General features: G+C 43.2%; 9 protein-coding genes, 1 long non-coding RNA gene, 1 other non-coding gene and 2 pseudogenes across 13 annotated transcripts; 6 read left to right on the top strand and 7 right to left on the bottom strand.

Moving 5' to 3' along the window:
• Positions 1 to 8,046: 8,046 nt before the first annotated feature.
• LOC132417389 (U6 spliceosomal RNA) lies at positions 8,047 to 8,153 on the bottom strand. Its single transcript, XR_009517827.1, has one exon. It is a non-coding gene; the product is annotated as a U6 spliceosomal RNA (small nuclear RNA).
• Positions 8,154 to 13,876: 5,723 nt separating this feature from the next.
• ZSCAN4 (zinc finger and SCAN domain containing 4) lies at positions 13,877 to 15,412 on the top strand. The gene is made up of 3 exons (XM_060000572.1): positions 13,877 to 14,272; positions 14,397 to 14,562; positions 14,655 to 15,412. The coding sequence occupies exons 1-3, from the start codon at positions 13,877 to 13,879 to the stop codon at positions 15,410 to 15,412; spliced, it is 1,320 nt and encodes a 439-aa protein (XP_059856555.1).
• An 18,215-nt stretch (positions 15,413 to 33,627) lies between these two features.
• On the top strand, positions 33,628 to 41,535 carry LOC132416544 (zinc finger protein 671-like). Its single transcript, XM_059999937.1, has 3 exons — positions 33,628 to 33,921; positions 36,548 to 36,677; positions 41,294 to 41,535. Exons 1-3 carry the CDS (start codon positions 33,691 to 33,693, stop codon positions 41,365 to 41,367), a joined length of 435 nt encoding a protein of 144 aa, XP_059855920.1. The 5' UTR covers positions 33,628 to 33,690; the 3' UTR covers positions 41,368 to 41,535.
• On the top strand, positions 33,713 to 100,625 carry LOC132416545 (zinc finger protein 552-like). Its single transcript, XM_059999939.1, has 5 exons — positions 33,713 to 33,723; positions 82,513 to 82,741; positions 84,268 to 84,394; positions 85,779 to 85,849; positions 100,470 to 100,625. The coding sequence occupies exons 2-5, from the start codon at positions 82,709 to 82,711 to the stop codon at positions 100,542 to 100,544; spliced, it is 306 nt and encodes a 101-aa protein (XP_059855922.1). The 5' UTR covers positions 33,713 to 33,723; positions 82,513 to 82,708; the 3' UTR covers positions 100,545 to 100,625.
• Positions 41,922 to 43,371, top strand: LOC132416932 (zinc finger protein 154-like; annotated as a pseudogene).
• On the top strand, positions 48,972 to 91,095 carry LOC132416546 (zinc finger protein 551). Its single transcript, XM_069540214.1, is given in 5 exon segments — positions 48,972 to 49,265; positions 52,698 to 52,821; positions 54,212 to 56,062; positions 67,457 to 67,469; positions 86,323 to 91,095. Coding segments are annotated over 5 exon segments (2,880 nt in total). The 5' UTR covers positions 48,972 to 49,229; the 3' UTR covers positions 87,179 to 91,095.
• Positions 100,626 to 110,343: 9,718 nt separating the features above from the next.
• LOC132416543 (zinc finger protein 211-like) lies at positions 110,344 to 139,552 on the bottom strand. Its single transcript, XM_059999936.1, has 5 exons — positions 139,317 to 139,552; positions 122,966 to 123,056; positions 116,958 to 117,282; positions 114,517 to 114,643; positions 110,344 to 113,246 (listed from the first exon to the last, which is right to left on the bottom strand). Exons 3-5 carry the CDS (start codon positions 116,988 to 116,990, stop codon positions 111,949 to 111,951), a joined length of 1,458 nt encoding a protein of 485 aa, XP_059855919.1. The 5' UTR covers positions 116,991 to 117,282; positions 122,966 to 123,056; positions 139,317 to 139,552; the 3' UTR covers positions 110,344 to 111,948.
• A 4,767-nt stretch (positions 139,553 to 144,319) lies between these two features.
• On the bottom strand, positions 144,320 to 158,121 carry LOC132416547 (uncharacterized). The gene is made up of 3 exons (XR_009517641.1): positions 157,356 to 158,121; positions 156,681 to 156,719; positions 144,320 to 146,041 (listed from the first exon to the last, which is right to left on the bottom strand). It is a non-coding gene; the product is annotated as an uncharacterized lncRNA (long non-coding RNA).
• A 15,872-nt stretch (positions 158,122 to 173,993) lies between these two features.
• Positions 173,994 to 174,784, bottom strand: LOC138413916 (zinc finger protein 551-like; annotated as a pseudogene).
• Positions 174,785 to 174,873: 89 nt separating this feature from the next.
• LOC132416540 (zinc finger protein 256-like) lies at positions 174,874 to 217,015 on the bottom strand. Of its 3 annotated transcripts, none has more exons than XM_059999935.1 (3): positions 216,754 to 217,015; positions 183,541 to 183,667; positions 174,874 to 177,277 (listed from the first exon to the last, which is right to left on the bottom strand). In XM_059999935.1, the coding sequence occupies exons 1-3, from the start codon at positions 216,790 to 216,792 to the stop codon at positions 175,215 to 175,217; spliced, it is 2,229 nt and encodes a 742-aa protein (XP_059855918.1). In that variant the 5' UTR covers positions 216,793 to 217,015; the 3' UTR covers positions 174,874 to 175,214. The 3 variants fall into 3 exon arrangements, 1 of the variants encoding a protein (XP_059855918.1); XR_009517636.1 differs by lacking the exons at positions 174,874 to 177,277; positions 183,541 to 183,667 and adding exons at positions 211,866 to 212,033; positions 213,728 to 213,853; XR_011246316.1 differs by lacking the exons at positions 174,874 to 177,277; positions 183,541 to 183,667 and adding an exon at positions 187,198 to 187,815.
• On the bottom strand, positions 202,280 to 203,536 carry LOC132416542 (zinc finger protein 135-like; the record flags this gene model as incomplete). Its single annotated transcript, XM_069540247.1, is given in 3 exon segments — positions 202,280 to 202,696; positions 202,699 to 202,946; positions 203,116 to 203,536. Coding segments are annotated over 3 exon segments (1,071 nt in total), but the record flags the coding sequence as incomplete, so codon positions are not given.
• A 5,302-nt stretch (positions 217,016 to 222,317) lies between the features above and the next one.
• LOC132416539 (zinc finger protein 814-like) lies at positions 222,318 to 243,855 on the bottom strand. The gene is made up of 3 exons (XM_059999934.2): positions 243,590 to 243,855; positions 240,903 to 241,032; positions 222,318 to 229,412 (listed from the first exon to the last, which is right to left on the bottom strand). The coding sequence occupies exons 1-3, from the start codon at positions 243,626 to 243,628 to the stop codon at positions 226,585 to 226,587; spliced, it is 2,997 nt and encodes a 998-aa protein (XP_059855917.1). The 5' UTR covers positions 243,629 to 243,855; the 3' UTR covers positions 222,318 to 226,584.
• Positions 243,856 to 254,493: 10,638 nt separating this feature from the next.
• Positions 254,494 to 270,916, top strand: ZNF671 (zinc finger protein 671). Its single transcript, XM_059999239.2, has 4 exons — positions 254,494 to 254,797; positions 268,080 to 268,206; positions 268,824 to 268,946; positions 269,562 to 270,916. Exons 1-4 carry the CDS (start codon positions 254,726 to 254,728, stop codon positions 270,773 to 270,775), a joined length of 1,536 nt encoding a protein of 511 aa, XP_059855222.1. The 5' UTR covers positions 254,494 to 254,725; the 3' UTR covers positions 270,776 to 270,916.
• The last annotated feature ends 267 nt before the right edge of the window (positions 270,917 to 271,183 follow it).

Raw genomic sequence — 271,183 nt, 5'->3', positions numbered from 1 at the left:
GTTTACCTTCTTGGTAAAATATCTGTTTATATCTTATGCTTATTTTACTTTTTTATGTTGTGACTATTTCCCTTTTCATTAACAAGTAATACGCTCATTTTTGTTCCTCAATTTTTGTGCATTCTGTACAATGTAATTACCACATACACCATATACGTACAATTTTAATATGCATTGTTCCTATATTCTTAAGTCTAGGCTTTAATAATACAGTTAAGTCCTGGTTTGTAGTGTTTTCCAATTTCCCTGATATAAATACTCCCACCATGGCCAATTTCAAACTGTCAACATGATGTCACTGAACATGGAGTTGGGAAAAGTTGTCAGAGGTCCATCATTCTAACTCCGCCATACTATTCCAGTAGCTACAATAACCTGTAGGACACAGATGATAATAAAACATAATAAAATTATTAGGAAGTGACAGGTTTTGAATATTTGTTTCATGAATGTATAATTGACGGAACATATAAACTGTATGTATTTAAGGTGTACATTTTGATGTTTTGATACATTCTTACACCCTGAAACCAAAATTTTCATTGGAAACAAAAGACAGTCTATTGATATAATAATGGCACTTATTCAGTTAAATTATTCAATTCACTACTTCAATTATGCAAGAAACAAAAGTAGAGCAGGCAAGATATTTCAAGTACAGGCAGTTCTTGAGGGAAAAAAACCCCCAAACTTTGAAAATGTTTTTCTCACAAAGGATCAGAAGGAATGCATATTAGGGAATTCTCTGATGGTCCAGTGGTTAGGGCTCCACACTTCCGCTTCAGGGGGTGTGGGTTCTATCCCTGGTCTGTGAACTAAGATCCCGCATGCTACTCAGTATGGCCAAAAAAAAAAAAAAAAAGTATAAATTAAAAGTTGAGAGGCAGTTTTCCAGCATTTTATTTTGGAGTCAAAACCATACTGTTTTCAGTATGAATCCTCTAGTATTTTGTGTCTTTGTTCTTGTTGACAGAAAAGCCATAAGTAATCCAACATAATTCATAATAATTGGGGTTCTGTAAAGTGATTGGGGAATTTCAGTACATTTTAGAACAATCAGAGGAAGCACAGTTATAATTTAAAGTGCTATTAGCTGTAGACATTCTCAATATTATCACCCATATTTAACAGAGGAGCAGATTTTAGGTCCTAATTTCTAAAGTTATCCAGTGCATATAAACTAGGATTTGTTGAAGACTCTTTCTGTCTGTCTATCTTTTTGTCTTTGTCACATACCAATTGTCCATATTTGGTGCATACTGTAATAATAAATATAATTAGCACTAATGTTTTGGGAAGAAAATAGTTGCCTATTGTCCACAGTTCTGGGGCAGGATCTTGAAGGGCATATCTCACGAGCTACAATCGTGCAGCTGTATATAGGCATCTGGCAGGGGCTAAAAGAGCACTATGGGAATGAATCAAACAATCAGGTGGTCATATCGGGAGAGTGAGAACAGATGCTACTGTATGTAAGCAAATCCAAATGTTACGGAAAGGATCCTAACCACAATTGATTCGTTTCATACATATACAGGTGGGGAGGAAAGTGTATGTGTTAAATTTATCCTCGTGTATTTACACGAACTTTTCCAAGTAAATTTAAACACGAAATAAAAAAAGGAATTAATAGACAAAAATAACACATTAAATGAGAAAATAAAATGACCAGAAATCATGTTGAAGACATATCAAAAGAATATCTTTGACATACAGATCAGGTTCATTAACTTAAAGTGAGAAGTAACTAATTTTGTTTAGATCTGAGACACCACCATAGATGTTAATTGTCCTAGGAGGAATGGCATCTCATGGTGGATTACAGCTACATTGATCCCATCCATTGAGGTCCCATACCTCACATAATTCAAATGAATGTGCCATTCAATCTTCACAGGCCAATACTTTGCTCTTACATGTATTCTAGCCAGTGCCTATTTTTACAGCCTCTCCTTTGCCTACATAGGAACTCAGTACTATACACCTTTACTTAGTTGCCCATGGGATACCACAACGGTTCAGCCATCACATACAACCTCAACTCACAAGAAATTAATTGGATCCAACTGTCCCCACACACCCAAGTATGGCGCTACATTGATGACATCCCCTCGTGAGGGGATTTGCTAGACAATTGTGCAAGGCATACATTCATTGTTGTGCTTACAGAGAACAGATGGGCTACTGCCCCACACATTTCAGCTTCATGCCACCCCACTGGATTTCTTATCTTCATCCAGTGTGCCTAAGGGCTACTCTTGCTTATGTAGTTAAAGGGCAACTTTCCCTGGCCTTCCCTTTAAAATACCAACTCTAGGGACTTCCCTGGCGGTCCAGTGGTTTTTTAATTAAAAAAAGAATACTCCAGCCATTCAGGATGGTCACTATAAGGTCCTGACCAAAATTCCTGTTGGCAATATATTAATTCTTGGTTGCTCATGTCAAATGCTGTTTTCAAGATTTTAGCCCTCAAGGTCTATTGGTTTTATTTCCCTAAATACTTCTCACTTCTGCAGGCATATCCTCCTCCATATCAGACTTCCCTCTCTTTATGTGACTTGTAGTATCTGCATTTGGGGGCCACATATAACCTTTCGGCCTCCTGCCAATAAAATTCTGTATCTTGATTGTGGTTGTGCCTACATGATTCTACATATGATAAAACTGCATAGGGGCTTCCCTGGTGGTGCAGTGGTTGAGAGTCCACCTGCCGATGCAGGGGACGCGGGTTCGTGCCCTGGTCCAGGAAGATCCCACATGCCGCGGAGCGGCTGGACCCATGAGCCATGGCCACTGAGTTGGCGCATCCGCAGCCTCTGCTCTGCAACGGGAGAGGCCACAACAGCGGGAGGCCCGCGTAGCGCAAAACAAACAAAAAAACAAAAAAACTGCATAGAACTACACACATACACACACACACGTAAAAACGGTGAACTGTGAAAAAGATACGAGGATTTAACCAAAGTCAAATTCCTTGTTTTGATATTAAGGTTACATAAGTTGCTACCACAGAGGAAACTAAGTGAAAGATACTCTGTACTATATCTGCAACTTCCTGTGAATATACAGTTATTTCGGAATAAGACATTGAAAAAAACAAAACAACAGATCATGTGTCTTGTCTTGCTAAATCCCCACAACTTCCCAGAGTAGTAAGAATACAACCCAAATTTCTCATCATAGACTCCAAAATACATGCAGCAGCCCTTACCCCGCTCATCTCACTACCTACCAGTCTCCCGCTCCAGCCCTGCAGTCTTTCACTCTCTATACCAACAAGCCAAGCTCTCACTAACCTTGGGGTGTTAATACATGCTTTTCTCTTTGCAGGGAATTTTTCTTCACTTTCACACCTGGTTGGGGTCTTCATTGCACTGCATAGCTGTACAGTTCAATGTCCCATTTTCCCACATTTACAGATGTGAATCCTGAGTACTGAGGAGAATGGACATGACCAAGGTCAGCCAGTTGGTAAATGGCACAGCTCAGACGAATTAGAAAAACAGTGTGTCTCTAGAGTCCAAGCACTTAGCTACTAGCCCACACTCCTTGCTTCACATGTGAATTGAGAAAAGAATATACAAGGCCAAGCAATCCAGTTCCAAGCTTCATCTTTTTTATTATGAAGACAATAATATGTTCTCTTTAAAAAAAAACAAAATATATATGGAAATGCAAAAGGCTTATAATAGTCAAAGCACTTTCTATTTTCTTAAATAGAACAAATTTGGACTTTAAAGACCTGATTTCAAAACTTACTATGAAAAAAAAAAAAAACACTATGAAGCTATAGTAATGAGACCATGTGGTATTGGTGAAAGGATAGACAATGGAGCAATGGAAGAGTCCAGAAATAGAGCCACATGCATATAACTAATTTATTTTCAACAAAGTTGCCAAATTAAAAATGAAAGGATAATATTTTCAACAAATTATTCTGAAAAACTGTGATATCCTCACACATAAAAGTAAAGAACCTCAACCCTTCCCTCAAAATCTTCACAAGTGAACTCAAAATGGGCCATAAACCTTAATATAAGAGATAGAAATATATACCATCTTAAATATAACAGGAAGAATGTTCTTTGTTCTTGCTTTAGGCCAAGATTTCTTACACAGGAAAAAAACACAAACCATAAAAGAAAAATATGATAAACTAGACTTTAATAAAATTTAAATTTCTTACAGTTCAAAAGGTACTGATAAGGAAATGGAAAAAAATCTATCTATGGCCTAAGAAAAAATATTTTAAAAACCTATATCTGACAAAAGGCAGGTATACAGAACATGTAATAAGGTAAACAACACTACTAAAAGAATAGGCAAAACATCTGAACACATTTCACTAAATATGATATATGAATCATAAGTAAGCACATGAAAATATTCAATATTATTATTTAAGGAAATATGAATGAAAACCACAGTGAGGTCCCACTGCACACTCATTTTAATGGTAACATTAAAAGACTGAAAATATCTAGGTGTTGAAGATGTGAAGAAAAGTGGAACTCTCACACATTGCTGGTAGGAATGCAAAATAGTAAAAATAAATTTGGAAACACTGGCAGTTAATGAAGTTAATCATCCACTTCTTCCTAAGTATAACTATAAGAGAAATGGAAACCTGTGTCCACTGAACTATTTGTACGTATTGGCACTTTCCAGGAACTTTATTCTTCAAACCCAACAACTAGATAACAAAAACAAACATCCATCCACAGATGAATGGTTAAGAAATTGTTATATTTATAAATGGAATACTCCCCATCAATATTAAGGAATAAACTACTGATACAGGGGGAAAACCCCCCATCAATTTCAAAGCGTTATAGTAAGTATGGATGTGTGCATAATCTATATCAACAACAGCCTTAGAGAGACCAAAAGCCTTTCTACTGAGATTGGACGTTAACATCCAACAGGAAAACAAAAGAAAGACTGGGATCTGGCCCTCAGCTGCCCAGTTCTGATAGGCCACCGCAGGTGAAATAATGAAAGATTGGCTCCTCACCTTGAGACAGGCTGGGACCTGAGACATGAGACCCTTTACTGCAGTACTTGCCCCTGGACAAACGTCTTCTTGAACAGCAGAATACAAAGAAACTCTAAGGGACTAAAAATATATGCATGAGAAGTTGGGGCAAATTATAAACAATAAGATATGAAAAGGCCAAAACCCAACTGCCACCTTTGAGGTGACTGCCTGCCAGGAGCAAAAGCAGTGTACTTTGCATGATACCTGCACAGAACACCACCAAGGGGGCAGGCAGACCCACTAATCCGCTCCTGTTCTTCCCCCCATTTAAGAGACCAGCTTGTCTCTTCGTGAGGAGAGAGCAAGTGCATCTATTACTTGTTTTTGCTCCCTCCTGATGCAGCACAAGTCCCAATAAAGCCTTGCCTAAATTTCTCATCTGTCCTCTTATCAATTTCTTTTTATTTTTTAAATTATTTACTTATTTATTTGGTTTCCCCTGGTCTTATTGCAGCATGTGAACTCTTAGTTGCAGTATGCATGTGGGATCTAGTTCCCTGACAAGGGGTCGAACCCGGGCCACCTGCATTGGGAGCTCAGAGTCTTAACCACTGGACCATCAGGGAAGTCCCTGGCCTCTTAACCAATTTCTATTGATTAAAGAAGTCCAAGAAGGATTTCCCTGATGGCGCAGTGGCTAAGAATCCACCTGCCAATGCAGGGGACATTGGTTCCAACCCTGGTCCGGGAAGATCCTACATGCGGTGGAGCAACTAGGTCCGTCACAACTACTGAGCCTGTGCTCTAGAGCCCACAAGCCACAACTATTGAAGCCTACGCGCCTAGAGCCCATGCTCCACAGCAAGAGAAGCCACCACAATAAGCCCACGCACCGCAACTAAAAGTCCACACGCAGCAATGAATACCAACGCAGCCAAAAAAAAAAAAAGGCAAAATTCCAAGAACCCAAGTCGGTAACTGTCTCTGAGCTATTCTAAATGGCTCAAGATTAAGGGCCACTGGGAGATGGGAGAGACCCTGCCACACCCCCTCAAGTTAAATGAGCTGCGCCATTTCCTGATTAGGAATCTTGCCTTTTTTTTTTTTTTTTGGATTTTTGTGTGCGTGTGTGTGCGTGTGTGTGTGTGTGATATTAGTTCCCCGACCAGGGATCGAATCCACGCCCTCAGAAGTGAGAGCGCAGAGTCCTAACCACTGGACCTCCAGGGAATTCCCAGGACCCTTGCCTTCTTGCATTCTGGCCTCTTTACCACTCCTGCCAGCCTCTATACATATGCCCTCAGGTAACATCTTCATGGTGCCCCCAACAGCGGTCACCTGTGCCTCTGTCTTCTCGTCCCCTGACTCACCCACATGGGTCGTCCTGCCTCATCCCTAAACTTTGGCCACTTCCAACCATGCCCTTCAGAGCCCAGCAACTCAAGGATCTTGTGTCTGGGAATAAAGACGCAGACATAGAGATGAACTTGAGGACATGGGGAGGGGGAAAGTTAAGCTGGGACAAAGTGCGAGAGTAGCACTGACATATATACACTACCAAATGTAAAATAGACAGCTAGTGGGAAACAGCTGCATAGCACAGGGAGATCAGCTCGGTGCTTTGTGACGACCTAGAGGGGTGGGATAGGGAGGGTGGGAGGGAGACGCACGACGGAGGGGATATGGGGATATTTGTATACATATAGCTGATTCACTTTGTTATATAGCAGAAACTAACATAACATTGTAAAGCAATTATACTCCAATAAAGTTTTGGGTTTTTTTGTTTTTTTTGTTTTTTTTTTTTGCGGTACGCGGGCCTCTCACTGTTGTGGCCTCTCCCGTTGCGGAGCAACAGGCTCCGGACGCGCAGGCTCAGTGTCCATGGCTCACGGGCACAGCAGCTCCGCGGCATGTGGGATCCTCCCGGACCGGGGCACGAACCCGTGTCCCCTGCATCGGCAGGCGGACTCTCAACCACTTCGCCACCAGGGAAGCCCAAAGATGTTTTTAAAAAAGTAAAAAAGGATAATTTAGGAGAAAAAAAAAAAGGATCTCATGTCTGCACCTGACTTTAGACCGCTGAACCCCATCCTCCCCCACCACCACCCCATGTCTCCTGCCCGGGCATCACATATTTTCCCCTTCTTTTGGAGACAACTTGGATCCAGGTCTTGGTGTTTCTAGTTCCATTTTCTTTATGTATCCCACAACTAGTATTTAATAGCAATAGGTGTTAGCCACTGTTTCAGAGGCATAAAACAGAGAAAATCCCTTCCCACAAGTTGATCACAACTTTTGTTCTTTTATGCTTTCTATTTCATTCTCCTACCCTTGGCCATTTAGATGTCATCTTCAATCTGATCATCGGACTCACTGATTCATTCTTTAAATATCCCCATCCTCCTATGTATTCTACTCAGTCCTTTCTTTATCAATGTTTTCCATAACCAACATTTTCCCAATTTTTTGAAGCATATCTTCTTGCTCTTGTGGATTTTTTCTTTCCTCATGTCCTGGATTATTTTATCCTCTTATTTTAATTTCTTTGTACTTCCAATTCTTTATACTATATAACATATGTTGCTTACTATGATTTTTGTGAGGTTGCGATTCTTCTTCCTTATCTAGTTACTTTTTCCTGGATGTATGAGTTGCTCTGTGTGTGTATGGAGGAATGGCCAAGGTCAGGCCAGATGCCCTGGCAGATGCAAGAGTATGAAATGAGGAGATGGGCTAGGGAAGGGAGCCCAGTTTTCACCACACTAGGCAACCAGGATCATCTGTTTTCATCTTAACTTAGCCAGGGTGGAGGCGTCTCCTGAGCTGTCATCCCAAAAGTCTGCGGGATGAGAGGGGATGGCCTGACAGCCCAGGGGCAGCTGATCTGCCTGACCTCTCCTCAGACCCCTCTTGCCAGATATCACGGTCTGTTCCAGCACCACAGTCTGAAGCTGGTACAGCTCGTAATGACTGAACTGAGGCCATGTAGGTGGTAACTGAAACCACTTTTCTGTGTGTGTGTGTGTGTGAATTGGCAACGGGTTTCAGGATGGTAGGGAAGTGCACAAAATATGGAACACTTCCCTAATTTGTGTATCATCCTTGTTCAGGGGCCATGCTAATCTTCTCTGTATCGTTCCGATTTTATTACATGTGCTGCCGAAGCGAGTATGAAACCGCTTTTCTTTTTCTTTTTAATAAATTTATTTATTCATTTATGTATTTATTTATTTATTTTTGACTGCATTGGGTCTTCGTTACTGCACACAGGCTTTCTTTAGTTGCATCGAGTGGGGGCTGCTCTTCGTTGCAGTGAGCAGTCTTCTCATGGTGGTGGCTCCTCTTGTTGCGAAGCATGGGCTCTAGGCATGCGGGCTTCAGTAGTTGTGGTGCGTGAGCTCAGTAGTTGTGGCTCATGGGCTCTAGGGCGCAGGCTTGGTAGTTGTGGCATACAGGCTTAGTTGCTCCACGGCATGTGGGATCTTGCTGGACCAGGGTTTGAACCCGTGTCCCCTGCACTGTCAGGCGAATTCTTAACCACTGCACCACTAAGAAGTCCCTGATAATTTGGCTTTATTGAACTTTGTGAAACTGTGTGGCCACGGGGAGCGGCAAAGTTTTTTTACCAGAGGCAGTCTGAGCCCTGCTGTAAGTAACTCGAAGCCACTGGGGAGCTTCCACAGAGGAGGCACGTGTCCAGGCTCGGTTATAACAGGGTCCCTATGATGGCTGCTTTGGGAATAGAAAGACTTGTGTGGGAATTCCCTGGCAGTCCAGTGGTTAGGACTCCGTGCTTTCAATGTCATGGCCCCGGCTTCAATCCCTGGTCAGGAACTAAGATCCTGTAAGCTTTGTGGCTCAGCCAAAAAAAAAAAAAAAAGAAAAGAAAGGAAGGAAGACTACTGGGAGGAGGGGAAGCCAGTTAGGAGCTGACCTCATTAATCCAAGGGAAGGATGATGGGGCCTGGGCAGTGCAGGGTAAAACGTGATTTGATTCTGGATATAACTTGAAAGCAGATAATGTTAGGACTGCTGCAAAAGTCCCTTCTCTCCAAAAAACATTCCATCTGCTTCCCTATCTCTTCTCTGATCTTCCAGGTGGTCACTCACTCCACAAGAAGTCAGGAAACAGAAGTGCTGAGTTTTCCTAAAATCTCTTCCTCCTGCTTTCCCCCTAGTGAGTGTAAGACGCCACCCCTCCCACCACATTTTCAAACCAGAAGCCTCTCCCCATTTTAACCCCTTCCTCTAACTCAGTCCCCAAAAGTCCATCAAACATCATGTGCTTCCTTTATATAAAATAAGAACTGCTCTTTTCCTTCCCACTAAATGACCTTAGTTTCAGCCTCTACAATTTCTTTGTTGGATTAGGAACCCCTCCTTTGGGGTACTGGGGCACCCTCTGACTCACCAGACCCGATGCACAGGAGGAGAGAATCCCCCCCACCCCCACCCCCGCATTGTGCCACAGGGCTTGAGGAATCTTAGTTCCCTGTGTCCTCAGCAGTGAAAGTGCAGAGTCCTAACCACTGGACCGTCAGGAAATTCCCAGGAGAGAATCTTAGCCTTTTTTTCTGCACTTGTAATCCACAAGTGTTGGAAAATTGGAAAGTGTTAACTTTGTATAAGACTCACATAGGACAAAATTTGACGTGAGATTAAACATTATATCCCCACTTAAGTGCGAATGTTGTTATATTTCACTGCAGGAATATGTGTGGTTGATTGTGGCCTATTGCCCCAGGCCCAGGGCTGTTATATAATACCATACTGAAAAGCTGGAGCTGCAGCTGATGAAGATTCCAACAGAGATTCCATCAACAGTTACATTTTATCCAATCACGTCTTTAAATGCATTATTGTCCCTGATCCTATAAAAGGGAGGAGCCTTGGGAAGGCACGTCAGATGAACCCAGTTCAGAAAGTGAGTCACACAGCGAGTCCTCAGCCTTCAGTTCAAGATTACCCAGTCTGAAGTTCAGTCTTCTGGAGGAGGTAAGTTTCCCATTTCGTGTGTGTGTGCAATTGTGTATGCGTGTATATTTATGCATAGCTGTGGGGAGAAAATTCCTAGGTACAAAGATATGGATGTCTCTCAGGCATGGGGGATCATCGATTGTGAAAGCTGCTCTGGCTGTGCAAAATCTGGCCTGACTGAAGTAGACTTCTCCTAGGAATGTCTGTTAGTCTGGCATTGCTTTTTGTTAATTTTATGTTCTAGTAATTCATTTTTATTGCATCTTGTGGCAGTGGAGGTTCACGGCCGATTGAGATGATGGTGGGGCTGAAAATGAAAGGGTGTGTGTCAGTTACCGGTGAATGCTCACGTGCTTCACATGTATCAATTCTTTTAGCTCCCATGGAAATTCTGAGCTGGGTATCATTAGAGATCAGAGCCTCCATGACAAGGATGGAGGCCTGATGTGTAACGTGTCTGGGGCCACACAGCTTGTAAATGCCAGGCTCCAGGTTGAGAACATTGGCAGTCTGGGGGGTTTTTGTTGTGTTTTGTTTTTTATTGAGATATGATTGACATATAACATTGTATTAATTTCAGATGTACTGCATATGATACAATATTTGCATGTATTGGGAAATGATCACAGTAAGTCTAGTTAACATCCGTCAGCATTCATCATTACATTCCTTTTTCTTGTGATGAAAATTCAAAATATGGCAATTTCAAATTCCAAGGTCCTAGCCATAATAGTGCTCCGTGGCCTTGTTTGTGTGAAATTGAGTGCATGTCTGCAAATGTGACCATGTGGTCTGTGTGTGTCTGGGGTAGTCCAGAAAGAGAACCCATGGAACTTCCCTGGCCATCCAGTGGTTAAGACTCCACACTTCCAGTGCAGGGGGCACAGATTCGATCCCTTGTTGGGGAGCTAAACTCCCACATACTATGTGGTGTGGCCAAAAAATAATATATATATAGAGAGAGAGAGAGAGAGAGAGAACTCGTGGGGAGTCCCAGGTGAAGGAGGAGGTATGGATTATACATAAAAAAGAAAAGCAATAGAGACCAGTATACCCGGATGTAGATAACCAGCCACAGTACCTAAGGTGGGGTGGGAAGGGTGAGGACAAGCCCAGGCAAAGCCTGGTGGAACCACGAAGGACTTAGTGCTTTTCCCTGAGAGCAAAAGGGAGCCATGGAGGGAATTAAGTGGAGCATGAGCTGAGCAGATTAACATTTTAAAAAGGTTGACTAAGGGTTTCCCTGGTGGCACAGTGGTTGAGGGTCCCCCTGCCGATGCAGGGGACACAGGTTCGTGCCCCGGTCCAGGAAGATCCCACATGCAGCAGAGCGGCTGGGCCCGTGAGCCATGGCCGCTGAGCCTGCGCGTCCGGAGCCTGTGCTCCGCAACCAGAGAGGCCACGACAGTGAGAGGACCGCTTACCGCAAAAAAAAAAAAAAGTTTGACTAAATAGGTGTGATAAGTGGATTAGGAGAAGGCAAGGATGTGTTCAACTTTCTCCTATAGGGTTTTGCCTAGAATCATCTTTGCCTCATTCATTGATGAGATGAGGCGTGGCTAGTTTGATCAGATCAGCAGGTGAGGTTGACATAAAACATGACATCAGTTAACAGAAATTAATTAGGTATTTGGGAGCCCACATATCCCAACAAACACCCACATTTTCTGATTTTGTGGCACAAGGTTTGCTTTTTAAAAAAAAACCCCAACAAATCCAGGGACTTTCCTGGCAGTCCAGTGGTTAAAGCTCCAACTTCCAATGCAGGGGGCGCGGGTTCCATCCCTGGTCGGAGAACTAAGATCCCACATGCTGCGTGGCGCAGCCAAAAGAAAAAAACTCTGGGAATTCCCTGGTGGTCCAGACTCCGTGCTTTCACTTCCAAGGGTGCAGGTTCGATCCCTGGTTGGGGGAACTAGGATCCTGCAAGCTGCTTGGTGTGGACAAAAATAATAATAATAATAATACAAATCTTTGAAATGTTGACTATATATAAAAAAAACACACACACAAAAATAGAGCAATGATATAGAAAGAGGATTAAATCTTTTATCTGTTTGACATCCCAAGGGGTATGCCTGTGGTTGCCCAGATCATTGATTTGCAGTCACAAATCAATATTGAATAATACAAACTCAGTTTCTCCTCTGAATCCTACACTCCAGTAGAAAAGGATAGGCAATACAAACAGCTCAATAGGGACTTCCCTGGTGGTGCAGTGGTTAAGAACCCTCCTGCCAATGCAGGGAACATGGGTTAGAGCCCTGGTCCGGGAAGATCCCACATGCCGTGGAGCGACTAAGCCCGTGCACCACAACTACTGAGCTTGTGCTCTGAAGCCCGCGTACCCATAGCCCGTGCTCCGCAACAAGAGAAGCCACCGCAGTGAGAAACCTGCGCACCGCAACGGAGAGTAGCCCCCGCTCGCCGCAAGTAGAGAAAGCCCATGTGCAGCAACAAAGACACAACGCAGCCAAAAATAAATAAATAAATTTACTTTTAAAAAGAAAGAAACAGATCAATATAAAATTATAACTTTGATAAGATCAGTGAAGCAGAGACAAATGTTTTTCATAAGGAAGAGTAATTGGAGAAAAGAAAGAGGTGAAAGTAAAAGGAAAATTTCCTGAGGAATGTATCATTGGGCTGACACGGGGTGTAGCTGAGGTGGTTTTGCAGATGTTTGTGTCTGATGTACGAGTTTCTAACACAAGATGAAATCATGTATATGGATTCCAGCCTGTCCTATTTCATTCACTTTCTTGTCAATTGTTTGTCATATTTTGTTTTCTTATAATGACTGAAAGAACATCTTTGTACTAGATCGCCTTCGTTCAGTTAAATCATGTCCAATTACAACTTAAGACGCTATTTACTCTTTAAAATTGAACTTTTAAAATTGAAATGTAATGCACATACAGAAAAAAGGAAAAGTGAAAGTATATACTTGGTGGATTTTTACAGAGAAACACTCATGTGTAACTACCTCCAAGATCAAGAGGTAGACTATCGCCAGCTAAAATTGGAAGTACAGCATCACACGAACTCTCTCTTTAGTCCCAGGCAAACTGGGATGTGGTCGTCCTATGGAGCCCTCCATATGTACCTATCCCAGGATCTACTAGTGTTTCCAAAATTTTAACCAACATCCTAAATAATATTGATAGTATTTATATGCTTTTCAATGAACATAAACAAGAAGAAACAAAATGTATTGTTTGGTGCCGGGATTATTTCATTTGACATTCTGTTTTGTGGTTATTCTATGTTGTTGCATGAAGAATTTCTTCTTATTGCTATCAAATATGCCTCTACATCAATTAATTGTAATCTGTCCCATTGAATGTTGGACATTTAGATTATTTACAGCATGGGAATATTATGAATTATGTTGATAGAAACATTATTGTATATGCCTTTGATGCACACGAGTATATTCTTCCGTTGAGTACATGCCGAGGAGTAAAATTGATGAGTCACAGGGAATGCATAAATACAGATTTAGCACATACTAGTCAAAGCATTTCCAACGTGAGTACTCACTAGCAGTGACTGAGAGTGCCAGGGGCTCCAATCCATGCCAATGCTAACTCTATTTTATTTTAGTGATTCTGGTAGTTATTTTGTAGCATGTTGTTGTAGTTTTATTTTGCATTTCTGGGATGACTGATGAGGTTATGCTTTTCTCCATTTGTGTATTCACCAAATGTCTAGTAGAATTCATCCGTGAACTCAACTGAACCTGAATTTTGTTTGTTTTTTTTCAATTATACCAGTGTTGTAATTTATTACATATCTCTTCTATTTCTAGCTTGCAGTTCTTAAACATCCACCAGTTGTTGAAAGAGATCCCCCAAGAAACAAGTCAGCAGAGCTTGAATCCCTGAAGTTGCGGTTCTCTGAGAATTCTTGTTAAGAATGGCTTTAGACCTCAGAATCTCCTTTCAAGATGAACCATCAAGGAAGGATCCTGTGTCAGATAATCTAGAGCTTAAACCCAGCCAAGGATCTGCCATCCAGGAGAGAGAGGGGATCTCTGAGTTCCAGAGCACTCAGCTCAGCTTATTTCAAAACAATAATAACTCAAGTGCAAGGCAGGAGCTGCAAAGACTCTATAAATTATTTCATTCATGGCTGCAGCCAGAAAAACACAGCAAGGATGAAATAATTTCTCGTTTGGTCCTGGAACAGTTTATGATCAATGGCCGCTGCGGTGACAGGTCCACTTTACAAGAGAAATGGAATGCAAGTGGCAGAAACCTGGAGAAATTCATGGAAGGTCTGACCGATGATGGCATGAAGCCACCTGGCTTAGTAAGTAGAGGGTTCTGACCCCCAGGGTGAGGGGAAAGGGGGTGTAAGGAATCAGTAGTCTGTTGGAGTTGCCTGGAAGTAGAGAAAGATGTTATTATAGATAGTAATCAGGCTTTGTTCACAGGTCCACGTCCACATGCAGGGACAGGAAGCCCTCTTTAGTGAGAATACACCCTTAAGAGAAGTCATTGTTCACTTCACAAAACAGTTGTCGACAGGAACTCCAGCAAGAGAGAAAATGGGGACACCTTTCTGGATGCCTCAAGATACTTCCCTTGAAACAAGACAAAGTGAGTGGGGAAAGCCCAGATACCAGAGGGATGATCTGTGTGGACTCTTTCTTGGGCATAACTTCACTGAGTCCCTTTTTCCCCCGCTACAGAATGTGAAGGTAAAGAAAATGGTGGCAACATTTCTTTGAAAACTTGTCAAGTAAATGACCGTATTACTAGTCCAAGCAATCAAATACCTTTCCTACTCATTATCCAAGAAGAGAACAGTCTGAGGCCTGAAGAAAGAGGTGTTTGTTTGGAGAATCCACTCAGCTCCAGAAGAGCAGGTCCAGACCCCTCCAGGTCCCAGGAAGGATCCCTGAAAGGACCCTCCTATCAAGATGTCCTTGTGGAGGTGGAACCAGAGTTTCTCTTCAAGCCAGACCAGGTCACCCTTGAGCCTGTTTCTACGCACCAGAGCACTGAGGGGAATTCTGCACATGGGGAACACCAAGAAAGATTCCACGGAGCCCCAAAAGTATACAAATGTGAGACGTGTCCCAAGATCTTTAGGTATTCCTCTCGGTTAAAAGTTCACCAGAAAAGACACAATAATGAGAGGACATATATTTGTGCTGAGTGTGGCAAAGGCTTCTTCCAGGCATCAGACCTACATGTGCATCAGAGGATTCATGCAGGAGAGAAGCCTTTCATGTGCAGCATGTGTGAAATGGCCTTCAACCACAAAACCAACCTTCGGGCTCACGAGAGAATCCACACGGGAGAGAAGCCCTATGTATGTTCCCTTTGCCAGAGACGCTTCCGCCAGTCCTCCACCTACCACCGCCACCTTAGGTTTCACCAGAAAATTGCCCTCAAAAGTGTTCCCTCCACACTAAAAGCTCCCTTGGCTGTGGCCCCAATGTGATGTATATAAATTATGTATGTGCGTATGTTTATTTCCATAGTACTGCTCTATAGAATATACTTTATAAAAATAATTTAAAAAAGAAAAAATGTGGCAACTTCCCTGGCGGTCCAGTGGTTAAGACTCCACACTTCCACTGCAGGGGGCACAAGTTCCATCCCTGGTCCATGAACTAAGATCCCACATGCCTTGCAGCATGGCCAAAAGTAATAATAATTAAATAAGATTAAAAATTTAAAAAGGAAAGAAAATAAATTTTAAAAGACAGTTAAAAAAATGTAATTTCCTGATTGTATTTTCCATTTATTGTTTCACCCCTCCCCCCCAAAAAATAAGTTTATGAAGAGCAGGGAATTTCTCAGTTTTGTTCACTAAAGTATCTCAGGTGTGTAGAAAACATCTGGTACATTTCAAATAACCAATATATATCTGTTGAATAAATGAATGGATGTGTTATGTTGGTGTTTATTCTTTAAAATTTTGGCGTGTGTCCCACGTGAGAATGAAACGGAGCAGGACCCTATGGTCCTTGCCCCTCCACACACACCATGTCCTCAGCCTGCTTTTGTCTGTGGAAAAACTTTAGCAAAAGAATAAGTTTAATCAGAGAAGTGAGAAAATGCAGAAACAAAGGAAAACAGTCAAAGGAGACCAAATAATAACTGTTTAGTCATTAAGCAAAAATCAAGGATCTTTAGTTCCTCCTTAAGGACTATAGATAATATTCTGAGCCATATCCTGTGAGCTCTCTTGTAGATACTGAAACCTCCACCAGGTGGAAGAAGTTAACAGCATGATGACCAGGTTGTAGCCATGACATAGCTGCCACAATTTTGAGAATTGGCCTCAAAGAAATGTGAAAGAAAAGACCCTGAACCTGAAGACTAATTGTGCTTAAAACAATCAAGATGACGCTGATCAGAGCACAGATGACCAATTTCAAGATGACTGTTAGAGCTGACTGTGCTGTTTCTGCATGTGGTCCCCTCCCTCTGTCTATAAAAGCTCTTGCCCACTGATTGTCGCGGGGGGGTGGGGGTGGAGGTGGAGTCAGCCTTAGGACAGGCGTCCACCCTCTCCATCCCCCGGTTGCCGGCATCCAAAATAAAGCACTTTCCTTTCCACAAACCTGACCTCTTTATTGGCTTTTGAGTGGCGAGCAGCCGGACCCCACTTTCGGTTACAATAAGACAGTGAGTTCCAAGCTCCGTGGTCCAACGAGCCTTTCCCTGCCTGCTGCCCTGTCCTCTGTCCACACTCTTTATCTCTAGTGCAGCCACAGGCACCTAAAAAGGTGGGGAGCAGAGATGGAAACTTAGAAAGAGACCTTAACTGAAGAAAGGGACCTTTGTATTTAAATAATATATAATCATTTGATTTACTGGCAATTTAATAGCTAAACTGGACCTAAAGAAGAATGGTGACTGAAAGTTGCAGAATGCAATTTTATTAACAAATACCAGAAAAGTCCAATGTTTTCCATGCATTTCTTCCAGTAGATGGAACGTGTGGGGGTAGGGAAGGCTTATTTGCAAAACCAATTTGAAAGAGCAGTTTGGAGAAAACAGATTCTGTGTACAGTCGAGGCAAAAGCTCACATGCTAGTTATTGTGAACACATTTGTGATCTGGCTTCCAATAGGAAATTAGGGTTCAGTCTCATTGAGAAGCTAGAAGGTGCCCTGTAGAAATGGCCTGAATACTGGAACAGGGGCATTCTGCGGGGTAAATTGTGACACTTCTCTGATTCCCTTGCTATCGGGCTGGGATAATGCTCCACTATGTGGAGAAACCCATTCATCCATCCTCTTTCCTGGGCTGTCTCCAGATATTTTACTATGGTGAATATTCTTGCAAATCTTGGTATGAAAGAAGGCTTTTCTTTGGAAAGACCTCTGGGAGATGGGTTGTGAAATAACAGCAAAGATATATATATATATGGCTCTGCCAGGTTGCCCAGCACCCCCCAAACCCTTGTATTTTCCTAAGAGATAAGAGCACTAGGAGTTTTTTGTTTGTTTGTTTTTGGCTGTGACGCAGAGCTTGTCGGATCGTAGTTTCCTGACCAAGGCTCAAACCCGCACCCACAACAGTGAAAAAGTGGAGCCTTAACCACTGGATCTCCAGGGAATTCCCCTGGGAGTATCTTTTGTTCTAAAATTTGATCTTGGACCCTGGCTTCTGACACAGAGCACCTAAATCCTTTTAAATTTCCTGGATGAAAGGAGTGTCTTTGGCTTTAACTGAGGTGGTGCTTGGTAGGCTCCTGGATGGCTTCAGGATGGGGACTGATCACCAGAAAGACCAAACTATGATTAGAAGCTTGGAACTTTCAGCCCCACCTCATCCCTGCATCCCTGGAAGTGGATAGGAACTGGAGATTGAGTTAATAATGGATCATGCATTCTTAAGTTCAGGACTTGGAGATCTTCTAGGTTGCCGAACACATCCATGTGCCAGGAGGGTGGCATGCCCCTACTTTACAGGGACAGAAGCTCCTATGCTCAGGACCCTTCCTGATCTCTCCCTCTGTAACTCTGTCTGGCTGTTCATCTGTATCCTTTATCATACCCTTTAAAATATAATAAACTATTTAAGTAAGTGAGTATTTCCCTGAATTCTGTGAACGGTTCTAGTGAATAATCCAATTTGAGGAGGGCAGTTAGGGGAACCTCTGATTTGCAGCCAAATCAGACAGAAGTTTTGGGTAACATGGGTACCCACTATTTGCAATTGGCCTCTGAAGTGGGGACAAATCATATGGGACTGAGCCCTTAACCTGAGGGATTTTCACTAACCCTAATTAGTGTCAGAATTCACTGAACTGTAGGACACCCAGTTGGTGCCACAATTGGTTGGTGTGATAAAACAGCCACACTTCTGGTGTCAGAAGTGTTGAGTGTGGTTACTTCAAAAAGACACACGCACCCAGATGTTAATAGCAGCACTACTTACAATAGCCAAGTTAGGGAAGCAACCTAAGTGTCATCAACAGATGAATGGATAAAGGTGATGTGGTACATACATACAATGGAATATTACTCAGCCATAAAAAGATGGAAATTCTGACATTCACAACAATATGGATGGAACTAGAGAGTATTATGCTTAGTGAAATAAATCAAAGATACATACTCTATGTTATCACTTATATGTGGAATCTAAAAGAAAGAAATAAGTGAATGTATATGATAAAATAGAAACAGACTCACAGATACAGAGAACAAACTAGTGGTTACCCGTGGGGAGAAGGAAGGGGAGAGGGACACAATATGTGAAGGAGATTAATAGATACAAACTACTATGTATAAAAGAAATAAGCAACAAGGATCTATTGTACAGCACAGGGAAATATAGCCATTATTTTGTAATAACTTTAAATGGAGTATAATCTATAAAAATATTGAATTACTATTGTATTGAATCATACCTGAAACTAATACAATATGGTAAATCAACTACACTTCAATGAAAAAAAATAGTGTTGAGTATGGCAGTAGAGTGAGAGTAAAGGAGAAACAAGTATTTTTCCAATACCCAGCGGCAAACTTTTTCAAAGTGGTTTTTACCCATTGTAGCACCATTAGAAATACAAAAGATCTTGAATGTCCGTGTCTTCTGAAACGCTTGGTTTTGTGACTAGTCTGACTTTAATACCTGGACCCCTCGGGTACAGTTTATTGGAATCAGCAAGTAAGATAAATAAGTTAAAAAAAAAAAGCAGCTCTTTCACACCCTCTGCTTAACCAATATGCTTGGATTTTGCAGGTTAAATGCACAGTTGACACGTCTCCCTGACACACCAGCTGCTTGTCTGACTCTACTTGGCATCACACACATCACACAGGTACCGAAATCATAAATAGAATGAGTGCCTGGCCTCCACCTAGCTCCAAGCCCGGTGATTATATGCAGAGTTCAACAATACAAATACCCACTGGTAACCTCCTGTGCATTCGACTGAGGTGGAGAGTCAGCTACGAGTCCAGACTAACACGTTTGGGGAATTTCTGCTTCTAAATGAAACGGGAGAGAAGGTGGCAGGGCACAATCTTTAAAAGAATGACATAGCTTGAGGACACGACCCAAACTGATTAGAACAAAATAAGTCCAAGATGGCGGATGAGTTGACTTCCACCAGACCTTGAGCCTCAGTATATACTCATTGTAACACATCAGCACACTAAGTGACACACCCACAGTCACCACGACAGATCCAAGACCAACCATAAACGGCCAAAAAGTGGGTGGTGGCCTAATTCCTAGAAATCCCTACCCCTTCCCCAAAATAGCTGGAATACTCCTCCCACTCATTAGCCTATGAAATTACCCACCCCTATAAAAACTGACAACCCCATACCCTGGTGCCGCTCTTGCCTTCTGATATGGTCCACACTCTGTCTGTGGAATGTGTTTCTCTCTAAATAAATCCACTTCTCTTTTTAAAATATATATATAAAATATATATATATTTTAAATTAATTTATTTATTTTTGGCTGTGTTGGGTCTTCGTTGCTACGCGTGGGCTTCCTCTAGTTGCGGCGAGTAAGAGCCACTCTTCATTGCGGTGCACGGTTCTCTCACTGCAGTGGCTTCTCTTGTTGTGGAGCATGGGCTCTCAGTGCACAGGCTTCAGTAGTTGTGGCACGTGGGCTTAGTAGTTGTGGCTCACGGGCTTTGTTGCTCCACGGCATGCGGGATCCTCCCGGACCAGGGCTTGCATTGGCAGGTGGATTCTTAACCACTGTAACACCAAGGAAGCCCCCCCCCAATAAATCAACTTATTACCCATCACTTTGTCTCTCACTGAATTGTTTCTGTGACAAGACATCAAGAACCTGAGCTTTGTTAAGTCCTGAGACTAGGTGTGTGATCTCAGTTAAAAGAACGTGGGTTCAAGTCCCAATCTGAAGCCCACAGTTTCATAAACAGAGGGCTCCTGTGCAGAATGGAACCAAGAAGTTCACTGGATTTTTCTCTGCAGGTGGGTTTCCCTCTGTTTATTCCAAGTGGAGCTGGCTTACCTCTTACAGCTGTGAATCCAGTTTCTTCTTTAAGATATTTATTTATAATTGAAAAATGAATTCATTAAAATATCTAATAGTGATCATGTGTAGGAGCATTGTATCCCTTCTTATGGAAACCCAAATAAGGCTTAGGACTACTCTCTAGCTGTGATCCTGTTTACCCTCACCACAGCCCTGATCACTGTAAGATTTGTTTGTTTGTTTTCGGTTGTTTTTGGCCGTACCGCATGGGGTGCAGGATATTAATTTTCAGACCAGGGATTGAACCCAGGCCCAAGGCAGTAAAAGCTCCAAGTCCTAACCACTGGACTGCCAGGGAACTCCCAGAATTTTCTTTTTATTAATTTGTAATCCACGTGGCTCCCTCACTTCATCCCAGACTGACTTGTGTCCTTTCCTGACAGCCCTCTGATGCCCCCTGGGAAGTCACCCCAGACTCTAAGATCTTCTCAGTCTACTTTGTTGTCCTGAGGACACTGGTCATCTGACTTTGTCTTGGGCATTTACTTAGCACAGGCAAGAGAAACCCCCTCTCTGGGTCTCGGTTTCTTCCTGTGCAAAATGGAGAGGATGGGGGGGCCTGATCACAGGGCTTCCAGAGCAGGTAAGGAGAGGATGCACTGGCCACACCCACACCCCCAACATGCCCCGACGATGCAGTTACTGTGGGGCATGGCCGCCCTAGTGCTAGCTTGCCGGTGGTATCCGTGAGGGACAGGGAATGACTAGGGGGAGCACCCTGGGCATCTACAGCTCAGGTCTGTCCCGGAAAATGCTCCTCAGGCCCACCACTCCAAGAGCACTTTCCATCGCTCTGTTCCAATCGCTGCCAGACCTCCTCAACTTGGGGGGCATGAGGGATGAGGGGCACCGTGCCTCGTCCCAGAGTCTCTGTGCCTTCTCTGGGCTGCACCTATACAGAGGCCTGGCTGGGCTTGGGGACCTGGAGCCTCCACCTGCTGTTATCCAATGGAGGTCTTGCTGCTCACAGCTTACAAAATCAATTAAATACTCACAAATGTCCATAGAAAAGAAAGGTGCCTTTAATCAGAATGCTGACAATCTGGGCAGATGGTGGACTCAGCGTCCCCCAGAAACCACCTCTAGAGATTCTGCTCGGCCATGAAAGTTTTAGAGGAAAGGAGGGACGTCATCTCAGTTAATCATTGAGATTGCAACAGGAGGGAAGGGGGCAGGGCACAACGTTTGAAAGGATGACATAGCCCGAGGACATGACATAAACGGATTAGAACCAAATGGGTCCAAGATGGTGGACAAGTTGACTTCCCCTAGACCATGAGCTTCATTATATGCTCATTGTAACACATCAGTGAGCTAAATGACACACCCACAGGTGCCATGTCAGTTCTAAGGTGACAATAAGGATCAAAAATTGGGCCGTGGCCCAATTCTTAGAAATTCCTGCCTATTCCCAAAATAGCTGGAATACTCCTCCCACTTATTATCCTATAAGAAATTACCCACCACTATAAAAACTGACAACCCCACACTGTCGTGCCTTTCTCACCTTTTGAGATGGCCCACGCTCTGTCTGGTGGAGTGTGTTTCTCTCTAAATAAATCCACTTCTTACCTATCACTTTGTCTATCACTGAATTCTTTCTGCGATTAGACATCAAGAACCTGAGCTTCATTAAGTCTTGAAGCCAGGTGTGCGATCTCAGTTGGAAGGCGGTGGGTTTTGGCCAGGTTCAAGTCCCAGCACTTGGGTTCAAGTCCCAATCTGCGTTTTGGCCAGGTTTGAGTCCCAGCCGCATGGGTTCAAATCCCAATCAGGGTCCTGGCCAGGTTTGAGTCCCAGCACGGGGGTTCAAGTCCCAATCTGAGGTGCATGGTTTCAAGATGGCGGATCAGAGTCTTTGCCATCCTCCATTGCATGCAGGATTGTGGACTTCTTGTGATCTTCCCCTAGATGTTATCTTGTTCACACAGTTTGTTTGTGAGACCATTGAAGGGGAATCTAGGGAAGAGATCTGGTCATCTATTAATTACTTATTTTTCATTTCTGCTTCTTTGATCTACAGAAAGAAATGACAAGTTAGGCAAGGTATTCTGTGATTAAAAGACTTGAAAGGTGTGCATGGGCTGGAGATTAGTAGAGCATGGGTGTGCCTGGTTTAAAAGTTTGTTACAATATAACTTTGCTAAAATGACAAGAAAAGGGTCTTCCTGCTGAGGGCCTTGTCACTGGCAACTGGGCTAGTGGCTAAGATTCAGTGGTCTTGCTGCTGAAGCCTAACTGAATTCATTCTCTGGCCAGGGAAGGGAAATCCTGCTTCAAGCCGCTGCAGGCCGTGGCCACCAGAGATCAGAAGGATCAATAAAGTTTGCAGAAACAAACACTTACTTAAAAAGCCCAAATTCCGCAATGGTTTTCTGGGAAGGATTTTTATAGGCAAAATCTGGGAGTGGGCTGCAGGGTGTGTAACCCTCCTCTGATTTGTTGGTGATGAGATAACAGGGTGGTCTTTCAGGAATCTCAGTCATCAGCCTTCTGGTTCCAGCCAGTCTGGGGCCCATGTGCTTGTGTTCAGCCAGAAGCTACAATCCTCCACATGGGTGGAGGCCTCAGATCCTGCAGAAGAACTCAAAAATATATTGTTATGTATATCCCTTGAGGTGGAACCAGGACCCTGCTTTATCCCTGCACTATTGTTTTCTTGACCCCTCCTCCTTTGTTTCTGCATTCCCTCCCTTCCCTAATTAGTAACTATGGATATGCCATTTGCAACTCAGAAAAGGTCTAGGAGGCTGAAGCTTTTTTTTTTTTTAGCCACTAGGCATGTAGGATTCTAGTTGCCTCGACCAGGGATAGAAGCCGTGCCTCCTCCAGTGGAAGCATGGAGTCTTTTTTTTTTTTTTTTTTTTTTTTTTTTTTTTTTTTTTTTTTTATTAACATCTTTATTGGGGTATAATTACTTTACAATGGTGTGTTAGTTTCTGCTTTATAACAAAGTGAATCAGTTATACATATACATATGTTCCCATATCTCTTCCCTCTTGCGTCTCCCTCCCTCCCACCCTCCCTAGAAGCATGGAGTCTTAACCACTGGAACACCAGAGAATCCAACAAACATAAGGAGGAGTTTTGTACCTCAGAGGGCCCTGCAGGGTCCTGCTCGGTTTCATTATTAGCATTTCTCACAGCAACCTACCTGGAGAATCAGATTTCTGGGGGAAATGCAGGGTCAGAGAAGTGAAGTGTTTTCCTGTATGATCAGGCCCAGCCGGATGGCTGCTCTCTTGCTCTCTGTACATCCCCTGCCCGATCAGTCCCTGCCTCACCTACACCCCACTCACCTGACTGACCTCTCTCTTAATCATAAAGCCTAATCAGTAAATGCCTACATACTCCCTCCACCCCACACCCCATCACCTCAGCTCGCAGGATCTTAGTTCCCCGACCAGGGCCACGATAGTGAAAGCGTGGAGTCTTAACCACTGGACCACAGGGAAGTCCCTGTTCTAATCTTTAGATTAGGACTATCTCCACTGTGACAGTTTATCAAAGGGACTCTGAGGGGAATGCTCCTCTGCCAGTTTTCCTGGCAACCTGTGAACCAACCTGATGTCAGTTCTTCCTGGAACAGGCAACCTCCCTCTTCCCCGTGAGAAATGGAATATTTCCTGCCATGTCAATAAAGGATGTCACAGTCACCAGTGATTGCAGCCACAGCCTATTGTGAGCTGGTGAGCCCCGAGGGAACTCAGGAAGGAAACAGAGAATACCTGCCATCTAGCAGCCATCAGACTGCAGCCATTCCCCACGGTGAGCCGAGGGAACTCAGGGTGGGAAAACACAGGACACTGGCCTTGGATAGCTAGGGTGCATATCAAAGGAATGATTGCAATGAGCCCAGACTCTTGCATCTTCCCATACACAGAAAAGCGCTAAATTCCTTAGCTTGAGACTTCTAATTTTCTTTTCTTTTTTTAATTTTTATTTTAAAATATATTTATTTATGGCTGCATCGGGTCTTCGTCGCTGGCGCGGACTTTCTCTAGTTGCGGCGAGCGGGGGCTACTCTTCCTTGAGATGCGTGGGCTTCTCATTGCGGTGGCTTCTCTTGTTGCAGAGCACGGGCTCTAGGCGCGAGGGCTTCAGTAGTTGCGGCATGTGGGCTCAGTAGTTATGGCGCATGGTCTTTGTTGCTCCGTGGCATGTGGGATCTTCCCGGACCAGGGCTCGAACCTGTGTCCCCTGCATTGGCAGGCGAATTCTTAACCACTGTGCCACCAGGGAAGTCCCTAGTTTTCTTAACAGTAATCTTTTGTTCCTACCACCTGTCCTTTGTTGCAAAACTCCTGTATATCCTAGCTCCCCCCTCGCCTCCTTGGAGCAGTTCTCTCAAGGTTACTTGAGACGCTGCCACACGGGCTTCAAGTTTGAAAAATTTCCACTGCATAAAACATAACTCTCAACTTTTAGGTTGTATGTATTTTTTTAGTCGACACCTGGTAGAGAAGACAGCTGCCCTGTCCTGCCCGCCAACTGCTGCACACAGTGGGGTGTGGCACAAAGAACTTTATGCTTCAGGTGGGTGAGATCCCCCCACATATTAGACATGTCTCTGCTGCTGACCTCAGGCATTCCTCAGTCTTGAGGCTGGGCAAGTACAGGGCTTGCAGGACTGCTGGATGCAGCCCAACACTTCCCGAAGGTCACACAGCAGGAAAGTTTTGGGGTCTAGAGGCTGAATACAAACTCCCAAGACTGACCCCAGAGCTGGGTTTAAACATTTTATCAGGGCACGTGAAGCGCTTCACGCCCCACCAGGGCTGGTGGCAGACAGCAAGGACCCAGGGACGCCCAGCTGCTGCTGCTGCTGCTGCTGCTTTTTGCGTTGTTTGAATTCTAATTATGACCGTTTTCCCTCATTCTTCTGAATCCCAGAGCACCCACTGTCTGCCTGCACAGTCCTCAAGGGGACGCCATCGTCTGTCAGCTCCTCGGGCCTCTCCCATGGGAGGCGTTTCTCTCAGCCACAATTTCATTATGTCCAAAGGCTGCGTCAGCCTCCACCTTGAGCCCAGCACACAGTCGGCTGACCAAGAAACTGGTCTGAAAGAGAACTAAATGAAAAGCAGAGAGCTCTTCACACGCATGTTGACTGAAAAAAAATGCACAACCTAAAAGTTGAGAATTCTGTTTTATTTGGCGGGTTTTCTGAGGACTTCAAGCCCGGAAGGCAGCCTCTCAGATAGTTGAAAAGGTCAGGGAGGAGCCAGGATCTAGAGGAGTTTTTGCAACAAAGACCGTGTAGTCGGAACATCAGAAGATTATTGTTAATTAAAGAAAAGCAGGACTTCCCTGGTGGCGCAGTGATTAAGAATCCTCCTGCCAATGCAGGGGACTTGGGTTCGAGCCCTGGTCCGGGAAGATCTCACTTGCCGCGGAGCCACTAAGCCCGTGCGCCCCAACTACTGAGCCTGCGCTCTAGAGCCCGCGTGCCGCAACTACTGAAGCCTGTGCACCTAGAATCCATACTTCACCACAAGAGAAGCCACCACGAGGAACCCGTGCATCTGCAAAGATAGAGCAGCCCCCGCTTGGCACAACTAGAGAAAGTCCTCATGCAGCAGTGAAGACCCAACACAGCCAAAAATAAATTTAAAAAATAAAGAAAAGCAGATATCTCAAGTTAAGGAATTTAGTGCTTTTCTATATATGGGAATAAGCAGGAGTCTGGGCCCATTGAAATCATTCCCTTAATCTGCACCTTAACTACCCAGGGCCAGTATCCTGAGTGCCTGAGTGGGGGGCGGGGGCGGGTCTGCTTCCTGCAAAAACAACTTAGGAATGTGTGTCAGGCCTTTATATCTTACGTGGCAGATTTACAGCTCCGCTTTTGTCCTTTGGAAACTATGTACATACATCAGTGGAACAGAGATAGAGCTACTCTTTTAGTCCTATGGGTCTCTGGTTATTGACTCAAAGACCAGAGCCTTGGGGAATTCCCTGGCAATCCAGTGGTTAAGACTCCACACTTCCACTTCAGGGGTCCCAGGTTCCGAAGGCGGCGTGGTGAAGCACCTCCCCACCCCGCAAAAAAACAAAAAAACCCGAAGTCTTCAGGTGTTGGGCCTGTTTGCTCAAGGCCATCCCCCAGTCATTTTCCAAGATGGCCATGCTCTTGTCTTCCTGTCTCGATTATACATATATGTCTGTTTCTTATTAAGATATTTAATATGTCAAAGTGCTGCATTTGGGGGTAGTATGTTTAGGGAGTGTGAGTTATGCATGTCTCACCTGGATGGACTCTGACCTTTTGACCTGATGAAGTCATAGAGAACACCTGTCAGAAACTCAAGCTATTTATCTGACTCTAACCCTAAAATAACTCGGGATTCCTTAAGGACAAATATTTTCTGAGTGAGAGTCAATTACAATTCTCAACCAGGCAACTTTAAAAACCTCAGGGCTTTTTGCTTTATAAGCCCCTGACTCTTTTTCTTCCCTGAACACTCTATAGGGGTTACTTGTATCTGTGTCTCCTGAATTGCAAGTCTTAAGACTCCAAATAAACTCTTTTTAAAATTTGAAGCCTCTTGCATTGTATGTATATATATATATTTTTTTAATTTATTAATTAATTTATTTTTGGCTGCATTGGGTCTTTGTTGCTGCACGTGGGCTTTCTCTAGCTGCGGTGAGCAGGGACTATTCGTCGTTGCAGTGCGCAGGCTTCTCATCGTGATGGCTTCTCGTTGTGATGCACAGGTTCTGGGCATGGGGCCTTCAGCAGTTGTAACGCATGGGCTTCAGTAGCGCAGGCTCAGTAGTTGTGGCACAAGGGCTTAGTTGCTCCGCTGCGTGTGGGATCTTCCTGGACCACGGCTCAAACCCGTGTCCCCTGCATTGGCAGGCAGATTCTTAACCATAGTTCCACCAGGGAAGTCCCTTGCATTATATTTTTTGCTACAGGCATGTAACAGACATTCTACTGGCATGTAAAAAGCAATTAGATAATGTCGATGAAATACTGGTAGTCAGTTTAAGAAAGAAATAGAGGGATTTCCCTGGTGGTTCAGTGGTTAAGACTCCGAGCTCCCAGTGCAGGGAGCCCAGGATCCCTGGTCAGGGAACTAGATCCCGCATGCATGACGCAACTAAGTGTTCGCACGACTCAACTAAATATCCCGCACGCTGCAACGAAGATCCTGTGTGCCACAACTAAGACCCTATGCAGCCAAATAAATAAAGAAATATTAAAAAAAAAGAGAAATAGAATATTGTGGGCAGTCTTATGGGCATGACTGGCCCATAGACTAGTTGGTTGTCAGGCCCTGACTTGTTTGGAGGCTGCCGTCTGCTGGTGGGTGGGACACCTAACCTCTACACAGCTAAGGGCCTGGGCAGAGGAAGGGTTGAACTTGTGGGCAAAGATGGGCAAGATAAGAATTTTGCGAATGACCACTGCTCTGCTAGATCAGAGAAGGTTGCAGGACAGGCCGGGAACTGAGAACATCACTAGATTTACCTTTGTAGTTGCCATGTGTTTAACAGCAAGAGGAACTGGATTGTAATAATCTATTTTCCTGTTTAAGACAATTACTTATATTTGGAAAGTGAATCAATTAAATTGTTCAGTGATGATAGTATGTAGAAATGTCCCTTTGGATGTAAATGCCCAGGAAGCCCTGTGTTTCTCTCATTGTAGCCATATCACTGTCAGGACTTGAATATTTTATTCATTTGTCATCCACATGGCTTCCTTCCTCACTTCACTCTACAGACTCATTCTGTATTCCCTCCTCTGAGAGGCCTTCCCAGGCTGCCTCTTCTAAAGTTGCCCCAGGGAATTCCCTGGTGGTCCAGTGGTTAAGGCTCCGTACTCTCACTGCCAAGGGCCCAGGTTCAACCCCTAGTCGGGGAACTAAGATCCCGCAAGCCGTGAGGTGTGGGGGCAGGAGAGGGGGAATTGCCCCAAACTCTCTAGTCTCCTCTGTTTTATTTTTGCTTTACTTCAGAATCCTTAGGACCATTTTACATTTTCTTGATTGATTGATTGATTGATTGATGTGGGATCTTAGTTCCTTGACCAGGGATCGAACCCCTTTCCTTCTGCATTGAGAGCACAGAGTCTTAACTACTGCACCACCAGGAAAGTCCATTTATTTATTTATTTTAAATTGAAGTATAGTTGATTTACAGTGTTGTGTTAATTTCTGCTGTTCAGGACAGTGATTCAGTTATACATATATATACATTCTTTTTCATATTCTTTTCCATTATGGTTTATTACAGGATATTGGATAGTTCCCTGTGCTATACAGTAGGACCTTGTGATTTATCCACTCGATATATAATTTTTTGCATCTGATAATCCCGCACTCACACTCCTTCCTTCCCCCACCCCCCCTCTCCCTTGGCAGTTACAAGTCTGTTCTCTATGTCTGGTAGTCTTTTTCTCTTTCGTAGATAGTTTCAGTTGTTTCAGATAGTTTCAGTTGTTTCAGATAGTTTCAGTTGTTTCAGATAGTTTCGTAGATAGTTCACATTTTATTTTATTTTTATTTTTTATTTTTTATTTTTTTGCTGTATGCGGGCCTCTCACTGTTGTGGTCTCTCCCGTTGCGGAGCACAGGATCCGGACGCGCAGGCTCAGTGGCCATGGCTCACAGACCAAGCCGTTCTGCGGCATGTGGGATCCTCCCGGACCGGGGCATGAACCCGTGTCCCCTGCATCAGCAGGTGGACTCTCAACCACTGCACCACCAGGGAAGCCCGGTTGTGTCATATTTTAGATTCCACATATAAGTGATAATATATGGTATTTGCCTTTCTCTTTCTGATTTACTTAGTATGATAATCTCTAGGTCCATCCATGTTGCTGCAAATGGCATTATTTCATTATTTTTTATGGCTGAGTAGTATTCCATTGTATATACATGCCACATCTTCTTTATCCATTCATCTGTTGATGGACATTTAGATTGTTTCCATGTCTTGACTATTGTGAATAATGCTTCTGTGAACATAGGGGTGCATGTATCTTTTTTTGTGTGTGTGTGTGGTATGCGGGCCTCTCACTGTTGTGGCCTCTCCTGTTGCAGAGCACAGGCTCCGGAGGCGCAAGCTCAGCGGCCATGGCTCACAGGCCTAGCTGCTCCTCAGCATGTGGGATCTTCCTGGACCGGGGCACGAACCTGTGTCCCCTGCATTGGCAGGCAGACTCTCAACCACTGTGCCACCAGGGAAGCCCAGGGGTGCATGTATCTTTTTGAACTATAGTTTTGTCCAGATATATGCCCCAGGAGTGGGATTGCAGGATCATATAGTAGTTCTATATTTAGTTTTTTGAGAAACCACCATACTGTTTTCCATTGTGGCTGCACCAACTTACATTCCCACCAACAGTGTAGGAGGGTTCCCATTTCTCTACACCCTTTCCAGCATTTATTATTTGTAGACATTTTAATGATGGTCATTCTGACTGGTGTGAGGTGGTACCTCATTGTAGTTTTGATTTGTATTTCTCTCATAGCTAAGGATGTTGTGCATCTTTTCATTTGTCTATTGGCCATGTGTATTGAGTTGGCCAAGAATTCCTTTGGTTTTTAAGTAAAAATAAAGGACATTTTTCATGTTCACCAAGAACTTTATTGAACAGTGTATTCACCCTTTTGTTCCACTACCTTCTGCCATTTTTCAGGCCACTTCATAATTCCACCTTCTCAAAACTTTTTATCTTTCTGAGCAAAGAACTGTTCCAGGTGCCTTTTACAGTCTTCAGGGAACTGAATTTTTTTCCATTAATAGAATTTTGTAAAGACTAAAATAAATGGAAATCCAAAGATTCAATGTCTGTTGAATATGGCGGATGAATCAGAACTTCCCAGCCAGGCTATAACAGTTTCTGCCTGGTCATCAAAGAAACATGTGGTCTTGTGTTATCCTGATGGAAGATTATGTGTTTTCTGTTGACTAATTCCGTACGCTTTCGTCGAGTTCTGCTTTCAGTTGGTCTAATTGGGAGCAGTACTTGTTGGAAATAATCATTTGGTTTTCTGAAAAGTGCTCATAATAGAGGACTGCCTTCCAATCCCACCATATACACGTCACCTTCTTTGGTCGAAGACCGGGCTTTGGTGTGGTTGGTGGTGGTTCATTTTGCTCGCCCCATGATCTCTTCCATTCCACATTATTATACAGTATCCACTTTTCATTGACCGTCACAATTTGTTTTAAAAACAGAATGTTTTCATTACATTTCAGTACAGAATCATGTGAGGAAATATGCTCATGAAGGTTTTTTTCACTTAACTTATGTGGAACCCAAACATCAAAGCGATTAACATAACCAAGCTGGTGCAAATGACTTTCAGCACTTGATTTGGATATTTCGAGTATGTCAGCTATCTCCTGCATGGTATAATGTTGATTGTTCTTGATATCTCAGTTTGATCGCTATCACGTTTAAGTGTTCTACCTGATCATGGAACATCATCCAGCGAGAAATCTCCAGCACGAAACTTTGCAAACCACTTTTGACACATTTGATCAGTCACAGCACTTTCTCCATACACTGCACACATCTTTCCTTTGCGTTTTTACCTTTCTTGAAATAATAAAGCATAATATGCCGAAAATGTTGCTTTTTTCTTCCATCTTCAATATTAAAATGGCTGCAAAACAATGCGCCAATTTTGATGTTTTTTTCTTTAAATGCACTCTGATACGACAGCTCTCATTATACAATCTAACAAAATTGTTTCGAATGAAGTTAAAGACAACTAAGCACAATCAGAGCCATCGTACAGAAAATACCGAACGAATTTTTTGGCCAGCCCAATTTTTTTCCCCCCTTTGGAGAAATGTCTATTTAGGTCTTTTGCCCATTCCTATTGATCATTTATTTAGTTTCTTTTTGAAAATATGACTCCATCCCTGAAACATGACCTCCTTTTCATTTTACCCAAAAATATGCCTTTTTGGCATATTTATTTTGAACTAAAGGAAATTAAGAAGCAGTTAATGCAAGAAAGGCACTGTGTTCTCCTCCTATTTGCCTAAGAGCAGGACGTAAATTTACAAAGGACAAAAATTAATCACAAGAGACAACTTTAGACCCTTATTAGCCTGGAGACAACACAAGAGGAATTTACATAACAAACTTTGCTAACTAGTGGCAAAAAACAAAATTCATCTGATTAAATTTGAAGATCTAATTGGCTCTATTGAATGATTCGTGTATCAGGGACCATCCCATCTAGCGATTAGAAAGGAGTTCCAAAGGGCTACAGAAAAGGAAAGATTTTTAAGGGCAGAGAGGGGGGTGAGACAAGGAGGTCATAAAGAACGAATTTGTGAATATTGATAAAGGGAAACCTCACTAATATGTGGTCAAGCGGCCAGAAGGGGAGCTCTCAAGAAGTACCACTGAACATCAACTACAGGAAGAATTGTCAATTATAAAATCCAACAGAAGAATCATCAACAGGAAAGAATCATCAGTTACAGGCCCCAACAGGAAAAGATGTACATCGCATCTACTACAAGAAACCTAGTACCCCAGCAACTCCACCAATGAGAAACACTCATTACCCTAAACTCTCTTTTCTCCAATAGACTTTCTTTCAAAATAATGTCCTGACTTCCTCCCTTTTTCTGTAAAATAACATCCCTCTCCTTTGTTGGACTTGCCTATGGTTTTTGTCATTGCTTGCTTGTTCCGATTTATAATTCTCTGTTATTTCTGAATAAACCCATTTCTGCTGGTAAAATAACTGTTTTATTTTATTATTTTTTTAAAATTAATTAATTTATTTTTGGCTGCGTTGGATCTTTGTTGCTGTGTGCTGGCTTTCTCTAGTTGCGGTGAGCAGGGGTTACTCTTCACTGTGGTGCACGGACTTCTCATTGTGGTGGCTTCTCTTGTTGCAGAGCACGGGCTCTAGGCGCCTGGGCTTCAGTAGCTGTGGCACGTTGGCTCAGTAGTTGTGGCTCACGGGCTCTAGAGAGCAGGCTCAGTAGTTGTGGTGCACAGGCTTAGTTGCTCCGTGGCATGTGGGGTCTTCCCAGAGCAAGGCTTGAACCCGTGTCCCCTGCACTGGCAGGCAGATTCTTAACCATTGCACCACGAGGGAAGCCCCTAACTGTTTTATTTTTAAGGTCAACAGATTATTTCACGAAGGGCACTCTCCTTTGGGAGATAAAAAGCGTCTAGCCGGCAGATTACCTCACTAGTGCTGGCCAGGAAATTCAGACTGACTGGTTAAGATTACATTCTTAGGAGAAGCTAAAACTGCAGTTAGGTTCGATATTAAGTCTTGCTATGCTGACATGCGTTTAGCACAAGTGACTCCATTTGGGGCCTGTTGTCTCTTTTTTTTAAGATTAGCTCTTAACCAACGTTACTTTCCCACATTATTTGGCATACCTAGCGACTCAAGTACTTTTTCCTTTCTTTTGTTACACCTCAAATGTATTGTTCTTTGTCGAAGGTGTTATATAAGATTGAATTCTAAGCCACTTCTTTTTCTTTTTTTAATGTCCTAAATTATTTATTAGGTAAGAATTTTACAAACATTACTTATATTAGCGGTAACAGTGGAGCACCTTCTCCAAACTTGCGGCCCTTTCTAAGGCCGCGGTTCTTTCTGCCTGCAGATGTCAGCCCTCACATCTTCCTGTGTCTAACTCAATTATTTGAGTTACTCAACCCTGTCTCTCTCATGTATGTATAAACATGTCAATAAACTCCTGTTTGTTTTTCTCTTGTTATTGCCTTTTGTTACAGAGCTTGAGCTGAAAAGGTAAAAATTGGGTAGAGGAAAGTTTCCCCACCTACATCTCTAAATACTTTACAGTGCTGAAGAACTGCAGACAACACTCCCCTGCAGTCCGCCTTCGGCCCCTTTAAGAGGAAAGGAAGCCCCTCCCTTCACTCTTGAAGCCTGGACGCCTTTTCCCAGCGTCCCTCGAGGTGCCTAGGGCTTTTGCTCCGCGGGGGCGGATGAGGAGTGCCCCTTCCCGCCGGCCTGTGGAGTTATGGGAACTACATTGCCCAGAACACACTGCACCAGAAGTAGAGCAGTGTTGCTCCAATGAAAGACCAGGACAGGGGCATTTCCGGTCTTAGGAAGCGTGTCAGGGCTGGACTACCGGCTACTTCCTGGTTGAGGCCACTTTTGTTTCCCTCGGACTTGTTTACCGTGTCAGAGGCTGTAGATCTCTGAGTAGAGGTAGGGACTGCTGCTCCCGGCCCCGCTCTGCCCACAGAGTCCGATGGCGGCAGCGGCGCTGAGGGACCCACCTCAGGTAAACGCTCGTCCTGCGGGTCCTCACCGCCCTCACCCCACCAGACAAGGAAGACCCGAGTGCGGGGCGCCTGCTCACGAGTCCGCAGCCCAGGCCGCGGTGTCCAGGAAGATGGGGGTCCCTATTTCTCACAGACAGTGTGATGGCGCGTGGGAGAGGGTTACAGGCGGAGGTACCGGCATGTGTAAAGGCTTTGAGGTAAGACTGAGCCGGGAGGCTTCTGAAAACTTGGGGTCCAGCCTTTGTTTTTAGGGGACAATGAGTGTGAGGGGGAGTCACGCCTGGATTGGCAAACAGAGGGACTTGGGAGCCATGGAGAGTTGTGAATGGAAGAGGGACACAGTCTGTATTAGGGTTTTATTTATTTATTTATTTTTTGGCCGCACCACTCGGCATGTGGGATCTTAGTTCCCCAACCAGGGATAGAAACCAAGTCCCCTGCAGTGGAAGCACAGAATCTTAACCACGGGACTGCCAGGGAAGCCCTTATATTAGGGTTTTAAAAGTTTACCAAAAAGCTGCTCAGAGAGGGAACAGTCGGGAATGTGCGTGATGAGAATAGTGAGGCACAGATAAGTAGAGTCCTTGTCCAGGGTCAGAGATCTGGTAATAGGCAGCTCTGAAGACTGAAACACAGAGGTTAGTAAATTAATCCGAAGTCACCTGGTTCCAGGGCTGGGTGGGGATACGGGGGAGTCCTGTGCACATGGAACCCAGCCATGGTTCCTTCCTCTTCCCACATATTCTGGAGGTTAAAAAAGAACTTAGGGAATTTACACAAGGAAAGAGAGCATGTCCCAGGCCCTCACTAGTCCTGACATCAGCGGTATAGTGTCTGAAATTTGGTGTCTTGAGGCACTTCCCGTGCTGATTTCCTGTCTCTTGCCTGTGGGGACCCTGGCAGTACCCCAATGCAGGCCAATCAGTAACATAGTGGTGTTCCTATTTCTGGCAACCAGTGTAAACATATGGTGTGGGAGTTATCTCAGGAACATATAGCAGCATGAGCAAATGCTCAGTGTGACTGAGTTGGGAACAGGGTACAGTAGGTCTCCATTCTTTCTGTTAAGAACAAAGAGCAGGGAATCAAGAATCAGGCCTGTAATGTGGCTGCCTGAGAATCTTGGCGTCTATTACGGAGATAATGGGAGATTTGTATAAGAGAAAGGAGTTGGTCTTATTTAGGTTTAAAAGGCTCCACCTGGCTACACGGTGGAGAAAAGATTATGGGGTTAAAGCAGGTGGCAGGGAATTCAGGAGGAGGTTACTGCTATAATCCAGATGAGTGTTGATGGACCAGAGTTATGACCATGGAGGTGGGAGAAAAGGTTAGATTCCAGGTCCATTTTTAATGAAAGAGCTGAGTAGACTTTGGATGGTGTAGGTGAGGGAGAAAAACGAGGAGCCAGAGTTGACCCTAGAGTTTTTCATCCTATCAGCTGAAAGGATGGAAGCTCCAACAAACTGGGATGGAAAAGTTGGTGGTAGGTTAATTTTCCTTAGGAACATCAGAAGTTTTGTTTTGGTCTTGTTAAGACTCTGAAAAGTTTCAGAGAACAGTTAGTGGAGTGGGCAGTTGGACACACAGGTCTGGAAATCTGGAGAAGGCTTTCAGGAGGGAGACTTCCAAAAGTGGTGGCTATTATGTAGACCAGGGTGGGGCTGTGGATGTTGTTTAGGAAGGGAATGCAGGTTTTAGTGACAACGCTATTGGAGAGTCAGAAGGACTAGGTTGCATACTAAGGAGTAGTTTTCTTCCTTGACACTATTGGGGTTGCTGGACCTCACAAAAAGAGATTAGGGAGAGGGGTGATAGTGGAAATGGTGTGGGTTGATCTAGCAAGTAGCCAAGGCTTCCATGGGATGAATGGACTGGAGATAGCTGCTCCTATGTCCAGGAGGCATAGGAGTAATTGAGACAAGATGACACTGAGGCAGGGCTCCTGCTAATTCAGTACTGTATGAATTCACCAGGATTTGGTGGTGAGCTTTGATGGGTTGTAGGATGTTTCATTCTTGCTAGTGAATAAGGTCTGGGGCGAATATGGGCTTGGGAGAGTCACTGTGCCGGGCATGTGGGACTGGGCTTTTAATGAAGTTTGGGTGGACAGCAGAAGGTTGTGGTGGCTGAATGGACAGCAAGTGCAGCATGGAAGTGGAAGAGGGTCATGGATATCTGAGATTCACATGTGGCTCTGGGTGGTTAATATTGAAACAAAGATCACAGGCAACATCAATCATCAAAGCAACATTGAGAATTTACCTGGCTGTGGGATGCATCAGAGGATTGGGGTTGTACTAAATCATGTTAGTAATTTTCAAGCACTCTTCTGGATGCCGTTTGCCAAGTGCATGGGTGAGTCCAGGGAGATGTCTGTGGTGTGGGGCAGGAAGGTGGCAAAGCTGGGGAAGTGCAACTGTGGGGTCTGAAGATGTGAGAGATGTGTCTACACAATGATGTGCACAAGGGGAGAATTGTGAGCTGATGGTCCACAGGCCCTGGAGTTGGGGCCTTAAGGGTGAAACATGAGCCCAAATTTGTGTCTTGGAGGCACAATCTGGAAGGCCCCAAGGGAATTGCTTGGCAGGCCCAGAGCTGAGATGGCATTTATGTGCTGCTGCGGCCCCCCGCCCCTCCATCTTTTGTTGCTGAGCACAGTAATCAATGGAACCCTGAGGAGAGCATGGGCATCAGTGTCACCAGGGCCTGGTATCTCCTTTGAGGTGGGGAGCTTTGAAAGAGGATGATTGTGGAGATGTGTGAGGAGTTGGATTGTGGGTTCTCAGAGAATATTCGTAGTTTCATTTGTACTAATCATGACAGGGTGGTGTGACCTTTCAGGACATTGCCATGTACTTCTCCTGGGAGGAATGGGGCCTCCTTGATGAGGCTCAGAGATGCCTGTACCTCGAAGTGATGCTGGAGAACTCTGCACTTGTATCCTCGCTGAAGAGTAAGTCCCTTACTCTTTTTTTTTCCTCCTTACTCTTCCCAGTGACCTGGACTAGGCTCTTTCTTTCCTCCCTTCATTTTCTTCAGAGGATGTTGTCTTCTTCTCACATATGGACCATGGGAACTGCTTCCTTGCCTAGCTTTCTGAGTAGTTGCTGTCATAGCCAGGGCTGGGTTGTTTACACTGCTTTCTCCTTTCTTTTGTAGCTTAATATCTGCTGTACTGATCTCTAATACGTAATGATTTGAGGCATATAATGTTGTAGTGAGCCTAATGAAGTCTACCTTATTAGTGAAGAGCATTTTTCATATAACTGTGGCCTGTTTGTATGTATTCTCTTCACGTCCGTTGCCCATTTTTTAACTCTATTTTTTTGTTATTAAGTCTTTTGAATACCTTGTATATTTTGAATGGTAACATCTTATCAGATAATGGCTTGCAAATATTTCCTCCCATTCTGTAGATTGCCTCTTTTTGTTGTTGATTGTTGCGTTGCTATGCAGAAGTATCTTCATTTGGTGTAGTCCTAGTTGTTTATTTTTGCTTTCATTGCCTGTGCTTTGGTGATATCCAGAAAAATCATCACTAGGACTAATTTCACAGAACTTTTTCCTTAGGTTGTCTTTAAGGGATTTTACGTTTTTAGGTCTTACATTTAAGTCTTTAATCTATTTCAAGTTAGTTTTTATAAGTGGTATAAGACAGGGGTCCAGTTTCATTTTTTTTTTTACCTGTGGATATCCAGTTTTCCTGACACCATTCAGAATTTACTCTCCCTGCCACCACCACATTTTATGTTTTTGATGTCACAGTTCACATATTCTTATATTGTGTATCCATTAACAAATTATTGTGGCTGTAATTATTCTAATCCCTTTTTTTAATCCTTTTGTTTTTAACTTTTATACTTGAGTGATTTAAACACCACCAACACAGTATTATAGTAATCTGAATTTTACTACATACTCAGTTTTACCAGTGAGTTTTATATTTTCCTATGTTTTCATGTTTCTATTTATTATCCTTTCATTTCTGCCTGAAGAACTCCCTTTGGCTTTTTTTTTTCAAGTTTCAGATATTTATTAATCACTGTAAACCCCAACACAAAACAACAATGTGATTTCATGCATTTAGAGGGGAAATATTTCCTGGTTAAGTGGAAAATTGTGCAGATGGCTTCTGGAAGACCTTCATTCTAAGAAGCATTATAGTGAAACATTTCATTTAGAAATCTGGAACTTCTTTCTTCAGTTTGCTGTAATCGACATTCACTGAGTGGAACTTGTATTGATCATTGGGACCCAGTTTGTTCCAGGGTTCTGGGTTATTCTTTCTTTTTTTCCTCATTGGCCACGCTGGGCGGCTTGTGGGATCTTAGTTCCTAGACCAGGGATTGAACCCCAGCCACAGAAGTGAAAATGCCAAGTCCTAACCACTGGACTGCCAGGGAACTCCCTGGGTTATTCTTTCTGTCCCAGCTAACATTTGGATTGAACAATTCCAGGTGCAAGACATACAATGCTGCTCCAGTACCTCCCACTGTAATAAATACAAAGAGGGGGATCAAGCTAGGATGCTTCTTGGCCTGACCAGTGATCTGGTGGAGCATGGTTGCAACAGAGGCCTTGAGTTCAGATGGAGAGAAAGAAAAATGTGCAAGGCCCAGGACTAAGTAGTCTCTTCTCCCTTTGGCATTTCTTAGAAGTCAGGCTGAGTGTCAATGAACTCCCTCAGCTTTTGTTTGTCTAAAGTCTTTCTTTAATTGTGCAGGACAGCTTTGCTAGGTAAAATATTCTTGTTTGACAGTTTTTTTCTTCAGTGTTTTGAATACAGTATCTACAGGATATTTGTTCCAGGAGCCCGTGTGGATACCAAAATCTGTAGATGCTCAAGTCCCTTATATAAAATGACATAGTACAGTGAACAGAGTGAACCCTCTCTATCTGCAGGTTTAGAATTCACAGATTCAGAGAACCAACTGTATATCATCCCACTCTCTCCTAGGTTGCAAGATTTCTGCTGAAAAATCTACTGATAGCCTTATGAGGGTTCCCTGTGTGAAGAAGTTTCTTTTCTCTTCGTGCTTTCAAAATTCTGTTTGGGTTTTTTTGCTTGTTTACTGACAGTTTTGTTTATAATGTGTCTTGGTAATATCCTCTTTGGAATGAATCTGTACATGGACCTATGAGCATCATGAATTGGGTGTTCACATCTCTTCCCAGACTTGGGAAGTCAGACATTATTTCTTCAAACTTTCTGACACTTTTTCTTTCTATCTCTCCTTCTCCTGGGACTCCAGTAATGCAAATATTGTTTTGCTTGATGGTATTCCATAGTTTACCTATGCTGACTTCACTTTCTTCCCCCCTCTGGCTGGATGATAAATGACCTGTGTTTGAGTTCACATATTCTTTCCACTGCTTGACCAAGTGTGTTGTTGATACTCTGTTGCATTTTTCTTTTCATTTGTTGTATTCTTCAACTTCAGAATTTCTGTTTGATTCTTTTTTATGATTCCTGTCTCTCTGAACTTCTTGTTTTTTTCCTGTATCATTTTCCTTATCATGTTGAGTTATCTATCTGTGTTCTCTTGTAGCTCACTGAGCTTCCTTTTTTTAAAAGTTATTTTATTTATTTTTGGCTGCATTGGGTCTTCGTTTCTGCACACGGGCTTTCTGTAGTTGCAGCAAGTGGGGGCTACTCTTCATTGCAGTGCGCGGGCTTCTCATTGCAGTGGCTTTTGTTGCGGAGCACGAGCTCTAGGCGTGTAGGCTGCAGTAGTTGTGGCTCATGGACTCTAGAGCACAGGCACAGTAGTTGTGGTGCACGGGCTTTGTTGCTCCATGGAGTGTAGCATCTTCTTGGGCCGGGGCTTGAACCCGTGTCCCATGCATTGGCAGGTGGATTCTAAACCACTGCACCACCAGGGAAGCCGCCTCACTGAGCTTCCTTAAAACATTTATTTTGAATCCTTTGGTGGTTCGTAGATCTCCATTTCTTTGAGGTTGGCTACTGGAAAATTATTATGTCCCTTTGATGGTATCATGTTTCCTTGTTTTTCATGTTTCTTTTATCCTTGTGTTGATGTGTGTATGTGTGGTGAATCAGTCATTTCTTTCAACATTTTGGGGTAAATTTTGGTTAGAGAAATAGCTTCACCTTCATGTGAATGCAAGGGTGCTGGCTGGGTGGGGTATTGTGGTGTTGACTCCAGTGAAGACCCTGGGAATATAGTCTCTGTGCAGATCTGTCAGCTGAGATCAGAGTGGTGAAGACTGTAGGGGTCCTCAGTGACCATGGCAGCAGTAGTATGCAGTGGTGGCAATGGCTTTTGGAGTCTTTGGTGACAAAGACTGCTGGGAATCCACTGATCTCCTTTTCTCCCATTGAGGATGTTATGGCTAAGGAGATTTCCTTTGGAATCCATGCTGATGAACTCTACAGGATCCTCTAATGTGAAAACTGGGGAGTCTGCTGCTATCGGAGGGGTTCTTTGTTGTCAGTGACAAAGCCTGCAAGGGTCCTCCACAGAGCAGGCCACTAGGGACCATGATGGCACAAGCCCAGTGGCTGACACAAGTAGCTCTCACTTACGTACTTTGATCCTAACCATCCAGCCATCTCTGCTAAGCCAGTTTTCCCTGCGATCCTTTCTGTGCAGTTATTCTCCTTCTTTTGCTCCACTGTGTTGCTGTTTGTCTTAATTGGACACTTATGCTGTACCCCACATCCACCCCAGGGCTATTTTTATTCATTGATAGCTGTCTAATTGTTTTTGGAAGGGGAATGAATGCTAGTATCTCTTATTCTGTCATCTCACTGGCATCACTCACATAGATCTCTTTTCTCTGGTCGTTTTTTGTGCTGAGTTGCTCTGGGACAGTGCTGGCCATTCTTTTTTTTTTTTTTTTTTTTTTTTTTTTTTTGCTGTACGCGGGCCTCTCACTGTTGTGGCCTCTCCCGTTGCGGAGAACAGGCTCCGGACGCACAGGCTCAGCGGCCATGGCTCACGGTCCTAGCCGCTCTGCGGCATGTGGGATCTTCCCGGACCACGGCACAAACCCGTGTCCCCTGCATCGGCAGGCGGACTCTCAACCACTGCACCACCAGGGAAGCCCCCTGGCCATTCTTTTGTGCTGTTTTTCTCTTAGGACTTGCATCATGTGTCCCAGGTACTTGCTCAGCTAGTAGTTGGGGGGAGAATCCTTTGTGCATCACAGGATAGAGATGACTCCAGTCATGGAAGAGTGGGCTCAGAGGGAGCCTGGCCTTGGTGAATGGCAGTTGGTGAGGGTGTGACACCAGGGCTGTGTGTAAGACCATACCAGAGATCTGTCCCATTCAACCAGTGTTTTGTTTCCATTGCCTGTGTCCACATCCCATTGCCATTTGTTCTTCCACATTGTTGATACTTTGCCAACTTGTCAGTTCTAGTAGTTATCATTTCCGCTCTGGCTTCTTTCCAGCAGTAATCTCCATCTCTCTAAACCCCACATCTCAACCATTTCTTTGACAGGTCTCCCTGTAGTGTTCTCCAACATGAGGCCATACATGCTGTGCTTGGAGGTGTGCATATATCCTTATATTGACTTTCAACAGTATCTACTCTGTTACAGTTGATTTTCATGGGATGGATACATTCACATTCTTCTACACAGCCTCATGTCAACCAACAGGAATGGTTCTGTAGGAAGTCAATGACAGAGGAGTAAGTTGTAAACCCTACCTCTGTTCCTTCTGTTATACACTGTCTTTGTGTCCTTCCCTTGGTAGGGTTTCCACCATTCAGTGACTTTAGGAGCCCAGCAATGCACAGCAGTCATTTCTTCAGAGTTCAACCCGCTTGTCTTCAAAAGTATCCCTGGACCCATGCCTAGATGTGACGGATGCACATTTGTGATGGGCTTGCCCCATTCCTATAATGTCAACATATACTTCACCAGTATTTCTTTGGGTTCAGGTTGCTGCTGTGGAGCACAGGATGCAGAGGTACCCTTTTAACAAAGCATTTCTGTAGGAATCTCACAGGCCAGAACTCCCAGTCCAGCTCCATTTTCCCAGAAGACCCACCCCTGTCAGATGTGTGGTCCAGTCTTTTTTTTTTTATTTTAAAAAATATTTATTTATTTACTTATTTATTTATTTTTGGCTGCGTTGTTGTGCACGGTCTGTGCACGGTCTTTCTCTAGCTGAGGTGCTGTGCACGGTCTTTCTCTAGCTGAGGTGCATGGGCTTCTCACCGTGGTGGCCTCTCCCATTGTGGAGCACAGGTTCTAGGCGTATGGGCTTCAGTAGTTGTGGCTCGTGGGCTCTAGAGTGCAGGCTCAGTAGTTGTGGCACACAGGCCCAGTTGCTCTGTGACATGTGGGATCCTCCCGGACCAGGGCATGAGCCCATGTCCCCTGCATTAACAGGTGGATTCTTAACAACTGTGCCACCAGGGAAGCCCTGTGGTCCAGTCTTGAGAGTCATTTTCCAGTTGGCTGAGCAGCAGGGAACACAACACAGCTAGAAACTCGAGGTGTGGGGCATGTGAAAAATGTTTTTATTTCAGGGCAAGCAAACAACACCAGAAGCAGCACATGGGAGAAAAACCCTTCTTAGGCAGTGTAGACAAGGTTTCACTTGTGAAGAGTTGCAATTTCCAGGAGTCATGGAAGGTTTTTACCTGCAGGGAGCTTGGGAAGGACTTCCTAGTCTTGTCAGGACACCTCCAGCAACAGGCCACTCACTCCCGGGAGAAGCCAAAAAAAATCTCTCAGTGTGGGGTGACTTGTCGAAGAAGAAAAATTCATTATACACGGGGAGAATGCAAGAAAGCCTTCAACCCCCAAAACACACTTGATCAGGACCAGGGTGTCCACACTGGTAGACAGTGTTTTGTGTGCCAGGACTGTGGGAAAGCATTCAGGTTCAAATGCTTGTATGTTGTGCATCAGAAAGTCCACACTATAGAAGGGCTTTACATGTGTGGTGAATGTGGCAAATCTTTTAAGTGGAGTTCAACCCTCAGTCAACATGAAAGAGTTCATACTGGGGCAAGGCAGTACGAGTACAGCAAATGTGGAAAATCCTTTAGCTGCAAATCTTTGCTCGTTTATCCCAAAAAAGGTCACATTGGAGAAAAATGATACATGTGCAGTGAATGTGCACAGTCTTTTAGCTATAGCTCTATCCTTACTCAGCAACAGAGTATTCACCCTGGAAAATGGCCTTATGCGTGCACTGAATGTGGGAAGTCTTTTACTGATAGGTCTGTCCTCTGTTATCATCAGAGAGTTCACACTGGAGAAACGCCTTATGAGTATAATGAATGCAGGAAGTCTTTTACCTATAGCAAAAACCTCCGTTATCATCAGAGTTCACGAAGGAGATAGGCCTTATGAGTGCAGTGCACATTGGAAATCTTGTACTGCTAGGTCTGGCCTCCATGATCATCAGACAGTTCACACTGGAGACTGGCCTTATGAGTGCAATGAATGTGGGAAATCTATCACCTTCAGCTCCAGACTTCACCGTCATCAGAAAGTTCACACTTGTGAAACACCTTGTAATAGTAATGAATGTGGGAAATCCTTTAGCAAAAAATCTACTTTCTTTCAACATCAAAGAGTTCACACTGTGTAAAGGCCTTAGCTTTTTAGGAAATGTGCGATTGTCCTGTTGATTATAATGGCACTAAAGGAGCCATATATCTGAACTCAGTGTTGTACAAATGTTCACAAGTTAGGAGATCCCCTGTAAGTTTGAGTTATATGAAAGCATGTGTGGCTTGTTATACTCTCTGATCTGCTCAGGGCTCTTGCCAAATTTAAGTCACTGCCAATTTCTATGGCCAAAGACGTTTTACCTTTACAACCTGGCAGGTCCCCACAGTTTGCATCAGTCACCATCCCAGTGTGCTCAGGGAAGCTGACCACTGGTCTCCCATGTAAAGGTTTGTGGATTCCTGTAGTCTCTCACTGATATTCTCCTTAAGGCCGTTACTGCAGAGGCGGGAACACAAAGGTAGTGAAAATGGAGATCTGTAGTCCTGGGATGTAGCTTTGTGGCCCAGTCTGTATTCCTGTTGACATGGTTGGAAACATCCTTCATTGCTCACCAATGTTGGCTTCCACTGAGGCAAGACTGATTCTCAGAGGGCATGAGGAGAGACATGGTGGTCATTATAGCATTCCCAAATTTATTTTCTTAAAAGGGATGCACAGATTTGTGAAATGTAAAGCCATTTTTTATAGCTTTATTTAAAGGTATAATTTACATTGAATTAAACTTTATACATTTTCTTATATACATAATTTAAAGTATAATATTTGATAAGTTTTGCTGTAGGTATGAACCTGTGAAACTACAATCATAGTTATAATGGCCATATCCATTGCTGTATATTTACCTCATGTCCTTTTATAATCTCGCCCTGCCCTTCCCTCCCTCCAAATAATCATCAATTTACTTTCACTTAAAATTGATACCTTTGCATTTTGTAGAATTTATATGGTGGGAATCATTAAATATTTACCCCTTTTCCAGGTTTACTTTATGTTGTATAACTACTTTGAGATTCATCAATGACATTATGTGAATACTTAACCTTTTTCTTTTGCTGAGTAATCTTATATTTGGATAAATCGCTATTTGTTTATTCATTCATCTATTTATGGACATTTGGGTTATTTCCAGATTTTTGACAATTTAAAAATAAACGTGATACAAACATTTGTGTACATTTCTTAAAATGAATATATTTTATCTTTTTTCAATAACTTTGAGTGCAGTGTCTGAGTCATAGGGTAGGTGAATATTTAACTTTTGAAGGAACTAAACAAATTTTGATCTAAAATGACTATCTTTTTGCATTCCTACCAGCAGTGTATGAGGGTTCCATTTCCTCACATCCTAGTGAATCCTGATTTGTTTAATTATTTTAATTTTAGCCCTCCTTTTAAAATTTATTTTTATTTATTTATTTATTATTATTATTATTATTTTTGTGGTACGCGGGCCTCTCACTGTTCTGGTCTCTCCCGTTGTGGAGCACAGGCTCCGGATGCGCAGGCTCAGCCACCATGATTCATGGGCCCAGCCGCTCCGCGGCATGTGGGATCGTCCCGGACCAGGGCATGAACCCACGTCCCCTGTATCGGCAGGCAGACTCTCAACCACTGCGCCACCAGGGAAGCCCAGCCGTCCTTTTTAAAAAATATTTATTTATTTATTTGGTTGTGCCAGGTCTTAGTTGTGCCAGGTAGGCGCCTTAGTTGTGGCATGTGAACTCTTAGTTGTGGCATGCATGTGGGATCTAGTTCCCTGACTAGGGATCGAACCTGGGCCCCCTGCATTGGGAATGCAGAGTCTTATCCACTCTGCCACCAGGGAAGTCCCCAATTTTAGCCCTTTTAATAAGTTTGTCATGCTATCTCAGTGTTGGTTTAATTGGATTTCCTTAAGGATTCATGATGAGCATTTTTTCGGATGTGTATATGCTATCTGTATGTCTTTGGTAAAGTGTGTGCTCATATCATTTAGGCTGTTTTCCTTTATGAGTTAGGGCTATTTCCTTTTCACAAATAGGACAGTGAAATAACAAAGATATATTGGAATTTTACCCGTTTTACTCCTTGAATAACATAAGTGATTCTTTTGCTTTATGGAATAATTGTTTTCAATTCCGGAAAAATATTTCTTAATTTTTGCAAATTTGGGGACTTTCCTGGTGGTCCAGTGGTTAAGAATCTGCCTTCCAATGCAAGGGACATGGGTTCGATCCCTGGTTGGGGAACTAAGATCCCACATGCACTGGGGCAATTAAGCCTGCATGCTCTAGAGCTTGCGGACCACAACTAGAGAGAAGCCCACGCACTGCAATGAAAGATCCTGCATGCCGTAACTAAAATCCCACATGCCACAACTAAGACCCGATGCAGCCAAATAAATAAAATAAATTAATTTTTGCAAATTTGTATGCTATACACAATGTAATGTTCATATTTATCATACACAATTAATTTGCATTATAGATTTATCTGCATTATTAACACACTTCATCACTTTCCTAAGTTAGACATTTAATAATATAATAAAGCCCTGCTTTGTAGTTTTCACCCATTTTCCTGGTCTATCTTGGGGATTGGTGGGTTGGAGCAGGACTTTAAGGTGGATCAGGTGTGGGACTTCCCTGGTGGCACAGTGGTTAAGAATCCGCCTGCCAATGCAGGGGACATAGGTTCAAGCCCTGGTCCGGGAAGATCTCATATGCCCCAGAGCAACTAAGCCCGCATGCCACAACTACTGAGCCTGCACTCTAGAGCCCGTGCTCTGCAACAAGAGAAGCCACTGCAATGAGAAGCCTGCGCCCACAACGAAGAGTAACCCCTGCCTGCTGCAACTAGAGAAAGCCTGTGCGCAGCAACAAAGACTCAATGCAGACAAAAAAAAAAAAAAAAGGTGGACCAGGTGGTATTAGGACAGACATTCTGAAGCCCTTCTGGAAGCCAAAGAATAGGTCAGTGATCAGACTCCCCAAACGTGGCCCATACAATGTGGGTTTAAATCTCGTCACCAGCCATCACTGGGACAACAGGCAAAACAATCCACTATCTGGGTTGTCTCCTGTGTAAAATGGGGATAAAGAGCAGCCCTGTGCCCAGGCCTTTGGAGGAGCTGAGGTGCCCGTTCTGCAGCCACACCTGCAGGTGATATCCCCAAGCCATATACCTCTGGGCCCTTCTGTCTCCAGGTGCTTGTGAGAAACAAATGGAGCTTCCTAGAACCCTCTGGTCCACTGGAAGACGTGTCTTCAGGTTACTGAGGTCTCATTGTGGAATCCCAGGGAATCTGTGGGCCACTCTAGAGGTCCCCAAGATTTACTTCACTGACTGTGACAGGGAGGTGATGAAGATGTTCACCGTAGCCTCTGTGACGGTCAGTCAAAGCAACAAAATACAGCCTGTACTGGTACCAGAATTCCAGGATTTGCATTTTGAGAATTTCTTTTTAATTTTCACAGCACTCTGGGTATTGGGAGCTATTACTGTATTGCTGGGGAAATCCAGGATAACAAAGATGAAGTGGGTCCCCCAAGGTCACACCACAGAAAGTATCAGATTCAAGAGGCTGGATTCAAACCTGGGAGTCTAGCTGCCGAACTGGGGACAGTCCCTTTATCATGGCACTTGAAGCCTTCAGCTCGGGGCAGGTGCACATTGAGGTTCATGGAGACTCAGCTGCTGCTGCTGTTATTGTTGGATTTATTTCCGTGATCGTTTCCCCATTCCTTGGATGTCCCAGAGCAGTTAATGTCTACTGTGGAAAACAGAATGGAGGTTTCTCAAAAAACTGAAAATAGAACTGCCATGTGATCCAGCAAGTCCATTCCTGGGTATATATCCAAAGAAAACAAGAATAATAATTTGAAAAGGTACATGCACCCAATGTTCATAGCAGCATTATTTACAATAACCAAGATATGGAAGCCACCTAAGTGCCCATCAACAGATGAATGGATAAAAAAGATGTGGTACACACACACACACATGCACGCATGCCCACATGCAGTGGAATACCACTCTGCCATAAAAAATGATATTCTGCCATTTACAGCAACATGGATGGACCTGGAGGGTATTATGCTCAGTGAAAAAGAGAGACAAATATCACATGTGGAATCCAAAAAATACAGAAAACTAGTGAATATAACAAAACAGAAACAGACTCACAGATACAGAGAACAAAGTAGTGGTTTCCAGTGGGGAGAGGGAAGAGGGGAAGGGCAAGATAGGGGTAGGGGACTTAGAGGTACAAACTGCTATGTAGAAAATAAATAAACAACAAGGATATATTGTACATCACAGGGAATTACAGCCATTATTTTGTAATAACTTTAAATGAAGTATAATCTATAAAAATTTTGAATCACTATGTTGTACACCTGAAACTAACATAATATTATAAATCAACTATATGCCAATAAAAATAAAAATAAATGTTTAAATCAGGGAAAAATATTGAGCTCAGCTTAACTCATCTCTTCTCAGACTTTAGTATCTCCTAATAAAAATTATTGAGGTCTTAACTTTTTTCACCCTTCTCAGATGCTTCCCCAGAGTTATCTCTGCCACTATCTTTGACTAACTACATAATCATTATAAATAGTTCCTTATAATTCGCATTTCACAACTTTTTTTTTCCGATATCATCTATTCCTCATGCACAACAGCCCCAACAATCACTGGAGAAATGATAACCCCCTCCGAGCAAGGAGATGAGATGATGGGGTTCAGATGCCCCTTTTGCACATGTCCCCTGCCTGAGAACACTATCACTCATTGAGCAGGCACTACACTATACCAAAACAATTTCATAAGTTGCTCTCCATTTGAGATAGATGTCAGATTCCTAAGGGAACTGAATATATCTTTGGTCATTGAGTAAGAAATATTAAGTGGCTAGACAGTTCTGCTTTATGGTTTAGACAAAATCAGTGAGGATACAGGCATGACAGATGTTCTCTGGGAAACAGAGGCAGAGAAAACTTCTTGTCCTCCTATTTCAGGGAGGCCTAAACATCGTTACTCATCTTCCAAGTCATGGCCCTAACTAAACATACAGAGTTAAAAAAACAACCAACACTTCTAACTGTATGTATTTGAATAGCAATAAAACGTTTATTACATTCCAGCTAAGAGCGGATGCATTTTGAGTCTGAATGAGAATATGTCCGCTCGCATTTGTAGCCTTTGGAAATAATTGGAATGATCTTTTTAGCCACAGGGGGCCATTTTGAGCTTACAGAGACCGGAATAATGTTTCTAAACAAATGATCCGTGGCAGACAACGCTCCCCGGAGACCCGCGAACCGCCCCTTTAAAAAGGGATAATCACATTCCTTTCCCCCCAAGGTTAGTCATTTCCCAGCGTTACTCTCAGTGCCCCAGAACCTTTCTTTTTTTAATTTAAGTATGGCTGATTTACAATGTTATATTGGTTTCACGTATACAACATACTGATTTAATTTTTTTTTTTTTTTTGGCCCCGTCAAGCGGTATGTGGGATCTTACCCTGCAGTGGAAGCGCGGAGTCTTAACTACTAGACCACCAGGGGTCTCTGATTCAATATTTTTATAGCGTGTACTTCATTTAAAGTTATTACAAAATAATGGTTATATTTCTCCGTGCTGCGCAGAACGTTTCTTGGCCAAGGTGGACTCCGGGAATGTCCTCCTGCGCAGCTGTGGGAACTACACTACCCAGAGGGCAATGCGCCCAATGGTGGCGGAGTTGAGCCAATGAAAGCCCAGGGCAGAGGTACTTCCGTGCGTGGGCTTCGCTTCGGGGCGGGATTTCTGGCGTCTTCCTTGTGGCGGTCATTTTGGCCTTTCTCAGGTCGGGTCGCCCACTCAGAGGCTCGGAGCCAGGGGTCTTAAAAGAGAAGGCGTCAGAGGCCTCCACAGAGGCAGATCCATGGCTTGGCGGTGGCGCACCTCGGGGTGACCCGTAACAGGCTGAGATCGGGACCTCCACGCCTCACAGACTCCGCTTCGTCCACAGACTCCGATGGCGGCGGCGGCGGCGCTGAGGGACCCGCCTCAGGTAAACGTTTGTCTTCCGGGCTCTCACCGCCCTCACCTCCCACAGACACTAAAGACCCAAGTGCGGGGCGCCTGCTCACGTGTCTGCAGCTCGGGGCGCGGTGTCCGGGACGGTGAGCCGGTTGTGGGTAGGTCTTTTTCTGACAGTGTGATGGCGCGTGGGAGAGGGTGGCAGGCGGAGGGACCCGCAAGTGCAAAGGCTGGGAGGTCGGACTGAGGCGGGAAGATTCAGGAAACCTGGAGTCCGTCTTATGTCTGCAGGACACAGACTGTGAGGCGAAGTTGTGCCTGAGGAGATTTACTTTCATTCTGAAGGGTGTGAGCAAAAGAGGGACACTGAGATAGGATTCTAAAAGTTTTCCTAAGGCTGCTCAGAGGAAGAAGAGACGAGAAGAGAGATAATAGATACGGGAAATGTCGAATCCTGTAAAAGATTACACAGCTGGCAAGAGTCTGCTCTCAGGACTGAGGCCCGGAGGTAATTCAGACATCTCGAGCTCACCTGGCTCCTGGGCTGGCCAAGGGTACTTAGCGGTCTGAGCCCAAGGATGCTGGCCGTGGTGGTCAAACTCTCAAACAACCTCTCTTTTTCCACAGATTCCTGTAACTATGGAATCGCTTAGTGATACTGGTTTGTGGAGTTTATTTCAGGGTCTCGTTAGTCCTCACCCCACCCTTGTGGTCTCTGGGGTAATAGCGTCCTGGTACTGTTCTGCCACTCTTCCAGGCCTTGGGCCTGGGGGCCTTGAACAAACACCAGGCCTAGAGTTATGTAAGATGGTTCCTATTTTTGACAACGAGTGGAATCAGATGAGGAAAGTACCAGATCTGGCATAGGTACCAGAATGTGCAAAGGCCTGGAGGGGAGGTGAGGGAGGGTTCAGGGACGTGCAGGTATCTTTTCTTTCTCATGGTAGCTGAGAGCAGTGGAGCAAGAGGCAGGTCTGGAACAGCTTTTTTTTTTTTTGGCTGCGTTGGGTCTTCATTGCTGCGCGTGGACTTTCTCTAGTTGCAGTGAGCGGGGGCTACTCTTACTTGTGGTGCATGAGCTTCTCATTGCAGTTGCTTCTCTTGTTATGGAGCATGGGCTCTAGGTGAGCTGTGCTCTGTGGGCTCAGTAGCTGTGGCACACAGGCTTAGTTGCTCCATGGCATGTGGGATCTTCCCAGACCAGGGATTGAACCCGTGTCCCCTGCATTAACAGGCGGATTCTTAACCACTGCACCACCAGGGAATTCCCTGGAACAGCTTTTTGAGAAATTGGGTGTCTCTTCTGGAGGTGATAGGAGCACTGAAAAATTTGGAGCAGTGGAGACAGGTGATCTGACCCAGGTCTCAACAGGCTCCCTGTGGCTGCAGCATGGAGAACAGTATTGGCATAAGGGAGGTGATAGGAAGACCAGGGAGAAGGATACTCCTATAGTCTGTGTGAGTGTGCTGGTAGCTGGACCAGGGTGGTGGCCATGGAGGTGGGAGATGTGGCTGGATTCTGGATTGGTGTTTTAGGTATGGCAAGCTGGATTTTCTAATTTTGAGGTTGAAAGAAGGAGTCAGGGATGAAGTGAAAGTATGGATTTTGCATGTGGAAGGATGGAAGCTCTACCAACTGATATGGGAAAGTCCATAGTAAGAGTAATTTTCACTGGGGATATCAGAAGTTTTATTCTTGACCTCTTAAGGGTATGAGGTGTTTCAGAGTGCAGTTTGCGGGCATCCTCCTCTGAGGAGGAGTTTGGGATGGAGACTTATCCAAAAGGTAGTAGACAGTGTGGACCAGGGAGGAGCTGTAGATCATTTTAGTATGGGGAGTCCTGGTCAGGAGGATAATGGTAATAATAGCCTAGGAAGAAGAGAATGGGTCTGTGGACTGGGCTTCCTGCTTGGACCCCTGGTTGTGGGAGGTAGGTGTCACAACATGGGTGAAGGAGTTAGTCACAGAGAGGGTTATAAGGGTAAATGGTTTGGCATGCAACCAAGGCTTCTTAAGGATCAGTGGACATGAGATGGATGCAGAGGCATCATCAGGAGTAATTCAGACAAGCTGGTGTTTATTCACTGCTCTACCAACTCACTAGGGTTTTGTTGTAACCCTTGGTGGGACCTGGGGTGTTCTAGTCAGGCTGGCAGATTAGCTTGGGGACACAAGTGGTCATCTGGGAAACTCACAGATGATGTAGAGGGCCAGGTGCTGGGCCTTGAATGAGGGTTAGGTGGAGAAAGGAAAGCTATGACTGGTGAGGGTTCATCAAGTGCAGCACAAGTGGAGTAGGGCCATGGGTATCTGAGATCTGATGTGGTTCTTAGTGGGTGAGGTTGAAGCAAGGGACAGTCAAGGAAGGAGGCCTTCATAGCAGGATCCAAGGCTGCCTTTGTCAGTGGGAACTGTCACAGTCTAGGGTCGTACTTGATCGTGTTTGAATTTGCCAAGCATTCTGTGGATCACATATACTGAGTAATGAATAGAGAGGCTGAGGAGATGATTTTGGTGTAGAGCAGGAGGGAGGCTGTGGCTGTGGGAGTGAAGTTGTGAGACAGTTGTTGTGGAAAGAGTGATGTACACATGGAGAGGGAGCATGAACTCATGGTTCCAGGACCCTGGTGTTGGCATAAGTGTCAAGGGTGAGCCCAAGATTGGTGGTGTCTGGGAGAAATGATCTGGGGAACCCCAGGGGAATTGCCTGAGAAGAGTGGGGTGTTGTGGCTTTATGTGCTAGGTCCAGAGCTTAGATGACATCTGTCTACCCACCTGCTTGTTATTGAGGGCTGATACAGTGATCAAAAGGACCATGATGAGACAATGGGTATCAGTGCCACCTGAGCTTGGAAATGTTCATGAGGTGGGGAAGGGAGAGGGGTAAGCAACTGATAGATTGGGGAGGTGGTGAAATTAGGATCCTAAGGGGAAAGCTGGTCATGAAATGAACTATCCCCATCATGTCAAGGCTGTGTGACCTTTGAAGTTGTCCCTGCGGGAATGCAGCTGTGAGAGCGAAGTGTGGTTCAAAGAAAGATGTGCATGTGAAGAGGTAGTGTGAACTAATGGCCCTAGAACCCTGTTGTTGGGGTCATAAGGGTGAAGGAAAGACCAGTGTCAGATCACTCACACCTTCCCTGTGGCCAGTGTCTCTCCCTAACCTATGTTTGTGACACCCACCTTATTGACAAGAGGAAATGTGGCCTACATGCAAGACCCAGAGGTCAGATGTCACCTATCTGCTCATCTGCCTATTGATGTGGGAAGACACAGAATCAGTGGGAATATGAGAGAGTGATTCTAATGGCACCAAGGTCTGGTATCTCCTCTGAGGTGGGGAGTAGAGTGAGCAGAGGATAGATTGGGGCTGGGGGTGGGGGGAGTGGGGAACATGGCATGATGATCTTGGAATCATAGGAGAGAAGCTGATGGTGGAATGAACTGTCTCCATTATGACAGGGTATGAAATTTGAGGATGTGGCCATTGACTTCTCCCAGGAGGAGTGGGGGCTCCTTGATGAGGCTCAGAGACTCCTGTACTACAATGTGATGCTGGAAAACTTTGCACTTGTAGCATCCCTGGGTAAGACCTTCACACTCTTTCCAGTGTTCTGAGATGATGTCCTGTTTTTCCTTTTTTCCCTGGAGTTAGCATTGTCTTTTCCACAGCTGGATCATGGGCTCTGCTAATTTCCTCTACTTTCTTGTCAGATGTGCTGTGGATGCCGGCACTGAGCTGTGTGTCATGCCCTGAGTAATGGACTCCCCAAGCATCCCTAACACCTGTTGCCTCCAAAAGTGCAGAGATGGGTCTGGGAGTCAGGAATCTTGTAGTTGGCTTAATGAATCCCAACTTGCTTGTCCTCTCCCTGGTGGAGTGACTATGTCCAGATCCATGGCCTCCAGTTCTTCCCCCTTCTTCTAGCTAAAGTTCTTTGTGGCTGCCTGTGCCAGATCATGGTCATTACTTACATGATCCATGGGCTGTTTTTGTAAGACTCTCCTTTAGTTGTTTTTTGTAATGTTTTCTTTTTCTTCTCCAGGAATATCTCATTTTATTAGAGACTTTAAAAAAAAATGAACTATAGTTGATTTACAATGTTGTGTTAGTTTCTGGTGTACAGCAAAGTGATTCAATTATATGTAATGTTTTCTTTACTGAATACTGTCATATGGCAAGTTGCTCTAGGCCAGTGCTGGCCACTCCCCTATGCTGTCTTTCATAAGACTTGCGTTATTCAGGTTCTGAGTAGTTGTACAATGGAGGGTGCAGAGAGAGCCCTGGTTGTTTCACAGAGTAGACATGGTAAGATGGTCTCAGAGGAGAGCCTGCCTGGGCCTGGTGAGTGACAGCTGGGGGAAGATATGACATCATGGCTGTTTTCATATCAAACCAGGAGCCTGCCCAGTGACCAGTAGTGCCACTGACTGCACCTCATTTCTACCGTTTCCCCATACTTGACACTTTGCTGACTTGTTAGTTCTTCTGTGACTTCCAGTTCCTGACTGCCTTCACCTTTGTGGCTTCCATGGGTCACCTGTTCCTCTGTACTTCTCTCTCTGTAGTGTTCTCCCCCACTGACCCGCACATGTATCATGAGGTGTGCACATATCCTTAAATATTCCTTGAATGCCAGCTACTTGATTCCATTTGGATTTTACTGGGGCAGGACACAACCAGCCTGCCCCACATCTGAAGGTTGTTGGGAGAGGAATGAGTTGGAAGCCTTGCCTCGGCTCTGTGGGTGCAACCCATCCTTGTGTCCTTTGTCTGGTGAGGTCTCCCCTATTTGTGATCTTCAGAGGCCTGCCCACTGCTGCCAAGCAGCCACTTCCTCAGCTTGCCCCCAGCTTCCTTGTTTTTAGAACAAACCCATGGCTCATTCTTTGTTGTGTCTGACACACCTTTGTAATGGGACTTCACTTTCCCACCAAAGTAAACATGCATTTCCTCAGCGTTTCTCTGCTTTCAGGTTGTTGCCATGGAACAGAAGATGAGGAGGCCCCTTCTGAGCAGAGTATATCTGTAGAAGGAGAGTCACAGGTTAGGGCTTCTAAGGCAGGTCCATCCACCCAGAAGACCCACCCCTGTGAGATGTGTGTCCCCATCTTAAAAGATATTTTGCAGCAAGCTGAGCACCAAAGAGTATACCCTTTGCAGAAACCAGACTTGGGTGGCACATATGTGAGATGCTTCTGTTTCATTGCAAACCTTCGCCAGCAACAGAAGCATGACAGTGGAGAGAAGCCCTGGAAGAGAGATGTGGACAGGGCCTCGCTTGTGAGGAGCTGCAACTTCTTTGTGCCAGGGAAGCCTTTCACCTGTGGGGAGGTTGGGGAGGACTTCCCAGCCACCTTGGGCCTTCTCCAGCACCAGGCCACACCCAACAGTGAGGAACTACAGAGTGGCAGCAAGAGTGGACAGGCCTTTCACAGTGAAAAAAGTCATTACAAGTGGGGTGAATGTGAAAAAGTTGTCAGCCACAGCCACAAACTTGTTCAAGATAAAAGTGTCCACTCTAAAGAAGGGCTTTATGAGTGTAACAGATGTAGGAAAGCCTTCAACTGCAACTACAGACTTGTTCAGCACCAGCAAATTCACACTGGACAAAGACCATATGAGTGTGGTGAATGTGGGAAATTCTTTAGCCATATCTCTGGCCTTGTTAAACACCAGAGAATTCACAGTGGTACAAAGCCTTATGGATGCAGAGAACGTGAAAAATTATTTACCCACAACTTTAGTCTTAGAAAACATCAGAAAATTCACACTGGAGAAAGGACTTATGAATGCAGTGAATGTGGAAAAGTCTTCAGTCACAAATCCAAACTCATTCACCACCAGAGACAACACACTGGAGGAATGCATTTTGAGTGTGGTGAGTGTGGGAAATTCTTTAGCTACAAATCCAACCTCATTGAACACCAGAGAGTTCACACTAAAGAAAGACCTTATGAGTGCAGTGAATGTGGGAAGTCCTTTAGACAAAGTTCTAGCCTTTTCCGACACCAGAGAGTTCACACTGGAGAAAGGCCTTATGAGTGCAGTGAATGTGGGAAAGCCTTTAGACAAATTTTTAATCTCATTCGACATGGTAGAGTTCACACTGGAGAAATGCCTTATGAGTGTAGCGAATGTGGGAAATCTTTTAGCTGCAAATCTGAACTCGTTCAACACCAGAGAATTCACAGTGGAGAAAGGCCTTATGTGTGCAGTGAATGTGGGAAGTCCTTTAGACAGTTCTCTAACCTCATTCGACACCGGAGTGTTCATACTGGAGAAAGACCATATGAGTGCAGTGTTTGTGGAAAATCCTTTAGTCGCAAATTTATCCTCATTCAACATCAGAGAGTTCACACTGGAGAAAGACCTTACGAGTGCACTGAATGTGGAAAATCTTTTACCCGCAAATCTGACCTCATTCAACACCAGAGAATTCATACTGGCACAAGACCTTATGAGTGCAGTGAATGTGGGAAATCCTTTAGACAACGCTCTGGGCTTATTCAACACCGGAGAATTCATTCTGGAGAAAAGCCTTATGAATGTGGGGAATGTGGGAAATCTTTTAGCCAAAGTGCTAGCCTCATTCAACATCAGAGAGTTCACACTGGGGAAAAACCATATGAGTGTAATGAGTGTGGGAAATCATTTAGCCAAAGTTCTAGCCTCATTCAACACCAGAGAAGGCACACTGGTGAGAGGCCTTATGAGTGCAGTGAATGTGGGAAACTCTTTACCCACAAATCTGACCTCATTCAACACCAGAGAGTTCACACGGGAGAAAGACCTTATGAATGTAGTGAATGTGCGAAATCCTTTAGCCGCAAACCTAACCTCCTCAGACACTGGAGAGTTCATGCTGGAGAAAAGCCTTAAATGTGCAGGGAATGTTTTATTTCCTCACTCAGTATAGCAATACTGGAGGAGACTGTGTGAGAGCCATTTATCTGAATTTAAACCTCATTTATTCAAACACCCACCATGCAAGATTGCCCATAAGTTTCAGTTACATCTAAGGCTTTAAGGAGATGCATTATACCTTGTAACCTGCCCAGAGCTGCTGTTAGATTTATGTCACTGCCACTTTCTGTGGCTGAAGCCATTTCACCCCTGTACATAAGGCACCACTCCAACAGGCTCAGGAAAGCAGAACTCTGTGTTCTCCCATCTGTGTGAGGAAATTATGAATAGCCCAAACCCTTAGCAGGATCCTCATTCCTTTCTCTCTGATGTTAGGGAATGGACCTTACTCAGGTTGGGTCCAAAGGACCTATCCTCAGCTTGCTAAGAAGGACTACTTTTTTCAGGGACATCATTGTTCTCACATCATACTTGTGATGAATTTTTCCAGGTTCTAATTTACCAATGTGGAAACTGCTTGCTGCATGTTGCTCTGGTTTGTGATCTTTTGTAAAGGCCTCCTCTTGCATCTTTAATTTTGGCGGTTCTTTTCTCTCTTCCATGGGGGTTTGGAAGCAGAATTGTGATCTGTTAGCATGTAGAGGTGAAAGATTAATTTTCATTGCTTCCCAAGGCCTTGAAAGGAAGACTGCAGGTCTCTGTGGTCCTAATTGGTGGACTGGTGCCACGATTTTTGGAGAGGTCAGAAGCCACCCTGAAGAGGAGGCCTTTGTTGTGAGAACCCCCAGTGCTTCTGTGACCAACATGAATTTTATTCCCTTGTTCACATAATTCCCAGCACCATTGAGGGGACCTCGTCCCCAGGTCCTATAAAGGAGCCATGTGCCATGATATACAAATTTTCAATGACATTTTCAGTGTCATTTATTGTTAGACTACAAGGGTCAGGTAGAACCATAATTTGTGTTACTGAACCAAACTCAGGTCCACTTGCCCATGTGCAGCACAGCCAATCTACTGACGCAAGGTTATGATGAAGTGAAGTACAGCATTTACTGTAGGGCATCAAGCAAGAAGAATGGGCAGCTAATGTTCAAAAGACCTGAACTCCCCAGTGGTTTTCAAGGAAGGGTTTTTTTTTTTTTTTTTTTTTTTTTTTGCGGTATGCGGGCCTCTCACTGTTGTGGCCTCTCCCGTTGCGGAGCACAGGCTCCGGATGTGAAGGCTCAGTGGCCATGGTTCAGGGGCCCAGCCGCTCCACGGCACGTGGGATCTTCCCAGACCGGGGCACGAACCCATGTCCCCTGCATCGGCAGGCGGACTCTCAACCACTGCGCCACCAGGGAAGCCCACAAGGAAGGGTTTTTAAAGGCAACATTTGGTTTGAGTGTTGCAGCTCGTGGACTTTCTTCTGATTTCTTAGTATTGAGGTAACCGGGTGATGTTTTAGTTATCTTATCTTATCTGGGGTCTATGTGCTTGTGGACAGCATGTAGTCGCCATCTTCCACCTGGGTGGGGTCTTGGTTTCTGCTGAGCAGCACAAAGATATGTGTCAGATTGTTGTTATATGTATCACTTGAGGGGAGCAAGTACTCTGATTTATTGCTGAACTATTGTTTAAGCTGTCATTACTTTTCTTCCTGGACTGCTTTTCCTTTGTTTCTGTATTCCCTCACTTCCCTAATTAGGAACTGCTTGAGTCTGCTCTTTGGAACTCAGGGAAGACCTTGGAGACTAAAACCTCTTTCTACTAACAAACAAGGGATACATGGAGGGGCTTTTGTACGCAGGAGGGCCCGCATGGTCCTGCTTTTATTTGATACCCCTCAATCCTGAGGGGAACAGGGTCAGGACAAGAAAAGGAATACAGTTTTGTGTAGAGATGTTAATCATAAATTTACCAGGGGGACTTGGTTTTTTTGGGGGGGGTTGGTTTTGTTGGTGCAGAAACACTGGATTAATAGGGAGTTGAGGAGACTGCAGTAAATTAGATGGAATGTACCTCTTCTAAAAATTCATCCACAAATGCTCCAGTGACTATTCCTGTGTGATCAATGTGTACAGAAATTCTCAGGATCTCCATAACTGTATTTCCTGTAGCTGAGGTTTGTGGATTCCTATAGCCTTTCTGGGCTGTTCCCTCAAAGGCATTGCTCTACTGGTGGGAAAACAAGGATAGAGAAAAGGGCAGTCCTGTAGCCCAAGGATGTGTCTTTTGTGACCCAGTGAGCAGTTCTGTTGATTCAAGTGGCAGCAGCCTTCATTGCTTGCCAGTGTTGGCTGCCACTGAGGCAAGGCTGCACTTCCCAGGCCATAAGGAGAGAGATGGTAGAGACCATATAGGGTTGCCAACCTAATTTTCCAAGAGAAGTGGGATATCTACGCTTTTATTTGGAACCACATTTTAAGGCTTTCCTAAGGTTTAGCAAAGGTTAAGGTAACCCTTGAACAACATGGGTTTGTATAGTTGATGTGCAACAAAGTGCACTTACCTAATCGGTACAATTTGATAAGCTTTGACATACATGTAAAGCTGTGAAACCACCACAATCATGAAAGTAAATTTATCTATCACATATTTACCTCATGCCCTTTTGGAATCTCATTCCCTACTCTCCTCAGCCCTACAGACAATCATTGATTCATTGATTCACTTTCCTTTACAATAGGTTAGTTTGTATTTTCTATAATTTTAAATAGGTATCATAAGATGTATACTCTTTTTTAAAACTGATTTACTTCATGCTGCACAATTATTTTTAAATTCATCAATGATGCTTATATTAGTAGTTAATTCTTTTTATTGCTGAGTAGTCTTCTGTTCTATGGATAACGTCTTTGTTTATCCATTTATCTGTTTATGGACATTGGATTATTTCCAGGTTTGGGGTATTATAAATAAAGCTGCTTAAAATATTTGCATTCAGTTATTTATATGGATATATGTTTTATTTCCCATGTGTTAATAACTCAGACTGTTGCAGTGTAGGTAGATGTTTAACATTTTAAGATATGCCAAACAGTGATCTAAAGTCGTTGTTCCCTTTTATCTTCCCATCAACAGTGTATGAGAATTGCAGTTCCTCTACAAGGTAGCCAACACTTGATACGGTCAATGTTTTAAAATTTTAGCCCTTGAAATAAGTGTGTAGTTTTAACTCTCTTTGGTTTTAATTCCATTTTCCTAAGAATTCATGATGCTGAGCATTTTTTCATGCATTTGTTTGCCCTCTGTTTATCTTCTTTGGTAAAAAGACTATTTATAACTTTTGAGTACTTTCTTTTTATGTAATTTATTTATTATTTTAACAAGTAAGACTTATGTTGGAATTTCACTCATTCTTCAGTGATGTGACCTCTTTGCCTTATGGGACAATCATTTTTGAATACTGGAAGGAAATTATATTTCCTCAGTTTTTTGCCCTTTGCACAACTGAAAGCCCACAGGCACCATATATTTTTTTGTTTAATCTGCACTATTAACATATTCTCCACTACATTCTTAAGACTCAGTATTCAATAATACATTAAATCACACCTAGGTTTGTAGTCTTTGTGCTGATTTCCCTGGTGTAAATACCCCTGTTATGGTCAATTTCTTTTCTTTTTTTTTTTCCTTGTCACAGTCAATTTCAAACTGCCAAAATGGTGTCACTGAACATGACGTTGGTAAGATATTGCAGTAGCACACTATTCTTTTTAATTTTAAAAAAATTTTAAATTTTATTATTTTTGGCCATTTTGGGTCTTCATTGCTGTGCACAGGCTTTCTGTAGTTGCAGTGAGTGGGGACTATTCTTTGTTGTGGTGTGTGGGCTTCTCATTGAGGTGACTTCTTGTTGCGGAGCATGGGCTCTAGGCACATGGGCTTCAGTAGTTGTGGCATGGGAGCTCAATAGTTGTGGCTCGTGGGCTCTAGAGTGCAGGCTCAGTAGTTGTGTTGCATGGGCTTAGTTGTTCTGTGGCATGTGGGATCTTCCCAGACCAGGGCTCGAACCCGTGTCCCCTATGTTGGCAGGTGGATTCTTAACCACTGTGCCACCAGGGAAGCCCCAGTAGCACACTACTAATTCTATTTCCAACATACTGATACAGTAACCACAAATAACCTCAAAAACAGACAATAAAAAAACAGTCAAATGATTAGGAAGTGGCAAGTTTTAAATATTTGTTTTTTTTGTTTTTGTTTTTGTGGTATGCAGGCCTCTCACTGTTGTGGCCTCTTCGTTGTGGAGCACAGTCTCCAGACACACAGGCTCTGTGGCCATGGCTCACAGGCCCAGCTGCTCCGCAGCATGTAGGATCCTCCCAGACTGGGACATGAACCTGTGTCCCCTGCATCGGCAGGTGGACTCTCAACCACTGTGCCACCAGGGAAGCCCAATATTTGCTTTTTAAAAGCAGTTTGATTTAAATACAGTTAACTTTGGGAATTCCCTGGTGGTCCAATCGTTAGGACTTGGTGCTTTCACTGCCGTAGGCCCAGGTTCAATCCCTAGTCAGGGAACTAAGATCCCACAAGCTGCATGGTGTGGCCAAAATGTACACACACACACACACACACACATACACACACACGCACGCACGTGATATATACAATTAAACCATACATATTTAAAATGTACATTTTGATATTTCCATACATGTTTGCATACCTGAAACCAAATTTTCTCGTGGCCACTTCAATTTATGTTTCTCAATATATCAAATTATAAGCACATAGTCTACCATTTGTAATGGCTATTTTCAAATGTATCCATAAATGGAAAAGACTGTTATGAAATCCCATGAACCCTCTCCCTATCTTCATCATGGTATATATCATTTCATGGTATTCTTTATCTCCATGTACATTAGTGTGTTATATTACTTAATAATCCCAGATATGTCAATGTATAACCTCTTCAGAATGCATTTCTAAAACGTAAGAACTCATAACTGATCATTTGGCACAGTCTTGATACTTTCAGCTCTTTTAACTGTAATTCAGCCTTTTTTGGCTTCAGTTTGAAGGATAACAGTTGTTTTTTCATAATTCTTTTCAGAATCATCAAAGGAAGTATGGGCAATCCATCTTGATACAGGCTGCTTAAAATATTCCAAGCGTTCAGGGATATAGCCTTTTGGAATTTCTGCTAACTCAACTTCACCAATGAATACATTCACCAGAGTAATCCCAAATGCTACTGGAATCCCAGTCAACAAAATGTGGGATTTCACTAAATTCACAAAATCCATGTCATACAAATATCTAATCATCCTGTTGTACACCTGAAAGTAATATAATGTATGTCAATTATATCTCAAGTTTCTGGTTCTGTTTAGTATGTTCACCGTTCCCCCATATTTCCCCTTTAGTATACTAGATATTGATGAGGTGGGTGCCTGAGGTCTTTTCCAGATGGACAATTTTGTGATGGTGACAGACCTGGAAATACAGTGTGTCTTTTGCTTCCACACTTTGTGCAGCCCATATGTGCCTGGTATGCAGCAGATGGTGACACTGCATCACAGCCCAGAGATCTGCAACACACATCTGTGGAACACAGTGAGTTAGGTGTGTGTGGCACAACTTGAGAGTGCCCCACAAACACTCTAGGGACACAAGTGTAACAGGTATGGAATGCTGATGCCCCTCAGCCTGGAGGCAGACTTGCACATACCACATCCACAATAGAAAAGATGTATGGCAAACATGGACCACACACACTGGCATATGTAAAGCACACCAGGCACCTGTGAGATGCATGGAGGCACTATTATCACCTCAGTCTCCATGGAAATTGGACAGACATATGATAGGGACGCCCAATGGTCATATGTGGGCCATGCACAATTGCACAGTTCCCATAGACCAAGTGAGATGAGGTCAGCACAGTCTGGCCTGAGGAGAACACACCTGTCGCCTATGTACACCCCATCACTGCAAGTTTCATTATGGGCTGATGGGAATACAGATCAGGATCCTGATGTACATCCCTGCACAACTCAGAGATCAAAATGTGAGCACTGGTTTGATCTGAGCAGGAGAGCAGATTTTCATGAGTTTTACAGGAGGGAACATTCAGTCGTTTTCAGGAATGGTTGATCAAGCGTGTTCCCTAGGAGGACGACAAGGGCATGTTCTTGGGGATTAGCGTCACAGTCAGTCATTGATTTGCATTTCACCTAGAGGGGTGGGAGGTGCGGTCATTACCAAGATCACCTGTTGGGGGAGTGAGGAAGAAAAGCCACAGGGACCCCAGCATATGAGGGCCACAGTGGAGATTCTCAGTCCTTCATTGTCTATTCCAACATCCAAAATAGTGATGGAGGTTACCAGGTGACAGCTCTGTCTGCGTGTACTGAGTGGCGGGGGGACCCTAAGGTGGTGTTTAGAAGGAAAACTGACAGGACCTTGGAAATGAATCATGAGTGTGGCAGTGAGGGCCAGGGATGCATTTGAGATAACATCAGTGGCAGTGTCAGGGGTGTCCCGCTGGTGGTGGTACCATCCATACTAAACACTCATGGGTGGGAAGCGAGTTGCCAGAAGGCCTTTGTGGGGAGGAACTTGAGGTCTGAGAAGGAGTCTCCTGTTTTAAAGGAGAGTCTGTGGAGCACATGACACCTGGGGATGGATTCCACAATGCAGGCGAATGAAACTGCTGGAAGAAGGGGCCAGAGGGGATGTGTGAGATGGTAAAAGAGTTGTATGAGTTAAACAACTGCATAGAAGGGGACAAACATGGCTTTAGAGGGAGAAACATCATCTACAAATCCACAGAGGGCACACCCTGGAGTTCACTGTCACTCTTAAATGTTCTTCTAATTATGTAATATGTTCAGTGACTCTGTTCTGTCTCAGCCTCTATTTTTAAAAATTATTTATTTATTTATTTGGTTGTGCTGGGTCTTAGTTGTAGCAGGAGGGCTCTTTAGTTGTGGCATGCATGTGGGATCTAGTTCTCTGATCAGGGATCAAACCTTGGGCCTCCAGCATTGGGAACTCGGAGTCTTATCCACTGCATCACCAGGGAAGTACCCTCCTGTCCCAGTCTCTGATGTGCCAGTTTTCTTCAACACCTAAGATGTGACCTCTTAGATATCACCTGATTCTCAAATCCATGAACTCCCCCACTCCACCCCATTTATCCATCTGAATCGGGTTCTCCTGTTCTTCTCTGCATGGTTCTCTTGGTCAATACGTCCAGTAAACTCCTGTCTCAGATCCTAGCCCCATTTTAGTTCCATTTTCCTCACTAGGAGAAACACCAGTTCTCCAGTTCCTCTCTGCCTGCCATGAGGCAGTTTTATGGGGCTGTAAGATATCAGTGACCTGCAGATTGTGGACAGTAAAATTTCATAGTCCCGAACCTCTGTTTTCTAAGCTGCTGACTCAGTTTAAATTGTGCCAAAATCTATAGTATTTTACTAAACCTTGGCAAAACCCTCCCTCACTGCTTCATAGAAAAGCCTCCCAAAGAGGGAGGAGTTTATTCTCACAGCTGAAGAGTAATGCCATGTCCCTACTGGTCTTTCCAGAAATGCCCCTTCAATTTTGCCCTGTCTTATTTCTACCTAAATTCCCTTCCCTCTTCATCTACAGTTATATCTCATGGATTTTGTTGTATTAATATGGTTTATGAGACCCAATTATTACTATAGTTTATTTTTATTTATTTTTAATTGAAGTATACTTGATTTACAATATTAGTTTCAGGTGTACATCATAGTAATTCAGTATTTTTATAGGTTATTCCATTTAAAGTTGTTAGAAAATATTGACTATATTCTCTGTGTTATCCTATATATCCTTGTAGCTTATTTATTTTGAGCATAGTAGTTTGTTCCTCTTAATCCCCTACCCCTATCTTGCTCCTCCCCCTTCCCTTTCCCCACCGGTATCCACTAGTCTGTTTTCTATATCCATGAGTCTGTTTCTGTTTTGTTATATACACTCCTTTGTTTTAATTTTTAGGTTCCACATATTAGTGATACATAGAGAGTCTTTTTTCACTAAGCATAGTACTCTCTAGGTCCATTCACATTGCTGCAAATGGCAGAATTTCACTCTTTTTATAGCTAAGTAATATTCCATTGTATATATGTATCACATCTTTATGCATTCATCTGTTGATGACATTAGGTTGCTGCCATGTCTTGGCTCTTGTAAATAATGTTGCAATGAATATTAGAGTGTGTATATCTTTTCAAATTACTGTTTTGGAACTTTTTTCTCTTCTCCTTCCTCCTCCCTCTTCCCTCCTTCCTCTTCCTTCCCTCCTTTCTTCCCTCCTTCCTTCCTTTCCTCTTCGTCTTCTTTTGAGAGAATTTTTGAAGAAGAAAAGCTGGTCCTGGGTCCTGGTCGTCCCTCTAAACTGAGACCAGATTTCTAAAGTTTGGTTTTGGTTACAGTCATTGCCCAGTTTGTCATCTCTTGTACTCTCAGTACTGTCTCCCAGTACTCTGCTCTCCCATGTGATACAAAGTATCTTGGAAGAAAAGTCCCCAGGCAGGGCTGTGCTTAGCCTGATGTCAAGTGTTGAGTGGGGATGGAAGGAAATGGCAGGATTTTAGTGCATATTTCTTCAGGTGTTCTTCAGCCCTGAACCCACCTCAGGGATGCATCAGTCACCTGATCATTGATACTTGTTTGTGTCTGTCTATTCCTCTGTCTTGGAGTCTTCTTCATCCCCATCACTGCTTGATTCAGGCTTCTGTGAGTAGCGCCATTGATGTGGTGACTCAGGAAAATGTACTCTTCACAAGGCAGGTGATATTCTATGCCAGTCATCCTCCAGATCTCATTAAAATGTCTGAATTGTTCGTACATTTAGTTTTCTCTACTGGGGATTCATACTTGCACCTCATTCATCATAACTAGTTTTCTCTAATATTGTTCTTTTTTTTTTAAAGCTTATATTTTATTCAATGTTTATCATAAGTTTTTTGCCTTGTTTTCTAATGTATTCATTTTATTTATTTATTTTTGGCTGTGTTGGGTCTTCGTTGCTGTGCGCGGGCTTTCTCTAGTTGCGGCAACCGGGGGCTACTCTTCGTAGTGGTGAGTGGGCTTCACATTGCGGTGGCTTCTCTTGTTGCGGAGCACAGGCTCTAGGCATGCGGGTTTCAATAGTTGTGGCTCATGGGCTCTAGAGCGCAGGCTCAGTAGTTGTGGTGCACAGGCTTAGTTGCTCTGCAGCATGTGGGATCTTCCCAGACCAGGGCTCGAACCCGTGTCCCCTGCATTGGCAGACAGATTCTTAACCACTCTGCCACCAGGGAAGCCCTCTAATATAGTTTCTTATTATATTCTAGTTTAGGTTTGTGTAAATCTGCACTCTCTACGTGTGTATGATTCTTTTAACTATGAAGCTTTTAGAAAATATTGCTTGAATGAAGGTAGACACATAATAGCTAAGGATCCCCCTCTTTCAGGCCACTTACTCATGATGTTCCTCTGAGTTATGACATCTCCCAGGGAATTAGGTGTTGGAGAAACCCCTGTGAGTTATCCCAAATCTGAACAGAGCCAAGTAAATGGCTTCCACTATCCTAATTGTCAGGCTTCCATGCCTTCTGCTTCCTTCCCTGTGATAACCCTGGGCACTTCAAGGACTCTTGGAAAAGTTGCTCTCCCACATTCTCCCAATTGCTTCTTTGGATATTGTCACATGAGTTGTACTTCTTTTTAATGATAGTTAATTGGGGCAAAAATTGTTTAAAATTTATTCTCAGTACCCGATCCAGCCACTGTCATACATTTGCAGACTTGAAAATGAGTGGCCTGGTGGGAAAGGGGATTAGGGAATAATAAAACTATAGCTCAAGGCTTGAGTTCCTCATCCAAATCACAAGACAGACTCGACTTGTCACCATGGGCTTTCCCTTGTGGTGTCAGACAGAGATGGGTATCTTTTCCTTTTATACCAAGATGTGAGTTAAACAGAAACTTATGGAATAGATAAGATAGGGGAAGATTACTCTGTTACTGGTATTGGAAGTGAGACCCTAAAAAACTTTATACATAAAGTGAGGGGCTGTTTCCTGTTAGATGCAGAGTGTGCTGTATCCACCCCATCCCACCCTGTACAAACCCAGCTCCTTCTACAGGCTGCTAGAGATTCTCCTTGATACCATCCATTTTTTTTCCCATAGAAAATAGAAAAATAATTTATTCCAAAAGAGGGCAGAAATAAGAAATTCATCCTGAAAATATACTTTGGTATAATTCTGGTGGGACACATTTTCCCTCTGAACATGTTCCCCTACTGACTGCCCCACTGGAGTCTTGTTGTCATGTAACAGTTTTTAAACACTTCACTGATTCTCATGTTTTGAGCAGACAGGAGCCATCTTCACATCCACAGGTTCTAAGGAGAGAGTAACGTTATTTCTCAGAAGAACAGCACTTTCTATCCCGTAAGAGTATATTAACATTTTATAGGGACTTCCCTGATGGCACAGTGGTTAAGAATCCGCCTGCCAGTGCAGGGGACACGGGTTCGATCCCTGGCCTGGGAAGATGCTACATGTCATGGAGCAACTAAGCCCGTGTGCCACAACTGCTGAAGCCCATGTGCCACAACTACTGAAGCCTGCGCACCTAGAGCCCATGCTCCACAAGAGAAGCCACTGCAGTGAGAAGCCTGTGCATCATAACAAAGCAGAGCCCCTGCTTGCTGCACTAGAAAAAGCCTGTGTGCAGCAATGAAGACCCAATGCAGCCAAAAAAATGAATAAATAAAAAAGAAAGTAGGGGCTTCCCTGGTGGTGCAGTGGTCGAGAGTCCGCCTACCGATGCAGGGAACACGGGTTTGTGCCCCGGTCCGGGAAGATCCCATGTGCCACGGAGTGGCTGGGCCCCTGAGCCATGGCCGCTGAGCCTTCACGTCCGGAGCCTGTGCTCCGCAACGGGAGAGGCCACAACAGTGAGAGGCCCGCGTACAGCAAAAAAAAAAAAAAAAAAAAAAAAGTAATGGTAAAATAAAATTTAAAAAAACCATTTTATAGAGGCAACACAGTTTAGATTAAATAAGCACATCATTCATCAAAGTGTGACAAGAAAAAATGCTGCATTGTAGAATAATATATTCAAATGTGGTGTGAACATTTAAGGCAGCTGATGGCCAAAGTGGGCAAGTCAAGGAGGGTGGTCTGGGTATGGAGGTGATTTTGTGTCTAGAGGAGGTCTCTTTGTGATAAGAGATAGCAGCAAACTGAACAGATTACCAACATGGTGATGTTAACTCCCTGGTTGGGACACTTAGGGATGAACCAGGGCACCAGGAAGCCGACCAAGCCCCAGAACATGCTCATCATGATGAGAGGCACGGTGAGGCCGGCATATGCCATGATAGCATATGCAGGGGACACGGGTTCGTGCCCCGGTCCGGGAAGATCCCACATGCCGCGGAGCAGCTGGGCCCGTGAGCCATGGCCGCTGAGCCTGCGCGAGAGGTACCAGCCCCTGCCCCACCGCCTCACTTTGGTCCCACCGGAAATGTCAACCTGATACCACCCATCTTTAAGTTTTTATTCTCTTCTTTTTTCTTCCCTCCTTCCTTCCTTATTCTTTTCTCATGTGCACAAAAATGAATATTTACATACCTACTTCTCAAAATCTTTTAACTAATTAAATGAGATGAAACCTATCAAAAATATGAATTATCACACTTCTTAGGAGCAGATTTTACATAGTCAAATGGGAAAAATATGTATGCTTAGAAACATGGAAAGCACATAATGAGTGTGAGTGGCTCTTCTTTCATTTTGGACTCTGGCTGAGAATCAATGTGGAAGATAGGTTTGTAATGAAAATTTCCTTCAGTTAGTAACTTGAGAAAAGGTTTTAGGCACAATCCATATTCTCCTCCTTTAGATTGTGGGGTATCAGGGGGAAGAGTTCGTTACTTTTTCTTAACTCTTCACAGTAGGCAGAACCATTAAAATAGTTCTAGATTGAAATCCAAATGGAGTAAGCTGTTTGTTAACTAATTATCATCCCTGATGTCCTCTGAATCTAAGAAGAGATTTAGGATATAAGGTCATGATTCTAGAAGGAAGGTGCAGGAGGGTTCTAGTCACATGCATTCAGATCCCCAGTGCATAGCCCTGCCATCTCTTCCGCACAGTAATAGAACCTCAGATGTCCTGATGGGAGGGGGAATGCCAGGCTTATAGCCCAACATGGACTGAGATTCAGAGAGTAACACCCCAGCACGGAGCACAGCAGTGCCTGGCTGCCTGGCCGTTCCTATAACTACTCTTTCTGAAAATATTTTCTTTGTGAATCCACTGCATTCATGCACTGCTCCTGTCAACTCTCTTTATGTCAGGGCTCATAGACCAAGCTTGCCGGCTTAGAAAACTAAACCTTTATAGGAATTCTATTTTGATGATTCTCTTTGGAAGTCCATCTCATTACAATTTTGTTAGAAAATGAACTTACATTCAATTCCTGACCTGCATTTATGTCTGTCCTTAATTGTCATTGTTGAAGACGTATCCTACTGTCCCATCTGTCTCAGAATCTGGATTTTCTTGAATCTAGATTTTAGTTTCTCATTTTTTTTAAGATTTTTTTGATGTGGACCATTTTTAAATTCTTTATTGAATTTGTTACAATACTGCTTCTGTTTTATGTTTCACTTTTTTAGCCACGAAGTATGTGGGATCTCAGCTCCCTGACCAGGGATCGAAACCACACCGCCTGAGTTGGAAAGCGAAGTCCTTTTTTTTTTTTTTTTGGCTGTGTTGGTTCTTAGTTGCGGCATGTGGGATCTTCGTTGAGGCGTGCGGGATCTTTCGTTGCTGCACAAGGGGTTCTCTTTAGTTGTGGCATGTGGGTTTTTCACTTCTCTAGTTGTGGCGCACAGGCTCCAGGGTGCATGGACTCTATAGTTGTGGTGCGTGGGTTCCAGAGCGCGTGGGATTTGTAGTTTGTGGCACACAGTTTCTCTGGTTGAGGTGTGCGAGCTCAGTAGTTGTGGAGCGCAGGCTTAGTTGCCCTGCACCATGTGGGATCTTAGTTTCCTGAGCAGGGATTGAACACACGTCCCCTGAATTGGAAGGTGAGTTCCTTACCACCGGACTTGCCAGGGAAGTCCCAGTTTCTCTCTTTATAGCTCCTCCCTCCCCTCCATTCTTTCTGATGAATTGCTTCTCTTATACCTTGAAGAAACTATAATATTTTGTAAGCTTTTTGTAAGCTTTCCATATTCAAAAGTCACATCTGTAACTCTAGCAGTCTCTTATTTTCCAGAATTGTGCCACTTCCTTTTCTTTTTTCTTATCTGCAATTTCTGAAATGATTCTTTCTCTCTCTCCCTCCTCTCCACTCTGTCCATTTAGTGACTCTCTTTTGCTTTGCACTGTATATTTGCTCGCTGTCTCCCTGATCCATGGTCACAGATAATTTTTTCAATGTGTGTATTGGCCCTATATTAAACTTCCACAAAAGAGAGCATGGGAGGGGCTTCCCTGGTGGCGCAGTGGTTTAGAGTCCGCCTGCCGATGCAGGGGACACGGGTTCGTGCCCCGGTCCGGGAAGATCCCACATGCCGCGGAGCAGCTGGGCCCGTGAGCCATGGCCGCTGAGCCTGCGCGTCCGGAGCCTGTGCTCCGCAACGGAAGAGGCCACAACAGTGAGAGGCCCGCGTACTGCCAAAAAAAAAAGAGAACATGGGAGAATGATATGCCATCTAGATTGTGTTCCAAGACTTGAAATCTTTATGTGGATTTATTCCTGGCAAATGATGAGAAAGTGTTCCTCGCTGAGTTCAGGACAAGATCCTGAATGCCAGTCATATCATATCTCTTTGTTTCTTTTATTATTCAGTGGACACCTCAAGGATAAATTTCAAGTTTTGATACAGTTATGAAACTAATCTTTATAGTACAATTACGGACCGTATTTCTGTCTTTCGTCTGCTCTTCCAGCTGCCTTCTGGAGACCTCATGTTGCCTCTTCACATTGCAGAGCTATGGGCATTTCTATAGTGCACTCTTGTAGATGATGGTAGATAACACGGTATGTGAGAAATTCCTGATTCATGCAGAGACTCCATATCTCATGACACCATCTGGAATGTGGTTAATGTTTCCCTGAGAGAGCAGGATATACTTGAGAAATCATGATTGTGCCTCCGTAGGAAACCTACTTCTGGAGGTTCTCTGAGAATCCTCCTTTTGAAGTCCCATATGGGAGTAGCCTGCCAATTGTGTGGAATTCGGAATCTTTTCTTTAGTTGTGAAATGTGAACCCAATGAGTGACTCCCTGGAGTTTCACTGCTCCACTTGTCAACAGAACCCGAAGTGTCCCTTCCAAAGAGGTTCAAGAGTAGTTATTCTCTGATGTCTCTTCCAATAGATGAAATCTACTAGCTGAATATCACGAAGTAGCTGTTTAAAAGATATTTTCAGGAGGTGGCCTTAACGAGTTGGTGATTGGGACTGGGTGTAATACATGAGTTCATTGGAATATTTTGCCATGTCTGCATATAGCAGGGCAGAGTCTAGTATTGGAGGTGAAATCCCTAGACACATGGGCCTTCCAGTTAGTAATTCATAGGGGATAACTGATTTGTCAGTGGACTACGTGAGTGTAAGGGCTAGTGGGAGTACCTTTGGTCAGGGAGCTCAAGAGTTTCTGAAAGTATTGTTGATTTTAATTTAAGAATGCCATTGATCCTTTTGACTTTTCCAGAAGATTGTCGATAACATGGACAGTGTAGTTTTTGAGTCAGGGGAAACACCTTACAGGGTTCTTTTACAATGGTTCCCATGTGACACAGTCACTTGATATAAACATTGGGATAACCCAAGTTGGAAACAAAATCAGTCAGCTTTTTTTTCAAGGACTGTAGCTTTTCAGCAGAGAAATGGTTTAATCCAGCCTGAAAACAGACAATAACTAAAACATAGTCAAATTGCATGGAGGGTAGAAGCTGGATACAATCCATCTGAAGGTGTTCAAATTCTTCTTGGTGGTGCCTGGGCAGGTAGGTCATGCATGCATCCCCCCATCACTGCCTGGGGACTGTCCACTGGGGATCAGAGCTTCGGTAAGAGCCAGCTGTAAACCCCATCCACCCCCTCACCCCAACCCCCAGCTCCAGTGGCACTCGGCCCCTCTCTCCAAAGGCACGGCTGTCCCTATGCCCCCCTCCCCTCAGGACGATCAAGACTCTAAGACTAGCTCCTCACTCCAAGCCCCTTCCCTAGGCCTACGAGCTATTAAACATCCTCCAACAGCCCCTGAGGCAGGTCTGCTCCCTCTCCCCATTTCGTACTGGGGGAAACTGAACCTGGGGTGGGGGTTAGAGGGAGAGTCTCTTGTTGCAACCCCCAGCAAGGGGTGGGGATCCAGGAATCAATCCCAAGCCCACAACCCAGTGTCTCAGGGAGTCTGACCCACTGTGTCCCCCTTCCCTCCTGGCCTGTTTCCACCCCAAGAAAGCCCCTCCTTCTGGTTCCCTCAGGCTCCTCTGAGTGTCCTTCTCAGCCTCCCCCCTCCCTGGGGTGCCCTCAGACCTTCTCCTCCCTGGATGCTGATGCCCCTGTAATACTTTGCTAAGGTTGCCATAGCAAAGTACCGCAGACTGGGAAGCTTAAACAACAGACATTTTCTCACAAACATGGAGGCTAGAAATCTGAGATCAAGGGGTTGACAGCATCATTTTCTCCTGATGCTGCTCTCCTTGGCTTGTATATGGCCATCTTCCCCCTGTGTCTTTACATTGTCTTCCCTCTCTGTGTGTGTATCCTAACTTCCTCTTTTCTTTCTTTGGCTGCATTGGGTCTTAGTTGTGGCATACGGGACCTTTCGCTGCGGCACGCGGGCTCTTGGTTGTGGCGTGCAGGCTTCTCTAGTTGCAGTGCGTGGACTTCTCTCTAGTTGAGGCATGTGGGCTCAGTAGTTGCCCTGAGGCATATGGAATCTTAGTTCCCCAACCAGGGATTGAAACCGAGTCCCTGGCGTTGGAAGGCAGATTCTTAACCACTGGACAACCAGGGAAGTCCCTAACTTCCTCTTCCTTTAAGGACAACAGTCACGTTGGATTAGGGTCCACCCTAGCGACTTTATTTTACCTTTTTAAAGACCCTATTTCCAAATACAATGACATTCTGGGGTACTGGATGTTAAGACTTCAACATATGGATTTGGGGACATACAATTCAGCCCATAACTGCCTGCACCCTTTTTTTCATAGGGAGCTAACATTGAGGAGCTCTCCTGAGGAGTTCCTCATTTACCAGCCCCCAAATTATCCAGCAGAGGAAAAATTTATTACTTCCACTTCTCAAAGGAGGGAGCTGCAGCTGAGAGAGGATGACTTTGACAAGGGCACACATCTGACAAGTGGCTGAGTTAGGGAAGATTTAGTGAACACTGGTCTGATTCAACTCACCTACTTCCTTTGTTTTTTGTTTTTTTTAAGATTTTTAAATTTTTTATTTTTTTATTTTTGGTTGCGTTGGGTCTTCGTTGCTACATGCGGGCTTCCTCTAGTTGCGGCAAGCGGGGGCTACTCTTCATTGCAGTGCACGGGCTTCTCGTTGCGGTGGCTTCTCTTGTTGCAGAGCACGGGCCCTAGGCACGTGGGCTTCAGTAGTTGTGGCATGCGGGTTCAGTAGCTGTGGCTCGCGGGCTCCAGAGCACAGTCTCAGTAGTTGTGGTGCACGGGCTTAGTTGCTCCGCGGCATGTGGGATCTTCCTGGACCAGGGCTCAAACCCGTGTCCCTTGCATTGGCAGGCGGATTCTTAACCACTGTGCCACCAGGGAAGCCCTCACCTACTTACCTTGTATCCGCTCCCTGACAGAAACATCTGGGGACTCCAGCCACACCCCCAGATACCTCTCCTGTGAGATCATATGCTGAGCGCTGAACCATCACACCTTGACATTTCAACCTGAGGAACCCGGCCCCTTCCCCATGGGCATGCAGTGCCTTCCCTGCAAACTCACTTCTCTCCTGTGAATAGTATTCTCATGGACAGCAGCACCATCACTCTGGTATCCCTAACAGGGTCATCAATGTCACCCCAAACACATCACTGGCCCTCACCTGAAATTAATATTGTAAATCAACTATAGTTCAAAAATATATATATGAAAATTTTTCACTTCCTAATCATTTCACATTTCATTATTTTCTATATTCTTGAGGTTATTTGTGGCTACTGAATTAGTATGGTGGAAATAGACTACATTGGTGTGCTACTGGCAACTTTTTCCAACTCCATGGTCAATGAGTTCATATTGACAGTTTTAAATTGGCCATTGATGGGAATATATACACCAGAGAAACTGGCAACACTACAAAGTATGGCTTGATTTATTGGGGTTTTTTGTTTTTTGCTTTTTGTTTTTTTTTGCTGTGAAGTTTGCAGGATCTCAATTCCCCTACCAGGGATTGAACCTGGGCCATGATGGTGAAAGTGCGGAGTTCTAACAACTGGACTGCCAGGGAACTCCCCTTTATTTATTGTATTGTTGAATATTTAGACTTAAAGTAATGGAAAATATATTAAAAATGCAGATTAAAATTAGCTGTAAGTTATACGTGGTCATTGCAATGTACCAAAGAAAATAAATAAATAAATAAATAAGGTAGGGTAGATATCTTCCAATATTCCAGAATAGTAAATACAATTATTCCTTAGTTAAGAAGTCACATCACTGAAGAATGAAGTTGCAACATAAGTCTTTATTGTTTCACTATCTTCTAATTGGTTAATGAAAAGAAAAATAGCCAAAATTCATTTTTAAAAAACAGGCAAAGGATATGAACATTCTTACCAGACATACAGGTGGCAAATTAACAAATGAAAAATGCTCAACATCATGAAACATCAGGGAAGTGGAACTAAAACTACAGTGAAATACTGTTACACACATTTATTAGAAGGGTCAAAATTGAACTTTGGCACAGTGGTTAAGAATCCACCTGCCAATGCAGGGGAAACAGGTTCGAGTCCTGGTCCAGGAAGATCCCACATGTCGCGGAGCAACTAAGCCCGTGTGCCACAACTACTGAACCTGCACTCTAAAGCCTGCAAGCCACAACTACTGAGCCCGTGTGCCACAACTACTGAAGCCCACACGCCTAGAGCTCGTGCTCTGCAACGAGAAGCCACTGCAATGAGAAGCCCGTGCACTGCAACAAAGAGTAACTCTAGCTCACTGCAACTAAAGAAAACCCGTGTGCAGCTACGAAGACCCAATGCAGCCAAAAATAAATTAGTTAATTAACTTTTTTAAAAAAAGCTTTAAAAAAAAAAGGGTCAAGGGGCTTCCCTGGTGGCACAGTGGTTAAGAATCCACCTACCAATACAGGGGACACAGGTTCGATCCCTGGTCCGGGAAGATCCCACATGCCGTGGAACAACTAAGGCCGTGCACCACAACACTAAGCCTTCGCTCTAGAGCCCGCAAGTGACAACTACTGAGCCTGTGTGCCACAACTACTGAAGCCCGCGTGCCTAGAGCTGGTGCTCTGCAAGAGAAGCCACGGCAATGAGAAGCCCGCACGATGAAGAGTAGTCCCGCAACTATAGAAAGCTTGTGCACAGCAATGAAGACCCAACGCATACAAAAAAAAAAAAAAAGAAGGTCAAAATTTAAAAAGTCCCGCCATACACACCATTGGCAAAGATACGGAATAACTAGAAGTCTCTCACTGTTGGCAGGAATACAAAAGGGAACAATTGTGCTAGGTCACAGTTTGATTCTTCTTGAAAAGTTATACATTTATCTAACCTGTAACTAACGCGCTCTGAGGTATTAGCACAAGAGAAATGAAATATATCAGTATTGAAGAATTGTACTGAAATGTCTATAGCAATTTTGTTTGATATAGCCAAAAACTGGAAACAATTCAGATATCCAAAAAACAGATGAAGGAATAAACAAATTGTGATATATCCAAGTATATAGTGATATACTCCTCAACAACATAAAAGGAATGAACTACCCACATAAGAACCACTGCTGAATCTCAAAATAAATACACTGCCTGAGGAGGACACCCAGGGGAAAAAAGACTAAACATTTTATAATTCCATTCATATAAAGTTATAGAAAATACAAAATATTTTATTATAGAGTAAATCAATGCTTGCCTGGGAGGCCAGGGAGGGTAGAGAGAAAGAGATTATTAAAGGGCATGAGGTAAATACTGGGTAATGCATAGCTTAATTATCATGATTGTTTGATGGTCTCATGGGTTTATATGAATGTCAAAACTTATCAAATCGTACAGTATAAATATGGACAATTTATTATTTTTTTGTGGCTATTTTAAGTCTTTGTTGCTGCACATGGGCTTTCTTTAGTTGCCGTGAGTGGGGGCTACTCTTTGTTGCAGTGCACAGGCTTCTCATTGCAGTGGCTTCTCTTGTTGCAGAGCACGGGCTGTAGGTGTGTGGGCTTCAGTAGTTGTGGCACGTGGGCTCAGTAGTTGTGGCTCACGGGCTCTAGAGTGCAGGCTCAGTAGTCGTGGCGCACGCGCTTAGCTGCTCCGTGGCATGTGGGATGTTCCCAGACCAGGCTCGAACCTGTTTCCCCTGCGTTGGCAGGCGGATTTTTAACCACTGCACCACCAGGTAAGTCCCAATTTATTGTTTATTAACTGTACCTAAAAAGCGTTAAGAAACAAAAAAATTCTTACTGTTTTAGAAAAATAAAGTTTAGCAAACCTATGTTAACACCACCATATCCATTGTAATGCCCTGGGATTGGTGCCTAGCCTCAGTAGTAGCAAATATTGGTGAGCAATGAAGACCATTTACAACTGACTCAGTAGGAATGCAGGCTGGGTCACAAAGGCCACATCATCGGAATAAGAGATCTTCTGTCATTCCCTCCCTGTTTCCCTGTCTGTGCAGCAATGGCCTTAAGGTGAACAGCCCAGAGAAGCTGGGCTGTTTATAGGAATCCATAAAACCATTAGATTATTTTCTGAGAAGGCCCTCAGCTATACAAGATACACAGTTCTGAAGGTCCTGAGAATTTCTGCAGTTTCTCATCCTTCAAAACCATGGTGCCTGGAACACTGTGGATACCCTTTTAAAAGAGGGATATTCCAGCCAGTTTGCTGCAGTCTCCTGTGATCTCTACTAATCAGCTGTTCCTGTAACTATTATCATTCCCCCTATAATCTTTCAACCAGGGATACTACCACACATGCAGAATTCTGGATGTTAGGGCACATGGCTCCGCTGCAGGATCTGGGGAACAGACTTCCCTCACTAGTGCTGAGCAGGATGTAATATCTCCTGTGAATAAGAGAACAATTTCATGTTCCCAGAATTACTGGAGGTTGTCACAACTGCTCCCTCCTCAGGATAAGCTCTGTCACCACAAAAAATACTAGCATTCAGCCTCCAAATTAGGACCAAGCAAGCAGGTCCAGACCTGCAGGAGCACTGCCACCATTCCATCCACCCATGAGGCACACGAGGGTCAGGATCCCACAAAATCTGTTTCTTTTATTCTGGCAGAACCCAGTTGTTTTCAAACTATCCCTTAAAGTGAACAGAACCCTTGAGATTAAAGGTGACGGAAACCTTAATGTCTTTGTTATAGCAGAAAACCAGAACAATGTAGGCAGCTGTTCCTGGGTCAGTGACTTGGAGGCTGGAAATTCCATCACAAGAGTCATGTGAGACCAACAAAATCCCCAGAAAAGGTAGTCCATCTTTACAAGTCACCAGCAGAGCTCAGATGGAGTCCTCTTGGTCACAACTGGGTCAAGCCCCTGCTCTAACTAATCAGAGAGAAAGGAGAGTACTCCAGCTTCTCATGAAGTCCCTGAGAGAATGAGAAGACACTGAGGTTTCCTGCCCCAAACACACTGGGGTGGGTACATGATGTACAATCTGGGCACCTGCCAGGTGGTGGAGGTGAATGGCTTCTGCCTTAGATCTGACAGGACAGTAATCTGATAAGAGCTCCAGTAACCTGGAAGGTTAAAACATGAAGTGCGCCTTCCACATATCTGAAATTTATGTTGATGTTTGGATGTATGAGGTTCACTTCAGGCAGACGGCACCCTCAAAAGGCACCTCCTTGAGTGTTGTTATACTGAAGGAGGACATATGACGTTTCTTCATGTCTAAGTTGCTTTTCCTGTGTGAATTTTGTGGTAATCAAGAAGGTAAGGCCTTTGGCTTATGGCTTCCTCACATTTAACACACCCATAAGGCCCAATCCTTTATGAACTCTGGTGTTGAGTGAGGTTGGAGCTGTGGCTAAAGGCGTTCCCACATTGGTCACACTTATAAGGTCTTTCTCCTGTGTGAACTCTCTGATGGTCACTGAAATTGGAGTTTCAAATATGTGGGGTTTTTAACACCAACCAATTCTCTGCACACGCCAACTGGGTGTCCTACAATTTAATTCAGTTCTGAAACTAGGTGCTCAGACTTAGCACAGACCCCACAGCTTAAGGGCTCCATCCTACAAGACTGCCCAATCCAAGGTGGATCCCTAGGTTACCCACACTTCTGTCCAAATTGACTACAAATCAGGGGGTTCCCATGACCACCCTAGCTCGGTTTTGATAATCTGCTAGAATAGCTCACGGAGCGCCAAGGAAACACTTTTACTTACTAATCTGTTTATTACAAAGGCTATTTCAAAGCATACAAATGAACAGGCCAGACAATGAAGTACAGAAGACAATGTCTAGGAAGGTCCCAAAGCAGAAGCTTCTGCCCTGAGAAGCTTGGTATGCGCACCCTCCTAGCCCATTGATGCATTCTTGCTTACCAACTAGGAAGTTCTCTTAACCCCATCCTTAAGGGGTTTTATGGAGGCTTTGTTATCTAGTCATGAGTGATTAAATCACTGACCATTGGAGTTTAACTGAAACTCCAGGTTCTCTTCCAGGAAGTGGGGGGAGAGAGGGCTGACAGTTCCAAACTCTAATCACAAAATTGGTTCCTCTAGCAACCAGTCACCAACCAGAGCTTTCTAGGAGCCTTTGAAGGGGTCTCCTCTTTATCATGCTCCAATATGAGAGGCTTGAAATGTTCTCTTCAAAATATCATCAGGTTATTCTTATCCGCCCAGAGTTTGGGAAACATAACTCCAGGCCACTCAATGTGATGATCTCACACTCAGTTTTGAACCACTGGTCATAAGAGAAAAAAACAGCATGAAAAGCTTCTCCAATTACAGGACAAGTTCCACTTCACTCTGTTATCAAAGCTACAAAATATAGTAAATCCCACACAGTAGATTGTCCCAGGCCCCTTACATGTTTTTGAGTAAATCAGTAATCTGAGGTGGGCAGGAACATTAAGGGCATCATGCCTCACAGCAATTTCTCACAAAAGGATTGCTCCAAGATACATAATTTTGTTTTGTTTTAATAGTATAAATGCTCTTACATATGGAGTCTCATCTCTTTTCCCTGCTTTTCTTTTTAAATAAATTTTTTTATTTATTTACTTTTGGCTGCGTTGGGTCTTTGTTGCTGCGCTCATGCTTTCTATAGTTGCAGCGAGCGGGGGCTACTCTTCCTTGCAGTGAGCGGGCTTCTCATTGTGGTGGCTTCTCGTTGTGGAGTATGGGCTCTAGGCGCACGGGCTTCAGCAGTTGTGGCATGCGGGTTCATTAGTTGTGGCTCGTGGGCTCTAGAACACAGCAGCCTCAGTAGTTGTGACACACGGGCTTAGCTGCTCCGCGGCATGTGGGATCATCCCGGACCAGGGCTCGAACCCGTGTCCCCTGCACTGGCAGGTGGATTCTTAACCACTGCGCCACCAGGTAAGTCCTCCAAGATACACAGTTAAGTGAGAAAAGCAAAGTGCATATCTTTATATGAAATATGACTTTATTTTTACTAAGAAAAGCAGCTTGTATAGGACTATATTTTAACATATAGATAACACACAGATAGCAATCCATGTGCAGAAGCAATCCTAAACTGATCCTATACTACAAGCTTTGTTTTTCCTCCAAGAGGTTTAATTATCTGACACTTATGACATTCTATTTTATAATTGTATATAGTGTAGGACATCTTCATAAACACTACAAAACATTTTATACTTTTCTTATATTAGGAATCAAATATGTACTGATCCAGTTTTTTTTCCAACTTCAGCTAAAAAATCCTACATATTTAGACAGAACACCTGTAAATTGCAAGAAATGCAGGTATATGTCTCTGCAGAATACACAGCAGAATGATACATATTTCTTGAGCGTGTATCATTATCACTTGGAAGCTTGTTAAAACACAAATTCTTTGGTCTGGCCCACAGAGTGCCTCATTCAGGTCTGGGTTCAGAATTGAGCATGTGCATTTTTTTCCTCTTTTTTTTGTGGTACTCTCACTGTTGTGGCCTCTCCCATTGTGGCCTCTCCCGTTGTGGAGCGCAGGCTCCGGACACGCAGGCCCAGCGGCCACGGCTCACGGGTCCAGCCGCTCCGCGATATTTGGCATCCTCCCGGACCAGGGCACGAACCCGTGTCCCCTGCATCAGCAGGTGGACTCTCAACCACTGCGCCACCAGGGAAGCCCCATGTGCATTTTTAATGAGTCCCCTGGTGACACTGATGGTGAAGGTCCTGGGATCAAAGTCTGAAAATCAGGGTTCTAGGAAAGGTGAGCATGCCTGGTTTCAGGCCCCAGTTCAACATAGTGGAAATTTTCAAGCTCTGAGAGGCAGAGCCAAGACTTTCTACCCACATGCCCTGAGTGTCTCTGCAGTGAGCAAAGGAGAGGAATGGCCAGCTGGGCTGGTGTCCTTCACTCTGCACTGCTGAGGAGACCTGTGAAGCCTCCACCCACTGAACAGCCTGGTCACCTGCTTCTTCTCCCCAAAATTTATTGCAGAAGTACCCAGCGGGCTCATCTCTTACGTCCTTCAAGTGTTTTCTCAAAGGCCCTCTTATTAAAAATATTTCCCTTTCTGTGCTGTGTAATATTATACTCCATACTGTACTTCTCAGGATACTCACCTTGCCTTCTTCTCCCAATTTGTCTGCCACATTATAACATATTATACAATTAGTCTTTTCTGTTTCTGGTCTTTCTTCCTTGAGTACAATGTAATTCCTATGAATTCAGGGTTCTTTGTCTCTGTTATGACCCAATGTCTCCCATGTACCTACAGTAAATACCTAAAACCAACTGTTTGCTCATTGATCATTAGTGAGACCAGGGACTAAATATGACATCTCAGCTTCCCTGTATATTTTTACAACTCTGGTTACTCTGAATGTCTCCTTTAACTCTCTCCTTCCATGCTGGTATTGCTCAAAAATTTCAAGAATAAAAGAATCAGGACTTCCCTGGTGGCGCAGTGGTTAAGAATCTACCTGCCAGTGCAGGGGACACAGGTTTGATCCCTGGTCCGGGAAGACCCCACATGCCATGGAGCAACTAAGCCCATGCGCCACAACTACTGAGCCTGCATGCTGCAACTACTGAAGCCCATGCTCCTAGAGCCCGTGCTCCGAAACAAAGAGAAGCCACTGCAATGAGAAGCTCACACACTGCAACGAAGATTAGCCCCCGCTCACCGCAACTAGAGAAAGCCCACACACAGCAACGAAGACCTAACACAGACAAAGAATTAATTAATTAATTAAAGAAAAAGAATAATGGTAGTATTTAAAAAAAGAATGAAGAAGAGTCATATTTTGGAGATAAAACCTTCAGAGTGACCATTCTAGTCATGTAGTCATAGGCTCAGCTTAATTCTATGTCTTCTCAGACATCACATCTAAAACTCTGAGGCCTGACCTTTTTCCATCATCCACTGATGTTTCACCAAAACTATTTCTGCTACTACTTTGAATCACTACATAGACATTATGAATAGCTGTTTGTAATTTGCATTTTACAACTATTTTTCTGAGATAACATCAGTTCTTCATGCAAACAGTCCCTGCATCAAAAAAGAAATGATAATCATTTCCCAGCAATGAAATCGTAAATTTAAGATACTCCCAGTATCTCCAGGGCAAGAGTACCCTTCGTATACATCCTCCAACTGTGAACACTGCAGCCATTGTACAGTAAAAGTAGCATGTTTCTCATTGTCCTCTTTTTGAGATTGATGGTAGATTCCTAAAAGGAACTGAATATATGTCAGTGTATCAAGTAAGAGATATTAAATGGTTAAAAGTGTTGTTCAATGTATTAGACAGAATAATTGACTCTAAAGGCAGGAGAGATGTTTTCTTTGGAAACCACAGACTGATCTGTTAAAGAAAAATTACTCAGACGCTTGTAAAAAAGTTGGGATTTGTAGCCAAGGAGGAAGGGCGGTGGTGTCAGTGGATAAAAAATTACTAAGAGAGCAGGGAAATTCTTCCTAAACTGACCTAAACAATTCTTCCAGAAGGTGTAGGTCAGTGTGATCAGTTATTACCTGTGTGATGGTGAGGGATGAGGAAATTTCATCAGATATCAGTGGCTATCAGACATTTAGGATGGGAAATTCTTGCCAAACCCACTTAGCAGAATTCTTGCTCTTCAGGACAAGGCCCAAAGACTGGGTCTAATAAAATAAAAAATAAAATAAAATAAATAAAGAAAAAAAGCTTAGAGGGTCATGACTAAAGTTTAGTCAAGGAGAGGCTCTGTTAGATCTATTTTTGTACTCCTGATTGAGGGTGGCCCAATATACTTCCTCTGTCTTCCTTGACAGAACACGATCTGGAGTATTTTCTCTCTTGCCCCTGACCAAATGTACATAGACTGGAAAACTAACTTTATGCTTTGGAGTGCATGAATTTGAATTGAAATAAGATAATGTTTATTAGCTTCCGCTAACAAACACATTTTGTGTCTGATTCTATAAAAATATGTTCGTTTGGTTTTGTAGCCTTTGGGGGCATCTGAAATTGTTTGTTTGAATCTCTCTTCCCCACCCTCCCTCACCGCACCCCCACCCCACCCCCACCCCCGTGCCGTGCCCCGCGGCTTGCGGGATTTTAGTTTCCCCACCAGGGATTGAACCCGTGCCCTCAGCAGTGAAAGCCAGAGTCCTAACAACTGGACCTCCAGGGAATTCCCTGAAATAGTATTTTTAGCTTCTGGGAGCATGCCAATCTTCAACGAGTACGAAATTATATGTCTCCAAACACTTGGGTGATCAGTTGCAGAGAGCATTTGGCAAAAATAGGATCATGATACCTTTAAAGGTGGGGTGAAGCTCACCTGGATATATTTTTTCCCAACTCCCCTCCTGGCAAAGCTAGTCCTTTCTAGCAGGAAGTCCAGTCTCCTCAGTGTGTGGATCTGTTGGAACTACATTACCCAGAATGCTCAGTATCGAGCGGCAGGAACGCTACCCAATGAACGCTTAGAGACAGGAGGCCGCATGATGTCAGGGCGGAACTTCTGGCTTCCTTTTCACAGCGGCCATGTTAGCTACTCTTGGTTTTGTTTGACCAGTGTGAGAGATTTGGGAATTGTGGGTCCATCTCGAGGTGACGGAATTGAGAAGGTCCGAGAGGAGGGGCTGTCTCCGCGGCATAGAGGCGGGTCTGAAATTCGGCGACGCCGCCCGGGGGCCCCGTGCCAGGCCCAGGAGAGGGTCCGCCGTCCCTGCGTCCCGCCTCTCCCGGCCCCGCTCCGCCCACAGAGTCCGATGGCGGCGGCGGCGCTGAGGAACCTGCCTCAGGTAAACGCTCGTCCTCCGGCCCTCACCGCCCTCACCGCGCCAGACTAAAGCCCCGAGTGCGGGGCGCTTGCTCACGTGCCCGCAGCCCAGGCCGCGGTGTCCGGGATGGTGGTGGGGCGTGGGCAAGGGTGACAGGCGGAGGGACACCTGTTAAAAGGAGAACCGATCACTGAGGAACAGGTTGAATAGCTACCCTGAGTCCCAGTCTTCAGGGTCAGGCAGGGGTATAGGGAGGTCTGAGCCCATCGAACCCCGTCATAGACTCATTCCTCAAGACTTGGCTTTTTCCATGTTTCCCACGGCTGCAGAGGCGCTTTTTGGAAACAACACAGCCAAGTGGAGGGTGCCCCATTCCCTCACTGTCTCTGACCTCCACCCACATGTTCTCTGGATTGTGGTTTCTTGCGACTCGTAAGTGCCGTGCCCCCAGTTTGGGGTCTGGAAGCCCTGGAGAAACCCTAAGGCCAGGGTTATGTGAAGGTGTTTCCGTTTCTGGCAACCATTGTAAACAGGTGTGAAAAGTTATTCTAGAAACTGGTAGCACATGCTTGAGGTAAAACTTAACTGGGAATTTCCAGGAAAGGAAAAGTCCCCTTTCTTTCAGGTGGGAATAAAGATCAGGGGACAGTAATTAGGACTGGAATGACTGCTGAGAAGTTGGTGATTGATGGGAGGTTTCGATCAGAGGAGGGAGGTAGTATTACCAACGTCTTAACTGGCTACATCTGGCTGTTGCATGAAGTATAGACTGTGGGTTAGAGGAAGGAGTAAGGAAGATGGGTTTGGAGGCTACTGCCATAATCCAGGTGAGAGTCAGTGGACCAGAGTCATGGTTTAGGAGGTATGATTGGATTCTGGATGTGTGTTTTTAAAAGTGACAACTATATTTTCTGATGTGAACCATGAGGGAGTAAAACAGGACTCAGGGATATTCCTAGGGTTGTTTTTTTTGTTTGTTTGTTTGTTTTGTCTTTTTAGCAGGTGTGGGAATAGAAGCTCTATCAACAGAGATGAGGAAGTTGGTAGTAGGAGTAATATTCCCCAGAGATATCAGGAGCTTCTGAGATGTTTCCTAGAGCATTAAGTGGAAGCATTAAGTGAGCAGCTAAATACACAGGTCTGGAAGTCTGGGGTGTGGGACAGTGAGGTGGAGACCACCATAGGCATGGGCTGTGGGATCCAGTCTCAAGGATTATGCGTACTTGAAGAGGGAGTATGCTTGATGACCCCAGGGCCCTGGTATTGAGACTTTTGTGACCTTGGCCACACCAGTGGAATAGTCTGGCATGAGTGTGTGGATCCCTCTATGCCAGGTCCACAGCTTAGATACCTACTTGCCAACATACCTCTTGTTGATGGCTGGTTCCAGTGATCAATGGGACCGTTTGAAGACAGTGGCACCAATGGTGCCAGGGCCTGGTTTCTCCTCTGAGTTGGAGAGCTTGGGAGGAGGGTGGGCATGGGGCATGGATTGTTGTCCCTGAGAAAGGGGCTGTTTGTGGTTTCATCTGTCTCCATCTTGCCAGGGCAGTGTGACCTTTGAGGATGTGGCCGTGTACTTCTCCTGGGAGGAATGGGATCTCCTTGATGATGCTCAGAGATGCCTGTACCACAACGTGATGCTGGAGAACTTGGCACTTATAACTTCCTTGGGTAAGGCTGTCAAACCTGCCTCTGTGCCTTGAACTAGTCTCTGCCCTTCCTTTTTTCCCCAGGAGCAGTCTGTCCTCACATCAGGACCACGGGCACTGTTTCCTTCCTTAGTTCCCTGGGTTGGTGCTGTGGTTCGTTGGGCTGAGGTTTGTGCACTTCCCTCTCCTTCCTTTAGCATGCCCAACATTATCTTCCCTGTTGACTTAACAGTTCTTTTTTTATTATTATTCTTTTTAAAAAATTCTTTATTTTCCATTATGGTTATCATAGGATATCGAATCCCTTGCTTCTTGTATCATCAAGGTGCCATGTATTTGATCAGTGAGGGAGTGGGATTGGGTTGGAGAGCCCACAGAGGTTCACAGTATGTATATGAATCAAGCAAGATGACTCAGAGGGAGCCTGGTCCTGCATAGTAGCACATAGAGGGCATGATGACAATGCCGTATTCAAATCATGCCAGAAACTTACTGTGTTTGACCAGAATTTTGATGCCAGTGACCACACTTCATTTCTGTCTTCCTTCCCCTTTCTTGACACTTGGCCAATTCGTCATCTCTATTGTCACTGCTACTCTTAATTTCCAACCTGAGGTTAACCTCACATCTCTCGACTCCTCTCTCACCCGTTTTTCTCACTACTCCAACTGCAGTGCTTTCTGCATTGGCCCCTATGTATTCTTTTTTTTTTTAACTTTAAAAAATTTATTTATTTATTTATTTATTTTTGGCTGTGTCAGGTCTTCGTTGTGGCGCACGGGCTTCTCTCTAGTTGCGGCGGCACATGGGTTTCTCTCTAGTTGTGACGTGTGGGTTTTCTCTCTCTCATTGAGACGCGCAAGCTCAGTAGTTGTGGTGTGTGAGCTTCTTTGCTCCGTGGCATGTGGTATCTTAGTTCCCCGACCAGGAATAGAACCTGGGTCCCCTGCATTGAAAGGCAATTCTTTACCACTGGACCACCAGGGAAGTCCCCCTATGTATTGTTTCATGAGGTGTGCACACATTCTTAAACAGTCCTTAAAGACTAGCTGCCTTACTATAGTCGTATTTTCTTGGGTCTTGGCACAACCCTTTTATACAGTGTTCATGTGTCACCAGCAGACAAGTTCCTTTTCAAAGTTCTTTGTAGAAGAAGGAATTGCATACCCTGTCTCTTCTTTTTGTGTCCACCACAAGGTTGTGTCCTTCACCTCATGAGACCTCTCCCATTCTGTGATCTTTATAGCTCAGTAGTGCTAAGCAGCCCCATCCTCAACTGGAACCAACTCCTTGCTCCTGCAAACAATCCCATGGACAGGTTCCTAGGTTTGTTACACACACTTTTGTAGTAGCTGTCCCCTCTGACCAAAGTCAATGTGCACTTCACCAGCATTACTTGCTTTCAGGTTGTTGGCATGGAGCAGAGGATGAAGAGGCACCTCCTGAACAGAGCATTTCTGTAAATAGAATGTCACAGGTCAGTACTCCCAAGGCAGGTGTGTCCACCCAAAAGGCCCATTTTTGTGAGATATGCGGCCCGGACTTGGGAGACATTTTGCACTTGACTGAGCACCAGAGGCAGAAACTGTATGATATTGGGGCATGGGAGCAGCAGTTGTATTTCAGTGCAAAAATTCAGCACCAAAAGCAGAACATTGGCGAGAAATGCTTCAGAAGCAACATGGACAGAGCCTCATTTATGAAAGACTGCAAAATTTTTGTGTCAGGGAAGTCCCTTTCCCATGGGGAGTCCACATACACCAGGGAGAAGTCAAACAGGGGAACTGAGTGTGGAGCTGCCTTTCACAGGGGGAAAACTCATTATAACTCTGGAGAATGTACTGAAGACTTTAGTTGCAAACACATGCTTTTTCAGCACCAAAGAGTCCCCACTAGAGAAAAATGCTACATGTGCAGCGAATGTGGGAAATCTTTTAGCAAAAGCTACAGCCTCAATGACCATTGGAGAGTTCATACTGGGGAAAAGCCTTATGAGTGTGGGGAATGTGGGAAAACCTTTAGGCAAAGCTCTAGCCTCATTCAACACCGGAGAGTTCACACTGGAGTGAGGCCTCATGAGTGTGACGAATGTGGAAAATTATTTAGCAACAAATCCAACCTCATTAAACATCGGAGAATTCATACTGGGGAAAGGCCATATGAGTGTAGTGAATGTGGGAAATCCTTTAGTGAAAGCTCTGCACTCCTTCAACACCGGAGTGTTCACACTGGAGAAAGGCCTTATGAGTGCAGTGAGTGTGGGAAATTCTTTACCTACCACTCCAGTCTTATAAAACACCAGAGAGTTCACTCTGGATCAAGGCCTTATGAGTGCAGTGAATGCGGAAAATCCTTTACTCAAAACTCTAGCCTCATTGAACACCATAGAGTTCATAGTGGAGAAAGGCCTTATAAGTGCAGCGAATGTGGGAAATCTTTTAGCCAAAGCTCTGCACTTCTGCAACATCGGAGAGTTCACACTGGAGAAAGGCCTTATGAGTGCAGCGAATGTGGGAAATTCTTTACTTACAGCTCCAGTCTCTTGAAACACCAGAGAGTTCACACTGGATCAAGGCCTTATGAGTGTAGTGAATGTGGGAAATCCTTTACTCAAAACTCCAGCCTCATTAAACACAGGAGAATTCACACTGGAGAAAAGCCTTATGAGTGCAGCGAATGTGGGAAATCTTTTAGCCATAGCTCCAGCCTCATTAAACACCGAAGAGTTCACACTGATTAAAGGCCTGATGAGTGCAGTGAATGTGGGAAATCCTTTACCCATAGGTCCAACTTCAGTGACCACTAGAGTGTTCATATTGGAGAAAGGCTTTATGTGCACTTGAATGTGGGAAATTCATCTCCAGACTCCTAAAACACCATAGTGTCACATTGGAGCAAAGCCTTATGAGTATGGCAGATGGGGAAAATCCTTTGGCCAAAGTCTAGCCTCAGTACACTCCAGAGAATTCACAGTGGAGAAAGGCCTTATAACTTATAAATTCAGTGAGTGTGAGAAAGCCTTCCGCTGAAGAACATACCTCATGGGATACCACAGATTTCAAATGGGAGAACTACCTTCAATGTGCAGGTATATATGATTTCTTTGTTCAGTGCAACAACACAGGAGGAGATCCCTTATGAAGATGCCATTTGCCTGTATTGAACCAGATACATCCAAACATCCACTTAAATTCCAGGTATGTGGGAGCTGCATTGCACTTTTTAACCTGTCCAGGGCCCTTGCCAGATTTATGTCACCGCCAGTTCTGTAGCAGAAGTCATTTCACCTCTAACCACCTGGCAGATGCCCATAGTGTGCAACATTCACCCAACCTAGGAAGGAAACCCCAGTGCTCTCCCACTTGTGGGATGATTCATGAGTAGCTTGAACACTTAGTCTTTCCCAGTTTTTTTTCCTCCCTTATGAGTTAAATCATGGACCTTACCCAGTTTTGGCCTAGAGGACTCCGTTGGTGATTTGAAAAGATGGACTACATTTTTCAGTAATATTATTGATCTCATGAGACTCTAGTGATGGGATTTTCCAGCCTCCAAGTCACCAGCCTGGGGAACAGTCTGCCTCCCATTGCTCTTGTTTGTATAATAATAAAGGTCTTATTGTTTAAGACACCATTAATCTTAGGGGTTCTGTTCACTGTATGGGGTGGTTTGTTGTAAACTGGGTTTGTTGGCTTGAGATGAACTGCTCTGGTCAGGATCCCAAACTGTGTGCCTCGGCAGGGACAGTATGATGACAGAATATGCCTCTCCAGTTTTGGCCTAGGTTGCATTGCTGCTCAAAACCTTCAAGGAAAGACTGCAGGGCTTTGTGGTGTTAATTTTTAGATGGCATGCCATGATGTTTTGTAAGTTCAGAGTTCAAACTGAGGAGGGGGCTGTTTCTGGTTGCTGTGACAACCTTTAGTGCTTTTGAGAGCAACATAAACTTATTCTCTTGTTCACAGGCGATATTTCATCATGCTCAGCACTGTTGAGGGAAATCTGTTCCCCAGGTCCTGCAGCAGAGCTATGTGCCCTGATGTCCTGAATTCTGTAGGGTAACATCAATGATTTTAAGATTAAAGGGGCCAGGGAAGTGATAATTGTTACAGAAACACTGGATTAATAGAGAGTGGAGGAGACTACAACATAATGGTTAGAATGTGCCTCTTTTAAAAGGTCACTCACGACGTTTAGTCGCTATGGTTGTGAAGGATGAGCAGGTACAGAAATTCTCAGGACGTCCAGAACTGTATATCCTGTGTAGCTGAAGGCCTTATCAAAACGTTTTGTGGGGCTTCCCTGGTGGCGCAGTGGTTGGGAGTCTGCCTGCTGATGCAGGGGATGCAGGTTCGTGTCCCGGTCCAGGAGGATCCCACATGCTGTGGAGTGGCTGGGCCTGTGAGCCATGGCTGCTGGGCCTGTGCGTCCAGAGCCTGTGCTCCGCAACAGGAGAGGCCACAGCAGTGAGAGGCCCGCGTACCAAAAAAAAAAAAAAAAAGTTTTGTGGATCCCTGAGGCTTCTCTGGGCTGTTCATCTAAGGCCATTGCTGTGCAAACAGGAAAACAAGGATAGAGAGAAGAGAGATTCTTAGTCTAGTGATATGGTATTTTTGACCCATCCAGTATCCCTGTTGAATGAAGTGGAAATAGTCTTTGTTTCCACTTCAAAAATTTCTCACTTATTTTTGCTGCCCCTGAGGCAAGTGCTGAACCTGCCCATTGAGACAGTATGGTTGCCAAAACTGATTTTCTAGAGTAGGAAATCCAGAATTTTAAGTTGAATCATATTTTTAAAGTTTTAATAAGTATAAATTATATGCAGTAAATATCTATATTTAAACTATAAAATTTGATAAATTTTGATATCTATATAAATCCATGAAACCATCAATCATTATAATAAACGTTTCTGTCACCTCCATACTTACCTTTAATAATCCTTTAATAACCTCTTTGTCCTCCAAGCAGCCATTGATTTGCTTTTCATTATAACAAATTAGTTTGCATTTTCTAGAATTTTATATGATTGAAATCATAAAGTCTTTTCTTTTTTTTCCTTGGGTGCCCTCATGTGGCATATTTATTTTGCAGTTCATGGTGCTTACATGAGTAGTTCATCCTTTTTATGTTATTGAAAAGTGTGTTGTATTGCTATAGCACTATTTATTTATTTATTCATCTGTTTATGGATGTTCTAATTGTTTCCAGTTTTGGCTATTGCAAATAAAAGTGGTACAGAAATTGGATACAGTTCTTCATATTGACATATTTCCTTTCTCTTGTGTTAACACATCAAAATGCAATACCTGAATCATAGTGTAGGTAATATATAACTTTTAAAATTTATTTTATTTATTTTCTTTGGCTTCATTTGGCCTTCATTGCTGTGTGGGCTTTCTCTAGTTGCAGCGAGTAGGGGCTACTCTTCCTTGCGGTGAGCGGACTTCTCATTGCGGTGGCTTCCCTTTGTTGCAGAGCACAGGCTCTAGGGCACGTGGGCTTCAGTAGCTGCAGCACATGGGCTTAGTAGTTGTGGCTCACTGGCTTTAGAGCGCAGGCCCAGTAGTTGTGGCACATGGGCTTAGTTGCTCTGCGGCATGTGGGATCTTCCTGGACCAGAGCTCAAACCTGTGTCCCCTGCATTGGCAGGTGGATTCTTAACAACTGTACCACCAGGGAAGGCCCTATAAAACTTTTTAAGAAATACCAAATTGTCCTCTAAAATGATTGTTTCCTTTTGTATGCCTATTAGCAGTGTATGAGAGTTCCAGTTCTCCCATATTCTTGCTAAAGTGGATATGGTTAGCTTTTAAAATTTTGACTTTTTTAGTAAATATATAGCATTATGTCACTGTGGTTTTAGTTGCATTTCCCTGATATTTCATGATGTTGAGCATAGCTTGTGTACAGGAAATATGGAAGAAGAGTGAGCATGTTAAACATTTTGAAAGACTCAATAAACCAAATTTAGATTGTGGCAAATTCTAATGAACAAACGGCTTAGCAGCTTCATCAAGTGAATAATATGAATTAAAAAATGGTAAGTGGTACATAGGGGTTAAAAAACATGCAAGACACACCTAATTATTGCCTAAGATAAATTTTGTATCCACATTGCAATCAATCTGCATCAAATAATACAGTTGACAAAATTCAGCACTTACAACAGTTTATCATAATTTTAAGTATTTTGATTTTTTGCAACAAAGTTATTGGAGTTATATAAGGACCTTTACATTTTAGAAACACATCCTGAAGGGGTTATATGTGAATTTACATGATGTCTGTGATTATAAATAAACCACTAAGTGCATTGGGATATAGAGAATAAGAACAACCATGAAATAATAATGACAGAATCATTACTTCTTACTAGTCTTTTCCATTTTGGGATATATTTGAAAATAGCCATTACAAAGGGTAGAGTATGTGCAGGTAGAGTAATTTCATATGGTGAGAAGGATAAATTTAAAAGGCCAGGAGGAAACTTTTAGTTTTGATACTCTAAGTGGATATTTTAAATATGAGCAGTTTAAGTCAATCATGTCTGAACTAAACTGTTTAAAAAACAAATCTTCAAAACTTGTCACTCCCTAATCTTTTTGTTTTCATTTTCATAGATACTTTTGTATGTGTGTCTGTGTGGCCATATTCCATTTTATTTGATCTGATATAGAAAATCCTACATAGGTTTTTGTTTTGTTTTGTTTTTTTGCGGTACGTGGGCCTCTAACTGTTGTGGCCTCTCCCGTTGCGGAGCACAGGCTCCAGACGAGCAGGCTCAGTGACCATGGCCCACGGGCCCAGCCGCTCCGCGGCATGTGGGATCTTTCTGGACTGGGGCACGACCCCGTGTCCCCTGCATCAGCAGGCAGACTCTCAACCACTGCACCACCAGGGAAGCCCCTACATAGGTTTTTAGGGTATTTGTAACTTTAAAATAGAAAGAAACAATTAGCATTATCCATAGAAATTTAGAACAGGAAAAAACCTTAGATGTCATGAGACCCATTTTTCTTCTTTTGCAGATAAGTAAATTAGGGCCCAGGAAGTGGAAGTGAGTGACTTGCACAGCTAGTTAGTAGCAGGATTGGAAGTAAACCCAGGTTTAGTAACACTTTGGTCCAATGTTTTGTTTTGTTTCATATTTACATTTTTAATTTTTTTACTTAAAAACTTTATTTTTTAAGAGCAGTTTTAAGTTCATAACAAAATTAAGAGGAAGGTGCCCTGCCCCTACACATTCATCACCTCCTTCATTATCACCATCCCCTACCAGAGTGGTACTTTTGTTATAATCTTATAATCGATGAACCTACATTGATACATTTTTGTCACCCAGAGTCTATATAGTTCATATTAGGATTTACTGCTGGTGGTGTATGTTCTGAGTTTGAACAAATTTATAATGATATGTTGCATCACTATAGTGTCACACAGAGTAGATTCACTGCCCTAAAATTCCTCTATTCTGTGTATTGATCCCTGCTTTGTCCCCACATTACCTGGGAACCACTGATCTTTTTTTACTATCTCCATAGTTTTGCCTTTTCCAGAATGCCATGTAGTTGGAATCATACGGTATATAGCTTTTTCAGATTGGCTGTTTTCACTTAGTAACATGCACTTAAGGTTCCTCCATGTCTTCTTATGGCCTGATAGTACATTTCTTTTTTAAAACTGAATGATATTCCATTGTCTGGATATGCCACCATTTATACATTCACCTACTGAAGGAGACATCTTGGTTGTTTCCAAGTTTTGGCAATATGAATAAAGCTACTATAAACAATTATGTACAGGTTTTTGTGTGAACATAAGTTTTTGACTCCTTTGGGTACATACCAAGGAGCACAATTGCTGATAAGAGTATGTTTGTTTTCTAGGAAACTGCCAATGTCTCTTCCAAAGTGTCTGCAGTATTCTCACCAGCAATGAATGAGAGTTTCTGTTGTTACACATCCTCACCAGCATTTGGTGTTTTCAGTGTTCTAGATTTTGGATTCTAATAGATGTGTAGTGGTAGTTCATTGTTGAGGATTTTTGCATCAATGTTCATGAGCAATATTGGTCTGAAATTTTCTTGTAATGTCTTTTGTTTTGGTATTAGGGTAATGCTAGTCTCTGAAAATGAGTTAGGAATTATTCCCTCTGCTTCTAGCCTCTGAAACAGGTAGTAGAGAATTGGTATAATTTCTTCCTTAAATGTTCACTAGACTACACCAGTGAACCCATTTCAGTATGGTGTACTCTGTTTGGAGAGGTTGTTAATTACTGATTCAATTTCTTCTGTTGCTTTATCTTTTTCTTTTTCTGTTATTCCTGTTACTCATAATTTATAGCTTTTGTAGTTGTCTAACAGTTCTTGAGTATTCTGTTTTGTTTTTCAATCCTCACCCCTCCCCGTTTTGGGGGTTTCTATTGAGATATCCTCAGGTCAGATTCTTTTCTTAGCTGTGTCCAGTCTACGAATTAAGCTCATCAAAAGCATTCCTCATTTTTGCTACAGAATTTTTGCTCACTAGCATTTCTCTTTGGTTCTGTTTTAGAATTTCCATCTCAGTTTACATTGCATGTCTGTTCTTGCATGCTGTCTACTTTATCCAATAGAGCACTAAGCATATTAATCATAGTTGTTTTGAATTCCTGGTCTCATAAGTCCACATCTCTGACTTGTCTGAGTTTGGTTCTGATACTTGCTCTGTCTCTTCAAACTTTCTTTTTCTTTTTTCTCTTCAAACTTTTAAAAACATTTTTATTATGCCTTAAAGTTTTTTCTTGATAGCTAAGTATGATGTGCTCAGTAAAAGGAACTGCTGTAAATAGGTCTTTTAAGTGATTTTAAGGTGTGGGGAGAGGGGAAGTGTTCTATAGTCCTATGATTAGGACTCAATATTTCTTTTTCTTTTTGCATTATAACTTCCTCTTTAACCTATTAGGTCTTTAGAAATGTTTTCTTAAAAATTTCCAAACTTTGGACGTTTTGTTTGTGGTTTTAAGTTTTCTGTAAAAAAAATATTTTAACTTGACACATAATGTAGGTCCCAGTGTTTTAGTGAGGTTCTCCTACTGGACTGTGAACTTCACATGTGCCTTTTCAGTCTCTCCTCTAACTTAGGTGGAAACAGGATGGCTAGAGTGGGCTCGAGTTGGGTATTTTCCTTCCCCCCAGGCATTTAGGCTCTGATAAAACCTAAGGCTCTGCTTTAAAATTTTCTCCTGGAGCAGACTTTGCATAAAGAACAGAATGCTTTGGCATATTTGAAAATGGTTCCTTTTCCTTTCTCCCTGCTGGGAGCATGACAGGATTTTTCTCGGATATTCACTGCGAGAAACAGGTAGAACTCTAGGAGATAAAACACAACAGAAGTGTGGGTTTTCTTTCCCATGACTGGGCTCCCCTGGAGTTCTCTCTCAGATTTGTCCCCACTGAGAGGAATTTGTCAATTACAGTTCAGGTTTCCCTGTCCTGGCATTGGTTACCACAGTGATTTCAGCTTGTGGGTTTCTGCTTCAGTAACTTGTGATTCTCTGTGTTACCCTTTCAATCTCTCCAATTTGGGGACAGTGGTTTGCCCTGTGACCACACTTCATTTAGGAATCTAAGAAGAGTTGTTTATTTTTTCAGTCTGTTTAGGCTTTTGCTTGTTAAGATGGAGTGGCAAATGCCAGATTTTTATATCCTTGACCGGAAACCAGAGGTACCTTCCTGCCCTTTTTATTTCATCCTTCTGAACGGATTAAATTTCTGATACACTGGCACTGCTATGATCTGAATGTTTGTGTTCCCTTCAAATTCATATGTTGAAATCCTAAGCCACATAGGTGATGGTATTGGGAGGCTGGGCTTTTTGGAGGTGCTTAAATCATGAGAGTGGACCCCTCATGAATGGATTAGTGGCTCATAATAGAGGCCCCAGAGAGATCCCTAACCCCTTACACCTTGTGAGGACAGAGCAAAAAATCAGCAGCATTGAAGAGGACCCTCACCTGACCATGCTAAGCACCTTGATCTCTGACTTCCAGTCTCCAGTACTGTGAGAAATAATTATCTATTGTTTATAAAACATCCAGGCAGTGATATTTTGTTATAACAGCCAGAACAAACTAAGACACATTCTATCTTTTGTTACAGCTATTTTTAAATATATACAGAAATGGGAAAAACTATATCATGACAGCAAATGAAGGCTTCCTCAATCTTCCACCATTATTTATCATTTAATGGCCATTCTTGTTTTGTCCATCTTCACATACACTAGTGGATTATTTAATTTATGATCTCAGACATTACATCATTTAATGCATAACTTCTTGAGAATGCATTTTTTTAATGTGAGGGCTATTTCATAACCCCAATAGCTACCACACAAAAAATATTTTAAAATATGATAAATATGTTATCACTGCTCAATTATCTCAAAAGTTTTGTGTTTCCTAAGTCAGATTAATCACAGTTAGGATCCAAAATGTATTATGGCTTTCAGAAGCTGTCTCATAAGTCTCTTCACCTATAAGTTCCATCTACCTTTTTTATTCTTATTATTTGTTGATGTTGCTGAGTTATTTGTCATTTTCTAGGTGTGGTTTGTTGAATCTCTGATACTGTTTAATGATCACCCTTTCCTCGTATTTCCTGTACACAAGATATTGATGAGATGAGTGATTGAGATTTCATCTCAGCAGTTAGATTGTGATGGTGACTGTTGGGGAAATAAAAACAAAATCTCCCAACCCACAGATCCTGTCCAAAAAGGTGGTAGAGACAGAAAACACGTTCATTGTTTGCAGTGTGTGTTTTCTAACCTCACCAAGCAATCAATTCTGACATTATCTCCCTGGAGGTAGCATGAGATCCCACAGGTGAAGGACTCAGTCCCACAAGTCTTCCTCCACTTCAGATATCTTTCAAAAGTCCAGGTTGTTACCTCTGCTTCTGAGCGACTGGCTATAAATCAGAAGTTCCCATGACCCCCTCCTGGAGTTTGATTATTTTGCTAGAGCAGCTCACAGAACTCAGGGAAACATGTACTTAAATTTAATAGGCAGATGAAGAATTATATAGGACGAGTTCTGGAAGGGTCTGGAGCACAAGAGTGTCTGTCCTCATGGAACTGAAGTCTGTTACCCTCCCAGTACGTTTAGAGACTTGGAAGCTCCTTAAATCTTGTTCAAGAGTTTGTATAGAGCTTTAAACTCCAGCTCTCTCCTCACACCCCCTTCCTGGAGGTCAGTGGGTGGGGCTATTTAGGACCCCCAACCTAAATCACCTCTTGAAGCATAAATTCAGTTGTGCTCAAAAGGGACCACTTGGGACTTCCCTGGTGGTCCAGTAGTTAAGAATCCGCCTTCTGGGTTTCTCTGGTGGTGCAGTGGTTATGAATCCGCCTGCCAATGCAGGGGACACAGGTTCGAGCACTGGTCCAGGAAGATCCCACATGCCGCGGAGCAACTAAGCCTGTGCACCACAACTACTGAGCCTGCGTGCCTAGATCCCTTGCTCTGCAGCAAGAGAAGCCACTGCAATGAGAAGCCCATGCACAGCAATGAAGAGTAGCCCCCACTTGCCGCATCTAGAGAAAGCCTGCATGCAGCAAAAAAGACCAAATGCAGCCAAAAATAAATAAATTAAAAAAAAAAGAATCTGCCTTCCAATGCAGGGGACACGGGTTCAATTCCTGGTCAGGGAACTAAGATTCCCACATGCTGTGGGGCAACTAAGCCCACATGCCACAACTACTTGAGCATGCAAGCCACACCTAGAGAGCCCACGTGCTGCAACTACAACAACAGAAGGGGCCTGTTATGAGTGACAAATGATATTCCTGTCACTCAGGAAATTCCAAGGGTTTTAGAAGCTCTGCCAGGATCTGGGGACAAAGGCCAATTAAATTTCTCATTATACCACATTATTGGGTTAGTATTAAAGCAGGATGTGATGTGCATCCAAAGCCATCTGCTAAGAAATTGCAAAGACAGAAAAATAACCAAAAAAGCCTCACTCCCTTATATAGACAAGCACATAGAACCCATTATTTACATGTTTTCAAGATAAATATAACTAGTCTTCAAGTAACAGGACTTGACAGCATTGTGAAAGATGAAATAAAATGGAGTCGCTTATGTCAAGGGGTTTTTAAATGGAGCTGAGAGGCCATTAAAGAAGTGGGTCTTACGCACGTCCTCACCAGGTGAACTGGAATGGGCCAAACCACAAGTGTTTCAAGAACTCTGCAAAAGTACCTTGCTCCAGTAACATTTTTGCTTAGTGACACCTTTAGCAACCAAACATGCTTAGCCAAGACTAGCTTTCTGCCGCCAGCAGCAATCAAAATACTTTGAATTATGTAGACATTCCGCTTTTTGTCTTTAAAAACCCGACTTTCACTCCCTAGTAGGACACTATTTGGGTTGCTACCCGAATCTGTGTATCCTGAGTTGCGATTCTTTGACCCAAATAAACGCTTCTGCTTGATTTTGCCTCAATATTTTCTGGTTGACGGCATCATTTGTCACAGATAGTTTATCCTAACTATACCTGGTAATTGGGGTGACCATCTGTGTTAGCAAATTGGCTTTATCTAGAGGAAAGACAAACTACTTTGGGAAGTTTTTTCTAATTGGAACAAGAAACCCACCGAGGTTAGGCTCCTACCCTCCCTCGGGTACCGGGAGATAGGTGAGCTAGCTCCCTTGCTGTTTGCATTTCAAGAAGCTGGGTCTAAAGATGTTTCCATTTTAAAGAATGGCTCCTAGGTTCTTAAGAGACTATTCTGGGTCATGAATCTGAAAAACAAAAAAGCCCAACTGACAAAAGTCCTATCTAGTATTCAAGTGGATGCATTTTAAAGAGATAAGGAAGTGCTTAGAAGTTCTCTAAGCTAAATGCTCTGACAGAAGACAAGGGAGAATCTCCCCATTTTCAACAGGAAGAATTAAGCCTCATATTTAATTTGTATTTCACACATGGGGAAACAGTGTAATTGACATTACAGTGTAATAGTTGTGGATTGAAACACAGTGTAATAGACATGGATCTGCCTAACAAAATACCCTTCGCTAAAAATTCAGGGAGGCAGTCAGAGTCCAAATGGCATTTGGAATCCTCTTCATACGAAGTATAGAGAGAGGGCCATTGGTTAATCAGATTTTTATCTCTTTTTTGTCTTGAAAATTAAAAGTATTACAGTGCCCACTTAGGGAACTATGGCTTTATAAGCTTAAAACTTCCTCACTAGGGAATCCGCCTAAACCCTGTCCCTCTTTGTCCTGTTTGTAGCCCTCTCTTCCATTCTTTTGCTTCCCTCTACAGTATTCTTAGTTGGCTGAAATACCTCAGTGTCCCTTGAGTTTGCAACTTCCTTGTGAAGGAGACACATTCCTGGATAATGGATGTTCAGCCTGGTTGTGTTCAAATTTCTGACATTGTCAGACTTCTCAGATTCTAGATGGGAAAAGAAAAGTCTGTTAAATCATTCATTTTTCTCCTGTGCATACACAGTTCCACGGATTAGTCACTCCATCTTTTGATTGAGCCAAGAGTTGCAAAACATGGTTTGAAAAAAGTCTGCTAGACCTGAATGAAATAGATTTGGAGATTAACAAAACTCATTTAAAAAGGAAACAATGGGACTTCCCTCGTGGCACAGTGGTTAAGAATCTTCCTGCCAATGCAGGAGACATGGGTTCGAGCCCTGGTCCGGGAAGATATCACATGCCATGGAGCAACTAAGCCCATGTGATACAAGTACTGAGCCTGTGCTCTAGAGCCCGCAAACCACAACTACTGAGCCCACCACAACTACTGAAGTCTGTGCGCCTAAAGCCCGTGCTCTGCAACAAGAGAAGCCACCACAATGAGAAGCCCGCGCACCACAAGGAAGAGTAGCCCCTGCTCACTGCAACTAGAGGAACCCTGTGCACAACGAAGACCCAATGCAGCCAAAAAAATGATAAATAAATAAATGTAAAAAAAAAAAACTTGTGAAAAGTACTTATTGATAATATCTTGAAAAAAATTGTCCTAACATAGGATGAAAGAAAGATAACCATTAATCTTCTAATGCTTTACAGAGGTTTGGCTCTTTCTTTTTATTTATTTATTTATCCTTTATTGAAGTACAGTTAGTTTACAGTGTTGTGTGGTTCTGCTCTTTATATTGCTACATAAAATCTTGGTGAAAGGTGTTTTTGAAGGAAAAATTGTTGAACTGTGATTTTGAATAATGGCCTTGACTTTTAGATTACTAGATAAGAAGAAGAAGGAGAGCCTCAGAGATTTGCTTTCAAGAGGCTTTAGACATTTGATTTGTGTATGTAGATGTTTACAAATTATATGTTTTTAAAATTTGTATAATGTCCTTATCAATTTGGCTTTTTGAACAAATTAAATTGATTGAATAATTTTATTTGTGAAATGGAATTACATCTTCTTGCTGATTTTATCACCATGTAAAAAAATGTCATCACAGTACTGTAGTTTAATAAGACCTAGGATTTAATTTCTAATGATTTCGAATTTATAAGTTGCGTACATTGGATTTATGGGTCAGCTAAGTTATTATTTCCACAAATTATTATTTCTTTTTGCTTGTTTGTTTTTTGGTCGTGCCGCACAGCATACGGGACCTTAGTTCCCCAACCAAGGATTGAACCCGTGCCCCCTGCACTAGAAGTGCAGAGTCCTAACCACTGTACCACCAGGGAAGTCCCTCTACAAATTATTCTGTCTCCTTAGTTCAGAGTCTGGACATGAAGTATCCTTTATTGTGTCTCAGCCCCTTCTGTCTTTCCTGAGTGTTCACACAGCTTCCCAGCACCAACCCTTCACAGGCACTTTTCTCTCTCACTGGAATATTCTTCCCAAAACTCAACATATAGTAAATTATTGCAGAATATTTTTTTCATACACAGAAATACATTCTCAAGGTATCTTTTCTTGAGCCTTCAGACTAGGTCAAGTCCAGTAGTTGTATTTTGTCATAATCACCTAAACTTGATCTCCCAGCATTTACAGTAATTTAAGTTGTGTAATAATTTGTATAGATGTATGCTTAAAGACTGTGTCCTGGCTGAACTATCTTTTTTTTTTTAAACCAAATCTAAGATACCACCAAGTGTAAAACAGACCATTATTTTATAGACATTTCAGAAAGAAAAGTGCTGTGATAAGGTGCCTTAATGATAGTTTTATACGATACAGAAGTCAGTCATGGAGTCCTTTGTTACTTTCAAATTGCTTACATTCTGAAGGATTTGGCAACTTCTGCTGTGATTTGCCACACTCAGTTGAAGCACTAAGACTAGGATGAAGCCTATGAACTCGATGTCGCAACTGCTCAGCCACAAGTATAAGATGCTATTCAGTATATGATACCTCCCAATTTTAGAGCTGTTAGAAGGAAGAAAAATGTGTGTCCTAAGGTCATTGAAATATATCGCAATCCCTGTGAGGGCTGGAGCTACTGGTCTAATTTAGGTAATTGAATTACCTAATAGTACTTGGCCCATAGTAGAGGCTTAGCCTTACCTAATGGATGAATGGACATATGAATATTTTGTAAAGAACAGAAACCGTCTGGTCTTGTGACAAATTTAGAGAAAATTACCTTTGCCCCAGCAGAGGAAATAGAGCCTGGAGACAGAGTTGTTGTTATTGATGAGCACAAAGGGAAAACATTGGGGAAACATGTCTCCACAAATGTAACAGTATTTATCAGACATAACATTGGATTATCAAATAGCACCATGCAAAGAACCAAGATGCAGGAAAGCAAGTAGAAAGTGACAAAGGTGCACATCAGGATCAGGATGGTTTGGGTGGCTCTGGTCTCGGGAGAATCTGGGGCAGTGCTGGGTGCTGTGAATATATCATACTTGCCTCTTGTGCCTGTAGAAGATGCTCACTGTGGAGCCATTAGACCAGGCCGTAAGGCCCAGACACACATCAGTGAACACGTTATATTTTTATATCGTGACGAGAGAACAGTTATCCCTGAGAAGGGGGTGAACCAATTTGGCACATTGATTTTTTTCTTTTTTAATATATTTTTGGCCATGCAGCGCGACATGTGGAATCTTAATTCCCTGACCAGAGATCGAACCCGCACCCCCTGCAGTGGAAGCGAGGAGTCTTAACCACTGGACCGCCAGGGAAGTCCTTACATTGATTATTTTGAGTTCAAGGCACTTAAGAAACAGCAGGCGCAAGGACACTCTGACTCTTTTTCTTCCTTAAAGCAGGACATAGAACTCCCACGTGGATGTTATCTTCCCTAGAGAAGAAGGAAAGAAGACATTCTTATCAACCCAGAGTTGGCACCAGAGGAATCCACAAACAATACTTTACTCTATTAGTTTCCCTCCATATATTTCCCTTCCCACGGTTTGCCCCCTGCGGAAGCCTAAAACTGCTTTCCTCTCTCTTGTCATTTCTCTATGACTTTATTGTTCTTTGTTGAAGTTGCTATAAAAGCTGGAGTTCTGAGCCTCCATTTCGAGTTACTTCTAGTTTAGGTTTCTCCCACAGGGTGTCCACTGCACTCATTCATAAATTGCTTGTTTTTCTCTTATTTTTTATAAATTTATTTATTTAATTAGTTAGTTAGTTATGGCTGTGTTGGGTCTTCGTTGCTGTGCGAGGGCTTTCTCTAGTTGCGGTGAGCGGGGACTACTCTTCATTGCAGTGTGCAGGCTTCTCATTGTTGTGGCTTCTCTTGTTATGTAGCACAAGCTCTGGGCATGCAGGCTTCAGTAGTTGTGGCACGTGGGCTCAGTAGTTGTGGCTTGCGGGCTCTACAGCTCAGCTTCCGTAGGTGTGGCGTACGGGCTTAGTTGCTCCACGGCATGTGGGAATCTTCCCGGGCCAGGGTTCGAACCCGTGTCCCCTGCATTGCCAGGTGGATTCTTAACCACTGCGCCACCAGGGAAGCCCCTGTTTTTCTCTTCTTGATCCGTCTTTTTGTTACAGCCAAAAACTCAGAAGGTTCTAGAGGGAACATCATTTTCCTCTCTTACACATACTAAATATGGACATAAACTCCAAAATTCTTCTCCCATCCACCCCAATCTTAACCTCATTTGGGTCACACACAGTCTGCAGACATGGACACCAACAAAAGATTTGGCAACAGGCTCAGTTACTCTGCAAGTTTCCAAGCACTGATTGACCCAAGAAATTACACATAATTTGTAGTGTAAATACTTTGAAAGGTGGACAGTGTATGCTTTTAGATGCTAAAATTAACCCCTACCTTTTCTTTTTGAATTACAGCACGTACAACTACTGTCTTTTACAATTTTTATTCACCTCAAGAGGAAGAAAATATTTCTATTTGCTGACCCCTGGTTTTCCACACTGCCAATGACTCTGATAGACCCAGGAACTCCCTTAGTCTGAGTCAGGGAGAGGGTGTTCTGTTTTGAATTGTGGTTAAAAATATGTATCACATAAAATTTATCATTTTGTTATTTATAAGTGGCATTAAGTACATTCACATCCTCCTTGTGTAAACTCATATTAGTTTAGTCTTTAAAACAACCCTGGGTGGGGGAGGGGGGAATTCCCTGGCGGTCCAGTGGTTATGACTTGGTGCTTTCACTGCAGAGGGCCTAGGTTCAATCAGTGGTTGGGGAACTAAGATCCCACAAGCTGCGCGGCCCAAAAACAAAACAGAAAGTAAAATAAAAAAACCCTGGGATCACAACTTAGAGTCACAATTTGCCCAAAGAGAGCACCCGTCTTGATTCAGGGGTGCCATTTGTGGGGTTCAATCATGTTTATCCATCTTCCTTCTTCTTTCTAGTGGTGACAAGGTGGTGTGTGACAGCCAAAAGTGGCTAGATGATAGCACTGTAAATTCAAAGTCCTACACACCAAATCTGACGTACACAACCAGAAATCTTAGGTTCATGTGCTGGAGACCCCGGCATCTATAACTAATCTTCTCCATGTTTTTCTAAGCTTCACTTTCCCTTTTTACGCCTGGTATCTTCCCTGATCGTTCACGGAGAAATTAGATCTCAAACAGCAAGAGTCATCTTCCCACCACATAAGAAAGGAATATGCATGGGCCTGCACCCATCTTATACTTCAGCCTCCCCAGCCCCATCGTTTCAGAAAAATGTCCCTCTTTCTGTCAAAAGCCAAACATGAGGTAAAAGACATAAATGTAGGAGGAACTAGTCTTGTTTTGAGCTACAGACACTTAAAACAATATATATATATGCACACCCCTGCCGCCGCCAAAAACAGCAGAAACCTGCACGTGGACATTAACGGTGGCTTTTTTCATAGCTACCAGGACTGGGAGGCAACCGAGATGTCACTCAGGAGTTGAACGGACACAGATGGGTACATTCATGCAAAGGAATTATTTGGTGCTAAAAAGAAGTGAGCGAGCTATGGAACTGTGAGGCGAGAGAAGGGGAACCTTAAATGCATATTACTCACTGAAAGAAGGCAATCTGAAGAGGTTACATACCTTATGGTTCCAACTATGTATGACATTACAGAAAAGGCAAAAGTTTGGAGAGGGTAGAGAGATCAGTGTGTTGCGAGGCGTTGTAGGGGATCGGCGGTTGGGGGTGAGGGTGAATAAGGGGAGCACAGGATTTTTAAGATGGAAGCTATTCTCTATGATACTATAATGGTGAGACAGATTGGTCAAAACCCACAAAATGTACATCAAGAGTGAACCCTAATGCATGTAGAGTCAACACACTGATGAGGAATGTTGATAGGATAGTAGAGAAGGGGAAGGCTCTGAGGTCACTCTCTCTCTCTCTTATTTGTGGGGGTGGTGGGAATCAGCGATGGCAGAGGAGGGGGCATATTGGAATAAACTGTACTCCAGTTTTGCTCTGAACCCAAACTGCTCTTTAAAAAAACAAACAAAAAACAATAAAGAGTTGAACTTTTGTGAATACTTGCCTGTTTAACATATAACCTTTCAATATCTTCACCTGACATCTGCTCTTTATTTCACTGTATACAGTTTCCCACCAGATGGCTCCAAATACTGCTCTCTTTTGCCATGGTACATCAGTGACTTCTTTGGTGAATATCTAATGCTCACTTTCCATTTACCACCTTACTGGACATTCTAACAGCTGTAGGGAAGGGAAAATTCTCCTCTTACCTCTTTTTAGGGTCTCTGACTGGGCCTAAGGTTGAAACTGACAAAAGACAGATTAATAGAAGAAGAGCACACACATTTTATTAAATGTTTACGTGTACATGGGAGATTTCATGAGAGATCGAAGACCCAAAGATGTGACAAGAACAGGAAGCTTTTATATCTTTTAGACAAAGGATCAATTTGTGAAGAATTGACAAGACAAAGGGGTCTGGGCTGTGGGTAGTTTACAGTGAAGAAGTGAACTAGGAAGGTAGGCATGAGATTAGTCAGGTTTTGTTGGTACAAACTGCTCAGTCCCCAATTCTCCCACTCACATTTCCTGTCTCTGGTGATTAAGAATGTCTTCCTCCTGGTACAGGGAGGGTACCTTTCACATGGGAGTTTGATCTCCTGCTCTCAGGAAGAAAAAGTAGTGTCAGAGCATCCTTCCTGCATCTGCTGTGTCATAAGTGCCTGGAATTCAAAATAATTGATGTGTCAAACAGTGGGTGATATTTGGGGGTGACATGTCCTGGTTTCCTTCAAAGCAGTTCAGGTAAGTGGCTCACTTATCTTGGTTTCTTGGAATGCTGTTATCTCTGGCTCCTGACAACCAGAGGTTTCTCATTTCACTACTACCTTCCTTGATGCTCCTCCACAGCACTGTTTACCAGCATAGGCTCCTCTGCATGGGTGTTAACTTGAAGCACATCTGTTGCTCCACGCTGGGCCCTACAGTCTATTACCGATATGATTAAAAGAATAAATAACCTCTGAGTGGTCTAGTCCATTTCTAAGGCATTAAGAACTCTATGCTTATAAACCCCATATTTCAACTCTTTCCAGAATTAGATATACAACCACCTAGTTGGTTTTCTGACTTGGATACCTCACAGAAATGACATATTGAAAGTGGTCCAACCCTAAAATCTTGTTCTGCTTCTTCTTTACCCTGGCCACGCCCCAGACTTCCCCCTGTCTGAATGGATTGTACCACTGTTCCCGTAGTGAGTCTTTTCCAAACTCCAGAAGCGTTTCCTCATCCTGTATGTCCCCATGTCATAGACAACACATTGTCCAGTCCTGTCCATTCTTCCTTCGCTATGTACATCCAAACACTTCTATTTCCACGACTACCCCTGCCACCAACCATTTCTGTAACCAGTTACTCCTTGAAGGAATCCGTGTTGTTTCCAGTTTGGGGCTCTGATGAACAGAGGGGCTGAGACCATTCAAGTCTAGGATTTTTCGTGAACATAAGTGTTGTCCGGCGGGGGAATAGGTGGGGTCCTCCAGACCACCCTCCGATTTGATGCTTTGCTCCCTAGAAGGACTCACAGGACCCCAAAAAGCTGACTTCCTGGAGTTCAAACTGATAACGCGTGGCCCAAGGCCCCTGCCATAAATCACACTGTTAGCCTCAACTATCCAAGTCCCCAACTAAATAAGGACATTCATCAGGCATTCCAAGGGCTTCCCAGGAGCCAGGCAAGGCCCGACGTTTCTTTGGAATGTGGTGGTTCTGAACATTCTAGACCTGCTGAGTCAATCCTTTACTCGACAATCTATTTTTATTTGACTGGGGGTTGAGTTTCTGGATTGTACAGTACTTGCAAAGCTTTTTGTTTTTTGTTATTTGTGTGTTTGGAAGCCACCACAGTGTTTTCCACAATGACTGTACCATTTTACATTACCACCAGTGATGGGTGAATGACTGGGTTTCTCCTCGACCTCATCAGCATTTTATTACCGTTCTGTATGTTGTTTAAGGCGTTCTGATGGATGTGTCCAGGTATCTCCCTATGATTTTCACTTGCATTCCCAGGAAATGCCTCATATCTTTTTACATGCTTATTTGCCGTCCAATCGTATCTCTTCCTCTTGGGTGAAATGCCTGTTCTGTGTTTTGTCTATTTTGTATTGGGATATTTTTTAAAAAGATAATAGTTTTGAGAGTTCTTTCATATTCATATCTGATATGTGGTTTGCTTACGTTTTCTCCCTGCTTCAGTCCTTGGTCCTTTCATCCTCTTCAGGTGTTTCACAGCCTAGGTTTTTAATTTTGAAAACTTCCAATGTCTCTATTTCTTTTTATGGATCACACTTCTGGTGTCAGATTTTAAAATCTCTTTGCCCGACCCTAGATACCCATTTTGTTTTCTTGGAATATTTTCCTCTGAAGTGTGTTCTAGTGTTAAATTTTACATTAACGTGAGTGATCCATTTTGAATTTGTTTGTAGGAGGTGTGAAGTTAAGGTGTTTAGGTTAAGGTTTTTTTGTTTGCTTGCATGTTTGCTTTTGTGTTTTGTTGTGGATGTCCGATTGCCCATATCATAGAGAAGCCATTTTTTCTCCAGTGAATTGCTTTTGCACATTTGCCAAAAATCACTTGGGCTTAGGCATATTTGTTTGAATCTCTGTTATGTTCCATTGATCAACGTGTCTAACTGCAAACATCACATGGTCTCTATCAGCTCTATAAATAAGCTTTAAATTATGGGCAACTTTATTCTTGGATTTTGAAATTGCTGTAGCGGTTCTAGTTCCTTTGCCTGTCCATCTATCTTTTAAAATAGAAATACATGTACTTAAAACACACACACACACAAAAAACCAAACCAAAGGAAATTCTACACCTTAAAACAAAATTTCATGGAACAGTTCACCATCAACATTAACCTCACTTCAAACACACACAGTCTCTCTCTTTCATACTGTTGCATTGTACAGATATGCTGGAAGTTTATTTAGTAAAAGGCTATTAATCCTCCCGTTTTTTATGGTAAGTAATGATGAAATCAGTATTCTTATCACTCCATGTACATTAGCACCAGTGTTCCCCACATCCATTTTTTGTCTTTGAACTTTGTTATGGTCAATGCAGTGACAGATTTTGTTTAAATTTCTATGTGGTCAAGTTATAAATTATTTCCTTCATGTCTTCTGAGCTTTTTTTTTTTTTTTTTTTTTTTTTTTTTTGCTTTAGAAAGACCTCTACTCAAAATGATAGAATTAAAATATTCGGGCAGTCCCTGGCAGTCCTGTGATTAGGACTCGGCACTTTTATTGCCAAGGACGCGGGTTCATCCCCCTGATCTGGGAACTAAGATCGCAAAGCCACACGGCTCAGCCAAAAAAAGAAAAAAAAAAATTTCACCCGTTGTTCTCCATGAATTTTTGTATGGTTTTCGGTGTACACTGCCTGCTGCAGAATTTTTCTAAGTCCTCCTGGGAACTCACTGGTGCCATTCTGGGCAGCCCGAGTGACGGTCCCGGGCTGAGAGATGCGCTCCGAGGTAGGCCCGGACTAGGTCCAGCACCCCGGGGGGCCGCCGGTGCGCCCTCGTCGGTCCGGGATCCGAATCCGTCCCGCTGACTTTGGCGTCGGTTGTCGGGCGCCATTTGGCAGCCACGTTTATATAGTCCCTTCCCTTCCGGAGCTCGGGCAACATCTTCAGGGGATGGGATTCGGCCGCGGTGCCTGCAGCCGAGTTCCGGGAGGCCGGCGGGACTGGCGGGATCGTCCCGGTCGTGCCGGGCGGGCGCGCCTCGTGCTTCCTCCGGAGATTGTACCTGCAGACTAACGGGGAAGAGGCCGCGGCCGCCCGGCCAGAACGACCAGCCCCGCCGGGGCTGCTCCGGCTGCTGAGGGGAGCTGGAGCGGGTCTCCCGGGTCTGGAGGTGGGAACCGGGCCAGACTAGGCTGTGCGGGCAGGCCCACGGAGGGCCCCACGGTCTAGGCAGTGGGCTCGCGTGAGGTTCCGGTAGGTGGACACCGCCCCACCTCTCCCTCCCGCAGCCAGGACACTGTGGCCGGCGGGCAGTGTGCGCTCTGCGTCGCGGGGGAGGCGGGAACTCGTGGGCGACTGTGGGCTGTTCGGCTGGTTCCTAAGGTCATGCTGCACAGCCTGGCTTCAAACCCTATGACTCCTCAGAGGTATCCTCGCACCTCCTGACCCGCAGCCTCTGGGGTTGGGCGGGGGTGGGTGTTCCCCGCCAACGAAGTTTGTCTGACTCTTGGCGGTGGGGTCCCTCTGCTGGTGAAGTTATGAACAACGCCCCAACTGCGAAAATTCACGTGAATTGCGGGATCTGGTGGTCACTTACAGCTTGAACTCACTTGTGGACCTGGCTTCCTCCTGGGGCTATGCCTCTCTGAGCGTTGCTTGACGATCCGTTGCTCTGGGGCGTAACTCCCGGGTGCGCGGCTGGCAGTGCTGCCACAGGGCCTATTCCACCACCTCTGGGTAAGGGGGCATCCCTCTCTTCCCCATGGCAATTCGCCCCTTCCTGCGTTTAACGGTTCGTGAGCTGGGCTCCCTATTGTGTGCTTCCCTTTGACAGGATGTGCTCTCAAAGTACGTGACCCCAGCCAAAAATATAAATCTTTTCTTCGAAATCTGAATCCTTGCAGTGGAACAATGTCTTATCTGTGGCCCAGTGACATCTCTGACCTCTGCACTGGCCTTCTTTTCCTTGAACAGCTGAAAGTATATTCTGGCCTCAGGCATGTCACTATGGTGTTTCCTCCCACCCCCCCCCAAATCTCATGCCCTCACCTTCATCAAATGTGGGTTTGGAACATCCTTTACCCATGAGGCTTTTAAAAAAATAATAAATTTATTTATTTTTGGCTGTGTGTTGGGTCTTTGTTGCTTTGCGTGGGCTTTCTCTAGTTATGGCAAGCGTGGGCTACGCTTCCTTGCAGTGCACAGGCTTCTCATTGCCGTAGCTTCTCTCACTGTGGAGCAGGGGCTGTTAGGTGCACAGGCTTCAGTAGTTGTGGCATGTGGGTGCACTGGCTCACAGGCTCAGTAGTTGAGGCACACGGGCTTAGTTGCTCCCTGGCATGTGGGATCTTCCCGGACCAGGGATTGAACCTGTGTCCCCTGCATTGGCAGGCAGATTCTCAACCACTATGTCACTAGGTAAGCCCTACCCATGAGGCTTTTTTCCACCCCACCCAAAATTTAATTTAGAGCCCAATCCCCTGCACTTGTTATTCTAAGTCAGCCTTTCTCCTTAGAAACTTTTATCCTATTAAAAATTTTATTAATTTTCATAATTAAAATAATTAAAATAATTTTTTACAGTAATGTGTGGCACACACAGTAGGGATTTTTAAGTAGGTGTGTTCAAAAGTGACAAATAAATGTTTTGATGTGCATTTCCCCCATTTTGGGCCAGTTTCATGAAGCTGGCTTTTTTCTTATTCTCCCTTCCAAGTTTCTACTGTGAAAGTTAAGAAATTGTGAGGGCTGAAGGAAATTCAACACAGCCATGTGTGGGGTTACTTCTCAGGTCTCAGCATCTTTTGACGACTCTTCCCTGACACCAAGTAGTTTTCAGGGATTAGATGTTTTCCCCTAGCTAATCCTGGCTGACTAAATCCATCTATCAAATCCCCAGAGCACTTTTTAAAGCAAACATATAAAAACGTACGTTTTTTTGCCTTGTACTTTCCCAATCCCCCTTCCTCCTCATTCAAAGATAGATAACTGGATGGAGTTGAAGTTAAACTTTGTCATCAATTTATTATGTATCCTGCCAAAGATATTGTGATTTGCTTAGGGATATTTCTCTTAACAAATGTTTATTAAAATTCCAAGTTTCCCAAGTGAAGTGGATTTATACCTATTACAGGGTGAAGAGTGTTTTAAAGAAAACATTCTAGGGTGATTAAAAATACTGTTAATGTGACAATAATAGAAATATTCCATAAGAAGTTTCCTATGTTTTTATGTCGGATTCTATTCCACTTTACCACTACAGTTAAAGTCTTGCAAAAGTCAGCGTTCAAATATTTCCCTTGGTGCACTTACTTACTGTGCTTTACAAAAAATTACATACAGGTTGTGATTTTTTTCTGCTTATAGTTGTGGAGTGCTCTCTGAGGAGGGGGTACTTTTTAGTACCACGTGAAGTGACAGGTTTTTTCACTCCTTTCAAGTCACTTTGAGGCTAGTATGTTCTCGTTCCCAGCCTAGTGGCTGTAGTGACTCAGCTGGGAATGCCCAAGGCTCACCTGAAAAAGATACTTATACCTACACCAGGGCCAACCAACACTGTGGCTGGGCCACCCCTTGCAGTTATCTTAGTTTTTTTTTTTTTTTAAATCGTAGTTTTTTGAAGTGCTTCCTACCTATGATCATCATAAGAGAACTGCAAGAGGTGGTAGGAAGCACTTCGAAACTATCAAGCTTGAGGAACATCATTCACAGAGCCTGGAGCGGCACCCTGGGGGCATGCCACAGTGAGGTTGTGGGTGCAGGGAGCATGGATCTGAAGCTCTGCCTTTGTTAGGGTCCAAGGAAGGATGGGGGTGTTCCACGGGTTCACCCTTTCTTCGCAAATTTACACCAGAAGGGTTGGGCATTAGGGTGTAGGAAGGACAGTTCCTCACACTCTTGCACATACAGTACCTGAAAAATTTCCTGGCTGTGTGGAGCTCTGGTAGTAAAAAAAAAATGCCACAGATGTGCACCATCAAGACACTTCAACTTGCCCACCCTAATCTCTTCAAATTGGTGGGGTGGTCAGCATGTTAAATAGTTTGAGAGACCCAACAAACCACGTATAGAATGTTGCAAACATGTTGCAAACTCTAGTGGAATGATTGGGGAACTTCAGAGATGTAATAGCTACCTACCTAGAGGTTAAGAGATTTATGAAACACAAAAGCTTTAAAGTGGGATGTCTGTGCACTGATATTGGAGTTATGAAAGGTTTATATCTTAGAAATGGACTCTGAAGAGGTTTATGTGTTACATAATTCAGTAATATAGTGTGGCGAGATGCAACAAGTTACCCCTAACATGAACAAAAACAAAGAGGCTTCATCGCCTGTGCCTTTCCATTGTGTATATACATAAGGCTTTATTTGTAACAGCCGAAAATTGGAAACAAGCCAAAATGGCCATTAACAGAAAAGTGGGTAAACAAATTGTGGTTCATCTAGACAGGATATAGTACTCAGCTATAAAAAGAATGAAGTATTTACATAAGCAAACATTTATGAATCAGAAAATAATTATGCAGCATGGAGGGAAAACACAATTTTTAAAAAGTAAATTCTATGAAACAAACGAATTTACTGTGAAAAAGTAAATCAGTAGTTGTGAGGGCAGAAAGAGATTTTAAAAGGGTATTCTCTGGTAGCCGAGGGGTTAGGATTCTGGGCTTTCACTGCCACGACCCAGGCTTGATCCCACAAGCTGTGTGGTGTGGCCAAAAATACAAGGGAAGTAACTATGAATTACAGATATGATAACCATCAGCATTTTTAATGGTTTCATGGTTTTTACACTATGTCAAAACTAACCACACTGTACAATTTAAATCAATTATATGTCAATAAACCTTTGTAAGAATTTGTTTAAATAGAAATCTAATTCCCCATTTTTTTTCATAACCAGATGTTTAGAAAGCTTGGGAGGCAGCCCTCCAACAGGGCAGAAAGTATTCATAAAGATCATTTCTGAGTTGGCAGGAACAGCTGCTAGGTCACAAAAACTGTATCTCTGGGCTTCAAGATCTCCCTTCTGTCTATTTTCATTTTCTTCTCCATGCAGCAGTATCCTTAGAGTGAGCAGCCTGGAGGCTAAACAAATATACAAAGCTTTATATGCTCTGACAATGACCGCAGCTACAGGAAGAACACAGCTATGGCATGTACACCTCATCCAACACAATGTAGCCACAGTCACTGAATATTTGTGGAGGCATGTTTAGAAAAGGCACACCTCTCTCATCGCCACAGCCTCCTCCAGTGCATATGAATCACATCCACTGTGTGTGAATTTAGGTTCCAGCCTCACCCCTGTCTTACAACCAACACCAGAAAACCCAACTCTAGACATGAAGGCACGTGATTCCTTTGCAGTACCCGGGGAACAGCTTCCCCACAGTAGTGCTCAGCATTATGTGATATCCTTGGGAAAAGGGAACTGATTTATACTTCTCACAGAGGCACTAGAGGTGCTTCCTCCCTTGAAAATTACTCCTCCTTACTGTTCTGTAGAGAATGGGACAGAGACATCTGCCTTCCCTGATCATTGCAAGGGACATACATACTATTGGAACCTGGAAACTACTAAGTGGTAGAGGTGAGGCTTCTGCCACAGAAACTGGAAGGAACATAATTCAGGCAACAGAGCCAGCAGTAGAATATGCAAAGAGGATCCTAATAGCTTCCCACAAACCTAGAACTCCTGGGGAACCTTCCCACTCTGGATGCTCAGCTGTATAAGGTTCAATGTCAAGCAGATGGTTCCCTCACAAAAACACTCTAGTTCTAGTACACTGAAAACCCATGTTCCCTGTAGGTCTCAGAGACCTTTAGATGAAGGTTTTCCCAACTTTGCTGCACAAATAAATTTTATCCAGGCTGTGAACTTGTTTAATTACAGACCATTGGCTGTAACTGATTTTCTCCCAGTCACTGCATTCATGAGGTTATCTGGTGTGAAGTTTTCTGTGTTGAATGATGTGGGAGCTTTGACTAAAGGACTTCCCACATTCCCCACACTCATAAGGCTTTTCTCCTGTGTGTACTCTCCGGTGCTGAATGAGGTTGGACTTTTGGCTAAAGGATTTCTCACACTCGTCACACTTATATGGTCTGGCTCCAGTGTGAATTCTCTGGTGTTGATTAAGAGTGGAGCTGTGGCTAAAGGATTTCCCACATTCCCCACACTCATAAGGCCTTTCTCCAGTGTGAATTCGCAGGTGCTGCACAAGTTTGCATTTGTAGCTGAAGGATTTTCCACATTCACTGCATTTATAAGGCCTCGCTCCACTGTGAATCTTCTGGTGCTGAATGAGGTTGGAGCTTTGGCTAAAGGAATTCCCACACTCACCACACTTATAAGGCCTTGCTCCAGTGTGAACTCTCTGGTGTTTAATGAGAGTGGAGCTGTAGCTAAAGGACTTCCCACATTCACCACACTCATAAGGCCTCACTTTAGTGTGAATTTGTAGGTGCTGCACAAGTCTTAATTTGTAGCTGAAAGCTTTCCCACATTCATTGCACTTATAAGGCCTTGCTGCAGTGTGACTTCTGTGGTGTTGAATGAGTCTGTAGCTTTGGCTAAAGGATTTCCCACATTCACTGCACTCATAAGACCTTGCTCCTGTGTCAGGTCTCTGGCAATTAATAAGAATGGAGCTTTGGTTAAAGGGTTTCTCACAGTCATAGTAACTTTCTCTAGTGTGAAGTTGCTCATCCTGAAAAAGTGTGTATTCATAGCTGAACAATTTCTCATACTCACTATACTTGTAATGACTTTTTCCACTATGAAAGGACTCCCCACACCTGAAGCTGCTGTGTGGCTTTGCCCCTTTGAGAGTGGCCTGATGCTGAAGAAGATTCAACATAGCCAGGAAGTCCCTCCCGACTTCTTCGCAGGTGAAGGTCTTCCCTGAAACATGGAACCTGTAGCTCGTCACAAATGAGGCCCTATCTATGTCCCTTTTGAATGGCTTCTCATCATTGTGCTTCTGGTGCTGGTGACTGTTTGGACTGAACCAAAATTGTTTTCCACATGCCTCACAGGTGTATGATTTCTGCCCAGGATGCAATCCTTGGTACTCAGGCAGATACAAAATGTCTCTCCCGGCCATGACACACTTCTCACAGGGATGAGTCTTCTGAATGGATGGATCTGGAGTTGGAGTCTTGCCCAGTGACATTTGTTCTACAGAAACACTCTGCACAGAAAATGCTTCCTCATCCTCCATTCCATACCAACAACCTGAAAGCACAGAAATGCTGGTGAAATGCGTGTTGTCTTTGGTGGTGGTGGGGCAGCCCCAACACAAATGTGTCAGACACACCAAAGAATGAGGCCATTGGATTGTTTTCAGTATGAGGTTGATGAAAGAGCTGCTTTGCAGTACTGGGACTCTGAAAGCCCTAAGAAGTAGGGAACCCTTGCAAGATGGAGGCTGTCAGGGTGGCATGCAGCACAGGAAGAAATATCTCCAATTCACTTCTCTGCCAACACCCTTCAGGAGGGCCTTGGCTGCTGCTATTTGAGTGCTGTGTTCAAGTATCCAGGCGCAGGAAGATATGGTTGCAACTGACTACGTGGTATTCAGTCTATTTAATGATATGTGCATGCCTTGCAATACATTATGTGGGACCTAATCTTGGGGAACATTGTAGGGGAAACAGTAGAGAAAAGGTGACACATGAAAGTAGAAAGGTGGGGACAGCCAGGGACCCAGAGAAGAATCAGAAGTTATAGAAGTGTCCACAGTAAGGCAGGAAAGGTAGAAATGAGGTGTGGTCACTGGCATCACCATCAACACACTGGTGGACACAGGACAGGTTCCATATGATCTGAATACAGTCTTGATGTCATGCCCTCCATCAGCTGCCATTCACCAAAGAGAGACCTGCTCTGAGCCCATCTCGCCATGGCTGGAGTCATGTCCATCCCAGCACTCTTCTTTCTGAACCCCAGTTGAACAACTGCCTGGGACCTGAGTCCTAAGGCAATGACAGGACAGGTGATGGACTAGCATTGGCCCAGAGCAATTCTGCATATTATAAGAATAGCCAATGGGAATTCCCTCGCAGTCCAGGGGTTAGGATTCTGCACTTTCACTGCCAAGGGTCCAGGTTCAATCCCTGGTTGGGGAACTAAGATCCCACAAGCCATGCGGCATGGCCAAAAAATAAAAGCCCATCGTCCCCAAATGTAGTCAACATATTATCAAATGGCAACTGCTGGTACAGACAGGAAGAATGTCAACAGAAAGGAGACAGAAAAACCTGGGCAGGAGCCATGGATCTGGACAGTTACCCAGCCAGGGAGAGGGCAAGTAAGGTGTGATCCATCAGGCTCACTGGGGCAGCACACCAGTGGCTGCAGGTTCAAGAAGAGGGCAGTCGCTCAGCCCAGCCCTGTCGACCACAGCACCCAGCCAGGGAACTGGGAAAGGAGACAGAACCTACTGTTCAATTGTGAGAAGATCAGAGTCTAGCTCAAGGTACTGGGATGGGTGTGAGGGCCTTACCCAGTGAGGTCACAAGTGCAAAGTTCTCCAGCATGACATCGTGGTACAGGCATCTCTGAGCCTCATCAAGGAGCCCCCACTCCTCCCAGGAGAAGTACACTACCACGTCTTCAAAGGTCACACTACCCTGCCATGATGGGGAGAGATGAAATCACAAAAAGCCTCTCTCCCAAGGACCCACAACCCATCATTAACACATCTACCCCATGCTTACCCTCCTCCCAAGCTCTCCAACTCGGAGGCAATACCAGGTCCTGGTGCCACTAATGTCACTCTCTCCTCATGGTCCTGCCTGCAGGGCCCCACCAGCCCCCAGCCAGGCCATATCTCTGGGATACCCCAGAGCATACCTCCCAGGTACAACTAAATGTAGACTCACCCTGCACTCTTAAGTCCCTAATACCAAAGATGTAGAATCATCAGCTCATGCTCCCTCTCTGTGTGCACATCTTTCTTAGCATCTCTTGCATCTGTGCACGCCATAAATGCATCCCCACAGCCACAGGGATTCCATTTGTCTCCCTGTTACTCATCATACAGCATTGAGAGTGCCCTGCTACTACAGACCGCTGCAGGACCCCACCTCCTGCTAAGGCTACCACAACAAAGTACCACATAGTGGCTAGCTTAAACAACAAAAATTCATTTTCTGACAGTTCAAGTGTTGGCAGGGTTGGTTGCGTTTACAGCCTCAATCCTTGGCTTATTGATGGCTGTCATTTCCCTGTGACTTCACTTGGTCTTTCTTCTGTGTCTGAGCCCAAATTTCCTGTTATTACAAGGACACTGGACATGTTGGATGAGGGTTCATATTAATAAAAATCTCTATCTCCAAACACAGTCACATGCTGGGTTACTGGGGATTAAAACTTCAACATAAGACTTTAGGGGGTCATAATTCCGCCCGTAACATGAGGCCGAGTAACTCACAGGTGTCCTATTCATCCCTAAGCTCATCAACCAGCCTTGGAGGATCCACAAAAGGTCACCACAAAATTCTGGTGAGTCAAGAATGGTGAATAAGCAGCAGCCCAATCCTCAGGGTCATCCTGCCTCAGTTACTCCTAGGCCTCTGCATTCACCTCATGTCCACTCTTCCCTTGGAAACTGTGGCTGCTAGATTATCCTCTCCTCCCTCAATGGCTACCTCTCTTAAAACCTTTTACCTATGTCTGAGAGACCACTTCCTCCAACCTGGTGCCCAAGAAAGACACCCAGAATTGACATCTACTCTCTTCTTCCTGATTTGTTAATAATATTACCACCAGGACAAGAATTCCCCTTCCTAAACGTGACAGAAAGCCCCACCCAATCCACCAAGCAGTCACCACCCATGTGTGTCTAATGCTGAACTCTGTCTCAAATTTCTAGACCTTTCTTTTCTGCAGCTAGATGGAACAGGTTAAGGCATGTGTAAGTTCACCTCCATTTATGACCCAAACTCCCCCACTGCTCCTACCACCTCCAAAATCAACACCCACTTCTCAGGGAGACATTCCAGGCCTGAGTCCTGCCTCCCTAACTCTGTTCTTATCAGAAGGAGACTTACATTTCCCTGAATATTCCCAGCTTGGCCTCACCTTCAAGCATCTGGCACATACTGGTGCCTATGCCCTTGACGACTTTACTAATTTCTGGAATTGGGAACACCTCCATATAACCTCCAGCCTCTGTTGACGTTTCTCCAGGGTCCCAGACTAAGAGCTGGGAGAATGGCAGGTGAAGGGTCCCATGATACCACAACCCCAGATACCACATGCATAGGGTCATGATCAGTGAGACCCTGGGACACCCTCACCTCTTACTTGTGTAGATTCTAAAAGCACTTCAACTGTTATGGGAACCACTGGGCAGAGGTCAGTGGAGGCAGGCAACCATGCTGGAGCTCAGTGGGCTCTGGTCTCCATTATAGCTCTGCTCACCACTGGAGCAAAGAGACCTCAGGCTGTCTAAACTCTAGGGTTCAGTCCTCAGTGCTGACTCTTAGCGGCTATGTGACTTGCACAAGGACTCAGTCTCCCTGTGCTTCACTGTCATCAAACCTCTCCAGTCTGTTCTTCCTTTAAAAATCCTCTTGGAAAACTTCGTCTTCTTTGTTGAAATTCCCCATGGTTCCCAGGGCCTTCAGAATGAAGAAACAACCCCCTGAGCCTGCCAATCCAGGGGCCACTCCATCTCAATGCTCTGTTCCCTAAAGAAATAGGTTTCCCGAATCCTCCGACCTCCAAACCTATACACCTGCTGATTCCTCCACCTGTGACCCTCTCCCATGCACCATCACACTGTCTGTCAGAAACAGGGCCCCAGGTCCCCACCCATGGCTGCCTCACCAACCTGGACACTGGGGCCTGGGCTGCGGGCACAGGAGCAAGCGCCCCACACTCGGGGCTTTAGTGTCTGGTGGAGTGAGGGTGGTGAGGGCCTGGAGGACGAGCGTTTACCTGAGGCGTGTCCCTCAGCACAGCCGCCGCCATCGGAGTCTGTGGGTGGAGCAACCCAGTGCTTCAGATCCGACTCTGTACAGCAAGGACAATTCCTCTTCGTCGTGTCTCCTCTTTAATTTGGTCACCTCGGACCAGACGCAGAGCTGTGGAACCTCTGAGTAGGAAACAGACTGTCACTAGGAGAATGCCGGAAATCCCGCCTTGATACGATGGCACACATGGAAATGCCCCAGTCCTGGACCTTCATTGGCTCCACGCTGACGTGAATTTGATGGCTCAGGGTCCTCTGGTCAATGTAGTTCTCACAGCAGTGAATAAAACACTGAATTAAAGAGTAAATAAAACACTGAATTAAAGCATTCAATAAAACTCCTCTGTATATTTTATCTACTTAATGAGTTTAAATAGATGAAGATATAAAATCTTTAAGGATATTTTGAGGTATTTACTTTTTTGGCCATGGCTTGCAGCTTGTGGGATCTTAGTTTCCCAACCAGGGCTGGAACCCCCGCCTTTGGCATTGAAAGCACAGTGTCCTAACCATTGGACCACCAGGGAACTCCCTTGAGGTATTCACTCTTGAATTGAGCTGCCAAAGATCACACCCACTTTCTGTGAGAATGATTTAGTGACAGTGACTTGCTAATCTACATGTATATAAATCATTTGGTATGAAAGATGCTAAGAAGTTCTAACTAAAAATACCATGTAAATTGACAAGGGACAAGCACTCCCTACAAGTGCATGTGCATGCACAAACAATTGTGTGACTTCATAAGCACTAAAAACATTTCCAAAATATGTGAATTCTTGAAAAAATACAATAACTGCACCAAGGAAAACTTTTGGGATCTTGATTTAGAAAACATTACAAAGCTCATAATTTTCTTGGGGAAACAACAGGTTTTATATTCCACGTAATAGAGCCCTATTCAAAGGACCATCTAGGTAAGTCACTAAGTGCTTACACAGAGCCTCTGAAGACTGAATACATTAGATAAACCCCACAGAGAAAACATTCAGATCCTCAGTTGATGAGATGATAAGACTCTCCCTGCAAAGAAGCAACTCTTACTATGAGAAAGAGTGTTTCTGCTGAATTTATCAGATACAAAGGCAGGGAACCAAAATATGCCACATTGGCATAGGGATTATCTTGAGCTGGAGGCAGATAAGAATCAACACATGCAGAAAGACATCTTCCAAGAACATCCTTTGGAGGAATGAGGAGTCAGACCTGAGCTCCCCAAGACCTGACTCTACTCAACAGCCTACAAACTCTAGTGCTGGATACCTCAGGCCAAACAACCAGCAAGACAGGAACACAGCCCCACTCATCAAAAAAAAAAGAAAGAAAGAAATGACAAAAAAATATATGTCACAGACGAACGAGCAAGGTAAAAACCTACAAGACCAAATAAATGAAGATGAAATAGGCAACTTACGTGAAAAAGAATTCAGAATAATGATAGTAAAGATGATCCAAAATCACGAATTGAGAAAATAGAAGAAATGTTTAACAAGGACCTAGAAGAACTAAAGAGCAAACGGGATTCCCTGGTGGCACAGCTGTTGAGAATGTGCCTGCCAATGCAGGTGACAGGGATTCGATCCCTGGTCCAGGAAGATCCCACATGCCGCGGAGCAACTAAGCCCACAGGCCACAACTACTGAAGTCTGTGCGCCTAGAGCCCAAGCACCACAACAAAGAGTAGCCCCTGTTTGCTGCAACTAGAGAAAAGCCTGAACACAACAACAAAGACCCAATGTAGCCAAAAAAATAAATTAAGTAATTTTTTTAAAATAAAGAAACTGTCTTGCAATGCAGGGGATGCTGGTTCGATCCCTGGTTGGGGAACTAGGATCCCACATGCTGTGGGGTAACTAAACCCGCACGCTGCAACTACTGAGCCACACACTCAAGCCAGCGTGTCACAACTAGAGAGAAGGATGTGTGCCAAAAATAAATAAATAATTTTTAAAAAGAAATGAAAAGGAGAAATTACAATTGACACCGCAAAAATACAAAGGATCATAAGAGACTACTACAAGCAACTCTATGCCAATAAAATGGACAACCTGGAAGAAATGGACAAATTCTTGGAAACATACAGCTTTCCAAGACTGAACCACGAAGAATTAGAAAATATAAACAGACTAATCACAAGTAATGAAATTGAAACTGTAATTAAAAATCTTCCAACAAACAAAAGTCCAGGACCAGGTGGCTGCACAGGTGAATTCCAACAAACATTTAGAGAAGAGTTAACACCTATCCTTTTCAAACTCTTCCCCAAGCTCATTCTACGAGGCCACCATCACCCTGATACCAAAACCAGACAAAGGTATCACAAAAAAAGAAAATTACAGACCAATATCACTGATGAACAGTGATGCAAAAATCGTCAACAAAATACTAGTAAACAGAACCCAACAACACATTAAAAGGATCATACACCATGATCAAGTGGGATTTATCCCAGAGATGCAAGGATTCTTCAATATACACAAATCAATGTGATACACCATATTAACAAATTAAAGAATAAAAACCATATGATCTTCTCAATAGATGCAAAAAAAGCTTTTGACAAAATTCAAAACTCATTTATGATAAAAACTCTCCAGAAAGTGGGCATAGAGGTAACCTACCTCAACATAATAACAATCATATATGACAAACCCACAGCAAACATCATTCTCAATGGTGAAAAACTGAAAGCATTTCCTCTAAGATCAGGAAAAAGACAAGGATGTCCACTCTTGCCACTATTATTCAACATAGTTTTGGAAGTTCTAGCCACAGAAATCAGAGAAGAAAAAGAAATAAAAGGAATACAAATTGGAAAAGCAGAAGTAAAACTGTCACTGTTTGCAGATGACATGATACTGTACATAGAAAATCCTAAAGATGCCACCAGAAAACTACTAGAGCTAATCAATGAATTTGGTAAAGTAGCAGGATGCAAAATTAATGCACAGAAATAGAAATTTTGGAAACACTCCCATTTACCATTGCAACGAAAAGAATAAAAGACCTAGGAATAAACCTACCTAAGGAGGTAAAAGACCTGTACTCAGAAAACTATAAGGCACTGATGAAAGAAATCAAAGATGACACAAACAGATGGGGAGATATACCATGTTCTTGGATTGGAAGAATCAATATTGTAAAAATGACTATACTAGCCAAAACAATCTACAGATTCAACACAACGCCTATCAAATTACCAATGGCATTTTTCACAGAATTAGAACAAAAAATTAATCAGACTCCCTGACCTCAGGCTACACTACAGGGCTACTACGGTAATCAAGACAGTATGGTACTGGCACAAAAACAGAAATATAGATCAATGGAACAGGATAGAAAGCTCAGAGATATACCTACACACCTATGGTCACCTAATCTATGACAAAGGAGGCCAGAATATACAATGGAGCAAAGATGGCTTCTTCAATAAGAGTTGCTGGGAAAACTGGACAGCTACATGTAAAATAATGAAATTAGAACACTCCCCAACACCATACACAAAAATAAACTCAAAATAGATTAAAGACCTAAATTTTTGACCCACCTCCTACAGTATTGAGAATAAAAACAAAAATAAATGGGACCTAATAAAACTTAAAACCTTTTGCACAGCAAAGGAAACCATAAACAAGACAAAAAGACAACCCTCAGAATGGGAGAAAATATTTTCAAATGAAGCAACTGACAAAGGATTAATCTTCCAAATATACAAACAACTCAAGCAGCTCAATATCAAAAAAAACCCAATCAAAAAATTGGTGGAAGACCTAAATAGACATTTCTCCAAAGAAGACATACAGATGACCAACAAATACATGAAAAGATGCTCAACATCACTAATTATTAGAGAAATGCAAGTCAAAACTACGATGAGGTATCACCTCATAGTGGTCAGAATGGCCATCATCAAAAAATCTACAAACAATAAATGCTAGAGAGGGTGTGGAGAAAAGAGAACCCTCCTACACTATATGGAGAAGAGTATGGAGGTCCCTTAAAATACTAAAACTACAGGCTTCCCTGGTGGCACAGTGGTTGAGAATCTGCCTGCCAATGCAGGGGACAGGGGTTCATGCCCCAGTCCAGGAAGATCCCACGTGCCGCGGAGCGGCTGGGCCCGTGAGCCATGGCCGCTGAGCCTGCACATCTGGAGCCTGTGCTCCACAGCAGAAGAGGCCACAACAGTGAGAGGTCCGCATACCACACACACAAAAAAACAACAACTAAAACTACAACTACCATATGACCCAGCAATCCCACTACTGGGCATATACCCTGAGAAAACCATAATTCAAAAAGAGTCATGTACCCCAATGTTCATTGCAGCACTATTTACAATAGCCAGGACATGTAAACAATCTAAGTGTCCACTGACACTTTATCCATGAATGGATAAAGAAGATGTGGCGCACACACACACACACACACACACACACACACACACACACACACACACATAATGGAATATTACTCAGCCATAACAAGGAATGAAAGTGGGTCATTTGTACAGATGTGGATGGACCTAGAGTCTGTCATACAGAGTGAAATCAGAAAGAGAAAAACAAATATTGTATATCAATGCATGTATGTGCAATCTAAAAAAATGGTACAGATGAACATAATTCTAGGGCACAAATAGAGACGCAGACATAGACAATGGGTGTGTGAACACAGAAGGGGAAGGGGACGGTGGGATGAACTGGGAGAGATTAGGTTTGACATGAATACACTACCATGTGTAAAACAGATAGCTGTGGGAACCAGCGGTATAGCACAGGGTATAGCACAGGGAGCTCAGCTTGGTGCTCTGTGATGACCTATATGGGCGGGACCTAGGAGGGAGGGAGGGAGGGGATATATGTATACATAGAGCTGACTCACTTGTACAGCAGAAACACAACATTGTAAACTAATTATACTCCAATTAAAAAAAAAAAGATAAAGGAGCAGATTCAGAGCCCTTCCCTTAATAATCAAAGAACTGGGGTTATTAAAAAAAAAAAAAATTCAAGTCAGCATGGGATTTCTACCATCAAACTCCCAAAACCTGAAAAAGCCATACGTTACTTTAGAGTAACATCTTTGAATAACTATTTACACAATAGTTTCGTTAGGGAACTGGTGACCAAAACCACCTGCCTTGGCCAGGCCTGCTTGCCTGAGCTGTCTCACAACAGGAGGTTTTGATAAGGAACAAGGTGCGGCAGCAGAAAGCTAACCCGAAAACTAACGGGGAGGGGCCAAAAGAGGGAGGAGTCGACCAACCTCCCAGAGCCCTTCTCACTGGATCCATCTTGGCTGAGAGATGTGTGAGCCACCAGGAAGGACCCTAAGTCAGACTATGGGCCAAGCGAGATGACTGGCCAGAGACAATCTGGAAGCTAACCCCGTCACCATAAAACCTGAGACTGTGAGCCACATGGCAGAGCAGTTCTTCCTGGGCTCCCTCACCCTGCCGCTCTCTGCCCGGGCGTCACTTCCCAATAAAGTCTCTTGCTTTGTCAGCACATGTGTCTCCTCGGACAATTCACTTCCTAGTGTAAGACAAGAGCCCACTCTTCGGCCTTGGAAGGGTTCCCCTTTCCTCGACAGTTTCTTTTGTGTCCTACAACTACTATGAGTTATTTCAATTATTATTCAATAGTGGATGCAAAATTCCCAACAGAATAACTGACATAGTTTATAAGACTATAAACATAAAAAGAAAAATTTATTAAATACACGATTGAATGTCCTGGAGGGAACTTAGAGCTCAGAGGCCGTATTTGGAAAAAAGGTGTTTGCCTTACCCACCACACAAACAGAACTTAGAGACAGGGTTTTCACTGCTAACCAGCACAAAGGGACAAAATGTTGAGAAACAAAGACGCAAGTGAAGAAACGTTTTCATCAGCCAAGTTTGGGTTTACAACTAGGGCCATCTAAAAGGACAAAATAGATGTGAATAAGTAAAAAAGCCAAACATGCTCACCAGGATCAGGATGGTGCATGTGGTTCTGGCTTCATAGGAAGGTCCAGAAGAAGGTCTATTGCTGAGAATGTATTGGACTTACTGCTTGTATCTGTAAAGAACAAAGACAATAGAGTCATTAGCCCAGACCGCAAGGCTCAAACACATTACATCAATATCACAGATACAGACGATATCTCCTCTCAATCTATCTGAAATATCCCAGGAAGATATGCATATGTTTCCCCCCGCCCCCATACTTCTGTTTCTGCTCCTCGCTACTCTCACAGGAATGTTAATATATACCAGGAGTTTCAGGATACAGTCGAGGAAATAGGAGAAGCCAAAGTACTCAGTGGATGGAGCTAAGAATTTGATCCCCAAAGAGGTGCTGGGACAAAGGTTAATGGCCTAGAAACTACTCAGGAAGCAAGTCATGCTGGGGGAAAGCTCCATCCCCTTTCTGTGTAAACAGAAGACATGTTGACTTCCAGCATCATTCAATCCAAAACATGCCATTGGTAGATGATCCCTTTAGAGAAAGAACCAACTTGCTAGCAAAGACCAACTGACCCACAGAGGTCTCAACCCATGCCCCAATTTGAGTTACAAAGCTATAAAGAGTGAGGAATTTCCAAGGATCCCAACCCAGTCTGAATGAAGATAATATGCAAAGTAATGTTAGTAGAAACTACTCCATCAATTTAGAAAGTATGTTAGAGACTGATTTTATTTGAATCTACCAGAAAATTGATTTGCTCACATAGCAAATTGTTTTAATTTAACAACAAGAGCAAGTCTTTTGTAATAACAAAGCTATTTAGTATCGATTGTTTTATAATAAAAAAGATTAATCAACGTAGTATCTATCAATGGGAGACTGAATAAATCATGCTGCATCCTCATAATCAGGGAAGCCCCAGAGTTCTTTTAAATTGGACAATGCCCCTGGTCACACAGAAGCCAATGAGTTCAACACCAAATGCCTTAAAGTGGTCTACTTGCCCCCAAACACATGCCTCTAATTCAGCCTCTAGAACCTGTAAGCCTCATTACATACAGTACTCTATGGAAAGATTATCAATGCTATGGAAGAGAATTCTGATAAAGAAATCATCATGGAAGTTGGGAAGGTTTACACCATTGAAGATGCTATTGTTGCTATAGAAAGAGCTGTGAAAGCCATAAAGCTTGAAACAATAAATTCATACTGGAGAAAACTGTGTCCAGATGACTTCACAGGATTTAAAACAAAGCCAATTGGGCTTCCCTGGTCGCGCAGTGGTTAAGAATCTGCCTGCCAATGCAGGGGACACAGGTTCGAGCCCTGGTCCAGGAAGATCCCACATGCCGCAAAGCAACTAAGTCCGTGCGCCACAACTACTGAGCCCACGTGCTGCAACGGAAGCCCATGTGTCTAGAGCCCGTGCTCTGCAACGAGAAGCCACCACAATGAGAAGCCTGCGCACCGCAACGAAGAGTAACCCCCACTCGCTGCAACTACAGAAAGCTCGCATGCAGCAATGAAGACCCAACACAGCCAAAAATAAAATAAATAAGTTAAAATAAATAAATAAATAAAACAAAGCCAATCAAGGAAACCAGGAAAGAGATTGTGGATCTGACCAAAAAAAGGGTGTGAAGGTGAAGGGTTTCAAGATGTGGATCTTGGAGAAATTCAAGAGCTAACTGAACACCACACCAGAGGAATTCACGAAGACGACCTGATGGAGACGAGTGCTTCTGAACCAGTGCCAGACGACGAGGAAGATGATGTAGAAGCATCAGGGCCTGAAAATAAATTGACATCAGACAATCTAGCAGAAGGGTTCTGACTATTCAAGACTGCTTTTGACTTCTTTTACAACATGGACCCTTGTATGATACGGGCACTGAAACTAAGGCAGACAGTGGAAGAAGGATTGGTACCATACAGAAACATTTTTAAAGAAATGAAAAAGTAAAGAAGTTGGACAGAAATTATGTATTTCTGTGAAGTTCGACCAAGCATGCCTGCCTCTCCAGCCTCCCCTTCCACCTCCTCCACCTCTATCACCTCTGCCACCCTGAGACGGCAAGACCGATCCCTACTCTTCCTCCCCCTCCTCAGCCTACTCAACATGAAGACACCAAGGATGAAGACCTTTATGATGATCCACTTCCACTTAGTGAACAGTAAATAATCATCATGACTTACAGTTAATAAACTTATCTGTTGTGTATGTGTGTGTGTCTTTGTGTGAAAATCTAATAACTGTATGGTAAGAACTGTATGAGAATTTTTGCATCATCATCATCATTGCCTAAGTATTCATCATGTAGAACACTGTGTTCAAGACTTGTATTGAGATATCCCCTAGCGGTCCAAGGGTTAGGACTCCACGCTTCCACTGCAGGGGGCATGGGTTCGATCCCTGGTCAGGGAACTAAGATCCCACATGGTGCGTGGGGCAGCCAAAAAAAAAAAAAAAAAGACTTGTATTGAAGTGGATAGCCCATCCTTACATAGGAATAAGGTGAGTGATATTTAATATAAAATTAATAATGTGTTAGTTTTTTACTGTTTTATAACTTTGCTTTCAAAGAATTATATTATTATATAGTATCTCTCTCCTTTTCTCTTAATTGGAGAAACTGCATATCAACCTGTCATCACAGGTAACTCGTATGAATAGAACTGTAATACTGTATGCCATAAAAATGTTATGATCATTCATTCATTAGTGTATAGGCTAGGCTATCATGAAGCAATCATACTGCTGCTTTATTATTAACACATGAATTATTATACCTATAAATATGAATTTCTTTTTCACATTATCTTATTTTTTAATTAAGGTAGAGCTGATTTACAATAAGCTTCAGGTGTACAACATAGTGATTCACCCTTTTTAAAGGTTATACTCCATTTACAGTTATAAAATATTGCCTATATTCCTTATGTACAATATATCCTTGTAGCCTATTTTATACGTAGTAGTTTGTACGTCTAAATCCCCTACTTCTATCTTGCCCCTCCCCTTCGCTCTCCTCGCTAGTAACCACTAGTTTGTACTCTATATCTGTGAGTCTTTTTAACATATTTTTAGTGATTTAATTTTTGGCTGCATCAAGTCCTAGTTGTGGCTTGAGACCTCAGCAGTTGCGGCACGTGGGCTAAAGTGCTCAGTAGTTGCAATGAGCGGGCTTAGTTGCCCCGTGGCATGTGGGATCTTAGTTCCCCAACCAGGGATCAAACTTGAGTCCCCTGCATTGGAAGGCAGGTTCTTAACCACTGAACCACCAGAGAAGTCCCTGTTTCTTTTTTGTTATCTTCACCAGTTTGTCTTCTTTTTTAGATTCCACATATAAGTGATATCATACAGTATTTACCTTTCTGTTTGAATTATTTCACTAAGCATAATACACTCCAAGTCCATTCATGTTGTTGCATATGCAAAACTCCATTCTTTTTAGGGCTGAGTAATATTCTATTCTATTAAATATATACACATAATATATATAATACATATATCAAAGATATATACATTTATATATCCCACATCTTCTTTATCTACTCATTTTTGATGGACGCTTAGGTTGCTTCTATACCTTGGCTACTGTAAATAATGCTGCTATGAACACTGGGGTACATGTATCTTTTCAAATTAGTGGGTTTTTTTTTTAAACACATCAACCTGAAACACTTTATTAATTAATTAATTTATTTTTGCTGTGTTGGGTCTTCGTTTCTGTGCGAGGGCTTTCTCTAGTTGTGGCAAGCGGGAGCCACTCTTCATCGCGGTGCACGGGCCTCTCACTATCGCGGCCTCTCTTTTTGCGGAGCAGGCTCCAGATGCGCAGGCTCAGTACTTGTGGCTCACGGGCCTAGTCGCTCCGCGGCATGCGGGATCCTCCCAGACCAGGGCTAGAACCCGTGTCCCCTGCATTAGCAGGCAGGCTCTCAACCACTAGCGCCACCAGGGAAGCCCAGTGGGGTTTTGTTTGTTTGTTTGAATAAATAGCCAGGGGTGGCATTGCTGGATCATATGGTAGTTCTAGTTTTAGTTATTTTGAGGAACCTCCATATTCTTTTCCACAGTGGCTGCACCAATTTACACTCCCGCTAACAGCATAGGAGGGTTCTCTTTTCTCCACATCCTTGTTATTTGTGGGGTTTTTTTTGTTTGTTTGTTTTGTTTTTGGCTGCATTGGGTTTTCTTGCTGCACATGAGCTTTCTCTAATTGCAGCGAGCTGGGGCTACTCTTCGTTGAGGTGTGCGGGCTTCTCATTGGTGGCTTCTCTTTGTTGTGTAGCACAGGCTCTAGGCGCTCGGGCTTCAGTAGTTGTGGTACATGGGCTCCATAGTTGTGGCTCACAGGCTCTAGAGTGCAGGCTCAGTAGTTGTGGTGCACGGCTTAGCTGCTCTGCAGCATGTGGGATCTTCCCAGACCAGGGCTGGAAGCTGTGTCCCCTGCACTGGCAGGCAGATTCTTAACCACTGCGCCACCAGGGAAATCCTGTGGTCTTTTTGGTGATAGCCATTCTGACAGGTGTGAAGGGATATCTCATTGTGGTTTTGATTTGCATTTCTCTGATTATTAACAATGTTGAGCATCTTTTCACATGCCTGTTGGCCATCCATAAATACAGTACAATGCTGTAAATATATTTTCTTTTCCTTATGATTTTCTCAACAGCATTTTCTTTTCTCTACCCTTAAGTATAAAATACATATAACATAGACAATATGTGTTGGTCAAGAGTAGGCTATTAGTAATTACGTTTTGGGGGAATCAAAAGTTACACTCAAATTTTTGACTGTGTAGGGGGTTGACACCCCTAACCCCCAAAGTTTGAGGGTCAACTGCATCTACAATGGATTAAAGAATAAATTTGTAAAAATCCTTTACATTTACTACTACTAAAAAAAAAAAACCCTTCAGTTTGGAGAATGGCAAAGGATCAAATCATCACACTGAGAAAGGAGAGATAAAAAGAATCCAGTTTTTTTTTTGTTTTTTTTTGTGGTACGTGGGCCTCTCACTGTTGTGGCCTCTCCCATTGCGGAGCACAGGCTCCGGACGCGCAGGCCCAGCGACCATGGCTCATGGGCCTAGCCGCTCCGCGACATGTGGGATCTTCCCGGACCAGGGCATGAACCCGTGTCCCCTGCATTGGCAGGCGGACTCTCAACCACTGCGCCACCAGGGAAGCCCGAATCCAGATATTTTTGCATTTTTTTTTTCTATCTGCACTTCTCCTCCAATACCTTTCTTGTCTGTAAAAAACATGTTCCACCTAATACAGGAAAAGGGAGGGTAGAACCATGACCTACATTGATGGTACAGGCAATAATTATCAATGGCTGCTAAAGCTCTTAGATTACAGAGTGACTCAGGTGCAGTTGACACACTGACTACATTGATCATAATCCTACAAAAGAGAAAAATGAATAATTCTGAATCTGATCTCATCTCTAAAATAACTACCTTTTTGCAGGAAATATTAAGCATGAGAGGTCACATTAAAAGACATCATGAGAATACAGTAAGCCAAATCAGAGTATCAGAAAATTCTACATGGATTATGATCTCTTTCAAACAAAAATAATTAATGTATAAAAGGGAGTTATTGGGCTTCCCTGGTAGTGCAGTGGTTAAGAATCCGCCTGCCAATTCAGGGGACGTGGGTTCGAGCCCTGGTCTGGGAAGGTCCCACATGCCGTGGAGCAACTAAGCCCGTGTGCCACAACTACTGAGCCTGCGATCTAGAGCCCACGAACCACAACTACTGAGCCCATGTGTCACAACTACTGAAGCCCACGCACCTAGAGCCTGTGCTCTGCAACAAGAGAAGCCACCTTAATGAGAGGCCTGCACAGAGCAGCAAAGAATATCCCCTGCTTGCGTCAACTAAAAAGAAAGCCTGCACACAGCAACGAAGACCCAACGCAGCCAAAAATAAATAAATAAATAATTTTAAAAAGGGAGTTATCCATAGAAGATTATAAAATCAAGAGATAGAAAATATAATAAGAAATGATTTCATGTTTCTTTAAACGAACCTGTCAAAATATAAACATTCAGGAATATTTGAATACTGTTTGGTACTGGATAATATGGAAGAATTATTGTTTATAGTTACATATGATAAAATACTACAATTAAGTTAAAAAAAGTCCTTGTCTATTAGATACATGTACTTAAGGGTTTTTTTTTTCTTTTTTGGGGGGCCACACCACATGTTTTACAGGATCTTAGCTCCCTGACCAGGGATTGAACCCACACCCTCCGCAGAGAAAGTGTGGGGTCCTAACCATTGGACTGCCAGGGAATTCCCTTACTTAAGTATTTAGGGATGTAGTGATACGACTTCTGGAGTTTGTCTTAGCATAAACAGTTGCTGGAGGGAGATGGAGCAGGATTATAGACGAAATGATTTCAGCTGTGAGTCAGTCCATTTGTAGCTGTTTGATTAGTTCTTGTGGGTTTTTTTCCTATTACCCTCCTCACTTTTCTAGAATTTTTTAATATTCTGTACTATAATTTAAAAATTTTTTATATTAATAATTAGTCATGTTGAGTCTGTTTTCCATTTGCTCTGTTATCCGTTTATTCTGGAGTATAACATATCTCAAAACCTCTCATGTTCAGATAATATCACATTGGATTATAATAATATTATTCTTTCTCATCATTTTTCCTTAGCAAAATTAAAAATACTGAATCCCTTCAACCTCAGGAGAGGCTGACCTTAGTCAGCCATGCTGGCAGAGGTGTAAAGTAGGGAAGAGAAGACCCAACTCTGTGGGTTATTTCACAGTTCTCACCAAGTTTTCACTTCTATTACCACCAGGTCATCAAACTCAGACTGTTATTGAACCCTCCTACACTGTTGGTGGGAATGTATTGAGTTGGCCAAAAAGTTCTTTAGGGTTTTTCTGTAAAACCGGAATGAAATTTTTGGCCAACCCAATAGAATGGTACAGCCACTATGGAGAACAGTATGGAGGTTCCTTAAAAAACTAAAAATAGAGTTATCATATGATCCAGCAATTCCACTCCTGGGCATATATTTGAAGCAAAGCATGGTTTGAAAGGATACATGCACCCCAATGTTCATTGCAGCACTGTTTACAACAGCCAAGACATGGAAGCAACCTAAATGCCCATTGATAGAAGAATGGATAAAGAAGATGTGGTACATATATACAATAGAATACTACTCAGCCATTAAAAAGAATGAAACAATGCCATTTCAGAACGCAGATGGACCTGGAGATTACCATACTAAGTGAAGTTAGTCAGAGAGAGAAAGACAAATATCATAGGATATCACTCATATGCAGAATCTAATAAAAAAAAAAGATACAAATGAACTTACTTACAAAATAGAAAACAGACTCACCTATTAAGAAAACTAACTTATGGTTACTAAAGGGGAAAGATGGCCAGGGTGGTGGTGGTGGTGGTGATAAACTGGGTGTTTGGGATTGACATATACACACTACTATATTTAAAATAGATAACCAACACGGATCTACTATATAGCACAGAGAACTCTGCTCAATATTCTGTAACAACCTAAATGGGAAAAGAATTTGAAAAAGAATAGATACATATATATGTATAACTGAATCACTTTGCTGTATACCTGAAACTAACACAACATTGTTAATCAACTATATTCTAATATAAAATAATTTTTTAAAAAAATTCAGACATCAAAAATAACAACTTTTAATAGAGTTTCAATTAAAACACCTTGCAGGCAAATATATATCTATTATTAGGAGAAGCTTACGGACTTCCAATATACCAAAACTGTCTCAATATCTGATAACATTCATGGATAAATATGCAGTATGGCACCTCATGTACAACTTTTGTTCCTTCCAAAATTACAGGTTTTCAAAAAGTATTATCATGGTTAAATATTAGAAGCATGTGCAAATTGTTCTGAAATAAGACATAATGCTGGGTACCACCAAATATGACATGCCTGAAAAGATCAGGTGAAAATGACAGGTGAGGTCTGAGTAGTGAGAGAAGGAATCTGTGCAAAAGGTCTGGCTCTGTTTAAGGCCAATCTGAGGAGTTTTTCCACTAAATATTATTCAGTTTTCATTTTGGAAAACCTTGCAAAATTATAGCCTGGAAGGGAGAGGAAAAGAAAAAACCACTTAAGTAAAAACTGCCAGAGTCTTAGAAATGAATATGAAGAGGGGGTCAAACCCATATTCGCTGTCTCAATAAATATGTGTTAAGCACCTAAATTATGTCACATTATTCTCAGTAGGTGAGCTATGTCAGGAAATTAGACTCATAATTAGAGAACCAAGATAGCTAAGAAAGGTGGACATTTGATAATAATTAAAATAAACAGGGACTTCCATGGTGGTGCAGTGGGTAAGACTCCATGTTCCCAATGCAGGGGGCTTGGGTTTGATCCCTGGTCGGGGAACTAGATCCTGCCTGCACGTGCAACTAAGAGTCTGCATGCCACAACTAAGAAGTCTGCATGCCTCAACAAAGATCCTGTATGCTGCAACTAAGACCCAGCACAGCCAAACTAAATTAAATAAAATATATTTTTTAAAAAGTACTTTAAAAAAATAAAATATACAATATGTAATAAGATAAAGGTACCTTAGGAGAAAAAAGGAGCCCAATTAGTGGAAGAGATGCAATATTAAATGTTAGTAAGGGAAGATCTCATTGACAGTTGGATATTTCAGACAACACTTGAAGAGGTGAAGGAATAATCCATGTGAATATTTTGGGCATATGATCCAAGCAAAAGAAACAGCCAGGGTCATGTCATGTCCCAGGAAAACTCAGGTGCCCATGTACATGAAACCAGTTGAGTGAGGCAGAAAGTTTAAGAGATGAGGTCAGTGGGAAATCCCTGGTTGTTCAGTGGGTAGGACTCCACACTTCCACTTCAGGGGGCCTGGGTTCAATCCCTGGTCAGAGAACTGAGATCCCACAAGCAGTGCGGTGCAGCCAAAACAACAAGAACAACAAAAACAAATAAACAAACAAAACAGAGAGAGAGGTCAGAAAGGAACATGAAGCTCCAAAGGGTCCTGGTAAGGATTTTGAATTTTCTATTAGGAAAATGGTAGTCATTACAGAATTTTGACCAAAAGACTGACATTTTCTATCTCATTCGCTGAAAGGCCATGTTGTCTGGTAAGCTGAGAAAAGACTGCAGAAGAATAAGGGTGGGAGCATAGAGACTACTATTGAAGAAATCCAGGTAAGAAAAGATGTTAGCTCTGACCAGGCTGCTAGCAGAAGTGGTTATGGAAAGTAGTCAAACTCTGGATAAATTTTGAGAGCAGAGCCAATAGGATTTCTTATGACTGCATGTGGAGTGTCAGAAAAAGAATGCATCAAGGATAATATCTAGATTTTTGGCCTGCCTCAGCAAATGGAAGAACGGAATTGGCACCAACTGAGATAGGGAAAGCTATGACCAGGAAGGATTGGAAAAAAGCTCAGGATAAATTTTTTTTTAACATGTTGAGTTCGTGATGTCTACTAGAATTCCAAGAAAAGGTCTATTATACAGATAACTGTGGAGTTTCAAAGTAAAGTATGTTATGGACATGTACACTTGCAAGTTTGGGGCTTATAGTGCTATTTACAGTCATGACACTGTATGAAATCACAATAGAATGTGAGTGAAGATTGAGAATTTAGACATGACTGAGCTCTTGAGCAGTCCCATATTACAGGGATGGGAGAAAAAGAGGACCCAACAAATTCAAATTAAGAATAAAAATGTCAATTGTGGCAAAAGCTTCTGAGAGGACATTTAAACAAAATCTTAGAAGTTACCATTGGACGTAGGAGTTTGTTAATGACGATGCAGCTGTGAGGCTAATAAACCAGACCTGAGTGAGTACAGTTACATAGCTGAGGTAATCGGAAGAGAGAAAAAAAATGCTCTTTAAAAGTTCAGTTGTAAAAGGTGAAAGAGACAGTAGAACAGGAAATGTACTGGATCACTAAGAGAGAAAAAAAGGTTTTTATTTTTTTAAATTATTCATTCATTCATTCATTTGGTTGTGCTGGGTCTTAGTTGCAGCAGCCAGGCTCCCCAGTTGTGACATGTGAACTCTTAGTTGCGGCATGCATGTGGGTGAATTATTTCACTTCCATTATTAAGAATTAATTGCTCAATGTTAATTCTGAAATTTTATTTTGAGGTTTAATTTTCTGCTTTTACTCAACTTTTTTTTAAAAGTTAGAATCTGAGCATTGCATTAGCTGAGCAAATCTATGGGATCTAGCTCCCTGGCCAGGGATTGAACCTGGGCCCCTGCACTGGGAGCAGAGTCTTAACCACTGTGCCACCAGTGAAGTCCCAGAAAAAACTATTTTTTAAAAGGTATAAGTGTTTATAATGTTAGTTTAAAAAGAGACTGAGAGAGAGAGCAGTAATAAACAGGTCACCAGTCATGAGATTTGATAAAGAACAAGTCCACAGAAAAGTTAAGACATGGGGGCATGGTCCCTAGCTGGCATTAGAGTTAAATGATTTGTTTTAGGTTAGGAGGCAGAAAGTGTTTTCAAATGGTGATTTCTTTTTTCTTTCTGAGGGGGGCAGGGGCAGAATATCAAGATAGAGGGGAGTAATACTGGGGAACTTAATGAACTAACAATTAAGATGTACTGGTCTTGCCAAAAGTTTAATAAACATGTTGAGCCAAGAACTGCAATCTGGAGAGGAAAATAACAGGAGATGGGAAAATGCTGCTGGTCCAGGGGACAACATATGTGCACAGGAGTTCAAGTGAAATCTGTGAGCAGGGTTTGGGAAGTTTTAAATGACAGATCTATAATGACTGAGCTCTTTCCCTGAAAGTACTGAAATATTTATAATTATTAAGACAGTTCAGGGGAAGATGTCCTAGATTTTCCAAATGTTCTCCAACTAAGTGAAGGTGGTAAGGCTAAAAAGGAAATCTCCATATGGAGTCTTTTTAGTCAATGGGAACACTGAAATCTTAGAACAGTGATGGTCGAACCCAGGACCTGACATCTCTAAAGAGCAGAGAATGTGTCTGAGACCTGAGATGGTGATTCTGAAAGTCTTCTCTCTTTAAGCCAGCATATGCTCCAGGCAGTAAGTGAAACTGTGCCAACAGTCACTGGGGTAGGATGCAATTCTACTCCCCTAATTGGTGGTTGTGGTATAAGGAGAGTTTCAGTTAGAAATATAAATAGGAATTATGACATCTGCTGCAAACAGCTTATGATATACCATGGAGATGATACTGCATCCATCTAAAATTGAAGTGTGGTTGTGTATAAAGAAAAAAGAAAGATCTCCCAAAGCCCTAGCATTATGGATGTCAAATCAAAATATTGTAAATTTGAGAAGACTACTTCTGTTTCACGAAACGTATTCTCCTTAAAATTGTTTAAAAACCCACTCCTGGACATATATCTGGAGAAAACCATATTTCGAGAAGATACATGCAGGGGAGTTCCCTGGCGGCCTAGTTGTTAGGATTCCTGCTGTGGCAAGGGTTCAATTCCTGGTGGGGGAAGTGAGATCACGAAAGCCAAGGAAGGCAGGAAGAAAGGAAGGAAGGGAGGGAGGGAGGGAGGGAGGAAGGAAGAAAAGATACATGTATGCATGCACCCCAATGTCCACTGCAGCACTGTTTACAATAGCCAAGATATGGAAGCAACCTAAATGTCCACAACAGAGGAATGGATACAGAAAATGTGGTAAATATATAATGGAATATTACTCAGCCATAAAAAAAGAACAAAATAATGCCATTTACAGCAACATGGATGGACCCAGAGATTATCATACTAAGTGAAGTCAGACAGAGAAAGACAAATATCATATGATATCACTGAAATGTGGAATCTAAAAAGATGATACAAATGAACTTATTTACAAAACAGAAACAGACTTTGAAAACAAACTTACGGTTACCAAAGGGGAAAGGTGGGGGCGGGGGGAGAGGGATAAATTAGGAGTTTGGGATTAACATATACACACTACTATATTTAAAATAAATAACCAACAAGGACCTATTATATAGCACAGGGAACTCTACTCAATATTCTATAATAATCTATATGGGAAAAGAATCTGAAAAAGAATGGATACATGTGTATGTATAACTCAGCCACTTTGCTGTACACCTGAAATTAACACAACATTGTTAATCAACTATACCCCAATATAAAATAAAAATTAAAGAGACTTCCCTGGTGGCACAGTGGTTAAGACTACATGCTCCCAATGCAGGGGGTCTGGGTTCGATCCCTGGTCAGGGAACTAGGTCCCACATGCATGCTGCAACTAAGAGTTTGCATGCCACAACTAAGGAGCTCACATGCTGCAGCTAAGAAGCCCATGGCTGCAACTAAGGAGCCCCTGAGTTGCAACTAGGGAGCCTGCCTGCCACAACTAAGGAGCCCACATACCGCAATTAAGGAGCTGGTGAGCCACAACTAAGGAGGCTGCCTGCCATGACTAAGACCCAGCACAACCAAATAAATATTAAAAATAAAATGAAAATAAAAAAATTTTAAATTGTTTTAAAAAAGAGAAAACTGGTCCAAAATGGAGTCACTTGAACTGAACTTCACTCACCAAACCAAGACTTAACACCTAACTTACAGTTTCAGCCTCCCCTAGAAACCGAATCTTAAATCAGTCAATCTGGAATTAACCTGGTCAGCACTAGTGAGGTAATCTGCCTGATAGACCCCTGCCTGCTGTCGCCTAAAGAAAGGTAACCTTACCACAAACAATAAGCTCTTTTATAGTATAACTTTCTCATAGCTCTTCAGAGTTCCTTTCTATTCGTTAGATGGGATGCTGCCCAATTCATGAATTACTGAATTAAGCCAATAAGATCTTTAAAATTTACTTGGCTGAATTCTGTTTTTTAACAAAACCAAATGGGACTACTTTGATGTTACCTAAGCAAACACCAGAGAGATTTATAATTTCAGATCTCTTTGCCTGAATTTCTTTGTTCTCAAATAGCCACATGGCTTGCTGCACAATCCTTTCAAGTTACCGGCCTAATGTCTTCATTACAGTCCTTTCATGACAACCCTATTTAAAATAATAATAATAATAATAACTCTCTGACCTTTGTCTTAATTTTCTGTAGTACATACTGCAAAATGTACTCTTTCTAATGTACAATTCAGCATCTTTTGAGAGCATATATAATCATAAATACATCACTAAAATATACAGAACTTGGGAATTCCCTGGTGGTCCAATGGTTAGGACTCAGCTCTTTCATGGTTGTGGCCCAGGTTCAATCCCTGGTTGGGGAACTAAGATCCTGCAAGCTGCAGCCAAATAAATAAAAAGCAACAAGGGAAAAGCAACAAATAACATACAAGGGAATCCACATAAGGTTATCAGCTGATTTTCCAGCAGAAACTCTGCAAGCCAGAAAAGGGAAAAACCTACAACCAAGAATATTCTACCCAGCAAGGCTCTCGTTCAGATTCAACGGAGAAGTCAAAAGCTTTACAGACAAGCAAAAGCTAAGAGAATTCAGCACCACCAAACACAGTTTTACAACAAATGCTAAAGGAACTTCTCTAGAAGAAAAGGCCAGGACTAGAAACAAGAAAATTACAAATGGGAAAGCTCACCGGTAAAGGTAAACACATAGTCATAGTAGGAAATCATCCACACACAAATATGATATCAAAACCAGCAATCATGAGAAGCAGAAAGTACAAATGCAGGATATTGGAAATGCATTTGACATTAAGAGACCAGCAACTTAAAACAATATATATATATATATATAGACTGCTATATCAAAACCTCATGGTAACAACAAAACAAACTTCCATGTACAAAATGAGTAAGTCACAGGGATGTAGTGTACAGAGTACGGAACATAGTCAATAATATTGTAATAACTTTGAATGGTGACAGCAACAAGAATTATCATGGTCATCATTTTGTAATGTACAAAAATATCTAATTACTATGCTGTACAACTGAAACTAATAGAAATCAATTATATAATACTTCAGGGAAAAAATCCCACTTGGATTCATCTCTGAATCCTCTGTTTCACTCTCTCACTATTATAAAACTGAATGTTTATGTCCCCCCAAAATTCATAGTTGACACAAAACCTCCCAATCTCATGGTATTAGGAGCCGGAGCCTTTGGGAGGAAATTAGGATTAGATGAGGTCATGAAGGCAGGCCCCACGTGAATGGAATTAGCACCCTTATAAATGTCACGAGAGAGCTTGCTCCTCTCTCTGTTCTCCACCATGTAAGGACACAGTGAGAAGATGGTGTCTATGAACCAGGAAGCAGGCCCTCATCTGAACCTGACCATGCAGGCATCCTGATCTTGGACTTCTAGCCTCCAAAACTGTGTGAAATAAACTCCTGGTGTTTATATGTCATCTAGCTTACGGTATTTTGTTATAGCAACCCAAGCAGAACAAGACACTTTCCTTCCACATTAAGAAATCTAGTTAATCCTTAATAAAAACACATTCAGAATCCAGCCACTTCTAAGCTACCACTCTGTTCCATGAACCCTCAAGTGGCCTAATATAATAGCCTCCACCCTGGTTTTCCTTCCTCTTCCCTCAGTCTCACAATCTGTTCTCCACTATGCAGCCATATGCAGCCTGTTAAGACCTAGGTAAGGAAATTCCCTGGTGGCGCAGTGGTTAAGAATCCTCCTGCCAATGCAGGGGACATGGGTTCGAGCCCTGGTCCGGGAAGATCCCACATGCTGCGGAGCAACTAAACCCCGTGAGCCACAACTACTGAGCCTGCGCTCTAGAGCCCACGAGCCACAACTACTGAGCCCACGTGCCTAGACCCCATGCTCCGCAACAAAGAGAAGCCACCGCAATGAGACGCCTGCACACCACAATGAAGAGTAACCACCGCTCGCCACAACCAGAGAAAGCCCACACGTAACAACGAAGACCCAATGCAGCCAAAAATAAATAAATGAATAAATTTATTTTTAAAAAACCTAGGTAAGATCATTCCCCTCCTCTGATCCAAACTTCCTGTCACCTCCAGAATAGATACTCAACTTCTTTTATTTTTTTTAAATTAATTAATTAATTAATTTGTTTTTGGCTGTGTTGGGTCTTCGTTTCTGTGCGAGGGCTTTCTCCAGTTACGGCGAGCGGGGGCCACTCTTCATCGCGGTGCGCGGGCCTCTCACTGTTGCGGCCTCTTCTGTTGCAGAGCACAGGCTCCAGACGCGCAGACTCAGTAGTTGTGGCTCACAGGCCTAGTTGCTCCGCGGCATGTGGGATCTTCCCAGACCAGGGCTCGAACCCATGTCCCCTGCATTGGCAGGCAGATTCCCAACCACTGCTCCACCAGGGAAGCCCGATACTCAACTTCTTAGGCAGCCATTCCAGTCCTGAATCTTGTCTTCCTGCTCCTTCTTCCCACCTGATGGAAAGGAGATCTTAATGATCTCAACTCAGCTCTACCTCTAAATATTTTTACATCCTGGTATTGAGATAACCTTCCCACATCCGTCTACATTCGGTGTCAGAAATGTTAATACCTCCATATAATCCTTCGTAGACTCGGGATCCTGAGCTTGGGTCCTTAACGAATACCACGACACCACAATACAGAGAATATATGGGTGGGGGTAGGGATCAGTAAGGGACTGGGACACTCTACACGTACCGGTATAGGTCCCATAAGCGCTTCTACAGCCATGTTTTAAGAGACAGATTACAGATGAATGAATATAACCATGTCAGGTTTCAGTGGGTTCAGGCCCCTGTGTGCCCACGCCTGGCCCTTGAGCCTGGTGAACTAGGGCTGGATACCTAACCTCCGTGCCTCAGTGTCTCACCTTACTAGCTCTGTGTGCTTGAACGAAGATCCAACCTCCTGGTGCCCTAATACTTCATCCTCCTCCTTCAGTCTGTTCCTCCGTTGAACAGCCTTTGGGAAACTTTTAAAATCCTAATGTAGTCTGTAACCCCCTTGGTTTAAAATTTTCCGCAGCGCTCAGAGTTCTGAGAATATAGGCAGAGGCCTCAGCCTGCTATTCCAGGCGCGACTCCGCCTCAAACTTTGTTCCTCACCAGGCACAACGGAGCCCAGGTTTTCCGAATCCTCACGGCTCAATCGCAACTCCAAGCCTTTGTACATGCCGGTTCCTGTGCCTGTAACCCTCTCCCATAACTAATCACACCCCTGATAGTAAAATTAAACAGGAAAGCTGAGGTGTTGACCACTGTCAGAAACAGTAGTCCATATACTAGCGCCTCACCGTCCTGGACACCGGGGCCTGGGCTGCAGGGACGAGAGCATTTGGGGCTTTAGTGTCTGGTGGGGTGAGGGCCCGAGGACGAGCGTTTACCTGAGGCGGGTCCCTCCGAGCGGCCGCAGCCATCCAGGCCTGTGGGCGGAGCGGGGCCAGGAGCGGGCCGGCGGTTCTTAAACCGGCCCTGGTGCGGATCATCTCGGGCGGCGCCGCGGCCGAGCCTCAGACTCGCCTTTGTGCAGCGGGAACAACGACTGCCCCGTCGCTTTCTCGGTCCTGTCCCGTCAGCTCCACTAAACGCTCCAGAACTTCTGTCCGTATGAACACACCCGAGCAGCCAAAATGACCGCCCGGAGGAGGACGCCGGAAGTCCCGGCCCACGCTAGGCAACCCTTACGGAAACGCCTCTGTTCTGAGCCTTCATTGGCTCAACAAGGCGGCTGGTCGACGCAGAGCTTTCTGGGTACTGTAGTTCACACACTTGGGGTAACCCGCGCGTGGACTACTGGCAATCTTAGACCCCTGAGGGGCTCTGGGAAATGGAGTCAGCGGACCAAAGGACTTAGAAGGCGCTTGTCCTTTTTTAAAAAAAAAATAAATTTTTTATTTATTTTTATTTTTGGCTGCTTTGGGTCTTCCTTTGGGTGCGCGGGCTTCTCATTGCGGTGGCTTCTTTTGCTGCCGAGCACGGGCTCTAGAGTGCAGGTTCAATAGTTGTGGTGCATGGGCTTAGTAGCTCCGCAGCATGTGGGATCTTCCCAGACCAGGGATCGATCCCATGGTCCCTGCATTGGCAGGTGGATTCTTAACCACTGTACCACCAGGGAAGACCCAAGGACTTGTCCATTCTTAAGGGGTAGATCTCAGGGTTTCTGGGGGATGTTGTGTTGCCTGCAGACGTTCAGCCAAGGTTGATGTATTAGTTCAGACCCTGTGAACTTCATCATGCTCCCTGAGACTAAACATATTGTTACAGAAACTCCCACAGGACAGAGATCCAAATGCACATATCATTCCTAGTCATTCAGACACAAAATGTGTCCACTGGTAGCAGAAGCTAATAAACATTTCATGGGGGATGGGCAAAATAGGGGTATGGGATTAAGAGACACAAACTGCTATTGCTACCAAACCAAATTTGGGCTGTTCACCTGATGCATAGCAAAGCCAATCCATTGACACTCGGTTGTGGTGAAGGAAAGTACAGGGCTTATTGCAGGCACCAGCAAGGAGAACAGGCAGCTCATGCTCAAAAGACCTGAACTCCCCGATGTCTTTCAAAGAAGGGTTTTTAAAGACAGTGTGAGGAGGGAGGGTGGCAGGATGTGTGATCAGCTTGTGCACAATTCTCTGGTTGATGATGAGGTAATGGTGATATTTTCGGAATCTCAGTTATCAGTTTTCTGGCTCCAACTGGTCTGGAGTTTATGTGCTGGTTGTCAGCACGCAGTTAACTTCTTCCACCTGGTGGTGGTTTTAGTTTCTGCAAAACAATTCAAGGATATGGCTCAAGATATTATCTATAGTCCTTGAGGAGGAACTAAAGGTCCTTGGCTTTGTTTTATGGCTAAACTATTATTATTTTGTCTTGCTTGACTGCTTTCCTTTGTTTCTGCATTTTCTCACTTCTCTGATTTTGCTTTTTGGAATTCGGGAAAGGCCTAGGAGGCTAAAACTTTTCTATTAACAAGAGTCAGGTCGGGAATTCCTTGGCAGTCAAGGGATTAGGACTCCACGCTCTCACTGCTGAGGACCCAGGTCCAATCCTTGGTCGGGGGAACTAAGATCCCACAAGCTGTGCAGCAAGACTGGAGGAGGGGTGGGGGGAAAGTCAGGAGACATGGGGATTGGGGGTGTCTGTCCCAGGGAAGGCCCAACAGGGTCCTTCTCAGTTTCACTATGTATAAAATAGATAAGCAACAAGGATACATTGTATAGCACAGGGAAGTATAGCCACTGTTTTTAATAACTTTAAATGGAGTATAATCTATAAATATATATATATTTTTAATTTTAATTATTTATATTTGGCTGCATTGGGTCTTTGTTGCTGCGTGAAGGTTTTCTCTAGTTGCGGAGAGTGGGGACTACTCTTCACTGCGGTGCGCCGACTTCTCATTGCAGTGGCTTCTCTTATTTCAGAGCACGGGTTCTAGGCGCACGGGCTTCATTAGTTGTGGCTCGCGGGCTCTAACGTGCAGGCTCAGTAGTTGTTGCACCCGAGCTTAGTTGCTCCACGGCATGTGGGATCTTCCCGGACCAGGTCTTGAATCCACGTCCCCTGCAGTGGCAGGCGGATTCTTAACCACTGCGCCCCAGGGAAGTCCCTATAAAAATATTGAATCACTATGTTGTACACCTGGAACTAACTAATATTTTAAAACAACTATACTTCAATAAAAATAAATTAATAATGAAAAATAAACATTACCATGTTGGAATTAAATCTATACACTATGAAGTGTTAGACTCAGTTTTAACAGTCTCTGTATGTTTGGTCAAGGAGAAGAGAAAAAACACTCCAGATGGTCCATGACAGGAAAGACAGTAGAGGGATGCTGGGCTACTCAAAGCAGGAGTACACAGGTGGATCTCCGTAGTCACTTCAGAAAATACTTCTAACAGCATAGTAAATTATTGTGCCCAATTTAGTAAGCAATATTTTTATCCATTTAGTAAATTTTTGGATAGCTTGATAGTTAACTTCTTTTCGGGAATCTGACATCAATCTCAAAAATAGAACAATGAAAGATATGTTGTATTGATATGGGACAATGGGTGCGGTGTTCACAGGTAGAGCATGTATGAAAAAGATGTTCTGAACCCCAAAATGAACGGGGTAACTTAAACCATGATCTCATATCATTGTTGGGAAGTGGTTATCATTTCCCCTGTGATTACAGAGACTGTTCTGCATGAGGAATTGATATTATCTGGGAAAAAGTTATAAAATTCAAATTATAGAAAGCTATTAATGACTATGTAGTGATTCAGAGATTGTGTCAGAAACGTCTCAGAGAAAGTATCAGTGTATGGTAAAAAGGTGAAAATCTTAGAGAAGTTTTAGCAGTGATGTCTGAGAAGAGGTACAATTAAGCTGAACATGTGACTAGAACAATCTCTCTGAACACTGTCTCCAAAATGTGATTCCTCTTCATGCTTGAAGTCATTATGCAATATGAGCATTCAGGAAAAGTTAAAGGGGACATTGAGAGTACATGGAATTGCAAAAATACACAGGGAAGCTGAAGCCAAAGTGTCTTGTTTAGTCACTGTTCTGGCAAATGATCAATGAGTAAATATTTGGCTTCAAGAACTTATTGTAGATGCGTGGGAGACATTGGGATACAAAAGCGACAAAGACTCCTGCCCTTCTAGGGGTTATATTATATTCAGGAGGACACAGGAATCATGAAAGCAGAAATGTTAAGTCATATAGTATGTTCAGTGTAGGAGGCATAATGGAAAGAATATAAGGTAAATGTACTTAGAGGTAGAGTGTGGTATGCAGATTACAGAGCTGAGTAATCACTGAGCAAAAACGTGAAGGAGATGAGGAAGAACTATATGGGAATTTTGGGAATAAATTCTAGCCAGAATAAGCACGTGGCTAGATAGCTTTGGTGGGTGGAGCCTTACAGGGCTCCTTGGCAGTGGAGGGCCTGGCTAGGACTTTAGCCAAGTTGGCCATTAGCCGGACTTTCTCACTGCAAAGACACTCAGGGGATGTGTGAGAAAACTTGGCTCCGCCTCTGGGCGTCTGCAGACTTCTTCTCTGGTGGATTCAGTCCTGGAACCAGGAAGCGTAATTTTTCAACGAGCCCTGGTTTTCAAGTCTGATCCCTGGACCTTCACCATGAAACGCTCATTTTCATTTCAAAACCCAACCTAGTGAAGCAGACATTTTGTGGGTCAGTCTCTAGAATCTGTGTTTTAATAATCTTCCGGGTGATTCTGATACATTTTCAAGAATATTCCATTGCACCATTGAAGTTTCTGTGGACCAGGTCACTATGTTTCTTACAATAACAGAAGTCCCCCTGAATCACTATGCTGTACATCTGGAACTAATGTAATGTAAAGCTACTTTCTCATTTTACACCCAATACTTCCTGATACTTCCTTCTCTCAAAACCTTGTAGACCTAAAGCTACCTCCTTTTAAAGACTGCCTTGCATTTTGTCTTCTGCATGTACCATGGCTGGCCAGCTGCTGTGAGCTCATGGCTCATGGCTACTCTCGCTTCTCAGTCCCTATATGGGCCCTTCTCCAAGGCCAAAGAAAATTCTCCAGAGGTGACCAGAGTCCTCAAGTGCCAGTCCAATCCCAATGATGTTCCCTATGGGCAGAAAAACCAGACCAAGTAGTGATGGCCTGAAGGTCTAGAGGCTGATAATTATGTCCCAGGAGTCAGGTCCAGCTGAGGTTACAAATGTGGAGTCCAAGAGGCCACCCCCTGACCAGAGGGCAGGCCCCTGAGATGGCATGGACACGTGTGCAAGAGAGGGGCTAGCATTGCTTAGGTGCCACAGGTGGGGAATCAGCTTCTGGAGTAGGAGGAAGTGGGGCCTCAGCTTTTGAGCCAGAGGTGAGGACATTGCCTCTGGAGGGGGAAGCTGGGATGCAGTGACTGGTGGCACCTGTCCATACCTGACCTCTGATTCAAGAACAAGGGTCTCTGCCCCTGGGAGGTCCGGCCTGAGGTTTCAGAACACCTCTGCCTGGGTAGGGCCCCCTGAAAAGATGCAGCCACGGAATTTCCAGCTGCCTCTGCAGCCCTGGGCTCTGAGCTCTGGTCCCTCCACCTCTGCTTTCTGGGCTCCATTTCCGCGTGCATGTTTAGAAAGTGCCCTGGCAGGAGGATGGGGGGACGCAACCTCACCCACTGTGCCGTCCTTCCCTCAAGCTCACAGCCCCGTGCTTTGTGCCATCCCACTCCTCAAAGCAGGAACTCCGCATATTTTGCCACTTTTATAGTCGTTTATGGTAGGAGTGTGAGTCAGTCTGTTACTGTATCACAACCAGAACCTACAACACACTTGAAAAAACCCAAAGTGGTTCTGAGGGTTTCAAAAACTAAAACTCAGTGTAGGATTTTATTAAACACTTTTACAAATTGGAGTTAGGTTTTGGATTCTAACAGACGCATCACAAAATATACATCTCCAAACCCAATTTCCTTATCATTATGTAATAATAAGCTTACAGTTATGAGAGATTTCCCAAGTGACACTGATCAGGACGCTAGTCATATCCTCTGAAGGTAAACGTTTTTAATTTTCATTTTGTTGCTAATGTAGAACCCACTGAGAGATAGTGTAAGAAGAAACACGTGCAAGGATTGCAAAGAACAGAGAATGGAGAGTTAGAAGCACTATGAGCTGTGTTCATTCCTATACTGAAGTATTGAGTGTGTTCAGATCAAAGAGTGAAGGAAATTGCTTTATTTTCTTCAGATGTCTTTTACATCTATTAAGATATAGAATCATAAAACAATTTTGAAGAATGAATCATTACCAAAGATGATATTCAGTCTCTGCAGTAATGAGTTTTGACATTGATTTTTTAATTCGCATATATTTAAGTGACCACAAGTTTCTCACTGTAAATACCATGTAAAGTTGTGGGAACAGGAGAGGATAGGCCCCTCACAGATCACTGCAGTATAATAGGCATAAAAAAAGTTCACATAATATTTATGCTTTTGAAAAATGTGGTAAGGGAACAACAGATAATTTTGAGGATCTTAAATTAGGACAGATTTCAAAGTCAACATTTATTGGTGAAAAGAATAAAAAGACTCAACATTTCAAGGTAATGGCACCACATTCAAGAGATCATCTAATGAGTCACTGAGCAATTACTAAAAATTTTGAGTCTGTAAATAATAGGAAACCGTCAAATTAAAATATTGAAAAAAAATCCATGCAGCGTCTTAATTTACTACAGGAATATAAACTAATGTTGAAAAGAAAAACTCATTCTGGGAGGTAATGTTACTATGATGCTTTATTAGTGGTAATAAATATAACTTATTTCAGTAAAATTTATCATTAATAACAACCACATTACCTAAATATTCTAGATTGAAATAATATTTAGACAAGTTATGTGCTTCATATCTGCACACATTAAAAAGCATTTTACATGATTAAACATAAAAAGATTAAAACAATTTTCCAATCAATTTGAAGTAAAGCAGACACCACAGAACTGCAGAATTACACATTTAGCCACAGGTAAGACTATTTTTCAATTACCAAGTATTGTTTATAAGTTAGTCATAATAAAAAACAAATGATTATTAAATATGGACAATAAAGACTACATGAAAATGTAGGTCTTTGAAAGTTGCTCTTAGGTGCTAATGGCTGTCAAATTTTGCTAAAAATTACTTATATTTCATTAAAAATATTCATTTAGTACTTAAAACTAAAGTTAAATGGTTAAAAAATATAATCTTTAAAAAATAATTTATTTTAATTGAATTTTTTAACGAATCTTATCATTTCTCCTACATAAATAAACACTCAAGTGACCCATTATGTCTCTTCTGAAAAATTTCTCACCTTTCACCTACTACAACTACTACTGTAGTTCTCAGTACTGAGCATTTGGCCAGGTAGCAGTTTCAAAAATAAAGAAAATGGGTTACATGGGGACACACACAATTCTTGAATTTGCTTCACTTCTTCCAGTCTTCAAAAGCCTCTACTGCCGATACAAGGGACACGGGTTCGTGCCCCAGTCTGGGAAGATCCCACATGCCGCGGAGTGGCTGGGCCTGTGAGCCATGGCCGCTGAGCCTGCGCGTCCAGAGCCTGTGCTCCGCAACGAGAGAGGCCACAACTGTGAGAGGCCCGCGTACCGCAAAAAAAAAAAAAAAGCCTCCAGAAGCCCGCATATCCCTAGGACTTTTTCCTCTGCATTTGAAAGGAACTTCATCCAACTAATATGCTTAGAAAATTAAATAGGTGTTTCCCCGGTGGCGGTGTCACAGTGGTTAAGAATCCACCTGCCAATGCAGGGGACACAGGTTCAAGCCCTGGTCCTGGAAGATCCCACATGCCGCGGAGCCACCAAGCCTGTGTGTCACAACTACTGAGCCTGCGCTCTAGAGCCCGCGAGCCACAACTACTGAAGGCCGCTCCCTAGAGCCCCTGCTCGCCACAACTAGAGAAAACCCACATGCAGCAACAAAGACCCAATGCACACCCAAATTTTAAAAAATAAATTTTAATAAAAAGAAAATGCAAATAAATCTTTTGGGGATCAGCTTAAAGTTCAAATTAGCAGTGAGTTTTGTAACGGTAAATACAAATTTATAAAAGAAAAATAAATCCGCTGAGGCTAAAAAGGAGAGTTTCATCACCGCATCCACTTTCTTTTAGGGCATTTACTTGAAAATACTTGTTTTTTCTTCCTTTGCCCATTATTATATAAGAAAATATTTTTAAAGGCTATATATGCCTTTTGTCAGTTTTACAATCTGGGAATCTTTTTCTCCAGGACCTGAGAGAGAGACAGCTCTTTGAAATTCAACCATCACGGAAGACAGTACCCTTATGTTTCTGTTTTTGTGGAACAGTAGGAGCCTAACTTCAGCAGGTGCCTGGGTCTAATTTATAAAACTACCTCCTGTCATAAAGGTAAAAGAAATTTATATTTCTTTTAGATAAAGACACTTAGCAGATGCCAATGGCCACCCCAATTACATGGTAAATTTATCATGAACTATATGAAAACTGGTACTGTCAAAAATCCTCTAACTTGAGAACTAGTTCTCATTTATCTCAAAAACACCTATGTAACGGATTATATTGCCTGGCTATATAAAAGGGTGAGATTTCTTACTTACTTCACAGTCTCCTTACTAGATTGCCTGTAATGCACATCACATTCTGCTTTAATGCTTATTCAACAGAAAAAAATGTTTTCTTTCTCTTCTATTTATGTGCAGAGGTTTTCTGGGTTAACAGGACATTTTATTTATAATTATGTTTCCACAACACTTCCAAACCCAGAACTCCAAAACACTGAAAATTTCCTAAATGGTATTATCAGGAAATCCCTGAACTTCATTAGTAAATAACACACACATTTTAGAAAGTCATCTTTGAGTAATTATTATTTTTACATTTTTTATTATGGTAAAATATACATAATGAAAAATGCACCATTTTAACGATTTTGAATATACAATTTGGTGGCAGAAAGTACATTAACATTGCTTCGCGACCATCAAGACTATCCATCTCCAGAATTCTTACATCATTCCAAACTGAAACTCTGTACCCATGAAACAATAACTTCCTATTTCCTCATATCCCTAGATGTTGGCAACCACAATTCTACTTTCTGATGACTCCCAGGACCTCATGTAAATTGAAATGATAAATCATACAATATTTGTCAGACAGAAATGACGTATTTCTGTGAAGTTCCACTGAGTGTGCCTGCTTCTCCAGCCTCCCCTTCCACCTCCTTCCCCTCTATCACCTCTGCCACTCCAAGACAGCAAGACTGATCCCTCCTCTTCCTCAGCCTCCTCACCCTACTCAACATGAAGACATCAGGAATGAAGACCTTTATGATAATCCACTTCCACTTAATGAATAGTAAATAACTATCATGCTGTACAGTTAATAAACCTAGCTGTTGTGTATGTATGTGTGTCTGTGTGAAAATCTAATAACTGTACAGCAAGAACTGTAGGAGACTTTTTTGTGTCATCATCATCATTGCCTAAGTATTCATTGTGTAGAACATTGGTAGATATTAGGCTTATGTGCTAGGTCTCTTCCTAATGAGGTCCCTGTCATGAGGGGCAAGAGTAAGACCTAAACACACAGGCAGCATCAGTATCAATTCTTCACAGACCCAGAGAGTGAGCCCCCAGGTTAATATCATGAGAAGAGCAAAAGATTAGTCTATAAAATGAAAATAAATAAGCAAAATAAAGACCTTACTCAAAATGATACATTTAATTTCAAAACAACAAAAGCAGAGATCATCAGATGTACTTACAAGGAAACTGCTGCTTAATCACATTGTGTTGAACATGGAAAACCTGGAGTTAAAGTCAAGTTGTGCCATACAATGGTGGTTGCAGTTATATGTGGATATTTATCTCATGGCTGAGTTGTGTGGATAAATTATGAGTAGATTTATATAAATAAAATAATGTCAGACTTACTATTGAGAAGGTAAAGAATGAAATCTGCTATAAAACCCAAAGGTGAATTAGGAAAAGAGACTGTGGTTGGCAGAGTTTTGATGGCTGTGAACTTTGACTCCTGGGGTTACTCCCATGAATATGTTATGTTACATGGTAAAAGAACTTTACAGATGTAATTAAAGTTGCTAATCGTTTGACTTTAAAATAGAGATTACTCAGGTTAGCCTAATGTAATCACATGCACCCTTAAAAGTAGAGAACTTGTTCTGGCTAAGACAGAAGTGGAAGTCAGGCAGATCTGAAGTGTAAGAAGAAAGACTGCAACTGACAATCTCCTGTTGCGGCTTGAATATAGAGGAAGTCAGATGGAAACTATGAGAAGGAGATAAATTCTGCTTTGTGAGTGTGAAAGCGGACCTAGAGTTCCAGGTGAAAAGAAATAAATGAATCCACTATTATATTTGGGAGACTTCAACACCCGTCTACCAGAAATGGACAGCTCCAGCAGTCAGGAGTGAAGGAATAGAAATCATACAATGTCTGCTCTCAGACCACAATGGAATTCAAGTAGAAATCAAAAAGAAAAAGATAGCTGGAAAATCCCAAAATACATGGAGATTAAAAAAATACTTTTAAATAACACATGCATCAAGGAGAAATTTCAAACTATTTGGAACTAAATGAAAACACAACTTGTCAAAACTTGTAGGTTGCAGTGAAAGCAGTGCCTAGAGGAAAATTTACAGCATAAAAGGAAAATACAAAATCATTAGTCTAAACTTCCATCCTAGAAAACTTTAAAAAGAAATCCAAATTAAATCTAAAGCGGAAAAAGAAATAATAAAAATTAGAGTAGAAACTAATGAAATCGAAAACAGGAGAGCATGGGTGTTGGATTTTCTCAAATACTTTTTTTTGGCATTTATTAACTTATTTAAAAGATATATGCTGGGGACTTCCCTGGTGGTCCAGTGGTTAAGACTCTGTGTTCCCAATGCAGGGGCACAGGTTCAATCCCTGGTTGGGGAACTAAGATCCTACATGCTGTGTGATGCAGCCAAAAGAGAAAAACAAATAAAAAATAAAATAAAAAGGCCTATTCAGATTGTCTATTCTTACTTTCTACTGAAGACTTTGAATCAATAATTAATAAACTTCAAAAGCAGAAAGCACCAGACCCAGATGGGTTCACTGGTGAATTCTACCAAATATTTAAGGAAGATATTATACCAATTATCTACAATCTCTTCCAGATGAAATGTGCCGAGGAAATACTTCCTAACTCATTCTATGAGGCTAGTATTACTCTAATACCAAAACCAGAAAATAACATTACAAGAAAACTACAGACCAATATCTCTCATGAGCACAGAAGCAAATCCAACAATGTGCAAAAAGAATTATACACCACAACCAAGTGGGATTATCCTAGGTATGCAAACTGGTTTAACAGTCAAATACAAATTAATGTAATCCATCACATCAATAGGCTAAGAGAAGAAAAATCACAGTATCATATCAATAGATGCAGAGAAAACATTTGAGAAAATCCAACAATGATTTATGATAAAAACTCTCAGCAGGGCTTCCCTGGTGGCGCAGTGGTTGGGAGTCCGCCTGCCGATGCAGGGGACACGGGTTCGTGCCCCGGTCTGGGAAGATCCCACATGCCGCGGAGCGGCTGGGCCCATGAGCCGTGGCCGCTGAGCCTGCGCGTCCGGAGCCTGGGCTCTGCAACGGGAGAGGCCACAACAGTGAGAGGCCCGCATACAGCAAAAAAAAAAAAAAAAAAAAAAAAAAAACTCTCAGCAAACTAGGAATAGAGGGGAACTTTCTCAATTTGATGAAGAAAATCTACAAAAATGTAACAGCTAACATAATAATTACTTGTGAGGAGCTCAAAACTTCCCCACTAAGATCAGGAACAAGGCAAGTATGTCCTGCTACCCACTGCTTTTCAGCATTGTCCTGGAAGTCCTAGCTAATTCAGTAAGACAAGAAAATAAAATAGAAATGTATACAGATTGGGAAGGAAGAAATAAAACTGTCTCTGTAAACAAATGATACAAATGTCTATGTATCAAATCTGAATCAAAAACAACACAAATCCTCAATCCATTAAGCAATTATAGCAAGGTTGTTCCTATACACCAGCAATGAATGAATGGAATTTGAAGTTAAAAATACATTACCATTTACATTGGCACCTCTCCAAAATGAAATACTCAGGTATAAACCTAACAAAACATATACAAGAGCTATTTGGGAAAAACTATAAAATTCTGATGAAAGATATCAAAGAAAAACTAAATAAATGGAGAGACATTCCATGTTCATGGACAGGAAGGTGCAATATTGTCATCCAAGTGTATGCTGAATCTAAGAAGAGTTTTAGAATATAAGCTCATGATTCTAGAAAGAAGGTGCAACAGGATTCTAGTCACATACATTGAGACCCCCAGTGCATAGCCCTGCCATGTCTTCTGTACAGTAAAAGAACCTCAGATGTCCTGATGGAAGGGGGAGTGCCAGGTTTACAGCCCACATGGACTGGGATTCAGAGAGTAACACCCCATCATGGAACACAGCAGTGTCAGGTCATTCCTATTACTGCTGTTTTTGAATGAACTTTCTTCTCTTTGTGAATTCACACTGCTTCCAAACACTGCTCCTATCAATTCTCCTAATATCATGGCCCAGGGAGAGTTTGTTGGCTTAGCAAAATAAACCTCTATTAGAATTCTATTTTGATTATCCTTCTTTGAAGTCCATCTCACTTCAATTGTGTTAGAAAATGTACTTTCCTTCAGTTCCTGACTTGCAGTTATGTCAGTTCTTAATTTTCATTGTTGAAAACATTATACTGTCCCATCTGTCTAAGAATCTGGATTTTCATGAATATAGATTGTAGTTTTGCTCTATATAGATTCCTCCCTATTCTTGCTAATGAACTGCTTCTCATTCTCTACACCTTGAGGAAGTAATTGACTAAAAATATTATACATTAATGCTTTCTATGTTCAAAAACCATATATATAACTCTAACAGTCTCTCATTTTCAGAATTGTGCCACTTCCTGACATTTATGTGTGATTTCTACCATAATTCATAGCTCATTTCCTCTCTCTCCCACTTCTCTCTCCTTTGTTTGCTATATTACTCTCTTTGGCTTTCCCCCATGTGTTTGTTCTCTATCTTTCTGATCCAAGAACATACCTGGCCACAGATAATTTACTAAATGTATGCAGTGACCTTGTACTAAACTTCCATGAAAAGGGAACACAGGAGAATGATGAGCCATCTAGAGTGGCTTCCCAGACTTGGAATCTTCTCCATATGGACTTACTCCTGGCAAAATGAAGAGGAAATGTTACTGAGCTGAAGTCAAGACAGGTCTTAGATGTCATTTTCTCTCTCTCTTTGTACTTCATATTATTTAGTGGAACCCAGAAGAAGGGACATGTGTTTTGATAGTTATGAAACCTAAAATTTATACGGCAGTTGTATTTCTGTCTTCTGCTCTTCCAGCTGCCTTCTGCAAACCTCATGTTACCTCTTCACACTGCAGAGCCATGTATATTTTTATAATGTATTCTTGTAGATGATGGTAGATAACACAGTATGTGGCTGGAGGGGGCCACCAGAACACAAGAGTGTGTTTAACAAACTCAGGACAAGTCCATGGGATTGTTTGCAGGACAAGGGAGGTGACGCATGTTGAGGATCAGGCTACTTTGCTGTACTAGGGAATAAAGAGCACAGAATGGGGAAGGTCTCACAAGGTGAAGGATACAACTGTGGGATGGGATATCTGGAGGAGAGCAGGGCCTACAACTGGTTTCTCTGCAAATAACTTCCAGTAGGCTCTTATTTGCTGGTGACACATGACCACTAAATAGAAGGGTAAGTCCAGGACCAAGAATATCCAACTGCAATAGAGTAGCCTGTGTTCAAGGACTATTTAAAGATATATGCACACCTCACCCATGACACAATATGTAAAAGTCAATGTTGGAGAACACTGCAGATGGAGCAGTAAGAAAAGCAGGTAACAGTCCAGAAAGATGAGGATTACTCCTGCATGGGAGGTAAAAGTAGAAGTGACAAGTAGAGTTGACAAGTCAGCGAAGTGTCAAGAATGGGGAAGGAACACCAGAAATGAGGTGTGGTCACTAGAACTGGCACAAAATACTAATCAAACACAGTTGAGTTTCTCCTATAATTTGAACACAGCCCTGACGTCATGCCCTCCCCAAGGTGCCACTCAAAACCAGCAGCCTCTTGACCCATCTTGTTGTGGCTGGATTAATAGCCATTTGTGAACCACTGAAGGCTCTCTAACCTACTCCCAAGATGAGCAAATATACATGGCAACCACGTGATGCAAGTATTTAAAGACATTACAAAAGTGCAGCCAGTACTAGGCCAGAACAACTCAGCACACAACAGGTCACAGGAAAGAAAACTATTACAGAAAACTTTGGAGAGTCTTGCAAGAAAAGATAATGGTCCACGTAATTAGTAACCACGTCAGTGATGGCAATTCCTGGCATAAGCAGGCATAAGGAAATGTCAGCTAGAGGAAAGAAATAGGATCTGGGGTACAGGGGTGTCTTAGATCTGGACAGTTACCAGGCCAGGGAGAAGGCAAGCAAAATAGGATCTATTGGGCTTCCCTGGTGGCGCAGTGGTTGAGAGTCCGCCTGCCGATGCAGGGGACACGGGTTGGTGCCCCGGTCCGGGAAGATCCCACATGCCACAGAGCAGCTGGGCCTGTGAGCCATGGCCGCTGGGCCTGCGCGTCTGGAGCCTGTGCTTCTCAACGGGAGAGGCCACAATAGTGAGAGGCCCGCATACCGCAAAAAAAAAAAAAAAAAAAAAAGGATCAATTATAGTGACCAGTAGATGCCTAACCCTGAATCATTCTTTGTGAGGCTGCAGGGAAGGTGTTGCGGCTTTTCAAAGAGAGAAGAGGGCAGTGCACACACCTTATCCCAACCAACCACAGCACCTACTTAAGGACTTGTGGAAGGAAGCAGTTTTTGTGGTTCTGATGTAGGAAGGGCAGATCAGGCTCTAGTAAAAAAAGAGAGAGCAGGGAATACCTCACAGTACAGAGGTGGGTGTGAGGACCTTACCCAGGGAGGTTTTAAGTTTAAGGTTCTCCAGCATCACATCACAGTACAGGTGTCTCTGAACCTCATAAAGGAGACTCCACTCCTCTCAGGAGAAGTACACAACCACATCTTCAAAGGTCACAGTGCCTTTTCATGGTGGTGAACAGATAAAACCATAAACAACTTTTCTCTGAGTATCCACAATCCATCCCATACACATCTACCCCATGCCCATCCTTCTCCCAAGCCCCCCAACTCAGGGGACAAACCAGGCCCTGGTGCAACTTGTGCTATTTTCTCCTTATGGGCTCAATGGTCATGAAGTCCAACAATCAGCAACAAGTGGCAGATGGAGAAACAGGTGTCTAAGCTGTGGGCCTGGGGAAGATGCATCCACCCACTCTTGTCAAGCTATTCCCAATACAACCAAAGACACAGAAGTCTCAACACCAGAGCCCTGGGGCCATCAGACACACTCCCTCTCCAAGTACACATGACTTGCACATCCCTCAACACCACAGCCACATGCCCATGGCCACCATGCCTCACTGCCCCAGAGCACAGGCATCTCCCTGGCCTCTCTATATGTTATTTTTGTTTTAATCACCTCCTCTTTACCCCACTGGAATTCCTGTCCTAGGTTTATGGAGATGCAGAAGATATGACACCTGACACTGGACAGATGAGATCAACAACAGTTTATTAATTAGAGATATAGCCTGCGAGAGGAGGACATCACATACCATACAGGGCCACATGAATGTTGTACACTGGAAAAAAGAAAAAACCCCACCAGGGGTTGTGCGGTGGAAGTTTTTTAGGATCAAGAGGTCGGGGTACAACCTGTTTCCTAGAGGATGATGCAATGGCTTGTCTGAATAACTCTGCAGGCCAGTAGAGAATTGAAACCCACTTCAAAAAAGATTAGCAATGTTAAAAAGGAGATGGAAGGTGAAAACAGAGTCACTGTGCTAAACCCCACATAAGCAAACCAAGACTTAATATTCAATACCTAACCTAACTGCGGTTTCAACCTCCAGGAAAGTAACCTTTAACTAATCAGCCTGGAATTTCCTGGTCAGAACTAGTGAGGTAATCCGCCCAATAGACCCCTTTCGTTCCCCACTGGAGGGCAAACTTGCCGGAGACAATGCATTCTTTGCTAATAATTTCCCTTTTCCACACCCTTTCCACATTTAAAAACCTTTCCTTTTCTACAGCTCAGTGGAGCTCCTTTCTATTTGCCAGATGGGATGCTACCCAAAGCATGAATTGTTGAGTAAAGCTAATTTGATCTTTCTTTTTTGGGGGGCCTGCCACACAGCTTGCAGGATCTTAGGTCCCCAGCCAAGGATCGAACCCATGCCCCGGCAGTGAGAGTGCTGAGTCCTAACCACTGTACCGTCAGGGAATTTCCGCCAATGTGAGTTGAGTTTTTCTTAAGAGAAGGAACTGCTCTAGCCCCCTTGATAAAATGGGAGACCCTATCCAAGATCACCAATTCGAGAGGGGAACTTACACTCAGGCCATTTGAGCCACTCTAGGTTTTATTAGATGTCAAGGCAGCACGTGATAATGGGCCTTTATTTTAAGCCTTAAAAATACAACTTTGCAGAAAGCACCCAGAGTTGCCTGGCAAATTCAAACAAGATTCAATATTAGCTTAGACCTCCCATGGCTCCCACTGGGGGTGGAAACATCTAATCCCTCTATGAAGGCCTCCCTCCCTGTATGGTTATTCCTTGCCTGAGACTAAGCCACAGAGAACCACCTGTCGACGTTGGATGCCCATGGCCCTCTTGCATTTCTGTGCTGCTCTTGCTGTCCCTCAGCTATGACAGCCTTCTCTGTCCATCTAACCCTCATTCAAAGTCCAGTCCCACTTACCAACAACCCCAGTCCTATTAACTAACACAAATGACCATACTTGCCCTGACCATATCCACCAGGCTAATTGAAACATTCCAGGCCCCAGCAAAGTCCTCACAGAATCTTGGTGAGTCCATAGTGTGGTGAATAAGAAATAGCTCTGGTCTGCATGTCATCTTGCCTCAAGCACTCCTATGCCTTGACATCCATCTCATATCTACTCTTCTCTTGGAAGCCTTGGCCACTTGCCAGGCTCTCATGTCTGATACACCCTACCTTTATGACCACATACCTCCCTCAATTGCACTTAAGAAACCAAAACCATCACTCAGGTACTCAAGCAAGAGAATAAGTAGTCAGTCTCTATCCTCCACTTCCTGCTTCCTGAACAGCTTTAGGACCATAACATGAAGATTATACCTCCTGTGACCACAGGTCACTTACTTGGGTCCACATAGTACCTACCACTTTTTGAATGTCTCCAACTTGAACCTCTCTTTTGATTTCCCAACTTGTGAGTCCAGCTGACAATCTGATGCCTCCACTTACTGGTCTCTGAAATACCTCAGACTCTTAACATGGTTAAAACAAAGCTCCTGATACCCCCAGTGATTATTACTCCTACTACCAACTTCCTCATCTCAGTTGGAGCTTCCATCCCTACAGCTGCCAAGACCAAACACGCTGGGGTTATCCCTGAGTTCTCTGTTTCACTCTCTCATCATCCATACTATAAAACCTAGTTGCCCCTTTTTAGAACATGCATCCAGACTCCGACCACATCTCCTAAACCACAGCCCTGGCCCATTAACCCTCAGTAGCCTCCACCTTGCTCCTCCCTCACTCCCACAGTCTGTTCTGCACTTTACAGTCAGATGGAGCCTTTTTAGACCTTGGTAATATCACCTCCCTCCTCTGATCCAAACCTCCCAATACCTCCAAAATAGATGCCCCATTTCTCAGGCAGTCATCCTATATTCCTTTCCTTTGTTCATACCAGAAACAGAGACCTGTGGTTCCTTAACACTCCCAGCTCAGTTTTAACACTAAGTATTTGCATAACCTGGTAGCAGCTCCTGGGTTAACCTTCCACACTAGTTTACACTAGTCGCCAGAAATGGGAACACCTCCATATCACCCATGATATAGACTTAGAACCCTGGGCTTGGGGTTTCTCTAGGGTTCCCACACCCAAGGACTGGGAAAATGGCACATAAGAGTCCCAGGACACCACAAACCAGAAAGCATCCGAGTGAGTGTTGGAGCCAGTAAGGTACTAGGACACCACTACCATACCTGTTTTGTTTCCATAAGTACTTCTGCAGCCTTCGGACTCTGTGGGAAAAGAAAGGCCTTATAAGAATGTAACTGTGGGTTAGAAACGTTGAAGCTCATGCCACCCTGTATTCTTCCTTGCCTGGCCTTGGAGCCAGACGACTTCAGGTTGGTCGTCTGACCCCTGTTACTCGGTGCTCTGTATCACCATTTACCAGCAGTATGGCCTTGAACAAAGATTCAACCTCCTAGTGCCTCCATGTCCTCATCACTCTCCTCAAATCTGTTTTTCCTTTGAAGGACCTTGGGAAACATTTAAAACGCTAATGTAAATCCTGTTCCCCTTTTGTTCAAAATTCTCCATGCCTTCTTAGGTCCTCACAATGAAGATACAACCCTCAGCCTGACAGTCCGGGTATGACCCCGCTTCACCTTCTTTGTGTCCTGCAGACATCAGATGGACCCCAGGTTTCCCGAATCCTCCCGGCTCAATCCGACCTCCAAGCCTTTGCACCTGCGGGTCCCTCCGCCTGTCACCCTCTCCCACGCGCCATCACACTGTCGGAAACAGAGCCCCACCCACAACCGCCTCACCGTCCTGGACACCGCGGCCTGGCCTGCGGGCACATGGGCAGGTGCCCAGCATTCGGGGCTTTAGTGCCTGATGGGGTGAGGGCCCGAAGGACTACCGTTTACCTGAGGCTGTTGCCTAAGCGCCGCCGCCGCCGCCATCGGACTCTGTGAGCGGAGCGGCGCCGGGAGCCGCGGGAGAAGTGGGACCAGGGCACGGCGGACCCTCTCCCGGGCCTGGTGCGGGGCCCACGGGCGGCGTCGCCGAGCCTCAGACCGGCCTCTGTGCAATGGGGACTATGCCTCTACTCGGACCTTCCCGGTTCCGTCACCCCGTTTCTAACACGGAGCTCCAGAACTGACCCATAGCAGTTAAAATGGGCAGTAAAATGGTCACCTTGAGGAGGAGGCCGGAGGTCCCGCCCCTACAAGTTGCGCCTCAAACGGAAACTGCCTATCTCCTGAGAACTCATTGGTTACTCATACTGCCCTTTTCCGTTGAGCATTCTGGGTAATGTAGTTCACATAGATGCACGAACCTACCAGGCTTTTCAGGAAAAAAGGCTAAACTCCACAATGACCGGTGCTGGAAAACAGGAAAACAGTGGCTCCAGTTCTAAGGACAGATTTTGTTCTTCACAAAAGGACCATACTAAAATCTGTGGGAGTGCTGCTGTTTGTGTTACCAAACGGAACTTAGTCCGCTGGCTTCACAAAGCCAATCTACTGCCACCTGGTTGTGGTTAAGGAAAGAACAGCATTTACTGCAGGGCACCAAGGAATGGAGTGGAAGACAGATCTCAGATCCACTCCCATGCGGTATTTGAGTTAGGGGTGGTGTTTTTGTTTGTTTGGGGTTTTTTTTGGCCATGCCACCCGGCATGTGGGATTTTACTTCCCCCACCAGGGATCGAACTTGCACCCCCTGCATTGTTAGCGCACCTGCATTGGAAGCGCACAGTCTTTACCACTGGACCACCAGGGAAGCCCCTGAGTTAGGGGTATTTTTTAAAGGGGAAGAAGAAGAGGCCAGGATTAATTATCTTGTGACACTTCTTTTTTTTTTTTTGTGGTACGCGGGCCTCTCACTGTTGTGGCCTCTCCCGTTGCGGAGCACAGGCTCCGGACGCGCAGGCCCAGCGGCCATGGCTCACGGGCCCAGCCGCTCGCGGCATGTGGGATCCTCCCGGACCAGGGCATGAACCCATGCCCCCTGCATCGGCAGGCGGACTCTCAACCACTGCGCCACAAGGGAAGCGCTGTGACACTTCTTAATCGTGGATATGGGAATCAGGATGTCTCTGGTTTATAATTCTCTGGCCACGTGATCCATGGCTCCGGGGTCTGTTAGCTAATCTTGCTCTAGATAAACAATCTGAATTTGTATGTTAATGATATCTATAAGAGCATTTTTAGTGCCTACGGTGATGTTATTGACAACAGCAATTTTAGTCATCTGATTCTGGTTGATTAGTGTTCAGTTAGCCCAGGATTGAGGTTATAGGGGATAAGAAAGGGAATAACGTTTTGGATAGAGAGATTAATCATAAACTTTGTAAGGGAACTCCATTTGAGGGGGACTCAGTTTCATTTGGAGACATTATTTCAGACTCAGTGAAGCAGCCCAGCATGTTCCCAGAGTCTAAAAATATCATTTGAGATGCTCTCAGTGGTCACAAATCTAAAGGCATGTATCATTCCATACAGTAATTAAGAAACAAAATGACTCCACTGGAAGCTGAAGCTAATAAACATTATTGTTTTGTAGTTCAAAGGTATGCACTCTCAAGCTTTAGATTCATTTTTTGACAGTCCATGTATATTTGGTCAGGGACAAGAGAAAAACAACTCCAGATAGGGCCAAAACCTGGAGGATAGAAGAGGGATGTTCACCAGCCTGAAGCAGGAGTGGAAAGATGGATCTCCATCAGTGATTCCTGCATAAAACATTTCTCCATTATAATTAGTAATTGTATCCAATTATGAAACACTTATCTACTGAATACCTCTTAATCCATATCCTGACACATATTCAATTCCTTCAGGAATCTGAAATCAATCTCAAACAGAGAATAAGGAAACAAATGTGGAACATATAGCAAAACATGCTCTCAACACCTTGTTAAAGAGAAAAACCACAGGCCCAAAATGACATCACTTGTGCTTAAGACCATAATTCCAAAACTAGACTTAATACCTAACCTAATTGCAGTTTCAACCTTTCTGAAAAATGTAATCATAATCAACCAGTTTGGAATTTCTTGGCCAGCACCAATGAGGTAATCTGTGCGCCCTCTCTATCTTCTCCCTGAGGAAGAAGGGGCAAAGAGCATGACAAAACCTGTGCCATTCCTTTCCCCACCAAAGATGTTTCAGCCTTAAAATAATTCTTTTCTTTTTGGCAACATCCTTGCCCCACTCCACTTCTGCCTATAAAAACCTTCCATTTTGTGCAGCCCCTTAGAGCATCCTTCTAGTTGCTAGATAGAATGCTACCCAATACATGAATCACCTAATAAAGCCAATTAGATCTTCAAATTTACTCAGCTGACTTTTGTTTAACAATTGAAATATTGGGAGTATCTTAAACAGATGATTTCATCTTTTTGCTGGAAAATAATGATGATTTTTCTAGTCATTACTGGGACTGACCTCCACGTGGAATTGAAATTATCTCAGAAAAGCAGCTGTAAAATGCAAATTATAGAAAGCTATTAATAACAATTAAGTAGTGATTCAAAGATGGTAGCAGAAATAGTTCTGGTGAAACATCCATGAATGGTGAAAAAGGTTAAGATCTCCGAGGTGTTTTAGCAGTGATGTCTGAGAAGACATGGAATTAAGCTCAGTACCCGACAAGAATGGTCACTCTGGAGAGTCTGTCTCCAAACTGTGATCCTTCTTCATTCTTGAGAACCAAATTGACCAAATCCCAGTTGGAGGAAGAGTTAAAGAGGACATTCAGAGTAAAGATGATTGCAAAAATAAATGGAATAGCTGAGGTTTGCGCTATAGTATTATCCTTTTAGAATTGTGTCTGCATTTATGTGTGTCATTCTGTGTGGGTCTGTGTTCAGATATTTTCCTATAAAAGTTGTTGGCTCAGGAAAAATAAAGTCATACGTATTTTGTATACAGATCTGTACTTTCCTTTTCTCACTTAGCAATATATCTCAGACATCCTAAGCCTACTTCCTCATTTCACACTTGATGCCTCCTTGTTGCCACACTTAGTAGACCTCAAATTGCCTATTTTGCATTTCATTGTCCGCATGTTCCATGGCTGCTACAGGAGGGCAGGAATCAGGCCAGAACTGATCTCCCCTTGCTCCCTGCAAGGTCCCTCTTCTAGGCTATGGGAAACTCTGTTGAGGCATCTGGCACCATCCTAGGCCAGTTCTTCAGCATTCCAGGTCCCCCAGGCCAAATCCCAGTACAAGGTATTGCTGGTATTAAGTCCAGGGCATAAGGAAGATGTCTCAAGACCTGGGATCCAGATCCATCTGGTCATGCAAGTCGGGGCTGCATTTGGCCTTCTAGCCCACCATGAAGTCCAGGAGGCAGCAACAAAAGCGCTATCATCCTGGCTGTGTTCTGTCCTGGACTGGTCTCTGAGGTTGTCCTGACATTGGAGTTGGCACTGTTCAGGTGCCACAGAGGGTATCAAACGCTGGAGGAAGGAGTGGAGACTCAGCCTCTGAGGCCAGTGATGAGGATGCCTCTGCTGGAGGAGAAAGCTAGGATTCACTGGCTCTCTGCACCTGAAGTCTCATTACAGCCCTCAAGGTTACAGCCCTATGCTATCCACCGTTCAAGGCCTGAAATTAGTTGCTTTGTGTATTTGGTCTAATCTGAGTGAATATTGTCCTTATTATCCCTAGGAGATAAAAAAAATTGCAGTCAAGATGCATAAAACAAATTAATTCATTGGCTACAACAGATTCCTTAGGACATTTGTGCTTTATTTTCTAGGGGACTCAAGAAAATTTCGATTTCCACAAGAAGGATTAGGAAGATACCCATTAGGGAGTGAGAGTGATCATAATAAAGTTTGTTAGAATAAGTCATCTCATGATTTCTAGATGACACATTAAAAATCTATATTGATTCAGGGTCACCAGAAATCTTTTTAGAGAGAAGGGAGCATAATATTAATAGTAATGAAGATACTATGCACATATAAAATATGTTTTCATACATGGTAACATTTAGAGATTCTTTACATCCCTGCTTACCTTACTATTTTAACTTACATTCTTTTGTTCACATGTTTAGGTGTATTCTTCCTTTCACAAAATGGGGCAGGAAGTTTTTGCTCTTGCATTCTTCAGACATGTTACTAAAATTCTCCTAAGGACCCATTTGAAAATCATCCACCCAAAAGACTAAAATATGCACAGCCAACTATTACTAAAAAGACACTGCTTGTCCACAAAAAATTACAAGTAAAACAGTCTTGCTCTTCACTTCATGTGGAATTAAGCTATTATAAATAGATGTTATGAGGTTCAGTGTTTAGTCAGTGAAAAGAGGCAGAAAAGTACAGACAGGTTATGAGAGGAAACATGGAGGAGAGATACTAGGCAGCCCTAAAGCAAATGGATGAGGTGGGGCCATGCCTCCGGGACCCTCAGAATACATCCCTTCTGCCTCTCTTTGTCAGTATTTATGTTCCAAATCCAAAAATCTGAATTGTTTTTCGATACAGCATTTATTATTTAATTTTCTGAGATAAGATCTATCCTTCCAAGAATGTGACACTTACCTGGGAAAAGTGGTCACTTCCCAAATTTACATTTGCTGTCAGGATGGTAGCTGCAGTGATAACATATGTGCAGATATGGAAAGTGGATGTCTGAATACTGAGGTTAAGGTTTTGGATTCCACAATCACTGCCTTGATGGGTAGCAATTATCATTTCACCTGTAAGAGCAATGATGTTGTCTGCATGGGGACTAGAGATTATCTCTGGAAAACAAGAGGAGGGTGAGTTTTATATTTCATTTATTTATTTATTTATTGGCTCCACCACATGGCTTGTGGGGTCTTAGTCCCCAACCAGGGATTGAAGAAGGGTCCCCTGGCATTGAAAGCACCAAGTCCCAACCATCGGACTGCCACGGAATTCCTGAGTTCTATATTTTAGATTCCACATATAAGTGGTATCATACATATTGTCTTTCTTTGTCTTGGCATAATACCCTCTAAGTCCATCCATATTGTTGCAAATGGCATTATTTCACTCTTTTTTGTGGCTGAGTAGTATTCCATTGTATATATGCACCACACCTTCTTTATCCATTCATCTGTTGATGGGCACTTAGGCTGCTTCTATATCTTGGCTATTGTAAATAGTGTTGCAATGAACAAAGGGATGCATGTATCTTTTTGAATGAGTGTCTTCTTTTTTTGGATAAATACCCATGGGTAGAATTACTGGGTCATCTGGTAGTGCTATTTTTAGTTTTTTAAGGAACCTCCATAGTGCACCAATTTGCATTCCCACCAACAGTATAGGAGGGTTCCCTTTTCTCCACACCCTCTTTAGCCTTTATTATTTATAGACTTTTTGATGATGGCCATTCTGACCTGTGTGAGGTGATACCTCATTGTGGTTTTGATTTGTATTTGTCTAATAATTAGTGATGTTGAGCATCTTCTCATGTGCCTCCTGGCCATCTGTATGTCTTCTTTGGAAAAATGCATATTCAGGTCCTCTGCCCATTTTTTAATCGGTCTGTTTGCCTTTTTTGATGTTGAAATGGATGTATGAGCTGTTTATATATTTTAGATATTAACCCCTTAATGGTCATATCATTTGCAAGTATGTTCTTCCATTCAGTAGGTTTTCTTTTTGTTTTGTCAATGGTTTCCCTTGCTGTGCAAAAGTTTTTAAGTTTAATTAGGCCCCACTTGTTTATTTATTTATTTATTTTAAATTTCCTTTGCTTTAGGAGGCAAATCCAAAAAAAAATATTGCTATGATTTATGTCAAAGTATTCCACCTATGTTCTCTTCTAGGAGTTTTCTGGTTTCCAGTCTTACATTTGGGTCATATAGTGTTACTAACTCTAGCCACAAGGCTGAGTTAGTAACACTAACTCAGGAATTATTTATTTTCTAACTGGACATTTGTATCTTTTGAAAACCTTCACCCACACCTTCCTCATTATATCCAACCGGCTGCAGTTTCCTTCACTCCCTATTATTCCCCTGTTGCTGTACCAATTATGGTTGCCCATGACCCTGTGATCGTAGAACCAGTGAACATCACCTGCTAAACTCTGGACGTCAGGGGACACGGCTTTTGCCAAGACCTGAAGAAGACATTCCCCTCATCAGTGCTGTTAGGCCCTGTGAACAAGCAGGGAAATTCATGCTGCTCCCAGAAGCACTTGAGATTGTCACACTGACCCCTACTCTGAGTCTTCTAAAACTCATGGCATCCAGGCCCCAAAAGAGAACCACAAAGCCCAGCCCTCTTTCCCAGGAGGCCCATGAACAGCAACCTATTCTTGTCCAAAACTGGGAACCTATTTTCCACCATCAAACTCTCCCCTCTGAGGCACAGAATGTTTGAAATTCATATGAAAGGCATTCGCCCTTCTTGCGTATACAGCCTAAATCTGTTTTATTTTATTATTTAAAAAAATATTTATTTAGGGACTTCCCTGGTGTCACAGTGGTTAGGAATCCGCCTGCCAATGCGGGGGACACAGGATCGAGCCCTGGTCTGGGAAGATCCCACATGCCATGGAGCAACTAAGCCTGTGAGCCACAACTACTGAGCCTGTGCTCTAGAGCCGGTGAGCCAAAACTGCTGAGCCCGCATGCCACAACTACTGAAGCCCGTGTGCCTAGAGCCCGTGCTCTGCAACAAGAGAAGCCACCACAATGAGAAGCCTGCACACCACAACGAAAAGCAGCCCCCGCTCACTGCAACTAGAAAAAACCAACGCACAACAAAGATCCAACGCAGCCATATAGCAATAAATAAATTTATTTTAAAAAATTAAAATATTTACTTATTTGGCTGTGCCAAATAATTGTGACATGTATGTGGGATCTAGTTTCCCGACCAGGGATCGAACCCGGGCCCCCTGCAAGGGCAGCGCAGAGTCTTACCCACTAGACCACCAGGGAAGTCCCAACAGAGCCTAAATCTGTTTTAAACACTAGGGTTCACACTGGAGAAAGGCCCTATGAGTGCAGGGATTGTAGCAAATCCTTTGCTTCCAACTCCAGTTTCCTAAGACATCAATTTTTTTTCTTTTAACCGTGCCACACGGCATGCGGGATCTTAGTTCCCTGACCAGGGATTGAACCCGTGCCCCCTAAAATGGAAGCCCAGAGTCCTAACAACCAATGGCCAGGGAATTCCCCCTAAGACATCAGAATGTTCACATGGGGTAAAGGCCTTTACCTTAGTACTGTACTGTGTTATAGACTGAATTATCTCTCTCCTCTCCCCTGCCACCATTCTTATTTGAAGGCCTAATGCCCAATTTGACTATATTTGGCGATAGGGCTTTTAAGGAGGTAGTTCAGGGTAAATAAGTCCTGATCTGACAGGACTAGTGTCCTTATAAGAAGAGGGAGAGACAGCAGAGAGCGCTCTCTCTGTGCATCTACACACAGAGGAAACTAGATCTGGGTCTGGAAGCTAGAAGATGGAGTTCAAGGCACCACAGAGGATGGTTTCTCCCGAGGCCTCTCTCCTTGGCTTGCAGATGGCCACCATCTTGCTGTGTCCTTACGTGGCTTTTCTCTGTGTGACTGCCTCCCTAATGTCTTTCCCTTTCATTATAAAAACGGTAATTATGTTGTGTTAGAGCCCCACCCTAATGATCTCATTTAACCTTAATTACTTCTTTGAATGCCCTAACTCCAGATACAGTTGGATTAGGGTTAAAGCTTCAACTATATATTGGGCCATGGGGCACAAGTCTATAACAATTTTTTTTAATAACAATTGTTTTTGAGAACTGAAGACTATATCCTCAATGTTTTGTGCTATTCATAATGTAACAGCCATAGACACCGTACACTTTAGTGTAATCTGCTCTATTAACATATTGTTCATCACTTTCTAAAGTCTAAACATCAATAGAACAAGCCTGGGTTGGTAGTGTTTGTCAATATCCCTCATGTAAATACTCCCTCCAGGGCCCATCTCAAGCTGTCACAACATCACACAACATGGAATTGGAAAGAGATGTGCAGAAGCACAACTTTGTATTTTGTTTCCTGATTCGGTAGTCAAAACCTCAGGAACATACATAATGGTAAAACACAATATAATGATTAGGAATAAGAAATGGTGAGAATCACCTGTGCTTTAAAAATAAGTGTATTAGCAGGAATCCCTTGGCAGTCCAGTGGTTAGGACTCCACGATTTCACTGCTGTGGCCCCAGGTTCAATCCCTGGTCAAGGAACTAAGGTTCCCACCACCTGAGCAGTGTGGCCAAGAAAAAAAAAACAGTATTAAAGTGCAGTCAGGGACTTCCCTGGTGGTCCAGTGGTTAGGACTCCATGTTTTCACTGCGGGGGGGTGGCAGGTTCGATTGCTAGTCGGGGAACTAAGATCCCGCATGCCACGTGGTGAGGCCAAAGAAAAAGCAGTTACTTCTCATTATAATGGTAGCTATGTTTTATAAAACCACCATTATTCACGGAAGTTATGTTCTCAAAAGCAGTCTTTTCGTTGCACTAATTAAGAGCTTGCACTACTGATTTCTGCATCGAAAACCATTGCTTTTAGAGGAAATACAGATTTGGGTTCCCAAGAACCTTGGGTCACGGCTTGTTTGCCAACTGATCAATATATAACATTGTTTCATGCGTGTTCCTATCCAAAGACACCTTGTTATATATTGTTGTCATATGAACACTGAACTCACAGCCAACAGTTCTGTAACTCATGACTCAACAAAGCTGATCTAACACCTATTTTCTTTCTAAGGCACATCACAGCCTTGTGCTTAGGTTAGGAACACCACACAGCACATAAACACTACACTTAAGCGCCATTTTCAAGAGTGAAATCACCACCAAAAAGCATTCATGTGGTACTAAATAGATCACAGAAAGGTCATTGTTTACAGTATGACAGCTGAAAGGAAAAGGAGACCTTAGCTGTGATAACCGTTACTAATTTTATTCTCTTTAAACTGATGTACACCGTCTTAAATAGATTGTATTCTTTTTCTTTTTCTTTTAGATTGTATTCTAAGAAGCATATTTGCTTCTCTGTTAATTAGGGAAACAAGCCTGACTTCTCACAAATGAAGTTCACTTCATTTCATGAACACACTCATGAAATCAAAATAATGCTCCACCATCTCAGGGAGCTCACGGGTCTTGTTAGGCCTGCTCCCTCTGCTGAAAAGGGAAATTAGTAACGGGGGTGGGGGCATAAGAGACTCAGCATCACACAGAGGCTTTCTCTTGACAACCAGGAGGAAACAGAAAGGAAAAAGGAAGGGCTTTCTCAGAGTGTTCTAAACAACGTCCAAGGCAACTGTCAAAGGAGTCTGGGGTCGTCTATGGAGTTGCCGACAAGGGAGTGGCTGGCAAATGATAACACTGGCCTCCTCCGTGCGAGTGAAGGTTCTAAATACACCTTGGTTTGTGTGGACACTGTGTCGGGTTTAACCCAAGCTGCCTCCTGGTGCCAGGGAAACAATTTGCCCACTAGCAGGGAATTGGAGGGGCTGAGTCACATGCATGCATACTCTAATCCAACAGATGGTGATCAGGGGTCACATCTCAAAGGTCGTGACGTGCAAGACTGAGCAAAAGAACTTGGCATTGAGTGGAGGTTCTATCTCCCCTGTAACTCGCAAGCAGCAGGGTTGGTAGAAAGGAAAAATGGAATATTAAAGCAGCAGATTAAATCACTAACAGGTGATGGATAAAGAAGATGTGGTACATATATACCATGCAATATTACTCAGCCATAAAAAAGAATGAAAAAAATGCCATTTGAAGCAACATGGATGGAACTAGAGATTGTCATACTGAGTGCAGTAAGTCAGACAGAGAAAGACAAATATCATATGATGTCACTTATATGTGGGATCTAAGAAAATGGTACAAATGAACCTATTTACAAAATAGAAATTGAGTCACAGATGTAGAAAACAAACTTATGGTTACCAAAGGGGAAAGGGCTGGTGGGGGAGGATAAACTGGGAAATTGGGATTGATGTGTACACACTACTATATATAAAAGTTAACTAATAAGAACCTACTGTATAGCACAGGGAACTCTATTTGGTGCTCTATAATGACCTATATGGGAATGGAGTCTAGAACAGAGTGGTTATATGTATATGTATGGCTGATTCACTTTGCTGTACAGCAGAAATGAACACAACATTATAAAGCAGCTATACTCCAATAAAAAAATTAACTTATAAAAAAACAGGTAAATGTAAAACAATAAACGGAAGCCTTAATTAAATACAGTTTGGAGACCAGAAAGGGGAGCTGTCATGCCCTGCAATGTCCAACAGGAAGAAGAAAGACTCCTCTCCTGGTAAAGACTCAGCCAATGAAATGCCATGGACTCTTTGTTTACTACAGCCCTCCCAACACCCTTTTCCTGTCTATAAAAGTGTTCCGGGGCTACCCTCGTGGCTCAGTGGCTAAGAATCCGCCTGCCAATGCAGGGGACACGGGTTTGAGCCCTGGTCCAAGAAGATCCCACATGCTGCGGAGCTACTAAGCCCGTGCACCACAACTACTGAGCCTGCACTCTAGAGCCCACAAGCCACAACTACTGAGCCCAGATGCCACAACCACTGAAGCCTGTGTGCCTAGAGCCCGTGCTCCACAACAAGAGAAGCCACTGCAATGAGAAGCCCGCCCACTGCAATAAAGAGTAACCCCCGCTCGCCGCAACTAGAGAAAGCCCACACACAATGTGCAACAAAGCAACAAAGACACAATGCAGCCAAAAATAAATAAAATAATTTTAAAAAAAAAGTGTTCCCCTGCCCTTGCCATGCAGGAAATAGCATGTGCCTTGCCATAGTTATGGACCCTGATTTGTAACTCTCTGCTGATCCCAAATAAGCCCATCTTTATTTTTTTTAATTTATTTATTTGGCTGCGTCAGGTCTCAGTTGTGGCATGCAGGATCTTCACTGCAGCATGAGGGCTTCTCTAATTGTGGCGTGGGGGGCTCCAGAGTGTGCGGGCTTTGTTGCCCCGTGGCATGTGGGATCTTAGTTCCCCGACCAGGATCGAACCTGTGTCCCTTGCATTGGCAGGCGGATTCTTAACCACTGGACCACCAGGGAAGTCCCTAATCCCGTCTTTATTGAAGAAATATCTGACAGTCTATTTGTTTCAGGTCAACAATCTGACATTATCAATACTGATCCAGAGACCTGGACTTTGGCATACACGACCGATAACAATGGGTAAGAGTATTCTTTTTCTGTCAAACTACACAGGCAGCCTGTCAAACCGACTGCAAGTATCATTTAAAACAACAACAACACATTATTAGAGCCATGGGTGGCTGTGTGCAGAATAGGAGGGGTTTATGTGACTTACCCCAGGTTATGGACATCTGAGCACCCAGAAAGCCCTATGCTGGAACAGAAAAATCTAAACAGAACCAACATAATGAGGCCAGGGATAGGGGATGGATATCACTGGAACTGTGCAGTCACTCCATCATATTGAAGTACAGCAACTAGTTGGTCACTGACTTGTTGCACTGGCCAAGTATTCACTGGGTGGCCCTAAATGGGACCTGATGGTTGTGTGGCACTAATCTTTGGCCATGGCTTCCACCTGGGTGGCAGGTTGCTGTACCCTGGGTTTTCCCTGGGCACAGGGAAGAATCCACCCCACAGGAACAGTTGCCAACCTCCCTCTCCACAATTCTAGGTGGGTACATTTTGTTTCCCACTGGTGTGATCCGCCTCCATCGGCCTGGAGGGTGTTAAAGCACACATAGCAGCTCTTAGAAAATCCACCCAGGCAGCCTCAAATGACAGCCAACAAAGCCTGTCTTTATTGAAAACTCAAATATCTCTAAACAGAAAAGCTGTCCTCCAAAGTAGGAAGGCCGTGGACGTTATTACTACCACTCAAGGAGGCGCGTGCACCGTTAACTACAGAATGTGGCATGTTCATACCCCATGAGTCGGCTAACGTCATATTGAAGTCACACGATGACAGAGGCCAACTTTCACGAGTTCTTGGTGGAAAAACATGACACTGAGTTTGGAAACACTGTCAGTCTGTTTCTTCTTGCCTGTGCCTCTACTGCTGCTTAGGTATCTGCCTTCAGCACAGCCAGGTATCTGCCAAATGAGCCACCTCCATGCAACAGAAAGCCATGGCCGACGGATGTGGTCAAGCTGCGGAAGAGGGGAGCTCGGGAGATTGCAGAGCCGGTCACGGGGTGGCGGGTAGTGTCGGAGGAGGTCATTGAGAAGACGTGACTGCTGGGTGATCCCCAGGCTGGACCTGGGCAACTGGAGGCCCCTCAGTAACTCTGCTGTCCTTGGAATGTGCATTCACTTGTCTTCTCCACTTCTAGAAGCTGCTCCAAGGATACAGCCTTCAGACAGAAATGTGGTGTTGAGACTATCTAGACAGTGTATGTGGCTGAATCCAGTTAGGGCGTCCATACTAACTTTTAAGATTTGGTGGGTGGGGACTTCCCTGGTGGTCCAGTGGCTAAGACTCTGCGTTCCCAATGCACGGGGTCGGGTTCGATCCCTGGTCAGGGAACTAGATCCCGCATGCCACAACTAAGACCTGACACAGCATCCATGAAAGAAAAGGAAGGGAGGAAGGAAGGAAAGGAAGAATAAAAAGAAAGATTTGGTGGGTGTATGGGGAAAGCCACACAACTTGTAGCCAAGACAAGACCAAAGACAAGCCTCATAAGTTCCCTTGTCCATTAAAACTGCCACCTACCTATATTGAGTGGTCTGCCTCTTTGTTTGGTCTCTTTTTTTTTTTGGCCGCATCACACTGCAGGTGGGATCTTAGTTCCCTGACCAGGGATCAAACCCGTGCGCCCTACAGTGGAAGCATGGAGTCTTAACCACTGGATCTCCAGGGAAGTGCCAGTCTCTTCCTTTTATTGCTCCTCACAAAGAACAAGTTAAATACCATCACTGCCTGTACATCCGTCAGGAACTGAACCTGAAGGAGTTCCAACAAGTCACCTAAAGATTCTCTGGTGGGAAACCCACGCAAGGCCTCAGTGTCCTGCAGCACTGGCCTCCTGAGGGTGGCACCACGGCATCAGCTCGGGCCGCTAGTCAGGAGGAGCGCAGGGTGGCTGGGCTCGGTGTGTCACCACAGGCATACCCACCTCACGGGGAATGGGAGCCTTGGCTCTGCAGCTCATCTAAAGGCCAGGGGACAAGACGCTCCTTATCCCTGTTTACAGAGGGTTGGGGGAGGAGAGACGGTAAGTGACTCATTTATCTGTGAGTCAAGGCAACAGGATCCAGGATGTGAATCCAACATCTGGGCTACAAACCCAGGTTGCCTGACCCAGGCTTGGAGAGTCTGATCCCTGCCCTCCTAGCTCCCTCCATATCGGGCTTTGGAGACTCAAAGAATGTACTGTTCATCCTGATGTCATTTAGTCTATCTAAGAGTCCTGTTCCAACCTACCAACCCCCATAATGGAGCAGGAAAATGGACAAACACTACAAAGCAAGGTCATTATTCACTGTCTGGACTTCAGAAAGTGATGGACAACATATTAGGGTAGATTAATCTTTTTCTTCTTTTCCCCTTGGCTGCACTGAGTGGTTGTGGGATCTTAGTTCCCTGACCAGGGATTGAATCCAGGCCCTAGCAGAGTCCTAACCACTAGACCATCAGGGAATTCCCAGGGCAAATTAATCTTAAAAGTGTATGGTAACATGTGTCCATTACACCATGCATAACAAAAAAACTGAAAAAACTCAGGGCATGCCCTTCCAGTACTGAAAGCATTTCTTCCATAAAACAGTCACATTATTCAACAAGTGAAAATGGATGACACTCCAATACACATCTTTGTTGTTTCAATGTCCTACTTGTTAAAAAAAAAAAGAAAGAATATAGCCAAAGTTCATAAAATAGAAGATAAAAATGGATATTTTACAAAAGAGAGCAAATGACAAAAGGGATCAAACATCCGAAAAAATGCTAATCATGAATTCTTATGGAAATACAATGAAAACAACAGTGAGACAGAGTAACAAACTTATTAAAAGGGTTAAAATTAAAAACGACTGACCAAATAAGTATTCGCTAGGATATAGAGAAAATGGAACCCTCATACAGTGCTGGTAAAAATGTAAAAAACACAAATATTTAGTCAGAATTTGTTAGTTTCTTCAAAAGCTAAATATTCACCTACCTCATGATTCAGACACTGCAATCTAATTTTTTGAACAAAAGATAAATGAAACAAATATCCATATTAAGAACTGTACACAAATGTTTGCACCAGTTTATTTTCTACAGTCAAACTCTGGAAATACCCAAAATGTACATAAACAAGTGAATGGATAAATAGCAGTATATCTAAAGATAAGAGTACTGAACCACAAAAGAACATAAAAGGGAGGGATGAACTACTTACATAACATCTGTATAACAAATATAACATCATATAACAAAATAATTATAAAATATAAAAGAAACCAGAAAAAAGAGAGTAAACATTTAAGGATTCCATCATATAAATTATAGAAAACATAAAGGTATCTATTATAATGGAAAATAAATCAATGGGGGCTTGGAGGGCTGAAAAGGGCAGGGACACAGAGACTGCAAAAGGACATCAGGCAAATACATGGTGACAGATATGGTCATTACCATGACTGTGATGATGTTTTCACAGGTATCATGTGTATGTCAATATTTACCAAATACTTCACTTTAAATATGTGTACTTTACTACATGTAAATGACACCTAAATAAAACTTTAAAAAAAGCACTTCAAGATAAACAAAATCTGTTTGCCCCACTTTTTTGGAAAATAGATTTGACAGCCCTATAATGACTCCACCATCTTTTTGTCATGCCCTCTGGGTGTCAGTCTTGCCTCAGTGGCAGCAAACACTGGCGATTAATAAAGGATATTTCCACTTCAGTCAACAGGAATGTTGGTTGGCTCACAAGAGCCACATCCCTGGACTACTTTCCTCTACTTTTCTTTTTTCTGCCTGTGCAGCAACGGCCTTGAGGCAAACATTGCAGGGAGGTTACAAAAATCCACAAAACTTTCCAATTGTCTTCTCTGACAATGACCTCAGCTACACAAGATAAACATGCCTGAAGGTTCTGAGATTTGTGTACACGCTGATCCTGCACATAGGTCATCATCACAAAGACATCCGTGGATGCACTTTTAGAAGAGGCATATTCCAATGAGCTGGCTGCTGTACCCTCTGCTCCCTACTAACCCAGTTTCTGTATCAGAAACCTGACCCCTATAGTCTTACAACCAGTGACTGTCACCCATGGAATTTTGGACATCAGGACACATGCTCTTTGCAAAACCAAGGGAGGAGATTCTTCTCAACAGTGCTGACATCTCTCGTGATATCCCCTGTGAACAGGGGAAAAAATTCATGCTGTTCCAAGAACTTGAGATTGTCACATCTTACTCCTCTTGAGGGTGATGTCTGAGTCTCCTAAAACTCACAGCATCCAGGCTTCAAATGAGGACCAAAAAGCCCTGCCCTCTCTCCTACAACTTCACCGGCACTAATGCAAATTTGACCAAAAATGGCAAGCCAATTTTTGCCATCATACTATCCTCCCTGAGGCCAATGCCTGTGGAGCCCAAATCTCCTTATAAAAAACCTCTAGCAGTACAAAGAACTCCAAAAACAAAGTAGGTCTTAAACAGTAAGGCATCCATATTATACAAACCAAAACAATGTGTGGCACACAGTTTGGGTTGGTGACTTGCTAGACGGAAAAACTGAGCATTTGAGAACATGTCCCTGGAAAATGTTGTCCTTCTCTGCACATTGTCAGCTGAATTCATATGACGTTCTCGGGGCCAACATTCCTTCAGGCTTTTGTACACGTAGTCAGAGAGAGGGGAACACCAACCCCTAACGGACTGGGCTACTATTCCTGGTTTGCTCCAACACTTGGAAGAACAGAGGTCAGTTTCCCTGAGCACACTGGGCTGGTGACTGATGCCCATGGTGTGGACCTGCCAGGTGATAGGGGTAAAATGGCCACAGAAATGTGCAGTGACATAAATCTGGGAAAAGCCCTGGACAGATTACAAAGTGCAATATAGCCACACATGCTTCCCATGTAACTGAAACTTAAGGGGCATCTCCCCCTGTGGACAACTGGACATATGAGATTGAATTCAGATGGGTGGCTCCTCAGTTTCTTCCAACGTCATTACCCTGAACTAGAAAATTGCACATTTCTTTGCATGTTCAAGGCCTTTCTCCAGTGTAAATTCTACCATGTATAATGAGGAATTTTTTTTTTTTTTTTTTGCGGTACACGGGCCTCTCACTGTTGTGGCCTCTCCCATTGCGGAGCACAGGCTCCGGATGCATAAGCTCAGTGGCCATGGCTCACGGGCCTAGCATCTCCATGGCATGTGGGAGCTTCCCTGACCAGGGTATGAACCCGTGTCCCCTGCATGGCAGGTGGACTCTCAACCACTGCACCACCAGGGAAGCCCCAAGAAAGTTCTTTAGGAAAGGACTTCCCAAATTCTTGGCACAAATAGGGCTTTTCCTGTGAACTCTCTGATATGAATAAAGGGTGGAACTAGAGGTAAAGGATTTACCCACATTCACCAGACACTTGAGGCCTTTCACCTCTGTGAACACTGATGGTGAAGGACTGCAGAGCTCTGGGGAAAAGATTTCCCACGTTCACAACCCTCATATGGCCTCAATCTTGTGTGAACTCTCTGATGATAATGGAGGCTGACCTAGATGAAAAGGACTTCCCATATTCACTGCATTTATAAGTCTTTTCTCCAGTATGACCTCTACAGTGTTCAATGAGATAAGAATTTACTCTAAAGGACTCCCCACTTTCAGTGCATTCATAAGGCCTTTTGTTAGTGTGAATTCTCTGATGTTCATGGAGAATGGAACTACAAATAAAAGATTTCCCACATTCACTACACTCATTTGGCCTTGATCCTGTGTGAACTCTGATGTTAATGGAAACCAGACCTAGATGAAAAAGATTTCCCACATTCACTGCACTCATAAGGCTTTTCTCCAGTGTGAACTCTCAGATAATCACATAGGCCACACCTAGTAGTAAAAGATTTCTCACAGTCACTACACTGATAAAGTCTTTCTCCTGTGTGAACTCTCTGGTGTATTAGGTGACATCTTTGGATAAAAGATTTCTCACATTCACTGCACTCATAAAGCCTTGACCCTGTTCTGATCGTAACACTCTGATGATAACACAGTCTGGACCTAGATGAAAAAGATTTATCACATTCACTGCATGCATAAAGGCTTTGCTGCATTGTGAACTCCACAGTTTTCAGTGAGATAAGAATTTGCTCTAAACGATTTTCCATATACAGTGCATTCATAAGACCTTTTAAAAATATTTATTTATTATTCTTTTATTTAAATTTATGGCTGAGTTGGGTCTTTGTTGCTGGGTGTGGGCTTTCTCTAGTTGGAGCGAGTGGGGGCTACTCTTCATTGTGGAGCACGGGCTCTAGGCATCTGGGCTTCAGTAGTTGTGGCTTCTGGGCTCTAGACACAGGCTCAAGAGTTGTGATGCACAGGCTTAGTTGCTTCACGGCATGTGGGATCTTCCCAGACCAGGGTTTGAACCCATGTCCCCTGCATTGGCAGGCGGATTCTTAACCACTGAGCCACCAGGGAAGCCCCCATAAGACCTTTTGATTACATGAATTCTCTGATGATCCTGGAGGATGGAACTATAGATATAAGACTTCCCACATTCACTGCACTTATAAGGCCTTTATCCAGTGTGAACTCCCTGATGATAACGAAGGTTCCTCCTAGTGGTAAAAGATTTCCCACATTCATTACACTTATAAGGCCTTTCTCCTGTGTGAACTCTCTGGTGTATAAGAAGGTAAGATCTTTGGATAAACGATTTCCCACATTCACTGCACAAATAAGGCCTTTCTCCTGTGTGAATTCTCTGATGATTACTGAGGTTGTAACTAGTGGAAAAGGATTTCCCACATTCACTGCACTTGTAAGGCCTTTCTCCAGTGTGAACTCTCTGGTGTATAAGAAAGTGACATCTTTGGGTGAAGGATTTCCCACATTCACTGCACACATAAGGCCTTTCTCCTGTGTGAACTCTCTGGTGTTTAAGAAGGGAGCACCTTTGGATAAAGGATTTCCCACATTCACTGCACACATAAGGCCTTTCTCCTGTGTGAATTCTCTGATGATTACTGAGGTTGGAACTAGAGAAGAAAGATTTCCCACATTGACTGCATACATAAGGCCTTTCTCCAGTGTGAACCCTCTGATGATTACTGAGGGTGGAACCAGAGGAAAAACATTTCCCACATACAGTGCACTCATAAGGCCTATCTCCAGCATGAGTCTTCTGATGATAACACAGGGCAGAGCTGGAGGTAAAACATTTTCCACACTCACTGCACTCATAAGGCCTTTCTCCTGTGTGAACTCTCTGATGATAACGAAGGCCAGAGTGAGAGGTAAAAGACTTCCCACATTCACTACATTCATAAGGCCTTGATCCAGTGTGAACTCTCTGATGATAATGGAGGCCACGGCGAGACATAAAAGATTTCCCACATTCAATGCATTCATAAGGCCTTTTTCCACTATGAACCTTCCAGTGTTGAGTGAGGTAAGATTGATGACTAAAGGATTTCCAACACTCACTGCACTCATAAGGCCTTTTTCCTGTGTGAACTCTCCGGTGGAGAATGAGTATCGAGCTATTGGTAAAAGATTTCCCACATTCACTGCAAGCAAAAGGCCTTTCCCCTTTATGTACCCGCTGGTGTAGGACGAGCACCGAGCTATTGGTAAAAGAGTTCCCACACTCACTGCAATCGTAAGGCCTTTCTCCTGTGTGAACCCTCCAGTGTACGATGAGGTAAAATTTTCGTCTAAAAGATATCCCACATTGAGTACACTCATAACGCCTTTCTCCAGTGTGAATTGTCCGTTGTCGAATTAGGATGGATCTACAGCTAGGAAACTGCGCACATTCACTGCACAAGTAACAATTTTCTCCAATGTGTCTCCTCCAGGGATAAATAAGGACAAAGTTTTGGTTAAAGGATTTCCCACATTTGCTGCACTTGTACTGCCTTGCTGCAGTATGAATTCTTCGATGCAGATTGAGGGTTGAGGTTCGCCTGAAAGATTTTCCACATTCACGACACACACGAAGTCTTTCTCCAGTATGCACTCTCTGGTGCACAACAAATGAGGATTTGTACCTGAATGTCTTCCCACATTCACTGCACACAAAACAATGTCTTCCAGGGTGGACACCCTGGTTCTGAACAAGTGCATGTTTCGGGCTGAAGGCTTTCTTGAATTCTCCCCAGCTGTAATGACTTTCTCTGCTTTGTAAAGTTGCCTCACGCTGGGCAATCTTGTTTGGCTTCTCCCTGGTGTGAGTGATCTGTTGCTGGAGATGTCCCAAGGTGGCCAGAAAGTCTTTCCCTACTTCCTCACAGGTAAAGGGCTTCCTTGACACATGGCATTTGCAGCTTTTCACAAACAAGGCCCTGACTACAGCGTTTCTGAAGGATTTCTCTGCCATATGCTGTTTCTGGTGTTTCTGGAGGTTTGCACTAAAATGAAATCGTTTCATACATATTCTACACCCGAACACTTTCTGGCTGTGTTGTGTTTCTTCATGCTCAGCCAAGTGAAAAACACCTCTCAAGATCAGACTACACTTCTTACAGGGGTGGCTCTTCTGGGAAAATGAGCCTTCCCTGTGAGTCCTGGCCTGTGACATGCTTATAGAAATGCTTTGTTGAAAGGGTGCTTCTGCATCCTCTGCTCCACAGCAGCAACCTGAATGCAAATAAATGCTGGTGAAGTACATGTTAACTTTATAGGAAGGAGGCAACATCATCATAAATGGATGTGTCACATCTAAGAATGAGTCAGTGGGATGCTGTTCCACACAAGAGATTTGAAATTCCATTGGGGAAGTGGCTACTTATAAAAAGGTTATAAGAAACTACTATGAACAACTAAATACCAACAAACTGGATAAACTAGAAGAAACGGATAAATTCTTTGAAACAGACAACCTACCAACAATGAGTCATGAAGAAATAAAAAATATGAATAGACCAACAACAAGTAAGGAACCTGAATCATTAATAAAAAAAAATCTCCCAACAAAGAAAAGTCCAGGATGAGATAGATTCACTGGTGAATTCTACCAAAGATTTTAAGAAGAATTAATGTCAATCCTTCCTCAACTCTTCCAAAACACTTAAGAAGAAACATTTCAAAACTCAATTTCTGAGGCTAGGATTACCCTGATACAAAAGCAAGATATGCAAACTACAAGAAAGGAAAATTATGGGCCAAACTCCTTGGTGACCATAGAATGAGAAATTCCTAATAAATACTCAACAGCACGTTCAAGAATCTTACACTATTGAATAATAAAAAAAAAATTTAGGTAACTCCCTGGCAGTCATCCAGTGGTTAAGACTTGATGTTTTTACTGCAGAAGAAGAATCTTACATTATTATCATTATCAAGTATGATTTATCCCTGGGATGCAAGGATAGTTCCTCATATACAAGTCAAAAAACATGACTTACCATATTAACAGAATGAAGGATAAAAATCATATGAATGTCTCAAAAAATGCAAAAAAAGCACTAAACAAATTGAGGATAGTTTCATGTTAAAAACTCTCAACAAATTAGGTATAGAAGGAATGTATCTCAATACGATAAACCCATACACAATAAGCCCACACTAATATTATACTCAAAGTTTAAAAACTAAAAGCCTTTCCTCTGAAATCCAGAACAAGCCAAAAATGCCCACTGTCCACATTTCTATTCAACACAGTTCTGGAAGACCTAGCCAGAACACATAGTTATCAGAAAGAAAAAAAAAAGGCATCAAAATCACAAAATAAGTAAAACTGTCTGTGTTTGCAGAAGATATGCTCTTATATAGAAAACCCCAGGGACTGCTCCCACCCAAATCTGTTAGAACTATTAAACAATATCAGTAAAGCTGCAGGATACAAAATCAATATGCAAAAAGCAATTGCATTTCTATAAACTAACAATGAAATATCTGTGTTCTGAAAACTATAAGACAACAATGGAAAAAACTGAAGAAAACACAAATAAATGGAAAGACATCCAGTGTTCTTAAATTGGAAGAATACTGTTAATTTTACCAAGAGCAACTTACAGACTGAAAACAATCCATATCGAAAGTCCAATGACATTTTCCAAAGAAATAGAGTAAACAATCCTAAAATTTGTATGGCAGCACAAAAACTCCCAAATAGTCAAAGCAATCTTGAGAAAGAAGGACAAAGTTAGAGGCATCACACTTCCTGATTTCAAAATATTACAAAGCTATGGTAATTAGCACATGATGACACTGGTATAAAAACAGACACATAGACCAATGGAACAGAATAGAGAGCCCAGAAATAAAGGCACACTTATATAACTCATCTTTGATAGGCACCTCAAGAACACACAATGGATAAAGGACAGTCTCCTCCATAATTGGTGATGGGAACACTGGATATCCACATGCAAAAAAAAGAAAACTAGACCCTTATCTTACACCATTCACAAAAATTAACTTGAATTGGATTAAAAAATTTAAATGTAAGACTAAACTTGTAAAACATTTAGGAGAAAACGCAGAGAAAAATCTCCTTTACACTGGTGTTGGCAATGATTTTTTTGGATGACACAAATAGCACAAGCAATGAAAGTAAAAATAAACAAGTGGGAGTATATCAAGCCAAAAACCTGAACAACAAGGGAAACAAAATGAAAACACAACCTAAGGTAAAGGAGAAAATACTTGTAAAGTGTTTATCTGATAAGGGGTTAATATCTAGAAAATATAAGAACTCATACAATTCAACAATAAAAAATGAAAGAATCCAATTAAAATGGGCAAAGGACCTGAATAGATATTTATCCAAAGACATACAAATGGTCATCAGGTACATGAAAAGGTGCTCAACATCACTAACATCAGGGAAATGCAAATCCAAACCACAATGAGGTATCACCTCACACCTGTTTGGAATACTACTATCAAAAAGACAAGAGATGGGCTTCCCTGGTGGCGCAGTGGTTCAGAGTCCACCTGCCGATGCAGGGGACACGGGTTCGTGCCCTGGTCCGGGAGGATCCCACGTGCCACGGAGTGGCTGGGCCCGTGAGCCATGGCCACTGAGCCTGTTCGTCCGGAGCCTGTGCTCCACAACGGGAGAGGCCACAACAATGAGAGGCCCACGTACCACAAAAAAAAAAAAAAAAAAAAAAGACAAGAGATAGGTGTTCGTGAGGATGTGAAGAAAAGGAAAGCCTTCTACATTGTTGGTAGGACTGTAAATCGGTACAGCCATTAGGGAAAACTGTATGGAATTTCTTAAAAATTGAAAAAAGGACTACTATATGGTCCAAAAATCCCAATTCTATGTGTATATCCAGAGGAAACAAAATCCATATCTCAAAGAGGTATTTGCACCCCCATGTTCATGTCAGCATTATTCACAATAGCCCAGGTTTAGAAACAACCTAAGTACAGCCATACATTGTTTTATTCTGCTTCAAAGATAACACAGTTTTTTACAAATTGAAGGTTTCCAGTAACCCTGTATCAAGCAAGCCTATTTGCACCAGTTTTCTAACAGCATTTGCTCACTTTGTGTCTGTGCATCACATTTTGGTATTTTTTGCGATATTTGAAACTTTTTCATTATTATTACATTTGTTATGGTGATCTGTGATCAGTGATCTTTGTTTTGGGGTGCCACAACCTGTATCCATATAAGACAGGAAACTTAATAGATAAACATTATACATGTTCTGGCTGCTCTACCAACTGGCCAATCCATCTCTCTCCCTGTCCCCAAGCCTCCCTCTTACCTGAGATGTAACAATATTGAAGTTAAGCTAATTAATAACCCTACAATAGCCTCTAAGTGCTCAAGTAAAAGGAAGGATCACATATCTTTCACTTTAAATCAAAAGCTGGAAATGATTAAGCTTAGTGAGGAAGGCAAGTCAAAAGCCAAGATAGGCTGAAAGCCAGGCTTCTTGGACCAAACAGTATTAACCAAGTTGTATCAATAAATACAAAGGAAAAGTTCTTGAAGTAAATTAAAAGTGGTACTCTAGTGAACACACAAATAAGAAAGCAAAATAGCCTTATTGTTGATATGGAGAAAGTTTTAGTGATCTGTATTCAATATCAAGCCAGCCACACATTCCCTTAGGCCAAAGCCTAATCCGGAGTCAGGTTCTAACTCTCTCCAATTCTGTGATGGCTGAGAGAGGTGAGAAGCTGCAAAAAAAAAAAAGTCTGAAGCTACCGTAGGTTGGTTCATGAGATTTAAGGAAAGACGCCGTCTCCAGAAAATAAAAGTACAAGATGAAAGAAAAGCACATGGTGAAGCAGCAAGTGCCGATGTAGAAGCTATACCAAAGTTATCCAGATGATCTAGCTAAGATAATTAATGAACGTGGCTACACTAAACATTTTTAATGTAGATGAAACAGTCTTATGTTGGAAGAAGATGACATCTAGGACTTTCACAGTTAGAGAGGAGAAGTCAATGCCTGGCTTCAAAGCTTCAAAGGACAGGCTGACTCTCTTATTAGAGGTAATGAGGCTGGTGACTAGAAGTTGAAGCCAGTGCTCATTTATCGTTCTGAAAATCTTAGGCCCTTAACAATTCTGCTAAATCAACTCTGCATATATTTTATAAGTGGAACAACAAAGCCTGGATGTCAGCACGTCTCCTCATAACATGGTTTACTGAATATTTTAAGACTACTGTTGAGACCTACTGCTCTGAAAAAAGATTGTTTTCAAAATATTACTGCTCACTGACAATGCAGCTGGTCACCCAAGAGCTCTGATGGAGATATATAAAATTAATGTTGTTTTCATGTCTACTACTACAACATCCATTCTGTAGCCCATGGATCAAGTAGTTTACACTGTCAAGTCTTAAGAAATACATTTCATAAGGCTACAGCTGCCATAGATAGTAATTCCTCTAATGGATCAGGGCAAAGTAAATTGAAAACCTTCTGGAAAGGATCCACCAATCTAGATGCCATTAAGAACAGCTGTGAATCATGGGAAGAGGTCAAAATATCAACATTAACAGGAGTTGGGAAAAACTTGATTCCAACTCTCTGGATGACTTTGAGGGGTTCAGGACTTCAGTGGAGGAAGTAACTGCAGATGTTGTGGACAAAGCAAGAGAATTAGAAGTAGAGCTGGAAGATCGCTGAATTGCTGTAATCTCAGGAGAAAAATTTAACAGATGAAGAGTTGTTTCTTATGGATGAGAAAAGAAAGTGGTTTCTTGAGATGGAATGTACTCCTGGTGAAGATGTTGTGCAGGTTGTTGAAATGATGACAAATGCTTTAAAATATTACATAAACTTAGTTCATAAAGCAACAACAGTAGGGTTTGAGAAGATTGACTCCAATTTTGAAAGAAGTTCTACTGTGTTTTAAAATGCTATCAAACAGCATCGCAAGCTACAGAGAAGTCATTCATGAAAGAAGAGTCCATCAATTTGGCAACCTTCATTGTTATATTATTTAAAGAAATTACCAAAGCCACCAAAACCTTCAGTAACTTGATCAGTCAGCACCTTGATTAGTCAAAATCAAGGCAGGAACCTCCATCAACAAAAAGATACAACTCAGATGATGGTTAACATTATTTTAGCAATAAAGTATTTTTTAACTAAGTTATACACGTTGTTTATTTAGACATAAGGCTACTGCACACTAACAGGCTACTGTACAATGTAAACATAACATTCATATTCACTGGGAAACCAAAAGTCTGTGTGACTTGCTTTATTGTGATACTCACTTTACTGTGGTGGTCTGGAACAAAACCTGCAATATGCCCGTATCTGTCTACAGATAAGTGGGTAAATAAAGCCTGGTATTTATATGCAGTGGGGTATTATTCAGCCATAAAAAAGGAAATCATGCATTTGTGACAATACTGATGAACCTGGAGGGCATAATGCAAAGTGAAATAAGCCAGAGAAAGATAAATACTGTATGCTAAAACTTATATATGGAATCTTGAAAAAAAAAATAGTTGAACCCATAGCAACAAAGAGTAGAAGGCCAGAGGCTCAGGTCTAGGGGAAATGGGGAGATGTTTGTCAGTTATAAGATGAAAAAGCTCTGAGGATCTAATACAGCATGGAGCCTATACTTAATAATGCTGTATGGTATACTTCAAATGTGCTAAGAAAGTAGATCTTAAGGGTTCTCACACACACAGGAAATGTAAATATAATATGTGAGGTACTGGATGTGTTAATTAACTTGATTGTAGTAATCATTTCACAATGTGTGTGTGTATATATATAATCATGACACTGTGTACTTACTTTTACGTTTTACCTTTTTTTTTATTCTTTGGCCACAACGCACGGCTTGTGGGATCTCAGTTCTCCTACCAGGAACTGAACCCAGGCCACGGCAGTGAAAGTGCTGAATCCTAACCACTAGACCACCAGGGAACTCCCTGTACACTTTAAACATATACAGTATTATTTGTCAATTATACCCCAATAAGCTGGAGAAAAGAAAAAAGAAAAGAGATCTAAACACTACAAGTAAAACCATGAAGGACAGCCTTGGAAAATAGCCCATGGTCCAAGTAAGTAATGGTCATGACAATACCTTCAATTCCTGGCATATGGAGGCAGAACGAAATGTCAGATGATAAAAAGGAACAAAACCTGGGACACAGAAGTGCCATGGACGTGGATACACCACCTGACCAGGGAAAGGGCAAGTATTAGCCTAACTGCAAGACTGCTGACCTCAAATCCATCCCTACGAGGGTTGAGTACAGGCTGTATTGGGGCTATGGGGAGAGAAGAGGGCAGTGCAAACAACCCAGCCCTACCTGTCACAGCAACTACCCAGAAAGCTGGGGAAAGAAACAGTGCCCAAGGTCCATATGTGAGAAGGACAGAGCACACCTTGGAGAAGAGAGGGTGAGGCAGGATACAGAGCCTAGCCCAGGTCACTGGGGAGGGTGAGGCTCTTACCCAGTGAAGATATAAGTGCAAAGTTCTCCAGCATCACATCATGGTACAGGCGTCTCTGAGCCTCATCAAGGAGCTTCCATTCCTCCCAGGAGAAGTACAGGGCAATGTCCTCAAAGGTCACACCAACCTGTCATGAATGAGATAGATGAAACATAAACATTCTCTCTCTGAGGACCCACAATTCATCTCCTCACACATGTATTCCATGGTCATCCTCCATCAGAGTTCCCCACGTCAGGCCTCGTGCCAATGATGCCTGATCTCTCCTCACTGTGTTCAACCCTCAGCCACAAAAGGCGGTGGCCGGGGGGATAAACGCCATCTAAACTCTGGGCCTGGCCTACAGGGCCCCATCCCTCCCCCGAAGTAATTCCCCTGAGGTCTCCCACATTGTGCCTCCAAGACACAGCAAAACATGGGCTCATCTTTACCCTTAATCCCCAACACCATGTCCTGTGGGCCCTCAGCTCACACTTCCCCTTGATGTGCACGTCATTCAGTTGACCAAACCTCTTTCACACCTTCAGACCTCACAGTTGCACTCCCACAGCTCTACCACCTCCCTGCCCCACATCACAGGCACCTCTCTGGACTCACCCAGGGACTTGGAGCATGGCATCCACAGAGTGCTTAACAAAATCAAATATGATCTGGTACAATCCCAGTTCTCTGAGGGAGCCCATAGCCAGGGAAAGCCCTGCCTGCCTTGCTTCTGATCTCTGTTTCAGTATTAGCCACCCAGAACCAGTGAGGGACTGGGACACCCTCTCCTGCCTTACATAGGTTCCATAAGTGCCTCTTCAACCTTCAGAACCTGGGCGAAAAAGGAAGGCAACCATGGCTGGGCTCCATGTGTGCAGGACTCCCTTGTATCCCCACCCAGCCCTGGAACCTAGTGACCTCGGGCTGACTGACTAACCAATGCTGCCTCTCATCAGATCCTGTGACCTTGGACGAGGACTCTCTTTGTCACCCCCATTCCAATCCGTTCGTTCTCTTCTCTGAGCAGCTCTTTGAAAACTTTTAAAGCCCTCACATACACTGTTCCTCGTCCGTTCACAGCCCTCTGTGACTCCCAGGTCCCTCAGAATAAAGGAACAACCTCTCTCTCTGCCGGTCCAGGCGTGATTCCACCTCACACTCTGTTTACTGCAGTCATAAGATGCACCCCAGGTTTCCCGAATCCTCCTGGCTCAGTCCGACTTCCAAGCCTTTGCACCTGCCAGTCCCTCCGCCTGTCACCCTCGCCCACGTCCCACCCCAGGCCGCCTCACCGTCCTGGACATCGCGACCTGGGCTGCGGGCACATGAGCAGGCGTCCCGCACTCGGGGCTTTAGTGTTTAGTGCAGTGAGGGCGGTGAGGGGCCGGAGGACGAGTGTTTACCTCAGGCGGGTCCCTCAGGGCCGCCACCGCCATCGGACTCCCTGGGCGGAGCGGGGCCGGGAGCTGCGACAGAGGAGGCGAGACGCGGGCACGGTGGTCACTCTCCCGGGCCTGGCGCAGGGCAGCCCGTGCTGCGTCGCCGAGCCTCAGACGCACCCCTGAGTAGCGGGGACAGACCCTCCCCTCGGACTTTCTCGGTCCCGTCACCTAGAACCTGACACAACACTCCGAGGCCGAACCGACCAGAAGGAAGCGAAAATGACCGCCGAAAGGAGGACGCCGGAAGTCCCGCCCCGACACGATGCGCACGCGCGGGAACTCCTCACCCTGATTGGTCGTGGGTTTGTAACTGCGGCCTCTCGGCCAGGGGCCTTCTGGGGACCGAAGCGAAGCGAGTTGATACTGTTCAACCCGAGCGTTAGTTTTGCAGCCCCCTGAAGCAGGCGGACCAGCAGGAGCTCAGCCTCTGCTGGTTCCCATAAAAAACGGCTCCCTTGCTTGTATTATCAGTCATTTTCAGAAGTGGAAACAAAAATCAACAGGATTAACAGAAGTGGAAGTAAAATAGGAACTGCCAAACTAAATGTCCTAAATTGTATAAAAGCTAATTTTTAGTTTTGTGGCCTTTTTAGAATTGTTAACTATTGTGTCCCCTAACTACATACACACACACACACACACACACACACACACACACACACATATTTAAATTTTGTTACAAAAATTAACCCATTTATTAAAGGGTAACAGCGTTTCAAATGGTGCTGTTTCTACTGGTCCTTCAATTCCTTCAATCTTCTCATGGCCGATTTTACTGTGATGGCAGGAGTGGTGTTGTAAATATAGTTAGGCCTAACTATATTTTTTTGGGTGTTGAGCTCATTTATTTATTTGGTGACAAGAAAATATTGAATGAGAATTGTGTTAGTCTGCTAGGGTTGCCATAACATTTGAATACTATTGAAACCAAGGGTAGTCATAAGCTATTAATAAAAAATAAATTGTAACCTGCCTTCACTGATCAACCTCACTTTGCTTTTACAAAAACGTGCACGTACTCCCAAGCATCAAATAGCCTAAACAATAAGATCTTTGCCAAGTTGCTTTTTAGGAAATTGGGGTCACCTGTGTCCAGTTTGAGCTCAAGTTGGTTAAAACTGCTAAGACCACTGCCTCTCCAACTGGGTATATGCAAGTGTTGGCTAGGTGACTTTCTTTTTTAGTTAATTAATTTATTTATTTTTGGCTGTGTTGGGTCTTCGTTGCTGCATACGTGCTTTCTCTAGTTGCTGCGAGCGGAGCGGGGGCTACTCTTCGATGCGGTGCGCGGGCTTCTCATTGCCATGGCTTCTCTTGTTGCAGAGCTTGGGCTCTAGGTGCATGGGCTTCAGTAGTTGTGGCATATGGGCTCAGTAGTTGCGGCTCACAGACTCTAGAGTGCAGGCAGTAGTTGTGGCACACAGGCCTAGTTGCTCCGCTGCATGTGGGATCTCCCCACACCAAGGCTCAAACCAGTGCCCCCGCTTTAGCAGGCGGATTCTTAACCACTGTGCCACAAGGGAAGTCCCCAGCTAGATGGTTTTTGATGTCAGAGGGCCAAAAGCCCACCCTCAGAACATGCTAAGCCTGCCATTTTCTGAACATGTATCTCATGAAGAAGTCTGTAGCTTACTTTTACCTGTGCAGAATGACAATTACTGCACCTTTTCCGTATCTTCAATCCCCACCCTCACCCCTGCCAAGCTTTATCCCATAAATATTCCTAGCCCCTTGCCTTTGGGGAGATGAATTTGAGATTTGCCCTTCCTTCTCCTTGCTTGGCTCCCTTGTGAATAAACAGTTTCTCTGCTGCAAACCACAGTGTCTCAGCGTTTGGCTTGTTGTGAGTAGGTCACATGAAACTGGTTCAGTAACAGTTTGGACTGGGTGGCTTAAATAACAGAAATTTATTTTCTCGCAGCTCTGGATGCTGGAAGTCTAAGAGGAAGGTGTCAACAGTTTTAATTTTTCCTGAGGCCTCTGTTTTGGCCTTTGGGTAGTCCACTTCGTGCTGTGTCCTGTGATCATACTCCTGGTGTCTATCCCTCTTCTTATAAGTGATGAAATAAAATTTACATTTTAAGGAAGAACAAGAAAATTTAAACATAAAATTTTCTGTTTTGGCCTCCCTGCCTCCTTAATGTGCAGTGTGCATCTGCATTATACACTGTTGTAGTTTTTCTTGTGACAGGACCGAAAGTAAACTCATCACACGAGATGAATTGTGCCGAAGCACAGCAGTAGAGGGCTGCCGCTCGCTCAGGCAAAACAGCGCCGTCTGTCCTGCTGTGGTAGCTTTTATTTAAGCATTATCTATGTTTACATTTTAAGGCTTGTTTTCTTAACATTCCAGAAATACCAAAGCAGCAACATATGTTTTTATTGATTATACAAGTAATAATGGGCTTTCTTGAAAACATGCCGTGCTTCGTCCTTGTGCGCAAAAGCAACACAAGGACATTGCCTTGTGTTCCCATCATTATGATTATACTGAGGACATCGCATGGATCAGTGCCCAAAACACTCAATGCTTATTCGCAGGCCCCCGGTTTACCGGGGAGGGGGGGCTCAAAGCATTCAGGACTGTTTACAGTTCTGGCTTATTCGCATGCCCCCGGTTTGCCGGGGGTGGGGCTCAAAGCAATCAGGACTGCTTGAAGTTCTGGCTTATTCGCCAGCCCCCAGTTTGCTGGGGGTGGGGGGTGGGGGCTCATGGGTCACGTCTCCTTTCCATGTCCTCAGTTATTCCACTACATTTCCCCCTTTTTGTTTTGCAGCTTGTGCAACATCAAGGAGAACACGGTAGCTTGTTGCGATGTTGCATGGCGGGTAGCTTTCACTCGTCCTCGGACTACAATTAAACATATGATTATTATTATAATGAGCATTAGCAATCCTGCAGTAGAACCAAATAAAGCATGTAATTTAGACTTGGGATTTAGATTATTAAGTCCTTGAATAATTCCAGTCCATACTTCTTGTGAATTAAGTCGTTGTAATCTCTTCTGAAAAGTTTGTTGAATTTTCCCTTGTAAATTCACAATTTCTTCTGTCAATTTTTGTGATGTAATAAATGCTTTTTTATTTTTGCCCAGGGGAATGCAGACTGATTATATGGAACCGAAGTGACACAAAAGGCACTTTGATTCCAGTCACAACGTAGCTTCATTTGTCTTTGTAAATTTACAAGTTGGTCCCCCAACATAACCACAGCTTGTTGTAAACCTGCTATTTCCGAATGTATTTCCGAATCAATTTGTCGTTGAGAGGACCAAAGCATTTCAGAGTTTTTATGCCAATCAGTTATATAATCAACGGTCTGAATAGATTGTTCTAAAGCAACTCCAGCTACTGCAGCAGTAGCTGTTATGGCTATAATACCCATGACAGCTGCAATCAACATTTCTACAAATCTTTTACTTCTTTTTAATGCATCAGCTAAATATTGCAAAACAGCCATAGGAAGAGATTCTTGCCATTCCCTTCCAAGATTGACAGGAAGCCAAAGACCTGTCCGAGCTCGTAAGATATACAAACTTTCAGTAGATATGTTAAAAGATATACTAGAGTTAATGCAGGTATACAGAGAGCAATTTTTACACATTATAATACCTTGAGTCTCATTCCATACAGCTGGTCCCTTTAACAATATATAAGGTAATTTCACACAACTACGAGTATACCAAGTAACATTTTTATGAAAAGTCAAACTATGATTTTCAGATTTGTTAACCATATGTCCTACCCAGGCATTAATCTTTTTCAAAGCTGTCATAAGCTTCCACAAGTCCTTTTGGATAGGATATCCATTTAAATGAGGACCTGAAGAAAACCCTCCAGCATGCCATACTATGGTATCATTAATAGTATTGCTATAAATAGTGTTATCCTCTCTATGCCAGTGTAAATTCTTCAGACCCCTTTTTCCTCTGGCGGAGCCAAAATGTCTCCAATCAATGACGCTTCCCCAAGAAGTATTAACAAGAACCCGAGCCATTTCTCCTCGGCATCGAGTCCAATGGACCCAATCCGATAATCGATCCACAAGAGGCACCTGGCATGAAGCAAGTAAGGTGTGGAAACATTCTCATTAAGAGTGGAATTAGAACTTTTAAAACTATAAGCACTCAAAAGATATAACCCATGATATCTGTTTTCATTTTTGACAACACTTAACCATGCCTGATTATTCATTTTAAGGCAATGATCTGCCTTTCCCATACAAATAGGAGGTCCATTAACACCCACCATGTAATTCTCTTCCTTCTTCCGGGTTCAAAGGGCCTCTATCATCAAAAGGACCAGACAACAATCCAGACTCATTTACATATACAAGAATTGGGGCATCCCACCAGGTAACCCCCATATTAAGAAGAGGGTTGGAATATAAGTCCAATAAGTATGATTAGTACAATTTATCTCATTGGCTGATATGCTTATTACCTGTGCAGACAACATTGCCAACATAGCCACAAAAAGATTGGTGCTAGTGAGCGGTTTACCCTGTGAAATGACAAGATTTTCAGCAGTGCCTGCAAACTTTTTCACTTGCCCCCAGGTCAATGGAGACGCCCTCTTTGTTCGATCCAATGGCACACGGAATGCTCTCTTGCTCAAATCCATGTCCGCAAATCCCTTCGTCATTCCCGTCACATCAAAGCTACGCTTAGTTGCCATCCCGAAACTTTATCTTTTTAGCCCGCACCCAAAAAGATTCAGCTCCTGCAGAAACAAAAGCATATCCCCGGCCCCAACGAAGAACCTCGGCAGGTTTCCAAGTGTTAGTATTTTCATTTAATATAGAAACAGGCTGTCTAAGTTCTTGTGTACTTATTTTTGTCCAATGTCTGTCAGCTGCACTAAAACCATCTTCTCCATGATTGAAAAAATTAAGAATAAATAAAGCAATATGTATTCTTTTCCTAGGACTTTGTACCTCATCTCCCCCTTTTTGTTTTATAAACATTTCTTTCAAAGTGCTGTTTTGTCGTTCAATAACGGCTTGTCCCATACTGTTTCCTGGGATACCTGTAACATGCCGTATATTATGTGTGGCAAAAAAAGTCTGACATTTTTGAGAGTGATATGCAGAAGCATTATCAGTTTTTATGCTGTCGGGAACTCCCATAACAGTAAAAGCTTCTAATAAATGAGTTATTACAGCATCAGCTTTTTCAGAAGATAATGGAGTTGCCCATGAAAAATGAGAGTAGGTATATACAGAATGATGAATATATTTTAACTTTCCAAAACCAGGATATTGAGTTACATCCATTTGCCAGATAGCATTAGCAGATAAGCCTTTAGGGTTAACTTCAATATTCAAACAAGGTTGATTAATGGCAGCACATTGCGGGCATGTACGGAGAATAGTTTTTGCTTGTTTCCATGTAAGATTAAATTTATTTTTCAATCCTCTGGCATTAGTATGATATCTGTGATGTTCTGCTGTAACTAACTCTACGGTACCTACTAAAGTATCAATAAAATCATTTCCATCTACCAATGGGCCGGGTAAATGAGTATGAGCACGAATATGAGTAATATAAAGTGGTGCAGTACGTAGTCTAATTATATGTTGTATTTGCAGAAATAAAGAGTGCAGTTCTGATCCATCATTTGGGATAAAAGCGGTCTCAATATTTTTAACTGTAAATTCCACATACTGAGAGTCTGTAATTATTCATTTATGGCAGCTGCAAGTAAATTGGCATGATAAGTAGGAGATCCAATATCATGGCAAGCTTTTATATACTCCTCAAGTGGAGCGTTTACAGCCCGTAAAGGTCGCAATGCCTTCTGGCATTCAGGATTTGCATACTCAAAGGCCAAAGATTGTAATAATAAATCTTGCACCTCTATTTGTGCTACAGCTCTTTGAATGGCTGCACGCAGTCTAGACAACAAATCAGTGTAAGGCTCACCAGGCCCTTGCATTAACTTAGTAAAAGATTGTGCTGTTTTTCCAGGAGGTTCCACTCGTAACCATGCTCGTAAACAACACATACGTATTTGAATGATTCGTAAATCATCAAATTGAGCTTGAGCTTGTAGATTACTAAATGCGCCTGCTGCTATTAATTCATCTAAAAGTGGCTCTGGAGGATTATGGGCTGTATTAGACCTTGTCATGTTTTCAGCGTCCTCTCTCCACCAAGTTTTAAACTGCATATATTGTCCACGTTCAAGAACAGTTTTGGCAATCGCTTCCCAATCATGAGGAATTAACATGTTTTCGGTAGCATACCCAGACAAAAGTCCTTGAACATAATTAGAATGCATCCCATACGCATTAATGGCTTCTTTTAGCATTTAAAAAAATTTTATATCATGATGGTTATACTCAACACTTACATATCCATTCGGAAATTGATCATTAGCAGGCATAGCTTGTCTAACAATAGAGAAAGCAAAAAATGATTCAGAATATTGCTTTTCTTCCTTATTCATCTCTTCTTCCAACAATAGTCTATTAGATTCAGGTTTTAGAGGAAAGCGAAACTGACGAGAGGCTCCAACAGGATAAGCTACTAATTCTAAAGGAGGAGCTGAAGGAATAGTAGGACACGGCTCCTGATATGAAGGGGTGGCAGCATTGTTTTTATTTTCTTCCAATTCAGTCATCAAATTTTTCAACTTTGAAAGTATATCAGAAATCTCATTCTGTTGAGAAAGTGGCATCTCATTTTGTTTGCTAGCTTGCTCCCGATCTTTATCACCATCAGAAAAAGCCCCTTCATCACTGGAACCTGAAAAATCCTCTCCTGTCTCAGACACAAGGGGAGGAGGAGGCGGAGGAAGGTCCTCTATAGGAGACTTACGAAACAGAGTACGAAAAGCAGAATGATCGGGAGCAGAATTCGGACGCTGAGGGCGCGCCCCATTTTCACTTTCAGTTTCAGATTGTAATGGTTCCAGGACAAGGGAAATTAATTTACAAAGAGATCAAACACGGACAGATATAGGGTCTCCATGCTGATGAGCTCTTCTTAAGGATCGCATAACCTGTTTCCAAACTTTTAAATTTAACTGGTTATGACCAGTAGGTTGAAACCAGTAACAATGTTTACGAACCAGCGCAAACAATTCATCAAAAGATTCTGGTTTCACTTTCACTCCTGAACTCCGTAATAACTGTTTCAGGAGTCTAATGTATTGAAAGTCTACTGAGTGGGAATTCCCCATTACAGTTACTCTACTGCTCCCGAAGGTTTCGCTTACTCTTGAGCGGACCAATTTCCCCTTCGGTCCTGCGATCACGCGATTACTTACATTCAGGTCCCTGTTCGGGCGCCAAATGTTGTAGTTTTTCTTATGACAGGGCCGAAAGTAAGCTCATCACACGAGATGAATTGTGCCGAAGCACAGCAGTAGAGGGCTGCCGCTCGCTCAGGCAAAACAGCGCCATCTGTCCTGCTGTGGTAGCTTTTATTTAAGCATTATCTATGTTTACATTTTAAGGCTTGTTTTCTTAACATTCCAGAAATACCAAAGCAGCAACATATGTTTTTATTGATTATACAAGCAATAATGGGCTTTCTTGAAAACATGCCGTGCTTCGTCCTTGAGCGTAAAAGCAGCACAAAGACATTGCCTTGTGTTCCCACCATTCTGATTATACTGAAGTAGCACAAGGACATTTCCTTGTGTTCCCAACATTCTGATTATACTGAGGACATCGCATGGATCAGTGCCCGAAGCACTCAATGCTTATTCGAAGGCCCCCGATTTGCCGGGGTGGCGGGGGAACTCAAAGCATTCAGGACTGTTTACAGTTCTGGCTTATTCGCCAGTCCCCAGTTTGCTGGGGGGCGGGGGCTCATGGGTCACGTCTCCTTTCCACGTCCTCAGTTATTCCACTGCACACACTAACTAGTCCTCCTCAAAGATGGGAATGCTTTCTTGAATGTAAAGATCAATTTTTTTTCCCTTTCTTCTGATGTTAGCAATGGAACTTCTTAAAAGATTAGCATTCTTTCCAAACTCTGTTGGGGGTCATGGTGACTCACTGCTCGCTTTGTACATGCTTACTTGGCCTATGAACTTTATGTAAAATGTCAGTATGTCATTTTTTTGTACAATCCTTTGTCTGAAAAATGTAAATAATTGTGCCTTCAACTTCTAAAAGGCAGAACAGATCTCAGAGATTCTGAGAGTCTGTCTCCTGGGTGATAATCCTCAGTTTGGCTTGAATAAAATTCACTTTTTTCTTCTTAACTGGATTGTTAATTGAGTTTTTGTCAACAGAAGGAAACCAGTCTTAATGGGATACAGCCACACTCTTATGATCTCACTTATCCTTAATTACCTCTATAAATGACCTATGTCCAACCACAATCCCATTGTAGGTTAGCGTTTCAACCTATGAAAAGCATTCTGTTAATATATGTTAGTGGTAATAAAAGGCAAGTGGTTTACTAAAGCTGGGTAATAAAGAGGAAAAGAATATTTAACTTTTAAAAGTATCCTCCAATTGCCAATAGATCACAGTAATTTCTGAAATTGCCTTTATAAAAGCATAATTTCCAAAATATTCCTATTAAATACCATAAATGCATCACTTATTTTTTAAAATTTACTTATTTTGTTTTATTTTATTTTTGGCTGCATTGGGTCTTCGTTGCTGTGTGCAGGCTTTTCTCTGGTTGTGGCGAGCAGCAGCTACTCTTCGTTGCAGTGCTCAGTCTTCTCATTGCACTAGCTTCTCTTGTTGTGCAGCATGGGCTCTAGGTGCACAGGCTTCAGTAGTTGTGGCACGTGGGCTTCAGTAGTTGTGGTTTGCAAGCTCTAGAGCACAGGCTAAGTAGTTGTGGCAAATGGGCTTAATTGCTCTGAGGCATGTGGGATCTTCCTGGGCCAAGGCTTGAACCTGTGTCCCCTGCATTGGCAGGTGGATTCTTAACCACTGCACCACAAGGGACGCTCATAAATTCATCACTTCTAAGAACTATTTCAAACAAACACAAACTTTCAATTAAAACAAATATTAAATGATACAAAAATATAGTTTAATAAATTCACTTGAATACTTACACTTGTTATCATATATAACACTGATTATTATCCCACCTGACTAATCCCTCACAAACTCATCATCTTCCCTACAAAAAGTTCAGATCATTCTGATCACTGAGATATCCTCTGATACCTGGCAAAAGAAGCCTTCACCTGCTTCCTCTGCTTCTTTTCTCATCACTCTTCCCATCACACACTATACGAAAAACACATTGATCTTCCTTCAGTCATAAATTCCATATGAGACTTTACAACTCAGAGTATTCCCAGGTTTTTTTCCTCTCCAAATGAAACATCTATTTTCCCCACTATGCTTTGTAAATTCAAATAAATCTTTTAAGTGTCAACACAGTTTAACGTTTAAAGTGCTGTTATAACCTACACTCTTAAATATTGAATATTCTCTATATTACCATAAAATTCCCTGGACCTGTGGTGAATAACAGTATATCATTTTAGAAAATTGGTTTTGAATAATTATGAGTATCTTTGCTGTTTTTATACTCTACATGTAATATGAAGCAGTTATTATCACTGTTATTCGATTTCAAATCTAAATATTCTGAAAGATGAAATGATATAAATTGTGAGCCTACAAATATATAAAGTTGATTAAATAAATGGTAGGGTGTTCTAGAGAGAATTTGTAGCCCAAGAGCTACACTTAGAATATTTGTTCTCCTTGCCCAGAAGGCAAAGCAAAACAGAAAGCTGAGTGTCACTACCAAAGATAACAAAAGGATGAATCTTGGTAAGCCTGAAAATACCTTTGTAGAGGTGTTCATTAGACCATGTTGTGGGTTCATAATCAGACTTATCCAAAAAGATAAAATAGAAGAGAACAGGGTAAAAGGAGACAGCATATTCACCAGGATGAGAATGGTGAACACGGCTTTTTTCCCAGAGAATGGTGCTTTGGTCTCATGGGAAAGTCTAGGGAAAACGCTGTTGCTGTGAATGTGTTGGATTCTCTTGTATTTTGTAGTTTTACAGTTGATGACAACAAGAGGGTAAGTCATACCCTGTTACTCCATTACAGCTATAACCCACAACACACTGCAGGAAATAAGAGTGATTCTGAGTTTTAAAGTCTGACTCTCACTACTGGGCTTCTTTGGGGACTTTGCAAATTGGAGCTAAGTTTTGGTTTGCAGCACAAGTGGAAGCAAAATAGGAAACTCCATATTAAATTCCCTTCCCTCCCAAAGCTAATTTATAGTTTTGTACCATTTTTAGAATTATACCAATTGTCTCTGCTGTCTCTTTGCATGTTGTGCCTCACTATTTATTTGGGAAAGAGAACACATTAATGATGTTTGTGTTAATCTGTTAGAACTGCCATAACAAAGTACCATACAAGGATTGGCTTAAACAATAGAAATTTATTTTCTCACACTTCTGGAGGCTGGGAGTCCGAGAGGAAAGTGTCAACAGGTTTGGTATCTCCTGAGGCCTCTCTCCTTGGCTTGGGAAGGCCATCTTCTCACTGGGTCCTCAAATGGCCTTATTTGTCCCTGTGGGCATACACCTAGTGTCTACTCCTCCTATGAGGAAACCAGTACTAATGAATTAGGGCCCCACCCTTATGACCTCGTTTAACCTTAATTACCTCCCTAAAGGCCCTGTCTACAAATACAGTCACTTAGGCGTTAGGACTTTAACATATGTATATTACTAAGTTAATATAACTGTTAGTGGTAATAAAAGGCAATAGAGTTACTAAAGCTGTGAGATAAACAGGCAAAGAGAATTCAACTATTTGAAAGTATCCTGCACGTGCTAATGGCTCACAGTAATTTCTAGAAGTGACTTTTGTAAAAACATAACTTCCAGGGCTTCCCTGGTGGTGCAGTGGTTGAGAGTTCGCCTGCCGATGCAGGGGATGCGGGTTCGTGCCCCGGTCCAGGAAGATCCCACGTGCCGTGGAGTGGCTGGGCCTGTGAGCCATGGCCACTAAGCCTGCGCGTACGGAGCCTGTGCTCCGCAACGGGAGAGGCCACAACAGTGAGAGGTCAGCGTAACGCAAAAAAAAAAAAAAAAAAAGAAAAGAAAACATAACTTCCAGAAGCTGCCCATTGAATACTCTAAATTCCATAAATACATAATCACTACTAACTTTTTAAAACAAATAGAAAGCTCCCAACTGAAACAAACATTAAAAGGTGTTAAAATATAGTTTAATAAAATAAATTCATTTCAATACTTAGCACCTTTTATCTTAAACAATTATGATTATTTGTCCTACTTGACTAATCCCTCACAAAGCCATCGTCTCCCCGACAAAAAACTGTGTTCATTCTAATCCTCGAGATAACCTCAGATACCTACTTTCTCTGCTTCTTTGCTACCCACTGTCCCCATCACACAATACCCTAAACAGAAGATCTTCCTTCTGTTCTTTGAACTCCACATGTACCTTTCCAACTCAGAGTATTCTCAAGTCTTTTTCTCTCCATTGAAACATATTTTTTCCTACAATGCTTTGTAAATTAAATCTTCTAGGCGTCAACATAAATTTCAAATCAGCAGTGGTTTTCTACCCTGAACATTCCTATATATATTATAAAATTCTTTGAATCTCTAGTGAATAACACTATACAATTTATATAATTATGTTAAAATAGTTATTAATACCATTCATGTTTCTATACACTATATGCAGTATGAAGCAGTTATCATCATCGTTATTCAATTTTGAATCAAAATGTCCCAGTTGGGTAAACAGCATAAAATGTGAGCCTACAAATATAAAAAGTTGATTATGTAAATATTGAGATCTTCTAGAATGAACTTATAACCCAGAGACTACACTTGGAACCTCTGTTCTCCTTGCCCAACAGACAAAACAGAACTGAGAATCTTGTGTGTCACTGTCAAAGAGCAGGAAGCAGATGAATTGCCAGAAGCCTGAAGACACCAGTGCAAAGGTGTTCGTCAGACCATGGTGTGGGTTTATCATCAAAGTTATCCAAGAGAACAAAATAGAAGACAGCAAGGAAAAGGAGACACACATAGTCATCAGAATGAGCCAGTGCTTATGGTGCTTGTCTCACCTGGATGAGAGCAGCACTCTGGTCTCATGGGAAAATCTACAGTAAGGCTGTCGTGGTGAATGTGTTGGACTCGCCATTAGTGTCTGTGCAGAACTAACCCATCTTCCCCTGCCCTCAGACATGAGATCTCATGGATCTTGACCCTTTGCACACTGGGATTTACACCAGCAGGCCCTTGGTTCTCAGGCCTTCGGTCTGGCACTAAACGATACCAGCAGTTTTCCTGGTTCTCCAGTTTGCATACAGCAGGTTGTGGGACTTCTCAGCCTCCATAACAAATTCCTATAATAAATGTCCTCTTAACATAGTTATCTCTCAGGGGATGTATCCACAGGGACCTGGTTCCAGACTCCACCACTTGGATATCAGAATCCTCAGATGCTCAATTATGTTACATAAGATGGCCCAGCACAGTTGGCCCTCTGGATGTCGGGGTTCTGCATCTGGGGTTGGCTGAATCCTGGGATGCAGAACTCGCAGATATGGAACTGTATCTCTATATCCTACTGCTTCTGTTTTTACGGAGAATGCTAACACAGACAATACAAATTCCCAACTGTAGAAAAGTCCCTGCAATCACAAAGGAAATAATAATCACGTCAATTGAGAGCTGCTCTTTGGCCCTGTTCCTATTTGCCCATTTCTGTCCCCCCTCACCTTGAAAGAACCTAATTAAAGGAATGAGATCAGTAAACAATTTAAACTAACTCCTGACTTATGCTCTCCTGAATGCACACCATACCTTGCCTGACCTGTTCATTGTTTTCCTAGATTAAAAAGAATTAAGTAAAGAATGACTAGCTCTCTACCCTTGACAGATCCCTAAGCAATTCTGCAGGCAGATCCCACAGGGGTAACATCCGAAGTCAGCCAGACTGAATGCAATGGAAAAGTTGCAGAACATAACCTCCTGCTTTGACGATTCACTGAGATTCTTTCCCCTTTTTCCTTTTAAAAACTATCATGGCTGGGAATTCCCTGGCAGTCCAGTGATCAAGACTTCACGCTTTCACTGCAGTGGGCATGGATTCGACCCCAGCTCATGAACTAAAATCCCACATGTTGCAACGTGTGGCCAAAAAACAAAACAAAACTGTCATGGCTGACCAGAATGTTCAGAGTTGGTCTCGGGTCATGAGTCCACCTTCTCTCCGGACTACCAGATTTTCTGATTAAAACATCTTTCCCTCCTGACACTTCCTTCTCCATTATTGGCTTTTCAGCCGTGAGCAGCCAAACCTGGGTTTGGTAATACAATGAGATAAAATTCTGCATTTATGCTACTCCCAATAGTTCAAGACTCTGGAGACGATTCACATACATGCTTCAACTTTGAACAACGCAGCCACTGTACTATACTAAAATAGCATGTTTCTTTGTTCCCTTCTGAGACTGATAGTGTCAAAGATAAACACAACCAGATGTTAGTTGACATGATAAAAACAACAATGGAAAAACACGTTTTATTCAGTAACTACTGACAGCAGGAAAGAGTTGAACTCCATGTTAATTTCTGCAGAGGTGATCAGGTGTTTTAAACGGAGATTGAGAGGGACTTCCCTGGTGGCCCTGTAGTCAGGAATCCACACTTCCACTGCAGGGGGCATAGGTTCAATCCCTGGTTGGGGAACTAAGATCCAGCATGCAGTGTGGCACAGCCAAAAAATAAATGAAAAAACAACCAAAAAACCAACCAAAAAACCCTGTGAGATATATATATATATATATATATGTATATAAATTTTTAAATAAAGGGAGAATTTTTAAATAAAGGGAGAATGAGAAAACGGAAGATGGGAGCTCAGTAGTCACAGAACTGAAACATTATAAAGTGTTGGGAAATGTAAACAAGATTAGTGCAGCTGTATTTGATAGGCAGTAATTATGAAAACTAGGATTCTATCCTATCCAAAGAGACTGAGAGACACCAAAAAGACTGAGAGAAAGAGGCCTAATTAATCCTGATGACTACATTTCAATGGATTAGCTCTCAGCTCTTTGAGAAACATACATATAATTATAAACTCTTCTTAGTAAATGCTGAAAAAAAGAGGCTGGTGGAGGGGTGCCATTCATCAAGTTTACTTAGAACTAAGTAAATTCTCCTGGCAGATTAATCTGAAACTGTAAAGTACATGTCTCCATTACGTTGTGTGAAACAAAAGCATTGAAAAAGCTCAAGATATGTTCTTCGAGTACTGAAAGCAATTATTCCATAAAGCAGTAAAATGGGTATCTTTGTTGTTTCACTGTCCTACTCGTTAAAGAAAAGGAAAATCGTCAATGAATCAAAGAATAAGCAGAAGAGGAAATTCCCTGGCTGTCCAATGGTTAGGACTTTCACTGCAAGGGCCCAGATTCAATCCCTGTTTGAGGAACTAAGATCCTAAAAGCTGTGCAGTGTAGCCAAAAAAAAAAAAAAAAAAAAAAAGCAGAAAACAAAATGAGACATTTAACCAAAGATAGCAAATATAAATCTGAAAAGATGCTAACCATGAATCCTTAGGGAAATTCAATTAAAACACTGAGAGAGCACAGCAAACTCATAAAAAGAGTTAAAAAAAAAAAAGACTGACCAACTAATTATTCACCAAGATGTGGAGGAAACGGAACCTTCATACAACTGCTGGTACGAATACAAAAAAATACACAACACTGTAAATCAACTAGATTTCAATAAAAAATTTTTTAAAAAAAGAAAAAGAAAAAATACCATGTTTAAATAGCAATTTGTTAGTTTCTTCAAAAGCTAAACATTCACCTAACTTTGTGGTTCAAACACTGCAATCTAATTTTTTGGCCAAAAGATAAAAGAAACAAATATCCAGATTAAGAACTGTACACAAATGCTTGCACAAGTTTATTATCAACCATCAAAACATGGAATTAACCCAAATAGCCATAAACAGGTGAATGGATAAATACTGTTATATCGAATGGTAAGAATATTACTCAAAAAAATAAAAAAGAGCTCCTCACTTAACATCATTGATGAATCTCAAAATAATTATAAAACACAAAACCAGGAGAAAACAAAAGTAAACATTTTATGATTCCATCAGGTAAATTATAGAAATCGCAAGGGTATCTATTACAAGGAGAAATAAATCAATGGTTGCTTGGATGGCTGTGAAGGGCAGGGACACAGAGATTATAAAAGAACATGGAGCAAATACACAGTGATAGACATGGTCACTACCATGACTGTGATGATGTTTTCACAAGTATCATGTGTATGTCAAAACTTATCAAATACTTCACTTTAAATGTGTGTACTTTACTACATGTAAATTACACCTAAATAAAACTTTAAAAAAAACACTTCAAGATAAACAAAATCTGTATGCCCCACTGTTTTGGAAAATAGATCTGACAGCCCTATAGTGAGTCCACCATCTTTCTGTCATGCCCTCTGGGGATCAATCCTGCCTCAGTGGCAGCAAACATTGGCAAGTAATAAAGGACATTTCCACTGCAGTCAACAGGAATGTTGGCTGGCTCACAAGAGCCACATCCCTAGACTACTTTTCTCTACCTTTCTTTTTTCTGCCTGTGCAACAGCCTTGAGGCGAACATTACAGGGAGGTTACAAAAATCCACAAAACTTTCCAATTATCTTCTCTGACAATGACCTCAACTACACAAGTTAAACATACCTGGAGGTCCTGAGATTTGTGTACACACTGATCTTGCACATCAGTCATCGTCACAAAGACATCTGTGGATGCACTTTTAGAAGAGGCACATTCCAATGAGCTGGCTGCTCTCTCCTTTGCTCCCTACTAACACAGTTTCTGTATCAGTTTCAGTTTCCCCTGACCCCTATAGTCTTACAACCAGTGACTGTCACCCATGGAATTGTGGACATCAGAGCACATGCTCTTTTCAAGACCATGGGAGATGCCTCTCAACAGTGCTGACATCTCTTGTGATACTCCCCATGAACAGGGGGAAAAATTCATGCTGTTCCAAGAACTTGAGATTGTCACACCTTACCCCTCTTGAGGGTGATGTCTGAGTCTCCTAAAGTTCATAGCATCCAGGCTTCAAATGAGGACCATAAAGCCCTGCCCTCTCTCCTACAACTTCACTGGCACCAATGCAAATTTGACCAAAAATGACAAGCCACGTTTTGCAATCGTACTATCCTCCCTGAGGCCCATGCCTGTGGAGCCCAAATCTCCTTATAAAAAACCTCTAGCAGTACAAAGAACTCCAAAAACAAAATAGGCCTTAAACAGTAAGGCATCCATATTATACAAACCAAAACAATGTGTGGCACACAGTTTGGGTTGGTGACTTGCTAGATGGAACAACTGAGCATGAGAGAATATGTCCTTGGAAAATGTTGTCCTTCTCTGCACATTGTCAGCTGAATTCATATGACGTTCTTGGGGCCAACATTCCTTCAGGCTTTTGTACACATAGTCAGAGAGGGGGGAACACCAACCCCTAACGGACTGGGCTACCACTCCTGGTTTGCTCCAACACTTGGAAGAACAGAGGTCAGTTTCCCTGAGCACACTGAGCTGGTGACTGATGCACACTGTGTGGACCTGCCAGGCGATAGAGGTAAAACAGCCACAGAAACGGGCAGTGACATAAATCTGGGAAGAGACCTGGACAGGTTACAAAGTGCAATACAGCCACACGTGCTACCCACATAACTGAAATTTCAGGGGTATCTCCCCCTGTGGACAACTGAATGTATGAGATTGAATTCAGATGGGCCACTCCTCAGTTTCTTCCAACGTCATTACCCTGAACAAGAAAATTGCACTTTTCCTTGCACATTCAAGGCCTTTCTCCAGTATAAACTCTACCATTTATACTGGGGTGAATTCTTTTGTTTTTTAAATATTTATTTGGCAGTGTCGGGTCTTAGTTGCGGCACATGGGATCTTTGTTGCAGTGCACAGGCTCTAGAATGTGTGGGCTCAGTAGTTGAGGCTCACAGGCTTAGTTGCCCCATGGCATGAGGGATCTTAGTTCCCCGACCAAGGATAGAACCCACATTGCCTGCACTGGAAGGTGGATTCTGAACCAAAGGACAAACAGGGAAGTCCCATGAGATGAATTCTTTAGGAAACAATTCCCCAAATTCCTGGCACGAATAAGGCTCTTCCTGTGAACTCTAATAAGAACAAAAGGTGGAACTAGAAGTAAACAATTTCCCACATTCACAACACACATTAAGACCTTCCACCTCTGTCAACATGGACGTGGAAGGAGTGCAAAGCTCTGGGGAAAAGATTTCTCACATTAACTACCCTCATATGGCCTCAATCCTGTGTGAACTCTCTGATGATAACGGAGGCCGGACCTAGACGAAAAAGATCTCCCACATTCACTGCATTTATAAGGCTTTTCTCCAGTATGAATTATACAGTGTTCAGTGAGATAAGAATTTGCTCTAAAGGACTTCCCACATTCAGTGCATTCATAAGGACTTTGGTTACTGTGAATTCTCTGATGTTCACGGAGAATGGAACTACAAATAAAAGATTTCCCACATTCACTACACTCATATGGCCTCAATCCTGTGTGAACTCTCTGATGATAACGGAAAACATACCTAGATGAAAAAGCTTTCCCACATTCACTGCACTTATAAGGCTTTTCTCCAGTGTGAACTCTACAGTGTTCAATGAGAGAAGACTCTCTCTCCTAAAGGTTTTCCCACATTCACTGCACTCATAAGGGCTTTCTCCAGTGTGAACTCTCTGGTGTATAAGAAGGTAACATCTTTGGATAAAGGATTTCCCACATAAACTGCACAGATAAGGCCTTTCTCCTGTGTGAATTCTCTCATGTTTAATGAGGTTGCAGCTAGAGAAAAAAGATTTCCCACATTCACTGCACACATAAGGCCTTTCTCCTGTGTGAACTCTGTGATGATAATGGAGGGTGGAACAAGAGTAAAAACATTTCCCACATACAGTGCACTCATAAGGCCTATCTCCAGCATGAGTCTTCTGATAATAACACAGGGCAGAGCCAGAGGTAAAACATTTTCTGCACTCACTGCACTCATAAGGCCTTTCTCCTGTGTGAACTCTCTGGTGGAGAATGAAGGCCAGAGTGAAAGGTAAAAGACTTCCCACATTCACTACATTCATAAGGCCTTGACCCAGTGTGAACTCTCTGATGATAATGGAGGCCATGGTGAGACATAAAAGATTTCCCACATTCAATGCATTCATAAGGCCTTTTTCCACTATGAACCTTCCAGTGTTGAGTGAGGTAAGATTGATGACTAAAGGATTTCCAACACTCACTGCACTCATAAGGCCTTTTTCCTGTGTGAACTCTCTGGTGGAGAATGAGTATCAAGCTACTGGTAAAAGATTTCCCACATTCACTGCAAGCAAAAGGCCTTTCCCCTTTATGTACCCGCTGGTGAAGGACGAGCACCAAGCTATTAGTAAAAGAGTTCCCACACTCACTGCAATCATAAGGTCTTTCTCCTGTGTGAACTCTCCAGTGTACAATGAGGTAAAATTTTCATCTAAAAGATATCCCACATTGAGTATACTCATAACACCTTTCTCCAGTGTGAAATGTCCGTTCTCGAACTATGATGGATCTGCGGCTCAAAGACTGTGCACATTCACTGCACAAGTAACAATTTTCTCCAATGTGACTTCTCCAGGGATAACTAAGGACAAAGTTTTGGTTAAAGGATTTCCCACATTTGCTGCACTTGTACTGCCTTGCTGCAGTACGAATTCTTTGATGCAGATTGAGGGTTGAGGTTCGCCTGAAAGATTTTCCACATTCATGACACACATGAAGCCTTTCTCCAGTATGCACTCTCTGGTGCAGAACAAATGAGGATTTGTACCTGAATGTCTTCCCACATTCACTGCACACAAAACAATGTCTTCCAGGGTGGACACCCTGGTTCTGAACAAGCGCACGTTTCGGGCTGAAGGCTTTCTTGAATTCTCCCCAGCTGTAATGACTTTCTCTGCTTTGTAAAGTTGTCTCACGGCTGGGCAATCTTGTTTGGCTTCTCCCTGGTGTGAGTGATCTGTTGCTGGAGATGTCCCAAGGTGGCCAGAAAGTCTTTCCCTACTTCCTCACAGGTAAAGAGCTTCCTTGACACATGGCATTTGCAGCTTTTCACAAACAAGGCCCTGACTACAGCATTACTGAAGGATTTCTCTGCCATGTGCTGCTTCTGGTGTTTTTGGAGGTTTGCACTAAAATGAAACCGTTTCATACATATTCTACACCTGAACACTTTCTGTCTGTGTTGTGTTTCTTCACACTCAGCCAAGTGAAAAATACTTCTCAAGACCAGACTACACGTCTCACTGGAGTAGTTCTTCTGGGAAAACAAAGGTGCCTTAGGAGTCCTGGCCTATGACATGCTTATAGAAATGCTTTGTTGAAAGGGTGCTTCTGCATCCTTTGCTCCACAGCAGCAACATGAATGCAAATAAATGATGGTGAAACACACGCAAATAAACATGTTGACTTCATAGGGAGGGGGCAACATCATCATAAAGGTAATGTGTCACGTCTAGGAAGGGGTCTACAGGATGCTTTTCCAGAAAGGAGATTTGTAATTCCACTGGGGAAGTGGCTACTAGGCATGAATGTGCCTCTAAGGCAAAAGAATGATACACTACACCAGGGGAAGGACATTAGGATAGGGTGCAGCACCAAGTAGAGAGGCATATTCTAGAACTTGTTCATATGCCAGAGGATTCCTGCAGGACCTATTCTGCTAGTGACGTGACACTGTGTAGAAGCATATGTCCAAACCCAGCAGAAACCAACTGAAGTAGAATAGCTGTTGTTCAAGGCCAATTTAAGGATGTGTGGACACCTCATAGCACATGCGGACCAAAGCTGCAGAGCAGGAGAGGAGGAGATATGAGAGTAATGGCTGAGATTTGAAGTCCAGAGACATGGGTCTTGTCTCTGGGCTGGAAGTCAGAGTAGATATCACAGTGAAGTAAAACTGACTAGTCAGCACAGGCTTAACAGTGGGGAAGGGAAGTACACATGGGCTGTGGTGTGGGCAAAAACATACTGGCTAAATGAGAAACATTCCTGGTATGATCTGAACACAATACTGATGTCACACCCTCCAGGTTCACCAGGGCAAGGTACATGTGAGTTCACCTTGCAGACCTGGCTATTGAGAATCTCTATAATTTTTGGTGTCCCTGACCTCAGCTGACAGCTGCAGAGCCACTACATGGCTGGTCCCTTCTGACAGCCCAAACTGCCACACCCCACCTAGCCAGTGATCTTGTAACCAACCTAAGTTAAGGTCTTTCCCTATCAAAACAAGTCTGAAAATCCGGATGATGTGACTGATCCATCAAATGCAGAAACATGAAAAAAAGGCTCCAAGAAACATGGAATATCAAGGAAACAAGACATCACCAAAGGAGCATAAGTTTCCAGCAATGAACCCAAAGAAATGCATATCTATAAACAACTGGACAAAGATTTCAAAATAAATGTTTTAAAGAAGCTCCAGGAGAACACAAACAGAAACTCAATGAAAGCAGGAAAAAAATACACAAACAAATCAACAGGTTCCAAGAATGGGAGTTCCTTGGCAGTCCAGTGGTTAGGGCTTCACACTCCCACTGCACGGGGTACAGGTTCCATCCCTGGTCAAGGAACTAAGATCCCACATGCCACACAGTGCAGCCAAAAATAACAACAACAAAAAAAAAACCCAAGAAGTTCCGAGATAGGAAAAAAAAAGGAAAAGGAATTAAATTTTGGAGCTGAAGAATACAATGAATGAAATGAAAAATACAACAGAGAACAGCAAACTTGATCAAGCAGGAGGAAAGTCTGTGACCTTGAATCAGGTGATTTGAAATTATCCAGCCAGAGGGAAAAAAGACTGAAGAAAGCCTATGTAAATTATGGGATACCATTAAGAGAAATAATATTCGTATTGTGGAAGTGCCACAAGAAGTGACAGAGAAAGGAGCAGAAAGCTTATTTAAATAAAAAATTGTGGAAACAATCAACCAAATCAAGAGAGAGGTGTGGACATGCAGGTACATTATGTGCATAGGTCCCCATCCAGATTCAATCCAACAAGATCTTCACTGAGATAACAGTGAAATGAAAGCTTGAAAAGTCAAAGAGAATTTTGAAAGCAGTAAAAAAAAAATCCCATAACATATAAGAGAAGCCCTGTAAGGCTATAAGCACATTTCTCAGCAGAACCCATGCAACCTAGGAGAGAGTGGGACATTAAATTCAGAATGCAGAAGAAAAAAATCCTGGCAACTAAGAAATACTTTATCTGGCAAAGCTGTCCTTCAGAAATGAAGGAGTGATAAAAACTCTCCTGCACAAACAAAAGCTGAGACAGTTCATTACCATTCAACCTGCCTTACCAGAAATGCTAAACGGAGCTTTTCAAGCTGAACAGAGAACACTAATCAGTAACAGGAAGATACACAAAAATATAAAGCACAGTGGTAAAGGTTAAGTATATACTCAAATTCAGAATATGCTAACACTGTAACATGGTGGTGTGGTAATCATTTAATACCAGTATAAATGACAAAAGACAAAAATATTAAAAATTACTACAGCCACAATTATTTCTTAATAACCACAAGTATAAAAAGATATATACTGTCACACCAAAAACATAAATGCAGGGACTTCCCTGGTGGCGCAGTGGTTAAGAATCCACCTGCCAATGCAGGGGACATGGGTTCGAGCCCTGGACTGGGAAGAACCCACATGCTGTGGAGCAACTAAGCCCGTGTGCCACAACTACTGAGCCTGTGCTCTAGAGCCCGCGTGCCACTACTGAAGCCCACATGCCTAGAGCCCATGTTCTGCAACAAGAGAAGCCACTGCAATGAGAAGTCTGCACACTGCAACAAAGAGTAGCCCCCGCTCACCGCAACTGGAGAAAAAAGCTCACGGGCAGCAACGAAGACCCAACACAGCCAAAAATAAAAAAAAATTTTTTAAATGTAGGGCTTCCCTCATGGCACAGTGGTTGAGAGTCCACCTGCCGATGCAGGGGACATGGGTTCGCGCCCTGGTCCAGGAGGATCCCACATGCCACGGAGCGGCTGGGCCTATGAATCATGGCTGCTGGGCCTGCATGTCCGGAGCCTGTGCTCTGCAACGGGAGAGGCTACAACAGTGAGAGACCCATGTACCACACACACACACAAAAAAATGTAAATGCAAAAGGGGTGAGATACTAAAAGGGGATTTTTCCCCTTTTATTTATTTATTTTTATTGAAGCATAGTTGATTTACAATGTTGTATTAATTATTGCTATACAGCAAAGTGATTCAGTTATACATATATATACGTTCTTTTTTAAAATATTATTTTCCTTTATGGCTTATCAGAGGATACTGAATATACTTCTCTGTACTATATGGTAAGACTTTGTTGTTTATTCATTCTATATTTAAAAGCTTACACCTGGTAATTCCCTGGTGGTCCAGCGGTTAAGAATCCACCCTCCAATGCAGGGGACGTGGGTTTTATCCCTGGTTGGGGAACTAAGATCCCACATGCCACAGGGCAACTAAGACTGCGTGGCTCAACTAGAGACCTTGCATGCCACAAACTATAGAGCCCATGCACTCTGTAGTCCGCATGCCACAATTGTACAGCCCACATGCTCTGGAACCCGTAATCACAAATAGAGAGAAGCCTGCGTGCCACAACAAAGATCCCGTGTGTCGCCATTAAGACCCAACGGAGCCAAAATAAACAAATAAATAAATAAATTTTAAGGAAAAAACAGCTTACACCTGCTAACCCCAACCTCCCACTCCATCCCTTTCCCAACCCTCTCCCTCTTAGCAACCACCAGTCTGTTCTCTATCTCTGTGATTCTGTTGCTGTTTCATAGATAGGTTCAGTTGTGTCATATATTAGACTCCACATATAAGTGACATCATATGGTATTTGTATTTCTCTTTCTGATTTACTTCACTTAATATGATAATCTCTAGGTCCATCTATGTTGCTGCAAATGTCAAACTTCCTTCTTTATGGCTGAGTAGTATCCCATCGTATATGCTGGGTTGGCCAAAAAGTTCGTTTGGGTTTTTCTATAAGATGTTATGGAAAAACCTGAATGAACTTTCTGTCCAACCCAATATATACCACATCTTTTTAAACCATTCATCTATCGATGGGCATTTAGGTTGTTTCCATGTCTTGGCTATTGTGAATAGTGCTGCTATGAACAATAGTGCTGCTATGAACATTTGGGTGCATATATCTTTTTGAATTATAGTTTTATCTGGATATATGCCCAGGAGAGGGATTGCTGGATCATATGGTAATCCTTTTAGTTTTCTGAGGAACCTGCATACTGTTTTCCACAGTGGCTACACCAACTTACATTCCCAACAACAGTGTAGGAGGGTTCTAGAACGGGACTTTCTGTATAGAACTGACATTAAGTTGTTATCAGCTTAAAATACTGTTATGTTTCATGCAAACCTGATGGTAAACACAAAAGCAAAAACCTACAGTAGATACACAAAAGAGAAAGAGAAAGGAATCAAAGAACACTGCTACCGAAAACTATCAAATCACAAAGGAAGAAAGTGAGAAAGAAAAAAAGGAACTAAGGAACTACAAAAATTAACAATATGGCAATTAGAAAGTCCTTACAAAATTCTCTCCATTCAGAAGACACACAGTGACTGAGGATAAAGCCTTCAAGAGACTCACATCAGCTTTAAGGACACAAATAGGCTAAAAGAGAAGGAATTGAAAAAAAACTCCATACAAATGGAAACCAAAAAACAGTAGCTTATACTTATAAATAGTCTACATTTAGACAAGAAAAATAAACTTCAACTCAAAACCTACCACAAGAGACAAAAAAAGTCATTAAATAATGATAAAGGTGTTGACGCATCAAGAGAACAGAACATATTATAAGTAATATGCATCTAACACCAGAGAACTTAAATGTATAAGGCAAACACTAAGAAAGTGGAAAGTAGAAAAGAAAGCAATGAAATAGTATTAGCAGACTCCAATACACATCTTTTGAGAAAGGGTAGATTAACCAAATAGAAAATCAATAAGGAAATATTTAATGACATTTTAGCTCAAACATTGACCAAATACTGAATGGAACTTTAGACCACCTCAACCTAACAAACATACACAGAACATGCAATTCAACTACAGCAGAATACATTCTTTTCAAGTGGACACAGAACTCTCTACGAAAGATCATATGTTAAGTCACAAAACAAGTCTTAACACATTTAAGAAGACTGAAATCATATCAAGAATCTTATCCAGCCATGAGGGTTGGAAACTACAAATCAGTAACATAATATATTTGTGAATGCGGGAAAGTTCAAACATATATGAACATTAAACAACACATTCCTGGGACTTCCCTGGTGGCGCAGTGGATAAGACTTCATGCCCCCAATGCATGGGGCCCGGGTTCAATCCCTGGTCAGGGAACTAGATCCAACATGCATGCCACAACTAAGAGTTCATATGCCACAACTAAGGAGCTGGCAAGCCTCAACTAAGGAGCACACATGCTGCAACTAAGACCCCATACAACCAAATAAATAAATAAATTAATATTAAAAAAACCCCCACCACATTCCTGAACCATTAATGTGTTGAAGAAAAAAATCAGAAGGAAAAGTAAAATTATCTTGAGACAAAGTAAAATGGATCAAAACATGCCAAAACTTATGTGATGCAGCAAAAGAATTTCTAAAAGCAAACCTGATAGCAATAAATGCCTATAATAAGGAAAAAGAAAACTCTAAAATACACAAACTCACTTTACACTACAAGGAACTAGGAAAACAAACAACTAAGCTCAAATGTAGAAGGAAGGAAATAACAAAGGTCAGAGCAGAAATAAAATACAGACTGAAGAAACAATAGGAATGTTAGCAAAGCTGAGAGCTGGTTTTTGAAAAGAACCAAAATTGACAAACCTTCAGCTACATTAAATTAGAAAAGAGGAGACTCAAATAAATGAAATCAGAAATGGAGGAGATATTGCAACTGATATTATAGATACACAAAGATCATAAAAAACTATAATGAACAATTAAATGCCAACAAACTGGATAAAGTAGAAGAAATTCTTTGAAACAAACAACCTAGCAGCACTAAATCATGAAGAAAAAAAATCTAAATAGGTCAGTAACAAGTAAGGAAACTGAATCATTAATCAAAAATCTCCCAACAAGTTAAGCAACAAGGATATATTTTACAGCACAGAGAAATACAACCATTGTTTGCCATCCTTCCTTCCTTCCTCCCTCCCTCCCTTCCTTGGGTCTTCATTGCTGCATGCGGGCTTTCTCTAGTTCCGGTGAGCAGAGGCTACTCTTTGTTGCAGCGTGCAGGCTTCTCATTGCAGTGGCTTCTCTTGTTGTGGAGCACGGGCTCTAGGTACACAGGCTTCAGTAGCTGTGGTATGTGGGCTCAGTAGTTGTGGCACACGGGCTTAGTTGCTCTGCAGCATGTGGGATCTTCCCAGACCTGGGCTCAAACCCATATCCCCTGCACTGGCAGGTGGATTCTTAACAACTGCACCCACACACTGCAACGAAGAAGCCCATGCGCCTAGAGCCCATGCTCCACAACAAGAGAAGCCACTGCAATGAGAAGCCCGCTGACCACAATGAAGAGTAGACCCTGCTAGCCACAACTAGAGAAAGCCCGCACACAGCAACGAAGACCCCATGCAGCCAAAAATAAATAAATAAATTTATTTTAAAAAAAAAAAAAAGATGCCCATTGTCCTCATTTCTATTCAGTACTGTTCTGGAAGGCCTACCCAGAACACTTGGTCAAGAGAAAATAGTAGTAATAATAAAATCATAAAAGAAGTAAAACTGTGTCTGCAGAAGGCATGATCTTATATATAGAGTACCCTAAAGACTCCCCTCTAAAACTGTTACAAATATTAAACAAATTCAGTAAAACTGCAGGATACAAAATCAATATGCAAAAATCAGTTGCATTTTTATAAACTAAGAATGAAATATTGGAATAAGAAACTAGGAAAGCAATCACATTTACAATATCAAAACCAATAAAATACATATGAATAAATATAACCAAGGAAGTAAAAGATCTGGACCCTGAAAATTATAAGACACTGATAAAAACAAGTGACACAAATAAATGAAAAGATATCCAATGTCCTTGTACAGGAAGAATTAATAATGTTACAATGTCCACACTACCCAACGTGATACACAGATTCAATGCAATTCCTTTCAAAATCACAATGCAATTTTTCACAGAAATGGAACATGAATCCTAAAGTTCATATGGAGCCACAAATGACCTCAAAGAGCCAAAGAAATCTTGAGCAAGAAGATCAGAGCTGAAGATATCAAACGTCCCGATTTTGAAATACATTGTGAAGCTGTAGTAATCAAAACAGTATGGTACTGTCATAAAAACAGACACATAGAGGAATGGAACAGGATAAAGTACCCAGGAAAAAGTCCCAAACATATATGGTAAACTAATCTTTGACAAGGGTGCAAAGAACACAGGATGGGGAAAGGACAGTCTCTTCAATAAAACGTGTTGGGAAAACTGGATATTCACATGCAAAACAATGAAACTGGACCCCTATTACTACTAATAATTAACTCAGAGTAGATTGAAGAGTTAAACAGAAGACATGAAAATGTCAAACTCCTTGGGGGAAAAAAACAGAATACGCTACGTGGCAGTTGTCTTGGTAATGACTCTTTTTTTTTTTTAATACAACATGAAAAGTACAGGAAAAAAAATAACAAGTGAAACTACATCAACCGAAGAAGCTTTTCTCCATAGCAAAAGAATCAAAAAAATAATAGGGCTTCCCTGGTGGCGCAGTGGTTGAGAGTCCGCCTGCCGATGCAGGGGACACGGGTTCGTGCCCCGGTCCGGGAAGATCCTACATGCTGCGGAGCGGCTGGGCCCGTGAGCCATGGTCACTAAGCCTGTGCGTCCGGAGCCTGTGCTCTGCAATGGGAGAGGCCACAACAGTGAGAAGCCTGCGTACCACAAATAAATAAATAAATAAATAAAAATAATAATGCCACCTACAGAATGGGAGAAAATATTTGCAAGCCATGTACCTAATAAAGGGATAATATTTTAAACATGTAATGTACTCATACAAATCAGCAGAAACAGAATAATCTGATTAAAATATGGGCAGAGGGTCTTAACTAAGCAAACTGTTTCTTGGTGTGCTCTCCCACTTGCTGTTGTGCTATGTCTCTAGCAATAAACTTTGTACCTGTTTTTACAAAAAAAAAAAAAATATGGGCAGAGGATCTGATTAGGCATTATTCCAAAGATGATATACAAATGGCTAACAAGTATATGAAAAATTGATCTTCCTCACTAATAATCAGGGAAATGTAAATCCAAACCACAATGAGATATTACTGTATAACTGTTAGGATGGCTATCATCAAAAAGTCAAGAGGGTGGGATGAAATGGGAGATTGGGATTGACATATATACACTATTGGTACTGTGTATAAAGTAGGTAACGAATAAGAACATACTGTATAGCACAGGTAACGCTACTCAATGCTCTATGGTGACCTAAATGAGAAGGAAATCCAAAAAAGAGGGGATACATGTATATGTATAGCTGATGCACTTTGCTGTACAGTACAAACTAACAAAATACTGTAAAGCAACGATACTCCAGGAAAGAAAGAAAGAAAAATAGAGATAAAGAGAGAGAGAGGAAGGAAGAGAAGAAAGAAAGAGAGAAAGAAAGAAAGGAAGGAAGGAAGGAAGGAAGGAAGGAAGGAAGGAAGGAAGGAAGGAAGGAAGGAAGAAAGAAAATGGAAGGGAAGGGAGGGAGGGAGGAAGACAGAAAGACAAGAGTTAAGGGTTGGCAAAGGTATACAGATAAGGGAACCCTTGTACACTTGGTAGCAAGATAAACTGGTACAGGCATTATGGATAAACAGTATGGAAGTTCCTCAAAAATTCAAAACAGAAGTGTCATACGATCCAGCAGTTCCACTGCTTGGAATATAGCCCAAAGAAATGAAATCCAAAGGGGAAAAGATAACCTGCACTGTCACATTCACAGCAGCATTATGGATAATACACAAGATATGGAAACAACCTGAGTGTCCATCTACGTAGGGATGGATAAACAAGGTGTGATATACCCACACACACACATGCATGCCTTGAATATTATTTAGCCTTAAAAACAAAGGAAGTCCTGCCATATGGGACAACATGGATGAACCAGATGGACATTATGCCAAATAATGTATGATATCACTTACATGTAGAATTTAAAACAAACAAAAACGTTGAACTCAGAGAAACAGAGAGTAGAAGGCCGGGGCTGTGGGATGGGACAAATGGCAAGGTGTTGCTCAAAAAGCACAAATCTTCAGTTACAAGATGATACAGATCATTAAATATACTGCAGGACTACAGACCTCAAATTCTTCCCCATGAGGATCCAGTACATCAAATATTGGGGTTGCAGGGGAGAGAAGAAGGAACAGCGAACAACCCAGCCATACTGACCACAGCAACTACCCAGAAAGCTGGAGAAACAAGCAGTGCCCGAGGTCCACATGTCACAAGGACAGAGCACCCCCAGAGAAAAGGGGGGTGAGCCAGAATACAGAGCTCCCTCCAGGTCACTGGGAAGGCTGTGAGAGTTTTACCCAGTGAGGATATGATGTAAAGTTTTCCAGCATCACATCGTGGTACAAGTGCCTCTGAACCTCATCAAGGAGCCTCCATTCCTCCCACGAGAAGTACACGGCGATATCTTCAAAGGTCATACTATCCTGTCAACATGGGGACAGATGAAACAATGAACACTCTGAGAACCCACAGTCCATCACCTCATACATCTACCCCACTATCATCCTCCTCCCAAGCTTCCCACCTCAAAGGAGATACCAGGACCTGGTGCTACTGATGCTCACTCTTTCCTCAGTTCCCATGAACCACTGCATTCAGCCCTCAGCAATAACAGTCAGGGAGACATATAGATGGTATGTAAGCTCTGGGCCTGGCTAGCAGAGCCCCATCACTCCTGCCAAGCAATTCCCCTGAAGTCTCTCAGACTGTACATACAAGACAGTCAAACCTGGGCTCATGCTTCACCACTAAGTCCCCAATACCAGGGCCATGGGGCTATCAGCACATCATTCTGTAGACTCTCACTCTCTAACATCATCACTCCCCAGGGTTGCACTCCCAGTTCTGCCACCTCCCTGCTCTACAACACAGGCATTTCCCTCTACTCACTCATTAACGTGGCCCATAGCTTCCAGAGAGTCCTTGACACTCAAACACAACTCAGTACCATCCGAGATCTCTGATGAATCCCAATACCAGGGAAAGTCCCACATGCAACTTTGCAGGCCTCTCCACCTGCTTCTGATCCTTGCTTCAATATTAGCCACTCAGAACCACATGTGAATTACAGACACCCATGACATTCTTCTACTTCTGTGATGCACTGTCTGATTGCCTGTCCCCTCAACAGTCACAACTCTCCTCTCTCTACTCAAACTTCCTCACAACCCCAGCCCTTACAATCTCCCTGCCAGGCATAAAGACTTTCACAAATGACCATTTACCCTGGATCTTATCCACCAGCAAGACTAAAACACTCTAGACCCCAACAAGGCTCACTACACGATTCTGGAGAATATGGACAGTAGTGAACTAGCAGGAGCCCTGTCCTCAGTGTCAAATTGTCTCAATTATTTCTCTGCCTCCCAAACCACGTATTTTGCACCCATTCATCCCATGGAAGCCTTGGCCACCTGCCAGATCATCTTCTCTCCCAGACCATCCAGAGCCATTCTCTCTCTCACCTGTTTGTTATACTCAGGAACCTCAACCAGGTGCCACTCCTGGGCATGCACCCGAGTCTTTCTGACCCGCTAATAGCATTACGACTCTAACCTGCATTCTACTTTTGAAATGTCATCCACATCTCTGCTCTGGTCCTTATAATAGCCACCACTCTTGAGAGTCTTCATCCTGAGCCCTTCCCTAAATTTGAGACATACATGTTCAGCTGCCCAATTGATGGCTCCACTCACTGTACTCTGAAACACCCCAGACCAATAAAGAGACCAAAACAAAATTTCTGATACGCACAAGGAAATAAGCATACTGCATCTGTCACATCCAAGTTGATGAAGGATCCATTCCTTCAGCTCCTAGGGCCAAAAACCCTGGAGTCATCCCTAACCTCTCCCTTACCTACAACATCCAAAAATCTACTTGGCTCTTTTTAAAAAATGTACTTAGAATCCAAACTTGTCTCCTACCTTCATGGCCACAGTTCTGTTCCTTCAACACTCAACTGGATTACAAGAGTAACCTCTTCCTGGGCTCACTGCCTCCTTCCTTAACTCCATAGTCTTTTCTCGTCTCTCCAGCCAAATGCAGCCTACTGAACCCTGGTTAGTACCAACACTTCCTCTTATTCAAATCTCTCATTACTTCCATAAATGATGCCCAACTTCTCAGACAGCCACATCATAGGCCTGATTACCAGGTCCCCTGCTCTTTGTTCCTAACTGAAAGAATGAAGACCTGCTGTACCCTGTTCCCAACTCAGTCACACCTCCAAGCACTTGCACATGCTAGTATCTGTTCCTGGGATAACGTTCCATACAGGTTCCAACTGTTTATACAGGTTGTCAGGAAAGTGAACACCTGTATTTACCCTTGTCCTGCACACAGGACCCACAGCTTGAGAATATCCTCAGGGCCCACACAGCTAAGAGCTGAGAATATATCAAGAGAAGACTCTCAAGACACAATACCCAGCCACTCTATGGGTGGTGTCATTACCAGTGAGGGACTGGGACACCCTCTCTTGCCTTGTGTAGGATCCCTAAGTGCTTTTTCAACGTTCAGAACACGTGGGAAGTGAAAGGCAACCACGGCTGGGCTCCATGTGCGCAGGACTCCCCTGTATTCCCACCCGACCCTGGAACCTGGACCTCGGGTAACTTACTAACGTCTGTGTTTCAATCTTACAGCTGCCTCTTACCAGATCTCTGACCTTGGACAAAGGCTCTACTTCTCTCTGTCTCAATGTCTTCGTCACCCACATTCCAGTCTGTTCCCTCTCTGAGCAGCATTTTGATAACTTTTAAAACCCTAACACATGGGGCTTCCCTGGTGGCGCAGTGGTTGAGTCTGCCTGCCGATCATGGGACACGGGTTCGTGCCCCGGTCCAGGAGGATCCCACATGTTGCGGAGCGGCTGGGCCCGTGGGCCATGGTCACTGAGCCTGCATGTCCGTAGCCAAAAAAATAAAGAAAAAAAATAATAATAAAAACCCCTAACACATAATGGGTCCCTCTTCTGTCCACTAACCTCCACGGCCTCCAGGTCCCTCAGAATAAGGAACAACCTCTCTGCCGGTCCACGTGCCACTCCGGCTCACTCTGTTTCCTGCAGACATCAGATGGACCCCAGGTTTCCCGAATCCTCCCGCCTCAGCCCGACCTCCAAGACTTTGCACCTGGCGGTCCCTCCGCCTGCCACCCTCTCCCACGCGCCATCACACTGTCAGAAACAGGGCCCCACCCAGGACCGCCTCACAGTCCTGGACACAGCCTGGGCTGCGGGGACATGAGTAGGCGCCCCGCACTCGGGGCTTTAGTGTCTGGTGGAGTGAGGGCGGTGAGGGCCCGGAGGCCGAGCAACTACCTGAGGCGGGTCCCTCAGTGCCGCCGCCGCAGACGCCATAGCAGTCCGTGGGCGGAGCAGGGCCGGGAGCGGCGAGAGAGGAGGTGGGACGCGGGGATGGCGGTCCGTCTCCCGGGCCTGACGCGGGGCAGTCCGGGCTGTGTCGCCGAACCTCAGACCCGCCTCTATGGCGCGCAGACAGCGCCTCCTCTCGCGCTTTTTCAGTCCCGTCACCCCGGTGCCCCGTAGCCAGAACAGACCCAGGGCAGTTAAAATGGACGCCACAAGGAGGAGGCCGGAAGTCCTGCCCTGACGTGAAGAATTCTCCCGGAAATGCATTTATCCTGGTGCTCCTTGGCTTACCTCGGCGCAGGATCTTCCGGGTAATGTAGTTCGCGGGGCTTTACAAGTCGCCGCAAAGGGGGTTCTCCTTTCTGACCAACCAGAACTTTTGCCAAGCGGCACAGGGAGGGATGCTGGAAAGCAGTCATCCTACCTCGAGGAAGGGAAGGGCTCTGTTCGTTGTTAAGTGCAGCAAAGTGACAAAATTTCAGACTTCGTGATGCTCACTCAGCCCTTAGAAAGTAAAAATATTATTTGAGATGCTCTCAAATGTACAGATCTAAATGGCCATATTATTACAGAGTCATTCAGACATGACTCAGTGCGTAGCTGGACACATTATATAACTGTTCTTCAAATGTATCTGAAGCCATAGTCAGTTTTATGAGTTGTATTATGATAGGCTATGAGCAAGAGAAATCAGTCCGTACAGGGCCATGACTGTGAAGAAAGAAGATGGATATTCTAAACTAGGTGGACAAGCAGAAGTTTTACCTCTGGTTCCACACAAAGCTTCTCTCTTGCCTATAGAGTCGGTGATTGTGTCCTACCCACTAAGAAACACTTTCATCCATATAATATCTTATTCCATTTCCTAATATAAACTCAATTCCTTTTAGTGTACAGACATCTATCTCAAACGGAGAGCAACTTAACTAATGTCATTTTGGTATGTGCCAATAGCTGCAACTTTCAGAGGTGCAGCACGTGTGGAAGGGAGTATCTGAACACTCATATAAAGGAGGGTATCTTAAGCTTATGATCTCGTATCCTTGCTGGTGATTATCATTTTCCAGTGATTGCAGGTAGAGTTCTTCATGGGGAAATGAGATAATATCAGAAAAACAGTTTTGAAATGCAGGTGTTGGAAAGTTATTAATAGTTATGTAGTTATTCAAAGACAGGGGCAGATATCCCTCTGGGGAAATAGCAGATGATGTTGAAGACAGTTAATACTTCAGAGAACTTTTGGTAGGGCTTTTATTCTTGAAAATATTAATACCGGCTTGGAGAAAGAATTGGAGTGGACGTTAAGAGTAGTCAGACTAGTAAAAGTTAACAAGAATATCGGGTGTCATGTTTATTCACGGTTCTCATAAATTTTCATTGAACAAAATACTCAGTGTCAGGCACTGTTTCAGGTGCATGAGAACCATGACAGACGAAAACCTCTATTTTCATGCAGCTTAAACTCTTCAATGAACACAGAAAGGAAATATGAAAGAAAAAGTGTGTAACTTTATAGTAAGTTTTAGTGTGATATTAGAAAGTTCAAAGACTCATCTACATATCATCTAAGTCAGATATGAATGAGACTCAAAGTACAATCAACCCTGAGGCAAAACTGCTCTCCAGCTGTGAAACCAAAAGTTCCATGCTTCCAAAATGTAATAGTGGGACAGGCATAGGATAGAAATTTCCATTACAAATGGGGGGAATGGGAAATAAAGGTGTGAGGGGTCCTAAACAAGCCCCAAACCTAGCAAAGCAAACATCATGAGATCTTATGGCTCATAAATAATCTTTGGCTCAATGCTGCGCCTTCCAGACCCACTGGAGTAGTGGTCCTATCCCTGCAACTGTGCTGGATGGGTACTGCCCCCAGAAGTCTGCCTGGTGGAAATCCCACATCCAGGGTTCCAGTTGGTTTCACCTCCAAGACATTGGGGTGAGTGCTGTCGGTGTGGGCCATTGTCGTGGTTGTGGAGGTGGGAGAAGTTAATGAATTTTTGAATCACTTTTTTAAAACAGGACAGCCAGACTCCCCTCGTGGTGTGGTGGTTAAGAATCCACCTACCAATGCAGGGGACACGGGTTCGAGCCCTGGTCCGGGAAGATCCCACATGCCGTGGAACAATTAAGCCCATGCACCACAACTACTGAGCCTGTGATCTAGAGCCCGCGAGCTACAACTATTGAACCCAAGTGCCACAACTGCTGAAGGCCACACACCTAGAGCCCGTGTTCCACAACAAGAGAAGCCACCGCAATGAGAAGCCTGAGCACCGCAACAAAGAGTAGCTGCCCTCTGCAACTAGAGAAAGACTGCGTGCAGCAACAAAAATCCAAATGCAGCCAAAAATAAATAAATAAATTTCTAAAACGGGACAGCATGGTTTTTTGGATTGTGATGTTGAGAGAAAGTAAGGTAGGAGTCAGGTATGACACCAAGATTTTTCGTGTTGGGAGGTGGAAGAATGGAAGCTCCATCAGCTGTGTTGGGTGTTCCATAATGGAAATAATTCTCATTAGGGATATCAGCAGTTTCCTTTTTGGCCAAGTTGACGGTATGAGATACTTCATAGAACAAAAGAGTGGAGTTATTTAGCAGGCAGCTGGACACACAGGCCTGGAACTATGGGAAGGGCTTCTGGATGGACACATCTACAAAACGTGGTGGACGGTTTGTGGACCAGGCGGAGCTTTTGTTAATAGTAGTAGGAGGAATCCTGAACATGATGGTAATGCCAATAGCAAATCAGAAAGAGGAGGGTGGGTGCCACAAGTGCATAGAGAGCTTGGGTACCTGGGTGAAGGTGGGGGGACATCATAAGCACTGGTGTGGGAGAGAGGATAATTTGTCAGGTGGCCAAGGCTGCTGAGGAATGTGTGGACATGAGATGGGTGTGGAGACACTTGTAACTGAGGCAAGATGACATTGAAGCCACCTGTTTATTCACTGCTCTACAGAATCACTAGGATTTTGTTGTGAGCCTTAATGGTGTCTGGGGTGCTTCAGCCAGGCAGGCAGATTAGTTCATGGGCACAGTGGCTCTCTGATAGAGCAACTGGACCTGAAGTGAAGGGCCACTGGGGCTGGCTGGGCTTCAAATGAGGGTTAAGTGTACAGAGAAAGGCTGACAGGTCAGAATGGCTATCATCAAAAAGTCTACAAATAGGGAGTTCCCTGGTGGTCTAGTGGTTAGGATTCTGGGCTTCACTGCTGTGGCCCGGGTTCAATCCCTGGTCGGGAAACTGAGATCCCACAAGCCGCACAGCAAGGCAAAAGAAAAACCCAAAAAGTCTTTAAATAATAAATGCTGGAGAAGGTGTGGAAAAAGGGAACCCTCATACTGCTGGTGGCAACGTAAATCCATGCAGCCATTGTGGAAAACAGTATGGAGGTTTAAAAAACTAAAAACAGAATTACCACATGACACAGCAATTGCACTCTGGGGTATATATCCAAAAATACCAAAAACACTAATTCAAAAAGATACATGCACCCCAATGTTCACAGCAGCATAATTTACAATGGCCAAGATATGGAAGCAACCTAAATGCCCATCAATAGACGAATGGTTTAAAAAGATGTGGTATATATTGTGTTGGCCAAAAAGTTCATTCGGGTTTTTCCATAGCATCTTACAGAAAACCCCAAAAGAACTTTTTGGCCAACGCAATGTATGATGGGATACTACTTAGCCATAAAGAAGGAAATTTGATATTTGCAGCAACATGGATGGACCTAGAGATTATCATACAAAGTGAAGTAAGTCAGACAGAGAAAGACAAATACTGTATGATATCACTTACATGTGGAATATAAAAAATACAACAAACTAGTGAATAACAAAAAAGAAACAGGCTCACAAATAAAGAGAACTAATGGTTACCAGAGGGGAGACAGAAGGGGGAATGGGCTATAGAGGGGTAAAGGAGTAAGAGGTACAAACTATTAAGTATAAAATAAACTATGAGGATATATTGAACAACACGGGGAATATAGCCAATATTTTATAACTATAAATAGAGTATAACCTTTAAAAATTATGAATCAGGGGCTTCCCTGTTGGCGCAGTGGTTGAGAGTCTGCCTGCCAATGCAGGGGACATGGGTTCGTGCCCTGGTCCGGGAAGATCCCACATGCCACGGAGTGGCTGGGCCTGTGAGCCATGGCCACTGGGCCTGTGCGTCCAGAGCCTGTTCTCTGCAACAGGAGAGGCCATGGCAGTGAGAGGCCACGTACCACACACACAAAAAAAAATTATGAATCACTATATTGTACACCTGTAACTTATATAATACTGTACAGCAACTATACTTCAATTAAAATTAAAAATGTAAAAAAAAGATTTTTCTTTTTTAATAAACTGAGGTATGCAAGTCATTACAAGCTAAGCCCCAATTTAAGGCCACAAAATATACTTTTGATTTTTGTAAATAAAAATTCAAGTGGGGGGCTTCCCTGGTGGCGCAGTGGTTGTGAATCCACCTGCCGATGCGGGGGACACGGGTTCGTGCCCCGCTCCAGGAAGATCCCACGTACTGCAGAGTGGCTGGGCCCGTGAGCCATGGCCGCTGAGCCTGTGCGTCTGGAACCTGTGCTCCGCGGCAGGAGGGACCACAACAGTGAGAGGCCCGTGGACCACAAAAAAAAAAAAAATTCAAGTGGGGAGTTCCCTGGTGGCCTAGTGGTTAGGATTCTGGGCTCTCACTGCTGCGGCAAAATACAGTAACAACTAAAAATTTAAATGACAAAAATAACGTGTATAATGTAAAAAAAATTGTCTATAATATTTTCAGTATCCATAAAACCATAAAAACATTGGGCAACATTTTGCAACAGGCAATTTTTGTGAAAACTATCCAATTACTATACAATAATCTAATTTGTGAAAATTTCGTTTTGATTTCAAAATCTACCCATAACCAGCCAGAATTAAAGTGGACTGATAATTTTAAATGTTTCCAAAACATTCTGACTGTAGAATACTTATAGAATTATATATTTATTACTTTATCACATACTTTTATCAGCCACATTTCACTGAACTAGATTTTTAAAAAAGTAACTTGCAACCTTTCCAGAACATTCAAATGAATATTCATTGAAATAAGAATGTTTTCTAAGTAGTTATCTGTTGTTTATATCATATTAAATAAACTATTTTTAAATAAACAAAACTTGCATTGAGTTTCAGGGGAAGGACAAAAAACTAATGAACAAAAAAACTTACGTGAAAAGACTATCTGGTATGTGAAATAGCATACTCTAATAGAATTGGTCATTTTGCATTTCAGCATAATAAATGAAATATGTTTAAAGAGGATCTGAAGAGAATTAATTTATCAGTTAGAGCAGACAGAAGTAAGAGATCTCTCAGTACACTTGCAAAAGAATCAAACTATTTCTGTGATAATCCATCAATTGATGAGTGTGCTCTCAATCTCACAGAGTAAATGGATTCAGGAGAAATACGCTATAACAATGATACACATATGGATTGAGTAAAATTTCACAGTATATTTACATGGCATTTATATTAACTTACATGGCACTCTATAAAATGGAACAAAATGAGAATGTTACTAGTACAATAAAAATGCCAATAAATTAGAGTTAAGTACAATAAGAGAATTGTGAAAAGGAAACTTATGAAAATATTTTCTATTAAAATTTTAAATAAATACGCCACATACAAGCTCAAAATACAAACCCTGGAATTCAGGTGTTAAGTGCTCAGTGTTTTGTTACATTCATTGATCCTCTCAGGGGCCAAAGTTAACACCTTTATGTCCAAGTCAGCAAACTGAGGCTCAAGGAGCTTCAGCAAGTTGCCCAGATTATTTCCCACTGGGGTATCCACACGGAGACCTCAGTACCCAGCAGACCCCACCTTGATGCCTGTAAGTCCATGGGGGCTGACCCAGATCGTGGATTGTGAGATGCCTCATTTATTTCTGACATGTCCCTGGGGATAGAGGGGTCTGGGGCTAGAGGAATCTGAGGACATCAGGGGGAGCTAAAGGTGGCTGGCACCAGAATGTCACCTGCAAAGGGAGCTGCATAGGAATGGACAGCTCCCCTCTTCACATCTTTCAGTGGACCAGAGGCAGGTCAGATCCTAATCCCCACCTTACATAGGAGGAAACAGGCCTGGAGAGGAGTGTTTGCCTGTGGGTCCTTTCACTGGTCAGGGATACAGAATTAAACCCAACAGCCTGGATGAGGACTTGTGGAGTCTGACCACTGATCTCTTCATCACCCGCCCCCCAGCCAGGCTTTGGGACTCAAAGGAAAGACCAGTCCATCCTGATGAAATCTTGTCCCTGGAACTTCCCTGGTGGTGCAGTGATTAAGAATCCACCTGCCAATGCAGGGGACACAGTTTCAAGCCCTGGTCTGGGAAGATCCTACATGCCACGGAGCAACAAAGCCTGTGTGCCGCAACCACTGAGCCTGCACTCTAGTGCCCACAAGCCACAACTACTGAGCCTGCGAGCCACAACTACTGAAGTCCATGAGCCTAGAGCCTGTGCTCCACAACAAAGAGAAACCACCACAATGAGAAACCCATGCACCACAATGAAAGTAGTCCCCGCTCTTGCAACTAGAGAAAGCCCGTGAGCAGCAACAAAGACCCAACACAGCAATAGGTACATAGATAGATAGATAGATAGATAGATAGATAGATAGATAGATAGATAGATAGATAGATAAAGTAAATCTTGTCCCCATCTGCTCCAACCCACCAACTTCCACGGTGATATAAACCAGGAAAATGTGTAAGCACTATAAAGCAAGGCTTTATTGTATTCTTCAGTGACTGAACTTAGGAATATAGAGAATATGTTAAAAATGAAGATTAAATTTAAAATGGTATATCTAAGTATCCACTGCATTATGAATACTGCAGATTTTTTTCAAGTGAGAAAATTCTGCCAGTAAAGTTACTCCATAAAGCAAAATCACTTTTTAAAAATATTAAAAGTATTTTAAAATGAGTGAAATTCCAACATACATCTTTGTTGTTTCATTGTCCTATTTGTTAAAGGAAGATAGCCAAGGGTCAATAAAGAAAAAGATTTCAGCAAATATTTTAACAAAGATACACAGCAAATGAATATCTGAAAAAACGCTCATCATGAATCCTTATGGAAACTCAAAAGTGAGGTAACTCTAAAAACTCAGTTAAAAGGCTAAAACTAACACAAATGATAAACCAAGTATTCAGTAGAATATGGAAGAAATGGAATTCTCATACATTGCTGGTAAGATGCAAAAGGTACAATCATTTTAGATCACAATATGTTAGTTTCTTCAAAAGTAAAACAGTTGTGGGACTTCCTTCGTGTTCCAGTGGTTAAGAATCTGCCTTCCAATGTAGGGGACAGGGAATCGATCCCTGGTTAGGGAACTGAAATCCCACATGCCGCAGGGCTACTAACCTCACAGGCCACAATGAAGAGCCCACTTGCCACAACGAAAACCCAGCACAACCAAAAAAAAAAAAAAGTAAAAAACAGTTGTGACTCACACATTATATTCTAAGTTACTGACAAAAGATAAAAGAAACATATATATTCTTCATATATTCATATAAAGAACACAATTTTTATACCAGCTTTATTTTCAGAAGTCAAAATTTAGAAACAAACCAAATGCCCATAAAGAGAATGGATAAACTAACCATCGCATATTGAAAAATATTACTCAGCCAAAAACAAAACAAAACCCAAAAGCACTATATACCACTGATGAATCTCAAAGTAATTATGATACATAAAGGAAAACAAAAAAATATGGTAAACAACAAATGATTCCAATAATATAAATTCAAGAAAATGCAAGGTATCTACTGTAAGTAAATCAATGGTTACTTGGAGAGGTGAGAAAGGCAAGGAGATTATAATAGGAATGAGGTAAATATACCATGACAGATATGGTCACTATTAGGACTATGATGATGGTCTCAGAAGTTCACACCTATGTCAAAACTTATCAAATTGTACACTTTAAATATATTCGTATTAGCACATGTAAATTATACCTTAGTAAAACTTTAAAACATAGCTCAAGATTTAAAGATCTCTATGTCCCAGTCCTTTCAGAAAATAGATTTGGCAACCTTATACTGACTCCATCATTTCTATCCTTATGCCCCAGGGGGTTGGGGCGGCAGTCTTGCCTCAGTGGCAGCAAATATGGTGAGCAATAAAGAACATTTCCACCTGAAGTCAAACAAGAATGCTGTCTGGATCACAAGAGCCACATCTGTGGACTAGATCCCCTTTTTTCTCTTTCTTCCTGCCCATGCAGTAATGGCCTTGAGGTGAATATTACAGAGGCTAAAGGAATCCACAAAACCTTTCAATTATTTTTATTTTCTCTGATGACTTCAGCTATACAAGATAAACATACCTGGAAGTACTGAGATTTGTGTACAAACTGATTCTCCACAGTCATTTTTACATTGACATACTAGTAGGCTGCGGCCTTTTCCCCTCCCTAGCAAACCAGTTTCTGTACCAATTATGGTTTCCCCTGGACCCAATGGTCTTAGAACCAGTGACACTAGGCCAATAAATTGTGGCCATCAGGGAATATGGCTCTCTGTAGACCTGGGGAAGATAATCTCTGAACAGTGCTGAAATGCCCTGTGACCTCTCCTTTAAGGAAGGGAAAAAATTCATTCTGGGGCTTCCCTGGTGGCGTAGTGGTTGAGAGTCCACCTGCCGATGCAGGGGATGTGGGTTCGTACCCTGGTCTGGGAAGATCCCACATGCCACAGAGCGGCTAGGTCCGTGAGCAATGGCCGCTGAGCCTGCACGTCTGGAGCCTGTGCTCCACAATGGGAGAGGCCACAACAGTGAGAGGCCTGCGTACCGAAAAAAAAAAAATTCATTCTGCTTTCAAAGCTCTTGAGATTCTCACAGCTGCCACTTCTCAGGGACATCTTGGAGACTCCTAAAACACAAAGCCTCCAGGCTTCATATGAAAACCAGAAATCCCTGCGGTCTTTCCTAGGAGGCAGCGGGCAGCAATGCAAATTTGGGCAAAACTGGCAAGCTACTGTCTGCCATCATACCATCCTTCCTCAGACACAGAAATTTTGAGACCCCTAAAAGTTGTTCTCCCCTTTATGCTTACACAGTAAAAACCTGTGTATAAACTACCTGCAGAGTAAACAGAACTTTCAAGATTAAAGAGAGTGTAAAGAGCTTGTAAGGCCTTGATTATTGTACAAGCCAAAGCAATCTGCAGCAGGCAGTTACCCAGTTCATGATTTGGAAGCTGGAAAAATTTACTATTATCATGTGAGACCAACACATCCCTGTGTTGTCATTCTCTGCTAGCTGCCAGCTGAACTTTTGGTATCTTCTGGGCCAATACTGACCAGGTCCATGTCCAAGATAAGTCAGGGAGGAGTGAAAGCTGATGCCATAAATGTTCAGGTGACTCCTAACTTCGCCAATACATTGCAGGACAGAGGTCAGCTTCCCTGAACACACTGGGTTGGTGACTGATGCACACTGTGTGAACCTACCAGGTGGTGGAGGTGAAATGGCCTTGACCCCAGAGATGGAAGTGACATAAATCTGGGAAGAGCCCTGGACAGGTTAGAGAGTGCAACATAGTCCCACGCTTCCCACATAACTGAAACTTATGGGGAAATCTCCCCACTGTGCATGCTCAAATGTCTGAGAGTTAATTCAGACATATGGCTCCTCAGTTTCCTCTGGAATCCTTACAATGAACAAGAAAACTGCACATCCCCAGTACATCTAAGGCCTTTCTCTAGTGTGAACTCTCTGGTGTTGAGAAAGGGTAGATTTTCGCATAAAAAATTTCCCACATTCTCTACACTCATATGGCCTTTCTCCAGTGTGACCTCTCTGGTGTTGACTAAATTGGGAACTATCCCTAAAGGATTTCCCACACTCACTGCACACATAAGGCCTTTCTCCCGTGTGAACTCTCTGATGGTAGCGGAGTTTAGAGCTAGAGATAAAGGATTTCCCACACTCACTGCACTCATAAGGCCTATCTCCTGCGTGAACTCTCTGATGATAACGAAGGGTGGAACTAGAAGTAAAAGATTTCCCACATTTGCTGCACTCATAAGGCCTTTTGCCTGCATGAACTCTCTGATGATAAGAGAGGGTGGCACTACTAGTAAAAGATTTCCCACACTCACTGCACACATAAGGTCTTTCTCCTGTGTGAACTCTCTGGTGTCGAATCAGTATGGAGCTATTGGTAAAAGATTTCCCACACTCACTACACTGATAAGGCTTTTCTCCCCTGTGAACTCTCTGATGATAACCAAGGCCAGAAATAGAGGTAAAAGACTTCCCACATGCACTACACTCATAAGACCGTTCTCTATTATGAATTTTCCGGTGTGTTGAGAGGGAAGATTTTTGGCTAAAAGATTTCCCACATTCACCACACTCATAAGGTCTTTCTCCAGTGTGAGCTCTCCGGTGTTTATTGAATTGTGATCTATCCTTAAAGGATTTCCCACATTCACTGCACTCATAAGGCCTTTCTCCACTGTGCACTCTGTGATGATAACGGAGACTGGCACTAAAAGTAAAAGATTTCCCACATTCACTGCATTCATAAGGCCTTTCTCCTGTGTGAACTCTCTGATGATAACGGAGGGTAGAACTAGAGGTAAAAGATTTCCCACATTCGCTGCATTCATAAGGCCTTTTTCCTGCATGAACTCTCTGATGATAACAGAGGGTGGAGCTGGAGGTAAAGGATTTCCCACATTCACTGCACACATAAGGCTTTTCTCCTGTGTGAACTCTCTGGTGTTGAATGAGTGTCCACCTATTGTTAAAAGATTTCCCACATTCACTACAGTTGTAAGGCCGTTCTCCTGTGTGAACTCTCTGGTGTAAAAGGAGGTTATTCCTTCGGATAAAGGATTTCCCACATTCACTACACTCATAAGGCCTTTCTCCAGAATGAACTCTCTGATGATATTGGAGGTCAGACCTAGAGATAAAAGATTTCCCACATTCACTGCACTCATAAGGCCTTTCTCCTGTGTGAATTCTCTGATGATAACGGAGGGCAGAGCTAGTGGTAAAAGACTTTCCACATTCATCACACCCATAAGGCCTTTCCCCAAGGTGACCTCGTTCATGATACTGGAGGGTGGAGCTACAAGAAAAAGATTTCCCACATTTATTGCACACATAAGGCTTTTCTCCTGTGTGAATTCTCCGGTGTCGAATGAGTGTCCACCTATTGTTAAAAGATTTCCCACATTCACTGCACTCATAAGGTCTTTCTCCAGTGTGTACTCTGTGATGATAACGAAGGCTGGAGCTAAAGGTAAAAGATTTCCCACATTCTCTACACTCATAAGGCCTTTCTCCTGAGTGCACTCTCAGGTGTATAATTAGGTTGTTTTTTCGGGTAAAGGACTTCCCACATTCACTACACTCATAAGGTCTTTCTCCAGTGTGAACTCTGTGATGATAACGGAGAGCAGTACGAGTGATAAAAGATTTCCCACATTCACTGCACTCATGAGGCCTTTCTCCAGAATGAACTCTCTGATGGTAACGGAGGTCAGAACTAGAGATAAAAGATTTCCCACAATCACTGCACACATAAGGTCGTTCTCCTGTGTGAGATCTCTGATGATAACTGAGTGCAGACATAGAAGTAAAAGATTTCACACAGTCAGTACACTTATAAGGCCTTTCTCCAATTTGAAATCTCCTATGTGGAAAGAACACTGAGCTATGGCTAAAAGATTTTGAGCATTCACTGCACACATAACTGCTTTCTCCACTGTGCCATGAATGGGGATAAATGAGGACAGATTTGTGGCTTAAGGATTTCCCACATTTGCTGCACTTGTACTGCCTTGCCCCAGTATGAAGTCTTAGATGTTGACAGAGGGTTGAGCTTTGCCTAAAAGATTTTCCACATTCACCACATACATGAAGCTTTTTTCCAGTGTGGATTCTCTGGTGCAGAACAAATGAGGATTTGTACTTGAATGCTTTCCCACATTCACTGCACACAAAACACTGTCTTCCACTGTGGACACCATGGTCCTGAACAAGTGTGTGTTTGGGGCTGAGGGCTTTCTTGCATTCTACCCAGGTGTGACGGCTTTTCCTGCCTTGTGAAGTTGACCCACACTGGCTGATTATGTTTGGCTTCTCCACAGTATGAGTGTCCTGTTGCTGTAGATGTCCCACGATGGTTGGGAAGTCCTTTTCAAACTCCCCACAACACAATGGCTTCTGTGACACATGGAATCTGCAGCTCTTCACAAACCAGGCCTCATCCACACTGCTTCTGAGGGTTTTCTTTTCCATGTACTGCTCCTGGTGCTGCTGAAAGTTTGCACTAAAATAAAATCGTTTTGCACATGCTCCACACCTCAAAAGTTTCTGGCTGTGTTGTGTTTCCCGGCACTCAGCCAAGTGGAAAACATTTCTCAAGACTGGACCACACATCTCACAGGGGTGTGTCTTCTGGAAAGACAAATCTGCCTTGGGAGTCCTAGCCTGTGACACTCCTAGAGAAGTGATCTGTTCAAAAGGTGCCTCTGCATCCTCTGCTCCACAGCAGCAACCTGAACAGAAAGAAATGCTGGTCAAGTACATGTCCACTATAGGGAAGGGTCAAGTTCATCACAGATGTCCATCTGTCTCATCTAGGTATTAGTCTATGAGATGCTTTTCAAGATACAGAAGTTGGAATTCAGTTGAAAGAACAGCCGACTGTTTTGCATTACTGAGCCTCAAGACCACAGAATAGTCGAGACCTCACCAGGGGAAGGAAACAAAACACAGAGTGTGACACAAGGAAGAGAGGCAGGGTCTACAACTCATTTCTTTCCCAATGGCTCCTTGCAGGATTTTTCTGCTGCTGATGTGAGATGGTAGAAACGTGCATCTAAGCCCATTAAAATCCCACAGCAACATATTAGCTGCTATTCAAAGTCAATTTAGGGAAATGTGAACATATCACAGCACAACCAATGTTGGTGAGTACTACAGAAAGAGTGGTGAGAAAAATGGGAGATGTGGAGTCCAGAGAGGTAGAAATTATCCCTGGGCTGGAAGTCACCATAGGAATTACAAGTAGTAGAACTGACAAGTCAGGCAAGTGTTAACAGTGGAAAAGGAAATATAGAAGTAAGGTATAGCCACTGCAAATGGCACCCAAACCCTGGTTGAACAAAGATAGATTCCTGGTATGATCTGAAAACAGCCTGATGTCATACTCTACTCAGCTGCCATTCACCAGGACCAGGCCCCCTCTGAGCCCACCATGCCATGACTGGAGTCATATCCATCCTGGCACATCTGTAAGCCCTAGTTAAGCAACTACATGGTACATGCAGGATACAAATCCTAAGGTAAAAACAGGACAGATGAATGACTTCTACTGTCACAGAGCAACTCAGCACATAACAGACACAGAAAACCAATCTAGAAGTGATATCAGCGTAACAGCAGAGGACACCAACCTTTACCACCAACAAAAAACAGACAGCTAACTGCAAACAAAATTGACCCTTGGAGGACTCAGAAATCCAATTAAGACACTGCAGCAACACAATGGAAATTGAAAAATAGAATAACCACACAAAAGTGATCGCTGGGGGGCTTCCCTGGTTGTGTAGTGGTTAAGAATCTGCTTGACAATACACGGACATGGGTTCAAGCCCTGGTCCAGGAAGGTCCCACATGCCATGGAGCAACTAAGCCTGTGCACCATAACTACTAAGCCTGAGCTTTAGAGCGTGTGAGCCACAACTACTGAGCCCAAGTGCCACAACTACTGAAGCCCACGCACCTAGAGCCCATGCTCCACAAGAGAAGTCACCAATGAGACGCCCACACACTGCAACGAAGAGTAGCGCTGCTCGACACAAGTAAAGAAGACCCACGTGCAGCAACAAAGACCCAACGCAACCAAAAATAAATACATATTTTTTTAAAAAAAAGGATCGCTGGGGACATCAGCTTAACAGACATGTGGAGATGGATAGGAAATAAGATGAATGGTGGGAACTATGTGTATCAGCCAAATGGTGGCTGCCATCACATTCCCCAATGCCCTGCTCTGCAAAGGACCCCATTAGCCTTTGCTTCGGAGAACCTCAACAGGTTCTCCTCAACCTATGCAGGCCCCGATATAGCCGCAGATCCCACTGTCTGCACGGCAGAGAAGAGCAAGTGTTTATAGGTGTGAACACCAGCTCCCTGCTCTGCAGAGGGTACTGGCAGCTCTTTCAATAAGGTAACTAATAGCCATGACCATGGGGGACCTGCAAGAGAATAATATGCTGAATCACACCTGTTCCTCCAAAAGTAGCTATTGCTCTATTTCAAAACCATGGCTGCCACCCCCATAAATCCTGCACACACCCTAAACCTCAGAGCCCCAACTGTGAAACTGATGCCCATATTCCATAACCTGACTCCACAGCTGTCACCTGAATGCCCGTCTCAGGCACGAGATTCATGACCACTATACGTGAGTTAGTTCCTCAGACCCCAGACACTTCTGTGTGCACCTAGACTCCAGTCAAGGCTCCATCACTGCTCAGTGTGCAACTGCATCTCACAAAGCAAAGTCAACACTGCTGCAGGCTGTTCAGTGTCTGGGACCCTAGAACTGCTACTGCTCTGCATTTATCACACCCTAGAATCCAGATCTATAACTGCTCCACAGTGCCCACACATCAGACACCAATGCCATCACCACCATGAAGCACCACCCCCCAACCAAGAGCCGGACTTACCATCAAGAGGGAGCCCCTCAGTCAAAACATTTCCCTTGGGAGAAAGAGATCAGGAAATCCCCAGCAGTCTTCTCTACTACTGTGGATACCGACAACTTTAGCTATTGAGGACCCCTGCAGTCTTTGCTGAGACTGATCTCAGTTGACAGAGCTGGACAGACTCTAAGCCCCTGGGCCTTGTTGTAGTCGGAACAGCAACTACCCATCAAGCTGGCATACTAACACCCACAAAAAGGTGAAGATCTTCCCCACCAAAACCTTACGTAAAGTCTGAAAGAAATGACTGCTCCATTAAATGTATTAACATCAAAGCAAGGCTACATGAAACACACACAAAATAATCAAGGAAACATGACACCCCCCAAAGGAACATAATAATTTATCAGTTGCCCCAAAGAAAGGGAGATCTATAAACTGTCAGACAAGAAATTCACAATAATTTTTTTTTTTTGGCCACGTCATGAAACATGCGGGATCTTAGTTCCCTGACCAGGGATCGAACCCATGCCCCCAGCAGTGGAAGCACAGAGTCTTAACCACTGGACCACCAGGGAAGTCTCTCACAATAATTGTTTTAATGAAGCTCAATGAGCTACTAGAAAACACAGACAGACAATCCAACAAAATAAGGAAAACAATATGCAAACTAAATAAAGTTTCAAACAGAGACAGAAAATATGAAAAAGAACCAAACAGAAATTATGGTGAAGAGTATGATGAACAAAACGAAAAACACGGTAGCATATCAATAGCTAACTTGATCAATCAAAACAATGAATATGAAACTGAAGGTAGGTCTTTGAAATTATCCAATCAAAGGAGAAAAAAGACAAAACAACTAAAAAGAATTTTAAAAAGTCTACATGAATTATGGGACATTGTGAAACAAAACAATATTTGCATAATGTGAGCCCTAGAAGGAGTAGAGAGAGAGGAAGGGGCAGAAAATTTATTTAAAGAAATAATGGACGAAAACTTTCCAAATCTGGGAAAAGTGGACATTCAGGTACATGATGCTCAGAAGTCCCCAAACAGATTCAATCCACAGACGACTTCACCAAGACACATTAATATAAAACTCAAAAAGTAATGATAGGGCTTCCCTGGTGGCGCAGTGGTTGAGAGTCCGCCTGCCGATGCAGGGGACACAGGTTCGTGCCCCGATCCGGGAAGATTCCACATGTCGCGGAGCCGCTGGGCCCGTGAGCCATGGCCGCTGAGCCTGTGCGTCCGGAGCCTGTGCTCCGCAACGGGAGAGGCCACAACAGTGAGAGGTCCGCGTATCACAAAAAACAAACAAACAAAAAAAAAAACAAACAAAAAAAGTAATGATAAAGATAATTTTAAAAGCTGTAAGAAAAAAGAAACCCCTCATACAAGGGAAACCCCATAAAGTGGTTTTCTTAGCTGAAACACTGCATACCATGAGAGTGAGATGATATGTTCTAGATACTGGGGTGGGGGAAAAAATTGCAAACCAAGAATACTTAACCAGCAATACTATTCTTCAGTAATAAGGAAGAAAGACTTTCTCAGACAAACAAACTGGGGAAGTTCATCACCACTTGAGTACCTCACCAGAAATGCGAAAGACTAAAGAATTCTTTTAGCTGAAATAAAAGTATGCTAACTAGGGACTTCCCTGGTGGTCCAGTGGCTAAGACTCCGTGCTCCAAATGCAGGGGGCCTGGGCTCCATCCCTGGGCAGGAAACTAGATCCCGCATAGTGCAACAAAGATAGAAGATCCTGCATGTTGCAACTAAGACCCAGCACAGCCAAAAAAAAAAAAAAAGAAAAAAGAGTATGCTAACTACTAACATGAAATCATATGAAAATATAAAACACACAGGTAAAGATAAGTATATGGTCAAATTCAGAATACTCTAATACTGTAAAACTGTGTTAATCACTCAACTCAACTACAAAGGATAAAAAACAAGAGTATTAAAAACAACTATACCCACAATAACTTGTTGATGGTTACCCAATACACAGTATAAAAACATGTAAATTGTGACATCAAAAACATAAAATGCATGTGTGGGGGAAGTATAAGAGTAGATTTTTTGTATGAGATTGAAGTTACATTGTTATCAGCATAAAATAGAATGCTATGTTTTATATAAGCCTTATGGTAACCCCAAAGCAAAACCCTATACTAGACACAAAAGACAATGAGAAAGGAATAAAAGTATATTACCACAGGGACTTCCCTGGTGGTGCAGTGGTTAAGAATCTGCCTGCCAATGCAGGGAACACGGGTTTGAGCCCCGGTCTGGGAAGATCCCACATGCCACAGAGCAACTAAGCCCGTGTGCCACAACTGCTGACCCTGCGCTCTAGAACCCACAAGCCACAACTACTGAGCCCACGTGCCACAACTACTGAGCCCACGTGCCACAACTATGAAGCCCGCGTGCCTAGAGCCTGAGCTCTGCAACAAGAGAAGCCACCGCAGTGAGAAGCCCGTACACCACCAACGAAGAGTAGCCCCCATTCGCCACAACTAGAGAAAAGCCCACGCCCAGCAACAAAGACCCAATGTAGCCAAAAATAAATTTAAAAAAAAAAGGAGTTGGTACTTAAAAAAAAAAAAGTGTATTACCACAGAAAATCATCAAGTCACAAAGGAAGACAGCAAGAGAAGAAGAAACTACAAAACAGCCATACAATAATAAGATGGCAACAGTAGGTCCTAAAAATATTCTCCAATTAAATGACATACAGTGACTGAACAGAAAAAAAAAAAAGACCTCAACTATATGCTGCCTACAATAGAGTAACTTCAGCCTTAAGGACACACGCAGGCTGAAGGTGAAGGAATTGAAAGAGATATTCCACGCAAATAGAACTCAGAAGAGAACAGAGTAAGATATACTTAAGTGAGACAAATAGACTTTAAATCAAAAACTATCACAAGAGGGACTTCCCCGGTGGTGCAGTGGTTAAGAATCTGCCTGCCAATGCAGGGGACATGGGTTCAAGCCCTGGTCTGGGAAAATCCCACATGCTGTGGAGCAACTAAGCCTGTGCACTACAACTACTGAGCCTGCACTCTATGGTGAGCCATAACTACTGAGCCTGCGTGCCACAATTACTGAAGCCCACATGCCTAGAGCCCGTGCTCTGCAACAAGAGAAGCCACTGAAATGAGAAGCCCACACAACACAATGAAGAGTAGACCCTGCTCACTGCAACTAGAGAAAGCCCACGTGCAGCAACAAAGACCCAATGCAGCCAAAAATAAATTAATTTTTAAAAAACAAATAAAGATCACTCAAAAAAAAACTATCACAAGAGACAATGTTCATTACGTAATGATAAAGAAATTGATTCACCAGGAGAATGTAACAATTTAACTATATATATACGTACCATATATTAAAAATTAAGCAAATATGACCAGATCTGAAGGCAGGAATTTTTTTATTTTTTTGGCCGTGCCGCACGGCATGCAGGATCCTAGTTCCCCAACCAGGCATCAAACCTGTGCCCCCTGCAGTAGAAGCACAGAGTCTTAACCACTGGACTGCCAGGAAAGTCCCAGCAAAAGAATATTAACACATTTCTGACTAGAAATGCATTAATACATCTTTTGTTATTCAAATGTTATTGACCCGGAGACGTATCAATACGTTTTTAGAGAGTGACACAATTAACATCACCGTGTGAAGTTGTTAGAACTTAAAATTGATCAAGGGTTCATTATACAACTTATGATTATCATTATCTCTCACATTTTCCTCCATTAGGTTTTTGTTCCAACCTCGTATACATTAAACGCAAGTTTATTACCGTAAAATTTTCAAAAATGATGCATTGCAAAATTGAGTGATGAAGAATTTTTTGGTGAATATTATGCAGATACTTTCTCTGTCTGAGCGACATATATAATAGTGTCTCAGAAGATGACAGTTCTTCAGAATATAGTTCTGATTCAGACGATGTGAATATTAGACCAACAAAAAGACAAAAAACCGTAGTGAATGACTCTACTGTGGAAAGTGAAAATGAAACTCAAGAATGCTCCTTTGCTTCTATGTAAGAGTGGATTGAAGACAACATTTCACAAAAATTAGAAGACTTTATAGTGTGTCAGGTGTAACTATTGAATGTAATAACCCGCCAAGTGTTAGTGAAATAACAGAATTAATTTTTGGTAACGACTTTTTCGAGTTGGTCACTTCTCAAACAAACTTATATCACCAACAGAATGAAAAATCATATAAAAAGTATGATAAGGCTTTAAAATGGACTAATGTAACCAACAGTGATATGAAGAAGCCTCTTGGGTTAATAATTTTGATGAGACAAGTAAGAAAGTCACAGTGGAAAGAATATTGGTTGACTGATCCCTTACTTGAAACACTTATCAAAGATTAAGATGAGAAGAAGGTTCAAACAAATAATGACATTTCTTCACTTTAACGATAACTCGGAAACTCCACTTCCTACAGACAGAATTTCAAAAATTAAACCTCTTTTGGCTTATTTTCTACCAAAATCTCAATCGATCTATACACCCAAACAAGAGCTATCACTTGATGAGGCAATGATAAAGTGGAGAGGACAACTCAGATTCAAAACCTATAATCCTGGAAAATTTACAAAATACGGAATTTTGGTCAGGATGCTCAACGAAAGTGAAACTGGATATACATGCAACCGTGATATTTACATGGGTGAAGGAAAGAAACTGCAAGAAACAATATTGTTGGTCCTACAACCTTGGTTCATGGCACCATATTTACCAAGACAATTATTACAACAGTCTGTCCACATCTGTAATGTTGTTGAAAAATAAAACCAGAGTTTGTAGGACTATAAGAGAGAATAATGGTCTACCAAACCAATTAAAGGAGAAATCTAAACATCTACAGAGGGTAGAAATGACATTCTTACAGAAGGGAGAAGTGATTCTTCTTATATGGAAAGACAAGAGGCTAGTCTGCATGGTGACAATTATTCATTACACCTCCATAGCATCTACAGTAAAGGAAGACAGAAAGACTGACCATCAGATAACTAAGCCCAATAATATGTTAGAGTATAATAAATATATGAAAGGAGTTGATCGTTCTGATCAATATCTGGCAAACTTCAATATCCTCTGGAAAACTCGAAAATGATATAAGAAAGTGGGTTTCTAGTTGAGTAACTGCAGTTTATTCAATGTATTTAAAATTTATTGCAGCCTTAATGCACAGAATAAAATGACTTACAAGCAATTTTTTAAATAAATTTATTCATCTATTTATTTATTTTTGGCTGCATTGGGTCTTCGTTGCTATGCTCATGCTTTCTCTAGTTGTGGCAAGCAGGGGTTACTCTTTGTTGTGGTGTGTGCCCTTCTCACTGAGGTGGCTTCTCTTGTGGAGCACGGGCTCTAGGCATGCGGGCTCGGTAGTTGTGGCTCATGGGCTTAGTTGCTCCACTGCACGTGGGATCTTCCTGGACCAGGGATTGAACACATGTCCCCTGCATTTGCAGGCAGATTCTTTTTTTTTTTTTTTTTTTTTTGCGGTACGCGGGCCTCTCACTGCTGTGGCCTCTCTGGTTGCAGAGCACAGGCTCCGGATGCGCAGGCTCAGCAGCCATGGCTCACGGGCCCAGCTGCTCCACGGCATGTGGGATCTTCCCAGACCGGGGCATGAACCCGTGTCCCCTGCATCGGCAGGCAGACTCTCAACCACTGCGCCACCAGGGAAGCCCTTGCAAGCAGATTCTTAACCATCGCGCCACCAGGGAAGTCCCATAAGCAGTTTTTGTCAGCAGTAGCTAGAGAATGGGTAACTGATCATTCCGGTGAATGCAGTGGTAGTCCCACACCTGATCCTTCCCGTGGCGTTTCTGAAAGAGCCCCCCAAGAGATTTCCCTGGTGGTCCAGTGGGTTAGACTCCACACTCCCAATGCAGGGGGCCCAGGTTCGATCCCTGGTTGGGGAACTAGATCCCACATTCATGCCACAACTAACAGTCTGCATGTCACAACTAAGAAGTCCACCGTACTGCAATAAGAAGCCCGTGTGCCACAACTAAAAGATCCCGCATGCAGCAACTAAGACCAGGCGCAGACAAAATAAATAAAATAATAAATAAATATTTTAAAAATAAAAAAATAAAAGAGCCTCCCCACAAAGATCCACCTTGTTGACTACCAGGTAAAATAAAAGAACATATTCTAGAGGAAATAATACCCACAGGGCTTAAAAAAAAATGCCTCCAGAAAGTATAGAGTCTGCTCTTCCAGGGGAAAGCACAGTGAAACAGTGTATTTGTAATAGATGTTCTGTTCCCCTGCACAGAGATTCCTGCTATACTGCCTATCACACTCTAACAAAGTATTAGAATGCTTTAGTAAGACATGTACAAAGTTTCAAATAAATACATTAAGTGCAAAAAAAGTTGTTGATATTTACTCAAACTAACAAATTGCCGGCCACAGGCATTAGTTTCTGAAAAAATCTCCCAGTCAATAATGTGTTAATAGGGAACTTAAATATCCCCCTTTCAACACAGGTGGATATCCAGATAGAAAGTAAGGGTATCTTTGAATTGGACAACACTTTAGTCCAAATGAATGTAACAGATGTATACAGAACATTCCATCCTATTACAGCAGAATATACACTCTTCTCAAGTGCATATAGAATATTCTCTAGGATAGATTATATGCTATGTCAAGCAAGTCTTAACAAGTTTCAGAAGACTCAAACCATATCAAGTAACTTTTCCTAACACAATGGATAACACTAGAAACCAGCAACAGGAGGAAAGCTTAAAAATTCAGATATGTGAACATTAAACAATATGCTCCTGGCCAATCAATCAGTCAAAGGAAAAAATCAACAGGAAAATCAAACGTACCTTGAGAAAAACAAAAATAGAAACAAAACATATACAATGTGCAAAAGCAGTTTTAAGAGAAAAGTTTAGAGCAATAAATGCCAGCATTAAGAGAAAAATCAAGTTTAGAGCAATAAATGCCAGGATTAAGAGCAAAAAATGCCAGCATTAAATAAACAACCAAACTTTACATCTCCAGGAACTAGAAAAAGAACAAATTAAGACCAAAGTTAGCAGAACAAAGGAAAAAATAAAGATCAGAGCAGAGGGGAATTCCCTGGCAGTCCAGTGGTTAGGATTCCATGCTTCCACGGCAGGGGGTCCAGGTTCGTTCTCTAGTTGGGGAACTAAGATCCCTGCCTGCCACATGGCACAGCCAAAAAAGAAAAAAAAGAAAGATCAGAGCAGAAATAAATGAAATAGAAACTATAAAAACAATAAAAAAAGATTAACAATACTAAGAACTGGTTTTGCTTAAAGATAAATAAAACTGACAAACCTTTCTCTAGACTTCTGAGATGGAAGACTCAAATAAGTTAACAGAGAAATAAAAGAGAAACAAAGGATCATAAAAGACTACTATGAACTGTTATACACCAACAAATTAGATAACCTAAAAGAAACAGACTAGAAACATACAACCTACCAATCCTGAATCATAAAGAAACAGAAAATTTGAATAGACCAATAACAAGTAAGGAAATTGAACCAGTAAGCAAATCTTCCAACAAAAAAAATAGGCCATGACCAGATAGATTTCATTGGTGAAATTTATATTTTAATATGTAAAACATTGATATATAAGGTACTCTACAACTCAACAGGAAAAGAACAATCTGATTAAAAAGTGGACATTTTATCAAAGATAAAATGGCTGAACAGACATTTTATCAAAGATCTACAAATGGCTAACAGGTATATGAAAAAATGTTCCTCCTGGGTTTCCCTGGTGGTGCAGCGGTTGAGGGTCCGCCTGCTGATGTGGGGGACGTGGGTTCGTGCCCCAGTCTGGGGGCATCCCACATGCCGTGGAGCGGCTGGGCCCGTGAGCCATGGCCACTGAGCCTACGCGTCCAGAGCCTGTGCTCTGCAATGGGAGAGGCCACAACAGTGAGAGGCCCGTGTACCGCAAAAAAAAAAAAAAAAAAAAAAAAAAAAGTTCCTCTTCACTAATCATCTCACTGATCATCAGGAAAATGCAAATCAAAACCAAAATGAGGGGCTTCCCTGGTGGTGCAGTGGTTGAGAGTCCGCCTGCCGATGCAGGGAACACAGGTTCATGCCCCAGTCCAGGAAGATCCCCCATGCCGCAGAGCAACTAAGCCCGTGAGCCACAACTACTGAGCCTGCGCTCTGGCGCCCACGAGCCACAACTACTGAAGCCTGCATGCCTAGAGCCTGTGCTCTGCAACAAAGCCACCTCAATGAGAAGCCCGCACACCACAACAAAGATTAGCCCCCACTCACCACAACTAGAGAAAGAATGTGCACAGCAACAATGACCCAATGCAACTAAAAATAAATAAATACATTTATTAAACAAAAAACCAACACTGCAAGGACTTCCCTGGTGGTCCAGTGGGTAAGACTCCACACTCCCAACGCAAGGGGCCCAGGTTCAATCCCTCGGGGAACGAGATTCCACATGCAGGCAACAACTAAGAGTACACATGCTGCAACTAATAAGTCTGCATGTCACAACTAAGAGTCCGCATGCTGCAACTAAATATCCCGCATGCCACATTGAAGACCCAGTGCAGCCAAAATAAATAAATAATTTAAAAAAACTTTGGATAAACGTATATTAAAAAAATAAATAAATAAACACTACAAACCTTGCAGTAGGACACTGAAAAGTAGCTCATCGTTCAGGTAAGTAATGACCATGATAATGCCTGCATGCCTGGCACAGGCAGGCACAAAGAAATGTTAGGTAAATGAAGGGATCAAGGGAGTTCCCTGGCGGTCCAGTGGTCAGGACTTGGTGCTTTCACTGCTGTGGCCCTGGTTCAATCTCTGGTCGGGGAACTAAGATCCCCCAAGCCATGCAGCTCAGCCAAGAGAAGAAAAATATATATATAATTAAATTAAATTAAAATAAAAACAAGTAAATAAAAGAAGGGATCAAATCTTGGACACAGAGGTGAAAAGGATCTAGACACACTGACCCAGACAGAGAGAAGGAAGTAAGGTAGAATCCATTAAGCTCACTGCAATACTACTGGCTTGGAATCCTTTTCCTAAGAGCGTTCAATACAGCAGGTATCGGGGTTGATATTGCAGGAGAAGGTAGAAGGGAGTGCAAACAGCCCAGTCCTAGCTACCACAGCAACTACACGGAAAGCTTGGGAAGCAAGTAGTGCCCACAGTTCACATGTATAAGAACAGAGCACCCCCTGGGAAAAGGAGGGTGAGGTGGGATAGAGCCTAGTCCAGGACGCTGGGAAGGCTTTGAGTCTTACCCAGTGAGGATATAAGTGCAAAGTTCTCCAGCATCACATCGAGGTACAGGCGTCTCTGAGTCTCATCAAGGAGCCTCCATTCCTCCCAGGAGAAGTACACAGCAATGTCCTCAAAGGTCACACTGCACGTCTATGAGAGAGAAAGAATGAGCTATGAACATTCTCTCTCTAAGCTCCCACAATCCATCTCATCACACACCTATCCCACCTTCATCCTCTTCCAGAGCTCTCCACCGAACAGGAATTTCAGGCCTAAGTGCCACTGATGCCCACCTATCCCTCAGGGTCTCTTCATTCACTGTGTTCAGTCCTCAACACCACTGGACAGGACAGCACAGAGATGTCATCCAAGCTCTGGTTCGGGCCTGTAGGGTCCCATCCATCCTGTCAATCAATTCCCCTGGGGTCTCTAGGCTGTGACTCACAGACACAACCAAACTTGGGTTCAAGCTTCAACCTTCAGTCCCCAATAACAGGGCCCTGGTGCCATGAGCTAGCACTTCCTCTTAGTGTGCCCATCATTCTGTAGACTGTACCTCTCTCACATCTTCAGTCCCCACAGTTGCACTCCCACAACTATGCACGTGGGGAAAACTGCTTTGAAGGCCTCCTTCATACTTTTATTGATCCTTGCTTCAATTTTAACCACCCAGAAGCACATGTGATTACAGATGCCCATGACCCACTTCCACTTTTGTGCTGCACTCCCTATCCCCTCAGCGGCCATCACTGTCCTCTCTCCCTCAACCTTCCTTGGAATCCTGGCACTGACAGTGTCTGTTCCAGGCACAGTGACTCTCACAAATGACCATATTTGCCCCAGACCTACCCACCATCAAGATCAAACACACCACACCACACCACACCAAACCTCACCACAAAATTCTGGTGAACCTGTACATTAGTGAATTAGCAGGAGCCCTAGCCTCATCATCTTGTTTCAATTACTCCAACGCCTCCACAGCCATCTCATGTCCACTAATCTCACAAAAGCTTTAGTCGCCTGTCAAACCATTCTCTTCAATTCAGTTACCCATTCTCTTCCATATGGTTACCATGTTCACTTCTATCCTTCACCTGCATTTGTGTGCTCAGCAACCCTGATCAGGTGTGGAGCAGGGAAACCACTCATCATGCACCCTCCTCTTTCAGACCAGCGAACAGCATTGCCAGGATGACCTGCATTCCCCCACATAAATGGGATCCACAGTTCCTCCCTGTTCCACACAAGAGCCACCTTCCTCCCCAGATTTCCAGACACCCAACTGCTGCCTCCACTCGCTTTCTCTGAAACATCTCAGACTCTTGACAAGGCCAAAACAAAACATCTGATATTCCCAAGTAAAATTAACCTACCATAACTTTCCCATCTCAGTTGACGGAGCTTTCATCCCATTAGCTCCTAAAACCGGAAACACTGAGGTCATCCCTGACTCTTCCCTTTCTCTCCCTCACCCGCAACATCTAAAAATCTACTTGACTCTCCTTAAAACATGGATGGAAAGTCCAACTTCTTTCCCACCTCTGTGGCCACCACCCTGGTCCAACACTCATCTGGATTATAGTAAATGCCTCCTTGGCAGCTCCCTGCCTCTTATATTACTCATACAGTCTGTTCTCTTCTTTGCAGGCAATGGAACTCACTAAGACCTGCATAAGAATCAACCCCTTCCGCTTATCCAAACCTCTCATTATCTCCATAACAGACGTCCAAATTCTTGACAATTACAGACCTGATTCTTGACACTCAGCTCTTTGGTCCTAATAAAATGGAAACTGACTGTACCCTATCTCCAGCATAGTCATACCTCCAAACATTTGCGCATGTCAGTATCTGGGCCTGTCACAACATTTCACACGTGTTTATATTGACTGACAGCAATAGCAATACCTCCGTGTAACCCTTGGCCTGCACTCAGGACTGGGCTTGAGGTATCCCCAGGGTCCCCACACCCACGAGCTTGGGAAAAAGCAAGGAAGACGTTAAAGACACTACAATCCCAGACACCATTTGGGTGGTGTAAGGGACAGTGAGTGACTGGGACAACCTCCTCTTCCGTGTATAGGTTTCCTAAGTGCTTTTCATCCTTCAGAACCTGCGAAGAGGGGTAGGCAACAAGGACAGGGCTCCAGATGAGGTCAGGCCTCCCCTGTATCCCCGTCCAGCCCTGGATTCCGGTGACCTCGGGCTAAGTGACTAGCTTCTGCGCCTCAGTCCTCAATGCTGCTTCTTACTAGCGCCTTGTGCCTCACTGTCGTTTTCAGCTCCATTCTAGTTTGTTCTCTCTTTAATCAGTTTTTGGAAAACTTTTGAAACCCTAATACAGACTGTATTCCTCTTCTGTCCACTACCCTCCATGGCATCCCTCAGCATGAAGAAAAAACCTCTCCGCCAGCCAGTACAGGGGTCACGCTACCACACACTTCCCTGCAGATATCAGACGGACCCCAGGTTTCCCAATACTCCCGGCTCAATCCAACCTCCAAGCCTTTGCATCTGTCAGTACCTCCGCCTGTCACCCTCTCTCACGCGGCCATCACACTATCAAAAACAGACCCACCCACGAACGCCCCACCATCCCGGACACCGCGTCCTGGGCTGCGGGCACGTGAGCAGGCGCCCCGCACTCGGGGCTTTAGTGTCTGGTGGGGTGAGGGCGGTGAGGGCCCGGAGGATGAGCGTTTACCTGAGGCGGGGTCCTCAGCGCCGTCGCTGCCAACGCCATCAGAGTCTGGGGGCAGAGCGGGGCCGGTAGCGGCGGGAGAGGCGGGTGGACGCGGGCACGGCAGGCCCGGGACACCCCCGGCGGCGTCGCCGAACTTCAGACCGGCCTCTATGCAGCGGAGACAGCGGCTCCTCTTGGACCTTCTCAACCCTGTCACCCAAGTCCCGGCCCAGCGTTCCGGAGCGACAACAGATAAGAAAGCAATAAAAATGGCCGCCACGAAGAGGACGCCGGAAGTCCCACCCTGATGAGATGCGCACGCACGGAAATGCTTTCATCTTGACCTTTTATTGGCTCAACTCGGCGCACTACCTTCTGGGTAGTGTAGTTCCTAGCGATCTAGAGCCCCTCCCCCCACCCCCCACCCCCGCCCCGGAAATGTGTTCTCCATCTTGACCACCAGAGAGTGGTCCAAGCGGTACTCTGGGGAGTACTTGAGAGTGGTCATCCTACATAGATGGATTTACTCGCTGTGAACGCAGGAGAAAGACGTAGTCTCATACTCCGTGAAGATCAGCCTGCTACCAGGGAATAAAATTGAGATGCTCCCAAATCTACTTATCTAAATGGCTGTATCATTCCACAGAGTAATTCAGACATAAAATAGTCCACCTATAGTTGGAGACATTGTGCTATTCCTCTTGAAATACGTGTAGCCCGAGGCATTAGTAAGTTTTGTAAATTCTACTATGATTGGCTGGGAACAAAGGAAAAGACTGTACAGAGACATGACTGAGAAGAAAGAAGATGGGTGTTTGGCCACCCTGAAACAAACATGATCTCTGCCTCTGGTTCCCACAGAAAACTCTGCCTTGCCTATATAGTTAGCAATTGTGTCCTACCCATTGAGGAACACTTTTTTATTTATTTATTTATTTGATTGCACCGGGTCTTAGTGGCAGCAAACAGTCTTCTTAGTTGCGGCTCACCAGCTCTTTAGTTTCAGTGTGTGGGTTCCTTAGTTGTGACATGAGAACTCTTAGTTGCAGCATGCATGTGAGATCTAGTTCCCTGACCAGGGATTGAACCCAGGTCCCCTGCATTGGGAGCGTGGAGTCTTAACCACTGCACCATCAGGGAAGTCACATTGAGGAACACTTTTATCCATATAATATTTCTTACTGTATATCCTTAAATATACTCAACTCCATTTAGTAAACTGACATCTATCTCAGATGGAGACCAATGTAACTAATGCTGTTTTGGCTGGGGTCAGTGACTGCAGCTTTCAGAGTCACAGCGTGTCTGTGTTACCGAACCAGGTTTGTTTGCCCCACATTCAGAAAGTAAAAGGCCAAGACGTTGAGGTTTGCAGCAGAAAAAGTGTTTATTCGTGTGGCATCAAAGGGAGGAGTCAGGAGAACTGGTCTCAGATCCACCCCCCAACAGGAGGGTGTTGAGATATTTATGGCCTAGAGGAGGAGGGTGGTCTCAGGCCTAGGGAATGTAGGCAAGAAAGAAGTGAAGAAATCTGTGTTCTGCACAGGCATATCTGAGCTACATGCTTCTTCATGGGAAACATATTCAGAAAATGGTAGCATTAGCATGATCTAAGGGTGGACACTCACACAGGCCCAGTTGAATGGTTGGTGGTCTTGACCAGTTTGAACTGGACAAGACTAACTGCATGTTCCTGAACAACAATTTAAGGAACTGTTACCATAGCCACCCATACCTCAGAGATGTTATCTGTAAGGATTTGTGATATATTGTCTAAACTAGGTGAAGCTTGGAGGGTATGTAATTTGCAAAAACAATTAAAGCAAGAGTCAGTGAAGGTAGGTTACAGGATATTATTTATAAAGCAAGTTAGAGTTTCAGGGAACTAATTGATAACTGCCCTTGGTTTCATCTGCTAAGGGAACATCTGAACCCCATGATCTCATGTTGTTGCTGGTAAGTGATTATCATTCTCCAGTGATTGCTGGTACAGCTCTGCAAGGGGAATTGAGATTATCTCAGAAAAACAATTTGAAATGCAAATATCAGGAAATTAGAAATAGTATTGAGACATTTATTCAAATATAATGTCAGAAATAGCTCTGGGGAAATATCATGGGATTTTTTAAAAAATAAATTTATTTATTTATTTATTTATTTTTGGCTGTGTTGGGTCTCCGTTGCTGTGCGTGGGCTTTCTCCAGTTGTGGTGAGTTGGGGGGCTACTCTTCTTTGTGGTGTGTGGGCTTCTCATTGTGGTGGCTTCTCTTGTTGCAGAGCATGGGTTGTAGGCTCACAGGCCTCAGTAGTTGTGACACACAGCCTCAGTAGTTGTGGCTCACGGGCTCTAGAGCGCAAGCTCAGTAGTTGTGGCACACCAGCTTAGTTGCTCTGCGGCATGTGGGATCTTCCTGGACCAGGGCTTGAACCCGTGTCCCCTGCATTGGCAGGCAGATTGTTAACCACTGCACTACCAAGGAAAACGGGATTTTTAAAAATAAATTTATTTATTTGGCTGCATTGGGTCTTCGTTGCTGCGCGTGGGCTTTTCTCTAGTTGCAGTGAGTGTCGTTGCAGTGCATGAGCTTCTCATTTGTGGTGGCTTCTCTTGTTGTGGAGCATGGGCTGAAGGCATGCGGTCTTCAGCAGTTTTGGCATATGGGCTCAGTAGTTGTGGCTCGTGGGCTCTAGGGCGCAGGCTCAGTAGTTGTGGTGTACAGGTTTAGTTGCTCCACAGCATGTGGGATCTTCCCCGACCAGGGCTCGAACTCGTGTCCTCTGCATTGGCAGGTGGATTCTTTTTTTTTTTTTTTTTGCAGTATGCGAGCCTCTCGCTGTTGTGGCCTCTCCCGTTGCGGAGCACAGGCTCCAGACGCGCAGGCTCAGCGGCCATGGCTCACGGGCCCAGCCGCTCTGCGGCATGTGGGATCTTCCTGGACCGGGGCACGAACCCGTGTCCCCTGCATCGGCAGGTGGACTCTCAACCACTGCACCACCAAGGAAGCCCTGGCAGGTGGATTCTTAACCACTGTGCCACCAGGGAAGTCCTGCACGTATGTAACTTTAAAAGGGATGAATAAATGAGTTATGTAATGTGGGTAATTCAAGATTACATTAACACCTTGAAAGAGGCTCACAGAAGAGAAGGAGCACAGATCATGAGAAGCACAGGTTAGTGTCGTGGTCCGAACGTGAGTTGGAAAAGAATTTCCAGACACGAGGCAGAATGTAAAGAAGATAGAATTTATTAGAGAGAATGGTTGCTGCCAGAACAGTGGGCCGACTTCAGAGTAGTCTGGGAGAGCCGACCCCAAACATGTGCTATTAGTCAGTTTTTATAGCCAGGGGAAAAAGGAATGTTCCAAGGTGAAAATTTCATTTTCTGATTGGTCGAGGCACATATACCTTTCTTCTGTAGGGTGGGAGTGGGACAGGGCAGATGCCTTTCCTTATTTGGGACGAGAGAGGAACAGGTCCCATCGCCCAGGTGGGCTCAGGAATTTCATAACCATCGCAACATGGCGGGGAGAGTGACAAGAGCCCGGTAGGGTTTCAGGGTATGTGACCCTGAAACTTTTTCAGGTAGGGTTGTCCTTTGTCCCTGACCATTGTCTTTGGAGCACCACAGTCACAACCTGGACTTCCAATTGGTGCCTGAAGTCGGGTTGGGGGGGGTCCTAGGAGGGTCAGTCTTGTAGGACTGAGCCCTTAACCTTGGAATCTGATGCTATCTCAGGGTAGACAGCGTCAGAATTGTTAAATTGTGGGACACCAAGCTAGTGTCGGAGAATTGGTTGGTATTGTGTGGAAATCCACCCCTCCCCCATATACATTGGAAATTGGGGCAGAACCTTCGGGTGGTAAGCAGAGAACCTTGAGTTCTAAATTGTAAAAGAATTAAGTTGAGCCCATGACTATGCTGGAAATTTGGCGACTGAGAAATTTTTGTTTTTACAAAGTGTATTTTTTTTCACTCATGAGAAGCTTAAGGAGAATTAAACTTGGAGGGAAAGAAATAATCAGATGAAAATAGAAAGAGGTGAAAGTGTGGAAGGAAGCTACCACCTTGTGCTGTTTCATTGCTTCAAAACCATGTACTGAACATCTCACCAGCTTCAGAGACAGGTCTAGACGTGTGTTATATATCAGTGAAGAAAGAAATATGTCCTCCTGTAGTGTCCTTCAAAAGCCTTTATTGAGGAGAGTAACGAATAAGTCACAAAGAAAATGCTACATGTTATAGTAAATTATAAGGTGACAGATAGAAATGCAAAAAAAAAAAAAAAAAAGATCAGCACCAAGGAATAATAAGAATGTGGAGTCAGGAGGATTTCAGTAGGAAACAGAGGGCTGTTCTCATAAGGAGATGATATTTGAGCACACAGTTAAAGGAGAGGAGGAAGGGAATTCCCTGACGGTCCAGTGGTTAGGACTCTGCACTCTCACTGCCGAGAGCACGGGTTCAGTAATCCTTGGTTTGGGAACTAAGATCCCACAAGCCATGCAGCTCAGCCAAAAAAAAAAAAAAAAAAAAAAAGATCCACGGAGAAGAAACAGTCAGTACAATGTCCTAGTCCCAAGGTCCAGAAATTGGATGTGATTGTTTGACATTAGTTTTTTTTAAATATTTTTTGATGTGGATCACTTTTTTAAAGTCCTTATTGAATTTGTTACAATATTGCTTCTGTTTTATGTTTTTGGTTTTTTGGCCACGAGGCATGTTGGATTTTAGTTCCCCAAACAGGGATCGAACCCTCACCCCCTGCATTGGAAGGCGAAGTCTCAACCGTTGGACTGCCAGGGAAGTCCCTGTTTGACATTGTTAGTGATATACTTTGGTGAATTTTAATAATTCATACAAAATGTGCCTACTGTGTGCACAGTTCCATAAATACATCCATATGTCTCTACTGCAGACCTCCTTTCAACAACCTTCTCAACTTTTCCTTCCTTACCAGGGCAGATCATTGGCTGCTATCCTGGAATCTATATATATGGTCACCTTTGAATAACGATTTTTCCACACAAAATGGATGGCCAGATCATAGCATAACCCATTGGAAAAACGTTTCTACTCCATTATCTTTCAGGGACACCCTGAATGTGGCTGTGATGCGGCCACTGTCGATTTTACGTGCACCCATAAAACAAAATGAGCCAAGCAGAACCCCAGCTCAAGCTTTCTCCTCTCCCCTATGGCTGTGCAGGGCACCAAGACAGCCACGGAAGTGAGTTGTGACCATGTTGGTGGAGTCTCAACTACCTATTCATGCAGCCTAGTTGTGTTCTCTAGACCTGATCTGGCTCAATCCTGGCTGTACATTTCTACCTTATAATGGAATACAGCAGTGTCCGTAGACTTCATGACTTGGTTGGTCCAATCAGGGTCCTTAGACTTCATGACTTGGTTGGTCCAATAGAGCAACGACCCTCATAGTGGGTCGTTCTGGATGCATGGATATCTGATGTCCCCTACTCAAGTGTTCTGTTCTTATTCTGCTACAGTGACCCATCAGGAGCTGTTTCAAAATGATGTATAAATCTGCCCTGCAGATGGTACGGACTTCCTCCAGAGCCCCAGGAGGCTGCATTGTGATTGTGTGGCTGGTGCTTGAGAATACGATTCCTACTCAACTTGGGTGAAACTTATAGGATTTAAGCTATTATATTGTATGTTAAGTAGTTGAAAAAGAATTCACAGTGGCCAAAGTGAACGTCCATGTTAGTTGTTTTGAAACATCTGCTGTGGGATTGCTAGTGTTACTTCAGATAAAAAATTTGATTGACAATGTACCTCACTGAAACAGACAAAGCAAATGATAGAGACGAGACCTCCTGGGGCATAACCACTACACTCACTGACAGACTCCTTAAAAAGAAACCACTGGACTTCCCTGGCGGTCCAGCGGTTAAGACTCCATGCTTCCAATGCAGGGGATGAAGGTTCAATCCCTGGTCAGGGAACTAAGATTCCACATGCCTCATGGTGCAGCCGAAAAATTTAAAAAGAAAAAGAAAAAAGGGAGAAGGAAGGAAAGAAAGAAAGAAGGAAAGAAAGGGAAAGAAAGAAAAGAAACCACTGAACTGAACGACCTGAAGCCTCTTCACTGGAGGACTCCACTCCACACTGCTGAGAACTGTTCCAGATGGACACTGCCACAGCCCTGTCAGAGCAGAAGGTGACCTTCCACTCACTCTTGTTGCGAGACCAGTTGCAGACCTGGAGACAGCTGCTGGTGCTGAGATACCTCGTTCGCAGACGTAGTGGATGTTAACCCCTTTCCTATTTTCCCTACTTTGTGCTAATTGTGTGCAATAAACCCGAATGATTCTCGAGTTGAGTATTGGCTACTTTTGGTATATTTCCAATTCCGTGATTCTTACCTGGCCTTACTGCTGGGTCCTGCAATAAACATCCTATCTTGAGGAGGCCTTGGTAGCTGTGCAAGTTTGTGTTGTGCTGTTTTCATGACCCCAAATATAATGAACCGCTGGTATGGAGAGTCACGTGCTCAGGGTCTAGAGAGTTTCTGTTTCTGGGAGAGCCCAATGGGTAACTAGTCATTTGTTGTTTTGCTGTTTTAATGATTTATTTATAGAGTTGAGGAGGGCTAGATTTTTTTCATCAGAAGTTCGGGGGTAACTAATGACTATCATAAGTTGTCCAGAGACTCAACAGGGCATGAGATGGGGTTACTGAAGTTTCTTTAGTGCAGGAATCTCTGAGTGCACAAATGGGAGTGGCTGCTGATTTCAGTTTGGAGGTAAAATTTATAAATAAGAATATGTTGCCATCAAAAGTACTAAAAGATGTTGGACTTGTATGTCCATGATGAGTGTGTCAAATAAGTCTTCTTGGAGGTAGATGTCCTCAATGTAAGGTCATACCTGTGCTCCTGGAGAAAGGTGAGTACAATGATGATCCTGTCTGAAAGAATTGTGTGTGATGACAAAGCTGTTGATGTACCCGATGGGCATCCTGGAAAGGATGTATTGTGTCACTTCGGAGGTGAAGGCAAACTACAGCTGAGAGGCTGTTGATCTCAAGGGAATTCTCCCAGTTACCACACCACCTACACCAGGTTTTCAGCTCAAGCCTGACAACTAGTGAGCCTGGTTTAGGTGCAGAGGTGTCAGCTTCTGCTACTCCAGGGAGCCTTTATAAATAATTAGTCAGTTTGTCCAGGCAGACTTGCATGATGGGGAGAGATAGCATTGACTATTCGTCCCCTTACCCCTGCCAAGCTTTGACAGGGGCCAGGTCCTGCAGAGTTGTCACAGGCCCAGCAATTTAGGGTAGGAAGATAAAGTCACTCTTGGAACAGACAATGCAGAGCCTCACAAAGTATTGCCCACAGGACTTCCCTGGTGGTCCAGTGGTAAGACTCCAAGCTCCCAATGCAGGAGGCCCAGGTTCGATCCCTGGTCAAGGAACTAGATCCCGCATCATGCCACAACTAAGAAGCCTGCAGGCCACAACTAAGACCCGGCCCAGCCAAAAAAAAAAAAAAAAAAATACTAAATAAATAAATATTAAACCAAAACAAAAAAAAATCCAAATTAGTGCCCACGACTGCCAGCAAAAGGTAGAGCTTTCCCAGTGTTAAAATAAAAAAACAGAGACGAGCCTTGAAAATTCCGCGAGCAGACAAAACCAGTTTAATCTTACAAAAACAGTGCTTAATTTAGCTTATTTTGCAAGACTAATTTGTCCTGGGTCATTTCTGGCTTATGCCTTCAGAAATTATAAGCAAAACTTGAACTGTTTCTCAAGGTTGGTGTGAGGTAACTACTGACCAATTTCCTATCATTTAAGAAAATTCTAATACCATAAACAATCAATAAGATGAATAAACAGTCCCTGGTTTCTCATTATATAAGTTGCTTTGTAACAATATACCCCTGCGTCTCATACTACATTTTGGTATGAGTATTCCTTGTTTGCATACTGTCTTTTTGGTGTGTGTACAATAAACTTTCACAAATTACTGCTTTGGTGATTCATTGGTTTTACTTCTGTTATTCATGAACTTTTGACCTCAGATGGTGTTGCTAGTAATCCCTGAGCATCATGGGGCTCTCCTCCTGTCCCAAACTAAACCATTCTCTCCATGAGGACACTTGTTCTAAAAATAGAAATGCTGGACATGGTACAGTAATGTCACTGTGGCCACAAAAGTAAGGGAGAATGAGGCTTGGAAGGAAGAAGTTTATTTTGCTCACAGTGTCCAGAGGGGAGTTGTTACCATATGCCACCCAGTGCCATATTTCACCCAGGGAAAAACACCAGAGTTGTCAGGAGGCAGAAGAAATGAGGGAGGGGAAGGTCTATGCCAGATCCTTTATGGGGTTTCAAGGCAAAGGAAGGCAAGGGCAGAGTAAACAGTTTAAGATTGGGTACTTGAATAACTCATGTGAGACTTAGGGCACAGGGGTGATCTCTAGTTGCCTGGAGCCTGGCCCTGGGATGATTAGGGCAGAGGAATATTGTGGAGTAAGATATGTAATATGGATTAAACAGTGTTCCTTGTTGAGTAGGACACAGTCACTGTCAATACAGGCAAGGGAGACATTGGTTATCAATAGTCTGAAACCTGCACAAAACACATAGCTACTATCGAAATTGAGAGGAGTCGTCAGTTAGATCCATTAAACTATAACTTGCTTAATAAATACTGAATTGTAAAATGCCTTCACTGATCAAATTTGCTTCAGTTGTTTCTATAAAAACTTGAATGTCATCCAAGCATCACACGGCCTAAACAATTAAGATGTTTGCCGGAGATTTTTTTCACGAACTTGGAGTCGGCTGGGTCCAGTTCAAGCTTGAGCCAGTCAAGACTGATTGGGACAACAAACTCTTCAACTGGGCACGTACAAGTTATCCAATCAGTTACCATTTGACATCAGAGGACCAAAGACTCCACCCTTAGAACATGCTAACGTCGCCATTTTCTGAACATGAGTCCCATGGAGAAGCATGTAGCTTTGTTGTGCAAAACCATGATTACTTCACCTTTTTCTTGTCTCTAATCACCTTCCCCCATGCTCCCCACACTTCAGGTTTACCCCATAAGTATTCAGAGCCTCTCACCTTCAGGGAGATGGATTTGCAATTTGTTCTGTCTCCTTGTTCGGCTGCCTCATGAATAAACCCTTTATCTGCTCATCTTCATTCTCTCAGTTCTCATACTTCAGTACTCAGGCTCAAAATTACCTTTTTACAGCTATTGTAAATGTTTCCTCAGAGCTATTTTCTCCACTCTCTTCAAATAGCTGCAGAATCATTATCAATAACTCTCGGGAATTTTTTTCACTGATAATGTCAACTCCCTGTGCAGATCCCTGGTGCACACCCCTGGTGATCACGTCACAGCAAGGAGATGACCTCATGGTGTCCCAAACATTTATCTCAGGTATCATATGACCCATTTTGAGCTCATGCTCCCAATGTGACGATGATGGTCACTGTTCAGGCAGGAAATAGCATTCAAATGGTAGCACTTCTTTTCTAACAGGTCTCAGATGTTAAAAGCAATTCTATATATGGTGGTATTGTTACAGACCAGAGTTCTTGGCCTTCCCCAATAAATAGAAATTGACTAGAGTCCAGACAAGAAATTCAGGCAAGGCTTTATTGAGGTCCCTGCTGCAGCAGGGGGCAGTGAGAACAAACAACAAGTTCCCTTGCTTGCCGGATCCCCAAGGGGGAGCAAGCTTGTTCCTTATATGGGATGAGGGAAGGGGTGTGTCCAGGGGTCTGGCTGGAGGGGCGGCTTAGGTGTTTTGCCCACACCTTATGTGGTGCTGTATGCAGGGGGGCTTGCACAGTACCCTGCTCTTGCTCCCAACACCCTGTTTTTGCTCCAGGCCCTTCAAAAATGGCAGTTGGGTTTTTTTGGTCTCTTTGTATCTTTTGGTTCCAGAATTTGCCCCAACCGAGTGTGCACGCAGTTATTTTCAGTCCCATACAGTTTCTTCGTATTTTGTTGCTTGAGGAAAGTTGTGTCCAGGTGCAAGAACTTCAGCACTGCAGCAAAGGGTCCCAGGTCCCAGCCCGTCTCAGTATACCAAGTAAGAAATATTACCTGGAAAAAAGTGCTGCTTCCTGGGATGAATACAATCACTGATTATACAGGCAGGAGAAAAGTTTTCTGAGGAAATCTATCTACTGGCTCCAGAGTACCTCAACATCCCTCTCTCTTCTTCCACTCCATGACCCTGTCTGGAATATTTCCTCTTTTGTCCCTAACAAGAACTGAAAGTAACAACACTGAACCTAAAGCTTCAGTCCAAATGTATTTTTTTTAACATTAAAAATACATTTATTTATTTGTTTTGGCTGCGCCAGGTCTTAGTTGCAGCATGAGGGATCTTTAGTTGTGGCATGCATGTGGGATCTAGTTCCCCGACCAGGGATGGAACACAGGGCCCCTGCGTTGGGAGCGTGGAGTCTTACCCACTGGACCACCAGGAAAGTCCCCAGAATGTATTTAAAAGGCAACAAGGTAATGGTTACTAGCTCCCAGGTATGAATGGACGAGAGAAACTTGGTGTGGTGTGTCCTTTTGGTTTTGCAGCTTTCCAGACAATCCGAAATAATATGACTCCAAACACTTATTTAATTAGTGCAGACAGCAATCCACTGAATCTGCGTGCGGGCCCTTGAAGAGGAGCTAAGCCTCGCCCATCCTCGGGAATTAGGTGTACCACTTACAAGCTCCTTTTGTGGTACCCAGCCTTTCCCCAGGAGCTCAGGCCCAGGCCCTGAACCTGAACATGTGCCTAGGCCGATGATTCACCAAGAACTACATTACCCAGAAGGCTCTGCGCCACACGTCCAATGAAGACCCGGGAGAGGGGCGTTTCCGTGCGTGCGGAAGACGTCGGAGCGGCACTTCCGGCATCTTAGGCGCAACCAGACATTTTGTCGGTTCTTGTGAGGATCTAAGCGCTAGGGGGCTCTTGAGAGGATCTAAGCGCTAGGGGGCTCTTGAATGCTTGGTCTGGACCGAGGGTGGAGGAATCGGGAAGACGCGTGAGTAGGCGTTGTCCCCGCCGCTCGGAGGCGAGACAAAGTTCGGCGGTGGCGACGCCTGCCTTGACCCTGCCGCCGGGGCAGGGCTTGGGACCGCGGTATCCAGGTCCTCAATCCGGATGCCTGCCTCTCCCGGCGCACTCCGCCCACAGACCCCGATGGCGGCGGCCGCGCTGAGGGAACCCCCTCAGGTACACGCTCCTCCTCCGGGCCCTCAGCGCCCTCACCCCACCAGACACTAAAGCCCCGAGTGCGGGGCGCCTGCTCCCGTGCCTGCAGCACAGGCCCGGTGTCCGGGATTGTGGGGTCCCTGTTTCTGACAGTGTGATTGTGCGTGTGAGAGGGGGTCAGGCAGAGGGATCGACAGGTGCAAAGGCTTGGAAGTCGGACTGAGCCAGAGGCATTGGGGAGATCGGGGATCCGTGTCGTGTCAGCACCGAGCGGGATGTGAGGAGTCACACCTGGGTTGAGGAGTTGTACTTTCATTCTGAGGGCTCTGGGAGCCATAAGAGTTTCGAATAGAAGGAGTACTTGATTTGAGTGGAGATTTTAAAACTATCCCACATTTTGCACTGGGCGAAACAGATTAGGTTGGGGCAGGGAATGTGAGGATGAATGCGTGGAGATTGGTAAAGACGCCACTGCAGCGGCTTCAAGAAATGTTTTGACGGTGGATGGACTCGAGAGCCAGTAGAGGGGGAAGAAGTGATCAGGTTCTGGATTTATTTTAAAGAGACCAACAACATTTCCTCCTGCATCAGATGAGGCTGTGATTGATAGTAAGTGAAAAAACAAGTTTTAAATTTTTTCGTTTTTGTTTTCATGGACATTTTGAAAACGGAAATCAGGAAGTCAAACTAGGGAGCAGGTTTCAGAGTGGACATGGTTGATTCTGAGATATCCCAGAGTGGAGGTGTCACATGAGCAGCTGGACTGGAAGGTCTGGCGTTCTGCAGAAGGGGCAGGGTTGGAGATGTCCACAGGGTGTAGAGAGTGGTCTGGACTAGGTCAAGGCCTGGAGATCAGATTTAGGGGTAGCAATCCTTTTTTTTATATATAAATTTATTTATTTTTAAAATTTGTGCCTGCGTTGGGTCTTCGTTGCTGCGCATGGGCTTTCTCTGGTTGTGGCGAGTGGGGGCTATTCTTTGTCGCGGTGCGCAGGCTTCTCACTGTGGTGGTTTCCCTTGTTGCGCAGCACAGACTTTAGGTGCACGGGCTTCCGTAGTTGTGGCTCGTGGGCTCAGTATTTGTGGCTCGTGGGCTCTAGCGTGCAGGCTCAAGTAGTTGTGGCACACGGGCTTAGTTGCTCCGCAGCATGTGGGCTCTTCCCAGACCAGGGATTGAACATGTGTCCCCTGCATTGGCAGGATGATTCTTAACCACTGTGCCACCAGGGAGGTCCCATGGGTAGCAATCTTAAGTATGTTATTTCAAATGGTCCTTGGGGTGAGACGGGAGGGCTGTGGATGGAGGTGGGGGGGGAGGGTGGGTATTTCTGAGACTTCCCTCCACAAAGGAGGGGCATTCTGTTTATCCAGTGTCTGCATGAGGAGAATGCTTTGTAGGGCACAAGGAACCTGGCCTGGCAGAAGAAGATGGGGTGTCGTAAAATAGCTGCCTGATGACAGTTACCCTTGCTTTTGAACAACCTGTTGTAAGAGAAACACACACTGAAAATCTCCTCCAGTGTCAGGAGTGATTCCACTTTACTCAGTCTTGCCAAAGCCACAAAATCCCTCAAATGCCATATGATAGACTGTCCCAGCCTCTGTGTGTGTGTGTGTGTGTGTGTGTGTTTAATTAATTTTTATTGGAGGGTAGTTGCTTTACAATGTTGTGTTAGTTTCTACTGTACAGCAAAGTGAATCAGCTATATGTAGACATATGTCCCCCCTTTTTTGGATTTCCTTCCCATTTAGGTCACTGCAGAGCACTGAGTAGAGTTCCCTGAGCTACACAACAGGTTCTCATTAGTTATCTCTTTTATACATAGTATTGATAGTGTATATATGTCAATTCCAACCTCCCAATTCATCCCACCACCACCCCCTTTCCCTCCTTGGTGTCCATACGTTTGTTCTCAAAGTCTGTGTCTCTATTTCTGCTTTGCAAATAAGATCATCTATACCATTTTTCTAGATTCCACATATATATGTTAATATACAATATTTGTTTTTCTCTTTCTGACTTACTTCACTCTGTATGACAGTCTCTAGGTCCATCCACATCTCTACAAATAACCCAATTTCGTTCCATTTTATGGCTGAGTAATGCATTGTATATATGTACCACAGCTTTATCCATTCCTCTGTTTATGAACATTTAGGTTGCTTCCATGTCCTGACTATTGTGAATAGTGCTGCAGTGAACATTGGGGTGCCTCCTTGTGTTTTAGTCTTTGTTATTTATTTATTTATTTATTTATTTGGTTGTTCCGGGTCTTAGTTGTGGCGGGATCTTCGATCTTCATTGCGGCTTGTGGGATATAGTTCCCTGACCAGGGATCGAACCCGGGCCCCCTGCATTGGGAGCACAGAGTCTTAGCCACTGGACTACCAGGGAAGTCCGTCTCCTTGTTCTTGACTAAATGTTCCAAGGAGGACATGCTTCTTGCCTCACAGGAAGTTCCTACCAAAGAATTCCTCTAACAAGTCCCAACACAAGAAATGTTTCTGCCCCCACTTCTGTATACTATTTGTAATTTTAATTAGTGTAGGAGAGGCAGAACTCTATCTCTGCCAATCTTAGGTTTTCAGCTGGGTCTCCTTAAGAAAAAAACAGACTAATGAGAAAAACAGTATATTAATATGTGCAGCACACAACACATGGGAGAAACCTAAACCAAAAGTAACTGGAATTGGTGACTTAGAATTCTAGTTTATATTAGTATCTTCGACAAAGAAGAGTAAATTTGTAGACAAATGACAGAACGAAGAAAAGCAGTTTTAGGCTTCCAAGAGCAGCAAACCGAGAAGGTAAATATGGAGGAGGAACCTAATATTGTGTGGTTTGATTGCAGATTCCTTTGGTGCCAGTCTCTGGGCTGATAATCTGTCTCCAATAAAAGGAGAATTTATATCTTGCCTTTAGGTAGAAAAGGGGGAGCTTTTTCTGTGTTTGCTGTTTCTCACTGCCTTCAGCTCAAAATAATTTTTATGTCAAAGAGGCATATTTTGGGGTGATATTATTCTGATCTTCTTCATGAGCTACAAAACGGCCAGGAAAGATAGTTTGTGTTATTGAAATTCCTATATTATTCTCCCTTTGTATACTCTATCCAATTGATTTTATGAGAGAATTAAGCATTAGTTTCCCAAGGAATCCATTGTAGGTAGTGAACTGATTATTCTTCTATGCATTTAGACTGGTCCTAGGCATGTACTTTCCTTCGGGTATTTAAGACAGTATCCACTGAAACCATTTTCTGTGGGCACAAATTCTCTCATGGAACCCCATTTGAGAAAGGCTGCTAAAGATTATGGTCTCACCAATTCTATTGTGTATGGGTGGGTTTTCTTACACCAATAAGCAATTCTCCCACGTCAGCTGAGTGTCCTATAATTCAAGTCAATTCTGACACTGTTTACACAGAGATAGTATCAGATCCCACAGGTTAAGGTCTCAGTCCCATAAGACTCCCCCCACCCCACACACACCCTTTCAGACACCAGTCGTTAAGTCCATGTTTTCACCTGGGTTTCTGAACTGATTGGAGGTTCCAACAGCCTCCTTTTCGGGTTCAATCAATTTTCTTATAGTGGCTCACAGAACTCAGAGAAACATTTTACTAACTAGATTACCAGTTTATTATAAAAAGATATAACCCAAGAACAGCCACATGGAAGAGATGCATACAGGGAAAGGTATGGGGAAAGGGTGCAGAGTTCCCATGCACATTGCTCTTCCTGCATCTCCATGTGTTCGTCAACTTGGAAGCTCTTTGAACCCTATTCTTTTGGGTTTTTATGGAGGCTTCATTTCACAGGCATGATTGATTACATCCTTGACCATTGGCGATCGAACTCAGTCTCCGACCGCTGTATCCCCTCAGAGGTCAGGGGATAGGACTGAAAATTCCAACCCTCTAATCATGTGGTTGGTTCTCCTGGAAACCAGCCCCACCATCCTTTTGTGCTTTCCCAAAGTAACCTCATAAGGGCATTTTTATTGCTCTTCTCACTTAGGAAATACCTAAGGTTTTAGGAGTTCTGTGCCCAAAACCTGGACAAAGACCAAATACGGGAACTTCCCTAGTGGCACAGTGGTTAAGAATCCGTCTGCCAGTGCAGGGGACACGGGTTCGAGCCCTGGTCCGGGAAGATCCCACATGCCGCTGAGCAACCAAGCCCGTGCGCTACAACTACTGAGCCTGTGCTCTAGAGCCCGTGAACAACAACTACTGAAGCCCGTGCTCCACAACAAGAGAAGCCACTGCATTGAGAAGTCCGTGCACCACAACAAAGAGTAACCCCCACTTGCTGCAACTAGAGAAAGCCCACGCGCAGCAACAAAGTCCCAACGTAGCCAAATAAATTTATTTTAAAAATTAAAAGACAAAATACGTATTTATTGTTATAAATCATATTATTACACTGCTCTAGTAAACAAATATACATATATTCATAGAGAATTCATAAAACTTGAGATCTGTGTTGTGGCTTCATTTTCCCTTTGTGAATGTAATTTTTCAAATGTTCAACAGTGTAAAATCAAGATGAATGTGTATCTTCTGAATGTTATAGTATTATTATTATTTTTTTAAAATATTGACATGTCGTGAATTTTTAAATTTATTTATGGCTGTGTTGGGTCTTCGCTTCTGTGCGAGGGCTTTCTCTAGTTGTGGCAATCAGGGGTCACTCTTCATTGCGGTGCGCAGGCCTCTCACTATCGCGGCCTCTCTTGTTGCGGAGCACAGGCTCCAGACGCTTAGGCTCAGTAATTGTGGCTCACGGGCCCAGTTGCTCCGTGGCATGTGGAATCTTCCCAGACCAGGGTTCGAACCCGTGTCCCCTGCATTGGCAGGCAGATTCTCAACCACTGTGTCACCAGGGAAGCCCTGAATGTTATATTTTTAATATCATTTATATGCTTATTCTTTGTCTGATTTATCCCTTTCTAAGAAGATAAGAGCGAGTAAGTTACACATTTGTACCCACAATTCTTTTTCAGTTTTATTGCTTTAAATATCTCATATATTTAAATTATAGGGAGAGATTGTCAGACTGTATTAAATGCATGGGCAAACTCCATGCAATGTATAACAAATGATCCTTAATTACAAACATAAGTATATGCTAAAAGGAATGGAATGAAATAAGACATGAATATTAACCATAAGAAGGTTGGAGAGGTGGACTTCCCTGGTGGTGCAGTGGTTAAGAATCTGCCTGTCAATGCAGGGGACACGAGTTTGAGCCTTGGTCCGGGAAGATCCCATATGCCACGGAGCAGCTACGACCATGCGCCACAAGTACTGAGCCTGAGCTGTAGAGCCTGTGAACCACAACTACTGAAGCCCGCGCACCTAGAGCCTGTGCTCCGCAACGAAAGGCCACCGCAATGGGAAGCCTGCACACCGCAACGAAGAGTAGCCCCTGCTCACTGCAACTAGAGAAAGCCCGCATGCAGCAACAAAGACCCAACGCAGCTAAAAATAAATAAATAAATAAATTTATTTTAAAAAGAAGGTTGGAGAGGTTATATTAATATAAGAAAATGTCAACTTTAGGAAAAATAACATTACCAAAGATAACATAGGGACATCTTATTAAACAAGTAATTTAAATCAAGAAGATTTTAAAATGCTAAATGGGGAATTACCTGGTAGTCCAATGGTTAGGACTCTGTGCTTCTACTGCAGGTGGCACAGGTTCTATCCCTGGTCAGGGAAGAAAGATCCCACAAGCCATGTGGTGCTGCCACAAATGAATGAATGAATGAATGAATGAATGAATGAATGAATATGCTAAATGTATTTGTACCTGAGAACAGGCTTTCAAAACTCTTTCAATAATTAATAGAATAGGCAGGAAAACCGTAAGGATATAAAAGACATGACCAATATCATCAGCTAACTTGATTCAGTAGATATGTATAAAACATTACTCCAGTCTATAGCAGAATACACATTCTTTTCAGGTACACATGGTACATTCCTCCAAGATAAACCAAATGCTAGGGACATAAAATAATTTTCAGTAAGCTTTAAAATTGAAGCAGTATAGAATATATTCTCTAAATAAAGCAAAACTAAATTAGAAATTTTAAAATATCCTAGAAAATCCACAGACATTTAAATTTTAAAGAACTGTTAAGTATCAAAGAGTAAAAGAAATAAGGAAACCAATAGAAGATAAATTAGGAGCATATTTTTGTGAAACAGGCAAGAGTAATTTTTTTTTAACTTTTTTTTGGCCGTGCCATGCAGCATGTGGGATTGAACCTGTGTTCCCTGTATTGGAAGCACGGAGTCTTAACCACTGGACTGCCAGGGAAGTCACAAGAACAATTTAAATGTATCAGTAACAAGCAAAATATATTGTGTCGAAAATTAATGAATGTATTTCTTTTAGAATTGCAGCCTTCTATTCTGTAAAGACCGTGACAGCCAAAATTTAAAGAGTGAAAGACTGGGGCTTCCCTGGTGGCGCAGTGGTTGAGAGTCCGCCTGCAGATGCAGGGGACACGGGTTCGTTCCCCGGTCCGGGAAGACCCCACATACCACGGAGCGGCTGGTCCCGTGAGCCATGGCCGCTGAGCCTGGGCGTCCGGAGCCTGTGCTGCGCAACGGGAGACGCCACAACAGTGAGAGGCCCGCGTACCACAAAAAAATAAATAAATAAACAAAGAGTGAAAGACTATCTTGAATGTCTAAAACTGCCAAGGGATGAACACACAGGGCATAGGAGGAAATCGCATTAGTTAGAACAACAAATACAACTCCAACCTAAATGACCAAAATAGGAGCAATCAATGGAAGAAGGAATCAAGGTGATTATCAGGCATATGACAAGATTTACAAACACATTGATATTTTAGAACTGCATACCAAATACAACTGTCTTTACAGAACACATAATAGAATGTAAAGATGGGCTTCCCTTGTGGCGCAGTGGTTAAGAATCCGCCTGCCACATGCCGCAGAGCAGGTAAGCCTGTGCGCCACAACTACTGAGCCTGTGCTCTAGAACACGTGAGCCACAATTACTGAGCCCACGTACTGCAACTACTGAAGCCCGCGTGCGTAGAGCCCGTGCTCCACAACAAGAGAAGCCACTGCAGTGAGACGCCTGTGCATCGCAACAAAGAGTAGCCCCCCTCGCCACAACTAGAGAAAGCCTGCGCGTGGCAATGAAGACCAAACACAGCCAAAAATAAATAAATAAAATTAATTAATTAAAAAAAATAGAATGTAAAGAAAATTGTAAGACATCTGAAAATTTTAGTAGAACTATCCTCATGAAAATAGACATAAATATCATTAAGATAGTATTAGCAAATAAAATTCAGCAGTGTGTAAAAAGAATTATATGTCATGACCAAGAGAGATTTCTTTCAGTGGTGCCAGGTTTGTTTAATACTAGAAGAGCAAAGAATGTTATCCAACATATTAACAGGCTAAAGAAAAAAAAGAAGAAAAATCATATCATATCAATTGATGCAGAAGACTCACTAGCATAACAATGTAGCGAAGTGCTGTGTACAGTTCTCTTTCTCTTTATATATATGTATAAATACACGTGTGTGTGGTAGACAGGGATATAGATGTAAATGAACTGTGTTCTATATGTTAACAATACACAGAAAGCAAAAATTGAATGATTAAAATTTATAAATCTATAGTATAAAAAATACTTAGGAATGAATATAATGAAACATGTACATGTTCTTTCATTATATTCATTCCTAAGTATTTTATTGAAAACTACAAAGTTATTTTTTCAGTATTACTGAAAACTTCAAAGTTTAGTTGAAATCTACAAAAACACTTCTGCTGAGGGAAATTAAAGATGATCTAGACGAATGGAGCAATCTTTTCCATAGAATTCAGTGACTGCACTTTTTCCCTTTTCCCAGGGTTTAGTGCTCACTTTGGACCCCAGTATCAAGTGGTAGAATCCTGTTGGAGACTGGATCTGGTAAGCTTGAGTCATGGGAATTCAGGCTGAGCTTCCACTTACTACACAGATCCAACTGGAGCCAGTTTACCTGAGGATAGTTGGGGGAGGGGAGGTCTGGTGGGGGTGAGGTTCTGGTTCCTGGAGGAATTGAGAACCTGAAACCCTCTGAATCAAGTCAAGAGAATGTGGATGGTCAGGAGTCATTTTCTGTCCTCCATTGGGAGGGGTTTGAAGCACTGTTGGAAGAATGACCAGAGGATGTCATGTAATTCCCCAGGTAATAATCCCAAAAACCATGTGCTGTGAATACTGTTATTTCCCCGTTTCAGAAATGAGGAGACTGAAGCTTGGAGGAGTGAGGCTTTCTGCATAAGGTACTATAATCAGTAATGGGGTTACCAGCTGCAAACCCAGGTAAGCCTCCCCCTAGAGCTCAGCCTGTGAAGTCAGACACTGGACACCATGTGCTAGATTGCATTGAATTTGAAGCAAAACACAACATGATTGGTTCTAATGCAAGTTCAAAGATTGTGAATTTGAAAGTAAGATATAGAAGAATTATGCTACAACCCTATGCTGTACTTACTCCTGAGGGAAAAATGTTTTTAGATTATTTATTTATTTATTTTATTTTGGCTGCATCGGGTCTTAGTTGTGGTATGTGGGATCTTTCATTGCGGCGTGTGGGTTTCTCTCTAGTTGTGGTGCGCAGGCTCTGTAGCTGTGGCACATAGGTTACAGAGCATGTGGGCTCTGTAGTTTGTGGCATGCAGGCTCTCTAGTTGAGGCACACGAGTGCAGTAGTTGTGGCGCATGGGCTTAGCTGCCCCACAGCATGTGGGATCTTAGTTCCCTGACCAGGAATCGAAGCCTCATCCCCTGCACTGTAAGGCGGATTCTTTACCACTGTACCGCCAGGAAAGTCCCAGGAAAATATTTCTTAAACTGTAAATCTTGAATCATCTTGTCTAGAACATATCCCTAGTGCAACTGGCTACCTGAAATTGATAACGTCATTCTGTATGTGTGATTATTTTTTTCTTGAAATAATTTTAAATGGCACAGATTGTACACTGCTCTCCTGTAAAATTTTAAATCATTCCTGTTAAGGCTACTCGTAGGTTCAGGGTATGTGTATGTGAATTTTTTCTTTTTCTTTTCTTTTTTTTTTCGCGGTACGTGGGCCTCTCACTGTTGTTGCCTCTCCTGTTGCGGAGCACAGGCTCCGGACGCGCAGGCTCAGCGGCCGTGGCTCACAGGCCCAGCTGCTCCGCGGCATGTGGGATCTTCCCGGACCGGGGCACGAACCCGTGTCCCCTGCATCGGCAGGCGGACTCTCAACCACTGCGCCACCAGGGAAGCCCTGTGTATGTGAATTTTGACAGACGCTGCAAGTAGGCAGCCTTGACTCACCTCCTACCACATGGGTACCTGAGAGCCCAGGTTTGTGATGATAAGGACCATGTATTCAGCACTAATCATGCACCTTGCACTGGTTTAATCACTTGATACTTAACCTCACCAAGGTATGGGCACTATTTTTTTCTGCTGTTTTAGTGAATGGACGTTTATGTTTGAGGAATATTTAAACAATTTCACAGAGGTCTGCTAGGGAGGTTTTATCTTCATTTTACATTTCACAACATGGAGGTGAAACTGCTGGCCTTGGGTCCCAAATTCGGAAGGATGAGGCTGGGATTTGCAGGCTCTGAACCTCCAAAACAGCTAGCGTTGTATCACGCTCAGGATATGAAGCGCGCACTGGAGATTTTATATGAAGCCGACCCCCACCGGAGGAAAACTGCTGACCGCAAGCACGTAGACCCCAGACGGGTTGAAACCAGAAGATTGCTGATGCTCGAAACTTCACCTTGATGCCAACCAATCTGAGAATTGAACACAAGTGGATCATGCACCCTGCAGCCCCTCCCTCACATGGCCTTTAAAACCTTTGTCTCCTAACCAGCAACTTGGAGATTGTCTTAGGACATTAGTCCACCAGCTTCCCAGATTGCTGGCCTCCTGAATAAAGCAACTTTTCCTTTTCCACCAACACTTGTTTGTCGAGTATTGGCTTTTTGAGTGGCGAGCAGCTGAACGCGGGTTTGGTACCAACCTCATCCAGGTACAGAGACTCTGAGGTATGAAATGCAGCCTGAGGCTTGGGAGCAACTGGTAGGCTAAGACAGTAGGCACTCAATTCCTTTGCCTTCCACCTTCTGACCACAGGCTGCCCCTCAACACCTGGTGTCGAGGTGGAGACTGCAGTACCCAGAATTCTCAGTGCCACAGGGTGTCAGCTCTCTGCCAATCATGGCCCAGGAGAGGGGCCTTTTTCTGTGAGCACTTCACTTTGGGGCAGGGCTTCCGGTACCCCATCTCGTTTCTGGGGTTGTAGAATCCTGGAGACGGGAATAGCACCTCCATCCCCTGGTGTGATATGGGCTGTTCCCATCCCTTTTGCCCACAGGCTCCAATGACAGTGGCCAAGCTGATAGCTGAGCCCTCACCTTCCCAATATGTGGGATTACGTGTCTTTGCTCTCCCCTGTCCCAGCAGTTGTGTCTGCAGGCTCTGAGGAGGCAGTCTCTGTCTAAGCCATCGTTACATGGAGAAGTTTCTGTAGAACCCAGAGAGATGAGGGATGGAAGGCGTCCCAGGCATGTTCAGATGCTTGGAGTTGAAGCTGAGCTGTGAGTGTCCAACAAACAATTAGTCTCTTTCCTTTCTGGGGGAGACAACATGGGGACAGGTTTCAGGCCTGAAATGGCCAGCTGAGCGTCTTGCCCTCTATTCTGAGGATGATGGGAGCCATGGGGAAAGTGGAGCAGAGTCTCAGCAGTCTTCCTCTGGCAGCAGAGAGAACAGACAGTGAAGGGCTAGAGTGATGGTGGAGACGGAGTGATGGTAGGTGTGGAAATTATTCATATTTATTCAGAGCTTGCTAATAGCAAGGGGGTTGGGCATCATCACTTGCCTTTGGCTGAGGCTCGAGGGCAGGGGAGGGGGAAAGCTGACTGGCCCCTAAGTTGGAAATGGGTATAAAGGGAAGAGGGCAGTTTTGGGGTTTTTTTAAATAAATTTATATATATTTTTTTTTTTGGGTCCGTTGGGTCTTTGTTGCTATGCACGGGCTTTCTCTAGTTGCGGCGAGCGGGGGCCGCTCTTCGTTGCAGTGCACGGGCTTCTCATGGTGGTGGCTTCTCTTGTTGTGGGGCATGGGCTCTAGGGGCACGGGCTTCAGTAGTTGTGGCATGCAGGCTCTAGAGCACAAGCTCAGTAGTTGCGGTGCACGGGCTTAGTTGTTCCGCGGCATGTGGGATCTTCCCGGACCAGGGCTTGAACCTGTGTCCCCTGCATTGGCAGGAGGATTCTTAACCACTGTGCCACCATGGAAGTCCCAGGAAGGCAGTTTTTATGAGATTTCTGACCGTTTCGGTTCAGTTGCTGCAGAGGTTATAGGTGAGAATTTTATTTTTATATACGGTCACACCACAGGGAAATCAGGGAAGAGACTACTGCAGCAGTCTAAATGAGCATTGATGGGCTGCACCAGAGTGATTGCTGTGAAGGTGGCACAGAGGTTGTGTTCTCATGCTGATACTTTACTAGGGCTGATTTTATTTTCTGAAGTGGATTGTGAGAGAAGGAAGTAAAGGAGAGATGACCCAAAGCTTTGGGTTTAGCTGCTGGAAGGATGGAAATGCCAGCCACTGAAATGGGGAGGTCTGTTGTAAAGTTAATTTTCAGATAATTAGGTGTAGGAAAGTTGTGACTAGTGTGGGGACAACATGTATGTGATAAGCAGCTTAATGACCTCCCAAAGATGTCCATTTTCTAATCCCTAGAAGCTTCGGACGTGTTATCTCATATGGCAACAGGGACTTTTTTTTTTAATGTTTATTTATTTATTTGGTTGTGCTGGGTCTTAGTTGCAGCAGGCAGGCTCCTTAGTTGAGGCTCACTGCTCCTTAGTTGTCCAAACTCTTGGTTGCCGAACGCATGTGGGATCTAGTTCCCTGACAAGGGAACGAACCCAGGCCCCCTGAATTGGGAGCACGAAGTCTTAACCGCTGTGCCACCAGGGAAGTCCCGCAACAGGGACTTTATATATGTGATTAAGCTAATGATCTTGAGATGGACAGATTATCCTGGGTTATCCCGTGGACCCAGTGTAATCACAGGAGGATCAGAATCAAAGAAGGAGATTTGAGGAATGAAACAGATGTCAGAATGATAGCTGCTGACTTTGCCGATGGAGGAAGGGGCAAGGACTCAAGGATGCAGGAGGTTTTTTAGAAGCTAGAAAAACTAAGGAAACAGATTCTTCTGTGGAGCTTCCAGAAGGAATATAATGCTGCTGACATCATTTTTTTTTTGGTCTTAGTTTCGGCAGGCAGGCTCCTTAGTTGTGGCATGCAAACTCTTAGTTGTGGCATGCATGTGGGATCTAGTTCCCTGACCAGGGGTCGAACCCAGGCTCGCTGCATTGGAATGTGGATTCTTAACCACTGTGCCACCAGGGAAGTCCCAATCCTGCTGACATTTTGATCTTTAGCCTAGTGAAGCCCATTTTGGACTTACAACCTCCAGATGTAAGATGATAAATTTGAGTTGATTTAAGCCACTGAGCTACTAGTGATTTGTTACAGCAGTAATAGGAAACTTAATACAGTGTACAACTGAGAAATGGAAGAGGGCTCAGAGTAACTGAGGTGTGCATGTGGTTCTGGGTGCCCGTGATTTGAAGAAAGGAAAAGGGCCAGATTGGGAGGGTTTTAAAGCAGGAATGGGGGCTTTGGCAGTGGGGGCCACTGGAGGTTTGGGACAAGATAGCATCCTGATTGTATTGCCAAGTGTTCTCTCCATGCTGTGTACAGAGTGACATCTGGGGAGTCCAGGGTAATGTCTGTGGTGTGGGCCAGAAAGTTGGTTTTAGATAGCTGAAGATGTGAGGCAGACATGGTCCAAAGAGTGATGTGCAGGAGAGGAGGCAGTGTAAACTGATTGGCCTAGGACCCTGTTGTTGGGGGCTTAAGTGAAAAGAGTGAGCGCAGGTTTAGGAAGTATGTCCAGGGAGTATGCTGTGGGGTTCCCCAGGGGAGCTGGGCCAGGCTCAGAGCTTAAATGGCATCTATCTCCCAACCTGTTTGTTGTTGCTGTGGGCTGACACAGTGATCACTGGGGGTAGTCAGGAGAGAGAAAGGACCGATGGTATCAATGCCTGGTGCTTCGTTTGACTTGGGGACCTCGGGACATGGGTGAGCAAGACATTGTTGTGCGTAGGTAGAGTGGGGATACTCACTTGAGACACTTTTCATGGACCTTGCTGTCCCCATCTTTGCAGGGCTGTGCCATCTCTGAGGACGTGTTTGTGTACTTCTCCCGGGAAGAATGGGTGCTCCTTGATGAGGATCAGAGACTCCTGTACCGGGATGTGATGTTGGAGAACTTTGCACTTTTAGCCTCCCTGGGTAAGACCCTCACACCAACTCCATCTCCTTTCTCCTTTCCCACAGGGACCACTCTGTCCTTCCCACACAGCTTTCTTGCCATGTTTCCTGGAGTAGGTGCCATGGCTGCCAGGGCTATGCTCGATGGTGTGTCCTCACTTCTTACTGAGCAGCCCCGAAGCCACGCAGCAAAAGGTTTGGGGGTCACAAGACATAGTTTTCCCAATGGAACCCATAGTCTTGGTCACTTTCTGGGTTGGTGAATCTGTCTAGAATTATGACACTCCTGTGCCCAAGGTTCTGCCCCCTTCCTCCAGGTGACATTTTCTGGGGCTCCATTATACCAGGAGTTACAGGCACTCACATAGTCACTACTTATATAGACCCTTGGATGCTTCCTTCATGGTTCTTTTTGTAATAATTATAATTATTATTATTATTTTGGCTGAGTAGTGTGGCATGCAGCATCTTAGTTCCCTGACTAGGGATTGAACCCACACCCCATGCAGTGGAAGCACAGGGTCTTAACCACTGGACCGCCAGGGAAGTCCCAGTAATAATTATTATTCTTTAACTTGTGGTCTGTCATAGAGTGGGTTTCTCTGAGCCAGTACTCACCAGTGCTGGGTTTCGCTTAGGAATTACATCCTCCAGATCATATTTAGTCACGCAGCTGGAGCAAGGGGAGGAGCCCTGGATGCCTGCCCAGGTGGATATGACTCCAGCCACAGAGAAAGAGGCTCAGAAGGGACCTGGACCTGGTGAGTGGACACCAAGGAAGGGCATGATGTCAAGGTTGGGTTCAAATCCAGAGATATTGACTGTTTCCACCTGTGTTTGATTTCAAGGCCTGTGGACACACAGTGTTTCTACATGTCCTTCCCCATTCTGGACACTGTGACTTATTTCTAGTCTGACTTCTAGCCCCTGGCATCCACCTTGCATCCATTCCTCCTTACTGCTCACTCCGCATTCGTCTGCAACATTGGCCTGCACTTAATGTGTCACGAGATGTGCACATATCCTTCAGTAATCTTTGAACACCAGCTGCTTACTTGTGATTGGAGTTTCCTGGGCCTGGACATGCCCTTCTGCCTAGCACTCGCCTGTCCCAACAGCCAACGTCCTACTGGAAACTGTTTGCTCTATTCTGTCCTCATTCTGCCCTCATGTCCTTGCCTTCAGGAGGCCTCCCCCATTCTGTGACCTTCAGAGGCCCTGCACTGCATAGCAATCCCTTCCTCAACCTATCCCTGCCTCTCTGTCCTGTAAATGGTCCCATGGACTTATCCTCGGTGTGTCAGATACATTTATGATGGGGTTGTCCCCTCCTTCAAAGTCAACATGCATCTCATTGGGCACTTCTCTGCTTTCAGGTTGTTGGTGTGGAGTGGAAGCTGAGGCTGTTTCCTCTGAGCAGAGTGTTTATTTAGAAGGAGTGTCACAGTTCAGGACTCCTGTGGCAGGTCTGAAAACCCACCCATGTGACATGTCTGGCCCAATATTGAAAGACCTCTTACATCTGACTGAATACCCATGGGGGAAAGCCAGGCAGGAACCACACATATGTGAGGCACATGGGAAGCAGTTCTGGTTCAGTGCAGACCTTCACCAGCACCACAAGCAGCACAGTGGAGAGAAATTCTTCAGGAGGGATGAGGGCAGGGACACTGTGAAAAGCTGCAGAATCTGTGTGCCAGAGAAGACCTACATACATGGTGAGAGCAGAGTGGACTTACCAGCCACCTCTGGCCTTCAGCACCAGGTTTCTCATGACAGAATGAAGCCCCATAAGAGCACTGAGCTTGGGGGAGCCCTTAGCACTGGACAGAAGCTTCATAAATGTAGTGAATGTGGGAAAGTGTTCACTCGGAAAGACACACTTGCAAGGCACCAGAGAATCCACACTGGAGAAAGGCCTTATGAGTGCAGCCAATGTGGGAAATTCTTTAGCCAAAGCTGTGACCTTTTTAAACATCAGACAGTCCACACTGGAGAAAGGCCTTTTGAGTGCAGTGAGTGTGGGAAGTTCTTTAGACAAGTCTCTGGTCTTGTTGAACACAGGCGAGTTCACACAGGTGAAAGGCTCTATCAGTGCAGTAACTGTGGAAAATTCTTTAGCAGCAAGTCTAACCTCATTCGACACCAGGAGGTTCACACAGGAGCAAAGCCTTATGTGTGCAGTGAGTGTGGGAAAGAGTTCAACCGCAGACACACACTGGTTCTGCACCAGAGGACTCACACTGGAGAAAGGCCTTATGAGTGCAGGGAGTGCGGGAAGTCCTTCAGTCAAAGCTCCCACCTTAACGTACACTGGCGAATTCATAGCAGTGATTATGAATGCAGCAGATGTGGGAAAGCCTTTAGCTGCATCTCCAAACTCGTTCAGCACCAAAAAGTTCACTCTGGAGAAAAGCCTTACGAGTGCAGCAGATGTGGGAAAGCCTTCACCCAAAGGCCAAACCTTATTCGGCACTGGAAGGTTCACACTGGAGAAAGGTCCTCTGAGTGCAGGGAGTGTGGGAAGGACTTCAACCACAGACACACACTTCTTCTCCACCAGAGGACTCACACTGGAGAAAGGCCGTGAGAGTACAGTGAGTGCAGGAAGCCTTTTAGCCAGCACTCCCAACTTGCTGTACACTTGAGAGTATCTAGCAGTGCTTGTGAGTGCAGCAGACGTGGGAAAGCCTTCACCCAAAGGCCAAACCTTATTCGGCACAGGAAGTCCATGCTGGATAAAGGCTTTAGAGTACAGGGAATGTGCTGTCTCCTTGTTCAACTTAACAACTGTTCCCAGAGTGAAGCCCTGAATGTGGGTTTTGTGAGAGAGCCGTCAGTCAGAAGTGAAACCTCATACATACAAACATCCACAACAGGAAGATTCCTGATGAGTGCCACACACGTGAGGTGCTTTTAGAAGCTGTGGCACACATTCTAAACTGCTTAGTGCCTTTCCCAGTTGGTAGAAGGCATCCTGCTGTTCCCATCTGTCAAA

This window comes from Delphinus delphis, chromosome 20, assembly GCF_949987515.2.
Source record: "Delphinus delphis chromosome 20, mDelDel1.2, whole genome shotgun sequence".
NCBI lineage: Eukaryota > Metazoa > Chordata > Mammalia > Artiodactyla > Delphinidae > Delphinus > Delphinus delphis.
The sequence above is the reverse complement of the archived record's forward strand: the minus strand, read 5'-3'. Positions and strand labels throughout refer to the sequence as shown.

What these genes read in the sequence shown, in the direction of transcription:
- LOC132416540 (XM_059999935.1), bottom strand. Translation starts at nt 216,792, where the DNA reads ATGGCGTCTGCGGCGGCGGCACTGAGGGACCCGCCTCAG. An exon ending in CACTGAGGGACCCGCCTCAG is followed by an intron (nt 183,668 to 216,753) that starts GTAGTTGCTCGG and finishes CATTCATGACAG; the next exon opens with GTTGGTGTGACCTTTGAGGA. An exon ending in TGCACTTATATCTTCACTGG is followed by an intron (nt 177,278 to 183,540) that starts GTAAGAGCCTCA and finishes ATTTGCATTCAG; the next exon opens with GTTGCTGCTGTGGAGCAGAG.
- LOC132416545 (XM_059999939.1), top strand. Translation starts at nt 82,709, where the DNA reads ATGGCGGCGGCGGCGCTGAGGAACCTGCCTCAG. An exon ending in CGCTGAGGAACCTGCCTCAG is followed by an intron (nt 82,742 to 84,267) that starts GTAAACGCTCGT and finishes CCATCTTGCCAG; the next exon opens with GGCAGTGTGACCTTTGAGGA. An exon ending in CTGTAAATAGAATGTCACAG is followed by an intron (nt 85,850 to 100,469) that starts GTCAGTACTCCC and finishes TTCCCTGACCAG; the next exon opens with AGATCGAACCCGCACCCCCT.
- LOC132416539 (XM_059999934.2), bottom strand. Translation starts at nt 243,628, where the DNA reads ATGGCGTTGGCAGCGACGGCGCTGAGGACCCCGCCTCAG. An exon ending in CGCTGAGGACCCCGCCTCAG is followed by an intron (nt 241,033 to 243,589) that starts GTAAACGCTCAT and finishes TCTCTCTCATAG; the next exon opens with ACGTGCAGTGTGACCTTTGA. An exon ending in TGCACTTATATCCTCACTGG is followed by an intron (nt 229,413 to 240,902) that starts GTAAGACTCAAA and finishes CTTTCTGTTCAG; the next exon opens with GTTGCTGCTGTGGAGCAGAG.
- ZNF671 (XM_059999239.2), top strand. Translation starts at nt 254,726, where the DNA reads ATGCCTGCCTCTCCCGGCGCACTCCGCCCACAGACCCCGATGGCGGCG. An exon ending in CGCTGAGGGAACCCCCTCAG is followed by an intron (nt 254,798 to 268,079) that starts GTACACGCTCCT and finishes CCATCTTTGCAG; the next exon opens with GGCTGTGCCATCTCTGAGGA. An exon ending in TCAGAAGGGACCTGGACCTG is followed by an intron (nt 268,947 to 269,561) that starts GTGAGTGGACAC and finishes CTCTGCTTTCAG; the next exon opens with GTTGTTGGTGTGGAGTGGAA.
- LOC132416544 (XM_059999937.1), top strand. Translation starts at nt 33,691, where the DNA reads ATGGCGGCAGCGGCGCTGAGGGACCCACCTCAGGTAAACGCTCGTCCT. An exon ending in GCATGTGTAAAGGCTTTGAG is followed by an intron (nt 33,922 to 36,547) that starts GTAAGACTGAGC and finishes TAATCATGACAG; the next exon opens with GGTGGTGTGACCTTTCAGGA. An exon ending in ACTTGTATCCTCGCTGAAGA is followed by an intron (nt 36,678 to 41,293) that starts GTAAGTCCCTTA and finishes ACTCTGTTACAG; the next exon opens with TTGATTTTCATGGGATGGAT.
- ZSCAN4 (XM_060000572.1), top strand. Translation starts at nt 13,877, where the DNA reads ATGGCTTTAGACCTCAGAATCTCCTTTCAAGATGAACCATCAAGGAAG. An exon ending in GCATGAAGCCACCTGGCTTA is followed by an intron (nt 14,273 to 14,396) that starts GTAAGTAGAGGG and finishes CTTTGTTCACAG; the next exon opens with GTCCACGTCCACATGCAGGG. An exon ending in TTCCCTTGAAACAAGACAAA is followed by an intron (nt 14,563 to 14,654) that starts GTGAGTGGGGAA and finishes CCCCCGCTACAG; the next exon opens with AATGTGAAGGTAAAGAAAAT.
- LOC132416543 (XM_059999936.1), bottom strand. Translation starts at nt 116,990, where the DNA reads ATGGCGGCGGCTGTGCTGAGGGACACGCCTCAG. An exon ending in TGCTGAGGGACACGCCTCAG is followed by an intron (nt 114,644 to 116,957) that starts GTAAACGCTCGT and finishes CCATCATGGCAG; the next exon opens with GGTAGTGTGACCTTTGAAGA. An exon ending in TGCACTTGTGACCTCACTGG is followed by an intron (nt 113,247 to 114,516) that starts GTAAGGCCCTCA and finishes CTGTGCTTTCAG; the next exon opens with GTTGTTGGTATGGAATGGAG.